Here is a 288358-nt window from a genome sequence, read left to right on the forward strand (position 1 = left end):
TCATTTTGCTAAACAATGGTTTGGAATGTTCTCATTGTGGGTGTTGCAGTCTAAATGAAAGGAAATTCAATTAGAAGTGCCTATGCTTGATTTAGTACTCTTGTCTCTGTATTGCCATTCTTAATATTTTTGAACAAGTGATCTGCATTTTTGTTTTGCACTGGACTCCACAAATTGAATAGACAGTCATGCTCAGAATAGATGTTCCCTCCCCTGGAACAATTTCTCTGTGACCCCTTCAGTAGAGTCAGGTGCCTTTCCCAGGTGCATTCATAAGGCCCTGTGATTATGGCCCTTGATACCCTGTACTGACTTTTTTTTATATTCTTTCTTTCTAATCTCTGGGTTCTTTGAAAACAGGAACATTGACTAGTCCATCATTATATTTCCAGCATCTACTACCAAAAAAAAAAATACTTGATTAATAAATGATTATCAGACATGGCGAATATTTTCTTAAAATTCCCAATTTTGTCAAATGTTATTCTCCAGCAGAAAAGAAACCATTCAATCCTGCCATAGCATGCCTCCTGTGCTTCTTGCCAGGAATTGCCACTGTGTGTGTGTAACTATACACAGAGACCTTATCTTCTTTATCCATTTATCCATTAATGGACACGAAGGTTGCTTCCATGTCTTGGCTCCTATAGATAAATGCTGTTATAAAGATGAACTCCTTCAGCTTCTGTTTGTTCAGGAAAATCTTTATTCTTCCTTTGTTTCTGAAGGACAGCTTCTCCAGGTATAGAATTCTTGGATGACAGTTATTTTGAATAATCATCCTGGCCTGAAAAGTTTCTGTTGAGAAATGCAGTCAACACGTAGCCACTTCCCTCATCCTTCTAATGCAGTCTATCTTAGTGTCTGTGGTATAGGGGGTGCCTCAGCCTCATCCTTGTGTTCTATGATTCTCTTAGTACTGTCTTGTTCTTGAATAATTAATTGTTAGTTGTTCTTGTGAAGGACAGTGAAGTCAGAAATGACCCGTGTTGCCGTCCTGGTGACAACATTTCCTCCTCCTTTGAATAAAAATAAATGTCTGGGTATCTTAGTTAAGCCTCAGACTCTTGGTTTTGGCTCAGGTCGTGATCTCAGGGTCGTGAGATCGAGGGTGGCATTGGGCTCCACTCTCTGCTCTCAGAGCCAACTCTGCTTGACACTCTCTCTCCCTCTTCCTCTGCCTCTCCCTGACCTCTGAAAGACAGAAATCCTTTAAATAAATAAATAAACTGGAGTATGTGCCATGTGTTTTCAGAAGTTCTGGGCTGTTAACCAAAAACCAAATTGGGACAAATTACATAACATCAGCATTACTTTGGGATGGAGGTATGCATCATGGTAAAGCATGTAGGTCAGCTTGGGGCCCAAACATTCCTGAGTTTAAATTCTGACTCTGCTATTTATTTGCTGTGAGAACTTGGGTCATTTACTTAAACTTATCCATGTCCATTTCCTCATTTTTTTAAGAGAAGATAATAATATCTACCACCTCCTGGGTTTGTTAAGGAGAATAATGAGAAGGCATAGAACACTTAGCACCGAGCCCAGGAAGTACAGGGAGACTCAGGAGCAGCAGGCACATCCCTCAAGTGGCTCAAATGCCCTTCTTCCCAAACACTCCTTGCTTTCCCTCCACCCCATTTATACGCTATTCCCCTCATCACTTCCTCCAAATAAATCTCTGGGTATAGACTCAGTTAATCTCCAATCCACAATGGTCAATAAAATATCATTAGAAAGGAATACCCTCCACCCTTGGTTTTCGTAGAATGATTCCTTTGGTAACACCTTTAGTAACAGAGGACTTAACGTACTCTAAAAATATACGAATACATCAGGGTTGCCTGCTCTGATATCAGTAAGGAATTCAAAGTCAAAAAAAAAGTCTTGCTTGGTTTCCTGAAAAGGATATGGCGTCACTGGTAACTTTCTGATAAGAGGCGGCTTATGCACAGAATGAATCTCCTAGGCCCCACCCAGGGGAATTGTTCTCTGTGACATTTTCCTTTCCAGTTGTTTTTAACATTCTTCATAAATAATATTTAACCAAAAAAAAAAACTCAATAGTAAAGCTATTTTTAAAAAACCTTTCATCAAAAAAGCATGTTTTATTTATTTCAGTTGATTGGGGTGCTTGAATGAAACCTGTAAAGGAAAAGATTTTATAAAACTATACAAAGAGAAAGTGACTTTTTTTGTTTGTTTGTTTGTTTGTTTGAAATGCCTTAATGAACCAAAGTCCTGGTCATGTTCAAATGCTACAGTAACCTGAGGTTCACAGATGGACCATCACACCTCCAGCAAAGTATGCAAATATATGGGTGTACCCACACATGGACATTTTTTTGAGTGTGGGAGCCATAGTTTCATGAGATTTTCCAAAGGATCTTAAGTTCCACACCAGCTTCTCGCCCTTCCCCCAAAAGTTAAGTGCAATCATTCTGATTTGGTATCTTCATTGATACTAAATGATATTCATTGATATTTATAAATTGAATAGCCACTTCTAATTCTATAAATTCAGATTTCTATTTTAGGAATTTTTTCATAAAGGCATCATGTACATTTGGAAAATTTTAAGGTTAGAAAGAAAACTGGACTCTAAACTGGTTTGATGTGGGCAGCCTGGGTGGCTCAGCGGTTTAGTGCTGCCTTCAGCCCAGAGCCTGATCCTGGAGACCCGGGATCAAGTTCCACATCGGGCTCCCTGCATGGAGCCTGCTTCTCCCTCTGCCTGTGTCTCTGTGTCTCTCATGAATAAATAAATAAAATCTTTTTAAAAACATAAAAATAAAAAATAAACTGGTTCAATGCAATGTTTCCATGCAAACAGGGATGGGATTAAACAGTTTAATATCCCTTCCCATTTTAAGGACTTAGTTACTGGTTTGCCACTTATTTAAAGGGATGACTTTGAATCACCTTAGAAATATCCTTGGCTCTGAAATAATCAGGACATAATAGCAACTCTTCATAAAATATTGTTCACTGCAATGTTGTTTATAACATTCTAATGTGAAAAAAAAATCAGCAAGTGATTGGATTTCCTACGGTAGATTACCCTGCAACATTTTTTTAAATGATGCTTTCAAAGAATTTTAACAGCATGGTAAAGGTTAACAGGAGTAAAGTAAGCTTAAAACAAAGGGAACAAAACTATAAATATACATTTATATTATATACATTTATATTTATATACATGTATAATATACATTTATAGTATAAATGTGTTGCAAAATTATAGGTAATGTTTGTATATATTCCAAAGCTGCCTCTGTTATAAGTAGCCTCAAAGGACAGATACCAAAATGTTAAAGTTGTTATCTCTAGATGGTAGGATCATAGATTGTTTTGTTTACATTTTGCTGTTGGTGGTGGTGCTCTCTTTTTTTAAAGATTTTATTTGCTTATTTATTTATTTATTTATTTAAGAGAGAAAGAGAGCATGAGAGTGGGGAAAGGGCAGAGGACAAGCAGACCTGAGCCTAATGCAGGGCTCCATTCCAAGACCCTGAGATCATGACCCGAGCTGAAGTCAGATGCTTAACCAACTGAGCCACCAGGTGCCCCATGTTCTCTTCAATTGTTCTTGTCTTATTTTTTTTTAAACGAAAATACTTTTTTTGTTTCTGGTTACCAAATAACCATAAAATATTTAGATAGTGCAGAAAGACACCAATTAAAAAACAAAAATCAGGGCAGCCAGGGTAGCTTAACGGTTTAGCGCCGCCTTCAGCCCAGGGCCTGATCCTGGAGACCTGGATCGAGTCCCGCGTCGGACTCCCTGCATGGAGCCTGCTTCTCCCTCTGCCTATGTCTCTGCCTCTCTCGCTCTCTCTCTGATGAATAAATGAATGAAAAATCTTTTAAAAAAAAAAAAAAGAAAAGAAAAGAAAAAACAAGAAAAAATCACTTAGAATCCTGACACTGGAAAATGATATTATGAACATTTTGACATAATCATCCTGAGTATTTCTACACAGGTCCCCCTATACACACTCACTCATGCAAACACACACACTACAAAAGAGAATTGTACACCTTTATAAAAACCTTTATAAGGTTTTTTTTTTTAACTAATACACCATTTCTTAGAGCAGTTTCAGGTTTACAGAAACATTGAACAGAAAGTAAGAACAGAGAGTTGATGTATATTCATTCCTCACCCTCCACCACCCAGTCCCCCTATAATGAACATCTTACATCGGTGGGGTCATTTGTTACAACCGATGAACAAATACTTAATAATAATATTATTAGTATTAGTATTAGTATTATCCAACGTTTACATTAGGATTCACTTTTCTATGGGTTTTACCAAATGCATTAGACTATCACACAGAATAGCTGTCCTGTCCTGAAAGTCCCCTATGCCCCACCTATTCATCCCTCCCTTCACTTTCCCCCAGCCCCCAGCAACTCCTGGTCTTTTCAAGGTCTCCATGGTTTTGCTTCTTCTAGAATGTTACACATCATGTAGCCTTTCGGACTAATTTCTCTCCCTTAGCAACAGGCATTGATGGTTCCTCAGTGTCTTTTCTGTGCTTTCCTGATGTGATAGCTCATTTCTTTTTATCACTAAATAATATTTCATTGTCTGGATATACCACACAGTTTACTGATCTATCCACCTACTGAAGAATTGGTTGTTTACAATTTTGGGCAATTATAAATAACACTGCTATAAATATCCACGTGCAGGTTTTTGTGTGGACATCAGTTTTCAACTCCTTTGCATAAATACCAAGAACTGTGACTACTGGATCATATGGTAAGACTGTGTTTGTTTGGCTTTGTAAGAAACTGCCAGACTGTCTTCCAAAATGACTGTTGTAGTCTGCTCTTTAATTAACGATTTATTGCAGACATCTTTTCGTATAAATAAATAATAACTGCATAGTATTCTACAGTCCATACATAGATCCTGTAGCTTAGCCATTCCCCCTATTTATGAGCATCAAGATCACTTCCAGTTTTTTGCTATTGCAAGCAATGCTGAGATAAACCTCTTTGATCTGAGATATATACCTCTTTGATCATTTGTCCAATTATATCTGGAAAATAATCTGAAAAATGTTTAAAGGCTTGAACATATTTAGTTTTCGTGAATGGCTACACAAATGTGCACTCGCACTTGAGAACAATGTACCACCCTCCTTGTCTCTCATAATTAGTCCTCCTCGACCTCACCAACCCAATTGGTAGAAATGTGCATCTCAGTATTGCTCTGGCTTATCTTTTTTAGATTCCTCAGAAGATTAGACATGTTTTCACTTTTGTTTGCGATTTGTATTTCTTTCTTTGTGAATTGTGTTCATATTCTTTTTACTTTTGCTATTGGAGTACGAAAGAGAAATTTCTTTGTTTTCTAAAATTCTTTGTATACCTTATTTCTGGTTTCTAGCAGGCAGTTTATTAGAATATGCACTATTAATTTAATAGTTCTTAAGAGCAAAGGGAAAGAGACATTATGTATACACTAACCTTGGAAAGGGTGAAAAAATAAGGAAATACAGTGTTTCTGCGATATGTGTTGGTTTTTGAAAAAAATCTAACTTTCGTGGTGGCAATTTTGATTTTTGTTTATTTTGTTTTGTTTTCGCCACATTAAACTTTTATGGTCAGATTTGTGAGCCATTCATTTGCGTTTTCCGGCCCTGTTGTCACGCTCTCACAAGCCTGCTCTAGTCACAGAGTGTGAGTATAAAAAGGTTCAACTTGGGCAGCCCAGGTAGGTCAGCGGTTAGCGCCGCCTTCAGCCCAGGGTGTGATTCTGGAGACCCAGGATGGAGTCCCACGTCGTGCTCCCTGTATGGAGCCTGCTTCTCCCTCTCCCTGTGTCTCTGCCTCTCTTTCTCTCTGTGTCTCTCATGAATGAATAAATAAATAAAATCTTTTTAAAAAGTAAAAAGGTTCACTTTAAGCGTTGTCTAGCAGCTTAATGTGTCTGTGTTTTTTAAGATTACACATCTTTTATCCATTTGTAATTTCTGTAAGTACAATCCCATACTTTTTTCTCCCCAAATGGCTATAGCAAGTTGTCCCAGCACCATCTATAAAAAGTCCATCTTTTGGGCCACTTTATCATATGCTAAATCTCCATCTATATTTGGGGCAATCTCTGAACTCAATATTTTTTCCATCCTTCCGTGGCTTTTTGGAGCTAAGACCACACTGTTTAAATTACCATAGCTTTTAATATCCCAGATAACTTCATGACTCACCCCCTGCAAGTCTTCACTCAAATACCACCTTCTCTGTGAGTCTTCCTGAGCACCCTACTTACAACCACAACTTCCGTCTACCCCCACCCTGCCCCACACCCTCCTTCTATCTAGTCCCTTCTTTGCTTCATTCTTCTCCTTAACACATGTCACTAGCTGACATCCTACATAGTTTACTTGTTGTCTGCGTTTCTAAACTAAGTTCCACCAGAATAGGGATTTTGGTCTGTTTTATGCACTTTCACGTCCTCAGTGCCTAGAACACTGCCAAGCACAGAGTAGATCTTCAAAAATAGTTGTTGAATGAGTGAATATCTGGTAGACAAGAGCATCCTATGTATAACCACGACCCTTTTTTTGAGAATTCACCAGCTCTTTTTACAAAATGATTTTTCCATGAAATATAGACTTGATCTGACCAACTAAAAAAGAAAAATCCATGGAATTCTGATAAGATTACTGTTGAATAAAGAGATTGTTTTTGAAAGAATTGACAACTTTATAGCATTGAATCCTTCCAAGTATGAACCAGTTATTTTCCTTTTTTTCCTAGTCTTCTTTTACGTCCCTCAGTATACTTGAGTGATTTTCTTCATAAAGGTCCTATGTATTTCATATCACAATGGTTCCTAATCATTTGGGATTTTGTTTTGTTTTGTTTTTAAAAGATTTTATCTATTTATTTGAGAGAGAGAGAGAGAACAAGCGGAGGGGTGAGGCGGAGGGAGAGAGAGAAGCAGACTCCCTAAGCAGGGAGCCCAATGTCCAGGACCTCAAGATCATGACCTGAGCTGAAGGCAGAAGATTAACTGACTGAACCACTCAGAAGCTCCTCTTTGTGATGTTTTTTTGTTACTACTTACTCATTTATTCAATAAATGTTTATTATTGTTTACTATGTACCAGGCACAGCTTTGGAGCTAGGGAGACAGCAGTGAGCAAGATGGTGTCTGCCCTCATGGAGTTCACGTTCTAATGAAAATGGAACTCTTTTTTTTCTCTTATATTTTTAACTGGTAATTTTGGGTAGATAAGAAAGCTACTGAATTTTGTGCATTTACTTTTAACCTATCTTTTTACTAAAATCACTTGTTTCCAAAAGTATAAAGATGGATTTTCTGGCTTTACCAAATAAATAACCACATCACTTGCACTAGTGATAATTTTGTATCTCCTTTCCCACGGTATGCATCTCTAGATCATTTTTCTTTCGTTTATCCATTAGCACAATGGAGTTTTCCAATAGTCCCTATATTTACCCACACTTTAATTTCTGGAAACTATTTTTACAGTAAAAAAAAAAAAAAGCCATATTTAAAAAAAATCTTTAGGTTCGTATAATATACCAGAAATTTTAATTTAGATGAATCAAAACATCTGATATGATACAATTCACATCCATTATATGCAACTGCTATAAAGGTCACTTTGAGAAAATCTTATGTTCCTTTCTCTTTACTGGCAGATTTTTCATATAAAATTGATAAAAAGAAAAGAAGATTGAAGCTGATTTATGTTTAGGTGGCTAATTTTTTTTAAAGTTTTTTTTATTATTATTATTATTTTATTTATGATAGGCACACAGTGAGAGAGAGAGAGGCAGAGACACAGGCAGAGGGAGAAGCAGGCTCCATGCACCGGAAGCCTGACGTGGGATTCGATCCCGGGTCTCCAGGATCGCGCCCTAGGCCAAAGGCAGGCGCCAAACCGCTGCGCCACCCAGGGATCCCAAGGTGGCTAATTAATTTATTGAACCAGCTACTGCTGAATCTAATTGTTTTTTGAAACAAAACATAAAACCATATTTCTCCATTGAAAGTTGGAAAATATTAAATCTTCTTACTTTTTATATTAGTTTAATTTACTAATTCCTTATGTGAATATTGCAATAGCCAACTATTTCATTTGCATATCTAACCACATTGAAATAAGGCAGCATGAGTAAAGTTTTATGCCACATTTGTAAACTAAGATTTTCTGGGGAGATTCATTTGTCCTATTAAAATAAAATAAGATTAAGGGCCATGATACAGTGCCCATTTCTACAGTTAAAAAAAAATGAGACTCAGGAGTCCTATGTGTCTTGCCCATGCTCACACAGTAGGTCCCAGAGTTCAGACCTAAACTTTGATTTTCTGTTACCTGTGAAATATTCTTTCTACATGCTCTTCTTTTCACTTAGCATTATGCATGTAATTAGAAACACTCAAGTGTGTTTCCTCACCTACTTAGAAGATTTTCTCGACTGTTAGTATTGCATATTTTAGGAGGAAGTTAATTCTTATAAAATCCACATGCGATTTTTTATTTGATGGCACCCTTTTCCTGGAGGTTCAAATAATTAAAGTATGTTTGAGAAGAGTAAATTCTTACCACAGTCCTGTGTATGGGGGAACAGAAATGATGAGTCTCCTATGATATGAATCAACATTCTAATCATTTAAAAAATAGGTGCATTCATTCATAAGTGTCACAAAGCCCTCCCAATTGAATAGGAAGGAATATCTGAGTGGAACTGATAACAGCTAAGCCTGAAGAGGAAGCACAACAGCCCATTACAAGCTATTGAAAAATTCCATAAAAAAAAAAAAAAAGAAAAGAAAAGAAAGAAAAGAAAAAGACATACAGCAGGAAATTCCTGACCAGTAGTGTAATCTCTTACATAAATGTGCTGGCAGATAAATGGATTTTTATGATTTTGCTTACACCCACTGCATATTGCCTCTTTAGATATGTCACCTTGCAGATGTATTATAACTTCACTCTAGCGCTATTAAATGGTCAGATTCAATAAATTGTAGGTTCATTTTAATCCCTTCAAAATACTCTTGGCCCTTAGCCCAAAAGTGAGGGGAGGGGTGAGTAAACTAAAATACCCAAAGAAATTTGCTTTAAGTCTCAGGAAATATATTGAGAATTCAATACCCTAATTTACTATTATACATAAGGAATTAGGTAGTGGAAATTTTTACTTACTAATTAAGCCCACAGCTATAGAATTATAAACATGGCAATGAGAATAAAGAGCTAAAAGTAAATGAAATAAATATGTACTAAGCTTCATGCACATGTTAAACACTGACCTGGATGTTTTACCTACATTATCTCATTGCATTTTTAGCAATACAGCACGCAAAATGACTATTATGCTCATTCTACAGATCAAAAAACTGAGTTTCTAAAACATGAAGTTATATAATCCATGCTCTCTCACTTCCTAGGCCGACCTAGATTTAGTCATTCCTGGCTCTACCACTTTCTGCCTACGCAACCCTGTATGAGTCTTGAACCTCTGTGAGCCTCAGCCTCCCTCTCCTCACTTGTTAAATTAGAGTGATGAGACCCACCTCACCTCCTCAGGAGGCTACTGTGAAAACAATGCAAAACAAAGCACAGGTGGTTACTACTATGGACACTAGCAAACAATAGTTAAGGTAATAAGAGAAAATGACGGGAATTGATTTCCAGACTGTTTTCTCGGACACTTTGTTTTCAAATGTTTGATTATGCAATACTGTACTATTTTCCAGGCAAGGTCTTTTGGGTTGAGTATCAATGAATCATTTCCTTCATATTCAGATGAAAGATATGCCTGGGTAACTCAGGTTCCCACCCTGCTTTATCTTAACGATCCATACATTGCAGGTAAGCAAACAATTAGTATTGTTAAGAATTTCACTTATAAGAGTCTAAGATTCCCTCTCTACAGATATTTCCAGCATAAAAGAAAAGGACTATTGTATTGGGCCATTGACCTACTGACTCTTGGTCTACAATGACAAGCTCTATGCCAGCAAAGAAAGAGACAAGAGAACCAAATCCAGAGTTTTCAACTTTCCTTGTTAACTAAATTTTCTTTTTTTTTTTTTTAAGATTTTATTTATTTATTCATGAGAGACAGAGAGAGAGAAGCAGAGACACACACAGGCAGAGGGAGAAGCAGGCTCCATGCAGGGAGCCTGACATGGGACTCGATCCCAGGTCTTCAGGATCACACCCTGGGCTGAAGGCAGCACTAAACTGCTGAGCCACCCAGGCTGCCCTAAATTCAGTTTTCAAATTAAATTCTATGTGGATCTACAACATAAAAAACAGACAATAAAACTAATATTTTATTAGAATATTTTATCATTTCAAAATTGATACATGTGTTTAATGTAAGATTAATAAACTGAGAACAGTGAGTTTTAAGGAACACAAAAAAATTGAAATTATAGGCTATTCATGGTAGTGATACAGATCTTAACCTCTGTATCAAAATATCTCATTTTGTTGTTTTGTTTTCACTAAAGTGAGATAAGCCTGATTCACAAGATTGCATAGGAGAACAGTTTTTGTTAGCTGGTTGTTTGTTTTGCTTTTGTGGTTGACTGTAGATTTGGTTGTTTTGTTGGTGTTCATATTTTTTTTTTAAAGATTTTATTTATTTATTCAGGACAGACATGGGGGGTGGTGAGAAGCAGAGACACGGGCAGAGAGAGAAGCAAGCTCCACGCAGAGAGCCTGACGTGGGACTCGATCCCGGGTCTCCAGGATCATACCCCAGACTGAAGGCGGCGCCAAACCACTGGGCCATCAGGGCTGCCCTGTGTTCATATTTAATAGCATATATTGCTTTTCAGTTAAGCAGTTTGCCAAGAGAGACTTTGTTAGAAACTATGCACATAAGTTAACCGAACCATACAACTTAACATCATCAATAATTTAATATTGTTCTGAAAGTATGTGCAAGTAAGTGATTCCTTAGCTGGAGAATTCAAGAGAATCAGCTGAACAACTATTACAAACAATGAAAAAATCAATAAAGAAACATAATATGGAAAAACAATAGTCTTCATACATACAAACAGTAACCAGGAGACATAATAGAAGGAATCATTACCCAAAAAATTAATAAAAAGATAAAAATTCCTCAAGATAAACTTAACAGTCATTTTTTAAAAGACTAAAACAAGGGTTAAAAGTAAATAAATAAATAAATAAATAAATAAATAAATAAAATAAATAAATAAATAAACAAACAAACAACAAGGGTTGTCTGGGTGGCTCAGTCGGTTGAGCATTTGACTCTTGGTTTTGGATCAGGTCATGATCTCCCCGTTATGGGATGAGCCCTGGGAGTCAAGTTCCATGTTGGGGCTCCACGCTCAGCACTGAGTCTCCTTGAGATTCTCATTCCCTTCCCCTCTATTCCCTCTCCCCAAATAAAAAACAAATAAAATCCTTTTTTAAAAAAAAACTTAAACAAAAATATCATGTTTTTTTTGGTTTTAAAGACTCATCATCTTAAGATGTCAATTCTTTCAAAGTGAACTTATAAATATTGTGCATTCCACTCTCAAAATTACTAGTGGGATTTTTTTTTCAATCTGGACAAGTTGATTTTAAGGTTCTGATATAAAACCAAGTCAGCAGTAAGAGCCAGGAAAAAGCACTTAGGGAAAAATAAAAAGAAGAATTAGGAAGGACTGATCATACCAATTATTAAAGAGTGAAAGAAGAAAAGGAGGGAAGGATGCAAGGTGAAAATGTAAGCCTGTATAATTGCTTGTGTCTGCACTGAATATCTCAGAAGAAATTGGCTATATTGGTTGGTTCTGTAGATGTCTTTTGTTCCATTTTAAAATTTTGCATCATATGCATGTATTATCCATTTAAAAATTAAAAAGAAAATAATTTTAATAGGTAGATGTTAATTGGATAAAGATAATACTTTTCTGTTCTATCAAACTAAAGAAAGCATATCAATTACATTTAAATGTCTGGAATTCATTTGTGTATAGTAGGCTTACAATCTTAATCAGAGATTAGTTATACCTCTGTAATAGAAAATAGCTTATAATGTGGTGTATTTTGAAAATTTCATCTTAGAATCTAGGACAGTTGAGGCTTCCAAAAGCCTTAGCACTCAGAATAGCCACTTAAAAAAAAGGAAAAAGAAAAAGAAAGAAAAGTACCTGTTTATAACGGCTGCCTAGGAGATACATTAAAATACAATTTTTAATACAAATACATTACTTTTCTCCCTTCCACCTCACTAGTATACAAATTTTATAGACTTCATGGAATAAATGAGAAATTATCTTATGATTAACTACTTCTCTGTCTTGAATTTCAGCAGAACTTCAATGATACTAGGAGACATGAAATCTGTTAAAACCCTTAATATTGTCCCTGGTACACAGAGGCACACAAGAAATACTTGTGGAATAAACACTAGCTACTAAAGATACTTGGTGAGTTGTCTTTTGAGATCCTAATGCCATTAAATGCCATTAAAACTATGCTAATTGGGATTTTTTTCAGGTGTAATTGATTTTTTTTTAAGATTTTATTTATTTATTCATGAGAAACACAGAAAGGAGAGAGAGAGAGAGGCAGAGACACAGGCAGAGGGAGAAGCAGGCTCCATGCAGGGAGCCTGACGTGGAACTCCATCCTGGGTCTCCAGGATCAGGCCCTGGGCTGAAGGCGGCGCTAAACCGCTGAGCCACTCGGGCCGCCTGGTGTAATTGATATTTTTAAACTCAATTTTGAAAAAGTTGAAATCACAGAATTAGTACCAAAATAGTATCAATACAAAAGTAACCAGGAAAGAAAACAAAGCCCATATTTTCCAATAAATATAGCAAAATATTCTAGTTGTTCTCCTATGATCATTTGGTCATTCAAGATCCTTGAAATGTATTATTATAAAAAGACACATCATTCCTTGAAGTATTAGAATAGTAGGAGAAAAAGTCTGAACACAATCTAAATATCTATCAGTAGAGAGCCAATTTTGAACAAATTCTAGTATCTTCACGGAATGGAACACTATGTAGCTATATAAAAGAATAAATTAGGTTTCTAAATTTTTTTTTCAATTTTTATTTATTTATGATAGTCACAGAGAGAGAGAGAGAGAGAGGCAGAGACATAGGCCGAGGGAGAAGCAGGCTCCATGCACCGGGAGCCCGATGTGGGACTCGATCCCGGGTCTCCAGGATCGCACCCTGGGCCAAAGGCAGGCGCCAAACCGCTGCGCCACCCAGGGTTCCCAAATTAGGTTTCTATATGCCAGTGTGGAACAAACAAGATATTCTGTTAACTTTGTTAAAAGCACAAAACTGAACAAGGCAGCCTGGGTTCTCAAGTCACTGCATAAAATTGCACAGTTCAAACGTCCCTCCAAGATCCCTTGGAGCAATGCCAGTTTGGAGGCTCAGAAACCCTCTCTCCATAAATCCACAAACCCTCTCTTGGTAAATCCTGCATTGAGCTGGCATTCCTTTGGCACCGAAAGACATTTCAGTTCTTCAGTTACACATTAGATGAAGCTGAATTCCCTTTAGGGGCCATGCTGTGTGATAAATACAGTCTTTAAAAGCTAGCCGCTCTTCAGCCACAAAGAAAGAAGAAATTCCTGCAATATGCAACAACATGGATGAATTTTGAGGGCATTATACTAAGTACAATAAGCCAGTTACAGAGGGACAAATGCTGCATGATTCCACTTATATGAGGTCTCTAAAGTAGTCAAATTCATAGAAGTAAAGAGTGGTGGTTGCCAGGGGCAGCAAGGAGGAGAAAGGAAGAGCCGCTAATCACCAGGTATAAAGTTTCAGTGGTGCAAGAGGAGGAAGTTCTAGAGATGTGCTGTACAACACTGCACCTGTAGTTAACAATATTGTACTGTGCACTTTAAAATCTGTTGAGATGGTAGATCTCGTGTGTTCTTACCACAGTGAAATAGAAATAAAAAGTGAGCCTCACCCTTGGCTCAGGCTATGCGTACTCTGAGGGTAAGCCCAGCTGAAGGAACAGGAGGTTGGGGTGTTGGTCTCCTGCCCACTCATTGAGTGAAATGGCAGGTGTGGTCACCAGCACTGATTCTCTCCTGATTTGGTTTTTTTGTTTTGTTTCTTTTTACTATTAATATGTTTGTTGCCTACTATATACAATTGATTTTTTTTCACTTCAGATATTTGCAGTTGATCTAATAAATCAGGTTCACTTATAGCAAACCTCCTCTGTAAAATTCTCCCACTTGTATAAAATAATTAAAGGACACATATCCACATATGTACTACCTGTACATGAACTATCTAGAGGGATCAAGAAACTGGAAATGCAGGTTACTTTTGCCAAGAACAGAGGACCTGAATAACTGGAGTCAGGATACTTTTTTGGTATATTGTGTATTGTTTGAATGTTTTACCATGTATAGCACTGTATTTAAAAAAAAAAACCTACAAATAAAATACTATGTTTAAAAATGTACACAATATGTAAAGGTTTAAAATTATTTAAGATTTAAGCATAGACTGAATAACTATTTACCTCCTGTTAATAACTACATACTCCTCTACCCCAGTTCTTAGCTTTCAGGGGGCTCATGGAATTTTTGGAAATTTGATAAAAACTAAAGCCCTCCTCCCAGTAGAATACAGATAGATCCATACACATAAATCCATGAGGTCCATTAACTCTAAATGCATAGCTATTATACCACAACATCCACCTGCGATTCTTGCCAAAAATGTTTAACCTGAATCTATTCATGAAGAAATAATTAGATAAATCCAACATATGGGACATTCTTCAAGGTAACCAGCCTAAATTCTTCGAAGATTCAATGTCATGAAACAAATAAAAACAAAATATAAATTCAAAGAGGTGAAAAGACACAACTAAATGGAATGTGGGAACGGTGATCAAATCACGAATTGGGGAGGGAAAAAAATCCGTAAAAGACATATTTAGGACAACTGGGGAAATTTACATATGGATTCTATATTGGATGATATAGAATCATTGTGTATCTCAAGGGTGTGATCATGCCTCTTAAACAGGCAAAATGTCAAGAGCTCTGTAACCTACTTTTATGGTTCAAAAAATACACAAATAGTGCAAATAAACATGATAGAATGTTAACAATTGATACATCTGTGTAAAGGGTATATTGGTACTCATTGTACTATCTTTCTAAGTCCAAAATTGTTCAATTTAAAAAACTGAAGGAGTGGCACCTGGCTGGTTCAGTCAGTAGAGCATGTGACTCTTGATCTCGGGCTCGTGAATTCAAAGCTTCACATTGGATATAAAAATAAAATAAGGGATCCCTGGGTGGTGCAGCGGTTTAGCGCCTGCCTTTGGCCCAGGTCGCGATCCTGGAGACCCGGGATCGAATCCCACGTCGGGCTCCCGGTGCATGGAGCCTGCTTCTCCCTCTGCCTGTGTCTCTGCCTCTCTCTCTCTCTGTGTGACTATCATAAATAAATAAAAATTAAAAATAAATAAATAAATAAATAAATAAATAAATAAATAAATAAATAAATAAATTAAATAAAATAGGGGCACCTGGGTGGTTCATTTGGTTAAGTGTCTGCCTCCAGCTCGGGTCGTGATCTTCGGTCCTAGGATCAAGCCTCACTTTGAGCCTCATAACAGGCTCCCAGCTCCCTACTCCCTGCTCAGTGGGGAGTCTGCTTCTCCCTCTCCCTCTGCCCCTCCTCCTATTCATGCTCTCTCTTGCTCTCAAATAAATAATCTTTAAAATAAGATAAAATTTTAAAAATAAAAATAAACTGAAGGGAAAAATTCCCTTCACTCTCTTTTAATACACCACTACCACCAAATTTTCCCTGCCCTCCTAACTTACCCATTTGATTTTCCATTTCTGCTGGTCAAAATGGATTGTTAGTGCTGTTCAAGAAATCTAGTACTTGATTCATTTCTTCCAAAAGTAATATGAAGTACAATGTCTCAACCTGAGCCCATACTTCCTTTGCCTTTGTCTCTCCTGGCTCACCTGTGAGCTTGGTGTAGTCAGGAACTTGCTCTTGGCATCTTCATAACCTGTGTTGAAGCACAGTAAGGGAAGGCAACAAACGTGAACTGAGCTGAGCCTCTGGACCAGTTCATGGATCTCTAGCACATCCTCTGTTAACCCTTTAGGAAAGTGGCTAACAGATTTCATGAGAAGAAGGAAAAAATGCTGAAACCAAATAATTAAAATGAAATTCTAGGGTTACCTCTTCAATGAGGATGCATAAAGAGAGCCATGCTTACGGTAGCTTTGCACTACCTTAGTAAGAATATGGAAATACGAAGCATGCCTGAAGTAGAATAAAGTGAAGGTTTTTGCACTGCCATCTGTGCGTGCTGCTGGCTCTATCTGACTTCCACCTGTTAGCTTTTTATTCCTTAATATCGTGCTGACGGCATTTTCAGTGGTGATGGAGCTGCAGAGCCTGTCATTGGCAACATAGCATCATCCTACTTTAGAGCAAATAAAACTATTTCAAGCAAATTGGGAACTAAATGACAGAAAGTGCCACAGATGGAACACACTGGGAACAGGAGGGGAATGCTGCATTGTTCATAGTCCCCACTGCCCAGGAATGGAGTGTCTCCAAAATGCTGGCAGCGGACCCGAAGCTGACTATACCATGTGTACATAGAACATGCCAACTGAATCGTATTCATCTTTGGGAATAAGAAGAAGCTCCTTTATTCTGTTACAACAGGAATCAAATCTATCCACTGTGATCAGTGTTTCACTTTTTTCTTTTTATTTTTTTAGAGAGGGGCTGGGAGAGGAGAAGAACAGATAGAGAGGGAGAGAGAATCTCAAGCAGATTCCACGCTGAGCACAGAGTCCCATGCAGGGCTCTATCTCACCACCCTGAGATCAAGACCTGAGCCAAAATCGAGTCAGATGCTTAACCAACTCTGCCACCCAGGATCCCCCCAAAAAGGGTTTCCTCTTAACTTTACTCATTGCCTGTTATTTTTCCTTCTCCTATACCCTCTCCTCTCTTCAGAGATGTCTCTAGAAAGGAAACACATGGTCCTCAACAAGTCGACATTTAAATTCTGCAGAACCTTCTGAAATATATTTTGTTTACAGTCAGGTTTAAGAGACCCAACAGAGCCTTTATGAAAGTCATGATGATTGGTTAAAAACAAAATTAAATTTAAATAAAAGTATTACTAAGAGTATCAGGAATGGTAAAAAATAGGTCTGAGGACTTTTTCTGGAAGAACCTAAGGCTAACATTAAGTTACCTGGTTTTAGGAAATTGCTTATTCTTTTTACAACCAAGTATTCCTTTATTTCCTGTTCTCCTTTTTTTCTATTAGTCCAGGAAGACATCAGAGGAGAATAAAAGAGGAAAAGGGGTTTAAGAAAACAGAAAATGAAAGGCCATTTCTTTCCAAGCAGTAATCAGGCCAGAGCCAGTCCACTGAAATTCCTAGATTTAGATCTACCAATGCAGGAGGTCTACTCTGCCTAGCTCTGGACAAAACATGCATAATTGCCCCACACTGGTGTGTGACCTGTTGTGTTACCTGCCTCTAATTATACAGTGGATCCTACCTCTTGCACTTCCTCTCCCAATCACTACTATCAGTTGTTCTGGGCCCGGGAGATCAGATATTCAGATTCACCATCTCCAGCTCCCTGCTAATACCAGAACTCTGGATCTGGCTAAAGGAAGGAAAATAGTGACTCACTTTTCACTGCTGAATAGTTTCAGCCCTGACTTCTTTCTAATTTAAGAGTCCAATAAAACCTAATCTCTTGATTAAGCTTTAAAAAAAAACTAGGGCAGCCCGGGTGGCTCAGCGGTTTAGCGCCTGCCTTCATCCCAAGGCGTGACACTGGAGACCCCAGATCGAGTCTCACGTCGGGCTCCCTGCGTGGAGCCTGCTTCTCCCTCCGCCTGTGCCTCTGCCTCTCTCTCTGTCTCCTCTCTGTGTATTCTCATGAATAAATAATAAAATCTTTTTAAAAAAATAAATAAATATAAATTAAATAAATAAATAAATAAATAAATAAATAAATAAATAAATAAACAAAATAAATAAATAAAGGAAGGGTCGTCTGGGGGTGCTCAGTTGGTTAGGCATCTGCCTTCAGCTCAGGTCATGATCCCAGGGTCCTGGGATCAAGCTCCGGGTCAGGCTCCCTGCTCAGCAGCGAGTCTGCTTGTCCCTCTGCCTCTGCGCCTTCCCCTGCTCATGTTTTCTCTCTCTCTCTCAAATAAGTAAAATCTTTATAAACAAACAAACAAATAAATAAAGATGTTTGTAATGGCAGAGCACACTGGCCCAAGACAGGGGTTAGGAACTGGGAGAAATGATTGGTGATGTAAAATATCTTCCCTATCCTAGCCTCTTTTGTATCTTCAGGTCCTTTCTTCTGCATCTACCTGCCCTCTCCTCCTTTTTTAAAAACTTCATTTTAATTCTAGTATAGTAAACATACACTGTTAGTTTCAGGTGTACAACATAGTGATTCAACAATTCCATACACCAACCACCCAGTGCTCATGTTAAGTGACTCTTAATCCCTTTCACCTAATTCACCCGTTCCCTCCCCCACTCTGGTAACCATCTATTTGTTCTCTATAGTTAAGAGTCTGTTTTTTTGTTTGTCAGTATTTCTCCTTTGTTCATTTGTTTTGTTTCTTAAATTCCAAATATGAGCAAAATCATATGGTTTGTCTTCTTTTGACTGACTTATTTTGTTTAGCATTATATTCTCTAGATCCATCCATGTTGTTGCAAATGGTAAGATTTCATTCTTTTTTATATGGCTGAATAATATTCATATATATGTGTATCTATCTATCTATCTATACCATATCTTCTTCATCCATTCATCAGTCGATAGACATTTGGGCTGCTTCCATAATTTGGCTATTGTAAACAATGCTACTATAAACACAGGGGTGCATATATCTTTTCAAAATAGTGTTTTTGTTTTCTTTGAGTAAATACTCAGTAGTGTGATTTCTGGAACATAAGGTAGTTCTATTTTTAATTTTTTGAGGAATCTCCATACTGCTTTTCAAATTGGCTGTACCAATTTGCATTCCCACCAACAGTGCTCACAGGTTCCTTTTTCTCTATATCCTTACCAACACTTGTTTCTTGTGTTGCCTTTTTTTAAGCCATCCTGACAGGTGTGAGGTGATAGCTCATTGTGGTTTTGATTTGCATTTCCCTGATGATGAAAGATGTTGAACATCTTTTCATGTCTCTGTTGGCCATCTGTATGTCTTCTTTGGAGAAATATCTGTTCATGTCTTCTGCCCATTTTTTGATTGGTTTATTTGGTTTTGGGGTGTTGAGTTGTATCAATTCTTTACATAATTTGGATACCAACCCTTTATTGAATATGCCATTTGCAAATATCTTTTCCAATTCAGTAGGTCATCTTAGTTTTATTGATAGTTTCCTTTGTTGTGCAGGAGCTTTTTATTTTGATGTAGTCCCAAAAATTTAATTTTGCATTTGTTACCCTTGACTCAGGAGACTTATCTAGAAAAATGTTTTGTGTCCACTCCCTTTTTGTCTCTTTCTTTTTTTTTTTTTTAGTATTTTTTTTTAATTTTTATTTATTTATGATAGTCACACAGAGAGAGAGAGAGAGAGGCAGAGACACAGGCAGAGGGAGAAGCAGCCTCCATGCACCGGGAGCCCGACGTGGGATTCGATCCCAGGTCTCCAGGATCGCGCCCTGGGCCAAAGGCAGGCGCTAAACCGCTGCGCCACCCAGGGATCCCTGTCTCTTTCTTTTGACCTCTTTCCCACCCTATGCTGGTGTCAACTAGTGACTGCTAAAGGCACCTGACTTGCTAAACTTACTGTCTCCTGGAGTCAAGACTATAAGCTTCCTTCTCCTTTTCACTCATTTGTCAGTTAGTACACAGCTAATCCACTAGTTCTACGTGCTCTGATGTTTATTGACAAATGCTCTGTACCAAGTACAAGTGAAAAGAAGAAAGCCTTATCCTTGTCTGCAAGAAGCCTGTGCCCAACAGAGGAAAACAAACATATACAAACAACTAAATCTAACACAAAAGAGAATCACAGGGATGCCTGGGTGGCTCAGATGTTGAGTGTCTGTCTTCGGCTCAGGGCATGATCCTGGAGTTCCGGGATTGAGTCCCACATTGGGCTCCCTGCATGGAGCCTGCTTCTCCCTCTGCCTGTGTCTCTGCCTCTCTCTGTGTGTCTCTCATGAATAAATAAATAAAGTATTAAAAAAAAGAGAGAGAGAGAATCACAGAGATGAAAATACAGAGGAGAAAGTGATTAAATACTAATGAATAGTAATTTCACCAATCCCTACCCAGATTACACTGTAGAAAAAAAAAAACTTTTCTAAAAACACTTAAACAGACAAAAGTGCAAAACAAAGACTTGTTGAATGTCAAAGAAACCTCCAACCTCTCCTCCCAAATTTTTGAAAGGGGTGAGGCATTGCACAGTACAAATGCTTATACTTTACCAGAAAGGGAACTATATAGATAGAAGACCAGGGTAACTTCTTAAAACATTACATCCCACCTGTAGTGACACTTATTCAAGATTAACATTTATTTTGCCACAAGATGCTACAAATAGCTGCTTAAATTGCATAGCTCCATGAAGACAAGCAAAGGACCTAGGTCTACACAACATAAGGGGAGGTGGGGGTAGGATATCCGACTGGTAGTTTATTCCCCTTTCCTTCTTTTCCTTATTCAGGGAATTAAGGGAGTTCAGGGAATCTAGGATATTAAGGGAATTAGGGGAGAAAGTGGGCCTGAGTGAGTAACCTAATAAATATTTTCTAGTGTTGGGCAACCATGACATATGGAAAGGGCAACACCACTGGGAGAAGACAGGAATGCAGGGGAGAGAAGGGCCCAGTCAGAGGCAGCATCTGAAGCCCCAGAGGCCCTGACTATAAATAACTGCCTTCCCCCACATCCCCCACGTCTTCCCAAAGTTACAGTTAGATTCCTGGCCAAAGGCTACATCACACTCCTGTGGCTTCCTTTCCCAAAAGGCGACATTCCCTAACCCAGTGTGGTGATGACTGTCAGTGACCTGCAGGGGTTTGGGAGGCCAGTGCCTCCTTATTTGATTCCGGCCTCCCATTTGCCAGCTTTTTGAATCTTCATGCTCCCACTTCCTCATCTGAAAAATGGGGACAGTGATGATGATGACGATAACTAGCAATCATAAAATAGACATTGTGCTAAGTGCTTACATGCATTACTTATGTAATCTTCAGAAAAAAACTATGAGGTGTTATTAATCATTACTATAAATTATAATACTTTCTCCTCTAGAGATGAAGAAATTGCAATTCTGAGAGGAGTGAATTAACTTACCCAATGTCTGACCTCACTGCTTAAACCCTTGGTCCCTTATCCTATTGTGACAATACCTGTCTAAACGAGATGTTGAAAGGGTTAATTAAGAATGTACACCGATTAATGCTCTTGTCATTATTCTTGGTGCTACTGCTATTGATGATGATACTGTTTTTGTTGCTTTTCTCTCTTTCCAGATGCTGAGTTCTGAAGTCTATTAGGCACAAATTATCAACTTCTCCACTGGTAAGTCTAAATCGATGCCTTGAGGACATTTTTGAGTACCAAGAAACAAAACCAATATACCCATTAGAGGTTTCATTATTAAAATATATCTACTGAGAATAAATGAGAGATCAAGAGGCAAGGAAATGGGATTCAGTACCGGTATTTCAACTTACTACCATGGTCCCCAATGCTTTTATTTTTAAAAAGTTCAGAATGACAAAATATTTGTACACTGTTCTTACATGTTTCACTTCAATTTCCTAAGTTAAAATACGTATCATATACTAAGTTTTGACTATCCAACCTGTATTGCTCCATCCTTATCTTCTAATTCACTTTTCATTATCGTGGAATAATTGTGATCAATGTTTAAACTTCTGATGTGCTAACATGCCAGTCAAATTAAATATAACAAGCCTTTGGCATACACCTAGAGACTTCCCTAAGTAAAATAAAATTATTGCATTTCATCACTTCCTTCCTATTGCCAACTGATGTCCCCATGTCTGAAAGGGTCATTTTCAAGGTACATATCTATTTATAATACCGCATTGACTGTCTTCCTTCCTCTGGCACATTGTCAGTGACCTTGACCATTTCAGGACTGATAGAATAGTGCCATCAACATATGTTGATGAACCTCTAGACATCTCGTAAGAGATTTCATAGTTATTAAAAGCAATAAAGAGTGACAAGGACAGTTCTATAATGCAATACTGCCTGTCAAGAGAAAAATGTCACACTTACCGTAAAGTACCCAGAGGCATAATTAGGGGTGGAAAGAGGAGTGATTTCCTGAACACAGTAATGAGGGGCTAGGGTAAAACATGGCAGGAAGGGAAGATGCCTTCTCTCCAACATGCCTGAGTAGGACCACCGTCCACAACAAAAGGCCAGGTAATAGTGGTTACTGTATGTCCAAAATGTGGAGTACCAGTAAATGCCCATGTTAGTAGCACATGAGATGCCAGTAAGAATTTCTGTGTAGAAATAAGATGATCTGAATTGTCTAACTTTTCTTAACGACATCAATATGAAAACTAAAATAATGAATCCTCCCGGGCACCTTCTAAGAACACTAAAGGAATTTAAACGTCAGATTTCCTGAATGCTCATACACATAAACACAAATCCATACACCCCATAGAGCTATAAATAAATTCTGCCTAAAGGTCTCGTTCCTGCTCACATATGTCTCCATAAAATCTGGTAGGATCTCCTCCCCTTTATCCTAGCCTTTATCCTTGTCATTCCTGTCTATTGGGGACAGGAGGTTTAAAAAAAAAAAAAAAAAGACACAAATAAAATGGGCTCCAGATGCCTGTTCAATTAACTGAAAAAGTCTGCTTGTTTAAGACCAAAAGAAAAGAGTGTCCCTGTACCCCAGCATTAAGTGCTTATGGCACTTCTTCAGGGCTCCAAGGAAGTTTAATATATTCTCAGCCATCCATCTAGCTCATTGTGAGATTCTGGGTGCATGGCTGTAGACAAGGGTCTCAGCAGCAGTCCCAAACCCTCTGTCCTGCACCTCTGCCTTCTGTTGGCAGGGCGGAGCCCAGGGCGAGGAAGCTGAACCACTCCTGCTCCTCATTGTTAGCAGTGGCTTCAGAGATGGAACAGCTTTCCTCCCAGGGACCTTTCTCATCTTATGGACAAATCATCGTTCCTCACTTTTGCTCGCAGTCTTATTGTCCTGTCGGCACCCACTCCTATCCCAGCTCCTCCACTTCCCAACTATGGGACCTCTCTGGGCCTCAGTTTCCCCATCTGTAAAAGGAAGATAGCAATGGTGTCTACTGCTGCCATGACATTTACGTTGCTTAAGGTGCAGAACATGCTTAGAACAGTCCATAAGACATCATGAGTACCAAGTCATTGCTCTAGCTTATATTATTCTTACTAGCGGTAATAGCAGTTAGCAGCAGTAGTAATGATAGTATTCTCTGTCACCAACTCAAGGGATCCCAAAGCTGTTATCTTTTCCTCTTCTAGATTACATTGAGGATGGGACACTTGGGTGGCTCAGTGGTTGAGTGTCTGCCTTTGGTTCAGGTCGTGATCCCAGGGTCTTTGGATGGAGTCCCACATCAGGCTCCCCCCACAGGGAGTCTGCTTCTTCCTCTGCCTGTCTCTGCCTCTCTCTGTATTTCTCATGAATAAATAAATAAATTCTCAAAAAAAAAAAAAAGATTACATTGAGGGTGAATCACTTAGATCCCCCTTTTAAAGAGCCTGGCTTAGAATAAAGCCTACTGCCAGTGCTCTGGGACCTCTACCGGAAGGTTTTCATTTTCTCTTGACAGGAGGCACTGTCGAAAGTGTCCTTGCCACCTCTCTAGTATTAATAACTACCAAACATAACTAGAGAATCATTAACATGTCAGTGATCTGATTCCATGGGTTTACATCATGATGGAAATAGTCAAGGTCACAAAAAATATGAAAAAGGAAAACAGCAGCTCCTTGATACCGAGCCTAAATTTTCCCCAGCTTTTCTGTCATGGGTACTTTTTTAGGATTTTTGTCCTATATACTGCCTGTGTTTGATGAATTAATTGTTCCCTGACTACATTTTGTTTTTTTAATAATGCCTCAGCTTATAGAATTGAATCAGGGTAATAACAGCAAATGGCAGAAAAATAGTGGTCTAAAATCATCCCCAAACCCAAGCTTCTTCTCTCAGGATGAAGTCCAGAGCTGTGGCAAATAGACTGACACATTACTTGTTTCTTCTAACCCAAATTTCTAGTAACACTCAAAGGCTGGGGTTTTGAAATATTTTACCTAAGGTTTAAAATAATAATAGATCCAATCACTTAAATTCTTTTTTGTTCATCCAATATTTGAAATCTTTATAAGCTCTAAAGTAATATGTTCTGGTTACTGAAAATTTCATTTTATGGGATCCTATAATTTCAATACATGTCTCAACCTAACTTATTCTTGTTTCACCCTAAATCCAGAGGGATCCTGATACCAGCCAAAGTAGACATGGTCAGAAATACTGACATAGACTTATTTACTTAGCCATTGTACACATTCTTCACTGGAGGATGACAGATGTGTTCAGAAATAAGTAACTGAAACAATAATAATAATAATAATAAAATATTATTATACTATGAAATTTTCTTTCAAAATTAAATATATCCTCACTTCGGTGTGGTTGGAGTAAAACAGTCAGAAGACAACATCTGCCTGCTGGTGGACTGATCCAAAGGCAACTCTTCTCAACACATTGTCCCCACTGAAAGGGCTCAGAAAGCTGTCCCGTGGATGGCAAGAGAGGCTCATGTCCTACCACTACCTCAAATCAACACATCCCAAACCCAAAAGCCTATACAACAGGTTCTGCACTCAAATCCAAGTGATATAATCCATCTCATACAGTGATGCAATCCATCCTGTACAACATCAAAGTATGGCAAGGAGTTGAGAGTGGCATCCCTAGACTAACTCATTCCTAGGTACTAACCATACTTAGAGTGGAACTCACTCTACCCTAGAGTTCCTCTCTCCCTGTGGTTTCCACTTCTCTGGTGTTCTGACCATCAGAGTGGGTTTTCAATAATACTCATTATCTACTCCACATGGTTCTATGACTACATAGGGAAGATTCAGATGTCTGTGGGTGGAGGTGGTTGGGGAGGAGTCCCTTACAGTGATCTGATCTCTGAGAGAGACCACCTTACATTGCAAAGTTACCCTCCATCTCCTCACCCATCTAATTGGCTTCCAACTCAAGCCCGTGTTTCCTCCTCAGTCATGACTCCTTCCTATCTGTAAGAGTCACCATCTCTGTGAAGCCTTTTCCTTACCACTGCAGTTAGCAACTGTCATCCCCATACATCACACCCGTGTGTCTCTTTATTCAGTCAGGGCTTTTCAGGTCCTTTTAGGGTCTCACACTTTCTTGAAAATCTGATAAAAGTCATGGGCCCCCTAAAAATCCACATGCTCTTAAACTTCTATGTAAAATGTCAGGACTCTACATTTTAAACCCTTTACTATAATAAGCATCATGGTTATTTTGTTATGACTATTTATTTTCAAACCCGTCTGCCTCACTAGAATGTATGCCATTCTAGGACATGTTCTTATCATGTTTTATCTTCTTCCTTCAATCCCTTTGTGTGTAGTGCTGCATTTAGTATGCATAAGGTACTAAAAAAGGTCAATGGACTGACTAGTACAATATTTAGGTATTAGGTTAATATAGCATTCCCGAATACTAGTCATTAGAGTAACACTCTCACAATTTTTGCCATATCTGCTACAATTTGTCCTTTTGTTTACTTTAAGCTTACCACTTGTGGTAGGTTATTTGCAAAATTATTGCCAAAGATTCTTTCCACCTTGGAACATGTGTGCCACTAACCTCCCAAAAATATATAAAGTCTGTTTTTCTTCCCTTTGGTTCAAGATTTGTCCTGTGACTTCTTTTAACCAATGAAATGTAGCAGGAGTAATGCTTTTTGACTCCCAAGTCTAGGCCTTAAGAGACTTTGCAGCTTTCTTTTTTTAATGTCTGGAGATCCATCTATGATGTAAAAAAGCCCAGGCTGGACTACTAAGGGATGAGAGGCCATGTGGAGAGAGAGAGGCTCAGCCAGCTTCAGCCATTCCAGGCACTCCAGCTGGGCTGGCAGACATGACGGAAGCTGTCTTGGACCTTCTAACTCTATCCAAGTTGTCAAGATGAAGGAATGACCCCAACAGCAGACATCACATGGAGGAGAAGAATTGCCCACGTGTGCCTAGCTAACCCACAGAATCCTAATAAACTGTTGTTTCTTAAGCCACTATGTGCAGGGTAGCTTGTTAAACATCAATAGATAACTGATTTACTACTCTTCCTTAAATAAACTTTTTTCAACTTAAGTACATGTTAAAAGAAAATTTTTGTCTCTTCCATAGACGGAAAATTAGTATCACTTTTTTCATAAAACTAAACTCAATAAAAAAAAAAGTAATATTATTCACTTCTAGCCAAATGCTGCTGCATACAGAAGTCTCTATATTAGTTCCAAAGGAAGATACCCAAATGTCAGACAGGTATTAAAGGTACACCAGAAGTAAACTGGAAGTCTCTCTTTGCTGTAAACTGAACTGAAAACAAACAGAATGAAAATAACATGCATACTTATCCTGAAATGTGCTATTATTTATCACCAGAATTCATCATTTTGCAGCTATAGGTACTAAATAATAACAAAGGTGGTAAACAGCCACGGCAAAAATTGAGAAAGTTACTCAAATGACTGACATTTGGAAGATGCTGTATTAACCTAGCACCTAAACATTGAGACAGGCAGGCAGTCAACACCTTTGGTACCTTCTACACAACAACACAATGCTAAACAGAGAGGTTTAATGAAGAGGCGTTAATGCTAAACAGAGGGGTTAAATGAAAGATAAAACATAATGCAATCCTGTCCAAGAAATACTTATATTCTACTGGAGGAGACAAGAATGTGAATAAATAGTGACAACTCATTAACCATGGTAAATGTAACTGTTAGATTGAAAATGTAAAGCCCATGAACTCAGACTCCAAATCTCTTAACATTTTGCATAAAAGTTTGAGGGTAGATGGCTATTTCTGGCCTCATGACTTTCATCAGATCCTCAAAGAATTCCACTGGAGTCCCACTCCATAATTTGGGAAATACTGGATTAGATAATGCATACTATTGTTCTTGGTTCAATTGCTTCTACCTCAAGACTTTTCCAGATCACCTAGACATTCTTTTTTTAGTTTGTAATTCTGAAGTCAAAACTCTGACCTTCTCTTTTCCCTTTATGGTTTTATATTTGTCTCACATAATTATACAAAAGTTCTTAAATTCCCTGATGACCAAACTCCCCTAAATATCTCAACCATATTTTAAGCTCTTTGAAGCTAGACATGTCATATAACTTCCTGCCTTCTATTTTATCAATAAACATCTGTTGAATGAAGAATAAACCTCCTAGAACTCCTGCAGGAAGTTTTTCCTGCTGTCTAGGACTGATTAAAATGTGTTTTCTATTGCTCAGACTATGAACACTGAATGTGTATTAAATCTGAAATGTTTGTATAATAAAATAGTTGTGGGGGGAGAAAGCACCAAGTTCTTCCTGCAATGTTCTATGTGTACATTCATCCACATCTGCCTGGACTGGAATTCTGTGTCTATGTCTGTTTAGGTCAATGTTGAAAATTGTAAATGGTGTGGGGACTGTGCTTGTTTACATACTGTGTGACGCAGCTTTTGCCATGTTATTCACACACAGGGCCGTGGGACCTCTCCCAGGCATGAAAGTGCTGCTGTTGACATTTATGCTTTTCTCACTCTTTCTTCTTTTATTCTCTTGCTTCAACATAGCAATTTTGCTTCTCTCTGGAACTGAAATCAATGAAAAATATAGATCTCTAAAATTTTAGTACTCTCATCAGAATTTCTTTAAAAAGTTAGCCATGTTGAGGACTGAGTGAGCTGAAGTCCCCTCTGTTCAGAGTTCTTGAAGGTTTGACATTTAAATTTATTCTAAAATAGTTTTTGCATGAAAAACCAAGAAAGGGAGGATTGTGGTTTGTACCTTGGCATGGAATTTTATGTGAGTGGGACAGAAACAGAGTGGCGGTGTTGGAGCTGTCTGCAGGATTTACTGGCACTGATTAGGGCAGGAGTGGTCGAGTGTCCAAACAAGCACATAATTCATATGACTAATTCTAGCTTTGCCTAATCCTCTACCTCCACACACCCCCACAACACACACGATCAACATATATGGAGATGTTAACAAAGCTATCATCTCATTCTCTTAGACTGTTTCTCCTCCATGATTCTCCAGGACTGAACTTTCCCACAAAGGAAAGGGTCTTTAGGGCAAGAGATTGCAAAAGGCAGCAAATCAATGGGAGAATTCCTGCAAAACTTTCTGTGAGGGGACAGAATGAAACATCTTTTATTCCAAGATATTTTCAAGTGAGTAGACTTCTCAGCCATAGGAGCATCTGAAAATATTACATATATATAAGTAATTTATATTATGTTATATATAATAATATATTTACATATGTAAAAAAGTTTATATATATACATTCTATTATTTTTTTCTGAATACTTTTTAACCTTAACTTTCATTTTTTTAAGATTTTATTTATTTATGAGAGACACACAGACAGAGAGAGGGGCAGAGACACAGGCAGAGGGAGAAGCAGGCTCCCTGCAGGGAGACTGACATGGGACTCAATCCCAGGTCTCCAAGATCACACCCTAGGCTGAAGGAGGCACTAAACCGCTGAGCCACCCAGGCTGCCCTTAACTTTCCTTTTTAAGGCATGTTTAAGTACCATGTAAATATACTCCTTGGGACACCTGGGTGGCTCAGTGGTTGATGAGCTCCTGCCTTCGGCTCAGGGAGTAATCCCAGGGTCCTGGGATCGAGTCCCACATCGGGCTCCCTGCAAGGAGCCTGCTTCTCCTTCTGCCTGTGTCTCTGCCTCTCTGTGTGCGTGTGTCTCCCATGAATAAATAAATAAAATCTTAAGATAAATATAAAATAAATAAATAAATAATAAACAAACTCTTTGGTTACATGTGTTAAATTTTAGTTCTTGAAACATCCTTTTCATTCATCTGTATCCCTGAATTTTTTAAATAATAACACTTCCTTACGAGTTTGAACTGATTAGCCATGACATGACACAATAGTGTACAAAGACTTAATACACGTTATGCATGTGTAATAGAAAACACCTGCCACTTGGAACGTACAGCTCACCTAGCACAAAGTAGCAGATTTTGAGGAAAACACCTGGCACATGGGATAACTGCCAGATGCATGTTAAAGCCCTACCTCCAGTGGCCTCACATAATGATTGCAGTGACAGCCCTTGAAATTGCAGGCATCAAGCTGAACTCTCACATCATTTTTCTCAGAGCTTCTTCCAAAAGAAAACAAAGCAGATGTGTGTGTGTGTGTGTGTGTGTGCATGTGTGTGTTTTCCTGTGTTGAAGGTACAAAGTTCTAGAAGTAGATGTTCGACTGTGCCTGAGATATCAACATAGCAGATAAAGAAAATGGGGTGCATATGGAGAGGGTTAAACCAGAGATCCTGGAATGATTCCAAGTTCAAAAATCTATTGTGCTCTGGTTCCTGGCAATTGAGTGAACACAAAACTCTGTTTCTCCCTAGACCTAACGAACAAAAAGAAACAGTAGAATGTCAACCAAAAGGTGGCTGGAGGATGAACAGGTGGGAAGGTGCAGTTCAAATGCAGCCCATCAAAGGCTGTGGGGAGTAGAGCAGGCTCTTGGGTGCTTTAAGCATCTGCTCTAGTGAATGGGATAAAAGGGCCATCTGTACGTTGCATGCATCTGGATATGTCCTCCACCTGGTGAAGACATCCCTGTGCACCTGAATGGATTGTGCATTCACACAATCATCCCTGTGGTGGGATCCTCTGTAGATACGAGCCAGAAAAAGACATTGAATCTTAATCTTGGGAAGTAAAACATCCCTTCCTGTTTCCACAGGTCCATCCCGATAGCAGTGTGGAACAACTCAGAAACAGTCAAAATGTCTGGATTCAGTTCCTTGCTCTATTGTTTATCAATGTGCGGCCTTATGTTATTGGCCAAACTGATTTGAGCCCAAGTTTGTTTTGTTTTGTTTTGTGTTTTAGAGAGAGAGAGAGAGCGCACACACAAACAAGTGGCGGGGGGTGGCAGAGGGACAGAGAGAATCTTTGGCAGGCTCCATACCAAGCATGGAGCCCCATGCAGGGCTCAATCTCATGACCCTCAGATCATGACCTGAGCAGAAATCAAGAGTTGGAGGCTTAACCAGCTGAGCCACCCAGGCACCCCCAAGCCCAAGTTTTTTAAACTGCACAATGAACATAAATGTAGTGCCTGCTTTACCAACATGAAGTGGTAAAGCTTTGTGAACAATGCCTGCGTGTGTGTGCCCACAAGGGGAGAGGAAGAGGTTAGTCTTCCATGGAGTGCCCTGGTGCACATGATACACCGGATGCATGGCAGATGGCACCGTAGTCTAATATGCTAACTGCCAACGAAGTTCACCTGAGCCACACTGAGTGGATGTCTGTTCTCCCACCCATGTAGGTCCCTCTGTACTCACACCCCAGCCTCACTCCTGTAGCCATGTGCAAGTTCATGCTCCTGACACTTGTGCTCTGGAGCCCATCCCTTCTCACCCAACACATTCCTCTGGCAATTGTCCACCCACTCCTGCATCATTGAGTTGTTGTTCCCTAGTAGATCATGCCTAGCACACAAATGTGCTGTAATAACTTCTTCCATTATAAATTTTTTTTTAATTCTCCTTGTGCCACATCCTCCTCTAGCTACCATTCCATTTCTCTTCCTTTTAAGAGTAAAACTCCTCAGAGTAGTCTGCCTCCTGTCCAGCTTCTTCCACTCCCTCTGGAATCCATTTCAAATAGCTCTCATCCTCATTACTTTATTGAAATTGTTAGTGTGAAGTCACCAGTGATCTCCATGGTGCTACACACAAAGGTCAGTTCTCAGCCTCCCCTCACTCACCCTGTCCAACACTGGACACACTTGCTTATTCTCACTTCTTAAAACACTTGGTTCACTTGACTTATGGGACTTTGTTCTGCTCAGAATCCTAGAATGGGAATACCTCTCACATGGAATAAAAAACAAAGCTTTAGAATGGCTCAAAAGGCCCTCTTTGACTACTCTTCTGTGAAGGTTCTTCCAGATAACCAAATAATTCATTTCCTGAATTCCATCAGCTCAAATACCAGTTTCAGTCTGCAAGTCTTTCCCTGACCCCCTAGGTAAAATAACTGCCTCCCTAACTTATCTCCCTTATTTGAAGCTTAATATTACAATCTACATTATACAAGTATAGGTTTACTTATTTTATATAAACTTGTTTTGTTCATGGCCCTATCCCCAGCACCTACAGCAGTGTCTGCACATAGTAGGAATTCAGATACTTAAGAAGTGCTCCAGTGAAGAAATCCTAAGCCCTGGAAACTGAGCAGAGGCTGTACACATAGCCAGCCTTCAATGTTTAGTTCAGAAAGGAGAAGTCAGAATAGAAGTGGACAGTGCTAGGGATGTTCTGTGCTATTTATGTTGGATCAGGTAAATTTCTCCCCGTGAGAGTATGAAGTGGGATAAAAGCGACATGATGCCTTTGAAAAGATTCTACAGTACCAAAGAAAATGCTGATGTCCTGTTTGGTATCCTAAACAGAAGCATATGAAGATATGATCTCTATAAAATAAGAGGAAGGAAATTCAAGAACGAATTGACAAACATGAAACGACAAGAGAGTACGAAGCCACTGGTATAAGAAAAAAATGCAAGGAAACTCAAAATCAGAATTTAAATGTTCCTTTGACACAGAATCATAATAAGTATTCAGAAAATTAATTGTTGCATCGTTGGATCATTTGAGGTTCCCTTCCAAAATGCAGAACAAAAGTGGAAAAAATGCATTAAAAAGATAAAAATTATTAACAAGGTTATTATCTTCAGTGATTTCTGTTGTTGTTCCTATATACTTTTTTCTATTTCTAAATTTTTCACAATGTATGTGTAGAATCATAATAATCAGGAGGAAAGGGAAAGGAAAAAATTAAATATGTATCTTAACACTATTTGTTTATAGCCTTTTTTTTTTTTTGGAAAGGACAGGAAATTCTTTTCTAGCTCACTGGGCCCCTGCAGCCTACTAATGCTATTCTTTCCGTCTAGCATCCAATGACATAATCTAGAAATTCCCCTAACACTTATTTTGTTGGATATCACTGTAGGATTTGGCTTTTTTAATATGACTAGATCTCAGAAGGATTCCGATACTTTGGATGCAATTGGGAGTATTGAGAAACAAACACGAAACAAAGGGTATTGTTTTCTTCACTTTCCTCAACTTTTTAAAAAAGATTTATTTAATTACTTTAGAGACAGAGAGAGATTTGAGAGAACAAAAGAGAGACAGCATAAGTGGGAGTGGCAGGGAGAGGGAGAGAGAATCTCAAGTAGACTCCAGGCTGAGCGAGGAGTCTGAAACAGGGCTGGATCCCACCACCCTAGGATTGGGACCTGAGCCAAAATCAGGAGTCTGATGCTCAACCAACTGTCCCACCTGGGCACCTCTATCTCTACTGTGCCCAACCATTTTGTTTAAATGCCTATTAGGGCAAAGAGTGTCAATCCACTTAAAGTACATATTTTGGGGCTCTCTGGGTGGCACAGTTGGTTGAGCACCCAACTCTTATTTTAAGCTCAGGGTCTGATTTCAGGATCATGAGATTGAGCCCCAATCAGGTTCTGAGCTCAGCGAAGTGTCTGCTAGAATTTCTCTCCCACTCCCTCGTCCCCTCCCTGCACTTAAACACTCTCTCTCTCTCTTTAAAACAGGTGAATAAATCTTAAAAAAAAAAAAAAGTACATATTTTGGGCAAGGGATAAGAAAATGTGCTTGGGCTACTGGGCCTATGTGATTGTTAGTGTTCTGATGGAGAATCTGCCTCAGGATTCTACAGCCCTTATGTGGTGGCCTTGGCTGTTTTGGGTAAGCTTCCAATACTGCAGTCAGGGTTTTTAAACTGCAATTGGCCCTGCTAATATATAGTGTTATTTCTTTCCCTCCTTCCCCAAATTTGCAAGCTTGTTTCTTCTTAAATGCGCCATGAGATGATGCATGAATGCATTTTATTTCCTCAATGGAAATGTAGATGCTGCACAGCTGTTAGACTTGAAATCACCAGGTGGTACTTGGAAACAGGAACTAAGATGCTGTTGCCAGGGTAACCACACATTCTTCCAGCTATGGGAAGAGCTGCCATGTTTTCTATGCTCTTAGGAATATAGTTATAAAAGGATTGGCTTAGTGCATATGAATATTTACTATTTAAAGAGAGCACTCATTTCTTCATAAACCAGTAGAATATTTTTTGATTATTCATATGCCTCAAAAAGACATTTTATCTTTTCAGGGCATCAGGTGTCATCTTTCTTTGCCATTATAATTGTAAGGATCCAGTACTAATATTTTATGGTACCAGTAACATACCAGTACACCTCGTTTTATACATTAGATTCATTTTAAGTAAGCAATTAGAGCTTAGTATTTATACCATTGTGAATTCTGTAAGAAGAATGTATTTAATTCATCAGTCATCTCCCTAGAATCTGGGAGATCTAGAGGCTAATCTGAGATTCTCAAAATTGCAGGCATTTGACAAATCTATAAGGTGGGTTGGGACCACTCTGGCAAGGAAGGAGTAGTTCCACACCACTCAGAACAAAGCAGAAATGAAGCCAATGACACAAATATTCTTCCTTCCTCCCACCCTCCCTTCTTTCCTTTTTTAAAGATCTATTTGCTGAGCCCCTAATTTGCATTAGGGCTGTGGCCAGGGCTGTGAAAGTTTCTCTAGAGATTAAACCCAGCAGTGGAGGTGAAGGTAGTATGGCCAGCTTCATCCACAGTCCTAGGTTTTGTCAAATTGTTTTCCAAAGTGGTAGCGTCAGTGAAATCCTCCCATGAGCAATGCATAAGATTTCTGTTTGTTCTGTTTGTTCTACATCCTCAGCAACACTTGATCTCTGGTGGATGCAAAATCCTATCTTCTGACCTTTTAAACTTTGCATTGCCCTGATCACTGTGCTCTCATGACAACTAGATATTTGAGCTTTCTTTTCCGTATATTGCTTGTTCATATCCTTTACCCATTTTTCCATTGGGTTGCCTTTCCTTTATTGATTTATAGGGATTCTTTATGCATTCTCTTCATGAATTTTTTTATTATATATTTAAAGCTCTTTCTTCCTTGCTCACTGGTCTTTCATTGCTTAAGCATCTTTTAATTTCTGAAGTTTCTCATTTTAACCTTATCAAGCTTATTTTTTGTCCGTGTTCTTCTTTATGTTTTTTACACATTTAAGAAATCCTACCTATTCCAAGTTCACAAAAATGGTTTTTTAGATGTTTAAAAATTGTGCTTTTCACATTTATGTCTTTAAGCTAGTTAAATATAGTTTAAGATAGTTAATTTTTGCTTATGGTGTGATATGGGAAGCTAATTTTTCTTTTTTTCCCCTACTGTACCAAAATCCACTACTGAAGCATCAAAATTTTCCCCAATCTGGCCTCTTACATATACCATGTTTTCAGATACATGTGGATCTGTTTCTAAACGTTATTACTATTCTGCCTTAATGACTATAGCTTCATAGTAAGTCTTGATATCTATTAAAGTAAAATTCTGCACCTTGTTCTTCTTCAAAATTATCTTAACTATTATGGGCTCTTTGCTCTTCCATGTAAAATTCAGAATATCTTGCCCAACTGCTATTGTCATCATAAATATTTTACGCTATGGATTATGTGACTGATTTTTACACACAAAGATTAATCAAGTGCTATACAATCTGATCAGCGGGTGCTTGGCTGCTAATTAAGTTGCATATATGAATTCTAAAAATGCCATACCCCAAAATCATATCAAAAAATGATTGCTGAATGACTTTGGTTGATTATGGACATTGACAGACTTTGGATCTTTCCTCAGAAACAGACTCGGCCATCTCACTCTACTTTGTATGATGCTACCATCAGTAGCCAGTGGCTCACTGTCCTCTCTGGATCAGTGTTAGTAGGTAGGCAGGAGCTTCCATGATTCCTGAAGGAGGAGGAAACCCTAGCACCAGCATCAGTATGGGAGGTGAGACTGAAAAATGTTTCACTTAGGGATGCCTGGGTGGCTCAGCAGTTGAGTGTCTGCCTTCGGCTCAGGGCAGATCCTGGAGTCCCAGGACCAAGTCCCGCATCGGGCTCCCTGCATGGAGCCTGCTTCTCCTTCTGCCTATGTCTCTGCCTCTCTCTCTCTTTCATGAATAAATAAATAAAATCTTAAAAAAAAAAAAAAAGAAAGAAAATGTCCCACTTCGTCTATACTACTCGCCTAGCACCTCCATGCTGCTTGCCCCTCAGAGTTCTCAACATTAATCACATCTCTAGGATTGGATTTAAATTAATCTTTGTACATTCAGAAACTTCAGACTTGTCACTGCTTCAGCAGCAAATGTATGAATCTTGGGGAGCTAAGATAATCTTACATGTATCTTTACATTCCTCTCATATATTTACTACCTTTTTTAAAATTATAATAATGTATAATAACTTGGAGCTACTATAGCTATCTCTGTCTTCATCAAATGCTGGGTATGAGCTTTGAGCACATTTTATGCACCAAGCATAATTCTCAATACTTTGCATATGACTTTCCAGATCATCCTTACAACACTCTTGCAAGGTAGATAATATAATCCCAAACTTACAGGTGAGGAGATTGAAGACCAGAGAAGTTATTGCCTAAGGAAGGTTCGTTATACTATAACTTATAAGTAGTACATTATAGAGTGAAGATTCAAGCCCAGAAATGTTCAGATTTCAAAGTCTTTGATCCTCCCTATAACACTTTAGACTATGTTAAAATCTTCTAGTTTAAAACAATAAACAGGGGCAGTCTGGTGGCTCAGCGGTTTAGCGCCGCCTTCAGTCCAGGGCCTGATCCTGGAGACCGGGGATCGAGTCCCATGTCAGCCTCCCTGCATGAAGCCCGCTTCTCCCTCTGTGTCTCTGCCTCTGTGTGTGTGTGCGTGTGTGCGTGTGTGTGTGTGTGTGTGTGTTAAATAAATAAATAAATAATCTTTAAAAATAAAACAATAAACATAGCATGGGGCACCTGGCTGTCTTAGTTGGAAGAGTATGTGACTCTTCATCTTGGGATTGTGAGTTTGAGCCCCACATTGGGTGTAGAGATTACTAAAAAATAAGTAAACTTCAAAAAAAATTAGAAACAGGATCCCTGGGTGGCTCACTGGTTTAGCACCTACCTGCCTTCAGCCCAGGGCTTGATTCTGGACTCCAGGGATCGAGTCCCACATCGGGCTCCTTGCATGGAGCCTGCTTCTCCCTCTGCCTCTTTCTGCCTCTCTGTGTGTGTGTGTCTTTCATCAATAAAATCTTTAAAAAAAATTTTTTTTAAGATTTTTATTTATTTGAGAGAGAGAGAAAAAAACACAAGCAGAGGGAGAAGCAGGGGAAAAGGGAAAAGTAGATTTCCTCGCTGAGCAGAGAGCTGGGGCTTGATCTCAGGACCCTGGGATCATTATCTGAGCCAAAGGTAGACACTTAACTGACAGAGCCACCTAGACACCCCGAGGCCCTGGATATTCTTAAAACCAGCTCAAAATTAACCTGAGTGTCAACACACCCTGAGAAAAAGTTAGAAAAAGTGAAAATGTTGAATTAGCTGGGACACATGATAAGCACAACAAAAAAGAAAAAAGAAATTCAAGGTTCTCTCCAACTGATTACTTTGAAAAGCTGTAGATATGCTAACTACTGTAAATTTTGCTGAAGAATTGTGCATTATCCTTTTGTCTAGTTTGAGTTAAAAACCCTACGAATTTTAAACCATTCCAAAAGATTCTATAAGTAAGTTGGAACAAAATCACAGACTAGCTACCAATATAGATATTTCCCACTACATGAACTGTGCTACACATAATCAAATGAGCAAAATATGTCTTAAAATTGTACTGTTGGGTAATTCTATCTATGGAAACTATGGGGAGGGGGAATCTTTCACTTTAGTCAATATAAAGTGAAAAGCCTGGATGTCTTCATAGCCTTTGGGTAGCACAGTATGTAGACCTCTGAGCTTTAGTTTTCAAGTTTGCAAAAAAAGGAGAAAATCATAAAAGCAATTGCAAAATCTCAGGTTGATTACATGTGATAATGCATTTGAAGAGTACTTTAGGAAGTATAATGTGTTGCATGCATACGACTTATTAGAAGTTTGATGATCAAAACACCTGTTTCCAAAGCTATGCTTGGACCATGAGTGAACTAAAAAAGCAGAGTTCCTACTCATTTTAGAATGGAACAAATCCAGAGCAGGAGATGGGAATGAAAAACGAGGAGTTTCTAAATGAAAAGGGATAAGATTAGAACAATAGAATATATTCCAAGTTTCCTTAAGAATGTGAGTCAATGCAATTGAAACAATAAAACTTTGTATAGGTGGCACTCTCTTTGTGAGGGGATAGTAAAGATCCTGATCCACACCTTCCAAATTTCAGGACTGCTGAAACTATATAATAAAAGAATCTGGAGAGATAACGTTAAAGAATTAAGACTCTCTGCTATGTTTGGTTGAAGTCCAAACTTTAATGGGGATTTTAACCTACTGCATATCCAATGAGGAATCTGACTGGATAATATTGAAGAGAAATATTTGATGAGAAACAGAAGAGGCCAAAACTCACAAATCTTGTGAGGCCATTCCTGACGTGATTCTATGTCAACAGACTGACTGGTTTACCCACGGCCCTTCCCAAGCTTTCAATCTTTCAGTTACAGCTTGCAAACCATTGGAAATAAAAATAAATAAATAAAATAGTAATAAATAATAAATAAAATTAAAAATAATAAAATGCATCATCTTAAATCATAAATGGATGTAGAAAAAAAGAACCAATAGCATTGCAGAAATATGATTGATGGCTAAAAAGGTCTAATACTCTGGTGTGTCTCTCTTTGTTGTCAGACTCCTAAAAGGTCCAGTGGTACCTTAACCCTAAATTAAGTGTCTTAATAAAACCTCTGATAGAAAACAGCCGTGGACTGTCAGCAAGATGCTTGTGGATTATCCTAAGTAGTGATTAGCAATTGTCCATTGGATTCAATGACAAAAACCACTAAACCATCTCTTCCCCAACCCCAGCTACTTAAGTAGACTAAGAACAGAATGAACAACACATACTCTGAGCAGAAGCATAGGAAGTGATATGCAAAAACCTGTCTCCAGAGCTATGGCATTCAATGTGTAGTTTGTGGATGGCACCAGATCCTGGATAGAGGGGAGGTGGGGGCTGCAAGCCAACCTGTACTCCACTTGTCAGGTTCTATGTTCTGGGACAAGCTCTGTCAGCCAGCCTGAAGAGGAATTGTCTCCAAGCAAAAGGCCCCATGCCTCTGAAGGGCTGCAATAGCATAAAACTGTCACAAAACTGTCACATAGACTAGTGGGCCCTGCTGACTCAGCAGTGACTCCCTATATGACTTAGGGAAAACCACAACTTTTCCATTTCATCCAGAGTAAGCCCTTCATATTATTAAACTACAAATGCTTGACAATCCACACACTGACCATGTCCATCCATCACCCACTGATGAGTAACACCAAGGGTCTTTAGCTTTAATTGGAAATAACATAAACAAATTATCTAGCAAGGTCTCACTCTGAGGCTTTAAGCAAGGGCATGACACTCTGGTATACTTTCCTCATCTTCTTGTCTTCCAGCTTTAGCCCATTGAATGGAAGCACCTAGAAGACAAGTCTTCACAACAGTGGATTAATCCCAAGGATTGTTTTTCTTTTAACTACTGATATGTTGCTTCTGCTGGTACTCGATATTAGCATCTACGACTGGGCAAAGACAAAGTTTGAGATTTTTTTTTATTTGTTTAAATAAACACTTGCGTAAGTGTTTAATATGTATTTGGCACAGTTCTAAGTGCTTTCTTTACGAGCATGGACTCATTAAATCCTCACCAGTCATTATTCATTCTTTACATTTGTGAAAATGGAAGCACATAGCTAGCAAAAAGCAGAACCAGGAATCAAGCTAGGCAGTCTAGATCCAGAATCCATTCTCCAATCTAAATTGCCCGCTGTGGTTGCCACTTTAGCTGCAACAAAACAGGTATGTCTGAAAAATATGTTTTCCAATATCTCCACCCAGTGAATAATGTCCTAGGTTAAAATCTTTGACAAATAAATGTTGTTGTCCTGAAAGCCAGATACAATGCCTAAATTTTTAAAAATGTTTTTTAAAAGATTTTATTTATTTATTCCTAAGAGGCACGAATACAGGCAGAGAGAGAAGCAGGCTCCCCGGAGGGAGCCTGACGTGGGACTCGATCCCAGGACCCCAGGATCACAACCTGAGCCAAAGGCAGATGCTCAACCACGGAGCCACCCAGGTGTCCCTAAAAATATGTTTAGTATCACATCAAAGAGCCTATTAGAATGCAATGTTCTCAACTACAGTAAGTAAAGACCAGGTTTGCTTTGTATTCAAAAACAACAACAAAAAAACTCACATACTTTCTGCAGACAAATCTGAAACTTTTTTCAAAAACTTATTTATTTTAGAGAGAGTGGGGTTGGGAGGAGTGGGAGAGAGAGCTTCAAGCAGATTCCACACTGAGCGTGGAGCTGGATGTGGGGCTTGATCTCACGACCCTGAGATCACAACATGAGCTGAAACCAAGAGTCAGCTGCTCAACCAACATGCCACCTAGGTGCCCCAAATCTGAAATATTTTAAAGCAAAGTGAAATACTCGCCCTCAGCTCCTCACTTTCCAGAACCAAGTGACACAAAAATCCCATATTAACAATAATCTGACTTGTCAAAGAAGACCTTTGGCACTTTTTCTCTTTAATTCTTGTTTATAAGTTCAGGTTACAAAGTTTATGAAGTGAAAAATGTCAACTGTGTTTAAAAAGGCAAAGAAGAGTGGAGATCCCTGGGTGGCTCAGCGGTTTGGTACCTGCCTTTGGCCTAGGGCATGATCCTGGAGTCCCGGGATCAAGTCCCACATAGGGCTCCCTGCATGGAGCCTGCTCCTCCCTCTACCTGTGTCTCTGCCTCTCTTTCTCTCTTTCTGTGTCTCTCATGAATAAATAAAATCTAAAACAAACAAACAAAAAAGGCAAAGGAGAGGGGGAGTCTTTAACCAGGACTTCCCATGAAGTTGGTCTTCAGAATGACAAGCAGTTTCATTAGTCAGAAGAAGGAAACTAAATTACTACTCCTTAGATGGACAGAGGAACTTCATGTTCATCAAACTGGTACTCAAAATGAACTTCTAATCCTAATCAGATACATATGTGTGTGAATACACGTATGTATGTGTAAATATCTATGTTTTATAAGGTTGGAATCAGCTAGCTTAAAGTATCCTGCAAATTATGGCCAATTTAGAATCAACTTTATAAAGTAACTAGGAATTACTAGTTAATTAACTAACTTCAGGTTCCTCCCATATTCAGAAAGGTGGATTTTAGCCTAATGGATTAAAAACATAAGTACTAGGTACTTGCTGAGAGCACATCTGGAATCACTTTATTCTGAAACTGTTGTATAATGAGGTGCTAACATAGCCAACTATGGCTCACCCCCCACTGAAATGAGTGTGTGTGTCCTGGACTTAACCCCTTTTCAGTAGCAAGTTCAAATTCCAGAACAGCTTGTCCAGGGATCATGTTGGCAGGAATGTGCTTGTCTTGGAAACCTATGGACCAAAATATGCTCATCCTTAAGAAAAGTAGATCCTGCAGATAACAGACTGGCCAATCAGTGGTTCTCAGATGTCTCAGAACCGTTGGGTCTCCTATCCTTACTCTTTCCAAAGTCAAGCCCATATTCTCTTCAGCACAACCTGTGAAACAAAAGACAATAAGCAAGAAATTGTAACTAGTCCTAACAAAACATCAGACCAAGACATTTTGGGAGAGGCAATTTTCAGAGATGAGCAATTTTTCACGATGTCATTGATAAAGCATATGAATGGACTATAGATTGTGCGGTTGTCAATTCACAAGTTTTCTGGTGGAAACAGATTTATCTAATGGCTGAATAAGATTTATTAATTCCCTAGAAGGGAAGGGAGAAGAAATGGATAGGAAATATCAGAAAGGGAGACAGAACATAAAGACTCCTAACTCTGGGAAAAGAAATAGGGGTGGTGGAAGGGGAGGAGGGCGGGGGGTGGGGATGAATGGGTGACGGGCAGTGAGGGGGGCACTTGATGGGATGAGCACTGGGTGTTATTCTGTATGTTGGCAAATTGAACATCAATAAAAATAAATTTATTATTTAAAAAAAAAAGATTTATTAATCCCCGTGACATGACATTCTGAAGTGGAATGAGAAGACAGGAGACCTGGGTTCTAGCCCCCGTTTTCCCATTAACCAGTAAGTAGCTCAGCCAGTGATGTTGATTTTGTGCCCAGCCTCAACTGCTTCCCTTCATAAAATTAGTCAGATAAATCTTGAAAATCTCTTCCAATTCAGTAAAAAAAACTCAAAGTTTTTTACTGAACCTCAGACATGCAAATATAGATGCATGTGTATGTAGATTGGAAGAGGGATTCCAAACAACCTGTTGAAGAGTAAAACAGGCATGCAAATCCAGATGCTGCTCTATCCTATTCAGACAAGTCTTTAGTTATCATTTCTTCCTCATACAGGTCACATGGGGTGCTCACTGAAATAGGCTTGGAGTTCCCATGGTTTATACCTTTCAGTCTCTCTCATTTCCTTCCCACTTCTTACCCACCATCACACCAAAAGGGATATGGTATGGTGCAGAAATTTGCAAAACTGTACAATGCCATCCTTCTCCCTAAATGTTTTTATTTTGAAAAATAGAGCTATTTTCACTTTAGAATATTATTTATGTTAGCACATTATTGGTTTGTTATTTTTCAATGACTTAAGTATGTTTAAGATTCTAATATGGCAAATATCAACAGATAAAACCCACCTGAACAAACCCTTTGCAGTCCTCAATAGTTTTAAAAGTACAGGGATTGGTGGGGGGAGAGTCCTAAGTCCAGAAAGTTTGAGAACTACAAGTACAGCAGAGCCAGTCTGGCTGACTTCAAATCCCACTTGTACCACTTAGGAGCTGTGTGACATTGCGGACAGTTGCTCAACATTTCTGGGCCTCAATTTCTTCATCTATCAAATGGGCATAATAATAATCCAGCTCGCCTCACAGTATTGTCATGTGGCTTATGAGTCGGTACATGAACTGTACTTAGAACCATTGATGTTATCCATTCCTGTCTTTGGTGGCCTTCCCTTCCTCTTCACCACTTCCATTCCCCTGTTCTCTTTCTCGCTCTCTCCCTTTTGTTTGTTTGTTTTTGCTTGGTTGGGTCTGGTCTGGTCTAACTACTGCTGCCTCTGCCTTACCCCAGCAAGTAGCTGTGACCCACATTGCTTCTGCCAGGGCTAAAGGTGTAGCTGCCCAGGTCCCCCCATAGCAAGCACCACTTTCCTCCCCGTGCTGTGCAGCGGGCTGTATTTTGAGTTTGCCCTTCACAGAAGCTCCATCAGCAAAAGACAGCTGGAAAATCAAAGCAAGCAACGCTAAATTTTTAAAAACGTGCTATGTCAGATGAATTAAAACGTAAAGGAGAAACTTAAGCCTTAGGAATGATCAATGAAACAGAAGAAGGAAGTAGAGGGAAAATGCAAGCAATTATATTCATTCTTTAAAATAAAACTTGGTTGGGGGGGCATATGGTTGGCTCAGTTGGTTAAGCACCCACCTTTGGCTCAGATCATGATCTCGGGATCCTGGGATAGAGCCCCACTATCAGGCTCCCTGCTCAGGGGGCAGTCTGCTTCTCCCTCTACCTCTTCTTGTGCTCTCTTCCTAAAGTAAATAAATAAAATCTTTAAAAATATATGGTATTTTTCTGCCTCATGGGTCTTGGGGGGGTTTAGTTGGACAGACACTAGTGCCTACAGGCCTCCTTCCAAATTTTGTAAGTTTTCACTGCCTTCCAGCTCCTTTTTTAAATCTTTCACCTCCCAGAATACCCTTGCCTCCCAAGAAACTTCAAGGCATCAACTGGTGTAAATATTCTGATGAACCAGATTCCCATCATATGCAGTGACTGATAACTATTTAACCTTCAGGGGAGGGATGGCTTTGACCTTTATTAATATATGTAATCATAATGCCTTCTTTTTATATAGTTTCTAATTTCTAAAGTATTTTCACTGGCAGCCTGGGTGGCTCAGCGGTTTGGCTCAGCGGTTTAGCGCTGCCTTCAGCCCAGGGCGTGATCCCAAAGACCCAAGATCAAGTCCCACGTCAGGCTCCCCGCACGGGGCCTGCTTCTCCCTCTGCCTCTTTCTGCATTTCTCATGAATAAATAAATAAAATCTTTAAAAATATATATTTTCACATGAATTTTCCTTTAGTTCTTAACAATTAGCATGTTATTATTCGTATCTTAGAGTTTAGGAAACTGAGGCTCACAGAAGCTGGCAAACTTGCCCTGAACCACAAAACTTTGGACAGAAATTAAACTGGAGTACAAATGAAAGCGGAGGATTTTTTAAACCCCGGAAGGGAGTGGGATTGGCTGGGCAAAGAGGGGCGGGGCCTAGTGGGGAAAGGTGGTACTGGACTATTTTTGTCAGGGGGTTACCACTTAAGCAAATCTGCTCCACTGTGGAAATTACCTGTACTAATTCCCCAGGGTTTTTCATAGCTTTTGCATTACCTCCACAACTCAAGCTATACATTTTCTCAGAATTTCAAGATTTATCTTTATTTTTTTAATTTACTAATTTGTTTGCGCAATAGCTACTTTGGCTACCTGTTCTAAGAAAGAGTTTTAAAAAGGTATGCCAGGATGCTTTCATATTGGGGCTGCTTCCGAATAGTGTCTGTAAACTGACAACTGTCTGTATTGCATGTGTGATATCATTAAATATATATTTGGTCATTCCAAAACTATCTGGCATTTGTCCTTTACCAACATTACTATTTTAGTTTCTCAATCATGTGAGCTTAAAATGTACAGCTGAATCTAATGAATGTCAAACTTGTGCAGTGACTCAAGTTGATCAGAGTGCTTTTACACAGAAAAACATTTAAGATTCACAAAGGATCCGTTGGGGGTGAATATTTACTTTTTTTTTTTTTTTTTTTAAGATTTATTTATTTGGGATCCCTGGGTGGCTCAGCAGTTTAGTGCCTGCCTTTGGCCCAGGGCGCGATCCTGGAGTCCCAGGATCAAGTCCTGTGTCAGGCTCCCCGCATGGAACCTGCTTCTCCTGCCTGTGTCTCTGCCTCTCTCTTTCTCTCTAGGTCTATCATGAATAAGTAAATAAAATCGTTAAAAAAAAAAAAAGAAAAGATTTATTTATTTGAAAGAGCGTGCAGATGAGTGGGGGTAGGGGCTCAGAGAGAGGGAGAATGCCACGCAGACTCCCTACTGAGTGTGGTGCCCCATGGGGAGCTCAATTCCAGTACCCTGAGATCAAGACCTTAGTCAAAATCAAGAGCTGGCCACTTAATTGACTGGGCAACCTTGCCCGCCCCCTCCATTTTTAAAGATTTATTTATTTCAGAGAAAGAGAACAAAGGGTGAATAGTCACTTTACGGAAAACAAAGACAAATCGTTTTGAACCATCACTCCTTCTGAATAGGTTTAAATTTGCATTAATTTAAACACAACTGTTAAAGAAGAAAGTGTTATCTACAAGGAGTAAGACATCTGAAATATGTGATGTTCTTTGCATGTAAAAGAACTAAGCAATCTGAAATATTTTTAGCAATAGTGGTATGTTTAAGCCAATAAACTCTTCTTTGACCTATTTTTTGTAATTTATCAGTTCTGTCTAGCAGAACTTACTGCAATAATGAAAATGTCTATTTCAGTGCTTGCAATAGGGTAACCACCAGCCACATGTAGCTATTGAGTACTTGAAATTTAGCTAATGCTAGGAAGAACTTGGTTTATTATATTTAATTTTAATTAAACAACTTTGTGTGGCTAGTAGATATGCATCAGACAGAGCACTAATAAGGTCCCCCTACAGCAATAAAAAATCCTATGATTCTATTATTCTAAGGATCCCAAATTGTGAGGCCAGGATTAAACCTGTGGTTAATAAACCTCTGAACATTAATTAGGTACTGAAGTAAAATTGGCTAACCATACAGAATTTTTCAGTTGTTTTTGTTCTTATTTAGTACACTCCAAGAAAACTATTAGGTGCAAAATAACAAGTGGGGCAGTAGTATATATAGTGAAACAAAATATATATCCCTGGCATTGGGCAGTTAGTATCAAATGAAAAGATGATGGAGGAACCCTGGGCAGCTCAGTGGCTGAACTGCAGCCTTTGGCTCAGGTTGTGATCCCAGGGTGCTGGGATCAAGTCCTGCATCAGGCTCTCTGCTAGGAGCTTGCTTCTCCCTCTGCCTATGTCTCTGCCTCTGAGTCTCTCATGAGTAAATAAATAAAATCTTTAAAAAAAAAATTTTTTTTTAAACGATAGGGAATACAAGGAAATATAAGAAAGAAAGGAGGTTGAGGAGTTCAGTATGGACCAAGAATGGACAATGTTCCCAAGGGCACATTGGTCTCCTGGTTCTTAAATCTCAATTCAGTACATCTTTACAAGATAAGACTGATGCAAAAAAAATAAAAATTAAAAAAATAAATAAATAATAAAAAATAAAAAATAAAAAAGATAAGACTGATGCAAACTCACCCTCTTAACCAGTACTACTGAGTCCCTATTTTAGGACAAACAACTGTGCTGAGCTCTGGGGACACACTGTTGAGCAGCACAGAATGTCTGCCGTTCAGGAAACTTAGGCATCTCCTAGGAGGCAAAGCCACGTGAACAAGCAATGAGAATACAGTGTGGTTATAGGTGCCACCACAGTAGCCTCTGGGTGGCAAGTGAGCACACACAGGAGGCTTCTAAGCCAATCCTGAAGGGGTCAAGGGAGGTTTTGAGGGCAGAAAAGAAGGTTCCAGAAAAAAATGAGAGAAGGGAGGGACGGAGGGAGGAAGGAACCCATAGTTACCTTCTTAGTGAATGTACCCAATATTACTGTTTCTTTTGGAAATTTCCTTTTCACTTTACGTTATGTCATTGACCATTTCAAGGGTGTTCACTTCTTGAGTATGTTTCCATCAATATACTTATCCAACACTGACAATTGAGAAGCCTCATCCTCACTTTCCTGGAGGTCTCACACCACTTCCTAGGGGCTAAAGGTCTTTGAAGACAAACACTACTCCAGAGAAAAAGAAGTTCCTAGGTCAAATATGTCAATACTCTTCCATGTATAAAACATGTAATACTGCCTTGGAATGCAGGAGTTCTTCGTTTCTTTTTTTAAATTGTGTGTGGTTTTCCACTCAAACTAAATTTAGACAGTTCTTCGAACTAAACTTCAGGAAGGTTAAATGAATAAAAGGGGGGGGGGGAGGAAGGAATCTTGCCAAAATGTAAATTTAATATTTCAATACAATTATGTTTGTTGGTAGGAAATTTCCATAGCAAGTGACCACAGCGTGGGATTTATCTCCAACAGCCTGGCTTCAAATTCCAGTTGCTCCGCTTACAAGCTGGATGGCCTTTGCCAAGTTATCTGATTTATGTATGCCTCAACCTCCCTAGCTGTAAGGGATGAGGTAAGGCGTATAAGGAGACAGAAGGAACCCCCACCTCACAGACTTGACGAATTTAAATATGTTGACATATATAAATAAGTGAATCCTCACATATTTATAAAGAACTTAAAACAGGGCAGCCCGGGTGGCTCAGTGGTTGAGCCTCCGCCTGCAGCCCAGGGCCTGATCCTGGGGTCCTGGAATCGAGTCCTGCATCCAGCTCCCTTGCAGGGTCCTGGGATCGAGTCCTGCTTCTCCCTCTGCCTGTGTCTCTCTCTCTCTCTCTCTGTCTCTCATGAATAATAAAATTTTGGGGAAAAAAACAAACAAACAAAAAAAACAAGACAGCACCTATCTCAAGCAGTACACAAGTATTAGCTATTCTTTTTAGTTACAAGAATTCTAACGGCAGAAACAATATACACTGTTCTGGTGCAAAAGTCAAACAAACAAAAAGCGTAGAAAAGGCATCGGGCAGGTCCAGCAGCTTTTTCTAGCCCGTGCTTTCGCCTCGAGGTGGAAAAGAGAGGAAAAGGCCCCAGAACAGGCTGCCAGGGGACCCGGAACACAGCAAACCCCCGATGCCTCCGCAGCCAGCGCAGCTGGTAAACAAAGATCTCAACTTTCTAATTCAGGCTGGTAATTTCTTTCCTTTTAATTTGCTTCCAACTCTTTGATGGGACGACTTGAGGAAAAGGAAGGGGAAAAAAAAAAAAAAAAGGCCACAATTACTAGAAAGAACGTAAACAAGGGCACGCACTTGAGATGAAACAGTTGGGCGCGCTCCTGTAGGGCAGCGCCGGGGCCGGGGTGCCCGCGCCGCGGCTACTCAACACAGCAGGCGGACACAGGAAACCTCCGGGGCGCCGCCTCCCGAGCGTCCACGGGGGACTCATGTGGAACCGGCTGCAAGGCCGGGCCCGCGCCCCGAGGGCCGCCTCGCGCGCACACACCAGCGCCCGCGGGCCTGCCGGGGCACGCGGGTCGGGCCGGGGCCGCACCCTCGCTTCCGGCGTGCGTGCGTGCGTGCGTGCGTGCGTGCGTCCGGCGCGCGCGCCCCGCCGCCGGGGCTCTCCACGTCAGGAGCCACGTACACACGCGCGGACGCGTGCCACGGGGGCGCCGCCGTGCCCCGCACTGCGATGTCCGCGGCGGGGCTCTCTCCGCGGGAACCCGCAGGCCCGCCCGCCCCTTTCCTCCACGCGGCCGGGGGCCGGTCGTGCCGTCCCCGTCCGAGCGCCGTCTAGCTTCCCCGTCGCAGGCGGAGGCCAGCGTGGCCCGCCCGGCCCCGCCCCCCTCGCCGCGCCGCGCCGCGGGGCCTCCGCACCTCCAGGGCCCGCCCCTCCTCCTTTTCCTCCTCCTCTTCTCCTCACTCGCTCCTCTCCCCGTCGCTTCCCCGCCTCGGGCTCGGGAGGCGGCGCCTGGTGAATCACCGTCACGTGGGCCCCCGGTGCGCAGAGGCGGGCGGTGTCTCGGCGGCTCCGGCGCTCGAGTGGAAAATTCCCGGAGACCTACTGAGGCTGCGCGCGGAGGCCCCGCCCCCTCGCCGCGCCGCGCGCCGCCCACCCCCCCGCCTGCCCCCCCCCCGCCTGCCCCCGTCTTCCGGCCGCGGCCCGGCCCCGCCCCTGCGGAGGTTCCTCGGTCCCCCGGGGGCTGCGCTGCGCACGCCCCGCCCGCTGCGGCCCCCGGGCTGGCGCCGCCCGCGCCGCTCGCCCTCGGGTTGGCCGCGCTCGCTTCCTTCGCGCCCCTCCTTGGGGCTCCGGGCCGCCGCGCGGCCTTGCCCCCGACCTTGTGCGCAGCCCGCTGGCATCCTGGCGCCTCCGCCTTCGCCTCTGGGGCGCCGCAAGCGCCCTCGGGGCCGCCACCCCAGATCCGCAGGACACGCCCCCCCCCCCCCCCCCCCAGCTCGGGTGGCGCGGAGGACAAAGGCGGAGGGCCGCTCCGGTCGGCGTCCTGCCTGCCGCGCCGCTTAACGCACTGCGTCGTCGCTCCAGCAAAGCGCACGCTCGGCCCAATTTTCTTGCAGCTTCCCCCTGCCTAACCCCCCTGCTCATTTGCTTGGCAAATAAGCTGTTTTCTCCATCCCGTGGCGTTCCTTGCTTCGCTTTCCCAACCGCGAACGACATTCATTCCCGAGACGGCAACTTTGGGGAGTCGGTTGACCTCATCCCCCCCAGGGCTGACACGTGGCTACACAATGACATTATCCCCCCCCCCCCCAAGGGGTGTGTGATGCGCGCGGTTCACCTCCAGAAAGCAAATGCATTTCACAGTTTGAGCGGCCGGTGGGCTGTGCACGACCCCTCTGGGTGGACGGATGTCCCTGGACGGGGTGGGGATGAGAAGTGGCATTAGCGCCAGATGTCCCCAACGTGAGGGTTACTTGGAGCTGGAGGGAGGAGGCATCGTAATCAGACACGGGGTGCCAGAGATTTCTGCTAAAACCGGGAGTTTTACCTGAGTCAGGATTCCAGAACCAAGCTCAGATATTAAAATGCTTTCCGTCTCAGAACCAGAATTTCGGGTATGTTAATTTTAATAAATCCCTAATTGAGTATCTTAGCCCTGGGCAAAGAAAGATCCAGAAACTGACCCAAGTCTACTGTGGCCTAAGAGTGGTTTGAGTAGAACACATCATGCAGTTGGCTGTCATTTCTCCTTGGGCGAGAAAACAGACCACTAACAAGCCTAGAAATAAAGGTATTTTTAAACCACCTTATTTTGGAGAATTTTAAGAGAGTGAAAATTCCAATTTTCTAAGGAATGGAGCGTACGTACTACTCTATTCCATAAAACATAAATCTTCTCTTTACTAAGTATGTACACATCTTGTCTTCTTAGCTTAATTTGTGATTCTTAGTGAGAACTTGGCACGTTCTGAATAACCTGGAAGCGGGCACGCGAGAATTCTCGTCTGTGATTTTGCTTTCACATTTCACTTCCCAAGCCACTTATTGCTAATTAGCAGGTGTCAGTTTATCCAGTGAAAGAACTATGGTCAATAAATCCTTCATCTTTCTGACGCTGTTTCTTTTTCACTTTCATTATTATATATCACACCTAGCAAAATAGACTATCTCAGGGTCACATGAAAAGGCCAATGGATAAATACCACAAAAAGGTCATTATTCAAGCCATTCCTTCCCCCCCTTTCCTTGGGGAGGAGACAAGAAAACCAGAGTACTGACACTCTGGAACGTTCTATAGTCCTGACAGAACTGAATATATTGATACTAAAATATCTGTAAAATTACCTTAATCTTTTTATTTCTTTCTTTTTTTTTTTTTTAATTTGAGCTTCCGGGGACACCATGATTTTCTTTTTCTGACTGCAAAGTGAGGTGTGTACCTGCAGAACAGTAATGCTTCCAAACATATGGCTTCACAATATGCATCTTGTATTTTTTGTGCAGGACTATGTTACCTAACTCTGGCCAGTAGGACCTAAGATGTCTACAATAGTACTTCCAGGAAATGTTATCTCTCATAATAAAATTGATTCACAGAATTGACATTCCTTTCTTTGTGGATGTGGCCAAGTCTGCATATGACCCCTGAAACCACTGCAGCCAACATGTGACCATGACAGGAGACATCTCCAGCATGCCAAAGATGTCAGAGTAAAGAGATGGTGAGCTCTTAATCTTTGAGGAGATTATCAAGCCCAAGAATTAACCCTATGACTGCCCTATCGGCTTCCTATTATATGGGACAGTATGTGAGTCCTTATTACTTAAGCCACTTTTCATTGCATATTGGGTTTTTTGCAATAAAATGTTTTCACTGCTGACAGCCCCTCTGTGGAGGCCAGCCTCCAGGATAGACCCCAATGACCCTCACCTCCTGGCATTCACATCTTTGTGTAGTCCCCTCCCACACCGAATCAGGGCTTGCCAGTCAGGCCATCAGATAACTACAGAGCTAACTGTCAGCTGACTCCAACCTCATAGAAGCCAAAATGCACAACTGATCTGCTCTTGAGTGTCCGCTTCACAGACTGAAACTTTGAAATTTCAGCCACTAACTTGTGGAATCATTTATTACACAGCAATTGCTACCTAATGGAGTATCCTTCAGCACCAGAAAAACATGCTCAAGTCACCAGAGGGCTCAGGCAGTTAATATTATTGCTTTGGGCTTGAGAGCTGTCTTATAAAGATAAAACACAACAGTGCATTTGTTGAGCACCTACTAAACATAATGCCAAGAATAAAATACATAAAATGGGCAGCCTGGGTGGCTCAGCGGTTTAGTGCCACCTTTGGCCCATGGCATGATCCTGGAGACCTGGGATCGAGTCCCACATCGGGCTCCCTGCATGGAGCCTGCTTCTCCCTCTGCCTGTGTCTCTACCTCTCTGGCTCTCTGTTTCTCATGAATAAATAAATAAAAGCTTTTTTAAAGAATACATAAAATGATAAGAGAAAAAGAAGAGTAGAGGAATTTGTTGAGGAAACTGGGAGAGATGACTGCTAAGAAATATGTAAGTCATTGGAATAAAGGGACAGCTATGGTTGGGGAAGGGCAAGATTTCACTATTTCTTCATAATGCCAGCATCCATACTTGAATTTTGAATAACACTGTCTGGACAAGGATGTCAGGTTGTGTACATTGCAAAAGGTCATATTAATTAGGTGAAATGGAGCCATTAGAGAGCAAGTTCTTGGGATCAGTTCTCACATTGTGGCTTACAGAAGACTGGGTGGAAGAAAAATCTGCCCTTCTCCAACATCGACTCAGTTTATTATTTGCAAAGCACTGTGTTAAACATACTAATTCTCTAAAAGAACTCTATGTACCTGGTGCTGTTTAGGCACTGAAGATTGAGTGATTTGGCAAAACAAAGGACTTTTCCTCTTGGAGTTATTTCACTAAGAGGTCCGGGAGAGAGACAGGTAGGGGAAGGTCACAAGCAAATAAACAAAGGATTAAATAATGTATTTTTCAAATCATGAAATAATACTATAAAAAAATCACATAGGACAGTGGTAAAAAGGAGATTGCATGCAAGGGGCAACTTTTGCCAGAATGGTCAAGGAAGTTTTTTGTTTTGGTTTGATTTGTTTTTTTTTTTTTTTTTTTTTTTTTTTTTAAGGAAGCAACACTTAAACTGAGACCTAAGTGGTAAGAAACCATCAAATAAAGATTGAGGCAAGGAGATTTCTTGGCGGAAGAAAGAGCAAGTGCAGAAAGTTATTCCCTGAAAGGGAATAACTTGGAGTGCTTTAGGGAGAAAAATAAAAATCAATGTGGCTAGAATGTGCAAAGAAAAAAGAGATGAGGCTGAGGAGGTAGGCAAGGGCACAACCTGGTAATGCCATGGTGAGTGAGGAATATGGATTTTATTCTGTTTGCCATGAGGAGTCACTGGAGGGCTTAAAGGAAGAGAAATAATTGATCCCCTTAAGCAAGGGATTTTATTTTTGTTCTGAGATCTTTCTGACTGCTGGGTGGAGAATGGAAAGTGAGCACTAAGTGCAGAAACCCAGAGATGAGTTAGACGGTGGCTTTGGCAGTGATCTAGAAGAGGAGTGACAGTCATCTGGACCAGAGCAGTGCAGAGGGTAAGAAGTGGCAGGATTCTGAATTTGTTTGGAGGCAGAGCCCTCAATATTTGCTGATGGATTGGATATTTGAGGATAAGAGGGCTCAAGATGACTCCGTGGTATGGGGCCTAAGCTATCTCATGAATGGCAGTGTTGTTTTTCTAAATTCTAAGAATTAAGAGAGGAACAGTTTTGCTAGAAATCAAGAGTTCTGCTTTGGCTAGTAAGGGATGAGATAGATGCCCTCTAGACATACCAGATAGCATGTTTGTTTCCTCCTGGTCCAAGAGAAGCTCAAAACTCTTTACTCCTGCATGTATTCATTCAACAAAAATGTGTTGTCAGGCATGTAATAGGTGCTAGAGCTAACAGTGATCAAAGCAGATTGTTAACCTTAAAAATAAAACTGCCAGTTATTTTACCAGCAAAAATGGGTTTATTTGGAAAGGGCAGAGAATTACAATCCGGGACAGGCAAGCCAAGGCAAAACCATAGGCAAGTCCAAAAAACAAAAGAGAGGAACCTTATTTTATGGAGAAGAAGGAGGAAGTTGGGAGGGGTTGTTTTGAACAAAAGTCCATTGGAGAGAAGCAAGAGTTCTAGTGATGACAGTTTCTCATGTACTGAGTTACAGGGGTAATTTCTTATAAGATGCAAGGTACATCTTCTCATGTTGGAGCCTGTAATTCCTGATTCTTTCCTGTTGAGGATTCTTCTGTTGGGTCTATAATTGACAATTCTTTCCATAATTGATGTTGAGTGGTACCAGAACTCCTACCAGCCTCCCGTTCTAGCATCCCAAATCCACTTTAGTGAGGTTTCCCTTTATTAATTTTCACGGGATTAAATTCCAGCTTTCGCGGAGCTTATAGTGAGGGAGATAAACAATAAATAAGCAAATAAGTAAATATAATTCAGGTAGGGATAGATATTACAGAGGGAAAAAGCGTATTTAATTCATCCATCTACTCGGTAAGTACCTTCTTTTTTACAGGTGACTAGGCTGGGTATGGTTAGCCAGACTCTATCCTGGAAAGACACGAACGTAAAATCTGTTACATAGACAACACAAAAAGGGCCACAAAGAGATAAGCATTTATAAAGCACTAAGTTCAAGTAGAATGAGCACAGTCTCAAATGGAAGCATCTAATAAAAAAAGACTAATGAAAGGTGTGATATTTAAGCTGAGTTTCAAAGGAAAGATAAAGTTTAGATATACAGTAATGGCAGGGAGCTGCCTACCACAGGAACTAAAGGACAGAGGTAGAAATATAGGCTAGGGCCAAATCAAAGAAAGTCACAAAAGCCAAACTGAAAAAGAAACCATTTAGGGGTGCCTCGATCGGTTAAGTGTTTGACTCTTGATTTCTGCTCAGGTCATGATTTCAAAATTATGAGATGGAGCATCAAGGTGCTTGCTTAGCAGGCAGTCGGCTTGAGATTCTCTCTCTCCCTCTGCTCCTCCTCCCAGGCTCCCTGTCTCTCTCAAATAAAAACAAGGAAAGAGGAAAACAAATCTATTTGGTTGGAAATGGAGACTAGAGAGAAGCAAATTTATTTTTTTTTAAAGATTTTATTTATTTATTCACGAGAGACACACAGAGAGAGGCAGAGACATAAGCAGAGGGAGAAGCAGGCTCCCTGCGGGGAACCTGATACAGGAGTTGATCCCGGGGGTCACGACCTGAGCCAAAGTCTCAGACCTTCAACCACTGAGCCATCCAGGCACCCGAAAGAAGCAAATTTATTTAAGCCCATTTCAGGCAAAGTGAAATGCTGGATAAATAGGTTTTTGAAAAAAGAAAAAAAAATTTAATAGAATTTTGAAGAACATCCTAAAGACCAATTGTTTAGCAACCATTTGGGAAAGTCAACTCTTTATGCCCCCAGGAAACAAAACTCTTGAACTTTATTAAGTGATAATGGTCAAATAATTCTACCCCCCTCCCAACTTTTTTTTAAATTTATTCATGAGAGACAGAGAGAGAGAGGCAGAGACACAGGCAGAGAGAGAGAAGCAGGCTCCATGCAGGGAGCCTGATGTGGGACTCGATCCCAGGACTCCAAGATCACGCCCTGGGCCGAAGGCAGGCACCAAACCACTGAACCACCCAGGGATCCTCCACCCCACCCTGAAACTTCTAACAATCTACCTTGACTGCATTTCTGAAAATCCAAAGCTGACAACTGACTGATATTTGTGGTTATTTTTCTGTCTTCGGATAGGTTTGCTTTCAGTAGCTTTCAATATTCTTTGATCCCAACCCACAGTAAGAAATACATTTTACATCATAACTCAGAATATATGCATATGCATAAATCAAAATTAAAGTTTTATAGAATAGTACTTAGCATTACTATATATAGCATAGTGGTATCTCTTATTCTAGTTTGTTCTTCCGCACTAAAGAAAAAAAAGCTCATAGTTATCCTTTGAATTCATCTCTGTCCACCATTGGGCTCCATTCTGCAGTTTGAAAAACATTCTTTTAAAACATTGGCTTGGAAATGAAGCAAAATTGTAGCACTTCTGACCAACAAGCATGAGGCAGCACAGGCACTCGGGAACTGGGTTAGGGCACCATGTCCCATGCATTTTAGCCCAAAGCGTAACCGTACCAGCAAAACCCCAAGCACCTAGGGCCTCCATTGGAAGTCACTTCAGTTAGTAGAGATACTCGAGATTGGCCTTTGAAAAACTGGGAATTAGAAATCAGATGCTTCAAGGTCTCCCCCTTTTTCTCTTTTTCCTCATTTACTGTTCAAGATCTTATACAGAGATCAGAACAAGATTACAGCCCTCCCCTCAACACACACACAGACACCCTGAATTTTACAGGTTCTCTTAAGTATGTGTTGCAGTACAAACCACCAAAAAGTCCAAAGGACAGGCGATCCAGCTGCGAACGGTGCAACTTGCCAGCCAAAACCACCCATCCTGAGGGCTTCCGTAGCACATCGGACTGGGCAGGGGAGGGGGACTCACCTGGACGAAAAAGTGGTTTAAGACCTTTTGATTTTTATTGGTGGAAACCTGATAGAGAGAAACTTGCAGGGAGTCCCCTCCAACCCACCACTAAGAGTGCTCGCCTGACAAGCGTTGATGGGTGTTATTAGGGAACGAATGTGGAAGAAAGGTAAGTCCTTTCAGCTCCGAGTGCATGTCAAATGCCAAACCTGCCTTGGGGAAGTGCACAATCTCCCTGGGGAGACCAGACTACAAACAAACTGGAACAATTTTGAGTACAAGACAGCACAGGTTTTAAGAAGTCCAGCACCACATGGTCTAGAAAACAATTCCTGCAAAAAGACGGGGGGCCAGCCTGAGGGGCTCAGTGAATGAGCCTTGAGTGACGGTGAGGGGAAGTTGGGCTGTAAAGCAAGGAAGAGTATTGTTAGGTCTGCCCAGCAGGAGGGGTGGGGAACAGTGGGGTGCAGAGGGGAAATCGGGTCCTCCCTTGTCACTCCTGAACGCCTGTGCGGGCCCGGGGCACCCGTAGCCTCACGTGCCACGGAAATAGACAGCTGTACAGATTTCCTCAGGAAAACATTGAAAGCAAAAATTGTGATCACACCCAACCCTTTCCTCTATGCCCTGCCCAATCTCTCCCACGTCCCCAAAAGGAAGAGAGCAGTAGGTCAAACTCGTTTGTTTATTCATTCATTCAACAAGCATTTCTCCTGAGGGGCCTTTGTTTCCAGCAAGGGACGGACTCGTGCCTTTTCCGCAGCACGAAGTATTCCGCAGCGAAGGGGCCCCCTAGTTGCCTGGCTCAGCAAGACCACATCACCACTGGAAGGGAGAGTCTCCCAGACCAGCATTCCAGGGGGGCCAGCGCCTTTGTAAATACAGGGGAAGAGAGGCGAGGAGGGCGAGAAGAGCTCTCAAGCTGGGTCGGGGGTGCTGGGATGAGTGAAGTGGGTCTGCAAAAGGAAACCTGGGGACCCCGTCCCCCTCCCCAAAAGAACCAGCTTCCCCACCCACCCCCACCCCCACCCCCAGCCCAGGCCCCTTCGGGATCCCCTTCCAAGAGGTCTGGCTGGCAGGTCAGGATGTAGCATTTCCCCCCTGCTAGGGTTTTCCACGTTCATACAAAAAAAGGGTGGACGGAAATGGAGCTGCCAACGGACCCACTCAGGCTAGTCCTGAAGAGTGAAAGCGGGTCTACATGGAGAAGAAAGAACGAGAACAGAAACCGGCCATGGAGACGACGCTGTTGCGTTGGTCCAAGTTTGAGAGAGAAAAACCCCAAGCAAACCACAAAAATAACAGGCAGGGAAGGGTCGGGTGGGCGGGATGTGTCCCCAAAACGCCTTGGGGAGAAAGCAAAGACTGCTGGTAACTCGGAAGGAAGGGATGAAGGAAGGAGAAGCCTCCTTAAAGGCAGCCGCCTGCGCGGGGCACCCATCGGGGCTGAAAGGAGCGGGCCGGGGGGGGGGAGCGGGGCGGGGGGTCTCGGGGCTGACCCCGAGGCCCGGGAGAACGCGGTTAGGCTTTGCCCGGGGGCGGGGGGTGCAGCGGGCGGGGCCGGCCGCCCCGAGGGCGGGGGGCGGGGGGGCGGGGGAGCGGGGGGCCGGGGGCGGGGCCTGCGAGCCCGGGCGGGCCGGGGGCGGGGCCCAGGTGGTGTTGATACACAAAGACGAGGCACCCGGGCGGCCGCGGCCCCGCCCCCTGACGCGTCCTCCGGGGCGGCCGCTATAACCCGCGGGCTCGGCGGGCAGCGGCAGAGCCGCGCGTCGCCGCCGTCCCGGAGCGCTCGGCCCGCAGCAGCGCCCGCAGCCCGGCCACGCGTCCCGCACACTCACGCCTTTCCCTCGAGACGCCGGACGGTGGGGGCGGCCACTTGCCATTTCCCTTTTTTTTTTTTTTTTTAATAAAAAAAAAAATTCTTTTTTTTTTTTTTTAATTTTCCTGCCCTTTGTTGGTTTGGGTTTTTTTGTTAAACGATTTCTGTTCGGCGGAGGAGAAGCCGCTGAAGGCGTCTGCGTGACGTTTCCGGGATCGCAGGCGCGGGGACCACCGAGGTAACGTGCGCGGGGGCGTCCGTGCCCCGGGCGCGGGGCGCGGGGCGCGGGCGGGAGTGGGGGAGGGGCGTCCGGGAGGGGCCGCGACGGGAAGGCAGCTGCGGGGGTCACCTGCTCCCGGGACTGGCGGGTGACACGGGCCGGTGGGACCCGCCTCCGCCTCCGGCCCCGGCCCGTGCGGGGGTCGCCGCCCTCCTCGGGGCGGGGGAGGGGCGCGGCGCGGGGGTCTCGTGCCCGCCGCGAGCGGAGCCGCATCCTCCCGTGGGGGGGGAGGGGAGGGGAGGGGAGGGGAGGGGAACCAGCCCGGCCCCGCGGCTCCGCTGCGGCAAGTCTTGTGACTGATTTGCATTAATAAAAAAAAAAAAAATGAGCTCGGAGGGGGCCTGGGATATGGGGGCAGCCGAGGAGGAGGGTTGGGGCTTCTGGAATAGAGAGGCCACGGCGGGGAAAGACGGGCCAGGAACATTTGATAATCGGCGATCGATATTGCATCAGTTTCTTTTCCGGGCATAGGAGGGGCCGGCCGGGCGAAGCGCTCGCGAGCCAAATGCCTGTAGACGGGTGTGCTCGAGGGCACGGGCGTGCGCGTGTAAACAAACCCTGGGCGCCGGGGAACGGGTGCTCTCCCTCTCCCCTTGTCGGGAGGGGACCCGTGTCAGCCCTTGCTGCCCCTTGTGAGTCCGCTGTCTGCCGCAGAGGCATTTATTTCCCCATGTGGGGACTCCGGGCACGAAAAAGACGGATGACGCGCGTCGCCCGTTGCAAAAGAAACGAGGAGCTGTAGCGCTTGGGCTGCACGCACAGCTCGCCAGCCGGCGCCCGGGTGCGAAGGGTGCGCTGCACGCCCGTGCACGACCCGCGAGGCTGGAGGGAAAGCCTCCAGGGCCCCCCGTGCACCCCGGCCCGCGGGCTGGGGGGCACGGGGAGCGTGCCAGGCTCAAAGCCGCCGGAGAGGGGCCCCGGGGTCTGGAGGGCGCGGGCCTCTGCGGGCGCAGCGCCGCGGCGGGACCATCTTTGTTCTCCGCGGCTCCGCTGTCTGTACTTTTCCGCCCCTCGGCGCGCCCCCGCCCCTCGCGCTCGGCTGGTACTTTTCCACTCGCCTGGCCGGGGATGAATCAGCCGCGCTGCGCCTCCCGGCGGCGTCACGTGACCGCGGCGGGCGGGCGGGCGGGCGGCGGGCGGGCGCGCGCTGCAGTCCTGACGCGCCGCCTCTATCTTCCTCGCAGGCAGCCGCGCGGGCCGGTGCACCGCCAAGGACAAAAGCCGCCCAGCGTCCAGCGCTGCGCCCTGTGCCTCCCGGGAGCAGCATGAAGAAGGCCGAGATGGGAAGGTTCAACATTTCCCCGGATGAGGACAGCAGCAGCTACAGTTCCAACAGCGACTTCAACTACTCCTACCCCACCAAGCAAGCCGCTCTGAAAAGGTGGGAGAAGTTGTGTGCTCTCCTCCTTTTCTTTCCCTTTTTTTTTTTTTTTTTAATTTTTTAGTTTTTTGTTATTGTTTTTTTTAACGGCTTGCAATCAGGGGCTCTTTACCTAGGACTCTGCTTCTGCTGTTGCAATGCACAGCTCCCTCCCCAGCATCTGGAGAGAGTGTGTGCAATCTCAAAAAAAAAAAAAAAGAGTATCCGATTGTCGCAGTGACAGTCTCTGGGGTGAAAGCCGACTCCTGCTTGACACTTGGGCATTTCGGGGAAGGTGTGTGACAGCTAGCTCTTTGCGTTCCCGCGATCCGTGGTATATTGCAAAACGACTGAGAATTGCTTTTTTTTTTTTTTTCACCCTTCACCCCCCACCCTCCTGTTCACAGCCATTATGCAGACGTAGATCCCGAAAACCAGAACTTTTTACTTGAATCCAACGTGGGGAAGAAGAAGTATGAAACAGACTTTGTAAGTTGGAAATAATCATTTTGTGTGTCTGTGGCTTTATGGAGTTAAAAAAAAAAAAAAAAAAGAATAGTTTGACTTTTAGATTTCAATCTAACTTGCCCAAAGCTGGTTTTCTCCATTTAATTATTGTTATATGTTTGGTTATCGTTTTCCCTCTATGTAGCATCCAGGTACTACTTCCTTTGGAATGTCAGTATTTAATCTGAGCAATGCGATTGTGGGCAGTGGAATCCTTGGGCTTTCTTATGCCATGGCTAATACTGGAATTGCTCTTTTTATGTAAGTATGTGTAAGTAGTGAGTCTGCCATGCAGGGCAGTTGATCTGATGATAAAACGTGAAACTTTTGGCTCCAGAGACAGAATTTACAGTTGAAATAGTTGACTTAAAAAAAGATCCTTTGTGTGAAATTTACAATGAGAAACCCGGAAACCTTAACTCTGATATGTAAACTGCATGATAACCAAGAAAGCCAATTAAGAAGAGGTGTTAGGACCACAGTGAAAACTGATCATTAAACCAAAATCAGTGGGAATAGTTAAGAGTTGTAACGGGTTGGATATTTGAAAAGAACCGTGGATGATAAATCCAGGGTAGTTAGAAGTTTTGTTCTGGCCAAATAGGAAACAAAATTAATTAGGATGGTACCTCCAAGTCCATTTATAAATTGGCATAGTCTCCCCCCAAAACCTTTGTATAAGGCAAAAAGACTTTTTAGAATATATGGGGTGTGGTGGTGTTTGCTTAACCTGGAACGTGTTCGTTCTAAGAAAAGTGAGTCATGATTTTCTGGACACTGAAAAGAAACCCATATGTTGGGGTAGGTTTTTTTTTGTTTGTTTTCGCTTTTTGTTTTTTAATATTTATTTCTTCCAGGTCTGTGTGATTGCCACATGCCATAGCAATAAAATAACTATTTTAATAGTACCTGTTTTTAAATGTTCTTTCTCTAGTTACCCAGTTAAAATGATTTATTCCTGTGCTTCCTAGCATAAATGCCTAGGATAGGACTTTGGATCTATAGAGGACTTGAGAGCAGTGCTGCTTAACTGTTGTGAGGTTACTGATTCTCAGATAATATAATCAGAAAAACTGGACCCTATTTCCAGAGGAGGGAATAGTACAAGACAAAAGTACGTGTAAACTTGAACGTACATTTTCAATGAAGTTTGTATCGTAGTTGTTGAGGTTAGGTACCTCTGGGCTCCTGGTAAGGCAATTTCTGTGGAGGATAGTATGATTTGTTGCACAAATGAAGAAACCATGCCTTACAGGGAGCAGGGACTTGTCCCATTGTGACAGATGTGTTTTTAGTTAGCTGACTGGTGCCATCTACTCAAGTTATTTTCTCCAGCAGAATAGAATGTTCACGAAAAGAAAAGCGGACCTTTGCAGCAAAGTTGTGCTTTGTGGTGAATATCTGTACTGAAGTTGAGCCTGGCTTTGAGCATGGGAAGCTAGGATCCCAGCAACTTGCTTCATTAGCATGAGGCTCCCTGACATCTCTTACTAAGGTGTGAAGGACCAGGAATTTACATGGAAGGGACTCTAAGAGTGTTTTAAAGTTTTTACTGGAGAACTCGAATGACCTTATTGTTAAAATATTCGAAATCCTTCCTGACTCTTACTATGAAAACTGGAGACCAACTTTAAATGCCGCCAGCGTGGTTCTATTTAACATGAGATAAGATGGCACCTGTTTCATAAGTAAAAACAAAATTTTGATGTTACCTTTGCACTTCTGAAATTACACTGTAATAGGATCTATGTGCTTGAGCAACTCTTTTAATAAATGGTTAAATAACATTGAGAGTGTGAAAGTGAGTTTTTAATCTCCTCAGTATTTTACAAGGTACGTTTAGAGGATGTAGAGGTTGTAAGAGGTAAATGGGCCAAAACCCATGTGGCTGCCACGGCATGGTTAAACAACTCTAGGCAGACGCAGACCTGAGGTTGAAAGCGACCTCAAAGGTTTTATAAAGTCCTTTGGTCCCTCATTGTAGTTAGGGCTGAGTTTGTCAGCATACTTTGAACATTGTTTTTGATTAAACTAACAACTTTGTTCAGTGAGAGGTGAGGCCGGAGGTGTCATTTTTCCACCTCAGACTAGGCCCCATAAAGCTTTTGGCATTAGACTGGCAATTCAGTGCCACTACCTAGGTTTTAACTAACAGACATCAGTTTCTTTGCTAGACCTTAATATGGTACCGGATTCAGTATTCCTGTACAGAATCAAAGTAACCATCTTGTTTACAGAGTTTTCTACGTGTTTCCCTGATTTGGAGGAGAGGGGGGTTGTTTTATTTTTAATAGAAAGAAATTTATATTTTCCTTGGCTTGCCCAGGAGGGGAGGAAAGTGAATCTGGAGTGAGGGAGAACTTGTATCCTTAAAGGAAAACTAAGTGACGTTAGGGAACCTCTAGTTCCTCCCTTTTTTTTTTTTTCTTTAGATTTTATTTTTATTTTTTATTTTCCCTGATCCACCCGATTGAGCAAAGAGCTAGCTAGCCCCGTCAGACTGATGGGCTGGGCTCCTTGTTCTAGCACAGGCATTGTTTAATGTTGTCATAATACCAGGCCTGTATTCCACACCATGGCACGCAATAATACAGCATATCTTCACAGCGATTACTTCTGACTTGTGCCCAGTTATTTGTAAAGCTGTGCCTGACACTTGAAATGTTAGTATCGATGTCCCTTTCTAGTCCCATTCCTCTTATGTAGTCCAGGTGGTCTCAAGGTCTTTCCTGAATCTGTCTCACTTTGGATTTCACAAGTGCCTTGTGGGCTGTATTTACTGGCAGACCTACCCATCATTTAAAAAAAAAAATAAATAAACTAAAATGCAGAGAAGTGGCAAGAGTACAGTTAAATATTATGGCGCCAGAACCAAATTATAAGTCTTATAATTCCACCACCTTAAACTTAAGCTTTCCTGGGTCTCCCGACACCTTTGGTGCAGTTGGTAAAGCCCTGCTCTCCACCAATACTGTAGAACACCTGAGAAGCGATGCGAGTTTTTAGTACCAGATTCATAGATGTTGACACTCTAGCCAGGATTGTAAACACCAGGTCTTAGGGGCTTTCTATCTAGCACAGAAATATTAGGACACGTTCCATATTCAGTGTTTCAGTAACAAGCAAAAGATTGTCTTTAAATATAGCTGTGCTTATTTATAACTCTGTGCCTTTTCCTTCTCTCACCAGAATTCTCTTGACGTTTGTGTCAATATTTTCCCTGTATTCTGTTCATCTCCTTTTGAAAACTGCCAACGAAGGAGGTATGGTTAGCGTTCTTGCTATTTCTAAAGCAATTAACGCCTGTCAGGATTTTCCTCCTTTGCTTCATGCGTCTGTGTTCTTCGTATTTTAGGGTCTTTATTATATGAACAGTTGGGGCATAAAGCATTTGGATTAGTTGGAAAGCTTGCAGCCTCTGGATCAATTACCATGCAGAACATTGGAGGTAAGAATTTTTTAAAAGGTGATTTGAGTAGACTTTTTGCTCTTTGTGTAGCACAGAGTGGTGACACGTTACTTTTGGTGTCACATGCCACATTTTGCACTTGTAATGGTATAATTTTGTTTTCCTCCAGCTATGTCAAGCTACCTCTTCATAGTGAAATATGAGTTACCTTTGGTGATCCAGGCATTAATGAACATTGAAGATACAACTGGGTAGGTGCTAAGTAAGGTTACTCATAAGAAAAATTACAGTCTAAAATGGTTAGATACATTTTCTCAAAGGTGGATACAAAATAATTATTAATGAGTTATTTTTCCTAATGTTCCTGTTGAAATTGACCAAGAAGTCCCTCATGGACTGATTTGAACTCTTAAGAATGAAAGCCCAAAGATTGAAGCTCACGCTCTAATTTTGGATAATATCTTTAACCTGTGTGTGAAAGCAGGTTTTTCTAGAACTGAACTTTATATTTATTCCCTGAGAAATTGTAGCTGAATAACTCACAAAGTCCAACCTAAGTCAGGTTGAAGCTTTGAATTACATTACAAATCAGTCCTATCTGATTTTTTTTTTTTTTTAATGAATTTGTGTTCTTAAAACTTAATCTGTTCAAATGCATAAGACCAGAAAACGTATGGCGGTGCTGTAGAAACCTTATCCTTGTAACACAGCTATTCCTCCCAGCGGACTAACAGGTTTTTATCTAAAGTAAACATGGGGAAGAATAATTTACTTCCCCACCTATTGAAGCTCATTATCTCAAAATAGAGAAGTGTGGTTATCTCTTTTGGCTTAGAAATTGAATAAGCTGTTCTTTAAACGTGAGTTTTCTGTGGGGTCTTTGTTGCTGAAGTAAGTAAGTGGAGTGGAATTCACAGGGCATTAGAATTTGAAAATAGTGACTTAAGAGAGGGTATGGTTGATTACCTGGAAAGGAAAAGATATTGCTAGAACTCTTAAAGGAGACCTGGGTAATAATTTCTCTAAGTTCGGGAAGGGACCTTTTGACTGTTTTTGGAGTCAAGGTGGGTCAAGGTGTCACAACATACTCCTGACAGTCTGGAATAAATCCTGGTTGGGGGCGGGGAGTTTTGTTATGTGTCTTTGCCTATGTATTTTACCTAAGTATAAAAAAATTTTCTTGCTGTGGAGTTGAATAATTACATTTGCTAATAGATGTCTAAAAGGAACTTGCTTTGAATTTCCTTGTTTCTAGCATTAAAAATTGCAAGCTAAAGCTATGACCGAGTTGGTGTACAATTTTTCTAAAAATGCTTAAAGATAAGATTACTGCCTTAACAATGCTGCTTTGTACACTACATTAGTATCAAGCCTTTAAGAAGCATTTTATGTTATGAATCAGCTGGGCAGCCTTCCCAGGGCAAACAGTGAGACAAAAGTTACACTGTTCATACCCCATTTCTAACCTGAGTAAATATTCAGCTAGCACACACAGAAATTTATTCCTATGTATAGGTTTTTTGTGAATAAGCAGTGCTTTTTTCCAAACCTGTCTTAATTTTTGTGTTTATTTTTATAGTATATCTATGAAATGAGTCCAGTAAGAAGAAGTGCATAGTATTCTGGGGGTTCTCATGATTGGTTTTGACCTTGTTTCTCTCTCTCTTTTTTTTTTTTTTTTTTTAATTCAGATTGTGGTATCTGAATGGTGATTATTTGGTTTTGCTGGTGTCACTGGTGCTCATTCTTCCTTTGTCACTGCTGAGAAATTTAGGTGAGTAAACCCATCTCTAAAGGGAATTCTCACTAGCTATATGTCCTCTTAATAGAAATTGAAAGCTAAAAAGCCCCAAGAATGTAACTTTGGGAGCTGCCGCATTACACGCCTAGGCCTTTCAAAATCCCAGCATGAAGGCTTCCAGGCGGGGCTGGGATATTTTGTTGATATTGGAGGATATCTTTGCTTTTAAATGATGATATGAAATTAAAGTCCCTTTTATTTTATTAGCAAGTGTTTTTAAGTAATTCTATATGTTAGTGTGTAAGAATTAGAAATTTGGTGTTGGGTTCATACTAAAGTCTTCCAAGCAGACTTGGGTTGTTTGGTTGAGAAGATATATTTGCCTGAAGTCTGTTGTATTGAAGTAATAATTTCTGCCACCCCTTACAGGATATTTGGGATATACCAGTGGCCTTTCCTTACTGTGTATGATGTTCTTCCTAATTGTGGTAGGTATAACTTTTCTTTAAAGCTAGAGATTTGTTTATAAGCCCAGTCATGTTACCCAGTTTAACAAACGCAAAATAATATGTTGGCAGGTGATTTGCAAGAAATTCCAGATTCCTTGTCCTGTGGAAGTTGGTTTGATAATTAATGAAACAATAAACAGTACCTTAACACATCCAACACCTTTGGCATCTGACATGATGTTTAATGTGACTGATGATGATTCTTGCAGACCACGTTATTTTATCTTCAACTCACAGGTAACTAAATATAAATTTTTTCTTTAGTTTTTGTTTTTAAGATTTTACTTATTCTACAGAGTGCAAACACAACCGGGGCAGGGGGGAGCAGCTCAGCTCCCCACTGAGCAGGGACCCCCCCCCCCCCCCCCCCCGATGCAGGACTTGATCCCAGAACCCTGGGAGCATAACTCAAGCCAAAGGCAGAAGCTTGCCTGACCCCTAATTTTTATCTTCTTAAGAGAAGATTTTAGGGAAAAACAGAAGGGAAACTATCCACTGGAAATTTGAAAATAACTTCCATGGTAAGGGGAGGAGGGGTAAAAGCTACTCTTCAGAAAACATGAGTAGTTAATTATTGAGTTCTTGAAGACTGAGAAGAAAGCATTAGTTTGTATCTTAAAATGGATGGAGAAATGAAGTAATCCTGTGATGTTAGTAATTGACACTTTCTGAAGTTAGGATGTTGATCACAGTGAACAGATTGGAAGAAGGGAATCTAATTATGCCAGGGAAAGTTGTAGTTTTGATTCTAAAATTGGTTACTATAAAATACAAACTATAGAACTGGGATGACCCAAGTGTGTGACGTGAGGATTTTAAGTAAATGTTTTCATTTTTTGCAGACTGTCTATGCCGTGCCAATTTTGACCTTTTCATTTGTCTGTCATCCTGCTATCCTTCCCATTTACGAAGAACTCAAAGGGTGAGTGCCTTACATGTTTTTTATAAAAATTTATTGGGAAAGTTAGACAAATACCAGGTTATTGCTGTAACTACTGCTCAAATACATACTCGTATTTTTCTTTGAATTTATGTAGCCGCAGCCGTAGAAGAATGATGAATGTGTCCAAGATTTCATTTTTCGCTATGTTTCTCATGTACCTGCTTGCTGCCCTCTTTGGATACCTGACATTTTATGGTAAATAATGTCTAGCTTTCAGAAAACACTTGGTGAAATGAAACTGATTTTTTTTATGTGTATAATCTACCACTTAAAATTCTATCTATTTTGGTGTATTTCCTGTTTGGGATCAGAAACTGATTTTTTAGAGCTTAGAATTTCCTATAATCTCTTTAATGAGTAATTTCTTGAACTCCGGTTCATATCATTAGTCATTTGATGGCTTTTTACATGATGTATTTGCATCTGAGTTCATACTGCCTACCACCTTCAAACTCTACAACACAAACTGTAAGCCAGACCGTGGGATTTAGCTATTTAGCTCCTGTTGGTTTTGATGGGGGTCATGTGGCTAAATCTCTACTTGGTATTTAGAAAAATTTTCCTTCAATGTTATTTTAATTGCATTAACCCTAATTCCAAATTAATCTTATTAGCCTCTTAGTTTATAGCCGTTCTGTGAGTAGCTCATAACTTTGGTGCACATTTGCTCTAAGTTAGATTTCCCACCTAATGTCTAGAGGAAACCACTCACTTGAAGTTTTTTCTTTTTTTTTTTTGTCTTTCCCCATAGAACACGTTGAGTCTGAATTGCTTCATACCTACTCTACTATCATGGGAACTGATATTCTTCTTCTCATTGTTCGTTTGGCTGTCCTGATGGCTGTGACTCTGACCGTACCAGTAGTCATTTTCCCAGTAAGTAATCACTAGTTCTTCTCACTAGGAACGAGTTTTTAAACAGGTGAAGACTTGTGAGATTTTCCTCTTCTGTGAGAAGGGAAACACTGCTAGAGCAATACCAAGTTGGTGGTTTTGAAGGGATTTTTTTAAATACTTGGTAGATTTTCAAAACCTCCTGGGTAATTTTTTCCATAATTGGAGATCTAAAATGATCTTCCAATGTTAAGGAAACAGTAGTAGAGGAAGGGGCACAATCTTAAGCATTGAGAAAGCTGCTTTGCTTTCCCCTGTTTTTTGTTTTTTGTTTTTTTTTTTTTTCTTAAGATAATGCCCTTTATTTGGGGAATTTTTTTCCCCCCACTAATGTAAAGCTGGAATTTCAATTTCTCTATTCGTTTGTTTTTGCAGATCCGGAGTTCCATTACTCACCTGTTGTGTGCAACAAAAGATTTCAGTTGGTGGCGTCATAGTCTCATTACTGTGTCTATCTTGGCATTTACCAATTTGCTGGTCATCTTTGTCCCCACAATTAGAGATATCTTTGGTTTCATCGGTAAGTTTTAGAAGGTGTCAAAAGTTCTTTCACATACCAGGGATTTTAAAGTTTTGAAAGGAATGACCAGTGATTTCTCAAAATGGCCTGTGTCTTTTTCCAGGGGCGTCTGCAGCTGCTATGTTGATTTTTATTCTGCCTTCGGCCTTCTATATCAAGTTAGTGAAGAAAGAGCCTATGAAATCTGTCCAGAAGATTGGGGTGAGTGGGATATTCTGCTCTACAGGCACAGTAGCAATCTTCCAAACTAGAATTTCCTCTCCTGATTTTAATTTTAGTTCCTTAGCTACCTTTTGTTAGAGTTCTGCTTCTCCTTAGCGTCTAGTGAATATTTCTAGAATGGAGTGCTTCTCAGGTAGAAGGTTGGGGCAGGGGAGGTGAAAGGGAGTTGGCCTTTGAATACAGGCCTAAGTTAATCGCAGGAAAGCTGTTGAGATTTTTTTAGCGATAGGAACCAGAGATAAAGAGTACATGGAAGGTGTGGAGATACTGACTCAACTTTCCACATTAGTTTAACCCATGTATGTGGGGCTGTCTGTCCGTTGCGACAGACGCTTAAATGGGCCTCAGTGTATAAAGGAAGGAACTGAACTGTCTTCAGAGCAAAGCTCTGGGGGGGCTGTCACTATAAAGTCCTAAAATGTTGCTTTAAAGCATAATAACTGACTTTACAAAGAATACGTACATTAAGTACAGAAGATCGGGGTGGTGAAGTTATTTAGGAAAAAGACTGACTTTTAGTCCTTAGCCTGGTCCATATATAGATTTAGTCTGATTAGAGTATTAGAATTGTTTATAAACAACCGTCATCTGTTTCATTTATTTAGCAAAGAGAATTATTTATCCTTCTTAAGTTTAAATATCTTTAGCAAGAGAAAACCTTTTGTAAGACACTCGACATAATTTCAGTGATCACAAGCCCATTTTTAAAAGTAGAAAGGAATGTTTAGCAGTTATATTTTCTTGTTTGCTGATCAATTTCTCTTGTGCTCACCACAGGCTATGCTCTTCCTGTTAAGCGGCATAGTGGTGATGACCGGCAGCATGGCCTTGATTGTTCTGGATTGGGTACACAATGCCCATGGAGGTGGCCACTAACTGGCACCACGAAAACTCCAATAGCCCACTTGATGCCAGTGTTGAGTCAACTCTCAACTTACTATGAAATTTCACCTAATGTTTTCAGTTTCACTTCCTTTTGAAGTGCAGATTCCTCGCTGGTTCTTCTGAGTGCAGAATAAGTGAACTTTTTTTTTTTCTTTCTAAAGAAACTATTCTGTATGATAGAAATGGATATTAACAACAAAACCACGAGTCTCGGGTTAATGGAAGTGACAATTTTATTCCATTCCAGAGAATGGACGAACTCTTAACTTTTATCAAGCCACATGTTTGGCTATGTCATTGTTTAACTTGGATATTTTATGATTTTACTTGAATGTGCCTAATGGAACCATTCGATGTGAGAAACAATTCTTATTAATTTACAGCAAAGTATTGAAATAACCATTGAGAAAAACACTATTATTTTTTTGTACCAAAAATATTTTAAGACCTCAGAAGCACTATTTTACTTTTAGAAAAATTGCTTTTTTTTTCCTGAACTTTATCCAAAAATGATTGTCCACAAATTCCATAAAAGAAATTCATTGGTATTTAAAAGTAAATATTAATATTGTGACATGATTTGCCTTTTTGTAGGCATGATAAGCCAAATACTTTTTTTAAACCCAAAAAAATTTTTAGAGAAAATGATGTAATGAAAAATAGTACCATGAATAGGAACGTAGTTTTTTCCATTCAGACTTCACCATTAAAGACTAATTGATTGATGATTGCTATACCAAATCAGATGAACTCGTTCATCACTTTACTTCTCTGGCCCCAAATAATTTGCTTCATTCAGACTGAAATATTTATGGCTTCAATCTATTAGAATGAAAGATACATAATGCAGATATTTCTATGGAGAGTAAAATAACTAATTTTGAGGTACCAAATAGTGCAATTGGGTAAAACAGGGTTTATTCAGTTGCATCTGTCTCCAGAGTTGAGTTGACAGCTCTGGGTTTTTTGGGCCAGCCCTTTTTTTGACATTGCTTCCAGCAGTGGAAAATGGGCATTTGATGGCTATAGGCCAAAACTGTTCTATCCAGAGAGTACAACTTTTTGAAATGCTCATCTGCTACTGGAAGTGTGAATTACTTGATAATGTATGGCTTAGTCGTGTTCATGTTTTGTCTACAGTAGAGGTCTAATTCACAGGTTACACCGATATTTGGTATAAGTTCTCTATATAGGCCACTGGGTTTCTCATGCAGTAAGTTTCGAAAACTCATTTGCACTGGATCGTCATCTCATTCTTGTACAACACAGAATTCTTTGTTTACATCCAACAAGTGGTTAGCTAGGGAAAACAGTGCAACCTGAGTGTAAGTAGTTGGTCCAACTGCATGATCACCCTTCCATTTCATTGCCAGTTAGAAGTGAAAAAATTACTTGGCTTTAAGAGCACATTTATTGTACGTTACGGTGTATGGTGAATATATTAAATAATGTGGTACTTTGCTCATCAGGCATAATGTCTAAAATCTAATATACATAATTCCATTAGTGGTTGAGGGAAGCAAATAATGGAATCATCAATTGGTCCTCTGGCTCTAAGTTTTTCTCTTAAAACTAAGCATTTTTAGTTTTAGGCAAGGGCCAGAAATGTGGCAGACATGGTTTTTGTTACACATTCTTGTATTATATGTGACTAAATTACAGACAAGATAATGTCTGTGAAGACCCTTGTGGAACTGGAAGACGTCTTGTAGTGCTACATTGGGTGAAACCAATGGTCCGTTTGTGTTTCTGCAAAAATAAAAAGTAATTGGGGACCATCGAGAAGGGCAGTGAGAAGATGGATTCTATGGCACTGCTTTCATTTAATTGGGCTTCAGCACTCCCTTCAAATCCAGAACCTCACCTCTAGTTCAGACCAAGAATTGGCACTTCGCTTGAGTTCCCGGAAGAATTCCTGATTGCACATCTGAGACCTGCCAGAGAATACCAAGGAGAGTTGTTTTCTACAGTTTACATCCTTTTGTGTGGGAGAAACTACCGTGGCAACCAGGAAGGAATGGGAAAAAAAGCATTTTCTTCTCATAGCAAATTGATTTGGGAAGACTCCTTCAATCCTCTTTTGGCTGTTTGAGATTCAAAATGAACTGCCTAGGGTAAATTCCATTGCATGATTTTCTTGGAGCTATCTTGTCTGCCTTGAGGTTCCTAAAACAGTGAATTCCCATTAATGAGCAGTCTTCAGTATTAAAACCACTGTCTCGTCACCTCATTTTGCATTACTGTCTTCCGTGGATGTTTCAGTTATAACTGTAATGTTATTTATAGAACAGCATTAATCCATTAAAGCTAACCTATTTTTCAATATTTATGATAATCTGTACATACATTGTCCATATGTATTTGTAATATATGATGTATATAATGTCAGGTTTGGGTCTTGGGTTCAAGTGTATATATTCCTGTAAGTTTCTTAACTGCATTTTGATGAATTCACATGTATCTATAAGAATTGTCCCCAAAGTACCTGTACAGAGATTTCAATATAAACAAATTGACTAATTATGTAAACACTAAAAATTTAAAATATTGCCTAAATTGCATTTGCAATAAACAGACTGAATGAACATCACTTTTTTCATGAAAACTTGGTGCAAATTCAGATCTCTTATTTAAATTTTAAATAAGGTCTAATTTTCAAAATGCAGTAGTTTCAAAATGTGATCTAAGGTAACGGAATCAAATGTGATCTAGTGTAATGAAAGATCTTTGAGAACCTGGGTGTGTTAGCTTTCTGTATATAGTGTAAATACCCCCACTCTGCTGTTGGAGGCCAACAGTTCCACTAGGACTTGTTGGCAAAGAGTGCTACACCGTTTCAATGAAACAATGTATGTTTGTTTTAACTGAACTAAAATAAATACATGCTTAATCCTGAGTAGCAGTGTTTTCTTTGAGGTAATGGGATAAGCAGTGTCTGATGGGTTTTGCATCGGTGCTGATTAGGTCCCATGTAATGATAATGAGGTGCTGAGTAGGTCCCATAAAATAAGGAAGAGGAGAATGGTCAGGGAAAGTTTGTTTTTGGTTTCTACAAAGTGAGGAGGTACCTCAAAGACCCAGGGTTGGGCCTGCTATAGGTAGGCCACTAGTGCATCAGCATCATCTGAGAGCTTTCTGGAGCATGTGCCTACCCAGGTACTGCTGAGGAGCATGTGAAAGTAAAGAGTGGTGAAAAAACTAGGAAGAGGTCAAGAATTAAGCTTCTGTGCACCAATCCAGGAAGGGAGAGGAAGCGCGCTGGCTGCAGAGGAATGTGCAGGCAAGCTGAGACTAGATGTGAGGGGAGTTGCTAAAATACACCAGGTAGTTCAGGTATGGTCTGCTGGGAGCCTGGGAAACCTAGGGCGTGTACAGTGAAATACCCACGACAAAAAGCAAGATGCCTCAGAGCAGCAGGCGTGCTTGGGAGTGGTTGCAAAGGCAGGGGAAGTTTTCTGCAAGAAAATAATCCCGTCGTGATAGTCAAGTGGGAAGGGGTTATGTGTGGTGAGAAAGTACAGCAGAATTTGCAACACGTCTGAATTGGACAAAAAGCCTGGAGGAGTTAGCAGTTACTTGTCTGAGAAGTTTTAATTGAATGCTTACTGCATACAATTAACATGCCCATGGGAAAGAGGGTGGGGTTATGTGTCAGACTCCACAGTTTTAACAGAATTCATACACTTGCAATGAGCCATTCTAGAAAAATGATACCGAAATGAAGCACAATGCCTAATTTATTAATCCCAAATAAATACATTTGGTTGGTAGGTCTACTCAAGGGACGAAAATACAGCTCTGCAACCAGGGAGTCAGCTATTCCCAAAAGACGTTTCCAGTAAACCTGAGGAATATTCTAGGAATGTTTCTAACTAGAGAACCAGAGTAGACCTGACTTGGAAATACTCTTTCTTGGACAACTGGCTTAGTTAAGTTTCTGGTAACAGTAAAGAAAATCATTTAAATTAGCGTAAGCAAAAATGGTGGCAGAGGAAAAGAACTTAGAGGACCAGGTACCTCAGAGAATTAAAAGATAGGCTTCCCAAAGGTCAAATGCTAGATTTGTTCGAGAGACCTTAATGACAGACACCTTCGAGAGCTCACTGTAGAGCTCTGCAGTTAGATTCTGAGCAATTTCTTCAGCCAACTTCTCAAGATAAGCATTGGCCAATAATGAGTCCTGGTCTCTAATACAGGCAGGTGGGCAGGGTGACACAACACAAACATAGCTACTAGGACCCAACCCTGGTGGGGAGAATAGTTCTCAGAGGAGGAGTGACAGGATCATGGGCTGGAAATAGGGTCACCAACTGTTACAGCTTTAGCACTGGAAGTATTGCATCCTGGGGGACCCCTCAGTCCATGCAAACTGGGATGGTTGGTCACTCTTGTTAGGAAGGCACGCAGCAAAGTGATCAAACAACCTCATGATACCGATCAACTCATTCTCCCTGGATTTCCTTTTTCTAGACTTCTAGGTAGAACCACTGTCTTTTATGACTTTGCCCAAAGTCCATGGATTATACCTTCCTTAAATCACATTTTTTTTCCTGATTTCTCCCACACGAATAGTAAGCTTTATAAGAGCAGACATCTTTTTATTAATTTACCCCCAACATTCACAACAGTCCAGCAAATACCACATTAAGTCCTCAAAAAAATTGTTGAATGAATAGACATGGCCTGTATTTCTTATAGCATAGTTGAGAGGAGGCTCAAACTTTTAAGAAAAAAAAAAAAAACCTTACTAGATGCTTGTAACATAAATGCAGTGAGTACTATGAAATTTAACACTCTGACTCAACAAGATCGTTTATTCATCTCCAACCAGAAGCCTCCGACAGGAAGGCTTTCTTGCCTAGGCTGCGATCTGCCTCCAGGTGGCAGACGCCATCTTTAACCTCTACTCCATAGAAGTGATTTTGTGGCGGTGAAATCCATTTCAAATGCTAGCCAGACTTGGTTGTACTCCAGGTGTTGTGAGGGGAAAATTCACACAGCCAGTCTAGTTCTTCTGGTGGCTTGCTACTTATGTCTTCAAGGGAACCATGAATATTCCTTGGGCAACTTCTGGGAAAGTGGGCCTCAGAATGTTTCTTCTGTTAGTGATTGATGATTCTGTTACATATACCTGAAACAACAGACCAGGCTATACTGGCTTCTCCGGTTACTCTACACAGACACCAAGATTAATGATGTGCACCTGGTTTCATTGTTGGGGTCCTGAGTTTTGGTTGCCAAGACCGGTTGCCAAGCAGAATATGCCTACATAACCGGTCCCCCATAAAAGCCTTGGACGTTGAGACTCGTTTTGGCTTCCCTGAGGAGAGACATTCCACACACATCCCTGTAGTTCACTGCTGGAAAAACAGCACTCATTCCTGTGTGGCCTCGGCCGAGGAAGCTCTTGGAACCCTGTGCCAGACCCCTCTGGATTCCACTGTTGCATATCTTTTCCCTCTTCCTTTTGCTCTGTATCCCTTGCTTTGATAAATCTTAGCAGTTAGTATTATCTGATTTTGAGTCTTGGGAGTCCTTCTGGTGAATCATCAAATGAAATATGTGTATGGTATCTGGTTTTTTTTTTTGTTTTTTTTCTACACTATCAGTTTGCAAACCTCAATACATCTTGCCTTCTCCAGAAAGAATCTATTCACAATGAAACCTCAAAGCATTACTGAGCATGTTTCACTAAATATTATTTGGGGTGTGGGGTATCAAGAGGGTTAGATAGCAAAGAAAATTTCTTACATTGCACGTCCTACTGTGTGCCACTTTGTAAAATGCCACTTGATGTATTTCTCCTCCCAAGTCCCTTTGGCTGCACTGTAACCTGGAGATTCTCTGTCTGCCCTTCACCCCACAACATAACACAGCCTGTCTTTGATTCCCGCGAGTAGTTCAACTCTGTCTTCAAACCTGTCTATCCTTCTCAGATAAACAAAAGTTTTTAAGTCATCAGGACTCACTTTCCTGAGATGGTTTTTTACTGGACATAAATTTACTTACTAGACTCGTCTTAGTATCCTTCTTAACTACTTACTTTCCCTACAAGGAGTTCTGACAAGTTCAACTTTCTCATCTGATTATCTGAAAAATATTTGATGTAGAGCCCAATCTATAAAGGAGATAAAAGCAGAGCTGTGCTGGCTAAAATGGTGAGGGGTGAGGTCTACAGCCTAAGAGCTGTGGCTTCCAATCTCTCTCCATCTGATTAATCTCTCCACAATGGTCTATGAGGGAGCCCTGGAGCCCTATGGAACATGGTTTGAAAACATGGCTCTAAATTCTTTCAGGAGAACAAGACCCCAAGATACTAAGAAACCTGCCAGTCTGAAGCTCACCCACTAAGTCACCATTTTCAAACAGTCTCTTCTCATTGACAAGGTGGGGGGGCTGTAGCATCCTCTCTGTAACCCTATGATCTTGACCTCTGTACCACCCAACGACCTCAGATTGACACTAAGGTCACATAGAGGTCAAGTCTCCTTGACTATGATCATGTGGCTGAGGAAGGACTCAGGTCCTTCCAGGTATCTACCTCTAAGGTTGAGTAAGTAATCAAAGTAAGGAATCAATACAGATATTGAATAATCTATTTCCTGCCCCCTAATCAATGATGATGCCGTTGCCAAGAAGTGCCTTCCATTTGCTGAAAAAAAGCTGTTGTCTTTTCAAATAGGTAGGGGAAGAAATCTTTAAAAACATTGAATTCCTGTTAGATCTAGTTCTGGAGGTCTTTAGTTTTAAAAGGGCAAGTGATCACAAACGAATCTCGGGAATCCTCTGTTTCTCAGAGGTTTCTGGAATTATTTTCAGGTCCTCAGTGTATAACTTTAAACTTCCAAAGTTATACACTGTTTTTACTGGAAATGTGGCAAAATCATACATTGATATAATTTTTTAAAGTGAGGCATCTGGTCAACAGACAGTAAAAGAAAGCAAATATATTGAAGATGCCTATTTTGAAGCTGTAATTCCAGTAAGCAACTGTTTATTTTTCTTGAGGGGAAAAGTACCCCTTAAGTTTTGGTAAATGATGAATTTTCTTCCAGTGTCTTCAATCTCCTGCAGCCTATCACAGAATTGCCCTGTTTTCCAAGCCAAGAACAAGCTATATTTGTTTTTTATTTCCTTTCATTTTCTTTGTATTTCTCCTCTAAAGTGACTGAAAGTCTCAAGAGATGTGGAACTCAGAGTTCACAACCCTTTTGCTCCAGATAGGGGGATTGTATTTTTAAACCAATCCCAAAATAGAAAGATCCAAAGAAGGAAATATGTGGAATATGAAAATCTCTTCTCAAAATGCATGAGAGCCTCATAAATTTGAAAACATTCTTCTCTCATAAACTGTTCCAAAAAGAAATGTTTAGTCCTTACTGCCTGTATTAAAGGCAATGAGGCAAGAAGAGAAATTCCTTCTTGCTTGTGAGAGAAAGAAAGCCTAATGAATTACATTTTAAACAAGCACCCTTTCTTCTTACACACACACACACACACACACACACATACACATACACACACACACACCATAATACACTGAAAAAGTCTTGGGGAAAAGCATGACCTGGTAATTGTATTGTGTAAAGACAGGTCCAAGCTCTGGTCTGCCATTACCAGCTCTCTGATCTCCAGCAAGTTCCTTAACTTGTCTTTGGCCCACTTGGCTCACTTTGTAATAAAATCTAACATAAGTCACATCATTTAGTGCTTACCACGTGCCAGGTAGCACTGAGGGTAATCACTACCATCCCCTGTGGCAGGAGCTTTTTTTTTTTTAATCCAAATTTTGCTGAAGAAGAAATTGAGGCTTGTAGGTCAAGCCTCCCCCTTACAAGGTTAAGTCATTTGCCCAGAAAGTGATGAAGTTGAGATTCAAGCCTCAGTCCTGATGTCTTGCCATTAATTAACTTGCTATCAGAGTAAGGATGAACATTAACTGCCCATTGGGGGGATTGTTTTGGAGATGGAGTAAAGTAACCCAGAAAGTGCCTTTTGCTGTGTATATCACACAATGGAATACTGTAAGCGCTGAAAATGAACGAGCTACAGTTCATTTTAATAAGACTTTCGAGAGGGATGCCTGGGTGGCTCAGTGGTTGAGCATCTGCCTTCAGCTCAAGGCCTGATCCTGGAGTCCCAGGATCGAGTCCCACATCAGGCTCCCTGCATGGAGTCTGCTTCTCTCTCAGCCTATATCTCTGCCTCTCTCTGTGTCTCTCATGAATAAATAAATAAAATCATTAAAAAAAAAAGCATTCAAAGATAGAGGAATTTTTCCCTTCTTTTAAGAAGTTCAAGATCAAGTGATCAAGTGAGGGGAACAGATGAATTGCAATTTAATATTAGAAGTGCTATCATAAAGCGGTACAGCAAATAAGAGAATGATTTATGTAGTATATGAGCAAGAGAAGGCTTGAATGCACACTTGGAATTTGAATCCCAATCCTGCACTTCCCAGATGTGTGACCTGGAGAATGTTATTTTCCTAAACCTGAGTCTGCATCTCCGTAATGGAGAAGATAGTACATAGTGGGTAGACAAGCATAGGATTCAGGGGGAGGGTTATTACAGTAAAGCTTACATAAGCTAATATATATCATTTTAACTGTTCATTCAGTGGCACTAGATATATGTGCAATGTGTGACCATCACCATTCTCCGTGCCCAAAACTTTTTCATTATCCCCAAGAAAAAAAATCTATACCCATTAAACAACAACTCTCCTTATCCCCTCCCTTCTGTTCCTAGTAATTTGTTTCCTGCTTTCTGTTTCTGTAAGTTCATGAATTCTAGGCACCACGTATAAACAGAACCATATAATATTTGTCTTTCTGTGTCTGGCTCATATTTTATGTTTCTGGGTCCACCTATGTTGTTGCATATAACAGAATTTTATTCCTTTTTATGGTTAAATAATATTCTGTTGTATGTAGATGCCACATTGTGTTTATCCTTTCATCTGCTGATGGGCACTGGTCGTTTCCATCTTTTTGGCTATTGGGCTATGAACATGGGCATACAAATATCTGTACAAGTCCCTGATTTCAGTTCTTTTGCATACATACCTAGGAGTGGAGTTGCTGGATTATAGGAAAATTCTATGTTTAACCTTGTGAGAAACTGCCAAAACGTTTTCCATAGTGGCCGCACCATTTTACATTCTGATAAGCAAAGCCCAAGAGTTCCCATCTCTCTAACCTTCACCAATACTTGATCTTTTCATGTTTAAAAAAATCAGAGCCATCTTGGTAGGTGTAACTTAAAACAAGAACAGACTGCAGCTTCCTATCCTCGACGCATGATTCACAGAAAAGACAGACGGCCTCTTCGGACATGAAAGGTAAAACTCCCCCCTCCTTTCTCCTTCTGGGTCTAGTCTGGAAAAGTGGGAAAAGAGTGCAATTAATGGAGAACCCAAAAAGAGGTGGGAAAATGGAAAACAAGGGTTAAGAGTAAAGGGAGTGAGGAGGAAGGAGAAGGTACATTTACAAGGCAGAAGGCTGAGGTATTCCAAGAGGCAACCAGAGGACATGCTTTGAGGATAAGAATGGGCAAGGGGGGCCCTGGATGGCTCAGTGGTTGAGCATCTATCTTTGGCTCAGGTCATGATCCCGGGGTTCTGGGATCAAGTCCCAAATCGGACTTCCCATGAGGAGCCTGCTTCTCCCTCTGCCTATGTCTCTGCCTCTCTCTGTGTCTCTCATAAATAAATAAATAAAATCTTTAAAAAAAAAAGAATGGCCATGGGACTTTTAAGAGCGATGTAATAACTTAAAAAACAATTGTATAAATTGCATTTTTTTTTTTTTTTGGTTTTCTTGAAAAAACGACATAAGCCCGTGGTATAAATGAAAAGCCCGTCTTTCACTCCTGAGCCCTCCATCCTCCAGGTCCCTCCCCCTTAGGCGTCTACAATTAGCAGCTTCTTGTGTATTCTTTCAGAGATATTTGGCATAATGTTCAATTTTATAGTGTATGCTGTGCTGCAATGCAACATGCGACTCTGTTTTTCTCAAGATTTTGGTAACGACCCGCTACCCCCAACTACCTCATGCTAATGAGTGTGGTGAAGATAAAGAAAAGGTCCAGGTTCCGTGTTTGATATAAAGCTGAGCGATGACACAGGCAGGAGAAAAGATCCAAGTGAGGTCAGGGATTCAGGAGGAACCGAAATAGAAAAACAAGAAGACACAAAGAAAACAACCAAGCTCTCAGACATGGGCAAAAATCTTGGGGAAGACAGTGTTTATGGTAAGGGCTCACACAACATTGACTCACATGCTAAAGACACAAAGATCCCAGATGCCTGGAAGACTCATTCAACCAATATTTGTGTTAAACAGACCTACACATGACTTATCAGGATTCAATGAAATATTGTGGGTAACGCCTTTACCCTGGCACCAAGATATGGTAAGCATCCAATAAGTGATAGTTGCTGTCATCATCATTTATTGGTTACTTACTGTTTGCATGAGCTGGGAATACACAGATACACAGTGTCCTTAAAGAACTCACACTGATGAGGATAACAGAGAAGTGGCCCATCGATTACTGTGACTGGCTTCTTTCCCTTAGCGTAACGTTTTCAAGGTTCACCCATGTTGTAACATATATCTGTGCTCGATATCTTTTTATTGAATAATATTCCATTGTATGAATATTTTTGTTTGTGAATATACCGTATTTGATTTATCCGTTAAATGATAGAGTTTGGGATTGTTTCTACATTTTGGAGATTATGAATAATACTGCTATAAACCCTTGCGTACAAGTTTTTGAACAGACGTATGTTTTCATTTCTCTTTAGTCATACTTCTTGAATTTTCTACATTTCTTTGTCTTTTTTAAAATTTTTATTTATTTATGATAGTCACACAGAGAGAGAGGCAGAGACATAGGCAGAGGGAGAAGCAGGCTCCATGCACCAGGAGCCCGACATGGGATTCAATCCCAGGTCTCCAGGATCGCGCCCTGGGCCAAAGGCAGGCGCTAAACTGCTGCGCCACCCAGGGATCCCTACATTTCTTTGTCTTATTGCACCCCCCTCCCTTCTCTTTCTCTCTTTCTCTCAATTGAAATTACTTTGGGCCTGTCTTTGGTGGGACAGTCACATTTACCCTGAGCTAGTCTGTCCAACTGAAAAGATATAGCAAGTGCCACCCTAACCAATACAGAGATTTTTAACAATATGTCCTATGGCTGTACCTTGATTTGATCCTTGCTATGGGTTTGAGTTTTTTTTTTTTTTAATTTTTAAAAGATTTTATTTATTTATTCATGAGAGACACAGAGAGAGAGAGAGAGAGAGGCAGAGGGAGAAGCAGGTTCCCCTTGGAGCCCAATGTGGGACTCGATCCCTGAACTTTAGGATCATGCCCTGAGCCGAAAGCAGAGCTTAACTGCTGAGCCATCCAGGCAGGTTTGAGTTTTAATCAGACTTTGTCATCAGAGCATTTCTTAATGCTGCTTTTTAGGTTCGAGCTTCAGCAATGGTTGCCTTTTACAACCTTATAAAATTCCCAAATTTGTGGACACTCTATTCCCTTCCCTGCATGCAAACTGGCCAATTCTTTCCTAAGCTTATCTATTCCTTCTAATACCTTGCCAAAAGTCATCATCAGCAAGCAACATAGGCTATCAACATTCTATTTTCCAACCTCTTTTTCTTAAGCCATAAATTATTAGAAATTCGATGTGCCACACAAATTACTTCGGATGACAACTGTACCAAATGTTTTGCTCCTGCAGAGTACGGATATACATCCTTTCATCTTCCAGTAATAGTTTTCTACCACCTGCTACCGGCCCCTAAGCCAATACTTCATTTTACAGGAATGTAATTAAAATAGAAATTTCTATGACATCCCAAATCGGCTAAGTTATGCTCTGGTAAAACAAAACTCAACGAAACTAAACAAAAACCTCAGAATGTCAGCAGCTTAATCTTACAAAAGTTTCTTGCTTATGCTACATGTCCAATGCAGTTCATCGAGGCAATGAGAAAGTAAAAATAGCTCGGACTGTAAAAATCCGTCCTGCCATTCATCAGATTGGAATAAAAGACACAGATAAAGCCAGCTGCAGAGTTAACAGGAAACAATATTTTCCCCAAGGACACACTGCAGCTGTAAACTGTCATCACACCCCTCCTCCTTTAAGTGACTACTGCTTTCTCACTCACTGAGAAAGTATTGTCTAAAATCAGAGACCATCAAAATTTGAAATACTTTGATTTAAATTGTTTGAGATGATGTCAGTAAGGATGAAACAACCCACTTGCCTGGGGGGTAAGTTACTTGGACACAGAGAAGCAATCTGGATTTACAGCCCAGGTGCAAAGCTTCAGATAAGGGGTTTGAGTACATAACATTCCACATCTATCTTAACTTTTGTTTCCCCCAAGGAAACAAGGCCTTTGGTCTCTTGCAGTCCAGACGTGATGTTAAACACTTTACCCAGCCTTGCTTTGCTTGGAACGTATCAAAAGACTGATTTATTTAAATTTTACCTAAACTCTACTCTCCTGGAATCCTATCAATCCTAACTCTATCTTTCCCTTTGTTTGGTGAGATGCCCTGCAGTTTCTCTAGTGTGTGGTCCCTCCCCTAGCAATGGCTCAATAAATCTGATTTTGCCTAATAAAGGGGTTTGTTTTTTAGTGGTTTGGAGCTGATTGGGCTAAGAGAAGACATTCAACTCATTATAAACTTCTGGCATTGGAAGATCTGTATTTTATATAATGAAATAATTGGAGGTTCTTGTCAGACCCTGCCTTGACTCTAGAAACTATCTTTGCTTTCTGAAGATTGCTCCTTTCCTAGAAAAACAAAGCCAGCTGGTCCCTATAATATAAACCCTCACTCAAGAGCTATGAGGTTTAGAAATAACAGTAGCTGAAGTCCTAAATGGTTCATGGTGACTTGGGTCCCAGGTTGTCTCTAAAAATGCCATGGGTGCACAGCCAGACTGCCCACTGAGCCCCTTTCTGTCTCTGTCCCTCTAAGACCAATGATCCGGACAGAGGAAAGCCCTGCACTGTGTCACCAGTAGCTGCCATCTCTCAATAATATCTGGAGAATGAAACAGAAGGATAGGAACCAGAAATATGCAATCCTTTTTCCACTCCCCATCATCAATGTGGTCATTCCTAGAGAATAAGCAAGATGTTCAGAAGTGGTTAGTAGGAATCGCACCAAGAAGCCTCAGAGTTAGGTATCAGGGAGATGCTAAGGGAAAGAAATAGGATGTCAGTCACTGTCCCCACAAGAAACAGAGGGGGGCAGGATTAAAGAGGTCAACGAGGAAAGATGAGGCATCTGAGACAAGTACTAGCAGGAAGCCATTATCACCACTTGTTCTGAAAAGGCAGAGACAGAAAGGTAGTCTACTGGGAGCTGGAGGTATAGAAGAGGGGTCTTTGGCTGTAGAGGGATGAAGCTATGGCCAGGATCACAAGGAAGCAAGGGATGGGAGTTGGTTAGAAAGACCATAAGGATAAATATCCCAGGGGACACCCCCCCCCAACCCCCCGATGGCTCAATGGTTGAGCGCCTGCCTTTGGCTCATGGTGTGATCCCAGGGTCCCGGAATCGAGTCCTGCACCTGGCTCCCTGCAAGAAGCCTGCATCTTCCTCTGCCTATGTCTCTGCCTCCCTCTCTGTGTCTTTCATGAAGTAAAAAAAAAAAAAAAAAAAAAAGAATAAATATCCTAACCTCTCTACCTTCACCCTCCAATCTGACTTCTGGTGCCTGCCATTGGCCAAACCCAACTGGACTCTAAAAAGCCAAAAACTCAGGAGCTGTTTTAGTGAAGCTCAACCTCTAGAAAAGCACAGTTCAGGGTGGAAAAGAATAAGTAATCACGTAAGGTTGAGGGTAGGGTAAATGGAGACTGAGAAGCATATGTGGGTTGAGGAAACAAAATAGAAGATAAACTTGGACAAATACATGAGTTAGGAGAGGCACTGGTGAAAAATTAAGTCTAATGTAGTGAGTCCCAGGGTATTAGAAGCGAATAGTGGTCCCTAGTTCATGACCAGATATGGCTGCCTAGTCATTGGATGGGTCATATCAAAAGTAGGGCCACCAGAAGTGACTTCAGAAGTTTAAAAATGTATCATAAAGACTCGCTGGGGGGTGGGGAGGGCAGTCCTGGGTTCAGATGTCTCTAGTCCAGGAAGCTGTCCCTGGAAACCAGGGTATCTTTGCACTTCCACCATAGTCCTCAGGTATTGCTATATATGGAACTCAGGTGACATCAGCTGAAAAGAAAGCTGTTTGGGCTCAGGGAAGGATCATCTCATTTGACTTTAAGGAGGTTGTAAATGATTGATTCTGTCTCTCTATTTCTCATTTAATTTATTTTTGCTTTATTTTGGAGACTGTTCTTAGAGGACCTAGTAGTAGATAGGCTCATTGACTATTATAGATAATTTCTGACACTAACTGACAATAAAACTAGCTGGCAGGCTAAGAGGATTGGTGCTGTTATTTCTAATCTGTTTTATAGATCAGAAGTTTTTTTTTTTTCAAAAAGCATAATTAAATGTATGATCCAAATAAGCTCTGAATCTAAATCACATGATTCATGATGCAGGAATTTTTCTATTGGTAATTAAGAAATGATCCCTAGTCCCAAAATATCAGTTGTCATACCTACAAGATTAAAGACAGCATAATTTAAAGCCTGTAATATTATTTCAATGTAATTCCTTACTTTAACATATTGATGACATTGTTCATTTTAATCCTTAAAGAAGATCAAATGGAAAAGCAATCAAATACTCAAATTTGTTTTTAGAGGAGACTTTATCATTACTTAATGGGTTTTCTGTTTCTGGAAGAAATTCATTGCTTAAATAAACAGGGCATAGGAAAACAAGCCTCACACTTACTAGTAGAGAACAGAGGTAGAATGCAAAAGCTTAGCCTGGAACTTCATTAGTCATTCTCTTTAATTCTTCATGTCAAATGCGTAATGCTGTTTTGGCATTACTCTTAATAAGAAGAATTCTTCTACCTCTCCAGGAAGCGGGAAACATTCAGAAAACAAACATTGCCTCAGAAGCTTCAACTGATGAATGTGAATAGAGAGTACGAATATTTCCATAATCCTCCAAGTGAGCTGGAGCAAATTTACCATTAATGTTGCCTGCTTTTCCTGGAAAATTCTGAATTTTATTTTTCAGAATAAATTGGCTTTATGTAAATAACTTCAGGTTATTTATGAAAATGCTCTAACTCTGCTATGGTGAAGTTATATATAGATGTGATAAAAAAAAAACAACAACAGGTCTGTGAGAACCTAGTCATGCCTTTCTTTTCCTTTTTCTGAAAGCAGCTTTAAAAAGGGGGTTCCTGGGTGGCTCAGTTGGTTAAGCTGATCTTGATCAGGTCTTGATCTCAGAGTTCTTAAGTTCAAGCCCCAGTTGGGCTCCATGCTGGGTGTGGAGCCTACTTAAAACAATAAATAAGTAAAATAAGATAAAAATGTCTAGCATTAAAAAAATAAAATAAAATAAATAAGGCGCTCTATTTTGATATAATCCACATACCATAAAAATTACCCTTTTAAAGTATACAACTCAGTGACTACAACAGAGTTGAATAAACTAAATACAAATATGTATATATTTATATACATACAGACATATTCCATTGTATGAACATACCATATTTTGTCTATTCATCAAGGGATTGACATTTGGGTTGTATCAACTTTTTGGCTATTATGAATAATGCTGCAATGAACATTCATGTACAAGTCTTTAGACATATGTTTTCAATCCCAGTATACATTTACATAGCTTATTGACATATGCTTTTTTTCTTCTGTCTTCTAAGAAAAAGACACTTTATCATCAATTATTCCTTCACATTCTCTTTAAGTCTGAGGAAAGAAGAAAGTAGGGGCAGCCTGGGTGGCTCAGCAGTTTAGCACTTGCCTTCAGCCCAGGGCGTGATCCTGAAGACCTGAGATTGAGTCCCACATCAGGCTCCCTGCATGGAGCCTGCTTCTCCCTCTGCCTGTGTCTCTGCTTCTCTCTCTGTGTCTCTCATGAATAAATAAATAGATCTTTAAAAAGAAAAAGAAGAGAGTAGCTAAGGAAGGTAAAAGAGAAGGTGACCTGGAACCCCAAACACCCCTTTCCTGATTCAAAATAAGGGGGTACATTCACCAAGGTCATCTGGCAACTGTACATTTCTTTTTTTTCCATAGGAAAAAAATGTAAGTAGGCAAACTAAGAACACACACACACACACACACACACACCTATGAGTGTGTGTGTGTGTGTGTGTGTGTAAAGGCTTCATCCAAAAGGCAAATAAAAAGTGAGAAAAAAGACTTTCAAATTTAAATACTAATATTATTTAAATTGTATTTCTTTTGAATTTCTGACCTCTAGGTCTTGTGGGGGAAAACTAAGGCATACAGCTAGGTCTTGAAAGACTTTATTTTACCCTTGTTCTCAGAGGCCAAATGCTCAGTCAGGCCCAGTTTGTGATTTTAGGGTAAACTCATGTGAAGTAAGTTGCTTTCTGTTTGCTTATTTTCTAAATTTAATTGAAAGCTCATTCTCTCTTTTAGGAAATCCACTACAAATCTGCATGCTGTTGATATCATCTAATCATAAAGCAATGCTCTGGGTTTAATTCCCCTCCACACTGTAAAGTGGCTATATTATGCTGAATAGTGACTCATCACTAAGCAGAATGAGCAGGAGAGAATTCTGGAGCTTCTCAGTATAGTGGTAACACACCTTGGCTCTCACTGGTGTCAGGCTCCGTGTATTGTATCATTACACATGCATTTTCTCCTTAATCCTCACAAAGGACCCCACAGGTAACTTATTATCTCCATTTCATGAATAAATAAACTTAAACTTGGAGAGGTTGCATAACTTCCCAAGATCACATAGGTAGTTCCTTGTGGAACTCAAATTCAAACCCAGATCTTCCTGACTTTTTCTGACTCCAGAGCCTAAATTTTTATCCACTTCATTACAGTGCCTTTATATATTATGAACCTGGAAGAGGGCAAAGAAACTTATATAAAATTTGCCAAAGGATTTCACCCATTTAGAACTTTAGCTCTTAGACAAACTCCTTTGCATAAAACAGAGCACAGAATCAGGAAAGAAACAAAAAAATAAGTTAAAACAGAGTTTATAAATTTCGTATACTAAAGCACACACACACTGCTTGTAAAGATAATTCCTCAGGTTCTGTCTCAGAGATTTTTACTGTGCTAAAACATACATAATGTAAAATTTACCATCTTAGCCATTTTTAAGTGTACAGCTTAGTGGCATTAAGTATGTTCTTATTGTGCTATCATTGCCACCATCCATTTCCAGAAATCTTTTCATCTTGCAAAACTGATACTCTATACTCATTAAACAATAATTCCCCATTCCCTCCTCCCCTCACCCCCTGGGAATCACCATTTTACTTTCTGTTTCTATGATTTGACTAAGTGTCTTTCTTTGACTGGCTTATTTCACTTAGCTTAACAGTCCTCAAGGTTCATCCATCTCGTAGCATATGTCAGAATTTCCTTCCTACTTAAGGCTTAAACAATATTCCATTGTATGTATATACCACATTCTGCTTATCCATTTATCCGTCAAAGGCCACTCAGTTTGCTTCCACGCTTTCATGTTGCTATTGTGAATAATGCTGCTATGAACATGGGTGAAAAAATTTCTCCCCAAGACTGTGCCTTTAAATTTTGGGGTATTTACCCAAGAAATGGGGTTTAATGGATTAAACTGAAATTCCATTTTTAAGTTTTTGAAGAATTGCCATATGGTTTTTCACAGCAGCAGTTCCATTTTACATACGCATCAACAGTGCACAAGGGTTCTAATTTTTCCAGACCCTAGCTAACAGTTGCTAAATTTCTGAGGGGTTTTTTTGTTTGTTTGTTTTTTGTTTTTGTTTTTGTTTTTGTTTTATAGTAGCCATCTTGGTGGTTTGAGGTAGTATCTCATTGTGGTTTTGATTTGCATTTCCCTAATGATTAGTGATGCTGAACATCTTTTCAAGTGCTTGTTGGCCATGTGCATATCTTCTTTGGAGAAATATTTATTCAGGTTCTTTGCCCATTTTTGATTTGGGTTTTATTTTATTTGTGGTTACCATGGGGATTACATTTAACATCCTAAAGTTATAACATGCTAATTTGGATTTATAACAGCTTAATGTCAATAACATACAAAAACTGCTCCTGTACATTTCTGCCCCTACCCCTTTCAGTTATTGAGGTCATAAAATGACATCTTTATATACTGCATGTTCAAAAACATAAACTGATAATTTTTAAAAATGTGTTTGTCTTTTAAATTATGTAAAAAACAAAATGTGAAGTTATAAACCAAAGTTGCAATAATAATACTAGCATTTAGACAAATAATTCTTTTTTTAAATGGATCAGTCTCAAATCATGCAGAAAATAAAAGATGAAGATACAAACCATTGTTACAAAGATACTAGATTTTATAATTGTCCTTGTATTTATCTTTATTGGGCTTTTTATTTCTTCACATGGTTTTGAGTTACTGTCTATTACCTTTTCATTTCAACCTGCAGGACTCACTATACCATTCCTAGTAAGGCAGTTCTTTTTTTTTTTTTTTTTTTTTTTTAAGATTTTAATTTATTTATTCATGAGAGATACAGAGAGAGAGTGAGAGGCAGAGACACAGGCAGAGGGAGAAGCAGGCTCCATGTAGGGAGCTCGATGTGGGACTCGATCCTGGATCTCCAGGATCATGCCCTGGGTGGAAGGCAGGCACTAAACCGCTGAGCCACCCAGGGATCCCAAGGCAGTTCTTTTTAAAAAATATTTTATTTATTTATTCATGAAAGACACACAGAGAGAGGCAGAGACATAGGCAGAGGGAGAAGCAGACTCCTTGCAGGGAGCCCGATGCTGGACTCGATCCCAGGACCCCAGGATCACGCCCTGAGCCAAAAGCAGATGCTCAAATGCTGAGCCACCCAGGTGTCCCTCTAGGAAGGCAGTTCTAATGGTAACAAACTCCCTCAGATTTTGTTATCTGGCAATGACTTAATTTCTCCCCTTAATTTTGACAAATAGTTTTGCTGGATATAGACAGGATTCTTGGTTACTAGTTTTGTTCTCTTAGCACTTTGGATTCACCATCCTACTGTCTTCTGGCCTCCAAAGTTTTGAGAAATCTGCTTATAATCTTATGGAGGATCCCTTGTACGTGATGAGTCACTTCTCTCTTGCTGCTTTCAAGATTCTCACTGTGTGTTGATAGTTTGATTATAACGTGTCTCAGTGTGAGTGTCTTTAGGTTCATCCTCCTTGGAGTCATCAAGCTTTTTGGATGGTGATACTCATGTCTTCATAAAATTTGGAGAGTTTAAGCTATTATTTCTCCAAATATTCTCTCTGCCTCTTTCTCTCCTCTCCTTCTGAGACTCCCACAATATGTGTGTTGATCTGTTTGATGGTGTCCCACAGGTCCCTTCTACTCTCTATGTTCACTTGATGGTGTCCCACAGGTCCCTTAGACTCTCTTTGTTCACTTTTCTTCAATCTTTTTTCTTTCTGTTCCTCAGACTTGATAATTTCCATTGAGCCATCTTCAAGTTTAATGATTCTTTTTTTATTTGCCTACTCAAATTTGTCTTTGAATCCCTCTAGTGATTTTTTTCATTTCTGTTATTGCAATTTTCAGCTTCAGAATTTCTTTTTGGTTTTTCATTTTTTTTCTCTCTCTATTGATATTTTCATTTTATTCATACTTTGTTTTCATGATTTTCTCCACATCTTCTTTTTTTTTTTTTTTAAGATTTTATTTATTTATTCATGAGAGACACAGAGAGAGAGGCAGAGACGCAGGCAGAGGGAGAAGCAGGCTCCATGCAGGGAGCCTGATGTGGGACTCGATCCCGGGACTCCAGGATCATGCCCTGGGCCAAAGGCAGGCGCTAAACCGCTGAGCCACCCAGGGATCCCCTCTCCACATCTTCTTTTAGTTCTTTCAGCATCTTTAAGACAGTTGCTTTAAAGACTTTTTCTGGAAGATCTGCCATCTGGTCTTTTTCAAGGACATTTTTTTTTCCTTTGACTAACTGTTTTTCCCTTGAATGGGCCTTACTCTCTTGTTTCTTTGTGGTCTTGTGATATTTTTGTTGTTGTTATTAAAAACTTAACAGTTGAATCTAATAATGTAGTAACTCTGAAAATCGGATTCTACCCTTTGCCCAGGGTTGTCTGGGTTTTGTTTTGATTTTATTTGTTGCTTTTATTTCTGTTTTGATTGTTGTGAGCTATCTCTTTGTCAGGGATCAACCTGCAAAGTAAAATTAAGGTGTTCTTAGGTCTTTTCTATGCATATACTCTTCTCTGGGCATGTGCAGTGACTTTCTAATGTCCTCATATATGGACTTACTTTTTTTCTTTTTTTTTTTTTTAAGTAAGTCTATGCCCAACATGGGGTTTGAACTCACAACCCTGAGATCAAGAGTCAGATGCTGTACCAGCTGAGTCAGCCAGGCACTCCTGCAGTTGCTTTTGAAAGTCTTGAGATCTTTCTTGTTTTTCCAAAAACAAATTTTTGGCTTTTAATGTCTGACTCCCAGAAGGAAAAAAGAAAAATGAAGGGGAAAAAAGGCCATTGGCCCTTCAAGTTCTCTGGAAGTCATGTCAGCCAGAGCAGGAGGGACTTGCAAAAATGGGGAGAAGCGCAACAACAACGGCCACTCCCTTCTTTGTCTGCATCTCTGTGATCAGAGCAATAATTAGTGATTGGAGTGTAGATCCTCAATGTTTGGAGGACAGGGTTCTTATTGCCCACCCCTACAAGCTGCATATAGGCTTCTTCTGGAATGCATTCATGGCTGCCTGTGGGGGATCTAGAGGGTGAGGGCTGGGTAGCTGAGACTGTTCTAAGAGCTGAAATTGACCAAAATTAACTACAATTTACTGCAATTTACCATCCAAACCTTCCTCTGGAAGTTGCAAGCTTTCAACAGATTCCACAGTTCCAAAATAGTTACATCAGACAGAGTCTGCCAGTATAATTTTTGTCTAGGTAGGGAAACAGATTTCTGGCACTTCCTATTCCACTATCATCCCAGAAACTTTTTATTGTTATTTTACCCAAAATTCTAATGAGATTGGGTATCTGGTTTCCAAGCCCAAAGTAGATCAGAAGCAGTAATTCAGAAAGAGGGCAGCAAGCAGCTACAGGGAGGCCCATGGCCTCATACACCATCCATGGTGCCAAAGCACTGCTGTCCCTACCTCAGTGCCTGGTTTTCAGCCATCCCTGCTCCACTGATGGTTATTGCCCTGCTGCCACCACCTCCCATCCCACCTCTGCCACCCACTCAAGGGCTTTTCTCACTCTCCAGCTAGTTGGAGACGCCTGCTTTTCCTGACCAGCTGTTTCAGAGAAAGTTGCCACAGCAAAGATGCTGTATCCTAGGTGATATTTTTTTTTTCTTTTCCTTTATTACTATCTTCCTTTAAGAGCTCAGAAGCATGCCAGCTGCTTTTAGCAGTCAGATCCTGCTGTTGAACCTGAGCCACTCTGTCAGAATAAATCTTTACTCAAAAGAGACTTTTTCCTCAAAGTCTCAACTGCATTTTCCTCAAGTTTAATACATCTTTCTTTCTTTTGGGGGGATTCTCTCTTTTCCATTGAGCCATCTTCAGCCACCTTTAAAACCTTCTACATCTGAGGCCCGTTTGTTGTAAGTTGAATTCTGATTTACTCCCACTGAGCTCCTGAACCAACGCAAATCGGCATCTGTCTGCACATCCTGTGGGAGTCAAATTTCTGGAACTTTCCAATTCAGTTAGGAAGTTAGTTCACCCAGATCCTGCAGACCAGGATCCTCTAGGGAGTGGTGCTTCCTTGTTCCACATGCCAGCCTATCAGAGGCTTCCTCTGGCTTAGCAAAAATGCTGTTACATCATCATTTGCTTTTCACCACATTAGTAAGCATACACAAACACACAATGTGTGACATGCATGCAAGCATGTGTGTGGCACACGCATGCACACACACACACACAAATTAACTTTAATATTCAATTCTGGCAACAATACTATTGTTTTCAAATATTGATGATGGCATTATAAATTGGAACATATTTGAAAATCAATATCGCAAAATGTATCAAGAACCATAAAAATGTTCATTGACACAGTAATTCTTTTAAATTATATATATAGTCTCAGAAGAGAATCTAAAATGTGAGAAAAGTCATGTCCTGCATTATTTATTATGCTGAAAAATTATAAGAGAATTAGTGGTCACCAATAAAGATATTAGAGTAAATGTATCTGCTGACATTCTATATTGAAATTAAAATATTGATATTGGTATTAAAAGAATTATAAAGTCTATAGAACACTATATGTATGGTACAATAGCTACCATTCATGGAATGCTTATTGTGTCCCGGGCTATGTAGTAGCTATGTGGTGGATATTACTTCATTTCTGTCTCATAATAATTCTGTGAAGTAGGTATTACTCCCCTTTAAGGTACTTTTCAAGGTTCTTCTTTTATCCCCCCTGCTTCCTTTCAATTATCTCTCCACACTGACTTCCCTTCTACTTAACAGAAAGAAAATTCCTTAAAGAAGTTCCTACCTTCCTATCCTGCTGTTGACTTTGGAGCATGGGTTTTTAAGCATTACCCTAAACTGTCTCCTATTCAATATAATGTTAAACAGAGAGCAAAAAGAAATCAGATACAAAAGTATTATATCCCACACAATTTAAAGTTTAAAGATGTTGCCTTTAGAAAAAAAAACTTGGAAGAGAACATACAGAATTGATGACGGTTGTCTTAGGGTAGTATACTATCCCTAGACAACTGTCTACTACCCAGGAGACAACTGTCTGCCCAGTTGTCTTAGGGTAGTATAATCTGAGGGGGATGATATTTTACCCAAAATTTTCTGTAACATAGTTTCATTATTCTTTTAAGCATAAGCACTTTAGGGACGACTGGGTGGCTCAGGGTTTGAGCATCTGCCTTTGGCTCAGGGCATGGTCCTGGGACCTAGGATCAAGTTCTGCAACAGGCTCTTTGCAGGGAGCCTGTTTCTCCCTCTGCCTGTGTCTCTGCCTCTCTCTCTCTGTCGCTCATGAATAAATAAATAGAATCTTTAAAAACAAACAAACAAACAAACAAAAACACTTTAAGGCCCCCCAAATGAAAATAACAGGATTCTTTTTTTTTCTTTTAAATAATTGGAGTCTTACATGATCGATCCTTTCCATGTTCTAAAGCATTCTTTATGGTCATTGTAATACTGTTTTCAGAATTTTAAAATATGCCAAGTAATAAAAAAAATGTGGTCTATTCCATTTACAAAAGTAACAGTGGTTAAGCTTTAAAGTCTTAGAGCTTAAGGAGAGAAGTAAGTGTACTCTCATACAAACACGTCAAGATAGTGTTTTTAGGTTTCAATTTTATGTATATTGGCTCACTTGATCTTTCTGACACCTGAAAGGTACAACTTCAACTTTCTGAAAGTTGTCCGGAAAGCCCACTCCCTAGGGTTTCAGAGTAGCCCCAGCTCTACCCTTTCTCCCGGCTGCTCTACGTGCCCCCAGAAAAGGGCCACTGGGGCACCTGCCAAACACAGCATCCTGCCCCACTCAGCACAGCTGGAAACACAGCTGCAAGCTGCAGCTGGCTGAGTCCCTGGAGTAATCATCACTGAAAAATGCTGAAGAGGAAGCTCTCCTGAAGGTTCTTCCCTCACCACCACTCCCTCTTTCTGTTCCTTTAGGCTGACTCTTCCACTTAATAGGAAGAACAGCTCTACTTCGCGTTGCTAATCAGTTAACAGCGGGTGAGAGAGGAGGAGCCTCACCCCTTCCCTGCACTTTGCCCAGGGACCAATAACATGACAACGACAGAAATCCTGGGGACTCATACTGCCCCCGCCAGGCAAAAAACTCAGCCGAAACTGCAGCTTTCGTTCAGAGTTAAACACGGAATGGGGAACACAGAGGTTCTAAATGTCACTCTTCTTTTTCAAAAGAATGGGATTCTTGTGATTATACAAGGAGCACACGCTCAGCGTGGAGAAATGAAAATGAATTTAAAGAAGAAAATAAAATCACCCTAAGTCTGTTCCACCAAAATGACCACTAACAGTTTTTGAAAATAAAGTCCTGCCTTTAAAAAAATAAAAACGATGTGACAGGGACATTTATCAACACTTTTTTTTTTTTTTTTACTTTCACCATTTAAGACTCCTACAGCATCTAGTATTTAGTTTTTTATTTAATATTCCTTTAATGTCCCATTTTCCTAGCCATGCTGCGCAAATGGTTTTAGTGCCTTATGCATAAAATCATAACTTTAGGAACCATTCCCTGTAGTTGGGTTGTAATATTAGCACCATCTGACTCCTCTTCCTGTATTCCTTAACTCTGCTGAATCCTCATGGGCATTTAGCATTCTCTGGCTTCAGTGAGAATTGAGCACAGGAAGAGGAAAAGCAGGCCATCTGTGCAGGAAGGTAAAACCAGTGTAAATTAAATGGGGTGTGAAAAAAAGCCACTTATGCTCTTTAAATATGTGCTACTTGAGAGGAATTCTCACCTGTGTACAGAACTAATCACTGAACACACAGGCTTCAGGTGAATGACCAGTTCTGAGTGCTCTTTGTTCAAAAAGCAAAAGCAAAAGCAATGCTCTCTCTCTCTCTCTCTCTCTCTCTTTTTAAATAGTGTCTTATAGCTCCAAAATGATCCAAGAGATTTTAATCAAACCTTAAACATTCCAAGGACAGTAAGCCGAAATCAAAACAAGCCTCTGTCTCTGGCACCTGTGCCGATTTCCTCCCAGCTCTGCTTACCGGCTCAGAGTTATTTTGGACTTTGTATGCTCATCCTGTTTGCTCACACACTGCCATCTCTCCTCGTTGATGGGTGTTTGTTGGCTCCTCTCGTTCTTTTCTATTTCTCCCATCACACCCCTGCTCCTTGTCTTCAAGGAGACACCAGTAATGGAATAGCATGGTGTTCAAGAGTGTCAGATTTTTTTAAAGGTTTAATTTATTTATTTGATAGAGAGTGAGCACGAGCTAGGGGAAAGGCAGAGGGAGAAGGAGAAGCAAGCAGACTCCCCACTGAGCAGGGAGCCCGACGTAGGGCTCAATCCCAGGACCCCGGGATCACAACCTGAGCCAAAGGCAGAGGTTTAACTAACTGAGCCACTCAGGCGTCCCAAGAGTGTCAGGTTTGAAGTCACATTGTGCATTTGAATTCTGTCTGTGGCAACTTGAGCAAGTCACTATCCTCTCTGTCCCTCAGTTTCCAATCTGGAAAATGGGAATAACAGCATCCACCTCATAGGACAATGGTGAGAAGTACATGTGCCACTTTCTGTAAAGCACTTTTTTTAAAAAAAGATTCTATTTATTTATTCATGAGAGACACAAAGAGAAAGAAAGAGGCAGAGACACAGGCAGAGGGAGAAGCAGGCTTCATGCAGGAAGCCTGACATAGGACTTGATCCCAGGTCTCCAGGATCACGACCTGGACTGAAGGTGACGCTAAACCACTGAGCCACCCGGGCTGCCCTGTAAAGCACTTTCAGAAGAGTGCCCCACACTTACAGCTCTCATCCTCCCCCTACGCCCCACCTGCATAATTACAACTACCTCTGTGCCAGTTGGGTGCTTCCCATCCATGTGCCAACCCTGTCTAAGCTCTTTATATAGTTTATTTTTATTCCTTACAACAATCTGTACACTAAAAATTACATTCCATTTCACAGATGGGAAAACTGACACTTATAAAAGTTAGAGTCCATCCTTTACAGCCTCTTAAAAATTGCAAAATCCTTTTTAGTTATATCATTTCTTTGCTCAAATGTCCACAAGATAGTCTATTAACTGCCTCCACATTGCTTCAGCTTTCCAATCATGGGAATTGGGTAGCGCCTGTTAATTCATTCTCACTACGAGCAAATATGGCCATCCCATGTCTATTCCTGAAAACAGCTCCAGTCCTAAGGTTGCTTTTGTTTCCACTCATGCCCCTCTCTTTCCTCATCACCATTTTTACCCAAAGACAAAGATTTAAATCTCCATCTTTTCCTAGAATTACAGTAAAGTGCTCTACCCTTATACTTCTTGGAGTATATACCCCATAGTTTGAACACATCCAGTCAGTCTCTTTAATTTTTCTTCCACAAGAAACGTTCACACTTTCAGCTAGAAAGAAGAAAGGAGCCATTAAAAAAGAGGAAGGAGAAAGAAGTTTAAGTGTCAGGAGTTTAAAAAATCAACACATGTGGTCAAGGATAAAATGATTGGTGTATGTTGGTGGAATTTTGGGACAAAGCATCATTAAGATTTTCCAGCCACTGATAAAGAAGCATAGTGTATTTGCAGGTGGCTATGATGGCTTCAGTATGTGAGGTAATCTCTTTGGGGGTCTGGTTAAAATGCAGACTCTGATTCTGTAGGTCTAAGGTGCAACCTGATGTCCTGCACTTCTAACAAACTCCTGTGTGATGCTAACACTGTTGATTCTTGTGTAGCAAGAATTAACTGAAGAACTAATAAAGAGATAAAGAAATAAAAATAATGTATAGAAGACAAATACTCATGAAGGAACAGAAAGACTCAAAGTTTAAAAGGATTTCAAGTACACATTTGACTGGATGTATGTTTTCTTCTTTTATATGAACTTAGACCCTAACTCTGTGCTCCCCTCCACCATCTCCGATTTGTTACTTGTGCTCCTCCTAATACATTCTGGTCACTCCTGAATTCCGCATCCACTAGCACCTTAGAATAGCATTTAGGGTTCTTTAGGGATCGGGAACTTTCGCAGGTACCTATGCAAAGTATTTAGGAAGTTGTAATGGATTGAAAGGAAAGGGAGAGAGCCAGATCAGGAGTCAGAATTAGAGAATTTGGAGGAGTAGCCTCGTGGTCCAAAGCAACATCTTCTCCAAACAATATTTAGAACACATGATCTGACACTGGAATAGCCAAAGTGAGCACAGATCATATATTTGAAAATTTGAAAGTGCAGAACATATTGTCAACACACATACAGGGAATGATCAAGGGAACTAGAAATACTCCTGCTGAGGCAGGGAAGACAAGCAGGTTAGGGTAGGGTTGGCCTGGGCGAGATGGTGGCTACGGAGAGAACACTCTTGAGAGGTTGCTCTTGAGTATCTAGCGTCTGTCATGTGAAAAGGAGGGTTGGCTGGTGAAGGGCAGAGCCAGGAGAAACATAGTAACCTGAAAACAAAACAAATAACCCCATGTGGCTAGACCCATCCACTTATCGGGGATGTTGTAAAGGAAATGCCAGGAGTCCCATCTTGGAATGACGTATTTCTATGAAGCTTCCAAGATCCATCTGGCCACTCATTTAGCTGCACCTGTGTGGCCACTGGCACACTCAGGCAGGTCTGGCTGGTTCAAGGAACCTCCTGAAGCCCTCACTTAAACTTCTTTCTCCTTCCTCTTTTTTAATGGCTCCTTTCTTCTTTCTAGGTAAAAGTGTGAATGTTTCTTGTGGAAGAAAAGTGTAAGAGACTGACTGGATACCCGATGATGCCTTTCTGAACCCAAAGTAGGAACCCCTGTGTGTTGACACATAATCCGGTGAGGGAGTGGAAAGAGCTGACACGGGTCGTGTTCAGCAAAGCCTGGTCACAAAACCCTGCCCCTCCAGAGGAGGAGCAGGTAGAGTCGGAAAGAAGGGCCCCACTGCTTCACCCCCCTGCTGCTGGCTCTCACCATGACCCTGACACGGGTTAAGAAGGAGGGGGGCTGAAGGGGCGGGAGCAACAGAGCAGATATTGCCCCTTCCTACCTCCTGTATAATATGAAAAGGCCCTCTGGGAGCTGCATACCTGAGGTTCTCAGCAATTGCCTTAATTAGAGTTGGTACTTTGGCAAGGGCTCATGGCTAGAAGTCACTGAAACTGGAGACCAGACACAGGAGAGGGAGGGCAGGAGAGAGTGGGAGTGGCAAAAGGAAGGAAAGGAGGCTGATAAGGGAAGTGAGGAAGGCACCAGGGTTACCCTTTGCCCTGGGCTGGCAGCGCCAGAGGCTGCTCATTCCTCCGGTCTTATCTTGCCCTTACATTCTGTTCCAGAAGTCAGCTCCCTTTCCTTTCCAAGGGAAATTCAGCAGAGGAGTAGGTGCACTCACTGCTGGTCTCCCCAGAGAACGGTCTGTAGCAGCGAGGACTCTGCAGCTGAGGTGTGTTTGTGCATGTGTGCATTCCAGTATGTGGGTGTATGTCTGAGGGCTACGGGTTTTGCAACATCAACTGATCTGGAGAAGCACGTGTCTTTAACAAGCGGTGATGATGATGGTGGTGGTGATGACGATGATAGCTAATATTTACATGGCTCTTTCTTGCTTTTCTTTCTTTCCTTTTTTTTTTTTTTTTAAGATTTTACTTATTTGAGAGAGAGAGAGAAACTGGGAGCACAAACAGAGGGAGGGCTGCAGGAGAGGGAGGAGCAGACTCCCCACTAAGCAGGGAGCCCAATGTGGGGCTCCATCCCAGGACCCTGAGATCATGACCTGGGCCAAAGGCAGACCTCAGCCAACTGAGACACCCAGGTGCCCCTACCCGGCCCTTTCTGCATGGTACTATTATCCTAGAGGCTTTATAGATACGTACTCACTCAATCTTCACAATAACACCGTGAGTGGGAACTGTGTAACCTCCACTTTGCAGACGAGGAATTGAGGGATAGTGTGGGTAAGTAACTAGCCCAAAGTCATGCAGCCAGCCCAAGGAAGAGTCTAGGTTTGAACTCTGGCTGTCTGGTTCTGGAGGTCATTTTCTTAACCATCAGTCTCTACTGTCTCTCATGCCGACTACAAATAGAGTTAAATACATGTTCACGTAAAGACTACCAATTCTTTTTTTTTTTTTTTTTAGTATTTTATTTATTTATTCACAAGACACAGAGAGAGGCAGAGACACAGGCAGAGGGAGAAGCAGGCTTCATGCAAGGAGCCCAATGTGGGACTCGATCTGGGCCTCCAGGATCACGCCCTGGGCCCAAGGCAGGCGCTAAACCGCTGAGCCACCCAGGGGTCCCAAGACTACCAATTCTTAACAAGAGCTAATAAATAGTAAGCAATAAGTACCAGGCCCTATTTAATCTTGAATCTCATGTAATCCACACAATGAACCTATGAGATTGGTACTGCTATCATTCCTATCTTACAAGTGGAGGGAGATACTCAGAGACCGAGGTGGTTAAGTCACTTCCGCACACGTGCTTCTTACATGTGGACAAGACTAGAATTTGGGTATATTTAGTAACAAAGCTCATGCTTGTGAGCAGGACCCTATACCAAAAGAAAGAATGAGTGGCATCTAACTTACTATTTTAGGTTCTTCATTAAAATCAACAAACAATTCAGGAATGCCCCCTTTTTTTTTTTAGATTATTTGTTTATTCATGAGAGACACACACACACACAGAGGCAGAGACACAGGCAGAGGGAGAAGCAGGCTCCATGCAGGGAGCCCGATATAGGACTCGATCCCGGGACTCCAGGATCACTCCCTGGGCCGAAGGCAGGCACTAAACTGCTGAGCCACTCAGGGATCCCCAGGAATGCCCCTCATAACTTGCACTTTTACTCCCATGATAGGAGTACAATTTTACTTTGCCTCCCTTTCAAAAATGGGTCACCTTTGTCTCCCTTCCCCATGCCACCATATCCACCTTCATCTCCAAAAATCTATTTAAAGGTGTGCCTTATGCCTTTAATGTCTTTCAGATGCTCACTCATTTGCGTAGCTCAGGCAAGCCATCAAAAGAATTAATTACGTAACTACTTCAGTTACTTTGCCACTGGTACAGGAGCAAAATAGCAAAATAGCAAACACCCTAATAATTAACAGGATGGATAAGCTCGGTAGATCTTTGTGACTACAACTATATTTCATCCATCTCCTTTCTATCCCAACAAAGAGTCAGGTGCCTGGTAAGCAGTCCATAAATATTTATTAAACCAATGAATGAAAAAAACTGGGTTATGCTATGGGGGTTCCCCGGGTAGCTCTGTTGGTTAAGCATCTGACTCTTGACTTCCACCCAGGTCATGATCTCAGGGTTGTGACATCGAGCCCCACAATAGCAATGGGCCCTGACATGCTGGGTGTGAAGCCTGCTTAAGATTCTCTCTCTTTCCCTCTCCCACCTCACTCATGTGCAGGAGTATGTGCGCGTGCTCTCTCTAAAATAAATAAATAAATAAATAAATAAATAAATAAATAAATAAATAAATAGAATATTTTAAAAGCGGAGTTATGCCAGAATAGAGGAATAATTTCTAATTGTTTTGTCTGGTTCTATCCCTCATATTTACAGCATATAGAAAAAGAAACACAGTCATTCAAAGCAGCCAGACCTGAGTTTGAACTCGGCTTAGCTGCTGTCTACGAAATCTCGACTAAGTTCCATCCCCTCCCTGCCTGTTCAGGAATGTATGGTGAACTTTGATCCCTTGCTATTCCTCCTGGCTTCATATTATTTTGCTGTTTCACTAGAGAAGGGGATGGAAAACAAAGGAAATGAGCATCGAATTCTTCGACCCTAGTTTTTCATGCCCAAGAGTCAGATAAGTCAGAACAATGAGAACCCTAGGATCCTTCCTTTTTGTATTTCTTCCTGTTTGTGACATGAAGTACAGCAGGCTGTGTGTATTTTAAAACCATTCTCTCAAGAATTTTCTACTTTTTTTTTTTAAGATTTTTTATTTATTCATGATAGACATAGGGAGAGAGAGGCAGAGACACAGGCAGAGGGAGAAGCAGGCCCAAGGTAGGGACCCCAATGTGGGACTCGATCTCAGGACCCCAGGATCACACCCTGGGCCAAAGGCAGGCGCTAAACCGCTGGGCCACCCAGGGATCCCCAAGAATTTTCTACTTTTGCATTTACATTTATATTTCCTGAGTCCACACCGATGCACGATGGGGCAATCATAAGGCCCAATTTCAGTCTGTGCTACAGAGGACACCATGGGACACTGTCCTTGTCCTCCTTTGGAAGCCCACAGAAGCCCTCATTTATTTGCTCTTTTGCAGAAGTATCTCGACCACAGAAGGCTGATTGGCCCCAGGGCACCTATCCTGCTCCTCCTCTAACTCAAGGCCACCCTGAAGGCCCGTCACTGCTTGGGACTCCCTGGGGGTGTCCCTTTGGTCTTGCTTCCTTCCCTCCAGGGTAGATCCCAAGTAATCAACTTCCCGCTCATTAGTCTCAGTCTTAAGACTGACTCTTCCCCAGAGAATCCAAAACCTCGACAGATACCTACTTTGTGGATTATTAAATATTTTTGATAACTTGGACCGAGGCTCTCTTTACTGGAGAGAGCAAACCCAAGTGGTGTCTTTCACTTTGACCTACGGAATCTCCACAACTAGATCGGGCGTCGCTACAACCTGAGCGCATCTACGGCGGTGCTGGATCCCGCTCGGCGTCCGCAGGGTGGGGGGCCCAGCGGACTCCTCGGCGCGGGGTGGGGGGGTGGGGGGGTGACAGAGCTGACCCCATCGGCGGGGGGGGGGGGAACCCAGCGGACCCCTCTGCGGGGGGTGGAGGGACCCCGTCGGTGGGATGGGGGACCCCGCGGACTCTGTCGGCGGGGGGTCGGGGGACCCCGTCGGTGGGATGGGGGACCCCGTGGACCCCGTCCGGGGGGCGTGGGGGGACCCCATCGGCAGGAAGTGGGACCCCGCGGACCCCATCGGCGGGGGGGTGGGGGGACCCCGTCGGTAGGGGGGACCCTGCGGACCCGGTCAGCGGGGGGGACGGGGGGGACCCAGCGGACCCCTCGGCGGGGGGTGGGGGGACTCCGTCGGTGGGATGGGGGGACCCTGCGGACCCCGTCGGGGGTGGGGGGACCCCGTCGGTGGGATGGGGGACCCCGTGGACCCTGTCGGCGGGGTGGGAGGACCCCGTCGGTGGGGTGTGGGGCGACCCAGCGGACCCCGTCGGGTGTGGGAGGACCCCGTCGGTGGGATGGGGGACCCCGCGGACCCCTCGGCGGGGGAGGGACCCCGTCGGTGGGGGGGGACCCTGCCGACCAGGTCAGCGGGGGGGGGACCCAGAGGACCCCTCGGCGGGGGTTGGGGGGACCCCGTCGGCGGGGGGTACCCAGCGGACCCCGTCGGCGGGGCGGGGGTGGAGGCGGGGACCGTGACACGCTGCCTTGCTCGGGCTCAGCGTCGGCAGGGGGGACCCCGCGGACCCGCCGACGCCCCTTCCTGCAGCCTCGGCCACACACCGGGCCACCGTGTCCTCACCCCTCGGGCCCCGGGGCGGCCGGCACCCCACCTGGGGCTCTGCGCCCGCCCCGCCCGGCCCCGCCCGGGGAGGCCCTCCTGCCCTCCTGCCCCCCCCCCCCGGGGCCGCCCGCAGACCCCCCGCCCCGCCCCGCGAGCGCGACCCGGAGCCCCGCAGCCTTCCGGGCCCCCCGGGCCCCCTGGTGCCGGCGCTGGTGCCTGAGCCCCTCCGCGGAGCCTCCCCCAGCCGTGGACCAGGGGAAACAATAAAGCTTTTTTTGCAGCAAAACCCAAAACCAAACCCAACTCCCTCCCCCGAAACTCAAGTACATAAGGTTATTTATGCTTTCCTAATACAGAAATGTAATTTGTCTAAAAATGGGTGCCTTATTATTATTATTATTTTAAGATTTACCTATTTATTTGAGAGCCTGGCAGTAGAGAATCTTCCCTGCTGAGCTCTGAGAGGTTGCGGGAGGCTCCATCTCAGGGAGCAGGAGGTCATGACCCGAGCAGAAACCAAGCTTGGGATCCTTAACTGACTGAGCCACCCAGGTGCCCTCATTTTATTGTTTTGAAAATGGATCTATGGGTCAGGGTGCCTGGGTGGCTCAATCTGTTAAGCTTTGGATCTTGATCTTCCCTCAAGTCATGATCTCATGAGTGGTGAAATGGAGCCCCACTGGGCAGGGAGCCTGCTTAGGATTTTCTCTCCCTCTCTTTCCAGTTCTTTCTCTCTAATAATAATAATAATAATAATAATAATAATAATAATAATAAAAGAGGCGCCTGTCTGGCTCAGTCCGTAGAAAATGAGTCTCTTGATCTTGAGGATGTGAGTTCAAGCTCCATGTTGGGTGTAGAGGTTATTTATAAATAAAATCTTAGAAAAATAATAAAAATAAGGGTTTATTTTAAAAGTTAATTTTCTTTTTTTTAAAGATTTTTATTTATTTATTCATGAGACACACACACACACACACACACACACACACACACACACACACACAGAGGTAGAGACACAGGCAGAGGGAGAAGCAGGTTCCATGCAGGGAGCCTGACATGGGACACGATCCTGGGCCTCCAGGATCAGGCCCTGGGCTGAGGGCAGGGGCTAAACCACTGAGCCACCTGGGCTGCCCTAAAAGTTAATTTTCTATAAATTAATTTAGGAAAAAATTGTAACCTTCTGCCTGTACGGTATATTTCTCAATGTATTCAGTACGTCATTTATATATTAGCAATATTTTATACTTTACTCTTAAAGTGTGTTTCTTTTATATATATAAAGATTTTATTTATTTATCCATGACAGACAGAGAGGGAGGCAGAGGCAGAGGGAGAAGCAGACACCCTACTGAGCAGGGATCCTGATGTGGGACTTGATCTGAGGACCCTGGGACCATAGTAGATGCCTAACCGACTGAGCCACTCAGGTGCCCCCCTCTTTTATATTTTTTAAAGTAATCTCTACATCCAATGTGGGGGTTCAAACTTATGACCTCAAGATCAAGAACCACATGTTCTACCAACTGAGCCAGCCAAGCCCCCCTATATATTCAAAATTATAGATAGAGAGCCTATACATTTCTTTTACAGGAACTCTTAGATTTTTATGCATTTTTATGGTAAAGGTTTTATGTGTATGTTCACATTGACTTATAGGCATAAAAAAGTCCAAATCTATGGTTTTTGTTTTATTGACTTAGTAATGATCCTAAAATTCATGTGGAATAATAAACAGATAAGACTAACTAAGAAAAATATGTAAAGGCTTGTGCCCTAGTTGATATTAAAGCCCACGACAAAGGTCTACTAAATCAGCATAGGTGATAAAAGAATAGGCATATCAGCAGACAGAGTAGTTAGATCAGGAGTAGGAACTTATTACATATATATTTTAAAGTGTGATGACATCTGATAAAGGAGGCACCACAGCAGTAGAGAGAAGGAATTTTCACAGGTGGTACTAGAATAATTGGTTAGTGATTTGGAACAAATCAATTTAGATTCTTAACTCTTGCTCCTAAGTGGATGAAAGAATTCAGTAAAAGCCCAAGTCATAAGAACTAAGGCCAAATTCTGGTGAATGTTGTATCTGTGAAATAAATTTGTAGATGTAAGAAAAAAATTCAAGAGTTCATTGACATAAAAATTTTAACCTTCTGAACATAACTAAAAAGCAAACAGAAAATTGAAGAAATGCATAATTAGCTACAATTATGACTTTTAAAATATAAAACACATGCACAACTGGATTTAAAAACACCAAAATATTGGAACAATGAATAAAGCCTATGATATAAGAATTCATAGAACAAATTTAAAAAGGTCTAATAAGCACATTTTAAAACTTCAGTAAAACCAGTAACAAAAGAAATGCAAATTAAATCCAGAAATTCTTTTTTCACTTACTACTAAATTATGAGCAAAATTATAATTCTCAAGACTACTAAAGATGCCATGTCACAAGTACCTTCACATGCTATTAATGTTTTCTTTTATGGGAGTTCAATTTGCCAACATATAGCATATCACCCAGCTATTAATGTTTTAATGCATACTCTCTTTCTAAAAAGTGATCTTAAATTTGTATCAAATATTTTAAAATATTGCTACATTTAAGCCCTTTGATTCTACTTCTAGAATTTTATCTTACAGAAATACTCAGAGATGGGGAAGAAGTATTATACACATATATAATAAAATGAAAATCTGAAGTTAATGAGAATGCAAAACCATATGATGGGATATTTCGTAGTCATTAAAATTTATGTTTTTGAATAAATGTTAATGATATAATAAATGATCATAATTTCATAAAATGCAGAACTGGACATGATTCTGAATGTAGAAAAGATGGGCACAAAAACAAAATGAACTAAATGTCAGTAGTGCTTATCTAATGGTCTACAAACTTATGGGTGAGTTTGGTTTTCCTTAGATTTTACTGCGTTTTCCAACTTTTCTACAGTGAGTAGAAATTAATTTTGCAATTTTGCGTATATATGTGTGTGTATTTAAGGAATGAACAGGAGGTAAAAAAATTGGAAACGTATTGTTAACTATTCTTTGGAGAAGCTTGCTCTCAAATAGAAGAAAGAAAAAAGCTGCATCTAGAGACAGATGTAAAATCGAGAAATTTCCTCCCTTTCTTTTTCCTTGTTTTGCTTTCCTCTCCTGTTTCCTCCCTCCTCATCCCTTTCTTTTCTAATGATGAGAGGTTTGAATACTTTACCGTCAGTAGAGAAGGGAATGAAAATACAGTAGTAAAGAAATGAATGCAGGAGCAAGTTTCCAAAGATGACAGAATCAGTTAAAGAATGCTGCCTTTAAAAGGAATTAACTTCAAGCACATTCCTGGAAGACACGAATGAATGAATGAATGAATACACTAACACCATGCAGTATGATAGTTTTGCTGGAGTTCTGTTCCTTCTCAAAACTGAAATCAGTGGATTTAGAATAACAACTTGAATAGAGACAAGAACTATCATATTCATGGTTAAATTGATATTGCTAAATGGCTCATATCCTAACTATAGGATTATATCTAAATTCTCATTTTTGTATGAAGGGCAAGGAGGAACAATAGAACAAATTGGAACTTTTTTTTAAAGTACAAAATTTAATTGGACTCCATTTACAAATGTTAATTTCATACAGGGAGTGTGACGTGGAGAATGCTGGCATTCATCCCGATAATTCTGGAAGTAAAAACTTTCCGATCATTAAGGAAGTGGTTTGGGCTCTGAATTTTCTAGATAATTCACATAAGCTAGAAAACTGTTAAGCTAAATATACTACTCCTTAAACACAGGCTGGGGTTTTGTTTTTTGTTTGTTTCCTTTTAAGAATGATATTCAATAGACACCCTTGGTGTTTTAAAATTGTAAATTATTCATCATGAGATTCCAAAAATTGCTGTTCATTTGATAACATATATACAGGCTCCTAAACTTTGAAAACTTAGCTAAATGTATATTTGATAAATATTTTATATTTTTGTTATATTCCTTGTCCTTTTAAAGACCTGACATTTAAATTAAACATGAAACAAGGGACACCCGGGTGGCTCAGTGGTTTAGTGCCTGCCTTCGGCCCAGGGTGTGATCCTGGAGTCCTGGGATCGAGTCCCATGTCCGGCTCCCTTCATGGAATCTGCTTCTCCCTCTGCCTGTGTCTTGGCCTCTCTTTGTGTCTCTCATGAATAAACAAATAAAATCTTAAAAAAAAAACAACATGAAACAATTAGAGCTACTTAACTATATTCTATTTACTCTTTCATACATTTATTAATTGCACAAATATTTATTGAGCTCCCATTATGCCTGAGGTACTTGGAAACAAGTGAAAACATGCCATTTGACTTTATTGACTTTATGAAGTTTGGAGACTAGTGGGGAAGTGGTCTTTGAATAAATAATTTCAATGTAGAGAAGCACGTAAGCTACTTTGGACTTCAGAAATGGCAAGTGACTTCTAAACTGCAGTGGAGACATTAGGTGATCAAGAGCAGTTAGACTGAGTTTTTGGAGGCTCTCAGGGAAGGCTGATGTGGAGTAACAAAGTGGACCTCGGGGAGAAAATACTAGAATTCCTGTTTAGATTAATACATAGATCATTGATGACCCTCCCTCAGCCCACATGTTAGAAGGGATCCTGTCACTCGCAGCACTCAGGGTATCTTGAGGAAGGAGTCCAGGAAGGTATAATGGTGCCCTTGTTAATTTGTCTCCTTTTGGCATATTGTGATGTATTGCTTTTCCGTGTGCTTAGTTGATTAAATTAACAAATTATATTTCAGTTTAACTTGTATAATAGTAGATTGAAAAGATCCATCTAAAGAAACTCCAGATTTAGAAAAAACTAACAATACAAGCATAAGGAAATAAGAAAAAGTAGAACTGACACTCTCACTCCTAGTAAGGGCTCTTTGGTTGGTCACACTGCAAGGTAAACCAATGCCTATCTAGTCAAAGTGATAAGAAGTCCATTAAAACAAACTCAGAATTATCAAGTAAGATTTATGGGCTCTCTTCCATGGTCATTAATGACGATCCTTATCTAAGTGTACATTTGTAGGTGGACAATGAATAAAATAAGTCTTTGTAAATTAGTGGATGAGATTGAGAAATGAATGGCTTCATTCACTTCTTTGGGAAGCTAACGGTGCACTCCTCCATCGGGACATGTGTTTTTGAGGTTCTTTCCCAGCTATGACAGCCATTAAATTCAGAGTCAAAATAAATCAACTCTGGAGCCAGACTTGTGAATTGCTGTACCACGAACATGAAGAACAATTTTAAAAATAAGGTACACTGAATCAAATATATCCCATTAAAATGTTAACATTTTAGTAATAATTAGGAATATATTTTAGTAATAGAACAAAATATTGTTAAATAAATATAAAATGCAAAATCCTATTAATTGTTAAAAACTTGGGGCAATGTTTTTAATGTATATAATAAATGGGACAGTAATACATATATGTTACTGACTAATATGTACATGTACATATCATGTTGAGTAAGTATAATCAGGTGCTTTTAATGATTCAGTACATAATCAACATCCTTGGGAGAGAAGTTGGCCAGGAGTGAATTGATGGAAGCTCATGCTAGTGATAGCCAGGAGGATGGAGAAGATGGAACAGATGCAGAAATATTTAAGCGGTGGAGCAATGGGACTGGAGATTATTCCTTTGAAAATGCACACTGGACTATGTCCATTACCCTTTCCCTGTTCAAACCCTTAGCATAAAGAGGACAGAATCCAAACAAGGCTCTTGTCCTCGGGGGAGCCTTCCTGACTCCCAGGCTGGTGCATGTTCCTCTGTCACTCTCACAGAATCATACTCTGAGTTCTTTTCCTCGGAGCATTCCTCTCCATCTGTAATTTTTACATCCACTGCCAAGATCATCTGAGGAATACTGGCCTCCCACTCTAACTCCAAGCTCCGTGAAAGACCAGCAAAATGCCTGGCACTGGGACGCCTGGGTGGCTCAGTGGTTGAGCATCTGCCTTTGGCTCAGGTCATGATCCTGGAGTCTTGGGATCGAGTCCCACATCAGGCTCCCCACATGGAGCCTGCTTCTCCCTCTGTGTCTCTGCCTCTCTCTCTGTCTCTCATGAATAAATAAATAATCTTAAAAAAATACCTGGCACTTAGTAAATGTTAATTCAAAGAATTAATGAATTCAATGTGAAGAGTGAAGGAGACAGCCAAGAGACTCCCCTTCTCTTGGCTTGAGTGGTTGTGCCCATGATGGTGCTCTTTCCCAAGATGGCGTCTATTGGAGGAGAAGACTTTGGGTTGGGGGAAGAAATGATGAGCTCAATCTTGGACATGTTACATTTGATTAAAGAACTTTGAGCATTTTATTCACGTGTGTATAAATGACTATATGTGTATAAATATACATCGTATAAATAACCATAAACATGTACAACACAAGACTATCAGTTTTACATCTCTTGTTAAATTACCCCCTTTGTGATTATGAAGTAGCTTCATATGCCTAAAATAAACTGAATAAAGAGATGGATATTTCTTCAAAATGGATATTTCTGGGTATCTCCTATTTTAAGAACAATCATTTAGAATAGAAACTTATTTTAGTAAAGCATGTTACTCTACTCAAGTAATGAATAGGATTCTTCCCCCTAAGAACTGCCTGCAGTAAAAAATAAAATAACATGAAATAAAAACAAAAAGCAGCCCCTCCATTTCAAAGCTATCTTTTCATCAGAAAAGGCAAAAGCTGCATTTCCCCCCAGTGAGACTGCAGCATCAAAGAGCGTCAGGAGAGCCTCCAACACCCTGGGATGACCCAGCTCTAGTCCTGCCCAGATAGCTCCATGCCAAGCATTTCCGACTTGTTTCAGATGTTCCTGCCTCCTGATCTTGTCATTCATTTTCTCATTTTCTTGTCTTTCTTATCTTTCCCTGGTGTCTTTCCACCACTTCTCTATCACTTTCCTTTCTCTCACTCTTGGATGCAGATCCTCTCTCCAGCTCTCTTGGGTTTGGATACCCAAACTGATAAGAAAGAAAGAAGGATCACATTGGATTAGAATAAAGGAATAGTCAGCTCTGTATCCTGTTTGCCAAAGCATCTCTAAGGGCTATGGAGGGTTTATAGCTCTGCCTAGCCACTGGAGCATTTTATTTCAATTTGTCATTTATGAATTTATGTCATCCTTGCTTTAAACGAATACTTGGGGGAAAAATGAATGCTTGGAAACATGCCTTTGACCTTTACTTGTGTGATTCTAAAGCCTGTGTCCATGCCCTCTGCGCTAGTAGTGACATCTTTGCATATTATATTTAGGGTGCAGTTTCTCAGAAGTGACACTGATGAAATCTAAGTTCCTTCAACTTACTGCCAAACTGTTTTCCAGTAACAATTTTCATTACTTGTTGAATACTTAAGATATGTTGTGAACTCTCTTAAGTTTATTGACATACACATTTCACCTAACCTTATGAGATAGGTATTATGGTTCACTTCTGTTTTTTTTTTTTTTAAGATTTTAAAAATTTATTTATTCAGGGAGAGAGAGAGAGAGAGAGAGAGACAGGCAGAGGGCATCATATAGAGAGCCCGACGTGGGACTCGATCCAGGGTCTCCAGGATCACACCCTGGGCTGCAGGCGGCACTAAACCGCTGCGCCACCAGGGCTGCCCTGGTTCACTTCTGTTTTAAAGATGAGGACACTGAGGCACGGAGACATTAAGTAACTTGCCCAAGGTCACAGAGCTAATAGGCTGTGGCGTCAGAATTAGAACTCAGGCAATCTGGCCCAGAGCCCACACTCAAACACCTAGTTTGCTGCTTTACAAAAAGTTGTACCAATTTCCACCGGCACCGTTAGTAAGTACATGCTAAGATGCTACACTACTCTGGAACACTTCTACTTCTTAATTAATACATTATTGGGTAGATCCCAAACTTCCCTTTCTCACCTTAAAGATAAGGTTGAGAGCCGAAATGGAGAGCTAACTATTCTCTAATACCATCTCTCTCCCCATTACCACAGTGGTGAATGAAATGGGAGTAGAGGCGTGGGCTTGATACTCAGTATGGGGTGAGGACAGTAAAGTACACATTGTGCCCCTAAATTCAGGCTTTGAACAGTCAGTGCCGCATGCTTTTTTTTCTGCAAAGTGTGAAAATAATAAACAAATACCACTTACTGAGCACTTATGCCCCAAGCAAGCATTATGGTAAGTATTCTGTAGACACTGACTCATTTGACCATGAGATGGGTATTATTACCCCATGCGGCAACAAGCTAGGGAAATACAGTCACAGTTGACCTGTACAATGATGCCTAAATGTCAGATAAATTTGACATCAAACTTTCAGGACTGGTCATCAGCCCTGGTTCTTTATCTTGCCATACAGTCGCAATACTTAATGAACCCTACTCCCTGCTCCCCTAAGAGATGAAACAAATAAATGACCCTACAAAGCTGGCCTGGGCCCAAATCAGAGACAATAGACACCTTTAAAGAGGCTCACTCTGGGATTTTAATTTACATTCAGCTTAGAGTGGGGATTGTTGACCTCCTGCCAGGACCAATCAACTACAAATCCAGCGAGGTAGAATGTTCATCTCAGTGCTGGAAGAAGGGACAGTAGGATCTGTCTGTCACAGTGCTATGGAGAAAGGTTAGTTCTCATAGTGCCACGTGTCTGGAGAAAGATGGCCAGGACAACTGGGAACGCCTTTAATGGCAAATTACTTTTTGCTGCGGCTGTTTAACTCCTAGTACCAAAATATTGGCATCTATGGATATGATCCAAAGAACAAGAATGATAAAAAAGGGTTAATCAGGCCAAGAAATGCGATTACATCAGTCAAAAGAAGAACCAGTAATTTCAAAGATCATCAGTGATTTTAGAGTAGATCCTATCAATAGGGATTAAAAAAAACCAATTTCAGAATAAATAACTTATTTCCTAATAAGGTAAGTTTTGTTCACAGATGGCTGTACTGCTTCTGTTACAAGTAGAAAATGTACAGGACACTTATTCTGAATTAACCTCACCAGTCGACTTTTCTATTTTTTATCATTATTAAAATTCAGACTGTCCTGAAATAGTCCTTTGTAGATTAAAAGGAAAAGCGACATATTCAGAAGATAGTATTAATCCTATGACTCAAGATTCATCCACAAGATGTCTGCTAGTATTGGGCCAGATGTATTTGGAAAGTTTTGAAGATGCACGGAGAAAGCACAGTTTCTCCGTAAGTGCACAGCTAGTGGTGACCCTTCTAGCTATCCTGCCGGGCAACCCACCCAGGGAGCGAGTGCAAGCCAGGTGAGGACACGGTGAAGCTGCATTGAGAGCAGCTGTGACTTAAGTTTAGGCTGAATCCTCCTTGGGGATCTTTCTTCACAAAGCTACCCGTCCCTCCTGGAACCAAACAGAAAGGACCTATGGGGCTACCAGAAAACTTCCAGGTGACCCCAGGTGATTCAATTCTCCTTTCACAGTAGATTCCTTCCTCAACATCACATTCAGAGCAGACACAGAATTTTCATTTTCTTGGTTTCCTGGAGCAGTCCACAGTACAACCTGTGAGTGTGTCCTGACTACCTTTGTACCATTTTGGGAACATTAGACACTATCGACAACAATGCCCTTGGAGTTCACAAACCCATTATATATTTTTTTTAATTTTATTTTATTATTATTTTTTTTCACAAACCCATTATAGAGCAAACTGACACCCTGGATTCTCTGGAAACAGGCCAGTGGTTTCCCACCAGAAGGCACAGGGACCTGGGACCTGTCCCACCCCTCGGCCCTCCAAAGAGGGTTGTTTTCACATTGGGCAACATTTTAGACCTAGACACAGAGAATCAGCTTTGGAATCAGCTCAGGATTCTAGAGCTAGATGGGCCAGTTAGACCTTAGGATAATTTCCTCAGTGTCTGAATCAGGAGTTTGGATGGTCGGCACCTTTTAGGAATGTTGTAAGGATTAGGTAAGAAACCATCTGTAGGGACACCTGGGTGGCCCAGCGGTTGAGCATCTGCCTTTGGCTCAGGGTGTGATCCTGGAGTCCCAGGATCAGGCCTGCTTCTCCCTCTGCCTGTGTCTCTGCCTCTCTCTGGGTCTCTCATGAATAAACAAATAGAAAAAAAGAAAAAAAAGAAAAAAGAAAAAGAACCCATCTGTAAAGTGCTTATCCTGCTGCTTATGTCTCAGCCCAGTGAATGGGGAGGTTGTCATCACAACACCCTTTGCCCCCTTTCATGCAATGGGTTTAAGTGCTGAGCTACTGAAAGGAAGTCTCACCTACAAGCAATCCTAAAGAAAACCACACACTGGGCAGCCCGGGTGGTTCAGTGGCTTAGCACCACCTTCAGTCCCGGGTGGGATCCTGGAGACCCGGGATCAAGTCCCACGTCAGGCTCCCTGCATGGAGCCTGCTTCTCCCTCTGCCTATGTCTCTGCCTCTCTCTCTCTCTGTGTGTCTCTCATGAATAAATAAATAAAATTGGGACACCTGGGTGGCTTAGTGGTTGAGCGCCTGCCTTTAGACCAGGGTATGATCCTGGAGTCCTGGGATGGAGTCCCACATTGGGCTCCCCACATGGAGCCTGCTTCTCTCTCCGCCTGCTTCTCTGCCTCTCTCTCTCTCTGTCTCTCATGAATAAATAGCATCTTTTTGAAAAATAAATAAATAAATGAATAAATTAAATAAAAAAAAAACACATACACTGCAGAGAGCAGGAAGTTGATCTGGGCACCCCCACTCCGGCCCCCCACCCCCAGTTCCCCACGCAGGAGCAACCCTTCTTTCAGCCTCGTTCATGCTTACTTACACTCTCCTTCTAGGTTGTCAACTCATATCCAGATGAGGGCTGAAGCTCCTTCTCAACCCGAGGACCAAGAGTGTCTGCTCGCAAAAGGCCGCAGTGTCACGGTTTAAAAGACTTGAGCATAGATTTTCAGGAATCACTTCCAGGCTCCCCCCCTTGCACTGTGTTCTGTCTGGAGCGAACAGAGCCAATTCCGCCTCTTTGAACCCACTTTCTTGTTTATACAGAGAGGACAGGACCTAATGGAGCGGGTTGGAGGGATTAAATGAGATACTATTTACTTGCAAAGTTCATAGCACGGTAGCTGGAGAGGAGTAGCAGTTCCATCACTCCTGAATCCAATTCAAAAAAACGCTCGGTAAAAACTGCAGTCTTTCGGGTGCCTAGAAACCAGCAGACAATGGAAGGATGAGCTTGAAATCAGATTCTCTCCAAACAAATAGTGATGAACATACATCCTGCCTAATAAGGCAAAGATTTCAACAGCCTTTGGAACTATGCTCACAGTTTACCTACGCTGCCCGTTCAGATTTCTGTCCTTATTTATTAGAATCATTGTGTCGCGCAAAGGTGCACACTACTTAAAATTACTTAAAAAAAAAAAAAATTTAACTCCATACCACATTAGCTTCCTCCAGGAAAGGACAGGGGGTTGGAACCAGCTCTTTGAAGACCTGTAGAATATTCCCGTGCTGCGGGTACAATTAACCCTCTGTTGTGCAAGTCGGGAAAACAGGACTAGGACAAAAGTGAAGCAGGTGAGGCCACCACGTCAGAGGCAGAATTTGAACGCAGGCCTGAGGTGAGCTGCCATCATTTCGCTCCCCTGGATTTTCCATTTCTCAAGCTCATTCACCGACGTGCCTTCTCAGGAAGCTACTGCCCAGTGAATGGCTATTGCCATTTGCTGCCATTTGGGGGGATGCAGTGGGCGGGGGGGGGAGACTTTGAATTACCAGGGGTTTGAATGGTGGGGTGTCCTCTCACTTTTCCAGACGTGATTAACATTTTTTTTTTCAATAAAGCGATTGGTGGCCACTCCACTACGGGGGCCGGTCCATGCGCCCGCCGGAGACGCTCCAGGTAGATTAATCTGAGCGATGATTCACCTTCCCTTTCCTGTTTTGATGGAACACGGGGACGGCGCGATCCCTGCCCATGGAGAGCTCGCGTCCCCAGCCCGCAAACTGGCTTTGTGACCGCGGCGCAGCTGGCGGAGGCGCAGGTGGGACCTCCGGGCGCCATTTTCGGGAAAACCCAACCTCGGGGCCGGGGGGCGCCCGGGAAGGGTCCGCGCCGAGGCCGAGGCCGAGGCCGAGGGGAGCGGGCCCCGCGGCGCGCGGGCAGGTGCGCGCTCCCGGCTCGGCGGGTCGCGCCCAGGCCCCCGGAGCCGGCGCCGCGCACGGGGCTCGGGCGGGCAGGCGGGCAGGCGGGCGGCGGCCGCGGGGTCGGCCGAGGGGGGCGCCCCCGCTGCGGGCCGGGGACAAAGGGGCTGCAGGGGCGCCCGTGCGCCCCGCTCGGCCCGCCCGCCGCGCGGCCTCCCCGGCCCCCGGAGCCAGCCCCGCACCCACGCGCTGCGAGCTGCCCGCGGCGCCCCCCTCCCCGGCGTGCCCCGAAAGCCGCCCCCCAGCCGCTCCCACTCGCGCCCCCGAGGGCCCCCGGTGCCCCGCCGCCGCCGCCGACCCCAGGGGGGCGTGGGCAGGTGTCCGGGCTGCGCGCCGCCGCCGTGCCCGGTGCCGCCGCCAGGGCGCCCCGCACACGCCCCCCGCCCCGCGCCCGCGCCCCCGCCCGCCGCCCCTTCCCCGACGCGCGGTCGCCGCACCCTCTGCGAGCGGCCAGCGGGGCCCGCGGGGAGTCGCCATGTGACGGGGCTCGGCGCGGTGACACGCGGCTCGGGCTCAGGGGCGGGCGCGCGGGAGGGGAGGCGGCGGCGCGCGGAGAATGGCCTGACTTTCCCCCCCTCGGAGCCGTCACGAGCCATGGATGCGCCGAGGCGCCGCGCCGCGCCGGTGGGAGAATGACTGCGGCCCGGGACCCTCCGAGCCCGAGCGCGCGCGTGTAAGTGCGAGGCTGGCGAGCGGGCTGGGGTGGGGGTGGGGTGGGGTGGGGGTTGGCGGTGGGGGAGATTCTGATGCAATCGGGCCCAGGAGGAGGAGGAGGAGGAGGAGGAGGAGGAGAGCCCGAGAGCGCGGGCTGGGGCGGCCACGCCGCGCCGCTGAAGGTCGCCGGGAGCCTCCGCCCTTCACCTTCCGCGGAGATCCGCCGCGCACGCCGGGCCTCCCCGCGCAGCCCGCCGCGACCCCCGCCGCCGCCCGCGCGCCCGGCGCCCCGACCTCGCACGGAGGCCGGCCCTCGGCCCGGGGCACCCCGGAAGGGCGGACGCCCGGCCTCCTCTGGCCGCTTTCCCCTTTAGTGCCCGAGGTGAGGCGACTTCGCTTTGGGGGCTGGGGGCGGGCGAGCGGGCGGCGGCCGGGAGGGAAGGGAGTTCGCGGCGCGGGAGGCGGCGGCGGGGAGCGCGGCTCTCGCTCGGGACCAGCCCGGGGCTCCCCTCCTGCACCTGTGCGGGGCCGTGGCTCAGCCGGCGGGCGTGTGCGCGGCGGCCGAGCGCCGCCGGGATCTGGCTGCGGGGTCCGGGCCGCGCGGGGCCGGGGCGCTCCGCCGTTACGCACGCGGGGTCCGGGCTTTTCGGGGGGATTTCCTGCGCCCGCGGGGCCGTTGGAGGGCAGGTGGTGCGGCGCGCGGGGCGCGTGCGGCGGGGCCGAGCCGGCCCCCGGGAGCTCGCCTGCGGCCCCCTCCTCGGGCTGGGCCCCTCCCTCGGCGGCGCCGCGTCGGGGGGCTCCGGGGGGAGGGGGGCTGGCGACGCGGGCGGTGATTCACGGTCGCTTCCCGCCCCACGAGGCGCTTTACAACGGGAGGAGGGCGAGGACGAGAAGCGCTGCTCCAGGAGCTGGCGAACAAAAGGCCGCCCCGCGCGGGGCCCGGGCGCGGACCGCCCTCGCCTCCCCTCGCCGCGCCCCTTCCTCCTTCCTCCCCGGCACCGCGCTCGCGTCCCTAAACGTTGCCACAAAAGGGCCTTTTGAACTCGCCGCGCCAGCGCCGGGAGGAAATCCTGCGCTCCGCCGCCCCGGCGCGCGCCCTGGGGCGCCCCCCGCCCGCGCCCCCCCCCCAGCGCGCCCCGAGCGCCCGGCTCCTCCGCACCCGCGGGGACCCCGCAGGTCACGGGGCTGCCCGGGCGCTGCTGCCCTGCGGAGTCGCCCCCCCCACCCCGGGTTCGGGGTGAACTGCGATCAGAGGATGCACAGGAGCGGATGGCGGCAAAAGGAATTTGGCGGTCACGGCGTCAGCGCGTTTCGGGGCGCCTCCACGGGCCGTCTCGGGCTTGGGAAGGTGGGGCTCCCCCGTCGGGAGCCCTTTGTGTCTCGCTCTGCGGCGCGGACCCCCTTTTCGGGGCGCCGCGTCTCGGGTGGAAGCCTCCCCGCCCCCGGGATCGCGCACTTTCTCAGACTAATCCCTGGCGCCGCGCGTAGCTAAGAGTGAAAGGGACCCCAAGCGCGAAGAAACGGTATTTATTTGTATGCGAAGGGGATTTGACATCTCTGCAGTGGAGTTTTTTTTTTTTTTTTTTTTTTTTTTTTTTTTTTTAATGTCAGGGGGAGGAGGGAATAAAGCAGTGGTTTGCAGACTGCAGGGTACAGCCAGGCTGTAATTTGTCACCTTGATAGAAAAAACTGGGTAGCAACTTGTGCTGTTTCTGACGTCAGGACCGCGGAAATAAAACCTGAGCTAGGTGGCTGGCTGGCCTCATTGTTAAAACATCTCACTGCGGGGCGGGTACTCCTGAAATCTATGTGAAACAGCCCAGAGGAGCCACCGATCCTGGATTTTGCTTCGGGCCCCAACCTCAAAATGGCTTTGCCCCTCTCAGTCACATCAATTCTCAGCATGTCTCCTTAAGGTATTTAGGAAACTTGCCTAGTCTGGTTTGAGATCTTAAAACCTTGATGTGGTTTATTCACTTCCCCTCCTGCCCCCAAATATTCAATAAATATTTCCTACTTGAGGACTTATTATATGTAACTAAAGTTCCTGTTTCTGTTTCCCTTTTCCTAGAGGAAACCGACGATAAATGCACGTAGAATGAATTTCAGGTGTGTGTTAGCAGAATGAAGACATAAAACAGGATCACATGATGGGGGAAGGTGCTTGAAATAGATGACCGTCTAGCAGGATCTGTGTGGGAGGGTGACGTTTGTCCAGAGACTAGGAGGCCAGGCATCTGGCTGCTCTTGTCGGGTATTTTCCTCCCCCTGGATGACACTTGAGGGCAAAAACCAGTCTTATAATTGTTCCCCTAATGCCCAGCATGGAGTAGCTGCTTAAGATATGCCTCTTGGCTTGAGACCTTAGCCATCTCATTCACTTCTTTATGCGACTGTTGACCATCCCTTCCTTTATTTTTTTTATTTTTTTAAGATTTTATTTAGTTATTCATGAGAGACACCGAGAAAGGCAGAGACACAGGCAGGGGGAGAAGCAGGCCCCATGCAGGGAGCCCAATGTGGGACTTGATCCCAGATCTCCAGGATCATGACCTGAGCCAAAGGCAGATGCTCAACCACTGAGCCACCCAGGTGCCCCATCATCTCTTCCTTTCTATATCACATTATTTGTTTCCCTTTCTCCCAAGTGAAAATGTGAGAGCTTTCTTTCTGCTTCTCTTTCCCTCTTACTCTCCTCCCTCTTCTGAGCACTTACCAGGCCCTTGTTAATGCCTCTCAAACCTGTCTTCTCATCTACATTCCCACTGCCCCAAGTTCAGGTCCCTGTCACCAGTCTTAGACATGGCAATGCAAGTAGTGTGTTGGGATACAAGGATCACGAAACAGACATGGGGGTGCTCTGAAGAAACCAGTGCTTCCTGCAGACACAACACGTGATTAAGAGTGGAGCAGGGAATTAATGAGCTGTAACAACTTTCTAGTTGATCTGCTCGGGTATCAAGCCCCTGCTCCCTAATCAGTCTCCAGGCTTCCATGGATCTGTATTTCTTAAACTCGGTTTGCATTTTTTAGTGACTTTGCTTCTAAAAACCTTCAGGGGGTTCTCGTCACCTAAAATTAAAGTCTCCATTTCTTAGCTAGTCAGCTCAGGACCCTCCACGGTCTGATGCCTCATCTCTTTCCATCTTTCTCACAGTTTACCCTGTGCTCTCCCTGTCACTTTGCTGCTTCAGCACCGGTGTTGATTCTGGACTGGAATGCCTCCTGTAATCCTGTGTATTTGTGAAGGCCTAGCCTGAGTGTCACTTTTCTCCCCCTTCAAATAAAGTGTTCACTGATCATCTCTTAGCATTTTCATAAGGATGTATCTCTTACTTTTTGCACTTTTGTCACTCCAGGTCACGGAAGGCAGGAGATAAGGCCACAGGCTTCGAGTTAAAAGTACATACTGAGGGGATCCCTGGGTGGCTTAATGGTTTAGCTCCTGCCTTCGGCCCAGGGCTTGATCCTGGAGTCCCGGGATCGAGTCCCACATCAGGCTCCCTGCATGGAGCCTGCTTCTCCCTCTGCCTGTGTCTCTGCCTCTCTCTCTCTCTCTCTCTCTCTCTGTCTCTCATGAATGAATAAATACAATTTTAAAAATAATAATTCAGAACACATTATTAAAAAAAAAAGTAAATACTGAGTTTCAACTTACCAACCAGCCCAGGGACATGGGGGCTTGTTTAGCATCTCTAAACCTTAGTGTTTTTGTTTTGTCTTTTTAAAAGATTTTATTGATTTATTTGAGAGAGAGAGAGCTGGGGGAGGGGCAGAGGAGGAGAGAGAGAGAATCCTCAAGCAAACTCCCCACTGAGTGTGGAGCTGGGAGCTGGATGTGGGGTTCAGTCTCATGGCCCTGAGATTATGACCTGAGCCGAAATCAAGAGTCGGCTGCTCAACCCCTAAGCCATCCAGGCGCCCCTGGCTTTGTTTTTTCATTTGTTAAATGGGAATGAAGGTAATTGTGATGGTGGTGGTAGTGGTCCCTATCTTCTTGAGGTATCCTGAATATTTAATTAAGATAACGTGTGTGAAGTGCTGGGCACCATGTCAGCACTCCATATATATTGTATTAAAAAAGGACTTAAGGTTTCTCATTTATCAGAAGTGGTGGGAAAGTTGATCAGTAAAGTTCCCCTTACCTCTGGTATTCTGTGCATATTTAATCATTTAAAATACTTTTCTGAAAATAACATCTTAATGGAAACTATGAAAGGTGGTGTGGGGGCGGGGAAAGGATGTGTGTAGAAGTAAGTACTTTCAAAATCGCATCACAGACTTCAGAAAAAGGCACCTTGGACCACTGACCCTAAATTACGTCTTTTAAAAGCGCTGTTACGCTTGCTTCTAAAATCTGACATATTATAGTCATTGGTTTTCTAGTGACCACCTACGTGTTAGGGCTACTTAATAACAGTAAAGGAATTCAGTCATCAGGGGGGCACCATGTTTTGGGGAAACTTTGCAAGAACCAGGCTTACGATCAAGGAACTCTGCCTCAGTTTACCTGGTAAAGTTACAGTGTGCCTTTGCCACTAATTAGCTGGGTGCACTTGGGCAAATCATTTAACGTTTTTATGCCTCATTTTCTCATCCGTCCAGCGCTAATAAATAGTGTCCAAGCTGCCTAACCCACAGAGTTGTGCAGATACAATGAGAACAGAGCTGAGGAAATCCTTGAACAACTTCAAAGAAGTACTCAAGATGATAATCATCTTGAGTTAAATGTGCTGCTAATCCACAGCCTTAGGGCACAAGTTCAGATTAGTGATTCTCAACTCTGGCTTCACATTAGACCTCCTTGGGGTCTTATATTTTTATTTTTCATTTATTTTTAAAAATATTTATTTGAGAGAGAGAGAGAAAAAAAAGAAGAGTGAGCAAGCAGGTGGGAGGGACAGAGGGAGAGAATCCAGGCAGACTCCCTGCTAAGCCCAGATCTCGGTACAGGCCTGAATCCCATGATCCATGAGATCACAACCTGAACTGGAACCAAGAGCCAGACGTTCAACCAGCTGAGCCACCCAGTTGCCCCCCACTCGGAGTCTTTTAAAAGCTACCAATGCCCAGACTCCATTTCCAGACCTTCAGATTTAGTTGGCCTGGGGTGGAGCCCAGACTTGGGTTTTTTTTTTTTTTCTTTAAAACACTCAGGGTGATTCTAATTACAGTGACTTAGATTTTAAAGCAAACAAACAAAAAAAAAAAGCCAGAAATTAAATGAAGAGCTCCATATGTTGTTTGATATAGTCTAAATAATGCAGAGCTGTGACCTTGAGTGACTTTTCCCTTGATTTTGACTAAACCAGCCTGTTGTTGACATCAGGGAGCCACAGCCTTAGATTACAATTTACAGCCTGAATTTTCCCAGGTATATACAATCCTGCCCACTGATACAGTCAGGGCCACATAAAGATTTAATGTGTGGATCTCAGTTTCCATCTTTTAGGAGTGATGAAGACGACTGGAAAAGAAACAGACAATGGAAAGGAAAAGGAAAAGGATAGGGTCTGACCCAGGTAAGGGAGGAGGAAGCTCTGAGTAGAAGAGACAAGGACAGAGCACAGAGAAAAAGTTGTATTTGGCTTATGGAACTCGTCTAGTTGAGCTTGCACACGACTGGCTATAAAGCCAAATAAAGCGTGTGGGTACATTTTATGTGACCTAGACTTTTAAAAAAATTGTTTGGAATTACCTGTCAATATTTAAACTTCGGATATTCACTTAAAATCTGGATTTCAGGCATTTCTTAGGAAAAAAAAAACAAACAGTAGAAAGATCTGGCTTATTCCTACTGAAATAGGTGGGATATGTGTTCTCCAGTTCCTTATGCTTCATCTGCCTTGCCCATTTGTCTCCCATATCCAGGCTGTGGTGGCACTTGCAACCCTTGCTCTGCATCTGTAGACCTTAGTCCTGGCTACACATTCGAATCCCCTGGGGAGCATTTAAACTATCCATGCTCGATCCCACCATAGACCAATTAAATCAGAAATTGGTGTGTGTTAGGCAATTTTTTTTTTTTTAACTCTTGAAGTGATTCCTGTATCTGTATCCAGAACTGAGGACTTCTAGCCTAAGTCACCTATTCAGAAGATTTGTCCACAAGCCCGTTTCTTGTCTCTGAAAGTGATCCATTAGGAAACACTCGATAGCATTATAAATTCAGAGGGCCTTAAGACTGGAGATCTTTGAGAGAGCATTGGTTAATCAGAACTTCCTAGTTTGGGACACCTGGGTGGCTCAGTGGTTGAGCGTCTGCCTTTGGCTCAGGGCATGATCCTGGAGTCCTGGGATCGAGTCCCACATCGGGGTCCCTGCATGGAAGCTCCTTCTCCCTCTGCCTCTCTCTCTGTGTCTCTTATGAATAAATAAATAAAATCTTAAAAAAAAAAAAAAAGAACTTCCTAGTTTAAGGTGAGAAAACAGGCCTAGAGGGAAGAAAAACTTGTCCAAGGATTATTATATCATTTGGTATTGGGGTATATAGTGTGTTTAATTTTTTTTAATTTTTATTTATTTATGATAGTCACAGAGAGAGAGAGAGGGGCGCAGAGACACGGGCAGAGGGAGAAGCAGGCTCCATGCACCGGGAGCCCGATGTGGGATTCGATCCCGGGTCTCCAAGATCGCGCCCTGGGCCAAAGGCAGGCGCCAAACCGCTGCGCCACCCAGGGATCCCTATAGTGTGTTTTATTATGTTTTCTATTTTCAGGCAAAGGCATATGTGTAATTTTTTAATAAATGATCCTCTTTATATGCACCACTTTGTGATGCTTTAAATTTCTTATTATTTCTGTTCTTTCTTGAATAGTTTGTTGGGCACTAGCTGTCATAACTTAGCTAAGCCTTAAAAACAGAAAATTCCATCCAGTGTTTTTAGTTCAACAATAGTCCTTTTTTTCCTTTTTTTTTTTTTTTAAGATTTTATTTATTTGAGATTGGGTGGGGGGAGAGAGAGAGAGAGAGAGAACGAGTGAGAGGCAGAAGCAGGCTTTCCACTAGTAGGGAGACTGAGGCAGGGCTCCATCCCAGGACTTCAGGATCGTGACCTGAGTTGAAGGCAGCCACTTAACCAACTGAGCTATCCAGGCTCCCCTCAACAGCAGTTCTTGATCAAAAATATCATTAGAGGGCAGCCCCGGTGGCTCAGCGGTTTAGCGCCGCCTTCAGCCCAGGGTGTGATCCCGGAGATCCGGGATCCAGTCCCATGTCAGGCTCCCTGCATGGAGCCTGCTTCTCCCTCTGCCTGTGTCTATGCCTCTCTCTTTCTCTCTGTGTCTGTCATGAATGAATAAATAAAATCTTTAAAAAATATATCATTAGAGCAAAAACATATATATGCAAAGAAAGATAATTTTCTCAAAAGCTGAACTATTCCAGGCTGTTTTCAACTCTGCATTTTGTAACTATTTTTTTTTAAACATTTAAACTCTGCCCTTTGTAACTATTTAAATCTACAAATTTTCAGTTGATAAAAAAGATTTTTAGTTTTGTGGTATCCACACTGCTCAAATACACTCACTGTTCTCATTAAATAAAGTTTTAAGGGGATTTTTTTAAACAAATGTGATATACAGTTTGTCCTATATAGAAAGTTACAGATTGACTTCACCAACTCTTGGAGTTTATCAGTATTTTCGGTCTTAGAGAAATCAGAGTAGTTCTGAAACGTCTGAATATGGGGTGCACCTGGGTGGCTCAGTCTGCCTTTAGCTCAGGTCATTGATCCTGGCATCGATCCTGGCATCTTGGGATTGAGGCCAGTCTTGTAGGTCTGCTCAGCGAGGAGTCTGCTTCTCCCTCCCCTGGCTCTTGCATTCTCTTTGCGTATCATATCATGGCATTAACCTTGGTTAATGATAAATACCTCCCGTTTATATAGTACCGCACAGTTTTAAATGTATTTCCACATAATTCTCACATACCCAGATTAAATGTGAAAGGAATTAAGTGGCAGACTTCATGGAAAGGGGCATTCATCTTGCTTCCTTTATCTTCCCGCTTCTATTTTATTTTCCAGGGAAAGTGTGTGAGGATCACTGATATGTTTTCTGCAGACAGATGATCATAGCTTGCTCTTTAAATTTAGTCATCACTATTATTGTTAACATATTTGCTAATACTATTTGCTAAGGGAGCTATCAGGTCTATGGTCCCTATCCTCAAGAAGTTGAGATTGTAATTAGGGAAGATGATAAGTACATAAAAAGATTGTTAACCTATATGAAAACCCTTGTACAGGCCAATGAGTAATCTATACAAAAATGTTGAAAGAATTCATCACAGGTACATACTCATGGGTTGGTCATTGGAGAAAGCTATCACAGAGAAGTTTGATTTGAAATTTTTTAAAAAATTTATTTATTTATTAGAGAGAGAGAGAGAGACAGGCAGAGGGAGAAGCAGGCTCCCTGCAGGGAGCCCGACATGGGACTCTATCCTGGGTCTCCAGGATCACACCCTGGGTTGAAGGCAGCGCTAAACCGCTAAGCCACTGGGGCTGCCCTGATTTGAATTTTTTAAAAAGAGCATGAAAGCAAACAAGCTGGGCTTTGAAAGCAATGTTATACTTCCAGAGGAGTGGACTTCATGGGAAGGGGGAGGGGAGCAGTTCGGGGTCAAAGAAATGGTGTGAACAAAGCAGAAAACTGCCTAAGACTAGATCCATTGAGGGAATGGAGGGCCTAGGAGGAATGTCATGGGAGAGCAAATTAAAGAGCTAGTTATGAGCAATCTAGGATTGCTTTGGAAGATTCCAGAGATTAGGCTTCATCCTGTAGACGCTGGGAAGTTATGATTGGCAAGAAGAGAAGAGGAATGTGCCAGACACAGGTTTTCAGGAACAACCTGCCTCTGTAGGGGAGAGAGGGTAGGGCCAGCAGGTAGCATGGAGGAAAGTGAGTTAGGATTGTGGGCAGAGGGGAATAAGGGGCAGGAGGGGACTATGAAAGAATGTTGATGGGGCTTGGTGACTGATTAGATATTTAGCGGCATTAAAGCCATACCCGGGCTCCAAGTCTGAGTGATGAGGAAAAAGAACATTATCTTTAACAGGAATAGCAAAGCCGACGTGTGAGGTCAGTGATATGTTCAACTAAGCATGTGGGGTTTGAAGTAATGGCAAGCATCCACATGGAGAAGTCCAGTGGGCAGCTGGCGTCTAAAAAGAATTTGTGGAAATTTTTCTGAACAGGAAGGAACCTGAGAGATCCTCTCTCCCTCCAGCCTTCTCATTTTACAGATGAAGAAACATGTGACATGTTAAGTGACTTGATTATTACCAAGTAGTATTTATGAGGGAGAGCCTATTTCATAATGCAGAGGAATGCTAGTTTTAGCAAATGAAAAAGACTGGGGAAAACGTCTGGAAGATGTCTTTGTGGGCTGAAATCTGACACTACAGGCTTGAAACCTTAGAAAGGAAAGAATTCAGAGTGTATGCTGGAGGAGTGACCCCTACACTGCAGGCCGGAGAAGGAAGGGGGCTGGCCCAGGAGGCCCAGAGGCAGTGCTTAGGAGCAAGTTGGAGTCCAAGAAGCAATGCTCCCTGCCTGCCTGGAAGGCGTTGGAGAGAATGAGAACCCAGAAAAGGCCACTTGTCTTGATTAGGAAGTGGTAGCAGGAGTAGCAAGTATAGCTACAGTAGCCTTCGAGACCCAGGCCAGGCCTGTTGTAGGTGCTGCCCATGGATCCGAGCGTGGAATCTTTATAATGACTGTATGAGGTGGGTAGTCTTACAGATTCAGAAACTGAGGCAAAGAGAAGTTGACCTACTTGCCCAGAGTCCACAGCTCCTGAACGGTAGAGCCAGAATTTGCCAGTTGAGCATGGTTTCAGGGGAGTGATGAGGACAGGAGCAAGTTCAGATTGTTGGCAGTAACGGGCGGGTTGGGGGCTGGTATTTCAAGGTTATAGACAAAGTCACTTTCCAGATACGGAGCTGAGAGTGATGGGTGGAAGTCAGGGAAGTGCGTGGAGAGGAAGTAGTGATAGAAAAATGCTAACAGAGCTAAGAGCACTTGTACTTGGTTAAGCCATGAGTCTTAAGAAGAGAGAAAACACCTTTAATTGGAGATTGCTTCTTGGCTCCTAGCCTTTTTATTACCAAAGACCTCTTTTAGTATTTCCCACTTCCCAAAGATCTTTTCCTTTCTTTTTTCTTTTTTTTTTTTAAAGATTTTATTTATTTATTCATGAGAGGCACACAGAGAGGCAGAGACATAGGCAGGGAGAGAAGCAGGCCCCAAGCAGGGAGCCCAACGTGGGACTTGATCCTGGGACTCCGGAATCACGCCCTGGGCCGAAGGCAGGCACCCAACCCCTGAGCCACCCAGGCATCCCCCAAAGATCTTTTTCAAAGATTATAAGTATCAATTTTAAGCTTTTGGTCTTTAAAATTTTTTTATTTAAACTCAATTTAATTAACATACAGTATATTATTAGTTTCGGATGTAGAACTTAGTGATTCATCAGTTGAATGTAACACCCAATGCTCATTACAACACGTGCCCTTCTTAATGCCCATCACCCAGTTACCCCGTCCCCCACCCTGCTCCCCTCCAGTGATCCTTAGTTTGTTTCATATAGTTAAGAGCCTCTTATGGTTTGCCCCTCTCTCTGCCTTTGTCTTATTTTATTTTTCCTTCTCTTCCCCTATGTTCATCTGTTTTGTTTATTAAATTCCACATAGGAGTGAAATCATATGGTATTTGTCTTTCTCTGACTGATTTATTTCACTTAGTATAGTACCCTCTAGTTCCATCCACGTTGTTGCAAATGGCAAGATTTCATTCTTTTAGATGGCTGAGTAATATTCCATTGTGTGTATGTATGCGATATATATACATATATGTATATATGTATCACATCTTTATCCATTCATCTGTCAATGGACATCTGGACTTTTTCCATATTTTGGCTATTGTGGACATTGCTGCTATAAACATTGGGGTGCATGTGCCCCTTTGAATCCCTATGTTTATATCCTTTGGATAAATAGCTAATAGTGCAACTGCTGGGTCATAGGGTAGTATATAGCAATACAGGCCTTTCTTAAGAAACAGGAAAAGTCTCAAATACACAACCTAACCTAACATCTAAAGGAGCTGGAAAAAGAACAGCAAATAAAGCCAAAATCCAGCAGGAGAATAGAAACAATAAAGATCAAAGCAGAAATCAATGATATAAAAATTAAAAAAAATAGTAGAATAGGTCAATGAAACTAGGAGCTGGTTCTTTGAAAGAATTAGTAAGATCAATGAACCCCTAGACAGAGTTACCAAAAGAAAAAAGACCCAAATAAATAAAATCATGAATGAAAGAGGAGAGTTCACAACCAACATTGCAGAAATAAAAGCAATTATAAGAGAATCTTATGAGTAATTATATGCCAACAGATTAGGCAATCTGGAAGAAATAGATGCATTCCTAGAAACATATAAACTACCAAAACTTGGGCAGCCCCGGTGGCTCAGCGGTTTAGTGCTGCCTTCAGCCCAGGGCATGATCCTGAAGACCCGGGATCGAGTCCCACGTCAGGCTTCACGCAGGCTCTCTCTCTCTCTCTGTGTCTCATGAATAAATAAATAAAATCTTTAGAAAAAAAAAACAACTACCAAAACTGAAACAGGAAGATATAGAAAACCTGAACAGACCCATAAGCCCTAAAGAAATCAAAGCAGTAATCAAAAATCTCCCAACAGACAGAAGTCAGGCGGCTTCCCAGGGAACTTCTACCAAACATTTAAAGAAGAATGAATACCTATTCTTCTGAAGCTGTTTCAAAAAATAGAAATGGAAGGAAAACTTTCAAACGCATTCTATGAGGCCAGGATTACCTTGATCCCCAAACCAAAGACCCCACCAAAAAGAATTACAGACCAATATCCCTGATGAACATGGATGCAAAAACTCTCACAAAGATACTAGTTAATTGGGTCCAACAGTACATTTTTTTAAAAGATTTTATTTATTTATTCATGAGAGACACACAGAGAGAGAGAGGCAGAGACATAGGCAGAGGGAGAAGCAGGCCCCATGCAGGGAACGTGATGTGGGACTCAATCCTGGGACTCCAGGATCACGCCTCTGGCCAAAGGCAGGTGCTAAACTGCTGAGCCACCCAGGGATCCCCCAACAGTACATCAATAGGATCATTCACTATGACCAAGTAGGGTTCGTTCCTTGGCCACAAGGGTGGTCCAACATCGGCAAATCAGCCAGTGTGATACACCACATTAATAAAAGAAAGGATAAGAACCATATGATCTGCTCAATAGATGCAGAAAAAGGATTTGACAAAATACAGGATCCTTTCCTGATGAAAACTCTGCAGTGTAGGGATAGAGGGAATATACATCAATATCATAAAAGCCATATGGGAAAAACCCACAGCGAATATTATCCTCAATAGGGAAAAACTGAGAGCCTTTCCCCTAAGATCAGGAACACGACAGGGATGTCCACTGTCACCACTGTTGTTCAACACAGTACTGGAAGTCCTGGCCTCAGCAGTCAGACAACAAAAAGAAATAAAAGTCATCCAAATTGGCAAAGAAGTAGTCAAACTTTCACTCTTCAGAGATGACATGTGATACTTTATGTAGAAAACCCATAAGACTCCACCCTAACATTGCTAGAACTGATAGAGAAATTCAGCAGTCACAGGATATAAAATCAGTGCACAGAAGTCCGTTGTATTTCTATACACTAAGCTTTTAACTGAGGTATAATTTATATACGATGCAATATTCAGATTGTAAGTATACTGTTTAATGAGTTTTGCCTACAACTTTAATATATCAGTTTATGTCCTGGTTTTATTACTCAAAGAAATATAAAATTGCCGGTCAGAATTTAGGCTTATCACACCAAGTTAATGCACCCTAGCCCAAAGCAAGAATACTTGACATTTTAGTCAACCTCTTGGGCCTCTTTGAGGCCTTTTGAGAAACAGAAAAGCAGTTCATAGATTGATATTTTCACCATCTAAGAGTCAGATGATCCAAAGATCTCAAATGGGTAAACCGGCTCAGTTATGGGAAGAGATGGCGGGAAGAATAGGAGCATCTTTGGCCTTAGGCCTCATGCTTTCTCAAAACTACTGACCTAACTACCATAATTGATTCTCAGCAGTTGAGCTAGGAGAGGTTTAATCTAATTAGTTTTACAGAATAAAAAACCAATAGTGATTCATAACAATTTTAAAATTAAGTGTATGTGACTGGATATTATTGATAGGAAGGAATTCTTGTCATTTTTTTAGGCTTGATAGTGATCTGCTGGTATTGTTTTATAAAAGTTTTCCTTCAGAGATATGTGCTGAAACATTTACAGGGGATAGGATGTCTGAAATCTGCTTTAAAATAATTCTCTGTGATGGTGGAAGTAAAACTTCAGTAAGACTGGCCTGCATTGATAATTGTTGAAGTCGTTTCACGGGGGTCCCTTATTCCATTCTATCTACTTGTGTATATGTTTAAAAGTTCCCATGATAAAACATTTAAAAGGGTGGGGGGAATAAAATTAATGACTATCAGTCAGGGTTTAGTTGCATGTAACAGAGATTTTTCTATGTATGGTAAGTGTAAGGGATTTAATACAGGCAATTAAGTGCCTGTAAAATTGTCGGAAGAGAAGACAGAGCAGGCTGGGTCTCTAGGAATAATTATGGGAATACCACCACTTAAAACTAGTCTGCTAAGGGAACTGCCACTTGCGTCTCCATCAGGAAGCCAGGAAACCATGAAGCCAGTTTCTCACTATCTCAGCTCCATGCTCCAGGAATACATCATTTGAGCCACACCTGATGATCAGGAGTCCATAGCTGCAGTTGTTGGTTCCAGAGCCATGTATTGCACCTGCTAGAATTGTACCAGCCAAATGGATGCCTTGCTCCCACCACTTTGCTCTCTGATTGGTAGAATCTGTATCATACCTAGAACCCTAGCTGCAAAAGAGTGTGGGAAATGTAGCTCTCAAGTTGCCCTCATCTATAGAACTGGACTACAAGAAGTAGGAACAAATACTGAGCAGGCCAATCCACTAGAAAGTCTAGAAACTAGAAAGCAATTGAATTTGTATTTTTCCCAAGAAGTGATTTTTTTCTTTTCTTTCTTTTTTTTTTATTGGAGTTCAATTTGCCAACATATAGCATAACACCCAGTGTTCATCCCGCCAAGTGCCCCCCTCAGTGCCCATCACCCAGTCACCCCAACCCACCCGCCCACCTCCCCTTCCACTACCCCTTGTTCGTTTCCCAGAGTTAGGTGTCTCATGTGTTGTCACCCTCACTGATATTTTCACTCATTTCCTCTCCTTTCCCTTTATTCCCTTTCACTAATTTTTATATTCCCCAAATGAATGAGACCATATAATGTTTGTCCTTTTCCGATTGACTTATTTCACTCAGCATAATACCCTCCAGGTCCATCCACGTCGAAGCAAATGGTGGGTATTTGTCGTTTCTAATGGCTGAGGAATATTCCATTGTATACATAGACCACATCCAAGAAGTGATTTTTGACATCGAGTTACAATATATTCTTTATAGTTTGGCTTTCCCTATACAGTATTTTATTTTATCTTATTTTATTTTGTTTAGTTTTAAGTAGGCTCCATGCCCAATGTGGAGCCCAGTGTGGAGCTTGAGCTCACAACCCTGAGATCAAGACCTGAGTTGAGATCAGGAGTTGGATGCTTAACCGATTGAGCCACCCAGGCATCCCCCCTACAGTCTTTTAATCAGCTTTTACCAAACCTATAAAACTTCTGTTCCTCAAGAACATGTCCCTTGCTCCCTCTGCTCTAGCTAGGTTCATCTGAATGGTCGTGTAAGGCTGTTCTGTGTACATTTGGCATGTGCTGTTCCCAGTACAAGTAACGCCTTCCCAATCCCCCATCTAAGTCTCCTTGTTTTTAGATACAGCTCAAGGCCTAACTTTGTAAACTCTTTCCTGATTTCTCCAGGCCCTATTTTTTCCTTCCTTCCTCCCTCCCTTCCTCCCTTCCTTCCTTCCTTCCTTCCTTCCTTCCTTCCTTCCTTCCTTCCCTCCTTCCCTCCTTCCCTCCTTCCCTCCCTCCTTCCCTCCTTCCCTCCTTCCTTCCGTACACCTGTAGGCATGCATATCTCTGAAACCTCTGGATTTATTCTTTGCTCTATCATAGAGTTAGCAGATATTTTATGGTATGCTGTCACCTTATATGGGATAGTCTGCTCGCTTATATAGGGCTTAAGCAATGTAAGGCCAGACAAGTTTCTCTGTATATCTTCTTTGATATGTAACACCATGAAGAGTAGAGACTTACGTATTTCACGTTGCTCTAATTTTACTATTGGTAAAGTATACCAATAGGCATACCGAGATAATGTTTGCTCAAGAGTACCTCACGAGATTGTGGTAAAGGACCAAAGATATTCTGTGCCGATTAAACTTTAATTTGCAGGGGATCCCTGCGTGGCTCAGCTGTTTAGCGCCTGCCTATGGCCCAGGGCGCGATCCTGGAGTTCTGGAATCAAGTCCCGCGTCGGGCTCCCAGTATGGAGCCTGCTTCTCCCTCCTCCTGTGTCTCTGCCTCTCTCTCTATCATAAATAAATAAATAAATAAATAAATAAATAAATAAATAATTCTTTAAAAAAAAAAACCTTTAATTTGCAGCCTATTATAAATATTGAGAGATTGTAATTATGGTTGGGCGAACATCAAGATCTTCACACAATAACCCTGGTAGGCCTTTTAATTAATTCTGTTGTCTGATAATCGCCTCGGTAATTTCAGTGAAGCTCTCATTCTTTGCTTCTTGAACTCAGCCTGCATTTCCTGCCTGTGCTGTTGACCATGTTCTCCTTCATTGAGAAGTCTCAGCTCAGTGCCCCCCCACCCCCCGTCACTTGTCTGCCAAGCAGTGTGGCTGTCCAGATGGAAAGGGCTGGATGTCAGCTTATAGCACAGTCCAGCAGATAAGCAAGCATTTGCAGCAATGGTGTAGCCCCGTGTTCACTATCTCAACCTAACTCAGGAGAGGAGATCGTATCTTGTTAAGCAAAAAAAATGAAATGTTTTCGAGACTCTATGATATGATTTCCATTTTTGTAAATGTAGACCTAATTTTTATTTGTACTCTTTTCATTTCACAGATATTTATTGAGTGCCTACTGTGTGCTCGGCACCATATCTATGTGCACAGAAGAGCCCCGGAAGGTCATACTCCAGTATATACACAGTGATCATCTCTGTTTGCTGACATAACAGGTGACTTTTTTCTGTTTACTTGCCCCCCCCTTCCTTTGCATGCATGTTTCTTCTAATTTTTCTACCAAAGCCTATATTCTTTATTAATAAGGAACTAATGTGGTTTTAGAAAAGATACCTGTTCTCCAAAATGCTTATAAGGTAATGCAACATGAGGAAAAGTAGGTTAAAAACAATCTAAAATCCCAATGTTAAAAAAAAGGGGGGGGGAGAGAAGGAACTAGAGAGGGAGAAAGAAAACTCAGGAAAGGAAAATGAAGAAAAAAGAAGAAGAGGGGAGAGGAAGTACACCAGAGTCTAATAGTGGCCCAGTTTTGGGTGGTGGGATCTCTTTTGCAAGGCCTGGTTCTGAAGAATCCCTGGTATGTATTAGTTTTAGAATAAGAAAAAAAAAAATGTCTTTTTCAAGGGCTGGTCCAAATGTGACTTTTCTGTAAAGCTGCCTCAGATTCTTGAATCTGACCTTTCTCAAACTTTGAAATCCCTTCATCATCGAGCCTCAGTAAATAGATGATAAATTGAACAGTGAGGAATTTCTAAGTGTGGCCTCAGCCTTGGTGAGAGGTGTCACTAACTTTGTTAATTTACCCAGTTTTGCAGTTTTCATTTTCAAGAACGAGTTAGATTTCAGATAGGTTATTTCATAACAATAAAAATTTATTCTTGGGGAGCCCAGGTGGCTCAGCAGTTTAGCGCCACCTTCAGCCCAGGGCATGATTCTGGGAGTCCCGGGATCGAGTCCCACGTCGGGCTCCCTGCATGGAGCCTGCTTCTCCCTCTGCCTGTGTCTCTGCCTCTCTCTCTCTCTCTCTCTCTGTGTCTCTCATGAATAAATAAATAAAATAAAATAAATTTATTAAAAAAAAAGATTAGGACACAGACAACACACAGGCAGCAGAAAGACCATTGAGAACAGAGAGAAGCAGCGCTATCCACAAGCTGTGGACCATAGGCCTCAGAAGAAACAAAACTTGCTGACTCCTTGATCTTGGACTTCTAGGCTCCTTGACTGTGAAAAATTTTTTTCTGTGTAAGCCAAAGAAAAAAACATTTATTCTGTGTGATTAACTTAGTACCGGCATTTGCTTTATACTGACATCATCTTAGTGGCCAGGACTTCCTTTTTATGATGCTTTTGCCTTTTTTTTAATCCATTTATTTAACTGACCATCTATCTATATATATGTATGTTATTTGTACACACACACATACACATGTATATTGATATGAAAGTTTAAATTCAAACAGTAGACTCCAGATCTATTATTAGTCAACTTTTTCTCCCCTCAGAAAATTTTTGTCCAGCGTCCTCTTTCCTCCTGCTCTGTCAGAGGAGAGGACTCAGCCCAAATTGCAAACACCACCCACTGAATCAACTTTATACGAGCCCCGCAGTATCACTTCAGTAACACTTCAGACTCCGAGGGAAGTGATACAGAAAAGAGACCTTGTGGCAGGGCTCCTGGAAATCACCCAGTCTAGCCCATCTGTGTGGCTTTCATTAAGGCGGCCGACAAGAGTGCGTGTTAACACACTGCGACGTTTATAAAGAGGTTGTAAATGCTGCTGCTGTGTGAAGGCACTAAAAACAATTAGAGATGGGCCTAGTTGCTAGTACTACCATTCCAGCTAGAGAATCAGCCTAGGGAGATCTCCCACACCACCCAGGGAGACGTGGGGCTTGACCCTCCCTGCCCTGGCCTCCTGCTCTCCAGGAGAGGCCCTGCCCTGCAGGGAAGTGGAGCTCCCAGGACCTGAAGTATTAGGAAGTATTTTTTTTTTTTTTTAAGCCTATCTTCCCCAGTGGGCAGTGAGAATGTCTTCACCAGCAGGGGACAGCAATGGCCCCCTCTCCCTGGGGGTGTGGTAGGAAGCTCCAGGCCCCCACTGCAAGGTCCGTCTATCCTGGCCCCAAAAGGCAGGGGCAGTCTAGCACGCCAGTGCCGCAGGTTTAAAATGTATTTTCATTGGCTTTGTCTCCAGTCTCGTCCATGCCTGGTTTCTAGGGTTTTCCCCATCCCCTCATTTGGGGGTCCAGACTCAAGAGGACAGGTGTAAAGGGGAACAGAGGTCACCGGCACTGAGGTGAGTCTCCCTGTTGGAAGTTGTAAAGGATCCTGGAACCAAGGGAATTTCATGCTAGATAGGAGTCGGTACGAACAAAAAGGAATACTGCGTGCCTTGGTTGTGGGAAAGTGAACAGTCTTAAAAAATGATCATTCTGAGGTATTTTCTACGGGTCCTGAAAATTTTGTCAATTAGCAAAATACTGGTTGGGATGTACCGGGATGCTTACCTGGGCACATTAGGGTTTTGACTCTTAACTAGGCTATAGTCAGCTTATGGAATTCAGGATCAGACAAAGTATCATCCAAAGGGGTTTGCCTTTGGTGGTAAAAAGAAAAAAAAAAAAAAAAAACACAAACTTTCTTGTTTTTCTGCTTCATTCCCTGGTGTCCATCACCTCATCGAGATGACCCTGGTGAGGTTCCTGTATATACATACATAGGCCTTAATTTTCAGGTCATATCTAGCTCTTTTTGGTTGCCACCTGCTTAATTTGTGATGTGTCCGAAGCTCTTTTTCCCCTTATATGCCATCAAAATGTAAGTCCCAGTCATCCATGTAGGGCAGACTAGGAACTCTACAAGTCTTTTGTTTCTGGAGAGGAAATACAGTTTTAGGTAGATTAACCTAAATCCCCTGAGTATGAGTTTTTAATTCCCTAATTCCCCAACATGGAGTGATTTCATGGAAGAGATTGATTTAATCTCTTGCAGTTGATGGATAAAGTGTTTGCTAAATTTCAAAACACAGGTTTGTCCTTTGCTGCTTGACCTCCAGGTTGGGTAGTTGATCCCTCATGATGCCATTTTTTGAGGATTCGCATTTTTATTAAACGAGGATTGCTAGATCAGAGGTGCTTTTGTGTCTGTGTAGTCTGCACCCACTATGTGTGTGCCCTGTGATGGGATGCATTAAAATAACTGCATCCCTTTCCTTTTAAACAGTTTCATAAAAGGCATCTATAATGCCTGGAGTTGACTTGGTATTCCTATAAATGTGAACGGGAAAATTATGGGACAGGACTCATTTTGTAGTTATAAAGAGGGGAGAGTTATGACAGGCATAAAATTTAGAGATAAGCCTCTATAACTTGATGTACAAAGACTGCTCAAATGCATTGAATAGCAAAATGTATAAATTATCAGTAAGTTGACTATTGTTTACTTGTCACAGTTTAATCAGTAGTGATATTCATATGTTTATTTTTTATTGTGTTGTATTTTAGGGGTGTCAAGCTTATATTTTTGCTGCTATCCATTTGTAATACACTCAGAGCAGAATTTGGACTAATTTTTTGACTATCGATACTACTTTCTAAACATGATGCATTTCAAAAGTGGACTCGAATTAACTGAGTTGCAGAACATGACAGTGCCCGAGGATGATAACATTAGCAACGATTCCAATGATTTCACCGAAGTAGAAAATGGTCAGATAAATAGGTGAGTATTTCTCAGCTAACACTCTCAACCCTATGAAAGAAATGTCTCTAAAATATTATTCTGGTGTTAGGTTATTCTCCTGAATTATTCATTACTAAAGTTATGCTCCATTTGAAGACGTAATTTGAATTTCTTATGTGACATCTGTTGGGCACAGTCTGCAATAGCAAATGAAGCAAATAGGAAAGTAATTTATTCATCCTTTCAAATGTTTCAATTGAGTCTAATAAAAATATATAAATACACTGGACCCCAACCAGACCTAACTTTTCAAAAGCTCTATGCTTGTGAATCAGACAGGCTGCTAGAATTTTGCTGCATCTCATATCTGAGCATGTACTACAGTCATCTGCCCTCACCCACATTTTTACTAACAGTCAACATCCCATTTGCCAATGATCCCATTTTAAAACTGCAAATACAGCTTTACAAGCATGATGTCTATCACAGATTTTAAATAGTAATAATAATAGTTGAGCCCCAGTAGTTCTCTGAGAAACTGTAGTAGGGAATTAGTACATGAAACAGAAAGAGAAGAGAGCATGAGTGGGAGGAGGTAGATGGGAGGCAGGTGGGAAGAGTCTGCCCCAAAAGCTCTCAGCCCCAGTCATGACCTCAGCAGGTCCTTGCAACTCTTGGGTCTTATGTTTCTTAAGTTAGAAGAGAAGGACTGATGTCTTTTTTTCCCTCTTTTTTAAGTGATCTGGGCCATTCTCTGACATGCTGATTTTATAGCCAGTGTCTGTGGATCATTTCACAGGAAGCTCTCTAGCTTGGGACTCAGTGATGTGGTCTGTTTAAAGCATGTAGCCTCCTAAAAGGCCAGGGGAAGACAGTGGAATAGACAGGACCACTTACTAGAACATTCCAGAGATGTACATATTTGGGGGGTGATCAGACGGAAATGGGATGGAAGAAGATGAAAACCTACAACAGCTAACCAGGCATCTTTGTGGAAATTGTTTCTGGAAATCTGCTCTATGTTTTAATATGGTGTGCAATTGGAAGGCCTGCTGAGCCCTCAGCTGTGGTCATCACAAACTCAAAAGTTCCAGCCCTGCTTCTCCCTTTTCTCTTCCCTAAATGTTCTCAGAGGTTAAGTGTGCAACCCAGACACTTCCTCATTATCATCCAAGTACCATTCACTGGGTTGTGACATATCTTACTGTTGGAATTAAATTTGCTTCTTGGACTTTTTCTGAGTAATTATCAATAATGACTACCATTTCTTGAGTGCCAAGTATTTTTTGCATATATTGCCATTTTTCCTTATAACATTCTTTTGCAAATAAGGAAAAATTTAAAATGCATTTTACAAATCAGGATGCTGGGACTCAGAAATAAAATAACTTGCCCAATAGTGCACACAGGTTCTGTCAGAAATCCCCGTCTTTCTGTTCTATGCTGCTGCCTCCGACTATTGGGGCATTAATGAAAAAAGGGTAGTCTTTCCCAGTTTTATTAAAATACCAATGCTATTTTAAGCTGCGTACACCCGGAGTGTTCTGCAGTCACTACTGACCTCCACTTAACAGTGGATGGGAGTCCAACCATTTCACAAGACAGTTTAGTTTTATAATGAAGCTTCATTGATTGCCCAAGCAGTACAAACTGTAAGGACCTTAAAATGAGTCATTACAATGTTCAGTTTAGAATCTGAATTTGATCTTTAAAAGTTGTACTTAGTAAACTAAATATATTAAGTTGTTGAGGAGATTCCAGCTTGCAATAGCTGGAAGCACCCATTCTCGCCCATGGCTTGGGCACCTTGCCTGAGCTCACTTCCTCACAGACTGATTAAAGCAGTAAGTGGGTACAGCGGGAGAGCTGGCGGGTGTTGACCACTTGCTTTGTGGAATCTGGTTCTGCTACTGCAAATACAGTGTGATGCATTTCTTTCTTTATTTTATGTCCTCTCTTTCACTGACATAGTTCATGAATCTTGCTTCTTTTCTGGCTCCAGGACAATTCAAATTAAAAACAGCATATGGCAACATGAAGCCAAAAGAGGCCAATGAAAGAAACAAAAGATCCCCATCATGATTCCTGCAAAAGCTACACCTAAATACCTCTCACTCTTCTTGTGGCGTTTTCACATGGGAGTGAGGAAAGTAGGCTCAGTTATAGGAATCTAAGAGGGCCATCTGCCAAAACAGTGAACTTTTGGGGTCACGGTCCCTCTTTTTACAAAGCTAGAGAGAATGTGGAAAGCAAATATTGATCTCTGCTTACGTGGCATGTAACTGATGTCTTTGCCTGAGAACTCCCCCACTAGGGTACTGTAAGAGTCATCTTTTTAAGTTTAGTTAAAAATAGAGTAGAGCCATCCGGGTATTAGAACTCCTGCCCTTATTCCAGTTCAGTTGTTTTATTTCATGCCCTAATTTTGGGGTTGTAGTCATAGAAATCTCTACCTAAAACAGCAAAACCTTTCGAAATGTCCATGGGACCAGTACTGCTGACATTTTAATGTGCATACTCAACACCTGGAAGCCTTGTTAAAATGCGGATTCTGGTTCGGGAGGTCTGCGATGGGGCCTGAGATTCTATTTCAGGGCCTGAGATTCATATTCATGTATGTTATGCCCATGTTGTTGATCCAGGGACCACACTTCAGAGAGGCAGGCTCTAGACTCTTTTTCTGGATGTGAGCTTCTTGACAGAGCCATCTTAGTCATCTTTATATCTCTTATACCTTGTAATGATATGATAATAGTGCCTGGTACAGGGTGGATGTTACAAAATATTGGTTAAATGAGAGAGAGACAGTCACAAACAGAGAGAACAGTTAGTGCATGGTTTGGATTGGGATTCAATCAGTAGACCTTGTGCTTTGAGCCTTAGTTCTATCCCTGTGAGACAGGGATAATAATAATACCTTACCTCATGGGATCGTTGGGGAATATTAAATGCAATACTGTTATACTGTTTATAGGTTAAGAATAGGTTAAGACTCTGGGGCAGCCCGGGTGGCTCAACGGTTTGGCGCCGCCTTCAGCCCAGGACGGGATCCCGGAGTCCCAGGATCGAGTCCCGCCTCTGCCTGTGTCTCTGCCTCTCTCTCTCTGTGTCTCTTGTGAATAAATAAATAAAATCTTAAAAAGAAAAAAAAAGTTAAAAAAAAAAAAAAAAGAATTCAGGCTCTGCATCCAGCCTGCTCAGGTTCAAATCCTGGCTCAGCACTTTACTTACTAGCGATGTCACTTTGGTCAAGTTACTTAATTTCTCTAAAATGGGACTAATGATAGTACTGATCACATGTAATGATTGTGAAAATAGATGAGCAAATCCATGTACAGTGTTTGGCAGAGTGTCTGGCAATAGTAAGACTTTTAGTTTAGTAGGAGAAAAGTTTGTATCAATAATAGGGCAACCCTCTTTCCTTGGGAAGCACTTCTGTGTTCTCCACTCCGAGGAATAACAATTTCGCTTTAGCTTTTGGAGGGTTGCTGGTTATTGTTACCTTAAAGCTGTTGAAATACTAAAGTTGTCAAAATATTCATAGATTATCCCAGCTGTATCCATGAGAATATTCATGTATGTTATCTATTCTTGTTCTGGTCTTTATGTAGAGTTAGTATTGTTATGACCCCAGAAAAGTCTTTAAGATTTTTCTTGAAAGAATCCGGGACAACTCTTGTCACTATACCCTGCATCAGCCTTTGTTTGTTTCGATCCCTCTGTATCTTCCAGAAGAATTTATGTACTAAATTCGTATCATTTGGAAGGACGCTTGAGAATGTACTATCTTTTCTACATGTTAAGGACGAAGTTTCCACAACTTCTGTCTTCAGTTTTCATGTCAGAAAATTCTTTCCTTGCTTTAATGGCTTCTGTTCCCTTTCTTTTCAGTAGAGTTTGACTGTCAGGTAAGGCTTTGTTTACCCTCTAGTCTTTTATTTTTTTAAGTTTTTTAACTTCCTTTTCCTTTTTAATAGAGTGTTAGAATTTCGGTTAAGAACTAGCAAAGGTCATTTAAGTTCAAGTTTTTTTTAAGTTATTTATTTATTCATTTAAAATAATTCAAGTATAGTTAACAAACATTATATTAGTTTTGAGTGTGCAATATAGTGATTCAGCAATTCTTCAGCAATTCTATACATTATTCAGTGCTTATCACTAATCACTGTCCTCTTAATCCCCTTCACCTATTTCCCCCATCCCCCCCAAGCCCCTCCCCTCTGGTGACCTTTGGTTTGTTTTCTATAGTTAAGAATCTGTTTTTTGTCTCTTTGTTTCTTAAATTCCACATATGAGTAAAATCATACTGTATTAGTCTTTCTCTGACATTGTACTTAGCACTATACCCTTTAGGTCCATCCACGTTGTTGTGAATGGCAAGATTTCATTCTTTGTTGTGTGTGGCTCTTTGTATGTACCTTATCTTCTTTATCCATCCCATCTATGGATGGATGCTTGGGTCCCTTCCATAATTTGGCTATCCTAAATAATGCTGCAATAAACATAGGGGTGCATATATCTTTTCAAATTAGTTTTTGTATTCTTTGGGTAAATACCCAGTAGGGGAATTACTGGATCATATGGTAATTATTATTATTATTATTTTAATAAATTTATTTGTTATTGGTGTTCAATTTACCAACATACAGAATAACACCCAGTGCTCATCCTGTCAAGTGCCCCCCCCCCAGTGCCCGTCACCCATTCACCCCCACCCCCAGCCCTCCTCCCCTTCCACCACCCCTAGTTCGGTTCCCAGAGTTAGGAGTCTTTATGTTCTGTCTCCCTTTCTGATATTTCCCACACATTTCTTCTCCCTTCCCTTATATTCCCTTTCACTATTATTTATATTCCCCAAATGAATGAGAACATATAATGTTTGTCCTCCGATGGACTTACTTCACTCAGCAGTAATTCTATTTTTGATTTATTTTATTTAATTTTTTGAGGAACCTCCATACTGTTTCCCAGAGTGGCCACACCAGTTTCCATTCCCATCAACAGTGTGTGAGGGTTCCTTTTTCTCCACATCTTCACCAATACTTATTGTTTCTTGTTTTTTATTTTAGCCATTCTGACAGGTGTGAGGTGATATCTGTGGTTTTGATTTGCATTTCCCTGATGATGAGTGATATCGAGCATCTTTTCATGTGTCTGTTGGCCATCTGGATCTGTCTTCTCTTTAAATGCCTTCTGTTTCTTTCATTCTTTCATGTTTTCCAATCTCTTTGTTACTTCTTTCCTCCAGTTCTCTCTTCCTTTTCCTTTTTAATAGAGTGTTAGAATTTCGGTAAAGAACTAGCAAAGGTCATTTAGGTTCAAGCACTCATCTCTTTTGTGTTATGAATCCTCAAATGAAACACTATCATCTAGTAAGAACCTGATTGGTAGAGATTACAATAGGAAGATTATCTTCCTATCGTACAACCCATCCTTAATTGGATTGTTGTTGATTTATTTTTAGTTTTAAATAACTGCTCTGTATTTCTCTCCTCCTTTCACACTATCTCAGTATAACGCCTACATCCTTTTTAAGGCTTTGTCTATTGAAGGTCACCACGACAGCCACTGTAGGTTTTACTTTGTTTTGTTTTGGACACAGAACAATTGGTTCCCTAAGAGTTGTTGAATTCTGCTTTGTAGGTACAGACCGACCCAGTGGAAATTCTTCTTTTAATAATACTTCTATCGTCTGAGACCATATGTCAAAGGCACCTTCACCCATAGCCCATTTTTAAGTCAATAAAAAAGAAGTTTTATTCCTATTTCTTTGCCAGAGGTCAGTGGTTTTTAACATGCAATTGCATTTTTTTTTTAAATGGTGAGATAACAGGAACCTGTAATAAGCTGCATGACCTAGTTATTTTGAATGGACTTTTCCATTACAAAAAGGGTTGGTTTTATTTGTTTTAAAGACATTTACAGAAGTACAGAGCAAAGCTATAAAGACTACAGGGAAGAAAAATTTGGAACAATCAAAGGGAATAAAGAGGCTTTCTTTAAGTACTTCATTCTTGTGAGTTAGATTTCCCTGCAGCCTAAGCTACTCCACAGTTCCTTAAAAGAAGATGCCTATGCAGGTTATGGAGGGTCTTCTGAATTGCAGATGCATGGGCAGGTACGTATAAGGAGAGGGAGTGAGGGTGCCACATAACAGCTCAGGATGCAAAATGACCTCAGGGCTCAGTCTGTGCCACAGAAAAATAGTAAATAGGTCAGAGTCAGAAAACTCCATTTAGACCAAAGTATAAGAAGACTCATGGAAGGAGAGGGCTTTGAACTGGCAGGATGGTGCAGGCTAAGAGGAGGGTGGAGGGCCTTCTGAGGTGAGAGTGGATTCCTACTAGAGTTGATCCTTGAACAACATGGGCTTGAACTGCATGCGTCCAATTTAAAAAAAAAAATTTTTTTAGTAAATACAGTACAGTCCTGTAAATGTAATTTCTCTTCCTCATGATTTTCTTCATAACGTTTTCTTTTCTCTAGCTTGCTTTCTTGTAAGAAAACAGTATGTAGCACGTATACAAAATGTGTGTTAATCAACTGTTCATGTGCTCGGTAAGGCTTCTGGCCAACAGTAGGCTATTAGGAGTTAAGTTTTGGGATATACTGCAGAATGCACTGGCCTTGCTTGTCTCAGTTCTCACTTCTCTTTGGAAGATCATTTTGAGGGTCAGGGGGAGCTGAGATTGGAGCATTGAGACAAAATTAAATTAAGCAATACCTAGAATTGCAGGGTAGGGAATCTGTCCTTGAAACTTTCTCAGTGGGGGAGCCAGTGAAGATTTTGGGGGAAAACCGATTAAGCCATGTGGCAGAAAGTAGACTGGGAGAAGCAGAACCAGGGAGGCGCCTGACACACATTTTTTTAATGTGCTTTGTAATGGTAACTCACTACCGCAGCTCTGAAAGTTAGTTTGGTTATTCTCATCCTGCAGAAGTCCTGCAGGGGAGACCTGGCAATCACGCAGGGACCTTATTCTTTATCCCATTCCATTGCACGGTGTTTGATCCTGGTAGACGCCCTTGGTGTCACGGTGCCTATGTCCCATTCTTCTCTGCCCACCAGTCCTCTGCCACCAATTCTGAGGAGAGCTGCCGGGCTGGGAACTTGGGTCTGCCATAAGTTGGGTCGCCATTTACTGGTGTTTTGGGTGTCTTCTTTGAAAACATTGGGGGCTTTCCTCTTGATTTAAAAATAGTGGAAATGCTTTTTGGAAATCAAGTCCCTCTACAAGGAAGGCAAATGGGGGACCTTCTGGATAAAGATTTAGTTAGACTTGAGTTGGTTGTCAAGGTCAGTCTGATTAAATAATCTTTTGTGTAATAGCAACACTAAATAGGAGTCGCTTTCATCTTGGCAAGTCCAGCACCCATGTTTTTTGGGTCTGCCTGTGTGAAATGGAAGACAGCCTTCCTTTGCCTCTTTTCAGCCAGATCTATTAGCCTCAATTCTGTATAAAGATTTAAAATGTTAAGGGCAGGAGCACCTGGGCAGCTCAGTTGGTTAAGTGCCCAACCCCTGTGTCCTGGGATTGAGCCCCTTGGCGGGCTCTGTGCATGGTGGAGAGTCTGCTTGTCCCTCTCCCTGTCCTTCTACCTCTCCCCCCGCTCATGCTTGCAATCTCTCTCTCCCTCCCTCTGTCTCTCAGATAAATTAAATAAAATCGTTTTTAAAAAATGTTGAGGGCAAAAGGAGGGCCACACCAATCATTAATAACAATGCTATACAACTGCCAGATTGGTCTCCAAAGATACTGGTTTCCTGATGCCATTCTCTTGCTAAGAACCTGTAATACTGTTTCTTAGGCCTCTGCCTTTAAGTTTTGTCTGGCTAATTCTACCGATAGAAGCAGCTTTTCCTTCTGTGGATTCCTTATCTCGTCTGCCTTTTGCACAGCCAGACCTCCCTATTCTGGGTTTATCTGGGACAGTCTCTCCTACGTTTCAGGAGACAGAGATTCCCTTCTACTTCCTTTCGCTCTCTCACCCTAACAGGACAGGTTGCAGACACATCTGCCTAGATGCCAAAGGGATAAACTGCAGATTGTGCTGCTTATGTGAGGTGGTGGCCCCCCGGGGAAGTTCGTAGCCTGTGTGTCACCTCTCTTGAGGTTAGCTTGGCAAAATAAGGCGAACTTGGAGAAGTAAGAGAAGCCAGACCCCTTGGATCAAAGATGAGAAAAGGTAGCTAAATTAAACCAACATTGATGATATGTATCTTTCATTTAAAAAATGTTTTATTGTGAAATATAGCATCATTCAAAACATATATGAAAATGTAGTGCACAATTTAAAGATATCTGAGTCTTTAAAAAGCCCAATTCAAGTGGCTTTACGTTCATTGGTGAAAAATTCACTGTGACTAGTTCTTGCTAAAACTGGACAATCAAATTTTCAGAAGAGCTAAAAAGCATCCCTAAAGTGTCCTGCTAATCCATGTAGCAGTTTACCCATGAATGGACTTTTCTTTGACAATAACACTTGTTTTGTTAATGGAGATATTTTTAAAAAGATTTTATTTTAGAGAGAGAGAGAGTGCACACGAGCAGGGCAGGGGAGGGGCGCAGGGCAGAGGAGGGGCAGAGGGAAACCAAGAAGCAGACTCCCTGCTGAGTATGGAGCCCCACCGGTGGCTCAATCCCAGGACTCTGGGATCATGACTTGAGCTGAAGGCAGACACTTAACTGATTGAGCCACCCAGGTGCGCCAGGATTTTTTTCTAACTAGGCTCCAATGTGGGGCTTGAACTCAGGACTCTGAGATCAAGCAAGACCTGAGTTGAGATCAAGAGTTAGCTGCTCAACCAACTGAGCCACCCAGGCACCATGGGAATTTTTTTTTTTTAATTACGAATTTAGGCCATAAAGTTCTCATATTAATCATGAATATATTTGATAGTTCTTAGAGCTTTCTGAATTCCTGTTTCTATACGTTTGTATATACTTTACTCTAGGCAGCCTGTCTGAATCTTTCCATCCCAACTTAAGTCCCACCTCCTTGGTGGTGAGTAGTGATTAGCATCTATTGCTGTTACTCTGTGCCTGGAGCTGTACTGATGTTTTACTCATGCTCTCTTACTTAATGCTATGAGATAATGGAATAGAGTTACTCCCACTTCACAGATGAGAAAACGGAGGTAGCATGGCTCATATCTCAGTCCCTCAGAGCTAGTGAGGATTCGAGCTCAAGTTCTAAATGCCATGCTTTCTTAAAGCCCTAACTGTCCCTCACCATGGACTATATGCCCTACCTTCCCCCTCACCATGATCTCTTAGCCTGAACTCATATAGCCTAGTGTCTGCATCATTTATTACATAGCCCCATGTCTCCCTTACCGTCTGGCCTGCTGACTTGCATATAGCAGTTGCTGAAGGAATGTTTGATGGGGAAAGAGTTATTTTCTTTTTTTGCAGCAGAGAGGGATGCTTATTTAAGTTTGTGCGCCAGGGATGTGAGCTCCGAAGGAGATCTGTTTCCAGTATTCTTTTAAAATGCCAGCTTTATAGTATCCTTGACATCATCTAATTTTCAGTTAGAGAAAAATCTATGTGAAAGTTAACTTATAGTGCGTATAGTGTTTTAATTTATTAGTATTGAAATGATTTGAGATTATTCTTTTTGATGAAGGTGGTTGTCTTTCATTTCATCTAAAGATGGACACCTGCTACTATCAGTGTTTTCTACTAAGTAGAGCGAGGGGTATAGAAACAAATGAAGCAAAGATCTGCCCTTGGAGACTCAGTTTATTTGGTAAAACAAGAGCGTAGACAACTATTACGGGCAAAGAACAAAGCAAACAAAACAGAAAAGTGGTTGAATAGGGCAGTAAACTCTTAAGTAACCCTCTCATGACTTTTTATGTGTGATATCTTGATAAGTTATAATTTTAAGCTTCAATCATCAGTGTGATGTTAAATTATTATACATGTCTTTACAGCAAGTTTATTTCTGATCGCGAAAGTAGAAGAAGTCTCACCAACAGCCATTTGGAGAAAAAGAAATGTGATGAATATGTAAGTGTCATCATAATAAAGTATGTTTATTTGTTTTAATCACATAAATTGGGACAGATGTTTTTAAATCGTGTAGCATAATACCCCAAGTACAGCTATTTATATTCACCAGGGTATTCCTCTGATCCTGTGTATTTTCTCCCAAAACCCATTTTAGAAAATAAATAACTAGACCACTAAGGAAGTATTTCTTGAATTTTTTTTCTCCACTGGTTCCTAATAGTGCTTTAAAGACTTTGGCATGAGGTACTTTCTTGGGGACTGTTGTGCTTATGTGTGTCTCTTTGTTTAGATTCCAGGAACAACGTCCTTAGGAATGTCTGTTTTTAACCTAAGCAACGCCATTATGGGCAGTGGGATTTTGGGACTCGCCTTTGCCCTGGCAAACACCGGAATCCTACTTTTTCTGTGAGTTTTGACACTACAATACTTTCCATTTTAAAACTATTTTCTGTATGTTTCTGATCATATATGGAAGAAATTGGAAGTATTTCCGAATATTTCTTTTTATGTTTTTAGTAATTTGGTGAAGTCATGAGTACATACTTTTATATTATTTGTTGGAATGATTTTCCAAGTTGCGTCTAATGTTTATAAGAAAGTGGAAAAGAGGAAATCTTTTTATTTATCAAAAATACCAAAATAAGCCTTTATAAAAAGGATTAAAAGATTTCATAATAGCACTTTTGGTATTTTTGGATTCCTTACCTGTCACTTTAAATCTCAGCTAAAAGGTCAAAATATTTAGAGGTGTTTAATCCAGCCACTCACCACTTTGGTATTTGGATTGCAATGGAACATGTACCATATCCAAGGGTAATTGCAAATTTGTTTATAATAAATAGCCAAGAAGCACAGACGAGAAATTAGCATGCACTTTTCCTCTGAGAGTTAGTTAAAAGAAAATAGGCAATTTTGTTTTATATAACTTTTTCTCGCAGTGTTGAATGGGACTTTCTGCAGATGTACAGAGGGCTTATTTTCAGTTGGACCAAGGTGAAAACAGATCCTAGAATTGATGCCAGGAAAATGCTCACCCAGCCTGATTCCCCTCTCAAACCTCATGGAGTATTAGTGGTGTTTTGCCTGATAAGGCAAGGAGGAAATTCTCTCCTCCAGCCTTTTCCCGCGTGACTACACTCACGTTCTTCATTGCCTCACTCATTAGTCTTCATTGCTGGATTGGTTAGATGAAAGCATCATTTCCTTGGAAGCAGTGACTGAAATGGCTAGTACTCCTACAAATTGTGTATGTTCCTTTAGAAAGACTTAGAAAACTGTGATGAAAGTACATTGGTATCCATTCCATTACTCAGGGATCAGTGATGTCCATCCATGATGTGCCATATTGGTCAGTAGCGCTAGGGATTAAAATTCTTCCTCTTATGTGTAAACCCACTAGATACCTCCTTTCTAGAATTAAAACTCTGTGATAGGACAGTGAATTCAATACATTTTCCTCCTCATTGTCTGCCCAACTCAGTAAACCCAACTGTAGCCTCTTCTCTTTATTGTGCTGGGTGGATCATTCTATATGGTCTTTCTGTTTATGTGTATCTTGAGCCAAGTGCTAGGTTTTAGGGTAAAATCATGGAGTTGGGCAAAATATTTCTATGGTGACTTTTTTGGTATGTGTGGAACTCTGAGGATACCTGAGGGTTTGCTGCACTTGTGATTTTCAGAGCAGTGGCCAGGGACACCTAACTGCTAGTCCCAGCTCTTCTAAATGGCTGTGTAGTCTTAAGCAAGTTACTTTTCCACTCTGAGCTGCAGTTGTCTACTCTGTAAAACAAGAAAATTGCACTAGAAAAATCTCAGAACCCCGCCAACCTTTGAAACCCTATGGTCTGTGACTGTTTTCAGTTTTTCTAAAGTTGGAAATATGTTCAGTTCAGAAATGTGTTTTCCATTAATTTTTTTCAGTTATTGCATTATATCAAGTATTTAGTTCTATGTTAACATAGTAATTCTTTGATGATGGTAGCGACAGTAACTTGTAGCTCTTACTTTGTACCAGGTACTACTCGAAGTGTTTTATGCTGAATCCTTGCAAATCTCTGAGATAGGTACTAGTGTTAGCTCCCCACTTTACAGATAAGAGAACTGAGGTAGAGGGAACAGACTTTCATTGTGGAGTCTCTCCTTGTCACATTCTGGGAATCCCCTTCACCTCTCTTCTCGGCTAGATCCCTATTCCCTGTATTCCACTTCTTCCTTTTTCTGGATTTACTTCCTTGTTTTTATTGCTGAGAAAGGATAAATAGAAATAAGTTTTTTGTTTCAAGACCTTCATGTCTGCACAATGTTTTTATTCTACCTTTGATTGGTAGTTCGGCTGGATATGGAACTCTATACTGGCAATAATTTTCCTCCAGAATTTGAAGGTATTACTCTAATGTTTTCTGGTTTCTTCTGTTTTGAAGTCCTGTATCCTTCTGATTCCTACTCTTTCCTATACAGCCAGTGGTTTTGTTTTGTTCCATTTTGTTTCTGGAAATTTGTTTCTGGAAATTTGTTTCTAGAAATTTGTCCCCCATGTTCTGCAGTGTTACAGTGATGTGTCTTTTTTTTTTTTTTTAAGATTTTATTTATTTATTCATGAGAGACAGAGAGAGAGGCAGAGGCATAGGCAGAGGGAGAAGCAGGTTCCCTGCAAGGAGCCTGATGCAGGACTCGATCCCAGGACCCCAGGATCATGCCCTGAGCTGAAAGCAGACACTCAACCACTGAGCCACCCAGGCACCCCTACAGTGATGTGTCTTAATGTGGGTCTTTATCATCTATTGTGTCAGGCATGTGTGCCTCCTTTTCTTTTAGAAGTTCAGGGACTGGTTCTTCCTCTGCCTATGTCTCTGCCTCTCCTGAATAAATAAGTAAAATCTTAAAAAAAAAAAAAGTAGTTTGGGGACATTCTCTTATACATTATTGTGTTAATGAATTCCTTCTTCCTCTTTTCCTTTTCTCTGTTTCTGGAACTGCTCCCCAGATTCTGGACCTTCTGGACTAGTCCTCTAATTTTTATTCTTTATTTTCATTTCTATGATTTTTCACTATAGCTTCTGGGATATGTCCTCAATTTCCCCCAGCTCTTTACTGAATGCTTTATTTCTGTTATTATTGTTTTATTTATAGGAGCTTTTAAAGATTCTTGGAATATTCCTTTTTATATTATATTATTTTGTTTTTTGATGTCTGTGTTTTCTCTAAGGCTTCTAGTGAATTTCAAGCATAATGTGGAAAGAAGAGCATAAAAGATTCCCATGTTCCCTTCATCCCATGGCCATTCTTGTTTAATCATCCCCCTCACCTGGTTTGTCTTGAAGCAAATCCCAGCTCTAATATTATTTCATCCATAAATATCTCTGTATATGTCTCATTTAAAATATAAGGTTTACTAAAACAGAACCATAATATGTCACAGCTAAAAAACCAGTTCCTTAATGTCATCAAATATCTGAATGATATTTGGATTGCCTATCTATCTCATTAAAAAGAACAACTGGATTTTCCAAATCAGTACTCAAATAAGGTCCATACAGTACAATTGGTTGATGTGTGTTTTAATCTCTTTTAGTCTATAGACTAAAGACTTCCCCACTTCTCTTTCTCCTTTTTTTGTATACAGTTTAGTTGTTAAAGAAACTGGGCCATTTGTCCTCTTAGAGTTTCCCACAGCCTGAATTCTGCTGAATTCAGTATCTCTCTGGTGCAAGTTGATTTTTTGTTTGCTTTGGACATTATCTTTCATTTTGTAGAATCTTTCCTCAGATGTCAAGTGGTCCTTCTTTGTCTGTTATATTCAAAAGTAAGGGATGAGGAAAACAAGATTAATTTAGGCCTGCTACCGGTGGGTGGGGCTTGTTGGCAATAACTTCATTTAAGGTGTTGTCAGCAGCCCTTTCCTTTCCTTTCCTTTCCTTTCCTTTCCTTTCCTTTCCTTTCCTTTCCTTTCCTTTCCTTTCCTTTCCTTTCCTTTCTTTCCTTTCCTTTTCTTTTCTTTTCTTCTTTTCTTTCTTTTTTTGTCAGCAGCCCTTTTCTTGGGGAACTACCAGTGTCAGTTACTCTTTGGCTGTTTGGAGCACCCAGGGTCTTCCAGTCACCTGTCCGGAGGGGCTGAGCATTGCTGCCGTCTTTCTGGGAACCAAGTTGGGGGAAAGGTTTGGAGTGAATATCTCAGTTGCATGTGTTCACCAAATCCCAGTTTTCCTGACAGTACCTACCCCCCCATAAGTTGTGCTGAATCCCTCACCTAGAGACCTATATTTGGCACTTTCCAGAGAATGTATCTTCAGATAAATATCTTTTGCTAGGTGGGGGATGAGCAATGACTCAACTTTACGGAATAGGTGCCTGGTCTGAGGAATCTAGCTATTTCTTGAAGATCCTCTTTATTTTAGCTCATCCCTTCCATTGTTCCCTACTTCCAGTAATGCCACCAGGGCCTTTTGGGAATTCTGTGGTCTTGGCTTTCTCCACTGCCAATTTAAGGTTCAGCTTTGTCTGCTTTCTAGTTCTGAAATTTTGTGATTCTTGGCTCTTCTTGTGTTCTTAGGAGGGAGCAGGGCAAGTTCTTATATTCAATCTACCATTCCTAGGATTCAGTTGATTTTTAATTATAGTGATTCAGGGATAATTGATCTCTTATCTCATGACTCTTCAGGTTCTGACTGAAGCAAAGAATTGGATAAACTTGACTCTTCGGTTGCAGGAAGACTTCCCTGTATAAAACTCTCATAAATTATTTGGTTATTTGCAAGATGCATGAGTAGCAAGCACAACACACCAAGTCATCAGGTGAAAGCTCCTAAGGTAGTTGTATAAAGACCCAAACTTATAAGCTTTTCACAAAATGTTGAAATCTCCTACCTTAGAACAAGGACTCACTCTGTGTGTTGTAAAACCAGCTGCTCCTACAGCTGCTCAAAGCCAAGAAGCAGTTGGCAGGATCAAGATATTTCATCTGGTACAGGGCCCTGTTCCAGACTCATATTAGCCAACCCGAAAAAGAGTCCAAGCTTGTCCAAGCTTCTTTAGAAAAGCAGCTGGGAAGGCTCCTCTGAGTCTCCCTGAGGCTGGGTGCGGAGCTCTTCACTCGGGTCATCTGAAAACTTGCGGGAGTGATTTCTTTTTCTTGGATGAATGTGGGGCTCGTTTTTTGACCTAACCATAATGGCTGTCATCCTTGTTTAACACACATCTGATTCAGTTGGATTCAGTGAACTCTGCCCCATTGGAAAAATGCAGTTAGGTTTTGTATTTTCCTGAATTCTGAAGCCCTATAATTCCATCTTAGGAAGAGGAAGTACGGGAATGGGAATCTCAGCTTACAGCTGTTCTGACAGTATGTGTTCTCTGTTAGAAACAAAATAGGGCTATACCCTGAGGCAGCAGTTTGGGGATGTGCTGAGGTACAAGTTTCTCAGGGTAAAATGCACCCTAAGATATGGGATCCAAGGAAAAGGCAGTGGGTGCTAAAAACTCTTCTACTAGCTCTCTCTTCTATCACTGATTTTTTTTACATAGCTTCTCTGTAACTCCATCTTGGCCATAGTGGCATTAACAGTAAATATCGGCAGGGTGTCTGGATGGCTCAGTGGGTTAAGTGTCAAACGTCTGATTTCAGCTCAGGTTGCGATCTCAGGGTCTCAGTGATTGAACCCGGACTAGGGCTGTGTACTAGATATGGAGCCTGCTTAAGATTCTCTCTCTCCCTCTTCCTCAGCCCCTCCCCCCCAAAAAAGAAAAGAAGAGAAAAGTAAATATTGGCATGGAAGAATGGTGGGTTTTGTTTTGTTTTTTTATTTCACCTTACCATCTGCCCCAAGCCAGCCTGAAACAGGGAAGTTACATTTCTAAAGGTATCTATTAAAAAGGTATGCATTTTATAGAAAATGAATATCTTTAGAATGTACAATTTCTTCACAGTAGCAAGTAAATGAGAGGCTTATTAAACAATGTCTAATCTGAAAAGCAATAAATGCTTTATATTTTTCCATAACTTATTAGCAGTTATCATCATTTATTATTACTTTAATAATATAGTCCTTAAGTGTAAAACCATGAAAAAGGAGAAACTAATTGATAATACTTCTGAGAGTTCAAAAGATATGATCATTTATCGTAAACACTGAGTTTATAAACCATCTGTTTGAAATGATAATTGTGAAATAACATAACAATCTATATAGATTGTTTAAATTTTAGTTTGGTTTAAATTTTATTTTGGTTGATGACCATTCCAGAGTCTCTCATTTTTTAAGTTTTTGAATTTTTTGTCTCATTTGGCATTTTTTATGTCACTTTTTATGAGGATAAAAAGATAATCTAGCTAAAGACACACTTTGAAAAGTGGTATGCAAGAAGACATTTATTAATTAGTATCAATCCCATAGGGCTGCCGTGAGAGTGTGTGTGTGTATGTGTGTGTGTATGACAGAGAAAGAGTGAGTGTGCATGTGAGAAAGAGAGAGATGAAGGGAACACCAGTAGTGCCTGGTATATAATAACACTATATAGTATGTGTTGCTGAAGTATTAATTAGGTAGTCATTAAATAATGGTTAACAAAAAAAAAAATAATGGTTAACATTTATTGAACAGTAATTATATATGCCATATATCTCATTTAATCTCCATCAACAGGGCAGCCCAAGTGGCTCAGTGGTTTAGTGCCGCCTTCAGCCCAGGGCGTGATCCTGGAGATCTGGGATCGCGTCCCATGTCTGGCTCCCTGCATGGAGCCTGCTTCTCCCTCGGCCTGTGTCTCTGCCTCTCTCTCTCTCTCTCTCTCTCATGTCTTTCATGAATAAATAAATAAAATCTTTGAAAATAATAATAATCTCCATCAACACTATGAAGTATTAGCTTCATTTTACAGATGAAGTAACTGAGGCTTAATAACAACTTAGCAAGGTGGAGAGCCAGAGTTCCATTCAGGCTTTTTTTGACCCTAGAACCTGTGTAATCTAAAACACTATATTGCTTTTCAGAAACCAAATTTGCATAATTAATATACATCATGAGAGAAATTTTATTCTTATCAATAGATACTTGCAAGTTAATATTTTAGCTTTAAAAATCGCCTTGTATAATCATCAGGGGCTATTTTACTACTTTTTACCACCCATATTGTAAAGGAAATAGTTTTGGAATATCAAGTGCATTAAATTGTAGCTCAGGGGTAACCAAGTTTCTGGTCACAGCCAATGAAATATATGCCTAAAATATATCATAAAATTAATAAACATTCTGAACTTCTTTGTACATGTCATATCTACATCTGACTTGGCCTTGTGTGCTTTTAAGACTCCTTACTGTCTTTGTGAGCCCTTGGATTTAATTCCAAAGATTTAACTAAATTATTGTTATTAAGAATTAAAAACCAAGTACTAGCAAAGTCAGATAATACCAAGTCCATTATGAGAGAATTGGTTAAATAATCATAGTAGTTCCATAAAGTAGAATATTACATGACTATTTAGAAGAGCAAACTGGGGGTACCTGGGTGGCTTGATTGGTTAAACATCTGCCTTCAGCTCAGGTCATGATCTCAGGGTCCTGGGATCGAGTCCCACATCAGGCTCGCTGCTCAGTGGGGAGTCTGCTTCTCCCTCTGCCCCTCACCCCACTCATGTTCTTATTCTCTCTCAAATAAATAAAAATCTTTAAAAATAAAAAAGCAAACTGGATATCTATGTACTGGTATGGAAAAACTTCCCAGGAATAATATTATGTGGAAAAACCTGAATGTTAAGTGGAAATGAGCAAGGAGGGAGGTTGTGTGTAAATGCATATACCCTACACAAGTAAGCTGTTGACAGTGGTTACTTTTGGAGAGTGACACAGGGGCTGGGGTGCAAAGTTTACACTCTCTGTATTATCTTTGCTACCATGTGTTTTTAGGGGAGGAAACTAATTTAAAAAAAAAACTTCTTTTTTAGGGAATTTAAAACCTATGCAGTAAGACTTTCCCCCTCTTACAGAAAACTTGAGGAAGAACAGATTTTCAGTATTGATATTTAAGACCATAAGAGTGAAAATAAGCAGTTGGTGCTGTGCCACCTGTTCCAAACTATATTTTCAACCCCATCTCCCTTCTGATAGCCTCTGCTTGAGCCAGGCAACCTCTTTCTATTCTGTAAAGGCCTCCTGCCCCGTCCTTGTCACCCTGGCCTTTCCCCCTCCTTATTCCCACAGGCCTCTGGGCTTCTGAATCGGATGCCATCTCCAGAAATGTTTCCCCATCCTCCCAGGTACAAGAGAGGCTCTCTCTCTCTTCTTTCTCCTTTCTTAACCTTTCCAATAGCAAGTATTATGTCCATTAATTATGCGTTTATTTTGCCTTCCCTATTGAACTCTGAGCCCTACGAGGAGCAAGATTAATGTCTAATTCTTCCTTTTTCGAGTCATCCCCCCTGCCCCAATAAGATCTAGAACGGTTGCTTGCATCTAGGCGATTCTCAATAAAGTTTCATTGAAATGAGTGAATGAATATGCATTGAAATGAGTGAATTAATTAGATTTAGCAAACACCAAAACAGGGCTTAAGGGCAAAGCCATGGCTTTCATAATGTTGTAACCTTCTCATAGGGCAAATACCAATAGAAAGGTTTGGCTCACTCTCAAAGTTTAAGTGGGCTATGGGAGCTGTAATGATAATAACCAGGTTAGTAGAGGACTCACTACCAAGTGGTTACTTGGTTACTTTCCTGGGAATGCCTCCTTCATTTGAAAAGTCTAAATAGTTCAGAGCCTATTAAATCCTGTAAGAGGTTAGTATTACATTGCTAAATGGGCATTTGTTGTTAAATTGCTACTTGCAAAAAGGACAGTAATTGTCATTTTCAGTTTAGAGCAATTACTTTCACTTTGTGGTGAATTGTTTGCTTCAATTGTAGGTGAATTCTGTCTCCCTTTTTCTTAATATTTATCTCAGTGGACCATTTATCATTATCCTACCACCAAAAAGATGCAACACTGTATTACCTATAATGACACTGTTTACAAACAAACCAGTAAATAGCCATGTCAGTGAGGGTCAACCTAGAATATAAAGATCTCTGTAAAGCAAGACGAGACTAGCAGGGGCCTTCTCTCTTTAAATTCAGTGTTTTACAGTTGAGCCTACATAAGGGGAAGATAGAAATGGAATTAGGACCACAGGTGCATCAACACATTGCCCTAAGTCCTGTTCGTATCTTGTAGGTATTTGATCATTATTATCCTGTCCCCCAAAATGGGCTTCTTATGATATCAAGAGGTTTGTATTCTTAAACAATCGCCTCAGTATAGCTCTAAAGTCTAATATTTTTTCAGCAAATTCTACTAGATTGGAGTGAGATTGCAGTGTACCTTCGCCAGTATGTACTCTGCATGTTCTTGAACTCTCCTTGCTTCATTACTTCATATATATTCTGAAAAGTTTGAATCACGCCCACCAAGATGATAATTTTGCTCTTAGCAGTGACAAAGATGGTCTGTGTGATATTTATCAAGTTATTCCTCATAAATGTTAAGTTGTCTTTCTCTGTGGGCTCCTAAGCAGGCAGTTCTTTGCTTCCTGAGGAAAGACCAAACTGGATCTTGTGATCTAAAAAACCATGCGATTAAAGAGGAAGTCAGTAGGGAAACCCGACGCTTCCGGTGATCCTAGGAGGTCCAGGAGTATAGACACATTCATCTTCTCTTTCTTGTCAATCAGTTAGTTGTTTTTAAAATTCTTTGAGTCATCATCACTGTTCCTTAGAAATGATCTGAAGAGAAAATTGTTGTCCTTTAGCTGGCAGCAAAAATCATTGGCATCAGAGTCTCTTGTTTGGGAATAATAATAATACAGGAAGGGGAGAAATGGCACATTCAGGCTTGCCAACATTTGAGATACATGTAAAAAGGACAGTGGCAGTGCCATTGAACTCTATTGAAATTCACTGGATTAAGAAGCTTTTCAGAAATAGGGAAATAGGAAAATGGTTTGTGTTGTGCTAAAAATGAGTGCCTATTTTGTAAACGAAGAGGGTTGGCAAGCGTAGGAGATGAGTCCCACCCATTGTTTTTAAAAGTTGAGCAGTTATGCTTAGTTGGGTGAGTCATCTAAGATGTGTCTGATAAGGGGTTCCAAGAAGGCAGTTCTCGTGGCCCCAGAAAGGCGGGCGAGTGTGTGCACCGAGTACATGCGCAAGAGCATGTGCAGGGAGTATATGCTCAGTCCTTTCTATACCGAATTGCATCCGGTGCCATCGTGCTACCCGAGGACAACAGCATCGCCTCCGTTTTGGAGCATTGTGTCTTTCTTAGCCAGCAAGAACCAACTTAACTATACTGTCTAAGGTTTTGCCATCATTCAGCCTCCATGATGACGCATGGAGGCCTCCTTTTCGTCCACTCTACTGGGTTGCAGTAGGCCAGGTGCATATCAGCACAGTAGGTCAGTATAGTCCAGAAATTTGGATTTTCAGGGTTGACTTGAATTTTTATTGCTCAGAGTGGTAGTTGGTTTAGTAGAGTGGGAAACTGCCCTCGTGTGGGCCAGTTAGTTATGCCTTGTTCTATAGCCACAGGCTTCACTTCACTTTGGGTACATGGTATCAGTGATCTACATCTATATCAGGGGTTCGCAAACTACAGCGTACCGACCGAAACCACCTGTAACCTCTTTTGGTATGGTTTGTTAGCTGGGAAAAGCTTTTTTTTTTTTTTAAGAGTTAGAAAAAAAGATGTTATAAAGTGTACATGTTTCATGGGATCTTTATAACAACCCTATGTAACATCCCTAATTTATAGGTAAGGAAACTAAGATTCACAGGGGCTAAGGGACTTGCGAGGACGACACTGTGATTGGTGGTAGGATGAGGGAAGGGAGGGCAACAAGCCCATGGTGTAGGCCTCCTAAACTCTTCCATTTCTTTTTTAAATGTGCATTGTTACCATGGAAACAGAGTAGGAAAATATGAATGAAGCCCCAGTTCCATCATTCCTGCTGGAGTGAAAGTCCAAAATACCCACCAAGAACAGCATACTTCCTTATTTAATGGTTACATGGAATTTTTCTGTCACTCTGGAGTTAACATCTTAAGAGCGTGATAAAGGGGGGCATCATTTTCAAAGGTAAGGATCTAGGTTTGAGGGGAAAGGAAGCCAGTTATTCTTGTGGAGTAGAAGAAGAGGAAGGAGGACATGTCAAGAGTTATAAATGGAATGCCCGCAAAACCCACAGCCCTCTGCCAACGACTATAGGCAAAAACAGGAAGTGGTGGTGGCGCATGGCTTTCTTTCTTACCAGTACAACTTCCTCATTTATAGTCAAGTCCCCTCCTAACCTCACAAAGTATCAACTAAATTGATAAATTCTAGTTCTGTCTGCATACCTCTTGTAAGTACTTCTTTCTTTTTAAGATTATACCAGATATTATTTGGCTTGGTCATCAGTGAGGCATATTTCTTTCATTAGACAAATTGACATACGTAACCAGCAGTGAGGGCGGTTTAAGAGCAGCTTCATACTAGAAAACTTAGATTGACCTGCAAGGAAAGAAATGGAAGGAATTGTACAAATAATTGATCCCTGCCTCTTCCCAGCTCAGCATTTTAAAACCATCCCTTTCACTCTCTAGTTTAATGTGTAAATATTACAAATAACTGCATGCTACTAGGTCCTGGTGTGCTGGTCTTCTGACCCCCAGAATGTTGAAATCCAATCATGATCTAGTGACTGGGAAGTGCACTTTGGAACTGAATAATTATATGTTTCTGCTCCTTTCTTTAAATATTTGGTGAGATCCTTCAAGGAAATAGGGACTACATTAATGATTTTGAGGTTTAAACAGATGCAACTCTTAACCACTCCGCCCCCCCCCCCCCCCCCCCCCCGTGAAAGGAAGATTTGAAACAATACTACCGTCATTTGAAAGGTTCTTTTCATTTTCATTTTAATAATATTGTAAAAGTAAGATAATCATTAAAGACCATTTTGAAAATGCAAAAAATAAATGAAGTATAAAGAAATCACCCAAAAGCTCACTGTTACAACAGGCTCTGTTAACATTATGATGTATTTCATTCTAAGTTGTTTGTCTTCTGCAAGGTTTTCCTTTTTACACTGTCATTCCTCTGTGGACATTTGACTTTGGCAGACAATAGAGCATGGGTGGGTAAGGTCTTTGGAGTCAGACTATGAGGGTTTGAGGGCTCTTTCTTTTTTTTTAAGATTTATTTATTCAGGGCAGCCCAAGTGGCTCAGCGGTTTAGCGCCGCCTTCAGCCCAGGGCATGATTCTGGAGACCCAGGATCGAGTCCCACATCGGGCTCCCTGCATGGAGCCTGCTTCTCCCTCTGCCTGTGTCTCTACCTCTCTCTCTCTCTCTGTGTCTCATGAATAAATAAATAAAATCTTAAAAAAAAAGATTTATTTATTCATGAGAGATATACAGAGAGGCAGAGACATAGGCAGAGGGAGAAGTAGGTCTCCTGCAGGGAACCCAATGTGGGACTCGATCCCAGGACCCCGGGATCACGCCCTGAGCCGAAGGTAGACACTCAGCCACTGAGCCGCCCAGGCATCCCGGGTTTGAGGGTTCTCATGCTAACTGTGTGACCTTAGACAAAATACTTAACCTCTCTGAACTTCAATTTCCTTATCTGTAAAATAGTAATAGTACTACTTATAAGTGAAATATTTTAAAAAGTGCTTAGTGTGGGCCTGATATAGTGAAAATGCCCTAAATTTACTAGTAGTAATGATCAATTTGTGTTTTGTGAATTATATTGAGTTCTCATTAAAGTCAATTAAAGTTCTAGGAAGTGGATTTGTATGTAAAAGAGAATTTTACATTTTCCAAAATATTTAAAATTTTCGTATGGGTTAGGGATTCAGAACACCTGGTCCCTCTCTCCTCACTTTCAGGCACATCTCCTTCCATTTGAGCTCTCATTAAATAGATGATTCTTTCTCTGGTTGCCAGTTCTTCTCCACTTAAGCCTCCTAGTGGTATGGCTCCCCTGGGCCAGGAACCATGCTGCACCATCCTGCCTCTGCAGTTACCCTCCAGATATCCTACTTCTGACCACAATGCCCTCCACTTCCAGGCTCCTTCCTCAGGTACTCCCACTGGGTCTCTCCTCCAATGTCATGGAGAACCATTGTCTCTGAGAACCTCACAGAGAAGCACACTTCCTTCCCTGTCCAGCTTAGATGTCACTGCCCTTCACTTGAAAACCCCCTCTCTTTCCCACACCCTAAAATTCCCTTCTCCACTGGTCCTCTGTCACACTGGCTGGAAACCACCCCCGAATCTGAGCTCTTTAACCCACACAGTTGGGTAACTCTTTCAAAGTCCTCCACCCTGCCCAGCCCTCCCTTCGTCCCCAGCTAGCGCTCTGCTCTCTGCAGCAGTGTTTTTAAATCTTTACTCACTTCACATAGATATTTCCCTTTGGAGGAGTTGGTGGGGAGGGGATGGAACAGCGGAGAGAGTTAGTGTAAAAAACTGGAGGGGGAAAATAGGAAGGTGGACACAGCTTGGAAAGGTAGGAAAAAGGGAAGAGGTAGAGGAGAGTAAGAGAGAGGCCAGTAACAGAGAAGGACTGGAGGAAGATGGTTGGCCAGAAAACAATATGTTCCTTACAGTTTGTCCAGTTCCCTTGTCCTGGAGTTTTAAGATTTCTTATACATATTTTGCCTTGACCAGCTTGTATGTGTCTGAGTTGTGGAGGGAGGGGCTGTAGATTGGTGGGAGATGATGGTAGATAAAAGCAAGACTAGTAATAAAGACTACTTTTCCTCTAGTGCAGGGAGTTTTTCTATGGACTATTCTAATCATGAGGGTGTTAAAAGTTTTATACTTTTAACTGGATTTAAAAGAGGAAGAAGTATATAGTGTGGTGAGCCTCAGATCCCTTTTGGAAGGAAAGAGATGTGGCTGGGGTGGGGGAGGGATGTAGCATTGGAAATAATTTTATTTATTTGAGAGAGAGGGAGAGAGAGAGAGCAAGAGAGGGAGAGAGAGCACACACATAAGCCGGGGTGTGGGAATCAGAGGACCTCAGGACCATGACCTGAGCTGAAGGCAAATGCTTCACCAACTGACCCCCCCCCCCACCAAGGCGCCCCTAATTTTAGAATATATATGTTGGTGAGGTATATAATGCCCTAATACCCTGGGGAAGTTGACCAAAGGAAGTCGACTGGACCTCGCATTCACACTGAGAGCCGGTCAGCATCCCACAGGAGTGATAATGCTCCAGCTGTAAATGCTTCCCTTCACTGCAGTCCCACCTGGACAGCGTGGGGTGCATGTCATAGGTAGTCACACTGTGACGTTGGCATGGCACCCCACCCACAGTGTGGCAGGCGATGTGGCACAGCAGTCGTGAGAAACAGAAACACCGAGACGTATGTGTCGCAGCCCATGCCTGCGACTTTAAATCCTTGCTGCTCCAGGTGTGGCCCGTGGAGCAACAGCATCCACGATACCTGGGGGCTTGTGAGAAATGCGGCGTCTCGGGTCCCACCCCAGATCTACTGAATTAGAATCTCCAATTTAACAAGATCCTAAGGAGATTCGGATATATCATTAAACTTTGAGGACAGCTGCTTTAAACTTTGGCAAGGGAGAGCACAGGGAGAGTCATGCAGGGAAGGTTGGGAAGGGTTCTCTTATTTTTTTTTAAGAGGAATGGGTCCAGGAGGAGTTGAAAGCACTCACCTGCATGGCAGCCCCGAACACCCCCATGGAATCTATTTCTGGATCCACAGCAATGACTGCTGCTTCATCTCCACCTCTTTCAAGGGCTCCGATGGATGCTGGGTGGGGAGTATGTCATATGATTGCTTGTTATTTAGCGAGACTTAAAAGATAGTCTCATCATCCTTGAAGCAATGTGGAGTTGGTCTTTTTTTAATTTTTTTTTTGAGGCATAATTTATATACAATAAAATTCTCCAGTTTAAAGGATAGGATTTGATAAGTTTGCCCAGATACAGTTGTGAAATCACCACCACAATCATGGCATAGAACATTTCAATTACTGGGGTGTTGGGTGACTCACTTGGTCCATGAAGTGTCTGACTCTTGATCTCAGGGTCGTGAGTTTAAGCCCCTGTAGCCCAGTGTGGAGCCTACTTAAAAAACAAAACATTTCAGTTGTCTTAAATGTTTGGTTCCATTTATTGTCACAGTTTTCCATTTGATTAGCATATAGTACTTTAAGAAATGAAATTTATTATAATGTTATCCATGTAGTCTTTGGGTAAGTTATGGGAGAACAAAGAATTACAGTCTTACTGATGTGATTCAAAATAATAGCAAATAAATGTTTTTAAAACAGATGTTTACATGTTATTGCTTTAAGGTAGGAACCAAAATTTTCTTGCACCAAATACAGTAAATATATCTGAGACCACTGTCAGAAATATTTAAGAAATCATGAAGAGCAGGAGTATCACCAGCGGACTAGAAATGGGCAGATTTCATCCCAGCTTTCAGAAGTGGTAAAACATAGATCCCAAGCAATATTCAAGGGCAAATTCTTAAATAGCTTGTTTATATGCAAATACTGTAGAAAATATTGCTTCATAGTGGTCAATAGGGTTTTCCTAAATGGTTTTGCTAAACTAACTTCATTTTTTGAGATAATAGTGATCTAGTAGGTCACAGAACTGTCTTAGGCAGAATGTATTTTGATTTTAGCAAGACATTTGGCATAATCTTATATGATTTACAAATGAGATGCTAATATTCTGTAAATTCACTTATTTTTAGCCAAGAGTCTGCTATGTGCTTTGCTTGGTATTGTATGTAAATAGGCAAATAGGATGGGCCGTGACTCTGAATTAAACTGTCATGTCTAGTAACAGAGGAACATAATAAAGCAATGAAATAAAAAGATTCCTTTGGCTGTCAAGTGGAGGAAGGACTGGGGGGGGGGGGGTGGGTAGGAAACAAGAAATAGATAGAGATTACTACAGTTGCCCAGAAATTAGAAGTGATGGATTAGAGTAGTGGCAGTGGAGATGGAAAAAAAATGGATATGGATTTAGGATCTATTTTGGAGGGAGAAGTAATAGGACACTTGTCAGTGATTAGATATGAGGGATGAGAGAGTGGACAAAAGATCAAGGGTGACTTCCAGGTTTCTGGCTGGAGCAGTTGACTGGACTGGGGGCTTTTTTTAGATGGGGGTCTTGTTGTATTCAAAGTTTGTACCAGTGACTTGGATGAAGGCAAATTCAAGATACAAAGCTTGATGAGACAGTTGATACATAAGTAAAAAGATCAACAATTTAAAAAGATATCATGAGACTGGAAAGATAAGATGTAATGGAAAAGTGCAGAATCTTTTCAAAAAAAGTACATGAGACAGAGCCAGGAAGAGTAGCCTAATAGCCGTTTCCAACAGAAGCTCAGTAAGAATCAGGTGTGGCTTGGCTGCTGTAAAAATGAACGCCAAAATAGGTTGCCTTCAAGGAAGCATGATGTCCAGCTCAAGTTAATAATCTTAACACGCTTTGCACTATTTGGACCAAAACCAATGTGATGGCATTTGCGTTTGGGGGCACACAGCCATGAAGAAGGATGGTTGAGGAACTGGACCATGACTAAGATGTAAAGAGCCTGAAACCTCCATCACAGGATGATAGCTGGGAGATTTGGAGAGATTTAGGTCAAAGGGCACAATGTTAAAATGAGCACCATCAGATGGACTATTTGGTGGAAGACGGTTTCCATTACAAGTAGATGCAAGTAGGTCCAAAGGGTGAAATGAGGACCCCGAGGATAGAAGAGCAGCAGTAGTTTCAGCTCAGCCTCTGTTCCCTATGTGTGGCTCTTTCCAGAAACAGGATGGGGTGAGTGCCACATGTGTCCCCTGTGACACACTTCACAGACCTGGATGGATGCCTGTGTGTTGGATGGAGCATGGAGCATTCCTGTGCTGGGTGGAAAACTGGGCAGGGCAATGTTTAAAGGCCCCCCTCTGATCCTAGAGTCTAGAATTGAGGACTCTTTCTCCTCAGGGGACACAGACTCTCCAAGGATTGTCCCCGCACCACCTCTTTCAAGATGTTGCTGACATGCGAGGGTTCTCAGAAGTTCCTGACCACGTTCTTCACTAGAGAACTCTCCCGCTGCTGCTTCCCCAGTGCCCATGTCCAGATACATGTTCTGGATCCCCTTCTCTTCCAGGCAAAACCTAAGTCTGAAATAGCAACACTTTGAGAGCTCAGATTCTATTGCAGAGGTTCAGTTGCCACCACAACACCTTTTTCAGCAGGCGGCTTTTGCTCTAACCTCGTTAGAACTTGTAGTCAGTGATTAGAGGTGTGCAAGCAATCATGATGTCTGGATGAGATGAAAACCTGAATCACTCATCTTCCTCTTAGCACAGGAATACCTGCGTATATTTCTCTTCCAGCAAACCACAATAATATGTACAAATATCTAACTGGACAAAGAGAGGTACAATCATGCTCAAGACAGGAGAAATGTTCAAATAAGTCATCACATTCTGGCAAATCATCCCTCCTGCTCCTTCTCTTTGATGTTATGTTTTGTGTCTTTGACATCCCTGGATCCCCTTAAACTACTCTAGGGTCATTGTAGCCAGTTAGACAACTTAGCGCTTCTTTCTAAGAATCTAAACAAGGAGATGTACTTCCCTAAATTTTAATTCCATTGATATTACTAGATCTTTTTTATAGCCTAAAGCCGTCTTAAAATTTTACATCCTGATTTTACCTCTTATGACCTGCTAGAAAAAGGGTTTGCTGCATATGAGTTTTCAGTTTGTGGAGGGAAGCTCTATATTTTGGGAGGGATGGAAAGACCATCTTCAGCGATGGGATGATTAAAGGCAGAGGCTGTCAGACTTCTTGCTACAGGTCTTTACGTCTAGGGTACAATGTTTATGTCCTTAAACAGGGGAGCACAAGGGTCATTTTCATGACTGTGGGAGAACCTCACTGTGCTGTTAAGTGTAGGGGAGAAGATAGGTGGAACTCCCTGCTAATGTCCTCCCTGACCAACACTTTTCTCCCAGAAAGAGAAAAAGACGTGTTAGGAGTGAAGAAATCCTTTACTTCTTGTCAACGGCCACAGGCCAGCTGAGCATCACCTACAAAGAGATTCAACCCAGTAGAATGTGTTAAGAGGCAACCATGTGCAAGAACCATGTGATCCCAGGGGCTACTAGCTGAGTGAACAGATGTTTCCTTATGTTTCTTTTGCTAATAAAGACCCAGTTCTCCTCAGCTTAGGGCCTTTGGTTAATTATTATGTAGACGTTAGTAATTATCCCTCCCACTAGGCACATAGCTCCTCCAAGGTCATACTCTTTACTCATTAGCCTGGGGCCCAGTGGCAAGATCCCCTCTCCCCACTAGGTCAGTCCCGGGAGAATAGACTCAACAGGACATGTGATCACTCTAGAACAGCCCATGGCTAATCCGAAAATTCCATCTATCCTATCCCAAGCTGGATGCCCATGCTGGTCAGAGAAGTCCTCTATGGCTTGTCACATGTAGGAGTTGCCAGCTAGTGTTCAGTGTCCCTAAAAAACATGAGTGAACTTCAAAATAAATATGGCTTATCTCTTATGAGATGAAAGAAAAATCATACCACACTTTTGTCCTGTATCTTCCTCTCTGGCAGAGCATATCCAGTTGTGGTCCATTACGTATATCAACACTACTGGGATGGTTCATAAATGCCTGCTCTCAGTTTCTCCTTTCCCTAAGCCAGAATAGATAATAAGGGACTTACCCCTTATTCACCCTCCTACTCAAGGACCTTAGATAAGTCCATATATGTCTGAATGTTCTTCCTTACAATCATACCTTAACCCAAATTCCCCTTCTTATTAGCTGGTCAGTTTGGTCTTCACCCAGAGTGTTAGGTTTTCTGTTCCTTCCCCCAGTGTTTGTTTTTACCTCTGCTGAGCTCTGTCCCCCTTTTACGTTTTGTGACCAATCTATGGCATTCCATCTTCTCTGCAGTTGACCATTCTGTAGTCCCTCCCTTATCTCCTTGTGGCTGCACTGCACACAGGAGCAGCAAAACGCCATAAGACATGAGAGAGCCGTGGAGCTGTCTTTCTTTCTGCCTGGGGCAAGGGAAGGCACCTAAGAAGGTGACATCTGAGCTGGGCCCGAGGACAGTGGTTCAGCAGGTGTGTGGGGTGGAGGAAGGGGTTGGGAAGAGAGAGCTCACACAGAGAGAATTGCGTGATGTGCCAAGTGCCTCCCAACTGCACTTGCTAGAAAAATCATAGCTTTAATTATTCAAATGTGGAATCAACTGCCGTAATATATTGTTCTAGGACTATATTTCCCTACATCAGGGAGTAAGTGGTTTCATTTGGGGGACTGGAATTTTTTTTCTTTTTAGTAAATAGGCTTTATTTTCAATTACTAAGTGTGTCTTAACCAAATGATTCAGAAATAATCTATGCAATCTCCCACACCATTTTAGCTGTGTTTTTTCTCGAGGAGGGTTTGATAATGAGCCATATGTACTAAAACAAAAACATGAGTTTGTCAAAAAAGTCTTTTCACTTTGCTTGTCAAGATTTTCCCATCCGTTAAAAGAAGTGCTTAGTCTTTAAGAGGAACCAGGTGCAAAAAAAAATGAATTATCTCAGTGGTCCAGTGTATCGATTCAAAAATAGCCACCGAGTAATTAGATGAAAAGAACCTCAGACATCATTTAGCTTGCGTCTGTGCTATAGGTGAGGCCTCTAAGGGATGAGAGAACTGAGCAGGTTGCCTAAAGGCACGTGGTCGTTGACCTAAGAGTCACCGCAAGCTTTTCCCTCTACCCCCGCCACCACCCCCAGTCCCCACACCCTTTTCACACTTTCTCACTCAGATGTAACAGAAAGTGCATCATAGACAATAAAAGCTTTCTTTCATAATACTGTCTGAAAGTCATCTCAACTGAAATGACCTCAGAGAGCTATTTAGGCTCTGAATTATGTAGAGGATTTGCACTGTTAGGGTTACTCAGATTCTAATGAACAGTTCTTTATTTGGTAGAGCATTTTTATGGAGGATTTTAAAGAGGGTGTGACTAATAGTTTCCAAAATTTGGATGTTACCATATAGGGTTAACCATATAAATAAGCCTTTGCCCTTCGAAAATGTAAGGTCCGAGTTATGTTCTTTTATTGTTATTACAAGACTTCTTTTCTTTGCTTTAGGATACTTTTGACTTCTGTGACACTGCTATCTATATATTCAATAAACCTTCTTTTGATCTGTTCCAAGGAAACAGGTAAGCTGATAATAAATGTCTAGTTTTGTTAAAGCCAGGGTGACTGATTTGCATGGTGATACTATAAACAAGTGATACTGTCCCGATTCAGCAACTGATTATTGAAGAGTACTTTGACCTACAGTCCCTCAAAAACCTACAGTGGTATTGACCCAGAGAAATAAACACAGCACCATGGAAATTGCATTGTCTTGGACATTGAGAGGGTAGCGTTGTCATGTAAAGCAAACCCCCAATTATACCTGTTTTTCTAGTTTGAGATGCCTCTGTTTGAAAGGCTTCAGTTTTTCCTTAGGTCTTAATAAATTCAGAACAAGGATTCCATGTTTTGATATTATAGCCTTCAAGATTTTAAAAGTAAACAGAGCTCTCATTCTTTTTTGTGTATATTCCGAGGAGAAAATGTTACGCCTGAGGCAACGTGGGAGTGAGGGTGCTGTGGAAAGGCTCCAGGTTCTGGGCAGTGTAATACCTGAAGTGTTTATTTTCTATTCCTGGGACAAATGGATTCTGTTTGTAATACTTTGACTTTGACTTTAGCTAAAACCACATTGACCAACTATTACTGTACATAGATGACTCCATTTAGCTGGGACATTTTGTAATAAATTGAGGATCTACCATTGTCTTGTGTAAACACCAGTCTTATGAGAGATTAAACAAAGCTTTAATTATAGTCTGACCTATATTGCTTTCTGTGAACGTTTTAAAAATGTGAGCCAAACTGTCATAAAGAAATATAAACACTTTTTTTTTAAATGAATGGCTTAGCAGCTTAGTATTTATTGAGATGAGACCATTGAACATGTTAGGATTTTGCTGTAGCCAAATTATTCTTTTGACAGATTTACCTATTGGTCTCTTTTCTGAGTTGCGTATCTTTGAACTAAATTTTACAAATGATCAAAGTTCTGGTGTTCACTCTTACATGTTTCTTACTGTGTTTAGGACACATGAGGCATTTGTGGAATGTGATTAAGATAATTCCTTGTTAACCTCATCGGTTCACGTAATTAATTCAGAAGGGAACTTTCATCCCAGCCATAGGATTTGTATTTTTAAATCAAATCTTTATTTTAATGATATCATCAGACCTGAGAGGGAGACCAGAATAGGAATTTCCCCCCAGTAAAGTAAGAAGACAAAGACTTTTCGAGATAGTTTAAAATAAGCCTTATGACCTAATAATTTAATTGTAATGCTTTTGTAGCCAACCTGAAAAAGGAGAAATGGTGGTCATGTCTGACATTTTAAAATGTCACGAGGTTGCAACGCCTTACCCCTTGCAAAGCCCAAAAGGCTATTTGTGTGATTTTGAGAAAGACAGAATAACTTGGGGAATAGTCCATGGAATGAGGAAATCTTGGCTTTCTTTAACTTTTAGAACCCTGTCATTTCTTGTGTTCTCAACTATGGTTTTTAAATAGGCTGCATGGTTTATGAAAAGCTGGGAGAACAGGTCTTTGGCACCACAGGGAAGCTCGTAATCTTTGGAGCCACCTCTCTACAGAACACTGGAGGTAAAAAGAACACGCTTTCTATACATAACTTTAAAAGTATGTGAATATTATTATCTTTTCTAATTCTGGTGGTTGGGTGGCCGGATGAATTTTAACAAAATGGAAGCAGGATCGTTCTCATTGCTAAAATGGCACATGGAAAGCAAAGCGGAGAGAGCAGTCACTTATTTAAAACCAAGTATACGGAGTAGCTAAAACTGTCTTTGTGTCTTACTGAAGGTCAGTCTAAGAACAGGCTGCTAGCCTTTTATATAGCTTGCAACGTGAGCCTTAGTATCTTCTTTCTAAAAATGTTCTCATTTTCCTCTAGCAATGCTGAGCTACCTCTTCATAGTAAAAAATGAACTACCCTCTGCCATAAAGTTTCTCATGGGAAAGGAAGAGGCATTTTCGTAAGTTATCGACCATGTTTTTTGTGAAATAACTAAAATGTTTTTAATTTAAGTGTGGGCTAACCAAAGTTTTTGAGTTTTCCCTAGGTTTTTTTTTTTCTTTCTTTGTTGCTCTAACAAATTTCTCTAGGGCTATATAAATGAAAGCCATTTGAATATGAACATTTAAAAGGTAGATTTATCTGTCAGGCTGCAAACGGTAGATGCTGCACCTCCCAGAGAGCCTGAGATCTATATCTAGTTTCTACAAAATAGAACAGATACGGAGTACTTTTAACACAGACGTATATTTAACACAGAAGTGGAACACGCATTAAGACCGTTGTCTCTTTCTTAAAGAAGGGAGCAAAATTTACATGAGCCAACTTTATTAAAGATACAGCTAAGCTTGGAAAATGTTGGAGGTACACCTGGCACATCGGTTGTTTTGACTCCCTCTTGTTTAACAGTTCTTGTCAGTCTAGTTTTTCTGTTTTCTTTCAAGGGAGAATCATAGAAGCCAGAGTTCCTTGTGTTCTATCATCAGGACTCAAGGTCAAATACAAGAGGTTAGGGAGAAAGCAATGCCTACCTGTGCTGACTTGTTTTTCAATGGTATTAGCCAAGCAAAACAAAAAGGAACTTATCTTTAAATAATTGATAAGACATGTTGTAATCTAACAGAATGCAGTGTGTGCATTCAGCTTTGAAACCATGTAAATAATTCAAAGGAACGCCACATTTAGCTGATGGGGGAGGGGAAAAATCCCTTCTACCACTTGGGAGCTAGACGATAGTAAATGAGGAGTGGCTGGGTTCAAGTGTTTGGATAAACCTGAATAATGATAGAAATTAATGGTAAAAATTAATAATAGTAAAAATTCCTTAAAATACATCGTGAAATTTTACATTTGAGGAAAAAAAAATACAACTTTCTACAAAAATGTGACCCAACCATTTAAATGCCTCTTTCAGAGCCTGGTATGTGGATGGCCGTGTTCTGGTGGTGGTGGTTACCTTTGGCATAATCCTTCCTCTGTGTCTCTTGAAGAACTTAGGTAAGGAAAGAGCTTGCTTTTATCATAGTCTCTACAGTGCCCAGATGAATCAGAAACCGGATAAAAATGAACAACTTTGCCAACTCTACTTTCACTCGTGGGGTAAAGATTTAAGTGAATGATAAATTTACAAGTATTAATCAGGCTTAACTTTAATATGGGATGAAAACGCTGGTCAGTATGTGACCCTCCTAAGCAATCCTACTGAGATATGGAGCGGAGAAGTGAAGTTCTGGGGCCAGCGGCAGACACGGTGATATATCCAATAGCACAACTTACAGTCTCCTCTGAGAAAAGTACAGAAAATGGAATTCTCTTTATACAACATCTTAAATATCCAGATTATTTAGATAAGTAGATTTTCAAATCTAGTATCAAGACAGAAAGTTGCTTCTGTGCAGCCTCCCACATACAAGTTAACCCTGCTTTTGTGGAAATTATGGTGGTTGGGGGATTCCAAGGGTAGCAAGGTGAAGAGCCCCAGATGCTCAATTTATTCCTAGAAATCACTTCATCTCCCCTGTGTGTGCCCCTCATGTGGGAAGAGAAGTGTTGTAGCTGATATTCACTATGTACACAATAGGTACATAATAAAGAACTATGGAGTAGATCAAGGAGCAAATGCATCAAGCCATAGGTCTCCATCAGAGAGTATAGCAACCAAGAGCTATGGCCAAATTTGGGGCCAATTTTTTCCCTGGATCTGGGAATCTTCATTGTCTAGTGTATCAGGGAAAACTGGAATCAAAACAGTAATATAATGTTTTTATTTAAAGTCACCATTTTTTTTTTAACAAATAAAGTAGCACTCTCAAATAATAAATCTTATGTTCACACAGGCATATTTGCATATTATTGGAACTATGCTTGAAATAATGCATTGAAAAAACAAGATGATACGTGAAATAATAACAATTTTTTTCACCTTTTCTTTTAGGGTATCTTGGCTATACTAGTGGATTTTCTTTGAGCTGTATGGTATTTTTCCTTATAGTGGTAAGTGCTGATGAAAAGGGTTGGTTTAGTTTTGCCATAGTACAATGCCAGTTATTCATTGTTTGGCTTTAATTTGATCAAGTCCATTTTGTTTCTCCTATATTTCTTAATACCAGGTTATCTACAAGAAATTTCAAATTCGCTGCGATGTTGCAGAGCTAAATTCAACAATAAGTGCTAATTTAACAAATCCTGACATGTGTACACCAAAATATGTTACCTTCAATTCAAAGGTAAGTTTCCTTATCTTTTAAATATAAAAAAGAGCATTTTATTAAGGGCATTGTAGTTGTCATATTTGTTGTAATTAAACTGCTTTGAAAGTATTCATTCTCGATAGGACACCATACCACTGCTTCCCAAATTCCATAAATTTAGAGACCTTTGAGAAATAGACAAAGATTGTATTTCATGCCTCCTTTTATCCAGTTTATGTATGGGACAATCTTAAGCATTCTCTGTGAAAATCTCTTTCTGGATCATTAGCTCAGCTCCTCTTTTCCTTGTAGATTTTGAAAAAACAGATTAATAACATCCTTAGCCCACTGCTCTTCTCTCGTAGTGACTGTAAAGCACACTAGCTCGCACAGTTGTCAAGTACGGATACCGCCACACATTGGCACTTAGAAAACTTTCGTACAGTTGGGGTGTTGTTAGTAGTATGGGGAACAGTAGACTACAGAACCAGTCAGGCTTGGATTCAAATCCTTTGGCAAGTTACCAAATTCCATGTAAAAAACTAGAATTCTGTATCTTATAGGGTTTTATAGAATGGGCCTGGTATAGAGCTTTTGCAGAATTAGAGCATGAGGAATGTCAGTTTTTCTTCCTTCTTTTTGTATCAGAAGTTATATTGAGATTGAGAGCTTTAAAAAGCCTTATCTGAGAAAACGAAATAGATACAGATCTATTTCTATACAGAGAGATCTCTCTCTCTCTCCGGCAACTCTAAGGACACAGCCAAAGTAACAAACGTGGAAGTAGTTGTCTTTTTAGATGTCATCTTTTAAGTCTGATTTGATGTACCCTATGGAGCAAAGAGCCATGGAATAGAGGTGGAAGTCCTGAGTGTGTCACCTGAATTTTTGGAGGGAGTCAGAAGAGTATCGGTGGTCTGTCTACTGCTCAGGGTTGTTGTAGAGACTCAGTGAAATGACGTAGGGAAAGCGCTGTGTGACCGCCCAGCACCATGTAAATATGGGATGATGCTATGCCTGAAGTAGGTGCAATACACTGTAGGTGAGGTGAACCTAAAACCCCTCTGTGCCAAGTGCCTCACGTCTCATGCTAGATAAGCTCTCTTAGAAAAGCTGCTTCTATTTTAGATATCAAAGCCCTCCTAATAACCAAATAATCCTGGGATTCTGAAGAGCTGTCAGACAAAAATCAGCTCAGAGATATTGGAGCAGAATAATTTTTCGAGTAAAAATGTTTCTTCTTAATGTTTATTTTTCTCTTTCAACTAGACCGTGTACGCTTTACCAACCATCGCATTTGCTTTTGTCTGCCACCCGTCAGTCCTGCCAATTTACAGTGAGCTTAAAGAGTAAGAGATTTGTTTTTTTTATCTTAATCATTTTTTACATCCCCTCATTAATAGCCAGGTATTGTATTAAAATAAATAGACTTATATAATAAACCTCCAAGGACTCATCACCCAGCTTCAACATTTACTTTCTGCCATTCTTGAGCAAGTACTATAATAAAGGAGAAAAAAAAAAAGAACAAAAAAAAAAAATCAGAAAACTGTAGTATATTTTGGCCATAAACATATAAAGTGGCCAACTATGTGGACTTTTTTGTTAGTTTTTCACATACTGTGTTTCTTAGGAGAGTTCAAGTATTCGTGTTACTTTATGTTACTTATGCTTATTTTACAAGTGTATAATAATAATCAGCATCTATAAACTGCAAAATGCTTCATGTCTGATTTGCCTCTTACTGGTTTAGATGGAAAAGGCTGCGAAATCAGGGAGAAAGAAATCAATGTTAAGGCCACAAACTGGATAAAAGAATATTATTGTTCATTTTAAACCATGAAGATGATTCTGTGGATTTGTTTTTTGATTGCTGTTTTAGAGAAAACTAAAAATCCTGCTTATAAATTTCCTCCTGGATTCTCTTTTTAGCCGACTCTTAGCAGACTTTATAGATTAAAATAGTCATCATGGCGTAGTCTTAAGCTCAGAAAAGATATACCATGTAGCTATCTATTTCCATTTTGAAAAATGAAATAGATGTCTGTTAGCATTGATTCACTTATGACTCTTCCTCTTTCATATGTAATTGATATGTGGATATATTTGGAAATACCTACATCTACCTATATGTACATCAGTCCTACTTTATGATCCTATACTCAGGATCATAAATATTTAAATATGTCTTTGACCTCTTTTAAACCTAATAGTCCAGCTTTTAGTTTGTATTTTTTCTGATGTGTATACTTCTCTCAATTTTTCCTATTATGACGCAAACAAATGTTATGACAGTCATGATCTGTTATTGACTACAGGCCTGATAGCTTAATTGTTTGGGCCATTAAAGAAACTTAAAGTTCACCCAAAACTCCCAGAGTAAACCTGACCTGAGAGAGAAAGAGCCCTTCACCATCACAGCTGTGATCACTTGGGTACTTATTGGTCTGGAAACACAGACCAAGGAATGGCAGGTGTATCCTGGGGCCACACAGTGAGGGGAAAAAGGAACCTAAGTAGCAGCTGTAGCAGCAGAATACCTGAGGTCAAGTTCTAGCTTTGCTGTTCATCTCTGGGGCCGCCCATTTGAATTTATTCTGCTTTTTTCCCCTTACATGCTGAGTGTGGAGATAATATCAAAAACAAATATTAAAAAATATTCTCCGCCTTTTGATGAGAACCTGATATTCTTTTGAAAGAATGGGGAAGGACATTCAAGGGATCGGTAGTTCCATGGATCTCTCTCACAATATCCGTTTGGTATAAAAGAAGTTATTTTAAACTGGAGTAATTGCTGGGGGCAGTGAGTGTAGAAGAGGGGTGATCTCAGCTGGTCAGATCTTCCCTAGCCTGATAGAACGTCATTAGTATTCTTCTGTGTTAGCACTGCTAGTGAAGCTCAGTAACATGGTTTGTAAGTTTTACAATCCCCTTATCTTTGTTCTTAGTCGATCACAGAAAAAGATGCAGATGGTTTCCAATATCTCCTTCTTCGCCATGTTTGTTATGTACTTCCTGACTGCCATTTTTGGCTACTTGACATTCTATGGTAAGTGACTTCTGTTAGCGCGTAAATATAGGTATTTGTAAGTAAATTAGTGAAAAGCAATATCCAAATAACTTTTAACATTTTTAAAAAGATTTATTTATTTATTTGAGAGAGAGAGAAAAAAAGTCTGAGTGCAGGGGGAGGGGAAAGGTAGGGGAAAGAATCCTGAAAAGAATCCTGAATTAGACTCCTTGCTCAGCCCAGAGTCCAAAGCACAGCTCAGTCCCAGGACCCTGAGATCACGACCTGAGCTGAAATCAAGAGTCAGCCGCTTAATCAACTGAGCCACCCAGGCACCCCAATATCTAAATAACTTTTTAACATGATAGCCCAAAAAAGCAAAAAAAAATCTACCCATTGATTGTGCAGGTCTTTTCTTCTGCATAAAGCAAGTGGTGATGATTCCTTTGTATATTTTGTGCAGATTGCGCAATAGAATAATTACTGAAACAAGATACTGTAATTTTTTTCTCTCCTAATACTGTCCTTAAAAGAAACTGCATTTTATAAGCATGCCGCCTTTACTGAGGAAAGTTTAGAACTATACCGGAGAAGGCTCTCCTAATTGCTGTTGCGAATTGGGTCAGATTCCATTAATAGAGAGACAGAGACAGATGTTGAAAGTGAGAAAGAGCAGAGTGCTACACTCATGACACTTGTGTTAATTAAAAATAAAACGCCTGATTGTTCACTGGAAGTTGGAGCCCTACAAAGATGTGAAGGAATGGCAGAGAAGGTTCAAAGGCATGAAATCTGAAAAAGAGAACAACTAGGTTTCATTTGTAATTTATTGGCCCTGTGGGAATAGTTTTCCTTCTTTTACTAGGTCTTCATCCTCTCCTATTCAGATTATCCTCAAGCTGTATTTAACATCTTTCATTACCATTATGATTTGGGACTTGATTTAAATTTAAATACATATATTTCACATTGTTCTTTATTAAATCATATTTCTTTGGGGCATTTTTTTCCATAAACCCTAATGTCTCCAAACTTAAATAGGTTTGGAGACAATTAATTCAGCCTGGAGAAGATTGGCTACCCTGAATATACAGTTGTATTGTTACTGTTTTTGTAAGCAATGGCAAACAGCACTGTCTGATAAATCCATAAATACCATGTTGAATTTCTGCATAAAAATAGTGTTTCTAGCTTTCCTGCAGAGTTGCAGGGCTGGGGGTAGGTAAAGGGAGGGAGGGAGGGAGAGCCTCCCTGTTAATTGAACAGTGTCACTGTTACCCCTTCATGCATGAATTTTCTTTGCAAATCCATTTTTCCCCCACAAAAAATAGAATATCAAACCCTTTTATACTCTTTGGTTAAAGAAAGAGGCTCAGCTATTTTTAGATGGTTATAAATTCTGAATCAAGAAAATTAGAACTAATAAGACTCTCATTATAACCTAGGGTCCCTTTTCCAAAACTGAGACCAATCTATGGCACAGAATCGAATTGGAATTCCACCCCCAGAACCTTGAGACCGGTATAGTGAGAAGACCTTACGGGAGACATGCAGGAGGGGAAGGTGCTAGACCTTACGGGAGACATGCAGGAAGGGAAGGTGCTAGACCTTATGGGAGACATGCAGGAAGGGAAGGTGCTAGACCTTAGGGGAGACATGCAGGAGGGGAAGGTGCTAGACCTTATGGGAGACATGCAGGAAGGGAAGGTGCTAGACCTTAGGGGAGACATGCAGGAAGGGAAGGTGCTAGACCTTACAGGAGACATGCAGGAGGGGAAGGTGCTCTGGTCAAAGGAGTGAGCATTTGCAGGGACTGCCATTCTAGCTTTGGTTGTCTTTGAAATCACGTCCTGAAGTTCAGAGTTAAGAAAAGTTCAAAATGCTACATAAGCTAAATACTTTTTCTTTTTTAATAAGAAAAACATGTATGGAAGAGAATTCTTTCCTGCTGGTGGTGAAGTTAGCACCACCTTCTCTTGGCCCCTGGAAGTGGAATGATAAGAGGAGGGTCTGAATGAGGCTCTGCGTGGCGTGCAGTCCACCTGGCAAGACTGCAGAGGTGTAGCGTCGTTTGATGAGTGGCACCAAGTGGGGAAAAGTCTAGATGAGGAAGGGGTTTTTGTGCTTCAACTCTGTTATTTTTAATTCTGATTTACTCCCAGGTTGAATTTAGTATAAGCTGAGCATCCCCACACTGTCTGTGTAACTGCTTCTAGAAATTACTGTAAATTCCTTTTAAAGTTACATACGGACAAGTGGAGCCTGTCTCACACAGGGCATTTTTTTCTTTTCAACTTCATAAATTGTTGTAATAGTTACCTCAACACCTAGAACGTTGCTTTCCTTGCCCTTTTGTTTCCAGATTCTGTGTTGTTAGGAAAAACTGTCATTCAGCAATGTGTTTGTTTCTTTCTAATACTCTCCCTCGCTTTAGAAAACGTACAGTCGGACCTCCTCCACAAGTACCAGAGTAAAGATGACATTCTCATCCTGACAGTGCGGCTGGCTGTCATCGTGGCTGTCATCCTCACAGTGCCCGTGTTATTCTTCACGGTGAGTAAGAGGCCTCCGAGCTGTCGACATACAAAAAGCCAAGGCCTCCCCTTTTCTCCTGTGTTCAGGAGCCCGCTCCAGAGAAAGCCTGCTGAGGGTGACTTCCCAGTGTCACTGGAACCATATATAGTAGGGAAGGACCCTGAGACTCGGTTAGGGCCCTTCAGAGAGAAAGTAGGGTCAGTGAGATAGGGCAGGCTCTGATGGAATAAATCTTAATTCTCATAATCTCTTCCTTCTTCACAAAGAAATGTAGACAGAATGATTGTTTTTAAAGATTTTATTTATTTACTTGAGAGAGAGAGAGAATGAGCATGAGCAGGGGTAGGGGCAGAGGGAGAAACAGACTCCCCACTGAGCTGGGAGCCCGATGCGGGGCTCGATCCCAGGACCCTGGGATCACTACCTGAGCAGAAGGCAGACGCTTAACAGACTAAGCCACCCAGGCGTCCAAGACGGAGTGTTTGAATCTTCCTCGTACACGATGAGAGAACAGAAAGGGACTGGAAGAGAACACTTAGTCATAGATAGAAACAGCAATTACCCCTCACCAAAGCAAACTACCTATTTGTAAATAAAAATACTTTCCTTAAATCAAGACCTTTGCTTGTAATACTGTGCAAGGCTTTGCAAAACATTTCACAGATTCCTGTGCACCAGTACATGAGTTTCTGCTGAAAATGTGGAGGTTGGCAAGCCGGAGGCCGTCACGGAGTCTTTGTTTTCTTTTCCTGTAGGTTCGATCATCTTTATTTGAACTGGCTAAGAAAACGAAGTTTAATTTGTGTCGCCATATCTTGGTTACCTTCATACTCTTGGTGATAATCAACTTGTTGGTGATCTTCATACCCTCCATGAAGGATATTTTTGGGGTCGTAGGTACGGCTTGATGACTTTACACTTATCAGTGCTCTACAACAGCTGTTTAGAAAGCTAAAATTTCACCATAACAACATCAATTTTTTTTCTTATTTTACAGGAGTTACGTCTGCTAATATGCTCATTTTCATTCTTCCTTCATCTCTTTATTTAAAAATCACAAGCCAGGATGGAGATAAAGGAACTCAAAGAATTTGGGTATGTCTCATGCCTGCCACTCTGATTTTTCTGATTAGTTTTTCATGTAAATTAAAAATTATTTATTCCCCAAATAAATAGCCCATCTCTCCCCTACCTGACCCTACTGGTAGCGACCTCAAAAGGGGAGCAGTCCTATAGTTTTCCCCTTTGGGGGATTTAAAATACCTTATCAGAATCTGATCTATTCTCTGAAAATATGTTACTCTTACCGTGTTTTAACTTTTCCCTGAGCGAGGGTTGGGCCACCTGGGAAACTGGATGTTGTCATCGTCTCTGTAAGGCGATGCCTTGTCTTCAGCAAGCTAGGAAAGGGAGAGGGACTCAAAGATTAAGGGCAGCCCACTGCTTCTGTACAATTCGTGGTCATGTAACTCCTTCCAACAGCCCAGGGAATGTGGGACGCCTTAACTTAAAATGGCTGAGTTAGCTTAAAGAGCCTTTTTATGGTTTGACAGAAATACTTTGGAACAACAGACCTGGATTCAGAAACTACCTTTCTACATTGGGATTCTTGTTTCCAGGTCTGATGAAGTTCAAAGGCATCTTGAAGGTGGTGCACTTGGAGACAGTAAGGGAAGCAGGGGTGAAGTGGCTGCTACATGAGTACCTTCTGGAGCACCATTTTGTTTGGCCTCGGAGAAGGCTTCTCAGCTGCCCTCCCAGATAGTGTAAGCGCTCCAACTGCACGTATCACCCGAGTCAACAGACCCGGGTGAGAGATGTAGGCAGAAGGGATCATCCTTGTGCATTTAGGAAAAGCAGCACTGATGCTGGTACAACATCTACTTCCCCAACAGGATTATCCCTGAAGCCAGAAGTCCCAAATCTTACTAAACCATACCAGTAGGGGCTTCACAAGGACAGAGAAGGAGCCCGTCAAATACACTCAGATTAAATCTGAACATGGTAGAGGCCTGTTGCTCGTGAATTCTCTGGGCCTCCTTAACGTTAAAACTGGTAGTAGGATCTAGCAGATAGCATTAGACAAGGGCTCCTGTCCATGTGGGGCCCCACTGGGAGTTAGACCAGACCTGTGATGGTAAGCGGTGTACAGCCCTGCCTACCATTTGCCTCTTCTCCTTCCCTTAGCTCTATCCCCCAGGTTCCAGTCCAGCCCCCTTGGTTCTCCTGTTACTTCATCCTTCTTCCTGCAAAGCTCTCATTGGATACCTTTTTTTTTTTTAATATTTTATATATTTATTCATGAGAGACACAGAGAGAGAGAGAGACATAGGCAGAGGAAGAAGCAGGCTCCCTGTGGGGAGCCCCATGTGGGACTCGATCCCGAGACTCTCGGATCACGCCCTGAGCCAAAGGCAGATGCTCAACCGCTGAGCCACCCAGGCATCCCTCATTGGATACTTTTAAGGCCAAGCAATTTCTAATATCATGTTCTCCAGATTTTGGTCCCCTCTTCTGCCTTCCTGAACTCTTAAAATAACTTAGTTGTGGACACCCATTTCCTATTTCACTTGCTCAGATTGACTTTGCTTTTATATAACTTTTTTCCCACTTTTCCAAACAGAAATGTTTGCCTGCCAATGATAACTAACCTTGGTTGGTTCATAAAAAAATAACAAAATGACCTGTATATTTTCAGAGGCTTTTTTTTTTTGTTTTGTTAGGAGCTTAGTTTGAAAGAAACTATAAGGATACCCAGAGAGTTATAGAATGGATATTTGTTCTGAGGTGACATGAAGTCAAAGATCAGAATGTGGAGGATGGCCCTGCATAGCTAGTTCTTGTTTTCCCATCCTTGAAGAATCAGATCCACACAATCTTGGGATGATTCTCACAGTTCAGCAATGGTTGTAACAAACTCCAAATTTTGGGGACACACAAAGAAGAGGGAAAGTATTTCTATTTTTTTTCCCCAGGTGTATGTGGGAAATGTGGGCCTCACTGAAAATAACCCATGCCTTTGTGTTGCTCCAGGCTGCCCTTTTCTTGGGCCTGGGGGTGTTGTTTTCCCTGGTCAGCATTCCCTTGGTCATCTACGACTGGGCCTGCTCATCAAGTAGTGACGAAGGCCACTGAGACCAGCTGAGGACAGGAATCGTTCCAGCCCGCTGCCCCGTCATGTCACCACACATCAGCAATCTCTCATCACTTCTTTCGCAAGTTTACAGAAGCAAACAGAAATTCACAAGACACCTAAAATGGAATAACACTTCGGTAGCAAAACAAAAAACCTGTTTGTATAATGGTTCCTGTTCCTCTAAGATTTGGGATCGATTTCAGGATTGTGGTGTTTTTTTGTTTTTTTTTTTTAAAGTTTCATGCAATTGTATTTCTCAGTATTCTTCACAATCAGTTATTCTTCACCCTCCTAACTCTATTTTTTGTGACTTCATGGTCCTTTAGAACTTTGAAAACATAATGATCAATCATGTTTATTTATTATGCATCTGGATTCTAAAATAATTTCCCTGCCGATGTTCCACTCACACCATCTGTACCTTTTTAGAAGAGAAAACGAATCTTGAATTGTATATAGTTATTTTGCTTTACAGAAAAAAAAAATGGTTTCATAAATATTTTGCCTACTTTGGTTAACATAGCACACAGGGATAATCATAAGAGAGTGACAGGGTGTGTGCCATTGCTGGATCAGAACCTGCCCAATATTTGAGGTGGCTCTGATCAGCTGGCAGCCAGGTTCCGGCGGGCCAGTGGCCTCACTGGTACTACATCCTGCTTCATGCAGAGACATTCTGCAATGAGTGTTCTCAGCTGGGGAGGGGGTGAGAATGATTTCTTACCTTGGTAAATATTTTAAACTACACATTTGGGTTATCTAGCAAATGGAGTTTTGTTTCCCTCTTGGCCAACTGTGTCAAATTCCAATCCAAGTCACCTTCCACTGAGGGAGACCTGTGACACCTTTGTAATAAGTTGAGAAGCTAGAGTATTGCAAAAAGAGCATCCAAAATGCCTAAGAAAATATTCCTCTGATGCAAATAGCCTTCAACCCTATGCCTGTATTGTTGAAGGGAGAGAAGACATTTTCTTAAATTATAAACCCAGCAGCTTTTACTCATGTCCACCAGCTTTTTGCACAGAGAATAATGTGTATCTAACCAAGGATGATCTAGGATAAGTAATTCCTGTTTTATATTGGGTACTTTAGGGGGTCTTTAAAAGACTTGTTTTATATCTATAAATTTAGGTTATTACAAATATAAGATTTTTGTACCTTAAATAAGCCTCATTCCTATTTCTTCTCCATCAACAATCCACTCAGAGTCTTGGGGAAAAAATAAAGAAAAAGAACCTTCAGATATAGCTTTTGAGAAGAACCTGTGACAAAATCAGTGTACCTTCCTTCCCTCCGACGGGGACTTTGGTGCCTGTGCTGTCTCCTCTTCTCATCCCTAACCAAGGGGTGGGCCATTACCGCCTGCCCAGCGTCACTCACACAGAAGGACAGCGTTGCCTCACACCCTTACCCCAGCCCCACTGCCTCCTAAAGGGGGTGGAAGGAAATTACACAGAGACTGAAAAAGAAGAGAGTTGGGGACAAGGCATAGCTTGGAAAGTTGGAGGACAGCAAGGAAACCCAGAATCGCATCCCCCCGAAGCTGGGCCACCACCTGTGATTGGACAGTCCTTATCACGCAGTAAGAAATGTTTGTGCTCTTGAAATAGGACTTGTGGTTTATTCATATTCTGGTTGAATTTCTGAAACTTGTACGTTCACTGAGCACAGATTTCTTATCCAGAGATAAGTAGGATCTAAACCGTAGAACCTTGGCGGGATTTCCAAGCACTTAGCTCTGCGTTCTGTTCCTCCTTCACTCAAATCCCCAAAGATCTTTATTCATCATTCCCCAGGAGTAACAAGGAACTGTCCCTCCCCCATAGAAAAGGCAGGCATCGAAGCACCTTGTGATGGAAAGGTTATTTCCTGCATTTCTTGGTAGGATCATCATAGCTTTTAATGTAATGCTCCTGAGTTCTATCCACGTTAGGTCAGAGTTCGGGTAATTAGATAGGAATACCTACTCATCATGAATACCTAGCCTAGTAAAATCCACAGCCACCTCTGGCCTTTTCAGCAGTGTCTTCCATATTGGATGAACAGGGAGAGAAACTGAGCAACACGAGTCAGTTGGCCCTCAGAGGCTCGTCTAGGGCACCGAGCAATGAAATAGCCAGGTAGTGGACTGACCCTCCGTTAAAAAAGTACTGAGTTTAGTTTGCAAGCAATATTATGCTACTTTCTATTTTCCTCCTTAATTTATAACAGCTCATTTGACACAAAGTCAACTTAGAAAATTGTAACTCTTGGGATGTGTAGTGATATTTTTGGATCTCTGGATTTTCTGTGTCAGTACAGGGAACTTTTATTATTATTTAAGATATTTATTTAGAGGAGGCACATTGTTGTTGATGCCTGTGATACTGCAGGTTTTTAAAATCTTCTTTGTATGTTTATCTAAGTTGAGTTTTGACTGAATATAATAGACCCTACTGTAATTTGTCAAATACCACAGATTAATCACATCATTTGTGTGGGATTAGCTGTAAAGTGTACTGCAATAATTCTTCTTGTTCAGAATAGTGAACTGGTAGCCAAAAATACATGTATCACAGATGTTAGGTAGAATTTAAACAACAGTCAAGTGCTATAGAAGTTTTTCTGCTAAATTAGTAGACTAAAGAATATTATACCTTGGCCATTGGGAGCAGCACGTTTTCCTTTGGTAGCTAGAACCTTAACACTAGTGAACAGTGCCAGTTTCATACTTTGGATTTAGACCTGTTCTCTAGTTATTATCACACAATATACTAGTAAATCCCTAATTTAACGTAGTGTTGGGAGTGGGGTAGTAAAGTGTGTACGGGAGAGAAATCGAATCTCATTAAACACAGGCTGTCCCCGATTTATAAGTAGATCATGTTGCAAAACCCTGTTAGTTGGTTGTTTGCAACCTGGAATGTATTTTCCTCTAAAAACCAGGTTATACATGGTGGTTAGGCCCCAGAGCAGCTAGGAAGGATGATCAAACCCATCATTTAGCAGAATAAGGATAATAAAGCGTGATTGCTAAAAAGCCTAGCCACCAGAGAGAATACTGTTTCTAAGGAGTATTTGTTCAGAGTTGCCAAGAAGACGTCACTCCTGTTCATGGAATCTGGACGGCCCACGCTAGCCACACACCAGCTGCTGGACGGTGGGGGGAGGGTGACCACCAGTTAGTGGAGACCGTGTGGCCTGAAGCAAGGTCTCTGGCAAAGGAGGGAAGAGTTAAGTCCAGGGCCACCAGAGAACCAGGTGGGAGGAGGAGGAAGAGGAGGAAGAGGAGGAGGATGGGGCCTCTTGTGGGTTGTAAACCGCCGGGGACGTTCATTCCTCGGCTGGTGTCCTTTCTTTTGCTTAGAGGTCTCAGGCTTGGCCTGGCTTTTCTGTTTTGTAGGACCTGTTGCTCCGTGGTTTGTGCCCCCTCACCCCACCCCAGTTACAGGGCAGGATGCTGGCGCAGAGCTTCCCCCGAGTGCCAGCACACAGCACTTCGAATGGGTTTCGGGCTAGTGGACCGTGGTCTAGCCGCCTAGTAAGCAGGTCGCTGTCCAAGAGGCTCTCTACTGACTTTCCTTCTCTGTGTTTGCGGACCCTGTTGAGAAAGGCACACGTGGGTGACGGCCACGGGGCTGGGGGTGGACAGGGGACTGTGGTGGGATCCCTGTGTTTGAGAGGACACCGCAGAAATGGCCCCCACAACTGACTTCCTTCTGGAGTTGGACTCAAGCCTCTAAGGCCGTGGTTCTCACAGAGTGCTCCCCGGATGGGCCGCAGCAGCAGCAGCACCTGAGGACTTGTGGGGATGCAGGGTTTGGGGCCCCACCCCAGAACTAATGGAATCAGAAACTGTGGGGGCGGAAACCCTCAGCAGTCTGGGTTTGAACAAGCCCCCCATGTAACCTTGATGCACGTCAAGTCAGAGAACCACCACAGGCCAACTTGTCTCTCTTTGCTTCTCCCCAGTCGTCCTACCTCAGAGTGCGGTGCCTAGGAAATGTTGGTGCTGACGCACAGTCGTAAAGGAAGGCTCCCCGCACTCGGGTCTACCGGGCTGAGGTGCACTGGGATTACCTTTCTTTTGAAGCTGTGAAGACATGAAAGTGAAGTGTTTCTGTTTTTGTGGAGAACGCAAAGAAAACCCCCTTGGTAAATGTGGCCTTCCATAGAGGAGATCCTGAATTCGTGCCAGGAGTTAAGTTCTCCACAATGTTCCTGTGCGTTGTGTAATGATCCATCGTGCCCTCCTTTTAAAGTGAATTCTCTAGAAAGGTATGCACCGCATAAGCATCGACCAGCTGCTCGGAGAAGGCCGGGTTTCAGTAGGTCACAATGTTGGCCACTTATGGGGTGGGGAGGAGGTTGAGGACACCATCAGGTATTTGATCTCATGCCTCAGAGCAAAGCCACTGGCTTCCCTCAGTTTATCAATGGAAATGGCTTGAGGCTTGGAAAGGGCGGAAGCTTTGAGAATAGAATGCCTCCAGTCCACTTCCCTGTAAACTTGTAGCCACTCTCAAAACAAAGAAGACAGACTACATCATTGAGCAGGGCCAATAAATGGTTTTCCCTATGGATGGCAGATCTGAGGATCCTTCAGCAACAGAACATACTTCCTCTAAAATACACGCAGTGAATTATTGATGATGACATAGGGCTTTAGGTACAAATTGGGAATGGGGTGGCTAACAACGGAAAAACCTCCCTAAATCTAAAAGGGAAAGTGCTTGAAAATTGTAAAATTCACAAAGCTCAGTCCTTCTCCTTCTTTAGGGTTTTCTCAGAGGAAGGGCTGTGAACTGGGCCCATCTGTCTACAGGCTTGACTTTGTGTTTTTAAAAGGAAGAATCTATGCAGCTGAGGTTTATTGTAGGAAATATTTCATTTGTATGTAAATATGTTGTAAATAAATAGGAGGCTGTATATTTTTGCAGTTGTTGATTCACACTGAAATAGAAGTCTGCATATCAAGAATCTAGTATCTGCATAACGAGAATAAATGTTGTCATAGATATTAGTGGTTTTGTTTGGGAATTAGGAAAATTTACATTCTTGCCCAGGTAACATCATCCTCTCAGTGTAAACTTGGATTCTAAAAATCTTACTTAATTGTTTAGAAAGCAAAATGTCTGAGAAATAGTTGCATTGATTTCTTGTATTAAGATCAATTATTTAAGAGATAATCCTCTGAGCTACAAATAAGGAATATTTAGACCCAAATTACTGTCATATAGACATAGATATACCCAAAAGGACAAATTGTTTCTTCATAATGCTCTTTTGCCGTTAACACTGATACCACTACACAGTATTTATGAAAACAGAGGTTGGGGAGAATTTTTCTTTTCAAAATTAAATTGAATTGCTGCATTTCCCAAACCTTGGGATCTTTGACAGGGGGAAAAAAACCTGAATATTAACTATGAGCACAAATTTGATGGGGGGGGGGGGGAAAGACCTTTATTTTATCAAGCTTTTGAAAGTCTTGCATGTTTGCCTTTCATTTTCAGCGTTGACGCCAACATAGATTGTCTTAAGTCATTTTTTTCCCAAAACACTTGAATCTTGATCGTTGGTACGTAGTCCACGCTCCAGGGTCCAGTTGTATTTTAGACTTCATATAAGTCCAGTATGTGTAGCACACCACTGTTTTATTAATATAAAAACTTGTAAATGACTTTCAGATGGGTGATAGAAGTAAGTCACAAGTCACAAAACCTTGGTATTCATGGTTAATCAAACAGTTTCTTTTCCCCCCAGGATGTGGTGTAAATAAAGAAATATTAAGAAGTTCTGTTCTATAATTGCTCTGTTAACATAGTTTTTAAACATTAAAAAATGTGAACTAAAAGCATTTTTGAGTTTTGCCTTCATTCTTTTGGGATGCAGTACTAAAATGGGGGGCATTTGATTGTTGGAGACAGATTTGCACACATTTGTCAGTGTTCTGGAACGTTGTATGTTCATGAAAACTTATATTTACATATCCAAACTTGAAAAACAATACCTCTGATAGAAATCTGATCTGAAACATATTACATATTTCTCCATTCTTTGTAATCAGGGTAGACTAAACATAATATTTCCCTTTTAAACTCAGGTTCATCTTTATGGATCAATTTCTTTTTTTTTTAAGATTTATTTATTTATTGATGATAGAGAGAGAGAGGCAGAGACACAGGAGGGAGAAGCAGGCTCCATGCAGGGAGCACGATGTGGGACTCGATCCCAGGACTCCAGGATGGCGCCCCGGGCCAAAGGCAGGTGCTAAACCGCTGAGCCACCCAGGGATCCCCTATGGATCAATTTCTATGTTATATTGTAATAGGGACTCTAGTCTTACTCTCCTCATATTGTAGCCACCTGTAACAGAAAATTCTATCAACGCCTCCATTTCTCTGAACTATTATGGGGAAAGCTTCTGCACCTTGACCTTTTCTTTGTCTATTCCTGGCTCCTCCTCCATGATCTTAGGAAAGGTTTATCAGACCAGCAAGATGGCCAGATTCTGATATCCAGATTCCTTTTGCAGATGGGGTTAGTGCAAAAACAACCTGGACCTTGATGGTATGACTGGGTATGCAGCCCTTCTTGCCTCTCCCTGAGCTGCCTGGATGACAGCCCATTCTGCAGAGCACAGGTGCATGTGTGGATCTCAAGGTGGAAATTCGGGGCACAGGAGCTGTTATTCCAAATCAGCTTCATTGGCAAGAAAGCTGATATTTTTATACATGTATTCCTTGTCTATTCCTTAGCCAATCAAAACCCCCGAGGCAAAGAGTATAAGTAATTATTACTTTCAAACCCAAGTAGTTGTTAAAATGCAAACATCCAAAAGGCCATTGAATATATGAGCTGGTTTTGTTCTAAATCAAAAGATTCAATCCTCCAGTGCTTTTGACAGTTCTGACTTCTTCCACTATTACTCCGTGAATGTCTGCCAATACTGTTCTGTTGTGCCCTGTTTTACATATTACAGTCTGGGTCAGGGTTATTCTCTCTCTACCTCCCCTATGGGATAAACTTCAGGCTCATTGACTTTGCAACTCAAAAGACCTATTTACTTACCTTCTAGACTCATAATTGTATTTTGTCTGGTTGGATAATCTGGAAGAGGTTGACGAGACCCAAATAGCAGGGCAATTTTTTTGTATACCAATGTTTTATCATTAGTTAGTTTAAATTTTAGACTAATCCGAATTGGCAGGACAATCTGTTCTTCCTCTCTGGGCTCAGTGTAACATCAAAATAACCTGTCAGATTACCAAAGTGTATTATAAAGCTGTAGCACCTACAACAGATTTTTACTGATGTGAAAATAAATAAATAGATCATAATAGAGAACACATAAATGGTCCAAATAACACCAGAATGGTGGCCTTTAAATTAATAGGGGAAATAAGGGTTATTCAATAACTATGAAAAAAATGATTAGCTTTTTAAAGAAAGTAAAGCTAGGATCCTCTATTGCCCCTTATATCTAAAGACGGCTCGAATACACAACACGTGGGCAAGTATGTTTTTTCACAAGTGTAAACCCATGACTCTCATAAGGCTGTCATGCGTCAAAAATTTTATTTAGCTCACTATTAATGAAGGAACAAGTAAGATATTTTAAAAATGGTTCAAAGGATAACTCAAAGAACAGACACATACATAAGCAATTGGGGGAGCTGAAATGAATTTGCTAATAGACACAAAACTGGACTAACCCACAGGGAAATCAGTTGCATCTCCACCAGCAGAATTCTTTTACTTCTCTGGGCAGTAATCATTTCTACATCAGTTTTGCATAATTTACAAGGCTATAACATAATTCAAAACCCCCATCTCCCCAAAAAGGCAAAATATGTACAGAATCAGCTAACCCAGAAGAGATATCAAAAGTATTCCCAGTAGCCTTTTCTGCTGCTTCCAAAGTCTTTCCAATTTCCCTAACGGCTTCCTTTTTTTGTGACTATAAAAATCTCAAAGATTGTTTTTGATAATAAAAAAGGGCTGGACTCATTAGGTTTGGCCTGATTATTTTCTTAAGTGAGGCAAGTATTAATCATATAGGGTTCTTTGAATTTGCATTTAAAACTCATAGCCATGTAGTACTGAACAGCTACTGGAGCCACAGAATTGTATGTTTAATGTCTCTATTATTTACTAGCTCAAGGCTGGGAAAGGAACCCCAAGAAACTACCATATTTTGCTTGCACTGTCTATAAATTTGAGTGAATTCCTCTCTACTTGAGTCCCGTCCCCCTCCCTACCCTCTGCCCGGCCCCATTTTCACCACCTTTAAGGATTGTACTCGGCCAGTTTTGCTGGGATGGTTTTGTAGGCATTGGCTCCATAAGTAAAATAACCTTTGTTCCCTAGAGTTGTTTGACATAACTGACTGAGCATCATTCTCGAATATGACATTCCAGGAAAGACCATTGTTACACGATCAATTTTTTCCAATTATGTACTGGTAGAAAGGAAAAGATTCTTGTTGAACCTATGCAAATAAGTATATTGCTGTGAAACAGTATGGGAACTCAGCTTTTTACTTTGGTGGGTGGAAGAAAGGTCAGTGAGAAGCAGGGAAAAAAAAAAGTTTAACTTCACCTTACAAGAGCAGGGTCTACTGGATTGTAGATTAAAGGTCACTTAAGAAGAAAAATGGCCTCCTTATGGATTCAGAAAATAGAGCATTTAAGACAGCCTCAACAACCACAGTCAAATTTCTATCAGCTCATTTCATCCTGTGAAATTCTATTCTGTGGGATCTTGATGTAGCATTCTGCTTTTATAAAGTTGTCTGCTTCTGGAATCGAGTCCTGGATGTCCACCCACACTGCACAGGTACAGCCTGAAAGCCATCCAAACTATGTCAGCTCAAGCTTGTACCCAAACATCTGTTCTTTGAAGTGTCAATAGTTCAATGTACTTGGCACAGTCCAACTCCCTGAGAATCTGGGCAGTTTGTCTTTGCTAAAGAACCAGATTTTTGGCCTGAAGTTTGTTGTAGAGCCTCAGGCAAGTTTCAGGAAGCAGAAGTCTAGTTGATGATGAGACTGAAAAACTGTTGCTAACAGACTGTAGCCATGAATGGATATCCATCCTATCATCAGTGTTTTTCCACATCACCTTGAAAAGCTGTATAGTGTGCCACTGAAAGATCATCTGGCCATCTTTCCCCCCCTCCCCCTACTTTAGAGTCTTTCAAAGTTTTTCTGGCACTACCTATCTATATCTCATATATATAATATCTTGGGAGAAAGGAAGGCCTTTCTTGGTACAAAACACAGGAGTCACACAGGAAGTAACTGACTAATCATTATTTTAAATCTCTCTATGTATGGTACACCTGGGTAGCATAGCTAAGGGTCCGACCACTGGTTTCGGCTCAGGTCATGACCTCGAGCCCCCTGTCCGTCTGTCTCTATGCTCAGCACGGTGTCTGCTTTGGATTCTCCCCCTCCCCCTGCCCCTCTTGTTCATGCTCTCTCCCAAATTAAATAAATAAATTTTTAAAATTTTCTATGATTTATAAAAGTGCCAAACAGAAAAAAAATCCAAAAATTCCAATTGAAAGATGAAACACATTTGCGAAACACATTTGCCATAACACGTATCAACTGGTATAATCTGACTCTCAAATTTGAGGTCAAAATTATTCAAAATATTCTCTTGGTCAAATTATCAGGATGCCCAACATGTCTTTCTTGATACTTCTGCCTTCAAATTGTCCAAGCAGAGGTGTGCTTCCAAATTCCAGGTAAAAGAGAACTGGAGAATTTAACCCATTTACATCAGGCCTCTTTCTCACTGCAGTGCAGCTTCTGTTGCTGCCACATGTGGTCACTGGTGAACACCAGCTCTGCACAATTTCTTACGTGTGCCTACTATGGCAATAATGCTGTCACAGGCTCACAGTTCTATGAGGGCTGAAGTCATAGAGGAATGATGACCTTAATCAATGCAGTGCTATGATAGACATCACCTTGAGAGCCCAAGCAATGAAGAGTGCCTCAGTTTGCCAGAAGTTCATTCCCAGCTCATGCCCTCCAGAAGGGGCTCAGAAGGGGCTCCAATTATACTTGTACACTGTATCAGAGCCACCCCGGTCCCCTTCCCCATCCATGGGCATTTAAACCTGATATTGATCTCAGGTCTCAACTCCAGGTGTCCCTCATGGTGAGTTTCCCTTTGGGACTCTCGGGACTGTTTCCTGTCCCCTCTGAGATCATCTCAATCTACAAGAGAGGTTCGAAAACAAAACTCAAAAGGAAAGGAATTGGGTAGAAGACATAATATTATCTTCCCGGGAGGCTTCCTGGTGCCTCTGCAAATTTGCTTGACCCTTTCAACAGTTACTGTTTCAACATACCAAGGGATATTTGGCTTTGGACAATCATAGATAAACCACAAAAATGTTCCAGTTACATCTTTCCCTGGGATGATGCCTGCCAGTTTGGCTTCTATTTGGAACTTAAGAGGCGCCATTCAATTGACTTTTCCTTGTTTAACAGTGACTAAACTGTCTTCAAAAAGAAGCACCTAGAAACTTCCTACAGTTCTGCCTACATAGTCCTTGACATAGAGCAAATCTCCTTAACAAATCTAGTTTTAAAAATCACTAAGAAGGGGATCCCTGGGTGGCTCAGCGGTTTGGCGCTGCCTTTGGCCCAGGGTGCGATCCTGGAGTTCCGGAATCAAGTCCCGTGTCGGGCTCCTGGCATGGAGCCTGCTTCTCCCTCTGCCTGGGTCTCTGCCTCTATCTCTCTCTATATATCCATCTATCATAAATAAATAAATAAATAAATAAATAAATAAATAAATAAATCTTTTTAAAAATCACTAAGAAAAACAAATATATGTAAAGCCCAATAGTAAAAAGGGCTACACAAATATAAAAAACGAACAGAAAAAAAATAAGCCTTGAAAAGATGTTTGATCTAACTAAGTCGTAGGTAAATAAATGAAAATTGGAACATCGGTGTATACCTTTTAAAACGACTCCTTTCATACTGGCAAAACCAAAACAATTGCTATTATAGTTCAGGTAAAGATGTACGAAACATTCATCTTCATATGTGGCTGATGACAGTGTAAACTGTCATGACTTTTTTTGGAGAGAAATTTAACAATATCTATTAATATTGGAAATGCTCTTAACTTTTGCCCCATCAATTCTATGATGAGGTTTTGTAACTTCTAAGAACAATATGCTCTCAGATTCTCTTCCTATGTCTTTATCTCATTTCATACTCGGGTCTCTCTTCTTCTACTGTTTTCTGTTGTCCTTTATGCTATTTCTTCATCTCTTCTCTTTCCTCAATAACCTCTTGAACAGTCTGCATGTTAATTAACACTCCCCGCGACTAAACCCAGCCCCACTCCTTGTTTTCTATCTTCAGGCTCCCAGTTAGTCTAGCTCCATCCATATCACAGATAGAAACTAGAGACAACTCTTGGTCTTATGCATCAGAAAATCTCCATTGGTAGATCCCTGGTCCACCATTGTTTGACTTCATAGCTGGTTTCAAAACGATGATGGGTAAGTTTTACATATATTATGAATTTAGGACAGCTTTAAAACATAGTTATGCCAGGGACCTTCTTCAGACCCATTAAATTATAATCTCTAGTGGTACATCCAAGATATTAGAAATTATCCAAAATTTAGAAATAAGACAAAGAGAGGACATAATATTAGGCCAGGATGTCATTTACCAATCTCACTTATGTATTATTTAATCATCTAGAGGAATCTGCTTTTGTTTGATGTGCTATTTACTATTGACTAAAGGCCTAGATTTTGCGATAAACCTAAATATGTTGTAAAATTATATATTGTAATATTTAAATGTAATAGGTAATTACATATTTACATATGTGATTCTGTCTGGGTGAAATATAACCTCAAAAAATCTGTATTTAATTTAGAAATCTTATTCTATCATTCCTTTTTAAATGCCTATAATCAGTTCCTCAAAATGCCCTTTATTTTTATTTTATTTATTTTTGTTAAAGATTTTATTTATTTATTTAAGAGAGAGGGGAAAAAAAGAGAGAGAGAGAGAAAATAAGAGAGAGAACTAGGGGAGGGAAGGGGAAAGAGGAGAAACAGAAGCAGAAGCAGAATCACCGCTTAGCAGGGATCCCAACATGGGGTTTGATCTCAGGACCCCAGGATCATGACTTGAGATAAAGCAGATGCTTAATAGACTGAGCCACCTGGGCAGCCCTATTTATTCATTTTTTAAAGTAGGCTCCACACCCAGCAATGTGGGGCTTGAACTCACACCCTGAGATCAAGAGTCGGATGATTAACCAATTGTACCACCCCTCCAAATCCCTTTAAATTGGTTTGACCATTTTACTTCAGGTTGGATGTGTGTTATCTTTGGCTTATTATTTGCATTAAGGAAACTATCCATAGGAGGTGAAATTCCTATCTCTGTTGTGATATTTTATGTTGCCATACTCATTGTCCCTCTAGCATAGATTATTTTACATCTTGGATTCTCAAGCTTTTATTCATAATACAAACACTCTAAACACAGAATAAATTTTTTAATACGTTCTTTGTGGGCAAAATATATCTTATATGCAGACAAATATTGCAATTTAAATTTTTAAACATATGTAGCTAAAGGAAGCATGTCTAAGAGCAGGAGAGGTGCCTGACCACTAGTGAGCACCTTTTTCCTCAATCAGGCACCTGGCAACCAAGTCTGCATGAACTCTCAGCACTTGGGAGTTGGGCATCAGAGAAAGTACTATGTACTTACTATCTATACCTTTTGAAAAGATAGCTCTTCTGGGGCACCTGGGTGGCTCAGTCGGTTCATTGCCCACAGCTCGGTTCACAATCCCAGGGTCCTGGGATCAAGCTCCCTGCTCAGTGGGAACTCTGCTTCTCCCTTTCCCTCTGGCCCCCCCACCCTCGCTTGTGCTGTCTCAAATAAATAAATCTTAAAAAAAAAAAAAGACAAGACAGCTCTTCTAAGTAGTTAAGAAACTGTCTTTTCTGCCTGGGAAAGCATCTTGTTTTCACTTTTCAAACATCCAAGCTGATGTTTGAGCTAAAGGTTTATTTTTCTGTGGAAGCATGATGGTTTTCAGAACATGAAGGAAAGAGTGAGATATACTTTCTATTAATAGTAGTCAAATGATGTCCTTATCCTGGATCTTTTCTCTTAGAGATTTTCAGTGGAGTCCACTCGGGGATGTGTATGCCTGAGGATCTAGCATTTCTTCTCTTCCCACAGCACTTGATCAGTAAGTGATGTAAGGTGTCATTGATGTTAAGCTGTGGCATAAATAGCACCGCAACCTCATGGTCCTCATGGGGCCAACATGGAGGCGTGCCTACTGTCTGTAGAACTCCCCTGTGCCATGGAGCCAGTTTCCCTTCAGGCTTTCTTGATACTACATGCTTCCTTGCTTGGTTCCTTCTCTTCCCAGCCCCACTCTCTGACCTCTGTAGGTTCTTCTTAGGAACACTCCCTAATAAATCAGTCTTAAAATTTGCTTCTGGGAAACCCAACCTAATACCCTAAGTTTGCCTGGGCCCATAACGTATAAAATGTTTTTGAAATAATAATTTCCTCCATGTTGTTCTGAGCTTTCTTGACAAACCAAAATCCTGGAGGTTTTATTTGTTTAGTTTTGTTTGTTGGGGGAAGGAAGTCAGGCCTTAGGTAAATCCTATGAACCACCTTCCCTTTGCTGAAAATCAATCAATCAATCAATCAATCAAACAAACAATATTCCTTCTGGAATAAAATGTCTTTCTCAGTTTTCTAAGGTTCTTTCTCTGAATGGGACAGCCACAAAGCAAACCACATAGATGGCACATTTTGTCAGCCGTGTCCATTCAAACGAGGATGGGATTTCCAATCAGTCTCTGGAATCCCACTCAGTTGCCCTCTCAGACTTTCCTGACAACATTCCCAGGCCATTTGAAAATTCTCTTTTCTGATAATGGTTTCAAGAGACTCTCAGTGGAGTGTTTATGTGGACTGTGTGGAGTGAACAGCAAACACTTTCAAATCTGAAATGACCGACTAATATTCATCATCGGTTAGTAAGTCAAATCATGTCATGGTCTGTTCAACATCCTCCAGTGGTTTCCCATATCACTCGTAGAAAAAATTAGATCGTTTATTTACATAGTCAGCCCATGACCTTTTCCTCCTGACCACCCCGACCCCACTCTGACCTTGTTCTCTGAACATACCAAGCATACTCTGATCTCAGAGCCTTTGCACTTGCTCTTCCTCCTGCCATCACACTCTTCGCACAGTTACCCATGTGGCAGTTACCTCACTGCCTTCAGTTCTTTTCCCAAATGTCACCTTATCCCTAAGACCTTCTCTGACCATTCCATGAAAAATAGCAACTCACCTACCTGTAACACTCATACCTTAGTTCCTGTATCCCTTATCTTGTTTCATTTTTGTTGCTAGAATTCTTATTTCCATCTGAAATGCTTTAATTAGCTTGTTTGCCTGTCTCTTTCTAGCTGGAATGTAACTCTACGAGAGCAGGGTTTATGTCTATTTTCTTCACTGCCATATCCCTAGCACCTAGAACAGGGTAGGTAGGTATTCAATAAATACTTGTCGAATGAGTGAATGAATAAATTAAAGAGGTTACATTGAGTCTATGTTACTCTCTCTCTGTAAGTGGGATAATTAGATGCAGGATTCAACATCCTACTCCCAGATTTATGTTTCTTCCCCCTTTTAATTTTCTTTTTAAGTTTTTGTTTTAATTCCAGTTAGTTAACATAGAGTGTTGTATTAGTTTCAAGTGCACAATGTAGTAATTAAAGCACTTTTTAATTTTTAGTTATTTATTTATTTTTAAGATTTTATTTATTTATTCATGAGAGACACAGAGAAGGCAGAGACATAGAGGGAGAAACAGGCTCCATACAGGGAGCCCGACGTGGGACTCGATGCTGGAACTCCAGGATCTTGTCCTGAGCCGAAGCCAGACGCTCAACCGATGGGCCACCCAGGTGTCCCCAAACCCTTTTTTATTTTGAAATTTAATTTTTAAATATTTTTCTTAATAGGTGTTTTAAGAATTATAAGCCCCTCCTTGCAATAAATCAAACATTACAGAGACGTATTAAAAATGGTTAAGAATCTGTTTTTGGAACACTAGATTGATACTAAACATCCAAAATATAACTTCTGACACAGTGGCTACACACATGGATTCTAAAATCAGACTGTCTGGATTCAAGTTTATTGGATCTGCAAGCTCAGACATGTTACTTCAATATCTTGATGCCGGATTTTGCTTTTGTACAACGGAAGTAATAACAGAACCTTTCCATAGAATTGCTGTGAGGATTAAATGGCTTCATTAAAACATGGGCAAAAACTCATACTGTAAACACTAAGCAAATTATCTAATTTTTTTCCCACTTAACAATGGATCTTGGAGTTCATGCCAATCACAGTACCTACAGATTAAACTCATTCTGTGACTAGATGCATTAGCATTCCCTGGTATGCATGAGACAGGGATATATATTTTTTCAATCTTTTTCCATGAGAGACATACAGATTTTTGTGGTATATGTGCTAAATTAAATACCCATGACTGCAAGACCTATACATTGGTGTATTATTTCTCTAGGATAAAATTCCCCAGAGTGAGACTACTGGACCAAAAGATCTGTATTATTTAATTTTAACAGAAGTTGCCTAATTACTTTCTAAGCTACTAGTAATAATCCACACACCCACAAATAATATATAACTGTCCCTTTTTCTGCATCCTCACCAGAAATGGAAGCTGTGACACTTTTAACGTTTTTGTCAAGTGATGACCAAAAAATGGGATCTTGTTTTTACTAATTTTAAATTTCCAAACTATTAATGAAATTGATCATTTTTTTCAAATACTTATTGCCATTTTCATTTCCTTTCTTATAAATGCCTATTCACATTCTTTATCCATTGTTCAGTAGGATTGTTTATCTTTTACTCACTGACTTGTAAAAGGAACAAAGGAATGCTTTGTTTACTACATATATTGTAAAATATTAATTTTTTTCTATTCTATTTGTTTCTGGATTTTGTGATACATCCTTTTATTTTCTGCTTTCATGTGGTCAAATAAAGCTATTGTTACTTTATGGATTTTGGCTTTCCTGAGTCTATAGTTTTTATAAAGAAATTCTTAGTGCCAAGTAATAAAAATATCACTCTAATTTCATTTAATATATTTATTATTTATAATAATATTATATTATTTCATTTAATATAATTTATTATTATATTTATTTTATTTTATTATTTACAATATAAATAAAATATTTTTTATTTATATTATTTCATTTTATATATTATTATTTTATTCATTTATTTATTTTTCATTTATTATTTATTATTTAGTAATATTCAATCCACTAGTAAGATATTTGTGTATGTGAAAGGAGACTAGAACTTTTCTTATAGATAGGTAGGTAGCTAGGTCAGCACCATTTATTATATAAACCATCATTTGTCCTTGTTTTATTAAGTTCCTATATGTTGATCTGTTTCTGGACTTTCTATTCTATTCTTTCTTTTTTTTATTTTATTCTTTCTATCAATATTTGCAGTCCTGCACTAAAACTGTATGAATTGGAATCTTTTTTTTTTCATTTTTATTTTTTGGTTTTCAAAATAATTTCAATTTACTTAATATTCTTTTTTTCTTGTTTTTCAGCTTTATTGTGCTACAACTGAAAAAATGGTAAGATATTTATTTATTTATTTATTTTAAAGATTTATTTAAATATTATTAAAATATTTATTTATTTATTTTAGGGAGACAGAGCATCATGGGGGGAATGGGTAGAGAGAGAGTCTGAAGCACAGCTCAATGTGGGGCTCAGACTCATGGCCTGGAGTTTATGACCTGAGCTGAAACCAAGAGTCAGGCACTTAACCAACTGAGCCACCCAGGCACCCCAAGATTGAAGATATTTAAAATGTACAGCATGATGATTTGATATGTGTGTACATTGTGAAAGGATTTCTGTCATCTAGTTAATTAATACATCCATCACCTCACATATGGACCTTTTGTGTGTGTGTGCGTGAGAACATTTTACTTCCATTCTCTCAGCAAATTGTAATTACACAAGATGGTATTAACTACAGTCACGGTTGTTTCATATGATGTCTTAATAATTGGTGAGATGTGTCCGTCTCAGTCCTTCTAAAAAACTATTGGTCACATTTAGATATTTAACCTTCTATCTTCACTCTGAAGTATTTTGCCCAGGTTTTGTTTTGTTTTTTTTTTTTAAGCTTATTGGGATACAAGTTAGAATGCCAATACATGAATCACATTTATCTGGAAAGAATAGACATTTTTCTTGGAGTGAGTCTTCCTCTCTTCCAAAACAAAAATGTCTCTCAGGTTATGTGCATCTTATATTCAGAAAGATTTTCCAGTCTGCTTCATATAGGTCCTATACCTTCCTTTTAAAAGTTATTCCTAAGAATTGTATAGTTTTTGTCACTATTATAAACTGAATCTTTTTCTCCACCTTTAAAGATTTTTTTTAAAAGATGTTTATTTATTTATTCATGAGAGACACACAGAGAGAGGCAGAGACACAGGCAGAGGGAGAAGCAGACTCCATGCAGGGAGCCCGATGTGGGACTCTATCTGGGATCCGGTGATCACGCCCTACTAAGCTGAGGGCAGATGCCCAACCGTTGAGCCATCCAGGTGTTCCTTATTCAAAGATTTTATTTATTTATTTATTTATTTATTTATTTATTTATTTATTTATTTATTTATTTGAAAGCCAGTGAGCAAAGCGAGAAAGAGAGAGAGAGAGAGCACACAAGCAGGGGAGGGGGAAAGGCAGAGGGAGAGGGAGAAGTAGACTCCCCACTGAGCAGGGAGCCCAACTCTGGGCTCAATCCCAGGACCCTGGAATCATGACCTGAGCTGAGGGCAGGCACTTAACCGACTGAGCCACCCAGGTGCTCACCTCTCCACTTTTTCTTTCTTTCTTTCTTTCTTTCTTTCTTTCTTTCTTTCTTTCTTTCTTTCTTTCTTTCTTTCTTCTTTTTTTTAATTTTTTTTTTAATTTTTACCTATTTATGATAGTCACAGAGAGAGAGAGAGAGGCAGAGACACAGGCAGAGGGAGAAGCAGGCTCCATGCACCGGGAGCCTGACGTGGGACTCGATCCCGGGTCTCCAGGATCGCGCCCTGGGCCAAAGGCAGGCGCTAAACCACTGCGCCACCCAGGGATCCCCTCTTTCTTCTTTCTTTCTTTCTTTCTTTCTTTCTTTCTTTCTTTCTTTCTTTCTTTTTTTTTCTTTCTTTCTTTTCTTTCTTTCTTTCTTTTTTCTTTCTTTCTTTCTTTCTTTCTTTCTTTTTTCTTTCTTTCTTCTTTCTTTCTTTCTTTCTTTCTTTCTTTCTTTCTTTCTTTCTTTCTTTCTTTCTTTCTTCCTTTCCTTCCTTCCTTCCTTCCTTCCTTCCTTCCTTCCTTCCTTCCTTCCTTTCTTCTTTCTTTCTTTCTTTCTTTCTTTCTTTCTTTCTTTCTTTCTTTCTTTCTTTCTTTCTTCATATTTTATTTATTTATTCATAAGAGATAGAGAGGCAGAGACACAGGCAGAGGGAAAAGCAGGCTCCATGAGCCCTGGGCTGAAGGCAGATGCTCAACTGCTGAGCCACCCAGGCGTCCCTCCACTTCCATTTCTAATTGATTATTAGTAGACTCTAGATTCTTTGTTTTATTATGTCAGGTAGAAGAAGCATCTCATTCCCAGCATTATCAAATTATCACAGATATTCTTTTTTCTTTTAACATTTATCATCATTCTAGCTCTAAAAATTTATAGTGCATTTGGAAAGCTATTTCTGCTTTATATCATGTGCTTTATATATAACTCATAGATTTTCCTTTACCAGAAAGGTTTAACATAGTGCTTAGTTTTTAGCTATGAACCAAAAGGTATGCTACGTGAATATTTATGAGAAGGAACTCTAAGCATGGAGGATTTGAAATGAACCTAAGTTTCTCTGGAAAAGATTATGTGTCTAGTACCTGCCACTTCTGTGTCCATTTATAGATCCTCCCTTGAGTAGTATGTTATAACTTGGTCCTCTGACTCAAGGTAAAATGGCCTCATAGCAATATGAACAAGTAGGGACGTTAAGAGATTTTGCATAAGGATAAGCTTTTATGGGAATCCACCCAGCTGCCAAAACTGACTTTGAAGGTTTAGCGAAGTGAAGGAGGCCCAGAGGGACTGTCACACAGTATCAGTCATGATCAGCCATCTGTCAAAGCTACAGGGTCCAAGGAGAAAGTGTCCAGGTTCCTCCTAGCGGTGAAACTCTGCAACAGCAAATCAGAAGTGATTCCCAGGTCAGGATAATCCTAAACATTGGCCAGGAAACTTAACCAAAGACAACAGAACCACAGTCAACTGTGGTTTGTACCAAACAAAGTACTGGTTGGAACTTAGCAACCAGGACTTAGGCCAAAAATCAGTGCTACCAGTCAAGGCAGCAAGCAGGAGAGCAAGAGAAGGATCCAGCTGTCATATCTGATAACACTAAGCAGTGGTCTGGGAGTAGCTCTTGAACCCAGTGGCTGCCAGTATAGCACCAGATCCCAGGTCTGACCCCTTAGTTCCTTGACGTCTCCACTCTCAACGACTTTGTTGAGATTCCACCCACCCCATCCCACCCACTCACTCACATCATAATTAACATCTAGCCCTTGTCAATGTCAATACCTGAAACTCCTCCACAATCTCAGCTTTGACCTTTTGGACCACCTCCTACCTGTACCTCCTGTCTTCACTCCTTCTGCTACCTGAAGGCCAACTATCCTTCACCCTCAGCAGATGGCATTTCCTCTGCACTCTCACTGTCTCTCAAACCCTTGATGTCCTTCTCTCTTCCCTCTTTACCCACTTGAATTCCACAGGCAGCCATTATAATCACTCCCTTGCATGTTGGCTTGACTCACTTGCCCCTGACTCACTTCAGTGTACTCGTGGGGCAAAAGCACAACTCTGGTCCAGCTGGAGATTCTTCTGTGTTTGCTCCTCCACATCCACTCTCCATCCTTCTCTACTCTGCTCTGTCTGCTAGGCGCTGCCCTTTACAGATGGTTGCACAGGACCCTCTTACCCTTTAGCTACCAGCTACATTCAACCAACGAGAGGTGCAGGCAGGAAAGGGGAGGAAAGAAGAGTAGGGGTATTAATCCCCTGCTCCCTCCATGTCAGGCTGCAGTTCAGCAGCAGCTGAGTTTCCCTAAGGCCAGAGCCTGGACTGACGGGTCCTCCTCCTGCAGCTGCACCTCTCAAGGAGTTCTGATAACTGCCCATCTCCTGCCCTTTCAGCCTGGGTGTGATAATGGCTCCCTACGGCTGCCAGCCCTCAGGTGCTGCACCATCCTTGCTGGTCCCCTTGACGTTGCTTGTACCTTTGAAAATTGGTCCTCCTTTACATTTTCTTCATGTAATTCCTCTTGGGAGTGCCTTCCCTTTTCTCCCTGGTTTAAATCCAATTCTTAGCCCATTTTGTGTCTGCACCTGCGTAGCTAAATATGACCAGAGAAAAACCACAAACTCTAGACAAGTTGAACTTTTAAATTTATAAACAGAAACCACAGCTGGGCCCCTAATGTCTACAGGCAATCATACCATATATCTCAAGATCCCTTATTCTCCCACTCTCTCAGATAGTCTTTCACACCTCCTCCCCTTTTCTTAAACCCCCAAACCTCATCCCCATCTTCATTTTAATAGGTTTTATTTCCTAATTCACTGGGAAAATGGAAATATCAGAAGAGAACTCCCCGAGACTCACACCATCTCATGTACTTACCAAATGACATCGTCTACCACCTGCTCAGCTTTCCTGTCTATGGCCATAAATGAACTACCCAAACTCTCTACGAAGCCAATCCTGTACATGCGGACTCTGACCCTAATCAAGAACATTCATCTAATCAAGAACATTGCTCTAGCAATTTTACTTGTCTCTCTTGAACTTCAATTTTTTCACTCTACTTCTATTTCTATTTCTCTCTATTCTCTCCTTATTAGTCATATTTCTCCCATTTAAAAACAACAGTGAGGGGCCCCTGGGTGGCTCAGTCAGTTAAACATCTGCCTTTGGTTCTGGTCATGATCCCAGGGTCCTGGGCTCAAGCTCAGCAGGGAGTCTGCTTCTCCATCTCCCTCTCTCCCTCCCCCTGCTTGTGCTCTCTCTCTCCCACTCTCTCTCACAAAGAATAAATAAAACCTCTAAAAAATAAAATAAAATAAAAAAATAAAAATAACAGTGACAACAGCACCTCTCTTATTAGTTTCTGCCCATTTCTTTTCCTTTCCATTTGTAGCAGGATTCCTAGAAAGAATTGTATATACTAACTGTCTCCACTTACTTTCCTTTTATTCTTCTTGAGTCCTCTCCAATCAGGTTTCACTCCCAATGACTCCCCTGAAATTGCTTTTGGCAGGGTCACCAATGACCTTGATGTGGCTCATTACAATGGGTAAACCTCAGACCTTGGCCTGCCACCAGCTTACAATACTATCCCTCTTTCTTACTATTCTCCCAGCACACCACATTCTCTTGCTTTTCAACCTACTTCTCTGGTTGCTTCCTCCCAAGTTCTGTTGCTGTTTGCTTCTCTTAGTTCATCTTCTTACTGTTCAAGTTCCTCAGAGCTCAGAATCAAACCTCTTATCTATCCTCATCTTTATAACTTAAATCAGTTCCATGTCTTTAAATAAAATCTATATGCTGATCATTCCCATATTTACATTGCTCTTGAACTCCAAGCTCAAGAACCCAAGTGCCTACTCAAAATTTTGATTTGGTGTCTGATAGTTTCAAGACAAATCTCTCTCTATCTCTCTCTCTCTTTTTTTTTTTTAAAGATTTTATTTATTTATTCATGAGAGACACACAGAGAGAGGCAGAGACACAGGCAGAGGGTGAAGCAGGCTCCATGCAGGGAGCCCGACGTGGGACTCAATCCCAGGATTCCAGGATCACGCCCTGGGATGAAGGCGGTGCTAAACCACTGAGCCACCAGGCTGCCCAGTTTCAAGACAAATCTCTTGATTTCTCCCTATTCCCTAAACTTGCTCCATGTCAACACCCCCTCATCCATAGTCCTTCCTTTCTCAGATGATATCCACTCCAATATTCTAGCAGCTTGCAGAGAAAAGATGAAGTTTTTCTTGACTTTCCCTACCATTACCTCTTATTTTGTCTCCTTCTTTAAGCCTCTTGTTCAATCTGTTCCAGCTACACTGGCTTCCTGATTATTCTTTGAGCATGGAAGGCACATCCCTGCCATAGGGTCATTGCCCTAGCTTATCCTCTGGCTACCGTGCTTTCCCTCCAAATATCCTCTAACTTCCTCCCATCTTTTAATCTTTGCCCAATTCTCATTTTCTTAATAAGGCTTACCCTGACAACACACAAATACACACACACACATATGCATGTGCACACCCCCTGATCTACTTTCTCATTTTCTCATAGCACTTATGCCTTAATCATGTTGTTTGTTGTCTCTCTCCGGTACTGGAATATAAGCTCTATAAGGTCAGGAATCTTTCTGTTGGATTCACTAATGTAACCCAAATGTTTAGAACATCACCTGTCACATAGTAGGCACTCAAATATTGAGTAGGCACTCACATGTTGTTGAATGAATAGGAGATAAATTAAATACTAAATCTTGCTGGCTTAGTGTAGGAATCCAAATCTGTTAACATCCTGCTTATCTCAAACAAAATGGGATCAACCACTAGGCCAGGTCAGAGCTTATAGATGCAGTCTAGCTCAATGGATCTGGACAGGAGAATCTAGTCAATGCAGAGGTAGATGTAGGGAAAGGAGGGGGAGAAAGGGCCAGAAGCTCCCCCAAATCTTGGAGCAGTGTAAGCCTTAGCTGAGAGGTCCCTTGTCACTGCTGGTTGGAGTTTGGAGAGTTCTACATGGTCCAGATGTGAAGAAAGTAAGAGAGGTCAAAGGTTTATTCAAAGTGAAGAAAGTTTTTGCTAATGATAAAAATAAGCATCTCAGAATCTATTTGTAGAAAATATTAATGGGCCTAGAAATTATAGATGTGTGTGTGTGTGCACACACGTGTGTTGTTGCTTCCACATTTTCCTGGATGTCATTTATCTAATCCAAAGGAAATGAAACCATATGTAAGCTCCAGACCAAAGATGGATTCCCAAGATTCTCTGTTCAGGATCCTCTACCTCAAGTTTCACTCCCTGAGGAAATGCTGTATTAGCATCTACAGACATTAATCTCCCCTCAGATGGTTTCAATATCCTTCAGAGTATGATCTGTGGGTTACCTGAATAAGAACAGTTGGATGTCTCTTAAAAATGTAAATTCCTGAGTCCCTCGCAAACTTATTAAATCATGTGGTAGGGCCAGGAATGTGCATACTCAATAAGCTCCCTAGACAATTTTGATTCATACTAAAGTCTGAGAACCAGTGCTATAAATGAAAGGAATTGTTTTGCCCTAGATTAATGTGTCTATACTGTTTCATCTTTTATTCTGTGTCTCGTCCTCTCTGTTTCACTTTTAAAAATATAAAAGGAACACTGTATTCTGAAAATAACCCATGTTTGGGATTAGTTAGGAAGTTATAGATGAAATTGGCTTGATTCAATAATTCCTGTGACCCATTTTATTCTGCTCCACTTATTGTTAGAAAGAGGAAAAGAGGCACCAATCCATATACAAACCAGGCATACAAATTGCTCTTTTCTTCTGGTTGGACCTGTGATGAACTTTTAGATTACTTTGCCCCCAACTCCAGACTACTAATTCCTTCAAATTTAAGGACTGCCTCTTGGCGAAAGTGGACAGTTTCACATCAAATATAAGAACACAGAAGAAGGGATACCTGGGTGGCGCAGCGGTTTGGTGCCTGCCTTTGGCCCAAGGCGTGATCCTGGAGTCCCAGGATCGATTCCCACATCAGGCTCCCTGCACGGAGCCTGCTTCTCCCTCTGCCTGTGTCTCTGCCTCTCTGTGTGTCTCTCATGAATGAATAAATAAAATCTTTAAAAAAAAAAAAAAAAAGAACACAGAAGAAACAAGCTAAAATATGATTCCAAATATCAGTTAATTCAAGACCAAATTATTCTAGGCAGACTATCCTGTACGTCATCCATTATTTAGAACAATTCATTCACGAACTGCAGTCCTTGGCTATGCTTCCCTTACAGACCAACCCACTGACTGAGCAGCACACAGACATAAGATCATAGCTAAGAAAGTTCCTCCAAAAGTTATCATTCAATTTTATTTTAGCAAATAATCGGATAATCTTAAGATCTTCCAGAATATTTCTTAAAGAGAAGTTCAACAGAAGAGATTTCAGTAATAAAATTCCTATCATTCCAGCTTTTCTCTAAAATAAAACAAGTCAGCTTTCATCAAAGGGGGCTTCAGAGGAAGTTCTTTTTGCCCAGTTCATTTCTTATCTTTGAGGCTTAAGAGAATTCAGCAGACACTGGGATCATTCCAAACAGATCCATTTTGATGTTGAGTTAGCTTTCTCCAAATAATACCCCAACTACCTCTGGCAATCAAGCAGAATTCCAAAATCCTTTCAGAGCATAGGAAACTCTCAATATACTCTGTTTCTTTAGAACCTAGTTCCCTTGAGAAAGAAGAGTTCTGTTTATCACCATTTTAGAGGGGTATGCTGAAATGTTTGTCATTTTGGAATTCCTATTTATTCAGTATTATTTTTTTTACCTATTTCATAAAGTAGGCTCCACGCCCAACATAGGGCTTGAACTCACGACTTCAAGATCAAGAGTCACATGTTCTACCGATTGAGACAGCCAGACACCCCTAGTCTGTATTATCTTTTAGTTTTCAGTTCTCAAAATAGTACTATAAAATTGGCTCCTTTTCCAATTTTCCTATCTTTGGGGCAGTTGGTTGAATGTCTTGTAAATTTATTAAATCTAAGCTAGACTTGCATAATGCTATTTACTAAAGAGAGGAATTGATAAGCAGGGAGGTCCATCTTATATGGCAGGTTTGTAAAGGGAAGTATTAACTGACAAAGAAGGCTGTCCTCAGAAGGCAGTGTCACTTATACACCGGTCCTACAGCACTGCCTCCAAGTGAAGCCTTAGAGCAAACCTCCACATAAAATGAGAATAACATAGGTGATATGGTTTCCATCTTGTCAAAGAGGCATCCTTCATACTCTGCTTTTCAGGGAACTGGCTTGGGCCTCCCATTTGGAAAGTGATCCTTAGGGGCCTGGGGTAGGGGAAAAGCTTTATCCTTGGGATAGAGAACTGGCCTGAGCAAGATGGTATATCAGGGCCACCACCGCCTGTTGATGCTTCAAGAAAGGATTGTCTTTTGGAGGGAGTTGGTGCCCTAAGCAGAGTGGCGACTCCCTCTCAGTCAGCCCTACAAGTATTAATTCCATGTTTGATTGGGAGCAAACCTAGACTTGTGTATGTGTGTGTGTGCGCGTGTGTGTGTATGTGTGTGTGTTTAATGTCCAATCTTCTATTCCAGAATTCCCCACACAGCCCAAGAACAAATGGCTTGCCTAGGAAAAAAGGTAAGAAATTAGGAACATGGCTTTGAACTCAGACTGACCTTCACTGGAATCTGGCCTCTACCACATACAAGCTACGTGACTTTGGGCAAGTTTCCTCAGTTTTTCTCAGGCTCAATTTCCTCAATCATAAAATGGGAAGAATCATACCCCACAGAATGGTTGTGAGGAATAAAGGGGACAGCGCGTTGTAAATCGCTCAGTGCAGTGCCAGTCACGTAGTAAGCCTGCAACAAAGGTTACCTCTTATCATTACGATGCTTTTATCTGCGGGCCCGTGTTCCTTGTTTCAGCAGAAACCAGTGAGAAAACTCTATCCAGCAATAATGAAATCACTGTTTATACCATGTTGGAGGCCAGCGTAAAAGCCAAAATAATGCTGTGGTTAAAGAGAGCCCAAATGCAACCCTAGCTCTTCTGAATTCGCAAATAGGCTACTCAAGGTAGAGCTGTCACAGAGTTTAGGACTAGACCATTGTACAAAAGCCAAATACACCCCATGCTTTAGAGGAATTCTTTTCACAAGGGTAATTGACGGAGACTGAAAGCAGAGTAGAGTCTCCTCAAGAAAGTGTGCCCACAGCAGAGACTCCTGGCAAAGGACAGAGCATTACGTTGTAACATCAGATTTGTGGTCTGCTGAGCCATGTAAGCAGGGCCAGAAGGGCAAAAGCTTACTAGTAAAAATGAATGCCAGTGGAAGGGTAAGAACGCCAGTCTCCAAGAAGCATGAAAAATTCACATGTGCTGCAGGACAGCCAGTTTCTTTAGTGCCTGAGATCATTGTCAGATTCAATCTTTTCCCATAATAATATATTACCTCTATTAATTTGCAAGATTCCAGGGTGAGATAATATGAAAAGTACTAGTTGCTGCGCAAATGGCCCCTTATCCATAACTAGAAATTACGTGTGTGGTAATTAGTTTGCTGTAACTAAAACTGCGAGCCCCAACATGTCAGTTTTGTGCTCCATGGCATTAGATGCCTGAGCAGTTTTATTTTAGTTTATTTTTTTAAACTGTCTTTGGCAACTGCCCAATAATACTTGGAGTGAAGCAGTACCCTCCCTTCCATTTAGCCTGTTAAACAAGCCTGTTGAGCAATAAGGGCAGAAAAGTGGAACCTTCCTCACCTTCAGTCAACCTTTCCTTAATTGGGCAACAATGCATATTTCCACTCCTGACAAAAGAGAAATGCAGTTTTGATTTTCCAGGAGCATGCTATGAGGATCACAACTCATTTATCTTAATTCTCGTTTCTTAGGTACACACATTTACTACCAAAAAAATGAGCTTGCATGGATGTACGTACTCACCTTCATATTCATACTTATTCATACTTCACTTTCCTTGCTTTTTCAGCAAGCAGAGATTTAAAATCATTTGCTCAAATACAAAAACACTCTTAATCTTTAAACATTAGCCTTTTACTTGCTTCAGGGTCATTCCGATTTGTGATTGAAATAATAGCCTAAAACAGCTATTTGAGTGATTGTGACTGCATAAATATTTTTGGAAGAATAGTGAACTCCAATAAGACATTATTGGTGAAGTGTTCTGAATAATTAGTTGTGCAGGTATATTCACAATAGAGAGGGTTTTTTTTTTTTCACTTTTATATTCCCACATAGTAGGCGCTATTTAAGTGCCTAAAGTGGATTTGCAGATTAAAAAGTCACAAGCTACCCCATGGACTAGGGATAGTGGTTTTCAAACATCTATGTGTGCCCCAGGACTGACCCAAGATCTGATTTTCATTGATCTGGAAAAAAATGAGAAAATGAAGGACATTAGAGCAAAACTTTTTTATGTATTTGAAATTATTCTATTTAAAGGGCTGACCTTAATTGCAGGATCTTTGATCTTCGTTCATCTCCATACTTCTTTTACTTTTAATTGTACTTGTCCATGAAATCTACATTCTGGGAACCACTGCTGGAATGTCTAGAAATATGAGAGCCTGTCAGTTAAGAATTGGCTGAGCTCACTATATTCATATTGTGCCGGCCACAGAAAAGCTGCCAGCTTCAGGTCAATAACAATCTGGCTGAGCTAGCTGAAAATATCCCCAGATGGTGTCCAGTCTTTTGCCCTTCTCCTGGTTTATTAAATCCACCCCCTCCTGGAACCCTGACCATCAGTAGATACCTTCATTTTGAAATATAGGAAACCTTGGATCAAACTCATCTTTCATTTGATTCCAAGAAGAGTGAGTGCCGGGTAGCCACACTGAATCCTAAATGACAAAATAATCCCTGAATGAAAATGGAGGGAAACAAATATTCAAATATTCTCTCCTCCCTAAAAAAAAAAAAAAGTGATGATGATCAGCCAACACAAGAAATCTGTACGCAGGCAGCACCATTTTGATTCAGCTAGACATTTTCACACTAGTGAAGAAAACATTTTGGCAAAAAACTATTTTAGCCAAGAAGTAAAATACAAAATTCCAATCTTAGCTAAGGCCATCTGTTATAACCCACATGAAAGCACATCGGAAGGAAATCTCTCTATCTATTACATTGTAGTATTACTGATGCTCATTGGCCCTCTTAACGTTAAGCCCCGAAGTGAGTACTGTAACAGCAGCACAGCTTGGGCTGAATTGGCTGAGAAATTGCATTCCCTAAAGAAAGGAAGAACATGAGAATCCTTTGAGGTAAGGATCCTAGTGGGGACTCTGGTTATGAGTTCAGCCCATGTAGAGTTCGGATTGTTTGTAATGTTTTTGTTTCTACCCAATTTTTCATCACTGAGGGGAAAAAACCCATTACAAAATCCTCACTTCACAGAAGATATTTTCAGATTCAGATTTTAGATAACTCCCAGGTTCTTTATTTTTATTTTCATTTATTTTCTCCCCAGGTTGTTTTACGCAGGGAACAAGATACGTATAAAATTGGAAAAGTTCTAAGGAAAAATTAATATGATTTTATAATCCTACCTACTGAGTTTCAACAGCCATCCCTTCCTCCCTCTCCCCCACAATTAATTATCTGCTCTGGTTAAATGATAGTCTTCACAGTGATTCTTTTGGCTAGATTTTATACAGTAAGGAAAGCAGAGTTTCTGGATTTGACACACTGAAAACCTTGGTTTTAAGAAGTCTAAGGAATTGAGAGCATTGATTATAAAGCAGAAGTCTGGGGTGAGAGCTTGTAACCAGCTCCTCCTGCCCCATCTTGGTCATTTCAATCTTTTCTCATGTTCTCCTACTTTCTCATGTTCTCCTTCCTTCATGTGGTACTTCCTACTCCTCCCCATCACAAGGTCTGAGGAGGCATTATTTAGTGTAATGAATAATGGCTTTTGAGTAGCTCTTTGACACTCACCAAGTATATTCAGTTTTCTGCCATATTTCATCATCATGGAAGACATGCAGCAGATAATTTTACTATCCTCAGCATCTAGATGAAGAAATTGAGATACAGAGATGGGTCACAACACCTAGAAAATGTGGTAGAAGTGGAACTTCTATCAGCTTTTTAAATTTTTTTATGCCAAGTTTTAAGTAACATTTGAGGCCACAGTAGTCAGCATCACCTGGTCTGAGCAGGGATCCCAACTTTGTTGGTTAAACATACTTCCTTTTTTTCTTAAATCTCTAGGGCTTTGTAACTCTCTGAGTTCCTAAGACGAGGTAAAACAACAAGTCTAAGAGTAGCCAGGACCTCGTCATCCAATTCCCCTCTTCTTTCAGGAAATTTTAGCCAATAGCAGGAAAGAGGCAGTGGTAAGCCAAGAAAGGCCCTGAAAGACACAGGGGAATATACAAAGGCAGGACAAAAGTAGTAGTATTAACTCACAAGCTAAATCAGAAATCTGTGTCTGGAGCTGGGGAATGGGGCAAAGAAACCACGAGTTCCCTCTAAGGGTTGAGGACGCGACACCAGGAGAAAACAGACTACCAGAGCCAACCTGAACCCCCAGCACATCTTGCCTGTCTGGCACAGTGTTTGAACAGAACAGAAACATTTACTGATTCTCAGAAAATGAACAAACAACCAAGACTATGCAAACATTTGAGGAAAATTAACACCTTGGAAGAAAGGCCAAAATTCAACAAACAATTTTGAAGAATAAGATTTTAAAAAGCTTGTAAAGTTTCAGAATAAGTGTAAAAATATCTCTGGAAAAGTGTAGGATACTGTAGCTGAAACATTAACTGAATATTGTAGAAATTAAAAAATTCAATAATTAAAATAAAAAAGATCAATTTGAGAGTTAATAGAATAGACACATATAAGCAGCATTTTGAAATACCAAGTTGAGGAATAGTTTCAAAACATAGTGGGAAAAGACAAGAAGAATATGAAAGAAAAGTTAACAGACATAAGGATTTACGGATTTCCATGGCCATTTAATAGCAGTTCCAGAAAGAGAGAACAAAGAGAATATGAGAGGAAATAATTGAAAAATTAGTAAAATAAAATTTCTCTGAGGAAAAAAATTTTCATATTGGTATCTAATAGGTTATAAGCAGGATAAATGAAAAAATAATTTATATCTAGATCCATTCTTGTGAAATTTCAGAACAAAAAGGATAAAGAGGGCATTCTAAAGGCTATAGAGTTGGGGCACCTGGCTGACTCAGTCAGCAGAGCATGCAACTCTTGATCTCAAGGTCATGAGTTCAAGCCTCATGCTGGGCATAGAGCTTACTTAAAAAATAAAATAAAATAAATAAAGGCTCTAGAGAGTAAAAAAACCAGATAATCTACATGAGAACAAAGATTAACATCAGACCTCATCAATAATACTGAAATCAAAAAGAAATTAGAACATCTTCAAAATTCTGAGGAAAAAAACCTGAGCCCCAAAATTTAACCTAGTCAAACATGAAAGTATGAAAGAAAAAATATTTTTCTAAATGTAAAGTCTCAAAAAATTATCTATCATAAATCATTTCCGAAAAAACTAGTAAAGAATGTATTTGCAAATAATGAAAAATAAACCCAAGTAGAAGACATAGGACAGATAAAACAAGAAAGAAAGGTGTTAAGAAATCAGAATAAATTATAATTAACCCTTAATGATTATTGGAGGGATGATTAAAAAAAACAATCAGAAATTAAAATCCCAGATGATCTCGGTGTAGGAAATGGCAGCAGGAGTAGAGGGAGCTGGTAAATGAAAGTGAGCAAAAGTTCATTTTTGTCTTGGGTGAAGTCAAATGCTGCATAATTCTAGGTAAAAATATGTTGAACAGGCATATTAAACATGTAAAAATAACCATTCAAAAAGTAGAAATAGATTGTGTAACTTCCAAGGAACTAGAGCAACTAAATGTAACTAAAATCAAACAAAAATAAACAAAAAACTTCAGCAACTGGATAAAAGACTAGAAAGAAGAAAAATAAGCAATGAAAAATACAAAGCCCATAAAACAAGATGATAGGAAACCCAAATGGAGGTACATTCTAGGAAAGAACTGACCTATATTCTTTAAAATGTCAAAATCATGAAAATAAAATAAAGACTACAGAAATGTTCCAGATTAAAGGATACTAAAGAAACATGACAACTAAATGCAATGCACAATACTGGACTGGAAGCAGGGATGGAAAAAGAATTGCCATAAGACATATTACTAGGAAAAATTTGAAGATGAATTCTAGGTCGAATAATGTAACATAATAATGTTAAATATCCTTATTTTAATAATGGTACTGTGGTCTGTAGCGTAATTTTCTTTCTTTTAGAATATTCACACTGAAGTATACAGGAATGAAGGGATATGATCTTTGCAATGTACTCTCAAATGGTTCAGAAATGAAAAATAACTATATGTATAACTTTGTAATATATAATACACATACATGACATAGGTGTGTGTATATATATCAAGAGAGAGAATATCAAGAATGTGGCAAAATATTAACAGATGGTGAATCTGAGTGAAAAGCATATTGAAGTCCTTTGGATTATTTTTACAAGAATTCTGTAAGTATGAGACTATTACAAAGAAGAAATACTAAACTAACATGGCACATATAAGTATAATAATCAGTATTTATGATAAGATGAATGGATTAAATTCCTTTATTTAAAAAGCAGAGATTCTCAGGCTGGTCTAAAACAAAGCAAAATAAAATAAAGAAAGAGACCTCAACTATATGTCATTTGTAAGAGACACAGCTGGAACAAAAAAGGGGAAAAAAAGGCATTTTCTAGGCAAATGCTGAGAAATGGAAAGCAAGTATAGCAACATTCATATTAAGCAAAATAGAATTCAAGACGCAATGTACCAAGAAGAAAAACAAGGAATGTTTCATATTGATAGAACAATTCACTAAGAGGGTAGAGCAATTATAAATCCATTATGTCTCTAACATTACGACATTAGTAAATAAGGGAAAGACTGGTGGGCATGCAAAGAGATACAAAAAACTCCCAATTATAGTGGAAATCTCTAGCATGCCCCTCTTAGAGACGGATAAATCAGGTAGGCCAAAAGTAAATCGCATAGGATTTGAACCATGGTTAAAAAGCAGGTCTAAAAAAAAAAAATAAAAAAAAAAAAAATAAATAAAAAGCAGGTCTGATAAATAAAAAGAAGTTGTGTTTGTGAAGCAAACATTATATATTTTTTATAAATTTACCTGAGGTATTAAGAACAATGAAAACAGGCCTTACAGGGAGGTCTCATTTTAGAATAAGGCATCCTAGAAGGAGGGACTCCTTGATCTTGTAACTTTCGTTCCAGGAAAGGATAATATTGAACCCAGGCCTGTCCAAAGCATCTGCCTCAAAACCAGACACTTGAAAAGCCAGATTGCTGTTTCATATATTTATACATTTCCTTCTCATGGGAATCATACCTTCCTATAACATGTTACACATGTAACAGCTCCAAGATCGTGCTGCATGCTATAGTGCCAAGGAATTATCACAGGAACTCCATGCTACTTTAGAGTTTACGTAAATAAATAAATAAATAAATAAATAAATAAATAAACAAACACACACATATATATGGATGCATATATATGTTTTTAAGCTTTATAATTTATGTACTACAAAGTTCATTGATTTAGAGGGTGCAGTTCAATGGCTTTAGTATACTTTCAGAGTTATGCAATCATCACTATAAACTAGTTTTAAAACATTTCATCACCTCCAAAAGAAATCTTTCATCCATTAAAAGTCAATTCCTACCCTCTGTTGCCTCATCCTCCGAAGTGGTTGCACCATTTTGCATTCCTTTGTTTTTGTTTTTATTTTTAGGATTTATTTATTTATTTATTTATTTATTTATTTATTTATTTATTTATGAGAAACAGAGAGAGGGTAGAGACAGAGGCAGAGGCAGAAGCAGTCTCCATGCAGGGAGCCTGATGTGGGACTCGATCCCAAGACTCCAGGATCATGCCCTGAGCCAAAGGCAGATGCTCAACCGCTGAGCCACCCAGGTGTCCCAACCATTTTGCATTCCTATCAGCAGTGTAGGAGGACTCTAATTTCTTCATATCTTCACCAATATCTGTTATGCCTGTCTTTTTTATTATAGACATTCTAGTACATGTGGTTTGGTATCTCATTGTGGTTTTGACTTGTATTTCCCTTGTGACTAATGACAATGACTGCTTTTCATGTGCTTATTAGCCATTCACGTATATTTTTTGAGGAAATGTCTATTCTCGTCCTTTGCCCATCTTTAATTTGTTGTTATTGTTGTTGTTGTTGAGTTGTAAGGGTTCTTTATATATTCTAGATATAAGGGTCTTATTAGATGTACGACTTTCAAGTATTTTCTCCCATTGTGGTTGTCCTTCAGTTTTGATAGTGTTCTTTGAAGCATGAACATTTTTAATTTTTATGAAGCCCAATTTATCAACTTATCAATCTTCTAAGACTTGTGCTTTTCATGTTGTATCAGAAAAGTCATCGCCTAACCTAAAATCATGAAGATTTATTCTTGTTTTCCTCTAATGGTTTTTTAGCTTTAGCTTTTATATTTAGATATATGGTCCACTAAAATTTATGTTCTAAGTGTTGTCACAACAGTCTAGGAGTTGAGAAAGGAGCCTATTGGGTTTGGGTGGGTAATGTGATGCTGTTCAGCTGATCCCTTTGCTTTCTCTCACTTCTGGTTGAAAAGATTAGAAGCTATGAAAGAAAAGTAGTGGCCCATGGCATAAACTTTGTTGTCATGATTTTTTAATGTTGGGTCTCAATTACAAAAGTCAGAGTATCTTAGGATTTGGGGGACAAGCTCCATTACAACTCCATAATCCAAGTTTTACTGATTCTTTGCTGATGATCAGTTGGCTTTCTAACTGATTAGAATTTCTTCTGTAATGTATTCCTCTTCAACAAAAATTATTTTTCCTTCTGTATATACAATTCATTCTATGAATAAATCCTTCTGTTCCAAAGCAAAACTTTATTTGAACTCTGATAGGTAAGTATGGTATTTATCCTCTTCTTTCCCTAGAGAATTGTGTTGTTAACCAGGAACCTGGCCCTTTGTGTGCTCTTCTACTAGATTCCATAATTTCACTTATGCTCTCCCTAGTAACTCACCCCAGTCACTTGGACTTGATGTTCCTAAACACAACCAGTTTGATATTCTTCTATAAAACATAAGATTTCACTTTGTCAGAGTTCTACTTTATTTTTGACATGTCTCAGACTGTGAATTTTTTTCAAAACCTTTGAAATCTGCTTTCCTCAAGCCTCATGTGCATTCCAACCATGCCGAGCATCCCCTTATTTAATAATCAAAGCTTTGAGATGATGCACTTGCTTTCTCACATGGTCACAAGGTTCCTGTCTCATTCCCTTAGTGCATAGGCTCCTTTAAGCTGGTCAGAATTCAGGCCAAGGTGGTCTTTGGAGCATCCCAAGAGACAAAACTTATCTTTAGCAAGAGAAGCTAAAAAAGTGGATCCTATCCTCTTCCTCATGTCTATAATATCATGCCTTAGTTTTAGTTTTATAATCTGCAGTAGGAAAACATCATCTATTCCTTCCATCTGGCCAGTAATTCCTTGGTCTCTGTCATAGCAACTTTTCTATTCCTGTGTCTTTTGATTTGATGCTCACCAAATGTTTTTCATCATGCTCTATCCTAAATTTCAATGTTATTTGACTTGAACAGTTTCTAAGAATTAGATAATAGTAATGTGTCAGTGTTTATTTCCTGATTTTGTTGGATGTATTGTAATTATATAGGAGAATGTCTATGTTTGTAGGAATTATACTTTTAAGTATTTGTGAGTAATGGGGCATGATGTTGGCAATTTAAGACCAAATGGTGAGCAGGAGTTATTGTCCTTGCCCCCCCCCCCATTAATATCTTATGTTGAATATGTGACTCAAGAGTTGTTGATCAATTATTGATTATTGATCAATGAAATCTATTATGGGAAAGAATGTTTCTATCCATGCAATATATTTCTGGGAATATGCAGCCTATGGGAATAAAAACATCAAACAATCCCTATTTAGCAGTGTGGTTGGCCCTGTTGGTTGCCTACTTGTCATTCCTTCCTTTAGTTCTCTCTCGTTAATAGAACCCTAATTTCATTGAGATAGGACATCTGATCCTTTCTTCTCCCATAAAGTGAATTTTTTTTTGGTCTAAGATAGTAGTGGTTTAGGCATGGGCATGTGAAATATAATTTTGGTTAATGATGTATGATACATGAAAGCAAGTCTGCTGGAGTGGTAGTAGGGTTGCCTTAAGGAAAGATTTTCCTTGTTAATAATAAGAGGTCACCGAATGAGGTAGCTCTTCTTCTGTTTGATGGGGTCATAGCTACATATAACACCTAGAACTATAACAGTCACTTTGGAACCATGTGGAGAACAGGCCTAAGGAGAAAAGACAAGATAATGAAGATAATAGAGCAGAAAGATAGAAAAAAAATCTATATTCTTTTTTTTTTAAAAGATATTATTTATTTATTCATGACAGACACACAGAGAGAGGCACAGATATAGGCAGAGAGAGAAGCAGGCTTCCCAGCAGGAGCCTGATGTGAAACTCCGTCCCTGGACTCCAGGATCATGACCTGAGCCAAAGGCAGATGCTAAATCACTGAGCCAGCCAGGCATCCCAAAAATCTACATTCTTGATAATATCACTGACTGCTAAATTAAGTAACCCTATAACCACCCTATCCCCTTGCCTATGATTGATTTTGCTTGTTTAAGTATATGTGTTTTATTTATTTATTTTTAAAGATTTTATTTATTTATTCATGAGAGACACAGAAAGAGAGACAGAGACATAGGCAGAGGGAGAAGCAACTCCCTGTGGGGAGCCCAATGTGGGACTCGATCCCGGGACTCCGGGATCATGCCCTGAGCCAAAGGCAGATGCTCAACTGCCGAGCCACCCAGGCACTCCCAAGTATATACGTTTTAATATGCCTAAGTACATATATTAATTAATATATTTAATGTTACATCTCTATTAATGTTTTTGACTTCTAATTATAGATACAGATTTGAAAGTGGCCATACAGGTCATCTACACTCTAGTCCAATCCTTTCATTTATTTATAAGGACAGCTTAGACGAGTGAGGCACCTTGCCCAAGGCCAAAAGTTAATAGTTGATGAGATTCTAGAATCCAAGTCTTTGGATTCCTTTCTGATCCAGTGTGTTGTCTACTCCACCAAAAACAGAAAATAGTTCCAAAATTTTCAGGACATTTTGGCTGAGGGAAAGGGCACAGGTGTCTACTGTCCTGATAGGGAGTGGCTGATTTTCCTACAGTGAGTTTCGTTCCATCATTTTTATACGAGCCTCTGCCAGGGTAACAATTTCCACACCAGAGACTAGGCCCTGCCCAGATTCACAGAACTGCTGAAGATCCTTTCCAAGAAACATTTGGGTTTTATCTAATTTAAGTAAATATGTGGTGATATTTTTCCCTTAAGCATCCACAGGTATTCAGAAAGCCACATCCAGATATTTGGGCATTATTTCATATAGGAAATTTTATAGAAAGATATTCTCACCTCTTAGGAAGGGACTTTTGAAAATAAAGACATGCAAGCATTTACTTTTTTCTCTTTCTTTCACACCAAGGAGGCCAAACTGAAAAAAACAAAACAAAACAAAACAAAACAACAAACAATAACAATAAAATGTTATCTAAATTAAAAGCAGTGCTATTGGCAGTTATATATTGCTTGGCTTTAACAGTCTGCTTCCTTGTTTGAATTTGAATAGCGTTGCCATTTTAACCACCTAAGTAATGCTTTTGTCTTGAATTTTGCATCTTTTCTACAGGTTTTTATATCTTCATAAATGCAGCACTGTGTTTTGCAAAGATAAGGGCATTTTCTGGACATTTTACTTTTCAAATACAAAGGATGGTGATACACATTTTTACATTACTACTCACTATAAATAAATATACCACTATCTTTTTGCTAAGTACATTGCTGATTAATCACTACAGATTAAAAAAAAATCACTACAGATTAAAATAATCCTATATGGAAAACAGTAATTTTTCAAAGGTTAAAAGAAATTGTATCTATATTGTATTGTTGTTTTAACGGCTTAATTTGCAAATAAAAGAGCAATTATAATAATTTACCTCTTAAGAAAAATAAGATTTATAAAATATTTTCCTCCATGAAAACAGCACCACCATCTGGAATTTTACAGCTTGTGCAATAAATTACAAGGTTTCCTTGTATTTTGTGTTAGCTGGTAGAAGAGCAACTTGTCTCTTCCTAAGAGATTTTACAGATAGAAATGATGCAGAAATAGCATTTTGTTATCGAGTAAGAAATAACTATGTTCTTCCCTCCCCGCAACACCACCAGGGATTCATGTAGTTTGTGTCCTTACAGAAATCCACAGATTTAATTGGTATCACACTCTCACACGGTTTCTGTCATAGCTAATGTTATTACAAAATTAACATTTCAACAGGGATTAATTTCATATGTCCTCCTGACTGCATTTTCTCCCTCTCCCCCACACCACCTATCCGACTGCATTTTCTTCACATTAGAAAAATATATTTTTTTCTTTAATCTCATGTTAAATAAATTTGATGTTCCAATTTTTTTTCAAAAGTAGAGATTAATCTATGTACATGAAGAAAAACAATTGAACCAGCTCTCAAACATTTAAAAAGACTGTAAAAGAATTTTAAGCACTATATAAATGCACAGAATTATTATCATTATTATATAATGGGACCATTAATGGTGTGGTATATCTAAGTATATACATGTGGATCAAATATAGTTCTAATAGTTTTACTAAACAGTATATAAAACTACGCAAACTTTAAGTTCTTCAAAAATGGAAAACACTATATAATGTTTGTTAAAATCCCTACTATTCTCATGAATGGAACAAAGCAATTCATTCAAGAGTCAAAAATCACATCCAACACTCTAAACAATCATTTTCTTGTATTGTTGGATTAGGATGTTTTAATCAATGGCTTTATTGCCATTGTTTTTCATAAATCAGCCTTGAAACTGAACACTCCAGTGTTCCATTCAGTTGCCAAAATCAGTCTCATCCTGCACTGAGCCATGTGCATCCTCTAAAGTGGAGCCAAGAACAACTGAAACAACTGTTTCCTGAAAAACAAAGGCGAAGATTCTCCAGCAGGGTCAGATGAACACTATGGATAAACATGCTTCTATATCTATTCCTCCCCCACATTTAAAGATGAAGAAGCTGAGGCCCAGAGAAGTTAAGCAAATTTGCCCTAGGTCACACAACTGAGAAGAGGCACACCATGGATTTCAACAAAGGAAGCCTCATTTCTAATGCCCTAATTTAAACCATTCTAATGCTGCTTCTTAACTGGTATATGATGGCAGGGTTATCGGTTGCCTTTGATTTTGGCTGCCTCTTTATATTTTATCAATTTAAATCCAGGCTTATCTTATTTTGCAGTAAATATCAAATCAATTTTTAAGGCTTTTTTCCATACATAATATTTGCTTTTGTCCACAGGTTTAAACTGCTCTTTTTTCAAGTCTTTCAGTATTCAAAACTATTGAAAGCCAACTATATAATTCCTAAAATATTACCTAACTTTAAAAAAAATCTATGGTTCAGTTTGGCATTATCTATCAAAAATTATGATGCACATATACTTTGAATTAGCTGTTCTACTGCTATAATTTTCATATATATGTAAAACCTCCCATGTGTCCTTAAAGACAAATGTACAAGAATGGTCATTTTATCGCTGTAAAAGCAAAAGATTAGAAGTTATCTAAATGCCCACACATAGGGGATTGGTTAAATAAATTATGACCTTTCCTTATAATGGGATGCTATAATATCATTAAAAATAATGAGCCAGAGTTTTATGTATTCATATGGAACTAGATTAAAGATATATGAATTGAAGAAAAGGTACAGAAGAGATACTTAGAATATTCCTATTTACATGAAACAAAAATATACACATATAACTATATTTAAATAGAAAATGTCTAGTAAATGTCTTCGGAGGGAGGTTGTAGGAATAGACTAATGACTTTCTGTAGAAAGGAATAATTTATGCTTCTTTGAGCAGAGCACTGCATTTGGAGCAAAGATAGTTAATGCCTGTCCCTGCCACCAAGGAAATTGACATTTGTTATGGAAGAGGAGCCATGTGCACATGCAGTTTTACTGCCAAGCAGGAATTTTAGTGCAGTGAGTAGGAAGATTTCAAGTAAAAGGAGGGAAAGCATGTCTCACTAGGGTGAGCAGAGAAGGTGTAGGGGGAAGCAGCGTTAGAACTGGATCTTGAGGTGTTTTCCTGAGGCAGCATAGGGTTTGGGTGAGTGGATTCTGGACCTGAGCTCCCTGGATTCCAATCTGGCTTTAGCAGTGATTTGCCATGTGATCTTGGGCATGTTACTTAGATTCTCTATCCTCAGTTTTCTTGTTAATAAACTGAGGGTAATAATAGTACCTATTTCATCATGTGGTGGCAAGGTTTAAATGAGTTCGTAAACATAAAGCATGAAGAACAGTGTGTGGCACACAAATCACTGTTTAAGTATTTGCTGTAATGGTTTTAATTGAACAGGGGAAGGGTAATTATTTATTTATTTATTTTAAAGATTTTATTTATTTATTTATGAGAGATACACAGAGAGAGAGGCAGACACAGGCAGAGGGAGAAGCAGGCTCCATGCAGGTACCCCGATGTGGGAGTCGATCCCAGGACTCCAGGATCATGCCCTGGGCCAAAGGCAGGCACCAAACCGCTGAGCCATCCAGGGATCCCCAGTAATTATTTTTTTTAAAGGGAGTATGATAACCAACTAAAATGAAATTAAGTTAGAACTCTATTTTATACCTTCCCCCAAAATAATTAGCAGGTGGATCAAAGATTTAAATATTAAAAAGCCAAATAATAAAGGTATAATAGAAAACATAAGTGCATAATGCATCGTAGTCACTAAAGACACCTTTCTACACATGATCTCAAAAGCCAGTACCTTGAAAAAGATGATAGATTGAACATAATAATACATAAAAACGAAAAACTTTTTAAACACACATACAAAATGCCATAATGGAAGTTCAAAGAAAAGCAATGAGAAAATATTTGACCTCTCTAGTAATCAAAGAGATACAAATTAACAAGAATGACAAAACTCAAAGCTGCAGGAAAATGCAGCAAAATAGGCACTTGTCTCACTTCTCTATAATGTTGAGTGTAGTAGAAATTGGAGAATTTTCTGGAGAAAAATTTGTCATTGTTTCCAAAACTTTAAAATACATGTGCCTTTTGGCCTAGCAATTGCATGATTAGTAATTTATTCTAGGAAAATAATCAGGTATGTGCAAAATTCAAGATAGCAATCCCAAGACATGTTTTTGTATCAGTGAAAAATTAGATGCAACTTAAAATATCCATTAATAGGAAATCAGTTCAGTAATTTATGGTATATCCAGATAAGAAATCATACTAAAAAATATAACTCAGATCTATATTTATTAATATGGAAAATGACCAGATTTATTTTAAGTGAAAAAATCAGGTTACAAAGTAGTATGACTAATACAATCCTTTTTTGGGGCACCTGGCTGGCTCAATCAGTAGAGCATGTGACTTGGGGTTGTGAGTTCAGAGCCCCACATTGGGTGTAGAAATTACTTAGAAAAATAAAAATAAAAAATCTTTTAAAAATACAATCGTTTTTTGTAAAAATATTTGTGGGTATGGGTGCACACATGCATGCACACACATACAGCATGAAATGATACATATTGTTAAAATGCTTTCTATATTAATTGCCACATAATAAAAATCCAGGGGATCCCTGGGTGGTGCAGCGGTTTGGCGCCTGCCTTTGGCCCAGGGCGCGATCCTGGAGCCCAGGGATCGATTCCCACGTCGGGCTCCCAGTGCATGGAGCCGCTTCTCCCTCTGCCTGTGTCTCTGCCTCTCTCTCTCTCTCTCTGTGTGACTATCATAAATAAATTTAAAAAAAAATCCAGTTGTTTCACTTTCTTCTTTATATATGTGTGTATTCTTTTTTTAAAAAAAATATTTAATTTATTTATTTATTCATGAGAGACACACAGAGAGAGGCAGAGACATGGGCAGAGGGAGACACAGGTTCTCTCTGGGGAGCCTGATGCAGAATTCGATTCCAGGACTCCAGGATCAGGACCTGAGCCAAAGGCAGATGCTCAACTACTGAGCCACCCAGGTGCCCCATAAATGTTTGTATTCTATTTAATATAACATATATTCTATGCATAATATTAAAGTATTTATATATTATACACATAAATATTTATATATATAAATATATTTAAGTAGGCTCCATGCTGAGCAGGGAGCCCAATGCAGAGCCTGAATTCATGACCCAGACATCAAGACCTGAGCTGAGATCAAGAGTCAGATGCTTAACCAACTGAGCTACCCTGGCACCTTTGTGTGTATTCTTTTTCCTTTTTCCTTTTTTTTTTTTTTTTTAAGATTTTATTTATTTTTTCATGAGAGACACAGAGAGAAAGGCAGAGACGTAGGCAGAGGAAGAAGCAGACTCCTCGCAGGGAGCCCAATGTGGGACTCAATCCTTTGACTCAGGATCACGACCTGAACTCAACCACTGAGCCACCCAGGTGCCCCGGATGTATTCTTTTTAATGATGATGAGGCATTACTTTCATGGCAATTTTTAAAATAATATTTTTAATTGGGGAAGCCAGAAGCAAACCTTGAAAGGTGAGTATAACATACCACCCTTCTTATCACTACCTTTTAGTTCTCTCCATGATGTTTCCATGCATTTGGTAGACAGAAGAGTGAAAGCAGAACTAGGGGGAAAATCTATTTTTATTACAAATGTAAATACTTGATATGTGGGCTTAACCTCTCAAGGCTAATTTAAATATAAACATCCTAGGGATTTTTTTCCACTAAGGTTCAGCAGAAGAGGGTTTATAATTTCCTTAATCATCAAATTTTTTAGAGGTTGCTGACTGGAACAATGATATTTTTAAACAGCACCATAAATAGGCTCCTGAACTACACCAGACAAGATCTTTCCTTCAAAGGTTTAGCCTCTTCACTAAACAAACACTTATTAAGCCCTGACTTTGTGCCAGGCACAGAGGATACTAAGTAAGTAAACAGCCTCTACTCTTAAAAGGTTTACTTTCTAGCAAAGGGCAGGCCGACAAGGAAATAAATAATACAGTTAACTCTGCTAAATGCTAAAGTAACAGTAACAAGTATAGGAATGCAAAGAAAGTCTACCTGGGAAACCAGTGAAAAAAGCTCCATGATGGTGTAACTCTTGAGCTGGGGCTACAGCAATCACAGTATTTGTCTTCAGTGGGGAAGAGGAAATAATGACCATATTAGCAGCATTCCAAGGCGTAATGAAAAAAAGATGAAAGATACACCAGGGTTGGGGTGCTCAAATAACAGATTGTTTTAGCTTACGGAAGAAGTATGTTCTTATAACAAATTAAACAATCAAAAGTATTTAAATAAAAAGTTCAAAGCATTCATTACCTTTCCTATTCCCATTCCTCCATTCTCACTTCCTGAGGTAATAGAGTTAACAGCTTGAATGATTCCTTCCACAGTTTCTCCACCAAACACAAGCCACATGCTTACTTTTGGCAAATGTGGAATCATGCACACACGTTATTATTCAACTTTACATTTTTTTAAGGAGGCTTCATGCCCACTGTGGGGCTTGAACTCACAACTCCAACACTGAGTCATATGCTCTACTGACTGAGCCAGTCAGGCGCCCCATATTGTTCAACTTAAAAAAAAATTATCTAACAATCTACCCAAGGATATGTCTCCTGGTCAATGAATATATATCTGACGTGTTAGATACCTGCATACTTTTGTATAGTGTGGAATGTATTCAGTCATTTCCCTGTTTGTTCAGCTTTTCACTTCATTCTTTTTTCCCCCCTCGCAATACAAACAACGCTTTTATGAACACCAACCTTTTGTGTGTCCTAATTTTTGTGGTTTATATTTGTAAGGGATGGATTTCTGAGTATGTATTTGCTAAGTCAAAGACTATGTGGACTTTAAATCTCAATAAATATTAAAGATATATCTAAAGGAATAGCACACTATGCTGGCACCATTTATTAAATATCCCACCCTTTCCCACTAAATTGGAACATCGTTTTTACCATGAATCTATTTCTGGACTCTGTTCTATTCCAGTGATCTATTTATCTATTCCTATGTCAATATTGTACTTTTTATTGCTGTACTTTTTATGACCAGCTTCATAATCTTGAACAGGATGGCATCGTGGTTAAGGATGTGGGCTCCTGAAATGAAAGGCCTAGATTTAGATCAGATTCTAACAACTTCGTGATCTTTGGCAAGTTACTTCAATATCTCTCTCCATAAAAGGGGGATAATAATAGTATCTAACTCATGGAGTTGTTGTGACGATTAATGAGTGTTCAGAACAGTGCCTGATGCCTGCATAAATGGTGAGTATTGCTGTGATTATTGTAATTGGTCATTGGCATGGATGGGGTTCAGGACACATTACCCCCCAAATTGGCACCTTGGCATATTAAATATTTTAAATTGAAGAGGTTTGAGAAAACAGCAGAAACAAGGTCACTTTGGTGTTTCCTGTGTCCTTTTCCCATGAAATAGGTCATAAAACTCTCAAGTGAGAGGTGCTCTCCCTACACTCGACGGAAAGAAGCATCTTTATCTCTGAAGACAAAGGATCCTGAAAAGAATCCTGACAAACCGGTGTTGCTGTTTCCCCCAGTTTATCACACTTATCTCATACTCTTCGACCTAGCATATTTCTTCACACCTGTCCAATCTTCAGCAAATCTACTAGCATAAAAATACTCAGGTCTGTTTCTTCCAGTCTTCATTTTCTTTTCTTTTCTTTTCTTTTCTTTTCTTTTCTTTTCTTTTCTTTCTTTTCTTTTCTTTTCTTTTCTTTTCTTTTCTTTTCTTTCTTTTCTTTTCTTTCTTTTCTTTTCTTTTCTTTTCTTTTCTTTTCTTTTCTTTTTTCGGTCTTCATTTTCTTATGAAGGTTCTTGTGTCACATGAAATGAACATTAAATAAATTTGCTTGCTCTTCTCCTGTAAATCTGTCTTTGCCAATTTAATTTTCAGGCCCAGCCAGGGACCCTAAGAGGGTCAAGGAAACTTTTTTCTTCCCCTACATCATTTTTCACTACCCTTAGATATAGTTTTCTTGGGTCTTCATTGATTTTTATTTTTCCAAATGAGCTTAAAATAATTGTCCAGTCCCCTCACAAAATTTTTAGGATTCTTATTCATATATGCATAGAATATGCACTTGGAAAACAGTACAACAGACTTATAACCATAGTTTCCTCTGTGGAAAGGAGTAAGTTGGGACTTCACACAACTGAATTTTTAACATGTACATATATTATTTAAAAAAATAAAAATCTCTTCTGAGTTGTTCTTTTTTATATTAGTATTCTGATTTTGGTATTTTAATTTCAGTTGCATTCATATGTATTCCAGATGGGTTTTGTGCCTTTACATAAGAATCTAGGTGCCTGCACACTTGAAAAGAGGTTGCCAGTGGCTGAGGGCTAGAAAGTTTTGTGAGAAGCAAACATGTGGTCTAGACTTTGAAGGATAAATAGGTGTCTTTCTGACAGAGGAGAGTGGTGAGGACATTCCAGAGTTTGGGAATAGCCTTGCATGGAAACATAGAGATATGAATAAGCACTGCAACAAGCAGCAGAGCCCTAGGGGCGAAGGAGGGGGGTGGGGAGGAGAGAAAAGAGTGGCTTTGAGCAGAAGTCAGGGCTGAGTCCTGAAATGCAAGAAAGAATGTGATGGGATGGAAAATGTACTTCCTTTCCCCCTCCCCCAGGGAATTTCAGGATGAGTTAAAGAAGGACAGAGCTAAGATAGCCAGGACAAAGCTTCACTGTAATCTCTGTGAAGATAAGGGCCACATCTGTCTCATTCAGCACTCTGTCCCCATTTCCAAGGATGGTGCATACAGAGGCCTACACAAGTATTTGCTGAATGAATGAATGAATGAATGAATGAATGAATGAAAAGCACATCTAACACAACAGTAAATATTTTGGGAAAGAAATGAAAGCAAATGATACTGTTGAGTACATTTTAAAAATGAATGATAACATGATAAATAGAAAAACCCTCACAGAACCATCTGTTGCAATACTGATTGATGATAAATATGCAAGGAATACCCACTGGATCAATGAATGCATACAATATGGGTCTGAGCATTAAGAAAACAACTCATTTGAAGGAGACCCTCCTGCATCAAGTTCCTGCTTGAAAATGAGCTGTTCAAATGTAACCCCAATAATTGAGATGAGCTGGAAAAGCAAAGCTACAAGACTTTGGACAACGATCAAAGATGTAGAACTGGCCAGAGACTCTGTTGAGCACCTAATTGATGGCATATTGTCACCACTGCCAGGCTGGAGTTACCAGGTAAATCAATGAGATGAAGAGGCTGCTTAGTCTGGTGGAAGCAGCTCTGGCGCGGAGTCAGAGGACCTGGGCTCCAGTCCCAGCTCTTACACTCACTCAGCAGGCCCTGTTCTCAGTTTCTCCAGCTGTCTCTCTAAATTCCCAGCCAGCTCTGATATTCTGTGATGCTAAATCATGAAGAAAAAGGAGAGGAGAATTTACACACGTTCGCAATTTAAAGCTAGAACCTTCTCCATTGGCCACTGCAGTCACTTTAGTGGAGAAACATCCATTTAGTCAACAGATGTTTATCTGTCTCATAAGGCAGCATGCACTGTCCAATGATAGAGAATTAATGCAGCATCGCACCCCCCTCTTGGGAGCTGATAATTTAGCAGAGGAGAGGAAAATAAGTATGTAGGAATAAGTGAAAATCAAGGCAGAGCGTGGCAGGCACCGTGGAAGAGATACAAACAAAATGTCTTTATATATATATATATATATATATAATTTATTTATTTATTTATGAGAGACACACAGAGAGAGGCAGAGACACAGGCAGAGGGAGAAGCAGGCTCCATGCAGGGAGCCTGATGTGAGACTCCATCCCGGTCTCCAGGATCAGGCCCTGGGCTGAAGGCGGCACTAAACCGCTAAGCCACACAGGCTGCCCAAAATGTTACTGAGCACCAGAGGCCTCCAGCCACCGTGTAGCAGAGCGTGGAGGTGAATGCCGCAGAGAGGTGCCGGAGCTTGCCCTGGAGCCCTGCTGCAGCTCTATCCACTCAATTTGCAGACAGCATCAACCTGTGCAGCTGCCTTTCTTCCCGGAGTGACAGCTGCTTTCAGTGGAAACAGTTCCTAATCAGCCAATAGTTAAACCCAGAAACTCATTGATTACTTAGGTGTTGGGTACTCAGAAGCCACATGTGATTCCTAATGGTGATGAGGTTCCCAAACCAGCCAATAAAAGCCAATTAATTGAAAGTGTAAAGTAACTGAGAGTCCTGGCAAGGCTGTTTTGACATCAGTTAACTCCATCCATTCAGTCATGATACAAAATGCAATTTCAGGGGACCCCTGGGTGGCTCAGGGGTTGAGCGTCTGCCTTCAGCTCAGGGTGTGATCCCGGGGCCTGGGATGGAGTCCTGTACCGGGCTCCCTGTGAGCAGCCTGCTTGTCCCTCTGCCTATGTCTCTGCCTCTCTCTCTGTCTCTCATGAATAAATAAATAAAATCTTTAAAAAAATGCAATTTCAAAATAAGGACATATAATTTCTGGGCAGAAGAGGCTTGCCCAATCTCCCAAGGGAGATTGTTCCACTTATGTATCGCTGGGGCCCTCTAGAACATGGTGGCTCAAAACAATACTTAGTTATATCACGATTTTATGGGTTTGAACAGAATTGAAGGAGAAATGTCTCCACTTACATAGTTCCTACTTGACAGCTTTTAATTGAAATGGGATTTTTAAATGATATGAGCAATAACAACTGAGATGTGGTGGAAAGGCAACATTTTTAAGTGATCTTGGGTGATTTGTCTGTTTGTCATGGTGTTGACCACTCGGTAGTCGGCTGGAAGACTGAAGGTTTGGGGATCCAAGATGGCTCATTTGCATGACTGGTGCCTCGGCAGGGATGTCTGGAAGGCTGGACTCAGCGGAGACTGTCCACCAGAGCACCTACATGTTACCGTTCCAGGGCAGTGGGCACAGGTAGTGAGACTTCCTACCTAGCAGCTCAGGTCTCCCAGAGGCAAAGCAGGAGCTACACAGTCTCCTGCTCCTGTCACAGCACCATTTACACACATTTACATCTATTAATTGAGGAGTCACAAATCTCAGATTCAGGAAATGGAACATAGATGTTACCTCTTAATGGAAGGTGGATCAAAAACTTTGAGGCCTGGGTTTTTTTTTTTTTTTTTTTTTCAGGTTTTATTTATTCATTTGACAGAGAGCAAGCAGGGGAAGCATCAGAGGGAGAGGGAGAAGCAGGCTCCTGCTGGGCAGGGACCCCGATGTGGGGTTCGATGTGGGGCTTGATCCCAGTCTTGACCTAAGGTGAAAGCAGACGCTTAACTGACTGAGCCACCCAGGCATCCCAAGAGGTCTTCTTCTTAAAACTACTGAAGGGATGGAATCCATTGGAGGATAGAGGCACTTACACCAAATTGCAAAAGCTTGCTTCATTTTATATATTATAGCTCTTAAACTGAAAGAGGCCTCTATAAATGTCTGATTGTAGGAGAAAGAGCAGTTACCCTAACGAGGCAGAGGATTTCTAAACTTTCCTAGTATCTATTACTTCATATGTGCCAATGGTTGGTAAAACACATTAAAGGAAAGCTTGGCCTCAGATCTTTTTTATTTTAAAATCACATATACATCTAAATACACAGTGGTATGTTCCTTTAAGTTCCTCTGACAATTTGAAAATAATTTTACCTACTTTTCAAATACGGAGTGATTAGGGAATACAACTGAATTACTATTTTGCAGTCCAAATTTTCTTTATATTTGCCAAACACAAGTTGGGTTCTTATGTGTGCATATTGGTATTTTCTTTCTCACTGGTGCCCTTTTATCACCCTGAAAATGAAGATACATATATAATTGTGCAGAAAACATCTTAAAACATGAAATCTTAGTCCTTTCCTCTTTTGCACCCTGTTAAGTGATTTATGTCTTCTGTTTATCACGGGAATGAATTCCAAAGTACTGTTCCTGGACTGGGGAATTGCTTTCATGGTTGACAATGTCAGATGTTGTACAAGTTAGGCAACCTACAAGGGAGAAGTGCCTTATTTCACCCACCAAAAAGAAAATGTGTCTTTGTACCAGAGGGGGCTGAGGATGGGCCTCTTTAACAATGCCACCGACATTATCCCTCCCCTGCTTTCTACAGACAATGATATGTGTACTTCAAGACAATGAGTCCTGGCTTTATCTGTTTAGGATTCCAGTTTGAAAGAGAATTGAGATAACTAAGCAACTAGTGGGTCCAGTGTAATGGGCGTCTGGGCAGAATTGGAATGAACCTGGGAAGGAAAGGTAACAAAAACAAGAATTTGATTTAGGTTTAAATTAAGAGTTCTTTCCAGTTGGGGAATAGAGGATCCATTATTATTCATACTGAATCTTGGTTGTGCTAAGCCCCCACCAGTTTGTAAAGGAACTATGTCATGAGGTCCTCTGGGAGGTTGCCAAGGAGGGTCTTGCAATACACTTAAGAATCAATCTGGAAAAAAATAAATTAAAAAAAAAAAAAAAAGAATCAATCTGGGCCGCCATTTGCATTGGTCTCTATGACACCATTTCATGCATATTCGTGAGAGACCTTTGACAGTGTCTAAAGGTGAAACTAGATAGAGAGATACCCGGAGAAGGTATGTTACGGTCTGCGGATGCCTCTGCTAGCCCTGGCAATCCAAGCCATATTCAGTGCCACTGGCCTCAGTCATGCTATGCTCTGCATGGTTCCTACTGAGCTTCAGATTACTGCTCATTGCCTTGACTACTGACACTAGACATCTTCACCACGCTCCAATATCTCTGCCGTCTCTCACAAAGTGAAGGAGATGCACTTTATTCCCTGTTGTAGATTATTTGGAGGGTACCACTGTGGAGAGTTGCTTGAACTTCAAAACAAGAGGAATTTTAATTCAAACACAGAGATTTAGGAATGCTGGAAAAGGTTGAATGAGTACAAAGCCCATTGCCACACCATATATGAAATAAAAATTTCCCTCCATTCCTCAGTCAGTCCTGTTGCTAAATTTGGGTCATCATACCAAAGTCAACATTCCCGCAATATGATCATGTCATCTCACACACTTCAAATGCAGCTCACAAATACGCACCTGTACCAAATATGTTTGAATATACTTACCATCAATTTTAAACACATCTCCAAGTTGTTCTCCACTCATTCGTGTGGATAGAGTAGATTCTTAAGGAAAGAAATGTTTATTTCATACTTTAAATATAGCCAAGCCTCAATTTCAACCAACTAAAATGGCTACTCTGTTCCTGTTATTAACCTTACAATTTAATATAACTCCTTTACTTGTTTATCTTTTTTTTTTTTTTTTTTTTTTTTTTTTACTTGTTTATCTTCATATCTAGACTGTGAGCTACCATAAGGGAGGAGACAAAGCCAAGTCTCTTGGGCCACAAGTACCCTCTTATATTCCTGATACTTTGTGTGATCCTGGGCATATGGCAGGTGTCGATAAAATATTTGTTGAATAAGGGACAAAGGAGAATTCAAAATGATGCCCATAGGTCCTCAAAATTACAAGCATTTAAATAACTTAAATTCTATCTTCAATAATAACCATTTAGGAATTTCTTCATACAATGACAATGTCTTATTTAATAAGCACGTAATAAAAGATGACAACAATTATCAGCTGGAATTTTAAGCACAGCCTCACCAAAATGTGGGGTTTAATAGTCTATTCATCTCTTATCATCTGTGAAATGTCATTGTTTCATACATAGAGTCAGAGCCCTTCCTACAAATGATTTTGTTTTCCTTCAAAGTGAAGAAGACAGAGTCTGAAGAGGATTAGGTTTAAGAAAAATGGTACTCAAGGTCTCTGGATGGGAAGGAGCATTAGGATGTAAAGAGGCATCTATGATTTTTGACTATAAATGGATGACATATAAATTTAATGCAAGTTATATGCAAACCAGAGTCTATTATTTCCAATAAATATCCTAGAAAGGTAATAGGACTATTGTAGAAAATAACATTACTAATAGTAATCTCTGCCAAAATTATAATCAATATGTGGATATTGATTTTTCAGTGGATACTTGGGAAACTGAGACATTCCCTAAAACGAAGCCCATCAAACAAATGAAAGACAAAACGCATTGATTCTCTTAAGTGCTGTGTGGGCGTGAGTTTGTGAACAGGGCAGGCAGTTCACACCAGAGCTGAGGTGCCCTGGTACTGTTCACTTGGGGGCCACATGCGCAGGACAACAAGCCTCCTTACAATGGTGCACCAGTGTTTCCTCACCCGGGCATAGAGATGGAGCCCAGTGATGACTACCCTGTCCCTGGCCTCTTGCTGGGCCTGTCAACAATGGTGCCACTTAGTACCAGCTCTGAGGCCCTGTGGCACTGAGACAGGACCACCTCATTTCCCGTGGATGAGAAAATAGTCTGCAGATGTCCGCAGTCAAGTCATCATCAACCTAGGTTGGATTTTAACATAATCTAGAGATTCCCCAAATCAGCCTTCTAAACAGTATATGCTCCTTAGACTAACAGCCATCCTTCGAAGGACATGTTTATTAGACAAGTCTAACATCAAGATCCTCGTTGGGTAATTTGACCTCATTGGACCATAAGGAAAAGACAAGAGCCACACAAAAGTCTGAAATTATCTTCCCCCCAAAAGAAAATACAATGCTCAGCACAAAGGATAATGTATCATACTTAAAATTAAAAAAAAAAAAAAAAATTGGATTGTGCATTCTTTTAAACATTTCCACACAAAACTGGAAATGTAGACAAAACTTTACTATGTTGTGATTTGACAGAGAAAAAGAGGCTGTCTGTATCCACAGGGCCACTGGATTAACAACCCCAAAAGAACTGATGTCAATTCTTTTAAGCAGCTAGGCAATTCAGCTAAACAATAAGTCATTTAAATAAATGCTTCGCCTGATTATCTCTTTTTCAATGAATTAACTGGTTGCTTGATGAAAATGCTCAAAGGGATCTGATATTTTAGTATCGGTAGACATAAGTGAGAATCTTTGTTAACAACTTTTTTTTTTAAGATTTTATTTTTAAGGGATGGCTGGGTGGCTCAGGGGTTGAGAGTCTGCCTTTGGCTCAGGGCATGATCCTGGAGCCCCAGGGTTGATGTCCACATAGGGGTCTCTGCATGGAGCCTGCTTTTCCCTCTGCCTGTGTCTCTGCATGAATAAATAAATAAAATCTTTTAAAAAATTGTTTTTAATTAATTACACCCAATGTGGGGTCGGAACTCATAACCACAAGATCAAGAGTCATATCCTCCACCAACTGAACCAGCCAGGAACTCTTTTGTTCACAGTTTTTTTAAAAGGAGAAAGAGAAATCAAAACTGCCTAGCATATATTTTATGTGCCTCTGTGGGTAAAATACACCACCATAACCACCACTTCCCACAAAAAGATTTGAAAACTTTATCACCCTTTCACCTCAATTGTTCAATTCAACAGCATTACAGCATTACAGAGCAAAATGTCTGATGTATGATCAACATCTGATCTTACTAAGTGATAAGAAAGGGGATTAAAATATAATATAGGGCAAACATTCTCTTCCACAACTTTGGATTATACAGTACCAGCTTCTTCCCTCTCTTCCATTCCTCTCTCTGTCCCCGCCCAAAGGAAGAGAAGTGACTCACCCAATGAGTGTGACTGGAACACCTGGGAAGCAGGACCTGAGTGTGCAGGCCCAGAATCTGTCTATCTCTTCCTCTCAGTCTCTGTGTGCCTCTGAATCCCCTGACCTTGGGACAAACACATTTTCAGCTCAAACATTCAGGAAGTGGAGGGGGGCCCCATAGTCTGTGATGATCTGGCCCTGCCACTAACAGAATGGGTGAATTCAGTTGCAGGGCAAGGAATGAGGAAGCCCACTTGGGCACAGAGCTATGCTGTTGAGATTGAGATACTGATTTTTATCTTATCTTTATCTTTCTGTCGGTTCCAAACTCAGGAGAGAAAGAAATGGACATTATTTACTGCCCCTCCCAGAAAATCCAATACATTTAAACTCCAATTGCCTCTTATAGTAAATATTTTGATTCTCCATTGACTTTCTAATTCTGACACCAGATTAATGCTGAATGTAAGAATGGGAAAGTGTATGAATATCTTTCTATGAATATTGATGTGCTGGTAAACCTTCAACAACCAACTTTCTGGGGGGAAAAGTCCTGGTCTATAGTACTTGATCATTTCTGTGGTGTGAATATCTCTACCATGGCCATATCAAGCTACCAAAGTGAGTGACATCCCGCTCACAATGAGCTCTCACAAACCAGTACTAACTGGCTATAACCTACCACTATCTATGAAGCATGCTGAGTTTCTGTTATATCCTGAAATGTAAATAACGAGGATTATCAGCCTACTTTTATAAACAACCACTTTATCATCTATTAAAACTAATAAGGTGACTACAATACTTATAATCCAGCTATCCGTTAAAGAAGGATCACAGACTTCAACATCCATTTCAAATAAAATGTTATTAGTTGAACCATCTTTCCCTTCTTCTCTACATTTTTAAAAAATATTTATTTATTTATTTATTTATTTATTTATTTATTTATTTATTTATTTATTTCCTTCTTTCTTTCTCTCTTTTACAAATCAGACTGTTTGGCTGTCAGTAGTAGCAGCAGAAACAACCCTATGAAAAACTATTCATGGGAGTTTGAGAGATGCAAATGGTAACATTCATGAAAATCAAAAGCTGAGACACATTAAGAAGTATTAATACTTGTGAAGTCCCCTAGCTAGGTCCTCCTGAAGTCTAAAGAGAGGATAGGGTATTGGGAAGAATGTCACTTGCAAGTGACAGAGCTGGATCTGAATGCCAGCTCTGATGTTTACTGGTGCTGCCACCTTGGCAAGGTGATTAGCAGCAGGCCTGTGACATGCTCTCCCATTACTGAGGAAATGCCCCTGGGAAAGAAAGAAGGAAGATAATCTGGTCAAATTTCCTTGTAAGCATGTGACCACAGACATCCAGACAAATACACTAATACTGTTTGTAGTATTAGTAGCTAAGCACCCTTATTTATGGACTGCTTTGGGCAAGATGAACCTCATCTGTCCAGGATTGATTACTATGGTAATCAAATCTGCAATTTATGGATTTATGTAATTTTCCTCCCTAAAAAAGGTCATGTAACCTATTTAACTATTAGAGTACAAAATGGAGATGTTTCTTGAAAGATACAGCTCTCTTCTGTGTAAGCGGTGTGATTGTGCACATCACATAGAGATCCTGTTTGTTAATTAGGACCCAAACTAGTTCCTGGGCAACAAGAAGTGACCGGGGAGCTGTGTCAGTGGGTCCTAGAACTCTTCCTGCTTCATCAGTGCCTTGAAGTTATTTGTATCCTTGAAACTATTAGTAAAGTTTGCTGCTGTGTGAGATATGTGGTCCCATGAGTCTGATTTGATTATCTGATCCTTTGTGCTGTTTCACACCCTTAGCAAGTTAGTTAATCCTTTAATCCTCAGTTTTCTGATCTGTAAAATGGGATAATGATATTTATATTCTATAAATATCGAAAAGAGTAAATCAAATCTGACATCTAAAGTCAATACAATAAGTACAATAAATGTCCCTTAAATCCTCTGACTCTCCACTAATGAAATAAATGATGTTCTTGGGTGTAGGTGTTAAATCTCCAAAACTCATTCTGTGATATTGTGACATATAATAAAAAATAAATATGGTCCTCCTTGGCTTATGATGAGATTATGTCCCAATAAAACCATTGTTAAGTTGAAAGTACCATTAAGTCTAAAATGCATTTAATACCCCTAAGGTACCAAACATTCTAGTTTAGCTTAGCCTATCCTAAATGTGCTCAGAACACTTACATTAGCCTACAGTTGGGCAACGTCACCTAACACTATGCCTGTCTTATAATAAAGTATTGGATATTTAATGTAATTTATTATATATTGTACTGAAAGTGAAAAACAGAATGGTTGTATATGAGTGCAGAGTGGCCTTTAGTGTACCGGTTGTTTACTTGTGATTATATGCTTGCTGTCACTGCCCAGCGTCATGAAAGGGAATCGTACTGCATATTGCTAACCTGGAAAAAGATCAAAGTTCAAAATTTTAAATAAGTTTGGGACTTGTATATTTTGGTATTTATCCATGATTCCTGGCTCACAGCTCCCAAAACCTTGGAATTTCCTAAGCAATAAGAGTGATGGGAACATCTCTTGTTATAACATTAGTCTTTCCGTCCTCAGTTCCTGAAATAGCTTTACAGGGATAAAGGTGAAATGGATGTTTTTGTTATCCTTTTACAAGCCCCTTTCAACCACAACCTTTGGAAAGCTGCCCACTTTTTTTTAGTAACCAGAGTGTTTATTTTTTTTTAATTACTTAAAAAAGGTTGTTAACAGAGATGTGGATTAACATAGCTTGGCGACAACATTTTAAAAATGTACAGGCTATTTCATATTGTTGCACTTACTCTTCAATAATATATAAGGTATTTTATTTTACATAGATAAAGGATAATGTATACTATCATACAACAGGTGTGGTGCCAATTAGGGTGACCATAAAATTAAATGAGATGTGTTTGGAGGACAGAAATGAAACCCAACTACTTCAACCTTTACAGAAGGTTGCTAGTGGAACCAACCATGTGATTAGAGGGTTGAAACTTTCAGCTCTGACTTCTGACCTCCAGAGACTGACGGGGACTTGAAATTGAGTTCAATCACCAATGGTCAATTATTTTATTTAATAAGTCATGCTTCTATATTGAAGCCTCCAGAAAAAAACAAAAACAAAAACACATGCACAATAAAATGGAGTTTGAAGAGCTTCTGGGTTGGTGGAGTAGAATGCATCCATGTGCTGGGAGGGTGATGTACCCCAAACTCCCTGCAGACAGAGGCTCTTGTGTTCAGGATCCTTACAGAAATGGTCTTGTGTGTCTTTTCATCTGAGTGTTCATTGGTGTCCTTTGATATCCTTTGTAATAAACCAGTAATCTAATACATAAACTGTTTTCCTGAGTTCTGTGAGCTGTGCTAGCAAATTAATTGGATCTGAGGAAGGTGTCAATTTATACTTGGTTGGTCAGAACCACAGGTGACAACTTGGACTTACAATTGACACCTAAGGTGGGAGTGGGCAGTGGGGGTGAGGGGTAGAGGAGGCAGTCTTGTGAGACAGCCCTTACTCTGTGAAATCTGATGATATTTGCAGATAGGTAGTGTCAGAATTGAGTTAAATCGCAGGACAGGACACCCAGCTGGTGTTGCAGTATGCTTGGTGTAAAGAAAACCCCAGACACGTGTGGGGGGTTTGAATCAGAAGTATTCAGGGAGTATTGTGTTCAATGTAAATGAAAACAATAGAGTGTTTCTTTATAATTAACTTTTTAATAAAGTATCTGATGAAAGAGAAAAGTGTGTCAGTTATGCAAATAGAATATGTCATTTTTTTTCTTTATATTCCCTATCCCCCAAATTATGCACAAACTCAATGGAGTGTCACCTGTAAACATACTTCTTTTCTTCTCTAAAGAAGGAACCCTGCTCTTTCCAGTTCTTGCTGCCTCAGCAAGAGCAGCTGCCTCCATGGCCAGGTATCTGCAATAGCTGTTCATGGGGCACTGCTCTCATTTTCCAGTCAGGAGGAACAAGCAGATATAGAGCATCAAACACAGCAACCTGAAGTCTCTCAACCGCTGCTATTAATGGGTGTGATTCACCGCAAGACTGTGGGCAAGGAGCTAGCAGCCCAGGGCAAAGATGTCCCTGGTGGTCATTAAGTGAAGATCTGGCCATTGAAAGCTGGCCACCTCCTACTTGGGTATCACTCCCAGGCCACCCTCCGCAGCATCTGGGACATGATCCACAGAATAAGTACTACTCCTCATCAATGAACCACAGCCATCTGCAGAATGGGCATCACCTGTGCAACCAGAAGGCAGTGATGTTGAAATGGAAGCAGTCCCACCCACCAGGAGCCCCTGAGACTACTGCCCCAACCTCCAAAGGAATAAAGAAGTCAGCTGGCTTTTCAAGGGAGGGAAGGAAGATAGGGAGAGAGGGAGGGGAAGGAAAGGAAAGGAAAGGAAAGGAAAGGAAAGGAAAGGAAAGGAAAGGAAAGGAAAGGAAAGGAAAGGAAAGGAAAGGAAAGGAAAGGAAAGAAGGAAAGGAAAGGAAAGGAAAGGAAAGGAAGCAGAAGGAAGATCCTGAAGCATCAGTTTAAAAACCTCTAAATTATTGAAGTTGAAGATTTCTGGCATCATGAAAATTTTATAATAACATAGATGGTCTGGTAAAAAAAAAAAAAATTGTTTCCCTAAGCATTTCCTCAACAAGAATTTTTAAGCACCTCCTACATGCCAGATACATGAAAGCCCTAACACTAGAGAGGTGAGCAAAATTACACAGTCTCTGCTCCTTCATACAGAGTTTGCAGTCTGGTGGAGAAACCATCTTTAAACAAATACCACAGAAGTAAATTTATTATTACAAATCCTATTAAGTGCTGAGAAGAGAAAGTACAGACAGTACGAGAGGATAGACAAGAGGACTATTTTTATATTGGGGCTCAGAGAGCAGGACTTTTAAGCCAAGACTCTAAGGACTGAAAGCATTCATCAGGAGGTAGCTGAGGTGTAGGGAGGCAGAAGGAAGAGCCTCTCTGGTGAATTCTAATGTTCAGGCAGGCTGAGAACGGCTACAGGGATAATTTCCTCCTCCTTGATTCCTTCTTCTTTTGGACTCTAGGTGGCCACACTCTTTTCCTTGTACTTCACTGCCACTTCTTTTCATGATTTATTTTGCTGGTTATACCTTCTCTACTGATCTATACATGATAGAACTCTACAGGATTTGCCCCCATTCTCTCTTCTTTCTAGTCTCTCCATGTATGATTTCATCCACCCATGGCCTTATGTACAATCTATATGCTGTTAAAAATATTCAAATAAAATGGAAAGACCTTATTGGCTTTATTCAATGATTCATGAGTTGATCACCGTCCAATCTAGAAGACAGAGGGGAGCTATAAGGAGCTGTATAAAATGAAAGACTTTTTATTTTAGAGAGAAGAGACAAGGAAGTTATACTAGACGAAAATCAGTTTGTTCCTTTTCCTTTTGGGGTGGCAGGGGTCCATCAGGCAGATTAGCTAATTAGCACAGTTCAGGCAATTCCTGATTGACTGGCTTAAAATTCCATTTCTGGGAGAGCTGAAACTATGATTAAGTTAAATCTTCATTTGGTGGTGTGGGGCTTAGCATCAACAGCTCCATTTTGAGCCTTTTGTCTTGTTTTTAACAACAACAACAACTTCAGACTCCTTTCCAACCTCCAGATCCAAACATTCAACTACATACTTCAATCTCTACTTGAGCATTAGCAAAAACATGCCTGACTTAACATGGCAACACTGAGCTCTCAGTTCCCATCTGCCGCTCTCTCCTATATGCTCCCTCTCCAAAGTTCTGCATGCTTGTAAATGGTCCCACCAACCACCAATCACATATGCCAGAAATCTACGAATCATTTTTGACACTTGCCTCTCCCCCATCCAATCACTGAATCCTGCTGAACCCATTCCCAAAAGCTTCTATTTCTCTCCATCTCCAAGGCTGCAATCCTAGTTCCAGTCATCATAATCAAATGACGTTACTATCCTCCCTAAAGCCCCCGAGCACTACCCATTGTGTTAATAACGAAGCTCCACCCTAGACCAATTAAGTCACCATCTCAGGGGATATTTTTCTTAGGGAAAATATCTGTGGCCTGGATAGTTTTTTTTAAAAAATGCTTTCTAGGTGATTCTAAAATGCAGCCATTGTTAAAAAGCATTGGCCTACCTTGTTGAAAGCTGTTGAAAGTTCAAGTAAGGTGTAAGGCCCTTGGTGGCCCAAACACCAGCACCTTCAGTGGGTGTCAAGGATAAAGTCTAATGGAAGGGAGTGAGGAGTGAATGAAAGTGAGGAAGGGTGACCAAGTATGCAGGTCGTTCTTTCCAGAAACTTGGGTAAGAAGGAGACCAGAGATACTGAATGAGAACGAGAGGCAGGTTTGGTTTTTCACCTTTAGCATTTATAAAATGTGTAGGATCCACACTGATGCCTATGAGATGAATTTTTAGTTAAATAAAAGACAGACAAAGTCAAACTCCCAGCAGAAGGTGGCGTGGGAAAGTGAGAGAGCCCTAGACTGGTGCTCAGAAGCTCTCCAATGACATCCTGCCTTTACAACTCTCTAATGATGTGCTCTTGGACAAATTAAATTATCTGAGTCTCAGCTTTTTTTTTTTTTTCTCTTTAAAATAGTGGTGACAACACTTAGCTCACAGGAGGTTATTGTGAGATTTAATGACATAATACATGCAAAGCATATGTAGGACTTGGGACATCCGTTTCCAAATTCTCCATGGTCCTCTAGTGCCCTCAAGTGGTTTCCTAGACAGTTTAGAACCCTACTAGTGCATCCCACCATATGACCTTCATGGCCACATGGCATATGGGCACATGGCATGGGCATATGGGCAACTCAATATATTTTGGCACTTCCTGAGCCTCTCCTCTACTACCAAACTTTATAGTTTCTTAAATCCCTTTCCTCCACAATCTTAATCTAGCTGAACAGACATAAGCTAGGTAACTATTTGATGTCTCATTTGAGGCATCAAATGAGATATATCAGCATCCCAGATAACATAAGAGCGCTGCAAATGGGATATTTCCCAACCCTAATAGGAGGGTTGCCTCACATGCAAATTTCGAACACTGAGGCCAGAAAGAGCTCGTCAGTAAACCGCGAGAACTGTTTAGCACTCAAATTTGCACCATGAAGTAGTATCCTAAGCTCCTACTTTATCTCACATCACATTTCCACCAGGGTTATTCTTTTCGTGACACACTGGATCACCCCTTGGCTCAAAATCATTTAAAGGTTCTTCTCCTTCTCCTATCCTACCCTCTTTCAGCTGGTAGAATATTCCCTGCCAGTGCCCCCCGCCCCATCTATACCACTGTGGAGGGGAGTTGTCAGCACCAAAGGATATAATATATTCTCACACTTCTTCCCTTCCTATTCAGACATTACAGAAGAATTTTCTGCCTGAAAATCTACTGAGGCTCCAAAAAGTAGAGAAAGATTTCTTTTTTTCCCTCTGTCTCTTCCCCCTCGTTCTTCTCCTCCTCCTCCCACTCTTCCTCCTCTTTCCCTTCTCCTTCTTTTTCTGCAGGGAGGGGGGAAGTTGAGGCAATTTTCCCCCTTCATTTTTGAATTGAAATTTTTGCTGAGAAAATTGTAGATTCCCATGCAGTTGTAAGTAATAGTTGAGAGAGAAATCCCTTGTACAGTTTTCACCAATGGTAACATTGTATAAAACTCTAGAAAAATGTATATCCAATCAGTATATTGACATTGATACTATCTACCTATCTTATTCAGATTAGATTTCCTCAGTTTTACTTGTACTCATTTGAGTGTGTGTGTATCGAGGTCCACAGAATTTTGTCACCTGTGTGGGTTGAAATATCCACCATCACAGTCAAGATAAGAACAGTTCCAACACCACAAGGATCCCTCTTATTGACCTTTTACAACTATAACCACCTCCCTTTCCCCCATCCCCTATCCCTAAAGTCCAGCAATTATTCATCTGTTCTACATTTGTAAGGTTTTGCTTCTTATAAATGTTACATAAACAAATCATACAACATGTAATTTGGGGATTGGCTTTTTTTTTTCTCAGAATATTTCCCTGGAGATTCCTCCAAATTACTGCAGATATCAATAGCTCAATCCTTTTTATTGCTTAGTAATATTCCATGGTATGTATGTACCACAGTTTGTTTAACCATCACCTGCTGAAAAACATCTGGGTTGATTCCAGTTTTTAGCTATTACAAATAAAACTTCTATGAACATTTGTGTATAGGTTTTTGTATGAACATAAATTTTCATTTTTCTGGGGCAAATGCCCAAGAGTACAATTGCTGGGTTGAATGGTAATCACACAGTTTCTTAAGAAACTGTTAAAATGCTTTCCAGAGTGATTGTATCATTTACATTTCCACCATCAATGTTATGTATAAATCATGTTCTTACTTTCAGATCTTTAGTCATGTTTAACCAAGATGTGCTATTAGAAAGTGGATGGCTTGTTAATGGCTCTCACTCATGAAGGTTCTGGATCAAATTCCAAAAGCAGGAGGAAAAATAAAAAGAAATTGCTACTCTTTTGGATGATAATAATAGCTGGCATTTATTATGTCCTTACCTGTATGCCTGACTGTGCTAAAGCCTTCCTATGTACAAATCCACTTATGACACAATAGCTGTGTGGATAGGTTCTATCATCATCCCCAATTTGGAAGCCTGGGCTTTGAAACAGAAGTATCTTGTTCATAGTTACACAGCTAGTTAGGTGGCAGACCTAGGATTTGAACCTAGGGGGATGTGCTCTCAACCATCACATTATACTGTCTCCTGAATAATAATGAAAGAAACATCATTATGTTCCCAGCAGCAGCTGTACAGGTTATGCTGCAGTTATGATAATGTTTTCCTTTTTATATTTAAAAGGAAAATTAAATATAAATGTAGATTGTATCATCTCTGGGAATTAAAGTATATCCTTGCAATGTGTGTGTGTGTGTGTGTGTGTGTGAGTGTGTGTGTGATTCAACATGTATGCATTGATTTTCCATGAAAGGCTGCACACAGCCCCAGCTGATGTCTATTCCTATCCCCTGCATCCCTGTGCACACCTCAGGCATCAGGAGAATTGTCCTCACCTGCATGGAAGAGACAACATGCCCTAGGTAGTATGGGAAGGAAATCAAGATGAATTTACCCATAATATCTTGACACAAGTAAGAGATCTTGGAAAATGTTTTTTTTTCTGTTAAGCATGAGCAAGAGAAAAATAACTGATGTCACGATGATGTAAATATACTATAGCACAAAATAATAACAATTAAAAAGGAGAAAAGACAGATAAGAACAAAAGGTGAGGGACCCAATCTGAAAGAAAATATGACTCAAAAATTTAAAAAACTTCACTTCCAGTGCTTTTGTATTATATGAAAACATAATAAAACTTCAAAGACAGGATCCCTGGGTGGCGCAGCTGTTTAGCGCCTGCCTTTGGCCCAGGGCGCGATACTGGAGACCCGGGATCGAATCCCACGTCAGGCTCCCGGTGCATGGAGCCTGCTTCCCCCTCTGCCTGTGTCTCTGCCTCTCTCTCTCTCTCTCTCTCTCTCTCTCTCTCTCACTGTGTGCCTATCATAAAAAAAAAAAACAAAAAAAACTTCAAAGACAAAAATGGTAAAACAACAGAGATAAAAAGGAATACAGCTAAGACTGCAACTTGAGGACCAAAATGACACCATGAGAGAACTAATACATGTGAAAGAAAAAGATCAAATAGACTGAAAACAGAATTGCAATGCTGACTGAGAGGAAGGCTTAGTGCTGTCACTGCACATTCAGAAAAAAAGGACAAAGGATTTTGACAGTTAGAGAGGAAGTAACGTGAAAGAGAGATAGTAGTGATGATCCTATACAAGGATAATTGGTGTCTCTGAATAGAGAACCAGAAAAATGGAACAGAAAACCAGTGTTTTTAAAAGAGGATTTTCCACAAATTAATGAAGAAGTAGTTTTGCATGTGAAATAGGCAGTCCATATTCCAGGGAGAACTGGTATAGAATTATTAAAACAGACACACAGCCTAGTTAGGCTAATTACCTTTGGGGATCAAATGAAGAGTTATAAATCCAGGTAGACAAAAAACAAGTCACCTACGAGAACAAAGTTAGACTGGCTAGACTTCTCCACAACAATCAATGAGGATAATGGAGCTCTGTCTACAAAATTCTGAAGGAAAGAAAGTGTGACTTGGGAATAACCAGATGGTTTTGTTGTTTGAGAATTAAGGTAGTAGGTATACATTCTGAGAGGCCTTAGCAGATACAGCTCTTCTTGGGAAAAACTACCAGAGATGAAATCAAGCTATACAAGAAACGAATGGAGGTGCCAGGGGGAAAGCACTGGAATTCTATTCACTGTTAGAAGGACATGTACATGTAGTGGGTATGTCAGGAATTAGACCCACCTGAGTTTAAAAATTGGCTCTGTCAATTCTTACCTTTGGCCTCAAACAAAGTATTTAATTATCTCAGTTCCCTTGCCAGTGAGATGAAGATGATAATGTTGTGGGTAGCAGATGAAATAATCTCTGTAAATTTCTTAGTTTAGTGCCCAGTATTAGATACCATTATAAAAAAAATCAAAACACAATTATTTAAACATAACATCTCCAAAATTGTATGGCTTTTAATTATATTTTACAATAATTTTTTCCTTAATTTTAGGAACCATATCACTGTGGTAAAGAATTTTAAAAACACTGAACTCTGAAAATGTGGACAACGATTTGGTAACATGGATACCTCTGGAGAACACTGAATAGATGAGAGATCAGGTGGGAGGGAGAATTTTCATGGCTTTTCACTAATGTGTAGCTTTTCAAATGTGTACCACAGGAATATATTATCTATTTCTTTTAAAGCAACTAATATTAATGAAACATTTACATAAGTTTCCATAATACCTTCATTTTTATCAGTTTTTCTTTTTAAACTCAAGTAGAATTACATTTAATAACTTCTATAAAATTAGGATGTACTATGGTTCCATTTTTGCAAAACTATTCCTCACCAGACAGCCCTTCATCTGCATATAAGCAAAGGAAAAGATCTGAACGATATCTAATGTTAACAATGATTATTTCTTGAGAGATGAAATTTGGGGTATTCTTTTTCTTACTCGTATTTTTTAGAATTACTTGAAATTTTAATTAAGAATATATCATTTTTTAAAATGTCGTTGTTCTAAATAAATAAAGAAAAAACTGTCACCAATTGTTACCTTAGTTGACAAGAAAGAACAAGGGGTTTGTCCGCACCTCATAAGAGACTGGGTTCTGAATGCCAAAGGCCAGCCAGGAGGGCCTTAGTCTAGGCCCTAACTCTTAATTTACTAAATGAGTTGGCAAGGAGCTATTATGTCCCACTGTGTGCCTTGCTGATTCTTCAAGTGGAAGACTTGATGCCTTGAGCTACCTTCCTGCCAAACTAGACTATCTGTTGTTTCCCAAGATGCTTTTGCTCCTGGTATTCTGAGCACCTGGAAGAGCCTCTGCCTCTGTGACCCTTCGATTGCATTTGTCCTTCAAAGCCATGGCCAGAAACTGCATCTTCCATTTACCTCTTCCTAATCTGTCTACTCGATTTTCCCCGTTGAAGCCCCATAGCACATTTTAACAACTACTTATCACAATCCATTCATTCAACAAATGTTACTGAACACAACCATGTGCCTTATATTTGCTTGTATTATATGTCTTACCCTTTGTCTTAGAATAATTATCAGAGGGTAGGAAATAGTCACACTCATTTGGTACTTCTACAGCAGTCAGTGTAATACCCTTTAAAGAATAAAAGTCAAAGAATGTTTCTTGAATAATTAAATAAAGGAGCACTGTGAGAGAATAGAAAAAATACATATGTTGGTTTCTGCGCCCAGTTCCTAGCCCAGAGCTCCTAAAACCCTTATAAATTCCTAAGTGAAAGAGCACTAGGAGCGTCTATTCTTTTAATCAGGTGACTCTCCGTAGGTCCTTGATGGCTCCTGGATGAGGGCTAGTCACCAAAAAGACTAAACCATAATTAGAAGCTTAGCATTTTCGGCCCTGCTCCCAACCTCCAGAGAGAGGAGGAGGGCTGGAAATTGAGTTAATAATTGATCATGCCTACATGAGGAAACCTCCATAAAACCCAGTAGGAGGTTTGGATAGCTTCCAGGTTGGCAAACATATCCACATCTGGAAGGTGAAACAACTCACTTCATGAGGATAGAGCTCCTATGCTTGGGACCCTCCCAGACCTCACCTATGTATCTCTTCATCTCAAAGTAGTAAATAGTTAAGTGTTTCCCTGAGTTCTGTGTGCCATGCTAGCAAATCAACTGAACCCAAGAGAAGGTTGTAGGAACCCCTGATTTGTGGCCATCTCAGACAGAAGTTATGAGTAGCTATGACTTGTGACTGGCATTTGCAGTGGAATGGAAGAAGTTTTGTGGGACTGTGCCCTTACCCTGTGGAACCTGACATTCTTTCCAGGTAGACAGTGTTGGATTTGAGTTAAATTGTAGGACATTCAGCTGGTGTCACAGAGAATTGCGTGGTATGTGGGGAAGAACCCACACCTTTGGTGACCAGAAGAGTCAGAAAGAAGCGTTCTGTATGAATAGTAAAGGAGAGATAATGGAGTCTTTCGTAGCACAGCACTCAGTAAGTATTTGTTGAATTGAAATGAATACTTTGTCCTTATACATTTTTCGAAGCTTAAAAGTCTTTAGCTTTAAAAACCAAGTGGTTTATATTCCTTCAAAATTATTTTGAGTTTTTCTAAAGAGCAAATATGCTCCCTTTCCCTAAAAACACTGGCATGGATCAAAATCCTTGGAAAGAGATAAGGCCCAAATAGCTAAATAATAGATTAGTGATTTTTATTTCCATCTGTCTTGCCCTGAGGAAGTACAACAACAATCCTGAAAACTGACCTAGGGAAGACCACTTCTCTCTAGCCCTCTAGTCCCTAACTTCCAACATCTGCTCAGAGATAGCTTTCCAAAACAGATTTACGTTACTCAGGGCATTCATTCCTTAACTGGCTATTTAATTACAAAAAGCAAATTTCTCAAAACCTAACTAAAACTAATTTGGCACATATAATTGAGCTAATGTGGGTAGAATTTGAAATAAAGGCACAGCAGATACAAAATAATGCATAGAATTAAAGGAATACTTTTATGAGATAATGAAGATTATATACGGAAACTATTTGCCTTTGTTCTAGTCAAGGCTGTCTTTACAAAATAGGACTTGTTGAAAAATCAATTTCCCCTTTCTCCCTCAGTGAACAAAAAATAATGTGCTGCCACCTACTGACACCTGAATGAAAGTGTAGCTCAGGACGCAAAAGTAATTTTCAAAAAACTTTAAACCAAAACTTCAGAATAGGTGTTTATATTATCTTATTTTAAATACAGTAATTAACACATGCAAGACTGTTAACTCTAGGGGGGTAATTATCATGCCCATTGGTTAAACTGAAAAAGAAAACTGATGGATGTGTATGAATGACCACACAAATTTAAAGGTTAGAAAGCTTAGTTGCAAACTTCTGTGAAGGATTGAAGTAACAGTTGAATCATTCTGTTAACAAGAAAAAGGGACGAAGGAACATAAACATTGCTATACTAATATAAACTAGTGGTCCAGTCAGTCTCACATTATGTCACTAAGGAATTTTTTGCAAGAGGGATATGGTCATTAGTGAGGACAGGGTAGGCTATTACTCATAGGGAGATGGATCTGTTCCTAAACAACTCTATTTCCCCTTTAATGACCCTTTACATATCTATGGAATGAACCTAAATCCTTTTTTAAGCATGTGTCCAGTTGGCTCACTCTTTGGGTGAGCAAAGTTTCCCAAACAATACCCAATGAATAATGTAAACAGAGGAGAGCAAGGAATTTTATATATTCACCGAAATTTTATATTCACTAATATATTTCAGGCTCTTTGTTCAGTCCCAGCCACATATTAGTTGAATGAACAAATACGTAGAGCCTCTTTCTATTTCTCTGAAATTTTCTGTTTGAGCTCCAAGGAGTGCATCAGAATCCAAATGATCCTGTTTCTATTTTGCTTTGGTTATTTGGATATTTCCGGTGAAAAATTAGCTTGGACCTGAATCACTAAGATAACTTCTCAATTTTCCACTTCAGTCAACATCATTTATCAATTAAGTTTTTAGTAAATTGTAAGCTGAACTGTAAAACTTGGCTCAGGGCTGAAGGTTAACTTTAAATGTGTCTCCCAGGGATGACAAAATCTAGGAAGAAAGTTGAAGAGGAACCTATATCTAATTAGGAGGATTAGAAAGAGTTTTAAGAACAATTTGCTTAGCCTTCATGTTTAAAGAAACTTATTTAGCTTGGGGAAGCACTTTCTGCTTTTTAGTCCACTAAAACTAGACTCATATAGCCAAAGCTAGGAAGGGGCCAAGCAATTTTACATTAAATTCATGCGCCTATAATCACATGTGTACATTGGCCAGAAGCCCAACAAATTATGGTCTGGATATGTATTCTATTCAGGGGTTCTCAATTCTACAGTGTGCATTGGCTAAGAAGATATATAAGGACATGAGGCACAGAGTACAACACTGGAGCCATCGCAATTTTTCTGGGATCTTTGTATCAAACTATCCAACTTAATGCATTTCACAATGTATAAGAAAAAAGCTCTTGCTTCAGAAGAGAATGGGATTTAACCAGAAACAATAGATAGAATGAACAAATGATTATAATATTTGAATCTTCTTAAGATTCAAAAAAATATTTGATCATATCTGGTTGGAGGGATTCTGAATGACATCATGAAGGAAGTACAATTTGAACAGATCTTTAAGAATAAGTAGAATTTTCTGGTTTGAGATTTGAGTAGGGGAAAAAAATTCACAAACAACATTTAGGAGACACCAAATACGTCTATGAACTAGATGAGTTCAATTTGACTACTATGAGCCTGGTCTTCACTGTCAAAAAGTTAGGACAGTAGCATAAAGTAGAGGTTCTGGGATCAAGTGTCTGGATCACGTCCTGGCCCCATCACTTGTTTGCTGTGTGACTTTAGGACACTTAATACTTAATAACTTAAGTTATTTAGCATACTTAGTCCTCAACTGCTTTTTCTATAAAATGATGCAAAAGAAGCCCCTACCTTGTAGAAATGCTTTCAAACAGTAACTATTACTTACTGTTTTTAGTGAGTTTGTACTTGATTTACTGAGCAGTGGAAAACTATCAAAGGTTTCTGAACAGAAGAGCTGTATATCTGAAGCTAAAACTTTAGAGTGATTAACTTATCAATAAGATTTAATATGTGGAATTTAAGAAACAAAACAGAAAATCATAAGGGGAGGGAGGGAAAAATAAAATAAGATGGAAGTAGAGAGGGAGACAAACCAAAAGAGACTCTTAACTATAGGAAACAAACTGAGGGTTGCTGGAGGGGAGGTGGGTCAGATGTAACTGGGTGATGGGTATTAAGGAGGATACTTGATGTAATGAGCACTGGGTACTATATGCAACTGATGAATAGCTGAACTCTACCTCTAAAACCAATGATACACTGTATGTTAATTAATTGAATTTAATTTTTAAAAAATCTATCAGTGAGACTTAAGATAAATTAAAGAGAGTTGGGGCAGCCCGGGTGGCCCAGCGGTTTAGCGCCGCCTTCAGCCCAGGGCCTGATCCTGGAGACCCGGGATCGAGTCCCATGTCGGGCTCCCTGCATGGAGCCTGCTTCTCCCTCTGCCTGTGTCTCTGGCTCTCCTCTCTCTCTGTCTCTCATGAATAAACAAATAAAATCTTAAAAAAAAAAATTAAAGGTAGTTGAAAAAGCTACAATTAAGGATACCAGATGAAGAATTTTACAATTGTCCAGAGAAGAAGAATCAGAAATTATAGGTAAGGTGGAAGAATATAGAAGGAGGATCAGAAGAGAAAGGATAGTTTGGAAAAACCTTTAGAGAAATAATTCATAGGACTGAGTCTGAAGTATAAGGGATGGGGAGGAGGCAGGGCAACTCTAAGCCTTTCAACTTGGGTACTGAAAAAAGCATTAGTGAGGAAAAACAGAGATATGAGGAAAAAGTGATTCAGAGGAAAGTCACCCAGGTGGAGATCCCAATAGACAGGCACAACTTTATTTATGTATTTATTTTTAACAATATATTTATTTATTTTAGAGAGAAAGAGTGAGAGAGAATGGGGGCAGAGGAGCAGAGGGAGAGAAAGAAAAATCTCAAGCAGACCCCCTACTGAGTGGGGAGCATGACTCAGGGTTCAATCTCACAACAGTGAAATCATGGCCTGAACTGAAACCAAGTGTCAACACCTAACTGACTGAGCCACCCGGTGCCCTGGGGCTTATGTATATTTAAAAGTGAGATTCAACTCCTGAATTTTCCATCTATTAGCAACATGTCACTCTAGAAATCAGCTTCCTCATCTGGAAAATAAAAACATTGCTGATGCTTTCCCTACAGAGTAATTCTGAATATGACGAGGTCCTGGTCTTTTCTGTCAAATTCAACATGATCATCCTCCAGTATGAAATGAAATTTCTCTTCCTGAAGGTCCCTAATGCCCTGAGCTTGTTCCTAAATATCTCTACGCTCACATTCTCTCTTTTCTTCACCAGTAAACACTTGAACTCATCTCTTCCAAAACTTCCAAGCTTGGTCAAATTCTACAGGCTGCTATACCAACCTCTCTTGACCAACCCCAAAACCCCTCTCTGTGGATCTCCTCTGATTCACTGCTTCCACGACCTCACAAATGCAGATGCTTCCACCAACTATCAAACTACAAAAGATTATTTTTAACTTCTTTTTATTTATTATTTTTTTATTTTTTAACTTCTTCATGCTCTCCTTTTTTTTGTTTTTTTTCCTCTCCTTTTCCATTTCCTTTTTCCGTTCCTTATTAAAATTCTCATCCCATAGTTATATCTAATCCTAGCTTATCAGCCTCATAATTAGAGTTGTCATTTAACCTTCACCCCAGTACAAAGTCAGCATTCTCCACACACTTAAATGCACCACACATACACTTACATGTGCATGTAACGAAGTTATCTTGTCTGTAGAAAAAAAGAGCTATTGCTCTCAGAACAAATCTTCTCTATTCTTGGGCCATGGAAAGAGGAGATCCAAAGATGCCTATATGAGTCGATTGGTCCATTGGTCCATTCTACCCTTCCCTCATCTTATACAACAAATTTTAACCATGTAGTTTTTGAATCTGCTTAATTTCATCTTGAGTGGGTCCCAGGAACTCCATAAATTATATTATTTCTACTTACAAGACAACTCAACAAAGCACCTTCAAATTTACTGTAAATGCTGCAGACTTGGGGTGTCTTTCAGTTTCCAGGAAAGCCAGAATGCTCCTTTCTATATTCCCTCAGTATGGTGACCTATAATTTCAGAATACTCTGCAGCCTGTATTTTGGTTTCCCTGCCCATTCATTAGTCTGACAAATGTCTGTTATCACCTGAAGCATTTACATTCCAAGCCTAAAATCAGTCTTCTACTCAGCATCTCTTTGTTCTCTGGAAAGCATCTGGGTCCTGCCAATGGATTTTCAAGAAAAAGCACACATTTAGCAGAGTGAAGCCCTGGATTCTCACTCCAGACTTCAATACCAGCATCAAGTGTAGCCTTGACACATACCTTGCATCATATGATAATCAACAGCATGTGTTATTAGGTGCCTATCATAGGCTCTGCACTATGATTTGGGAGATTCAGAAGTAGAAATAATACCTGCTTCTGTTTTGAATATGACTGTATATCCAGCCTCTTGAAAATGTCCTTGACACATAAGAGGTAAAATAAAATAAAATAAAATAAAATAAAATAAATAAAATTATATATATATATATATATTTATATATATATATTGAATGAGTAATAGGAGCTCTGAGAAAACTACCACATGAGAAGCTAGAGAGAATGCAAGTTAATGCGCAGCTAATGACTCCCTTAGATGGTGGTGCAGCTGTGGGCATACAGGAATTCAAAGAAGAGAGAAATGAATATGGACTGAAGTCCTCTTGGTAAAGCATGCACACAGCATTTCAGGTTAAGTGCTATTGACAGAAGCATTAGAAAGAGAGCCTGTATTTCAAATGAAAAAAGAAGGTCATAAATAAAGGTCAAAAGGTAAGGTATTGAGTCAGTGAGAAAATTGGCAACCTAGACCCTGGAGATAAGGAGTAGAGTCAAAAAAAAGTTAGACAACAAATGGGACCAGGTTGCTAAAAGACAGATGAATGAATCATCAGTGGATCAAGAGTCAAGGTTTGCCTTTTAGTTTGTTTATAATTCAGAATATTTTTCCCTATGAGATAAGGAATAAGGACATAAACTGTGATCTAACTCATGAGTAACCCTATATATACCTTCTTGTCTTCATGACAAGACTAGATTAGATAGATCTATAATTATCAAGCATGGAGAATTTGTTTTCGTCAACCTTTTATAATATTGGAATAAGTTCAGCTAAGCCCCAGATACAACTCAACAAGTCTTATAACCAGTCTTTAGTCAGCTCGCCTTCCTTCAGTGCTCAGTAACCATTTCAAACATCATCAGCCTCCTTAAGATCCTTGCCACTGTGTTTGGTAGCAAATGACTTGAACCATCGCTTTGTGATCGAATAAAAATCATCAGTGAATTCCTTCAGCGTGTCTCAGCGTGACCCCCAAAGTGTATATGTTGCTTATCTTTTTAATTTATTTCCCTCCTCATACCTTCTATCCTTGATCTTTCCCCCCTGACCCTTCTCTTACTTCTCTTTCTTCCTTCTCTTCTTAGCCTATTCACCCTAACATCATGAGCTCCTCTATAACCTCAGCTCCAACGACGAATACATCAATACCTCATAAAATCTGCATCACCACTTTTTTTTTTTTATTGAGTGCCAGGTATATTTTTTTATAGCTACATACAAGGAATTTCACTGGAGACCTTCAAACTTGGCTTGTCTAATGTGTAATCTGCCATCTGTGCAAAGCAGAATAACGGCCCATCAAAGATGTCCACATCCTAAACCCCAGAAACTATGAATATGTTAGGTTACATGGTAAAAAGGGATTAAGGTTGCTAATCAACTGAACTTAAACTAGAGACATTATCTTGAATTATTCAGGTGGACACCATGTAATCACAGTAATTGTTTTTTTTTTTTTAATAATCGTACACCCAACATGGGGCTTGAACTCGCAACCTTGAGATCAAGAGTCATATACTCTACCAATTGAGGCAGCCAAGTGCCCCCACAAAGGCTTGTAAGGTAGAAAAGAGGGGTAGAAGAAGGGAGTTACAGGGAGATCAGTATCAGAGAGATGCAGTGTTATTGGCTTTCAGGATGTAGAAAGGGGAGTCAGACACGGGCCAAGGACTGTGGGCCAAGCCTGTACAAAATGGAAAAGGCAAAGAAATAGATCCTCTCTTAGTTCCTCTCTTAGGGGAATACAGCCCTGCTGACATCTCGATTTTATCCGAAGACTCATGTCAGATTTCTAACCAACAGAACTGTAAAAATAATAAATTCCTGTGTTTAAAACTATTGAGTCTATGGTAATATGTCACAGTAGCAATAGAGAATTAATATATCATCTCTACCCCAAATCTCTGCCTTTCTGTATTTTGTTTGTTTTGGAGAGTAACATTTTGATTGATCATATTAATTTTTTTCTCTCAGAAGATTTTAGGTCTATAAGTTCGTAGAATGTCAAAATAAACTATCTTGATATTGTTAAAATTTCAAGATAAAAATATGAACATATAATTCTTAAATTCAAAGAGGAGGAGTACAGAAACTTGGCAGTATTTCTTCAGAACATTCAAAATCTAACACTTTCACATATTTTCTGTCTCTAATAAAATTTTATGCAAGCCTGTTTGTTTTTACTTAATTTAACACAATTATGAGAATGGTAGCATTCTTCTTGTTAGCTAATAGATTTGTAACACAGAGTATAAACATTGATTTTCCCTGTGTCTTGAGGTAAGCTGGATGAAATTGAAACTTAATAATATGTTGCCTAAACTGCTGCTTATCTAAAAATCTAGTTCTTAACTGCTTTCTTATCATTTTCCAGTATACCCTTCACTTTAAATTAACTATCTTTCTCAGAAAATGGTTTGTTTCCCTGCATAAAAGACATCTTCTGTGTTTCGGTGGTTACAATGTTGAGTGCTACTCATTCTTTTCATCTCTACGTTTGCATTTTTTTACTTCTATCTATCCACACTAAGAATCCTAGTGTATTTTTGAGGAAAACAAAGAAATAGGATTGTGGTAAGAGGGTAGATCAAGAATACATGGAGAATTCTCTCTACAGACATTTAGAAAACAAAAACATTTTGAGTTTATCTTTGTGTATGGTGTAAAAGAATGGTCTAGTTTCATTCTTCTGCACGTGGCTGTCCAATTTTCCCAGCACCATTTATTGAAGAGACTATGCTTTTTCCAGTGGATAGTCTTTCTTACTTTGTCGAGTATTAGTTGACCATAGGGTTGAGGGCCCATTTCTGGGTTCCCTATTCTGTTCCATTGATCTATGTGTCTGTTTTTGTACCAGTGCCACACTGTCTTGATGATCACAGCTTTGTAGTACAACTTGAATCCCGTCATTGTGATGCCCCCGGCTCTGGCTTTCTTTTTCAATATTCCCCTGGCTATTCAGTGTCCTCTCTGATTCCACACAAATTTTAAGATTATTTGTTCCAACTCTATGAAGAAAGCCCATGGTATTCTGATAGGGATTGCATTGAAAGTGTAAATTGCCCTGGGTAGCATAGACATTTTCACAATATTAATTCTTCCAATCCATTAGCATGGAATATTTTTCCATCTCTTTGTGTCTTCTTCAATTTCTTTCAGAAGTGTTCTGCAGTTTTTAGGGACGGGCAATGAGGGGGGCACTTGATGGGCTGAGCACTGGGTGTTATATGTTGGCAAATCGAACTCCAATAAAAAAATATACAAAAATAAAAAATATTAAAAATATTTATAATTAAAAAAAAACAAATAAAAGTGAGTGTGTATCTAAGCTTACAAAAAAGAATAAATTCCAGGAGCAGAAATGAAGCAGGAACTGAAAACTAGAGTAGTAGTTACATAAGCAGATGCTGCAATACTCTGGGGAGTGTTTACTACTCTCCATAATCCTCTTTGTTTTAACATCTCAAGAAGCAATAGAAGATGAATTCTTCAGGCCCATGTGGGAGGAGATTGGAACTGAAATCTCTGCATAAAAAAAAAAAACCCAGGAATCTCAAAGGACTACCCCTCAGTGAAACTGTACTCTAGGAAAAGCAGGGAGCAGGCAAGGAAGCCATTCTCTCTGGGTAAAAAAAACATGTTCCTGAGAAGTCAAATCCCTGGTTCTGTGCCTTGTGCAAGTGCAGGACTGAAATTGCTCAACTCTCATGGTCAAGGAGCCTCCTTTATGTCAAGAAATCACCATTAAAACTGTCCCATGCAAGTGCTTCCGTTTGTGTAGTACACACAGTCACTGTAGAGGGGCACTCCCTCAACACACATCACATGTGATTATCAAAAAACAAAGAAGTCCACAATACAAAATAATCAAACATAAGAAACCACCTGCCACTAGTGAGTGCTAAATGACACAAAAAGTAAGACACACGCAAAGACTTGAGATGAAAAAACAGCCAGAAAAAGACAAGACAATGAAACCAGAAAGTTTAAAATGATCAGAATCAAGTATTACCAAAATACTGAGAAAATAAAATCGTACTATAAAATTTGAAATTTTAGGGATGCCTGGATGGCTCATGGTTGAACATCTGCCTTTGGCCCAGGTTGTGATCCTGGGGTCCTGGGATCGAGTCCCTGTCAGGCTCCCCACAGGTAGCCCTTTCTCCCTCGGACTGTGTCTCTGCCTCTTTCTTTATATCTCTAATGAATAAACAAATAAAATCTTTAAAAAATGATAGTTAAAAAGTAAAATTTGAGATTTTATAAAGCACTAAATAGAAATTTTAGAAAAAAAAAACTATATTGTCCTTGAGAACTGGTAAGACATGGCACATTTAACTTTTGAGCCTTTATGTCTAATCCTGAAACCCCACCAAAATGAAAATGAAGAAATAAAAAAGGCTTAAACATGTAAGGACAAGACAATAGGAGAAAAGATAACAAGTGCCAACAGAAATTTTATAAGCTGGAACTCAGATCTACAAATCTACAAATGGTAACTGGGTTGGTTATTGGGTTGGAGACAACATAAATCTAAATCTGTGGTGTTGGTGGTAAGAGGGAGATGTGTGGGGAGGAGAAGCTACAAAGAAGCAAGGTAATTCTTGCAACTGAACCCCAGGAAGCCTCAGAATTGCGGCACCAGGGGTACTAAAGGGCCTGAAAGGATGAGGACTGGTTGGAAGCCTTTAAAAGGTAGGATTTAATGCTTCAAACACTCTTCTGACACCCAAGTGGTCAAGCAACCACTTTTTTAAGCCACTTTTTTAACCAGGCAGAAGAGGGAAAATTAAACCAAATAAGCTCTGGACTAGAGGACACAAGACCTGCTGAAGGCACATACTGAAAACAAAAGAATTAAAGTTTATGCAGGGAGCAGTGAGATGCTGCTTCCCTCAGTACCCTCCTCCCACCCCAGTTCCCAGAATGCTGGCAACCAAGTTTATACACACACCAAAAGCAAAGAGAAAACCCTAAGAGTAAGAACAACCAAAAAAAAAAAAAAAAAATACAGAACAAAAATTAGGCACGTAACAGATTTCCCAACTGCGACATTCAAGGTGGAATGATCAAACATTCCAGTCTGTCCAGAACTGAGGGGATTCCCAGGACTTAGGACTTTCTAGTTTTGAAATTGGAAAGTCGCCATAATGAGGACTGCTAGGTCACCCTACTTCAAAGCCAGAAGACACAAGAGTATCTTAAAAGAGCTAGAGGAAAATAACTGTATACTCTGAATTCTATATGACTCAAGTATCTTTCATGATTGATTGGGAAACTCAGACATTTTCAGACAACTTCAACTAAAGTTCACTGTAGAGTCTTTCTGATGAACTACTAAAGGATATATATTTTAGAGAGCAGCGAGTCGAATCCAAAAGAATAGAGTGAAATGTGAAGCAATTCTAAGCAAGTAAATTGTTAAACATCTAGCTAACTCAAATAAATGTGGATGTTATAGAATAGTCATAATAAGAATGACTAATTCAGGGGATATTAAAACATGATGATAATAAAGTATTAAAAGCCACAGGGGGTATTGGGAGTCCTTGTATCCTTCCAGGAGTGAAGTAGAGATGTTGCTTAAATCAGACAGTAAATCAACTATGCATGCTAAAATTTTACAGGTGATGAGTAAATACTGGACACAGAATGCATAGCTTCTAAATCAAGGAGAAAAAAGGTAAAGAGGGGCAGATATAAAAAGCTCGTTTCAGTAGAATGAAGAAAAGGTGGGAGGAAGCAAAGAGAAAAGCATCATAAGTAGTAAGTGAAAATGAAGTGGCAGAAATTAAATCCTTACATTTCACTAGTCAACATAAATACAAATGGACTAAACTTTTGAGTTAAAATACAGATTATAAGATTGTATTATAAAAATATTTGCTACACAATGTTTGTAAGATACACACTCAAAACATAAAGATATGGAAAGGCATACAGTAAACCTGGCAAACTAATCCAAAAAAGATACTGCTATATTAAAACTAGATAAAAAGATTTTCGGGATGCCTGGGTGGCTCAGCGGTTGAGCATCTGCCTTTGGCTCAGGGCGTGATCCTGGATTCCCGGGATTGAGTCCCACATTTGGCTCCTTGCATGCAGCCTGCTTCTCCTCCCTCTGCCTGTGTCTCTGCCTCTTTCTATGACACTCATGAATAAATAAATAAAATCTTTTAAAACAATTTTCAAAACAGTATGGTATTGGCATAAAAACAAATATAGATCAATGGAACAGACTAGAAAACCCAGGAATAAACTCATGCATATATGGACTATTAATTTCTAACAAAGGAGTCAAGAACATACATGAAGACAAGAATGAATATATAAGAATATATGGGGAAAGGGGGCCCCGGGGTGGCTCAGTTGGTTAGGTGTGCAACTCCCGGTTTTGTCTCAGGTCATGATCTCATGAGGGTTGTGGGATCAAGCCCCGTGTCTGGGTCCATGCTCAGTGAGGAGTCTGCTTGAAGATTATCTCCCTCTGTCTGTCCCCCAATTTGCACGCGCACTCTCTCTCTTTCTCCCAAATAAATAAATTAATTTTAAAAAAATTATATGGTGAAAGGACAATCTCAATAAGTGGTGCTGGGAAACTGGACAGCTACATACATAAGAATTAAAAGGACCACTATCTTATACCATCCACACATACACACAAAAAAAACTCAAAATGGATCAAAGTTTCGAATATAAGACTTGAAACCATAAAACACAGGCATAAGTTCCTTGACACCTATCTTAGCAATAATTTTTTAGATTTGACACACAAAAAAAAAAGGGCAACAAAAGCAAAAATAAACAAGTGGGACTACACGAAACTAAAAAGCTTGTGTGCAGCAAAGGAAATAATCAACAAAATGAAAAGGCAACCAATTAAGTGGAAAAAATATTTGCAAATGAAATGACTGATAAGGGGTTTCTATACAAAATATGTAAAGGACTCATACAACTCAATACCAAAAATCACCAAACAATCCAATTTAAGAATGGGCAGAGGATCTGAATAGACATTTTTCCAGAGAAGGAATATAGATGGCCGACAGGCACTTGAGAAGGTGCTCAGCATCATCAATCACCAGGGCAGTGCAAATAAAAGCCATATCACCTCACACCTGCTAAAATGGCTATTATAAAAAACGTAAGAAATAACAAGTGTTAGCAAGGATGAAGAGAAAAGGGAAGTCTTGTGCACTGTTGATAGAAATGTAATGAAATGTCCAGAAATGTTAGTGTAGCCACCCTGGAAAACAGTATGGAGGTTCCTCAAAAAAATTAAAAATAGAACTACTATATGATCCAGCAATTCTACTTCTAGGTATTTATCTGAAAAAAAAACAAAAACACTAATTTAAAAAGATATATGCATAAAATATATATATTTTAATGAATCAAGTTCAAGTTCATTAAAGCATTATTTACAATAGCCAAGACATGGAAACAACTTAAATGTCCATCAATAAGTGAATAGACAAAGAAAATGTGCCTATGTCTCTGCCTCCCTCTGTGTCTCTCATGAATAAATAAATAAAATCTTAAAAAAACCAAACAAACAAACTAGAATTCAACTGAGTAAAGTTGAGGATCTAACTGGCTTTATCAACAATTCAAGAATTGGGGGCCATCCCATCTAGCAGGTAGAAGGAAATTCCAAGGAGTTGTATAAAATTGAAAGATTTTATAGGCAGAGGGAGGATGGGAGAAGGAAATTAAAAGAGTGAATTATTTTTGTAAGGTTATCTTCCTTTAAAAGTAGGCAGGGTTCTTATCACGGAGATTACCTCACTAGTGCTAGTCAGGAAATTTTAGACTGATTGGCTTAAAAATTCTACTCCTGGGGGAGGGTGAAATTGCATTCAGGTTAAGTATTAAGTCTTGGTGGGGCTTAGCAAAAGTGACTCCATTTTGGGACTACTGTTTCTTTTTAATAATCTGGAACTAATATAATGTTATGTCAATTATACCTAAATTTTTTTTTTTTAAACTATAAAATGGATCTTAAGGCAAAACCATCATTAGGAAAATCATCAGGGATCCCTGGGTGGCGCAGCGGTTTGGCGCCTGCCTTTGGCCCAGGGCGCGATCCTGGAGACCCGGGATCGAGTCCCACGTCGGGCTCCCGGTGCATGGAGCCTGCTTCTCCCTCTGCCTGTGTCTCTGCCTCTCTCTCTCTCTCTCTCTGTGTGACTATCATAAATAAATAAAAATTTTAAAAAAAGGAAAATCATCAATAAACATATAAGAAGTTCTTAACTTCACTAGTAATCAGGGAAATCCTAATTAAAACAATGATTAGATACCATTTCATATCTTATAAAACTGGCAGAGATCGATGTCTGATAACAAGGACTGGAGAGGATATGAGAAATGGAAGCTCTTGTAACACACTGTTTGGCAGAAATACACTGGTGCAACCACTTGGGAGGGCAATTTGGCAATATCTAGTAAAGCTAAAGATAAAAACTCTTTTAATCATATACCCTAGAGCAATTCTGTCCATTAGAAATATAATGTGAACCATAATTATAATTTTGAATTCTCTGGTAGCCACATTAAGAGAGTAAAAAAACAAGTGAAAGTAATTTTAATGTTCATTAACATATTAAAAATATTTTCATTTCAATATGTAATCAATACTAAAAAGTATTGGAGTATTTTATGTACTTTTGTACTAAATCTTCAAGATCTTGTATGTACTTAATAATTAGATCATGTTCAATTTGAATTTCCAGTGCCCCATAGCTGCATGTAGCTAATGGCTCCCATACTGGACAGAGTAATCCTAGAGAAATTCTTACACTTGTAGCAGGAAGAAATATGTACAAGGAGTTTGCAGCAACATTTTTTTTAATAAGAGAAAGTGTGTGTATGTGTAGATAAATGATAGTTTATCCATACAAAATAATTCTATTTAGTAGTTCAAATAAATGAACCACAGCAACATGTACAAATATGTATACATCTCAAAAGCCTAACAGTAGGAAGAGAAAGTTGCAAATATGTGCAAATATATTGTTTGTGACTAGATAAAGTTATATAGTATCAATGAATGGGACTGAAACACAACCACCTCAGGAAGATGATTACCTTTGGGAAAGGAGTGATGTGATGGAGCCATAGGTCTTGCACTCTATCTGCAATGCTTTATTTCTTTAGGAGAAAGATACAAAGAAAATAAGGGGAGAATGTTAAGATCTATTAAATCTCAGCAGTGGTGGGCGGTCCCGGTGGCTCAGTGGTTTACACCACCTTCAGCCCAGGGCCCGATCCTGGAGACCCGGGATGAAGTCCCACATTGGGCTCCCTGCATGGAGCCTGCTTCTCCCTCTGCCTGTGTCTCTGCCTCTCTCTCTCTCTCTCTCTCTCTCTCTGTGTCTCTCATGAATAAATAAATAAAATCTTTAAAAAAAAAATCGCAGCAGTGGGTACACACGGTGGATTGAAAATGGCCATGAATTCTTTGTCACTCTTCCCTTCAATAGATCAGGGTCTCTGTCCCTTCCTCTTTTTTTTTTTTTTTTTTTTTCACACTACAATAGTTAATTTTATTTGTTCAAGGCTCATATTGCAAGCATTAAACCAAGCATGGGCTTTGATTCTGTGATGTCCCTTCCTCTTGATTCTGGGTGGGCTCTGTGATTGCCATAACAATAGAATACAGTGAACATAAACTGTGTCTGTCTTTTTAAGCCAAAGCCGTAAGAAACTGAGTTTCCAGCTCTGTCTCTTGGAATGTTCCTTTTGGGGAAAAACCAGAAGTTTGACCACTCTAGGGATCACCATACTGTGAGGAAGCCCGAGCTAGCCATGTGGACATGATGTGCCCAGAGTGAGAGAAAGAGAGGCCCAGTCGTTCCCAACCATCCCAGCCCAGGCACCAAACAAGTTTGTGAAGAAGTCATCTTGGACATAATAGGCCCAGCAGGTACAGTGTAAGGTGAAGTGAGGAACTCAGGTGAAAGATAAAATTGAGGCCCCAAACATACAGCCCCACCTGAACCTACTGTAGCTTTCAAAAGCTGTTAGAGCCGCCATCATAAAAGCTGAAGCCCTTTCAAAGAAGCCACCCCTCTGGACTTAGCCAGAATTCCTTTTAATCCATCGTATCATGAGCATAGTTACTATTCTAAGTCTCTACTTTAGGGATGGCTTGCTGTGTAGCAATAGAGAACCAAACAGCACATGAATTGTGATATTTTTTTCTATACTTCATATTTAAAATAACTTCTACTTAAATTTCTTTTAAAAATATTTTACAAGTAGAGAAACACACCAGATTTTCTAAAGAAAATCAGAGGGCCAGAACTGATTGAGCCAAAATCACAGCAACTGGCCATCTTGCCAAAATTAAATGAATTATTGGAAGTGCCTAAACACTGGATTTCCTTTTTCCCTTTCTCTTTGCAGACATAGCTTCATTTTTTTTTCCTCTTCTGTAGCTCCAGTTGAGTCATTAAATTACAAAAGTTTTGGTTCTTGCTCAAATTTTAGTAAGTCCAGTAGGGAAGCAGCCAGAGCTCCAATCAACATTAATATCTTTCACAAGTTTCTTTCAAAACTAGCATTGCTACTCCTCTATCATCTATCAAGCCCAGATACTTAAAAACTATCTTAGATTCTTCTCTTTCCTTTACCCTCTAAATACAGTTGATTCTAATGATTTGCAGATTCTATATTTGCAAACTTGCCTATTTGCTAAAATTTATTTGTAACTCCCAAATTAATATTTGTGGACACTTTTGTGGTCATTTGTGAACATGTGTTCAGCAGCAAAAAATCTGAGTCACACCATGAGCACGTTCCCAGCTGAGGTCAAATAAGGTGACACGGTTCTTGCTTCAGCTTTCCTTCTATAAACAAGTGCCCTTCTTGAAATCTATTTAGTGTCATATTTTTCTCATATTTTTGCTTTTTTGTTGGTGATATCACTGTTTTAAATAGTTCACAAGCACATTGCTGAAATGCTGTCCCAGGTTCCTAGCACAAGGCTATGATGTGCCTTACAGAGAAAACACATGTGCTAGAAAAGTTTTATTCAGGCATGAGCTATAGTGCTGTTGGCCATGAGTTCAAAGTTGATGAATCAACAATATATATTAAATAAGTTATCTTTAAAGAGAAACACACATGGGGTGCCTGGGTAGCTCAGTCAGGTAAGTGTCTGCCTTTAGCTCAGGTCATGATCCCAGGGTTCTGGGATCAAGGCCCATGCCAGCTCCCTGCTCAGTGGTGAGTCTGCTTATCCCTCTCCCTCTCCTTCTGCCCCTCTCCCCCTGCTCATGTTCTCTCTCTGTCTCAAATAAAATTAAAAAAATTTTAAACAGGGCAGCCCTGGTGGTACAGTGGTTTAGCGCTGCCTACAGCCCAGGGCATGATCCTGGAGACCCTGGATCGAGTCCCACGTCAGGCTCTCTGCATGGAGCCTGCTTCTCCCTCTGCCTGTGTCTCTGCCTCTCTCTCTGTGTCTCTATGAATAAATAAATAAAATCTTTAAAAAAAAAAAATTTAAACAAAAAAGAGGGGCACCTGGGTAGCTCAGTCAGTTAATCCTTTGACTGGGGTCATGATCTCTGGGTCCTGGGTTCGAACCCTGTCTTGGGCTCTCTGCTTCTCCAGCTGCCTCTGCCCCTCCCCTACCCCACTTGTGCTTTCTCTTTCTCTCTCAAATAAATAAATGAAATCTTAAAAAAAAGAAGAGAAACACACATAAAGCAAGGTTATATATCGAGTAACTAATGAAAATGTTGTGGCCCTAGTCTTAGAGAAACTTAACTCTGTATTTCCTTTGAAGCAATGGTTCAGTATTTACTCATTGACTGTTCATGAAAACTTTAAAGAATATAACTTCTATAAACAACAAGAATTGATTATAATTTATTATCAAGACTCAGAGGACTATGGCAGGGTGATTGTAAAAGATTGAGCTTTCTGGAGATTTAGAGCAATTAATATTTGCATATTGAAGTTTACAGGAATACATCTAACCTTCATTCATGAGAAAGGGAAGTTAGTATCACGTTCTTGCCCACTAGACTGTAAACATCACAAAGACAAAAAACAAGTCTGTTGTATTCACAGTCATGTCCCAGAATCTATCCTTGTACCTGACACCCACAAAGTGTTCAATCAATATCTAGTTGATTCATTTATTCACTTGAAAATATTAATTGGGTCTCTACTATGTGCCAGACTTTACATTAGACAAAGTATACATAGAATATTAATATAACAGGCAACTTTCTTGTCCTCAACCATTCTATGGTTGAACACAGACAACAAACAACCCTGAGAAATATAATATGTCAGGAAAATTAAATGAAGAAACATAAAAAAAGCATCAACAGAATAGAAAGTATGGGGTTTGGGGAAGGTTGCTATTTTCTATAACTTTGTCAAAAGGCCTCTCTGATAAGGAAATTTTTGAAAAGGAAACCTAAAGGAAGTGAGAGGGTATCCATGCGGATACCTGGGAGAAGCGCAAAGAGCTTGAGCCAAGACAGAAACTTGCATGTCTGTGGAGTAGCAGCAAGGATGGAGTTCCATAGTGACACTGTGAAAAAAAAAAAAAAAAAAAAAAAGGGAAGAAGAAGTGCCTCTTAAAAGAGGAAGGAAAAGTGTATGGCTGGTTCTATAAAGATGATGAATACTCTCTTGGTAAGAAAGTCAACCAGTAATAGTAAATAAAAATAATATTTATCTTCATGTAGAATTACTTGCCATTTGAGATATTTGAGATGGGGCATCCGTTCTGGGAGTACAGAAAGAGAGAAACAGAATTTCACTGATATGGAAGGAAAACAGAAATAGCCTCCCCTTTCTCATAGTAAAGCTTGCATAATACACAAATACAATGCCTAGAGGATATTAATTATTTGTGAAAGCCAAAAATATATGCTTTTAACCTATGACACTTGAGTTCTGAGCAAGACACTGCAACAGCTGTTTTTCCATTACTTGGTTTCCTAGGAAAGCAAAAATAAAAAGGAAAAGATACGAAGAAAACCAGAAAGCAATTACAAGCTAACCTTCCATAATATTTCCATTTTAGTAGATATATACATCTTTGAAAAAGAAGATAGAGGTATATTTCTAGAGGTTTCTGTAGCTAATATGCATTGTCTTACTTCTCATTTCATATGTTAGTGATCAACAAATATGCAACTAAGTAACTATAAACCTGGCCATCAGACACTAAGAGGTTATATTTCAATGTCATTCACCTTTGTTTTTTTGTTTGTTTGTTTGTTTTTGTTTTTTAAAGATTTTATTTATTTATTTATGGGAGACACACACACACAGAGGCAGAGACACAGGCAGAGGGAGAAGCAGGCTTCATGCAGGGAGCCCGACGTGGGACTCGATGCCTAGTCTCCAGGATCAGGCCCTGGGCTGAAGGCGGCACTAAACCGCTGAGCCACCAGGGCTGCCCTGTCATTCACCTTTGTAATGAATAAATAACATTTCATTTATTTTTACAACTGATATCATCAGCAAACATTTTAAAGTTAGATAAAATGTTAAAAGTAAAATCCCCATTGAAATAAAACCCAGCTCAGCCACAATGTATGACCGTGTAGCTGTAATCTAATCACTGATAAAGCAGTCCACACTTCCTTGTTTCCCTGGGCCTTCGTACATCTCAAAAAGAGTAATCCACTAGAGGCTTTCACTTCAGATACAGAAGGGAAGGAAAAAAATAGCGAAGGGACACTGCATTCTTGGAGAGACTGCACCCAGCCATCAGTGCCTCTAGCAAGACTCCTCCATTAAAGCACATTATTTCTCTGCATATAAATTGAGGGGTAGCGTCACAGATACTGAATTACAGCTTCACAGAAATTGTGCATTCATAGTAGTAAATTAAATTGAATTTCAAGCCTAGAGCTAGTAAGTAGTTAAAAGAATTCAGGTCCAGGTACCATAAAAATCTACCTACCAACTCCACCCAAAGCTTTGGGGGTGGAACCACATACACCAGACTGATTGCCCATCAGACAATGGCCAAAGGAAATCCAGTTTCTCTCCAAAATATTGCCACTCGAAAAAAAAAAAATATTGCCACTCGATTGCCACTCTGTTTACTTGAAAGAGGTTCAAGAGACCTAAGTAGTGGAGATAGTGCCATTTTGTGAAAATAATAATAAACTAAGACAGACACAAATTCTGACCCCAAATGCAAATTTTACAGAAAAGGGAGGAAGGCCATTCATATTTTGTTTTGGCTTCTTCTTCTCCAGCTCTGCTAGAACTGTCTCACACTGTGTTTGCTTTCGGGTTTCACAGCAGCAGCATCTCTGCGGACGGCCCTGTGCACATGAGTAAAAGTCAGTTTGCCATTTGCTAAATTATTTATGAGCTCAGCTGCTGTTTGGATTTTTTATTGCATAATTTTTTAAGTAAATATTTTATAAGCAGCCCAGAGGCTATTGGTATTTGACACATTTCAGAAAATTAAAGAATAAAATTTGAACTGTGCAAAAAGACAAAAGGATCACCATGTCTTTGTTGAAACCCACGCTGCACCCACAGTGGATGGATTTAGGCATTGTTTAAATAGACTGATTATCAAACCATGCTTTTAAATGTAGGTAAATTCTCCTTTAACAGAGAAATCACAACACTATTGCACTTCAGTTTCTCTTTGATGTTTAGTACTAACTTAGATTTTGATGCTCTTGGTGCTTTCAGAATTGGATGTAGGTTGGTGCTACTCTGCATCTCAGATTTGCTAGTTTGCTTTAAAACCACTGCTCTAGTAGAAAATTTTATCATTAAAATATTCCTGCCATTTTCCAAATCACCTATATTTTTCCTAAAACTGAAAGTTGGGATTCTCTCTAAAATATGAACCTAGTGCTGGCCAGCTACAGGATGAAATTAAAAAGGTGAAGACTCAGAAGTTAAGTACCTTTAGAAGCTGACTGAACATGGACAAGAGTAGTCAAAAAAAACATTGAGACCTCAAGTCAGTCTGTCTGGGAGAATGCTGATGCAGGAGAAGAAACAGAAACATCGGGAGAGGATTTCACATGTGGGAGAGATGATGAGTTTACTATCAGGCATGTTGAAGATGATATGAGGCGCTGATTGAATGCTCAGGTTGCATCCAACAAGTACCTGATGATGCAGGACCACATAGTGGACAAAATAAATGAATGAATGAAACAGTCAGATGAAATATACATAATAATATTATAATATTCTGTAAATATACACAATAATATATAATAATATATGTATGTATATATATTATATAATATTATGTATACATAATATATATACACAATATATGTATACACAATAATATATAATAATATATATGTATATATTATAGTAATTATATATTACGATATATTATATACTATATTATATATTATTATATATTATATAATTATATTATATAATTATAATTATATATAATTATAATATAAATATACATATTTATATTATCAACAAATCATGTTGCAGTAAACACTGCTCTCTTTTACTTTTACTGCCCCAGATTGAATAGCATAGTACCTTTCACAACGTGATGTGTATTCAGTTTGTGTGCAACTTTAAGCAAAGTAGCTAGTGTTTAACCTTTAAGCTGATTGTTAACCAAAAGGCTGTATCTTCATGTAAATTTTATTCAGTGTTTTCACCAAAGTGTTATGTTTGTGTTTATACAAAATATAGATACATAATGCTTTATATTGACACGATCTTTTCAACCAAGAAATGAAAATATGCTAAGTTTATATTTCCCTGGCTACATTACGTATTGAGAATTGAGCTCCACGACTGCAGCTCTTATAGAAATCGATCCTGTGCAGGTTTCCCTTGCAATTGCCTTGTTTCTCCAGGATCTGCCTGCTTTCTGGGCTCTTATCGTCACGAAGCTAGCCTTAGCCTAGTCTTAGGCCCTAATTCCACACAGGCCAGAGACAAAGGTCAGGGTTCTTAGTTGCAAACAAGAGCCCCTTCTGATTAGTTTAAATAGAAAATTATTTTATTAGAGGATGAGTAGAAGGGTTGGAGAAATAGATTTGAGACTATACCTCCAGGAATAGCGCCCATAACCATCCCAAAGAATGGGTCCAGTGAAAAACCATCACTACTAGTGCTGCTGCCACCAGGCACCTAAAGCCAGGGACTCACCCTCACTTAAACCAATACTGTTGCTACTTTGGTAGCAAAAACTCACCCCTGCAACTGCTGCTGCTACCACACCTGCAAAATAGAACTGCCACACAATACGCACTCCCTATTACTGCTCATTCCCAATGTGAAGTCTCCCTTGAGGTCACCTATTTGGTGAAGAATAGATCAGATACCTGTGCGTGGGCAGCTGTAATTTATGTTCTGAATTCTGATTCCCATTTCCTGAGTCTCTTTTATTGCTCACGAGACCCAGGATTTAGGGTCCTAGTGATGACCACTGAGTTTCTGTGGTTATCCCCTGCTGAGTCACAGCTTCCCCTGCTTCTTGGGCCCAAGTATCCAGCACTGGGCTTCTGCTTTGAAAGAGCTGTACTGGATGTTTCTGCTCACTTATTTCCCTAGAGATTGTAATCCTGGCCTTTCAATTAGTCTAGTACGTGGAGTTCTGTTAATCCACCTTGCTCTGGCCAGTCTCTTTCATATGGATCTCTGAACCTCAAGGCACAGAATAAGTGCCCAATAAATGTTAAATAAAGAAAACATTCTATCGGGCAGCCCCGGTGGCGCAGCGGTTTAGCACTGCCTGCAGCCCAGGGCGTGATCCTGGAGACCCTGGATGGAGTCCCATGTCAGGCTCTCTGCATGGAGCCTGCTTCTCCCTCTGCCTGTGTCTCTGCCTCTCTTTCTCTCTGCATCTCTAGGAATAAATAAATAAATAAATTTTTTTTAAAAAAGAGAGAAAACATTCTATCAATAGATGACAACTATTTATCTTTCCAAATCTTTTCTACTGGGAATCCTGATAACTCTCATCTAGAACCACCAATCTGCTGCGTCACTTAGGCAAGGCACCTCCCCACCTGCTATCTTCTAGCAGTCACATTTCCCATCCCTTTAACCAATAGAGATCTGGCTATACTAACACCATGTGACATGACTTGAGACAAATCATTTAATTATCACAGACCTTGTGTTGTCTAGATTAGATGCACAGTTCTTTGAACCAGTTATTATTATTATTTTTTAGGTAGGCACCACACCTAGCATGGAGTCCAAACTGGGGCTTGAATTCACCACACCTGAGCTAAAATCAAAAGTCAGACACTTCATCTAAACCACCCAGGTGCACTCCTGGACTAATTTTTAATTGTACACAGTATCTATATTGCTTATAGTAATATCCTATAAAATAGGACATGTCTCTTTTCCTTTCTCCTATAATATAGTGAAGATCTGCACTATTCAAATAATAACATATTTTTAAAACAGGTATATATGCTTAGATAGATAGATGTTCCTTAACCTACAATGGGGTAATGTCCTGATAAACCTACTGTAAGTTGAAAATATCATAAATTGAAAATGCATTTAATACACCTAACCTTATCAAAAACATCATAGGTAACCGAGAGTCCCTTAAACATGTTCAAAACACTTAGACTACAGTTGGACAATATCATCTAACATAAAGCCTATTTTATAATAACGTGTTGAGCTTCTCATGCAAATTATTGAATGTTGTGCTGAAAATGAAAAACACAATGGTTATAGCAGTTGTTTACCCTCGTGACCTGGGTAGCTGTGGCTCTCTGCTGCTATCCAGCAACATGAGAAACAGAGAGAGAGAGAGAGAGAGAGATTCTTTCTCTGCATATTGCTAGCCCGGGAAAAGATCAAAATCCAAAAATTGAAGTATGTTTTTATTAAACGTGTATCACTTTTGCACCATCATAAAGTTGAAAAGTTGTAAGTTGAACCATTGTAAATTGGGGACCATCTGGAATTTTCACCGAAAAAGGGATGAGGCCAACTACAAAAGAACCCTGTAGTTACAGCTAGAATATCTTAGTAGAAATACTAACTTCTCTACTTACTAGCTATGTGTCGTTGATCAAGTTATCAAAATTTCTGAGTTATCTTTTAACTTGTGTGAAATAAGGATATTAAGCCTATGATGTTGTGATTTTTAATAAATACATTTTGGGGTTTTAGTCCTCAGTTCCTGGTTCACAGCTTCCAAAAACCTTTGGAATTTCCTGAGCAGTGAGAGCAAGGGGAGCACCTTTCATCATGATATTTGGTCTTTTGTCCTCAGTTCCTGAAACCGCTTCAGAGCCATAAAGGTGAAATGGGTGTCTTGCTGTTCATAACAAGCCCCTTTCAACTACAATGGAGTTTATTTTAATGAGGTGACTTCTGGATAACCCCTAAAGATGGAGGGGGGAGTGCTGGCTACCAGGGGAACAAACCATGAATAGAGGGTTAGAACATTCAATGTCACCACCTGATTTCTGGAGAGAAGAGAGGGAGTGGAGTTTGAATCAGTTGCCAATGGCAAATGATTTAATCAATCGTGCCTATGTAATGAAGCCTCTATAAAAACTCCAAAGGGACAGATTCAGAGACCTTCCAGGTGGGTGACGCAGAATGCAACCACAAGCCCCTGTGCTGGGCACCAGAGTCCACAGGGATAGAAGCTCCTTTGCCTGGGACTTTGCATCATGTATCTCTTTATGTGGCTGTTGATTTATACTTTTTAATATCCTTTGTAATAAACCGGTAATCTAGTGAGTAAACTGGTTTCCTGAGTTTTGTGAGCTGCTCTAGAAAATTAATTGAACCCAAGGAGGGGATTGTGGGAACCTCTGATTTACAGCCAGTCAGTCAGAAGCACAAATAATGGCCTGCACTTGCAATTGGCCTCTGGAGTAGAGGGCAGTATTGTGGGACTGAGTCCTTAACCTGTGGACTCCGATGCTTTCTCTGGATAGTGTCAGAACTGACTTGAACAGTAGTAGGACGCCCAGCTCTTGTTTGAGAATTGTTTGGTGCTGTGGAGGGGGAGAAATCCCACTACAATGGGATTGGGAGCAGACTTATCCACCTATATTATGAAATTATTGTGAAGCTTAAATAAGACCACTTATGTGAGAATGCTCTACAAATATAGAAAGCATAAAAGAAATATAAGACAATATTATTCATGTTGATGTCAAGAGTTAATAGTCATCCATATCTAAAACTGCCTCCAAAATAAGAAATGAGTTAGGAATTGATTTTCAGAATAAAGGCTCTCCTTCTTTTCAGTTCATACTCATAATCTCTATAAAAGGAACCTGAAACATCTACCTTGTGAACCTCCTCCTGGAAGCCAAATTAGGAAATAATCACAAAAGAGCATGTGGGTCCATACGAGTCATGTAACGATTGCTATATACCTATAGATATTTGTCAGGAGGTGGAAACAGAATAAGCTGGTAACAGAATTTTCATTGAATTCTCTTAATTAGCTCACACCAGGGGAGTGAACATAATCCACTCTCCCTATTTCCAGGGACTTCCAATGTGTCAGGAATCTATCTATTTTTATTACATGAATTGCTTTACAAATAAGCACAGTGTGAAGCATCAGTGCTTTATAAAAACTGCATTAATGCACCAACTTGTTCAGAAGCCAGGAAGAGAATAAGAGCACAGCCTAGAGAGAATTTAATGGGCCCAGCTTGAACTTTTTCCAGCCAACACCATTGAACACCTGTTAAAAATCATGAAGAAGTTACAGACAATATTGAGCGCCTAAGCACAATGCTCTAAATTCCATACTCTGGCAGTGTTGATTTATTTTCTCCTGAGGTTCCCATGGTAAAACTTCCTTACCAAAGGTTTATCCTTAAAAAACCCCCACATATCTCTCCCTATAAGACTTTCAGAGACATGGGGATGGACTAAAACTGAAAAGTAACCAACTCAATAAATTGAGTTATGGATTGAGGAAGTACATACAATAAAAATGCTTTGCTTCAAAAAAGACACTGTAAGGAAAGTTTAAAAAGTGACAAATTTAGAGAAAATCATTGCAATATATCACATGAAAAATGGTCTTTTTTTTTTTTTTATTAATGATAGTCACAGAGAGAGAGAGGCAGAGACACAGGAGAAGCAGGCTCCATGCAGGGAGCCCCATGTGGGACTCAATCCTTGAATATGCTTTGAGACAAAGGTGGATGCTCAACCGCTGAGCCACCCAGGTATCTCAAAAATGGTCTTACTATATAAAGCACTTGTAAAAATAGGGAGCAAAAGCTCCATTAACACTAGAAAAAAAAATGGGCTAGAGCTTTAAAAAAATGCAAACAGTTCTCAAGCATAAGAAAAATGTAAATAAAAACTTCACTGAGATACACAGTTCCTTACACATCCAAAAGTATATCCAAAATATACTTGTTATCCAAAGTATAACAGGGTAGTCTGTTGGAAAGACCTAAGGAAATAACACTTATATATGGCAATATCCAGCAAAATTATAGATGAACTTACCCTCTATCCAAGAATCCCACATCTTGAAATCTATCCCAAAGACAACGCTAGCAACATTATGAACAGATATATGTACAAAGGTTTCATTACAGGATCCCTGAGTGGCTCAGAGCTTTAGCACCTGCCTTTGGCCCAGGGCGTGATCCTGGGGTCCTGGGATTGAGTCCCACATTGGGCTCCCTGCCTTGGGCCTGCTTCTCCCTCTGCCTATGTCTCTGCCTCTCTCTCTCTCTCTCTCTCTCTCTCTCTCTCTCTGTCTCATGAATAAATAAATAAAACCTTTAAAAAAAAGGATTCATTACAAAGTTATCTGAAATAGAAACATACTTAAGTATTTTTTAATTTTCGCTTTAAAGCAAACCTACTGTGCATCAAGAGAGGAATGACTGAAGAAATTATGGTCCAGTGATTCTCAAACTTTAGGTGCATCAGAATCACTCAGAGATCTTTTTAACACACAAACTGCTGGGTCCCAACCCTACTGAGTTTCTCTGATTCAATAAGTCTGGGGTGGAGCCCGAAAATCTGCGTTTTTATCAGGTTTTCAGGTGATGGTTGGCTGCTGGTCCATCCCTTTGAGAACTTTGAGAACCATTATTTGGTATGTCCACCCAATGGGATACTTTGCAGCTGTAAAAAGGAAGAGTATCTCTATATATTACTATGGAATCATCTTTGGGTTATAGTTTTTAGTGAAAATAAGCAAAATCTTTAAAAAGTTTGCTGGTATTAGAAAGACCGTAACAAATTTTACAGTGGTTCTACCTATGGGAAAGAAAATGAGGTGAAGTTAGACTTTTTGGTTATAGATCTTGTTTTATAAATTTGACTTTGGAAGAATGTAAAGTATGTAAATATTTGTGTTAAATATTTGTAAATATATGTAAAATGTATGTAATTCTTTAATAAAGAATGTATGTAAATGTATGTAAATTTCTTATTTTACATAAGACAACGCTCTTTAATAAAGAATGCATGTAAATATTTGTAAATGTATGTAAAATGTATTTACATTCTTTACATTCTTTGGAAGAATGTAAATATTTTTGTTAATTATAAATCGAGATAAAGCATAGATGTCCAGACACAGTTGAAAGCCAAGACACCGGGATGCTGAGTAGTTCCCAGGGAAAGCACTTGGGGGCGCCACTGCTGCTACTGAGGAACTTGCTGCTCTAATGGCTTATTGCTGAATTTACTGCCTTTCTGCGGAAAGCAAAAATCCTCATGGGATTTCTTTGAATTAGCAAAAACAGGTACTAATATAAAAGCACGTGGTGTAACGTGAACGTTCAAAAGGCAGCTTAAACACTGTTAAATGAAGAAGCATTCAAACACTTGTCCTGCCTTTTTTATACAAATTGCATTCCTGGCTTACCAAGAAGATGAAGGGAGAGATCTATTTATAGAAGTATTCTGCGGTGAATTAGAATTAGAACAGCAGCATTTGAACCCATAATGAAATAATAGATTTGGTAGTAATCATCAACAGTTGACACTATCACCAAACCATTGGTGATAGTAGAGATCAGGAAATACTATGTACTCCTAATGAAATAACATACCACCTTATGAGGTAGTCTGGCTAAAAAGCTGAACCGGAGTCTGATCCAACTACCAATTTACAGGACATTCAAAGGACAAATAATAATGTATAATAATAATGTATAATAATAATAATAATAATGTATAATAACAACACTATAGGAATACAACAGCAAAATCCACACTTTAGGGAATTACCCAAGAAACAAATTGCGTTCTTGAACAAATTGCAAGGCAAAAAAGAAAGAGGATGGAGGTGGAATCTATACATCTTAGAATATATCTCTTAAGACATACCAATCAATTACAATGAGGGGACCTTATCTGAATCCTATTTCAAACAGATGTATAAAAAAAGAGATGACTACAGCTTTGATCACTGATGGGCCATTTGATATTAAAGAATTACTTATTAATTTTATATACGATTATGGTTATGTTTAGATAAAAAGAATCCTCTTCTTTGGGGGCTGAAATACATATAATTTGGAACTTGTTTCAAAATAATATGGGAGGAAAAAGTGAGAAGGGCAGTGGTGTGCTGGTAAATGCTAGCTTGGGGGTGGTTTCAGGGTGGCCTGATTTGTAGTGTTCATAGCATCTCTGATTGCCTTGGTATCCATACACCATGACTGATTTCAAGCTATCAGACTGTGAGGCAGAACTTGACGTTGCGAAAAGATGCTCTTGAGCGAATGCTCAAGAGGTCTGAGCTGATTCCAGCACACCACCTGGGAAGGTATACAGGTTAAAGAAGGCTGGCCAAGAGTTGGTAAATTGTTCATCTTGGTGGTAGGTACAAGCAGCTTTATTACTTTATCCTATATGTTTAAAATTCTCCAAAATAAAACATTTTAAACATTTTAAAATGAAATTATTCACTTTCCTTCCCTCAGAAAATGTGCAAAATAGTTAGACCACATTAGATACCAAAGGCAATAAGAAAACTCAGGTTTTTTCTGTTCTTAAGTGCTTTGGACTTAGGTTGGTTCTGGTTATCACCCGAATTAAGTAAGAGATTCTTGCTTTTTCTTAAATCACAGAGATGAGAGTAAAATAATTAAAAAAATATATATGTACATATATTTATGTGTGTATATGTGTGCATGTGTGTGTATCTTCAATCCTCCATGAGGCTTTGAAATCCTTCCCTTAGAACATACCTGATTTAGGCAATGATGATTATAGACTACCTTCATAGGCATTTCAATGCAAACCATGAAGAAAATATATACAAAGTTTACCAGCTAAAAATAACTTGAAATATCTTTTTGTGATATTTTCCCAAGTAAAATAATGCAGGAAAACTTATAAAAGTGGAAGTCCCTATTATATTTGAGACATACTAAACGATACGGCCTTTATTGCCAAGAAAATTGTTCCTTTGTTCATAAATTACAAGACCACTTCTCAAAAAACTCCATGATGTTTTCTATTAAATTTAGCAGCATGAAATCTAGACTTTTGGTCACAAATACAATAAATAGTGACATTCACTTAACATTTACCATGTATGGGAAAATTCTTCTAGGCATTTTACACAAGCTAACTACTTTAATCTTTTCAACAACACTATGAGGCAGATACTATTATGACCCCCATTTAATAGATTAGGAAACAGAGAGATTAAGGTTACACTACTAGTAAGGGGTAGAGCCAGGATTTGAACCTAAGTAGCTAAGTAACTTGGCTCCCAGAGTTAAGTGGGGAACCCAGTCCTTATCAAGGAGAGAGAGATTAGTCATAGCATTTATGTCACCGTTTACTCGGTGGCCAGTTGTGGCAGAGTAGAAAGCATTGGAGCACAGGATGCTCTTGGCCTTAAAACGGCTGTGTCATTCTGAGCAAGTTATTAAATCTCCTTGAGCTTCAATTTCTCATTTATAAAATGCATATCTCTAACCTTTTTTTTCCAGGTCGAAAATTATAATGGAATCAATAGCAATTTTGATGAATGATATTATTAGCACATATTTAGTCCATTTTTTAAAAGGTTTTACTTATTTATTCATTCATGAGAGACACAGAGAGAGAGAGAGAGAGGAAGAGACACAGGCAGAGGGAGAAGCAGGCTCCATATAGGAAGCCTGATGTGGGACTCCATCCCACGTCTCCAGCATCAGGCCCTGGGCTGAAGGTGGCGCTAAACCGCTGAGCCACCCGGGCTGCCCATATTTAGTCCATTTTTAAGATTCAGGTATATTTCCCCAACTTTGTCCATAAGGAAATATGTCCAAACTTAAAGAACCAGATATATCAGAGGGCTCTTCTGCAAACTAGACCTTGCATTTATTGGACTCTTTTCTTTTTTTTGCTATCATTTTCCCCAAAATTTTCCAACCCTCAATTTCAACCCAGTATCTCTGATACCTAATTGTTTTTAAATTGTTACTCAACCAAATAAATAAGAAAGCAGTGTCATAAACTGAGGCAAAATAATAAAAGGAATTCTGGACTGATGATAAATGATGGCCTGGAGAAAAGGTGGGTGCATTGGTTACGCTGCCTGATGGACACAAATGATCCTTGCCAGCTGGTATTCATGCCTGGGGAAGCCTCTTCCAACACTGGATCAGATATGATCTAGGTGATCAATAAAACAATGCAGAAATAACAGGAAGAAAGAAGGAAAGGAAGCAAACAAGAAACCAAGCAGGCACACACATACTATCCTCTGGAAAGTTAAATCCAGTTTTACAATTTACTTATCAAACAAACATACAGAGCCTTTATTTACAATTTATAATATTGTTGTTATTCAGTTAATATTTTGACGTCTAGTTCCTAATTTTCCCCATTTTACAAAGTGTATAGGCATCTACATATAGATTGGACCCTTTTGGTTGAGAGGGTTGAGATAGATGGTTAGGATGCAGAGCAACTGTCTGCACAAATTATTTCAAATTTCCTGCCTGCCATTATCCAATTGCTTCTTAGGCACATATTCTTAATAAACCTGTGTATCAGAATACTTTATATCACATTATTTACATTGAATTTTACAACTGAAAGGGCAGCTTTTTATTTTCTGCCGCAATTTTTAATTTCTATGAGTTTTTATTTCCATTGTTCTTTTTTTCTTTATATTCAACCACTCTCCTGAAAATGACCTAATGTAACATTTTATATTGCTATTCCATCACCCACTCTATTAATCAAGATATTAAACATGGAAAGAGCAATCCCACTCGAACCCTACTTGGAGCTTCACATATTATTACTATGACCTCGTTATCTTTAGACCCTCAGCCAGTTTTCATTGACTCATTCCACTTGCAATTGCTCATGTTTAAGTCTAATCTGAATTATTTAAAATTGCATGAGGAATTGGCAAATGATTTGATAATGTTCAAATATAACTGCTGTTCCATAAGGGGATGATTTCATAATTCTATCAAAACTGCAATTGGTTTTGTCGGAAGCAATTTGTTTTATAGAACCATTGCTTACTCCAAATTGCAATTCCCTCAGCCTTTAGATATTTGCATTTTCTTTTAATGTTTCTGACATTATGTGATAGTGCTTGGCTTAGATTAAAAAGATTTATAGCTGTCCTTCATATTTAAATATGATAGCATGCCATGTATAAAAACAGTGAAAAAAAAAAAAAAAACAAGGTGATCTGCAGGGCCTATCTGAGTGTTACACACAGAGGATATTTATCAAATATTTTCTTTGTGTGTTTGGTTTTGCTCTGAAGGCTGCATGGAATTTGTGCTGGACTTGAGCCACCCAAATTTCCAATTACAGGATCTCAACCTAATCTCCCTGCTATTGTCAATTCCTTATAATAATCTGCTAGGCTCCATTACCCACAGTGATCTTTTTCCTGGGACACTTGCTTTAGGTGTTACATTTCTGGGGTATCTATTACTGCTGTTCTTACCATTTCATTGTCATTATAATCCCCCTCAGGAACATATCCTGAACTTCCATATATGCTAGATTGGCACATATCACAGAGAAGTCTCATTCTCTGCTCTTGAAAGAAGATGAAGTGGCTATATAGATTTTTTCTTATCACTCACTTTGTTTTACTGATAACTGTCATTTATTATTATGCACCAGATACCACATTAAACAATTTATAAGCATTATTTTTACTTAAACCTTAAGATAGGAACTTTCAGCTGCTCAAAATCACACGGAAATGGATTGATGGAGTCACCCTTTAATTCTTGGAGGATATACAGAGATGGAAGGACTTCTAACCATAAGAAGACAGAGGAAGGGAACTGAAACCCATGTCACATTCACAGAATGTAAAGTATGAGGCAGGTTGAACAAGAGAGGAAAAGGAAAGTCTCCTAAGTGGATGGATGGAAAAAGAACAGGAGGGAGTATAAAAGAGAAATCTTGTTATAGAGGTCTTCATATTTCATTAATATGAAATATCCTCCTTGGTTTTATTTAATAATTTTCACCTTGAATTAGAATTCATCTTATTTTAACTCAATAGCTATGTCAAATGAACTGAGCTTAATAATATAGTTATGAAGCAAATTTACTCTTTCCTACCACTCCTCACTAAACTCACTCCATCAAACAATCCGTTCCCTGCCCTTAAATGAAATCTTGGACAAGTCCCATAGTTCTTTGGATCATTCTTAGATAATATACGAATTATCCTTTTGTTTTGACATCTAGAGAACAAATCCAGTGTGATAATGAGAACTCCAACCTCCACTTTGGGTAGTCTCTTCCTTATACAGGTTTGGATTTGCTGCACTGTGGAGTCTGCAACAAGACAGAAGGATATGGTCAACTTCTCTCTCTCCTGCTTACCTCTTTCCACCAGGGCTGGGCCTGGAGGAGATGGATGAGTATTATCTGCTACTGTTGTGATCTGGATGCTCCAAATTGACCCTTTCTCTTGGAAGCAATTTTGGGGTTTCTTAGAGAATCCCCCAGTGAAACATGCCACCATTGGTCCTTTGACACCAGCTGGCTATTTTCTGCTTCCCAGCTCCAGGATTCCAATGGATTACCATTCAACGAGGTGCTATCATCCTTCTCAGCAGTCCTTTGGGGGAAGTGTTCTCTTTTAGACTTCAGGTCAGCTCCCTCATCCCATCTCCAATCCGTGGGTTCATTTTTGGTTCATGGGAAATATGCACCTTGCCCCAGCTGTCATGTTGCCATTAACAACTGTGGCTCGTTCCCTAAACAGCTTTGCTTTCTTTCCTCTGATGCTTCAAGCAAATCTAGCCACAGCTTCTTATGTAGCCCATATGCTCTCCTAACTCCAGGGACTCCAATCAAATTCTCCAAATGGAGCCCTCCTCCCTTGCCATGAGGTGAAGGGGAGTCACACCATTTACTTGCCCATGACAGTAGAAGCACAGAGCAACCAACAACTCTCTCCAATATACACCTTCCACTTTTCTATTCTTTTGGAGGCTGAGGGAGTGGTCTTACCTTTAATTTAATTTAATTTAATTTAATTTAATTTAATTTAATTTCATTTCATTTCATTTCATTTCATTTCATTTCATTTCATTTGAGAGAGGGAGAGAGAACACAAGCAGGGAAGAGGGGCAGAGGGAAAGGAAGAAGCAGACTCCCTGCTGAGCAGGGAGCATGACTTGGGGCTCGATCCCAGGGCCTCAGGATCATGACCTGAGTCTTACCATTTCTTAGCATGTCCTATTTGGGGAGTTTGGGTACCTCACTTTAGACTGTGGGATACCTGATACCCCCTGCACTGTTTTTAGCATTTGGGCGTTCAACCAAAACTGAGACACAGAAGTCACTCCAACAACCTCTTACTACTCCTGTCTTTTTTTTGTTAGTATTTGCTCATACAACTTTTCCCATCTTTTATTTTCAACTTCCCCATGTCATTTTATTTTAGACACTTCTTATAAAGTCAGCTGATTTTTTTTAACCCAATATATAAGTCTCTGAATTTTAATTAGGTACATTGAACTCATTTATGGTGATACTGAATTTATTTCTGCCATCTTATCTTTTCTGTTTTCCACATTTCCTGGTTGTTTCTTCTTCCTATCTCCTTTTCTTGGTTTTGGATGAACTGATCGAACTTTCTCTGTTTTTTTTTTTTTTTTTCCCCAACTGATTTGAAAATTGTACAGTTTATTTCTCCTTTAATGGTTTCCCTTATTTACATATTAAATTTTTTTCTAACAATATCTAGTATTAATCAGAATCTATATGTCCTAACCTATATAAGAATCATATTGAGATTTTATTGCCTTCTACACTTGACCAGCCCTCCCTTCCATCACCCACACAGTGTTACTTAAACAGCCTCTTGAACAATTGATCATCATCTTTGTCTCCAAAAAGGTGACTCCACACACACTTTCTCTCTGGTTTGAAGAATTTCTTTTCTTTTCTTTTCTTTTCTTTTCTTTTTTTTTGGTTTGAAGAATTTCTAAAGCGAATAGGGACAGTTATAATTGGGAGTGACAGAGAGTAGAGTGGGAAAGCCTCTGTGGCTAAGGCTTAGATCCTGCTTTGCTCTCCACTGCTCACTTGAAAAGAACATTTTTAACCTTCCCTTGTTTCCTGACCTACTCTCATCTGAACACGGACCTGACTACTCTCCATCCAAGCGCCTATACCTCTACCGAATTCTTATTCTTTATTTTACTTCCTAGCATTTGAAAGAAAAATACCAAAAATGTATTCGGTGATTTCAATGTAGGATCCATGAAGCCAGGGAGTATGCTGGTTTCATACAATTGTTTCAGCCATAAACAATTCTCACCCCAGCTCAATTTTATGAGATGCTAGCCTCGGTCATTGTTTCCAGACAAAGTAGGAAGTCATTTGGTCTGCTGTACTTTAAGGATCTGGATTTTCTGAGATCCTGCTTGTCTTGCTCTACCTGGTCAGGTGGTTTATTGTCTTTGCTTCTTGGTTGGCTTAATAATTCTCCAGGCTGTATGAGAGAGAACTCTTTGGGCTCCCCCAACTTCAGGCTCTGGTACCCTCTAGTGGCTATTGACTCCAATCTTTCTCTTTTGGAAGTGGATTTTATCTCTTTTATCTACAATTTTCAGGCAAGGCATAGAGGGTTGTCCTCTGGGTCTCAAAGATTGAATATCTGAAGGTAAGCAGTGTCTTTCTTTGGTAGTGAACAGCCAAAAAATCTTCTTGGCTTCTCAGCAGCATTAGCCTGCAGGTTTAGTGTTCATACCTAATGATATGACCCCTGACACTACCTATAACTTTGCCAGGAATTTGTCAGCAAACTTTATCCCCAGGAGAGATATCTCACCTAAAAGCTGAAAGGGAAGAATTCAGTCATGAGGTTTTAGTTCCTAGAAGGACTCCAGTGGTACTGAGAGGAAGGAATTGCCGGTAGTTTGGGCTTGCCTTCCTGCCAAGGCCTCCACTGTGACCCTTGCTCAGTGCTCTAGCCACATGCAGTGGTATTCCAGCTTCTCATGGCAGTGTGGTTAGTAAGGGGCCTTCTTCTTTAGAAACAGATTCAAAGATGTTGGGCAGGCCTGCACCTTATGTGACAGGATAAACACTAACAGTGGGTAACAAAGGATGCCATTGTGGGGAGAAGAAGTGCTGCTTTTGCTATCTTGTGGTCCTTGGCTTTGCTTGACTAAAAGCCCATGATCACTGATCTTCTAGGAGAAGGGTTGGGAAAGTATGGCTCATTGGTAAAATCTAGCCTGCTACCTGTTTTTGTATGGCCCACAGGCAAAGAATGCTTTTTATATTTTTAAATGGTTGAGAAAAAAAATAAAAAGACACATGAAAATTATATGAAATTAAATTTTTCAGGGGCATCTGGGTGGCTCAGTTGGTTAAGCATCTGATTCAGTTTTGGCTCAGGTCATGATCTTAGGGTCATGAGATAGAGCCCTGTGTTCAGTTCTGGGCTCAGAGGGGTCTGCTTGAGATTCTCTCCCTCTGCTCCTCCCTCCTGTTCATGTATGTGCTTTCTCTCAGATAAATAAATAAATCTAAAAAAAACTTCCATTCCATAAAGGTTTTATCAGGACATGGACATATACATTTATATATTGCCTACAGTTGCTTTCATGTCACAACAGCAGAGTTGAATACTTATGACAGAGACCCTATGGCCCATAAAACCAAAAATATTTACTATCAGCCATTCACAGAAAAACTTTGCTGACTTCTCTCCTAGAAGACCTATGTGTTCTAGTTCATCACAGACTGAAGGGACCTGATTGAATGGGGGGTAAGAATGTTTATGGAGCCTTGTAGGGAATGAAGGTGAATTTACATTGTGAAGGTCCTAACTGAAGATTTTAGATTTAATCCACTAAGCTATGAGGAGCCTTTAAAGTTGGTGCCAGGATCTTCAGTACATTCTGAAGACTCAATATGGCATGAGTGGGTAAGAAGGACTGAATGAGAGGAGAATTCTGAGGTAGGGAGGCCAGTGGTAAGGAATAACAAACAATTGAAGGCCTGTAGTAAGGAGTGTCCAGGAAAAGGAAGAAGTCGTTAACTGGTGGCATGTTGGGAACAATTCAGAGGGCAGCAGACAGGGCGTCACCAAAGAAGTCAAGGCCATCAGTAGGAGTCACGAGACACCAATATCATGTATCCACAGGACATAGGAACAATTCCAAGATAATCTGGTTTTGCCAACTGGTATCATTCTTACCCAGATGACCCTTCAGGTAGATTTACTTTTGCTTTCCACTAGCATTTTAAAATGAAACTTAGCATCTGACAGATTATGGACATGGAAGAAAGAGATGGACACATGAGGTAAGCAGTTTGAGACTGATGGGTATCATTGTATAAATTCCCAGGTAGAAATGGCTAGAGAATTCTCCAAGTCAATGATTATTTTCCTAATCCCCATAAAGTAATAATACTTCTGCCCAGATACCTCTGGGCTCCTTGCCGTATGTCTCCATTAGATTGAAATTAATTGGTATGATCAGAGTTATTAAGGAGAAGAAATCATCATAATTTCCAAAGTAAAGAAGGCTATGTAACCATTCCTATAAAATGATATCAGAAAGTAAACTATTAGCGCAGCCTTGAAAAGCTTTATAAGAAAATTTAAAGGGGAAAGCCATGAACTTAATATTTTTTAAAAGAAGTACACTGTAAAATGAAAAGAACTTTTTCATATTATATGAACTTGGCAGATAGTACTATCTACACTACTCAGAACTCATCTTTAGTTTGGGAATGTAATAGTAATTATAAGGTCAAAGTTAAACTTTGAGTTTAAGACTTTGGTGAAGTGAATTGTAGTGGAAAGAACAGTTAATTTTCATCTATTATATTTCCATTTCGGGGCAGAAACATTTTTCTACAAGAATGGTTTAATGGCAGCATAGGTTTTTGAAATAGATACAGATGGGATTTTTTAAATAGCAATTCATTGTTATAAAATAGTTGCACAGCACAAATTTGAGGATAAGTCCCTAAAATTTTGTGCATTTCATTTTCTCTTATCATCCTTCAATTTGTATCACTCTTAGTTCATTGACTTCCTTCTACACAGCTTAATTCTCTCAAAATATTTTTTAAAATGATGTTATATTTAAGAGTCTATAAGAGCAGAAAGCTGCCTGAGATTTTTAGCCATGAAAAGCCAGTGATGCCCGTAGCATGCCCGATGTTATACTAGAAGCAGTGATTAGGATCAGATTAAGACTTTCAGAACACCTAATCTACACAGACGTGAAAGAGTTCAAATGACTTAAAAATCATTATTTCAAAAGTAATTCTTAAGAAAACATATATGCTTTAGATGTGTACACAGAAATACCACACTAAAAAAGGGAAAGGAGAGAAATTTCAAAAGAATAAAAGACAAAAACAGAGCAAACAGTGACCTATTCTTAGTGTTCTTTCTGTCCTGGTCTCTCCCAGCACTGAATGATTCATATCCATTCTCCTTCCTCACAAAAGACTGTCAATAAAATTTTTGGTTTCTAGCTCCCATTGGCTATTGGTCCAGTTTGGCTATTGCTTAAAACACAATATTTTCTTTGGAGAAAAGTGAGTAAGTTTAAGTAAATAGTAAATGCCAAGATAATCTATGGGAATTTGAGAGTACTCAGAAAAGCATTTCACCCAGACTACTATTTTAGAACAATATAACACATCAAAATAGAGTATACTTTGTACAGGGATGAGTCTGCTGAAAGGAATAGCTGGTTATTCTTGATCAGTAAGACAATAAAATCTAGTGATCTCAGTCACCCATGAGGACAGAAGGTATCCTGTAGGGACCCAATTTTTTTTTTAAAGATTTTATTTATTTATTCATGAGAGACACAGAGAGAAGGAACCCAATTTTACAACAAAGAATGACAGTGAAGCAGGAGAGATCATGTTATTTCTAATACCTAAGTCCAAGCCATCTGACTTAAATTCCTCACTAAAATGAGGTAGGATAAAAGAAGAAGATCATAGGAACCTTTGCTATAAGGCCCATCCATTTCTGGAAAGCCAGAAGGTCCTGAGGTCCACCCCAGGAATTTGGAGAGAAAGTACTGGCAAAAACAACCCTAGGAATATGCTTGCCAGATAAAATATAGTATGCAATATTCACCATATTCTTATACTAAGAAATTATTCGTTGTTTATCTGAAATTTAAATTTAACTGGAATCTTGTACTTTAATTCACTACATCTAGCAATCCTATCTAGCAGCCGGTCTTCTCTGGCTCATACCTCAGCATTTTACTCTACTTGGCTCCCATCATCTCTCCTGTATTATTCACAAACATAAATAACAGTCACAAAGGCAGACAGAAAGAAGTGAAAGAGGTGGAGACAGAGAGAAGAGAGATGAAGAGAAGGAGGAAAGAAAGGAAGGAAAGCCAAGGGAAGATAAAAGAGACATAAGGAAAAATACAGAGGGCATCCAGGCAACTCAGTTGGTTAAGCCTCTGACTTGATTTCAGCTCAAATCATGGTCTCAGGGTTGTAGGATGGAGCCCCACCTCAGGCTCCATGCTCTGCAGGGAGTCTGCTTGGGATTCTCTCTCTCTCTCTCTCTCTTCTCTAAAATAAATAAATAAATAAATATTTTTTAAAAGGAGAAATACAAGGAAAGTAGAAGGTACGTACCTAAAAAATGAAAACAAAAACAATTCCAGGGAAACAGATTTTTAAAAGTTAAAGAAAGAGCTTCAAAGAAATTACAAATGTAACTTCACATTAAAAAGGGCTGAAAGAAGAGGTAAAATAATTCAAAGATGACCTTATATGGCAATAGAAGGAGATAAAAAGTTAGCCAGCAAAGCTTAGTAAAGAAATGAGAGAAAAATTAAAATGTCACAGAGATAAAAAGTCACATTACAAATAGAATAAACAAAATTTAAACACAGTTCTGGGGAACAGGATGGATGAGAAAATTAAACAGAACAAACTACAGGGATAGTTGTGTGAACATGTTATGAATGATAGAGCAGATACAAAATAGCTATCATTTGTATTTCTGAAGCTGAAAAACAAAATGGTAAAAATTTAAAAATCTATTAGTAATGATCATTACAATAGCTACTAATTATCTGAGCCCTTATGTGCCAGGCACTATTCCAAAAAGTTCTGACAATTATCTCATTTAATCTTCATAATAATCCTATTAGCTACTATTATTCTCCCCATTTTATAGATAAAAGTAACTGAAACAGAGAGAAGTTAAATAACTTGCTTAAAGTCACACAGTTAGTATTAGAGCCAGGATTTAAAACTGCCTTACTTAACAACCTGTACTCTTACACTCTAAGTATTTCTAACATAAGGAAGTCTGTAGATCTGTAAAGCAAGAAAAAATTGATTCTTGGCATACTGACTAAAATTTCAGGATAAAGAATGATGGGAGCATCCAAGTGGGAAAAGCAGATCATAGAAAAGAGAAACAATTGTGTTGGTCTCAGGCTTCAACATAACAAAAGTCAATGCTATATGATAGTGTTGCAATGCCTGTAAGGATCTGAATGACTGGAAGCGGAAGATGAAAGGCATAAACGATGCTGGGTTGTCTTGTAAGTATAAAGATAATGAGAAATATTTTCAGCATATAAAATTTCAGGAAATTCCGTACGAGTTAGCTTGTATCATTCTTCAGCCTTAGACCATTCAAGACTGTGGGTTGAAACCCAAACTCTATGGTTAGTCTTTATAAATTCCTTTATAATCTCTCTTCTACCTGCCTTTTCAATCTCCTCTACAGCCAACCATTCAGAGCTCTTGCTCTATGAACATCACGTTCAGTACTAAACCTTCCTTTGTTGTTTTCAGTTCAAGAAATACTTATCAAACACCTGTGATGTTTCAGGCCCTGTGTTAGGCACTGGGATACAGCTGTCCTCAGGAGGTTTATCTAGAAGGGGAGTCTAACTCAGCCAGCAATTTTAGGAAAGTGCACTTCAATATAGTGGCACAGGAGAACCCCGAACTCACCTCTGCCTATGGACACACCAAATCCACAGCTACACATAGGACAAGTTTTTGTTTGTTTGTTTTAAAGACCTGAAAACCAGCTTAACAGCTACCTCCATAACAAAGAATAAAAAGGCCACATTGAGATAGATGGATAGGAGAGGCAGAGATATGGTCTTGCCAAAACCTCACCATCAGCACAAGTGACCTACAAGTGGGAAAAATTTCACAAATACAGAATGTATCCCTGATGAGAGAAGGTTTTGAGTCCCACATCAGGTACCGCCAATTCTTGGGACCTGCACCAGAGAAAGAGCCCCCAGAACATTTAGCTTTGAAAATCACCATGGCTTATCTCCAGGAGATTCAAAGGGATGGAACAAACTAAAACTCCACTCCTAAAGGGCTTGTACACACACTCACTTCCCCTGAGGCCCAGGGCAAAAGTAGCCATTTGAAAAACACTTAGACAATATGTAAGAAGATTCATTGGCTAACTGTAAAGTATCTGCTGGAGGGACAGAGGTCTACTGAAACTCTGTCCAGGGACAGAGGCACTATGCACACCATTTTTGCACTCTATCTCTACCTTGCTATTGCCATTTCCTCTGCCCCAACAGCCCTGCCCCACTAAACCTGGCAGATGGGTCTGCCCTCACCAGGTGCCCCAAGCAACCCTGCCTTGTTAAGCCCAGCAGGTGTAACCTATGTATTCCTATAAAGGAATATCTTGAAGCTGAAAAGAAAGGACAGTAATAGTAACAATAAAATATGTAAAATCTCATTGATAAAGGTAAATATATAATAATGGTAATGGATTAATCACTTACAAAGCTAGCATGAAGATTAAAAGACAAAAGTAGTAAAAATAACTAGAACGACAACAATTAGTTAAAGGATACACAAAAAGATATAAAATTTGACATCAAAAACATAAAATGTGGTGGGGGAGAGAAAAATATAGTATAGAATACATTCAAATTTAGCTTGCTATTTACTTAAACAGGTTTATATATAGTTGATATATGTAAACCATATGGTAACCATAAAGTAAAATCCTATAGTAAATATACAAAAGATAACAAAAATGGAATCTGAAAGTAACACTTAAAGAAAAGTATCGAACCAGAAAGGAAGACAGCAAGAGAATAAAAAAGGTACAGAGAGTTACTACACAACAGCCGGAAAACAAGTAACAAAATGGCAATAAGCACATACCTATCTATAATCATATTCCCTGATTTCAAACTATTACCAAGCTATGATAATCAAAATAGTATGGTATTGGCATAAAAACAGACACATACATAATGAAACAGAAAGCCCATGCATATTTGGTCAATTAATTTATGACAAAGAAGCCAAGAATATACAATGGGGAGAGCATAGTTTCTTCAACAGATGGTGTTGGAAAAACTGGACAGACACACACAAAAGAATAAAACTGAGCCAATATCTTATACCATACACAAAAACTAACTCAAAATGGATTAAAGATATGAATATAAGACCAAAAATCATAAAACTCCTAGAATAAACTCCCTGACATCGCTTTTTGACATCATATCTTTTTTTTGGATCTGACCTCAAAAGCAATGTCATCAAGAGGAAAAAAATACATGAGACTACATCAACCTAAAAAGCTTCTGAAAAGTGAAGGAAACAGTCAACAAAATAAAAAGGCAATCTATTAAATGGAAGAAAATACTTGCAAATCATACATCCAATAAGGGGTTAATAATCAAAATACATAAAGGACTCCTACAACTCAATAACAAGAAAATGAACTATACAATTTAAAAATGGGCAGAGAGGGACGCCTGGGTAGCTCAGTGGTTGAGCATCTGCCTTTCGGCTCAGGCCATGAGCCCAGGGTCTTGGGATGGAGTCCTACATCAGACTCCCTGTGAGGAGCTTGCTTCTCCCCATGCCTCCCTAATGTCTCTGCCTCTCTCTGTGTGTCTCTCATGAATAAAAAAATAAAACCTTAAAAAATTAAAATGGACAGAGGATCTGAATAGACATTTTTCCAAACAATATATAGATAGCCCATGGGCACATGAAAAGATGCTCAACCTCAGGGGAATGCAAATCAAAATAACAATATGATGTTATCTCACATGTCTCAGAATGGCTATTATCAAAAAGATAAGAAACAGCAAGTTCTGGAATGGATGTCGAGGAAAGGGAACCGTTGTGCACTGTTGGAGAGTATGTAAATTGATGCAGCCATTATGGAAAAAGAGTTTGGAGGTTCCTCAAAAAACTAAAAATAGAACTAACCTATGATCTAGCAATTTCACTTTTGGGTACTTATCTGAAGAAAATGAGAACACTAATTCAAGAAGATATACGAACCCCTGTGTTCATGGCAGCATTATTCACAATACAAAAAGATATGGAAACAACCAGTGTCCATCAATGGATAAATGAGTATACACATATGCAATAACCTACATTTAGCCATAAAAATGAAATCTGACCACTTGCGACAAAATGGATAGACCTTGAGGGCATTATGCTAAGTGAAATAAGTCAGACAGAAAGACAAGCACCGTATGATTTCACTTATATGTGGAATCTAAAAAAAAGAAATGAACAAATGAAACAAAACTCACAAATGCAGAGAAAAGACTGGTGGTTGCCAGAAGGAAGAGTTTCGTAAGGTGAGAAAAATGGAGGAAGGGGGTCAAGAGGTACAAACTTCCAGTCATTAAAAAAAAAAAAAATAAGACATGAGGATGTAATGTACAGCATGGTGACTATAGTCAATAATATTGTATTGCACATTAAGTAAATTTATACGGCAACAGAGGAACTAGTTTTATTGTAGTGATCTTTCACTATGTATACAAGTATTGAATAATTATGTTGTATAAGTGAAACTATGTTTTATATCAATTATATTTCGATTAAGAAGAAACAACCAATTACAAGGAGAATGCATGACACAGATGGAGAAGTACAGCACATTGCCTAGGATGCCAGGGAAGACTTTCCCGAAAATATGGCATTTCAACTAAAGGATAAAGTAGAAATAACTGGGCAAACAGGGTAGAGATGGGGTTTGGGACTTGGGAAGAACTGCAAGTAGAAGGAAAAGACACAGAGGGGAGGAAGGGTATTACATCTATGAGGAAGTAAAAAAAATCCAGTGTAGCTAGAGTGTAGCAACCAAGAAAGGAGTGGCATGAGATGCGGCTGCACAGGAAGCAAAGGAAAGCTAATGAGCTGTATCTACAAGTCATGTGAATGATTTTGTGTGGGTGACTATGGTCATAGCTTTTCCTGCTTGTGTTCAGTAAGAGTATTAACCACAAAGTCTACTACTACTGTTGAGGGCAAGGCTCTAAGCCCAGAACACCCTACCACTGCAGAGTCTCTTCTGACCAGGGAGCACGGTCTCATTAGCACTACCGACGCCTAGGCCCACAAAGGGACAGCCCTCATTTACTTACATCACCCATGAATGCATTCTTATAAATTCTCTATATTCTTGAAAAAAACTTTTTTCGTTTTATTTTTTTAAAAGATTTTATTCATTTATTCATGAAAGACACAGAGATTCATGAGAGACACAGAGAGGGAGACACACACAGAGAGAGAGAAGCAGGCTCCATGCAAGGAGCCTGTCGTGGGACTCAATCCCAGGTCTCCAGGATCACGCCTTGGGCTGAAGGCGGCGCTAAACTGCTGAACCACCCGGGGTGCCCTAAAGGTTTTCATTTTAGAAGAGCTTTAGATTACAGAACAGTAGCAAAAATAGCATCTACCTCCTACATCCATTCCCCTTTTGTTAACATCTTACATTAGTATGGTACATTTGACACAACTAATAAACCACTATTGATACATCATTATTAACTAAAGTCCATATTTTATCCTGTTTTTCTTCATTTTTACCTATGTCCTTTCCATGATCTCATCCAGGATATCATACTACGATTTGTTCATCATGCTGCCTCAGGCTGGCTCCTCTATACGGTGACAGTTTCTCAGAATTTCCTCATTTTTAATGACCTTTGGTTTTGAAATGTACTGGTCATTATTTTGTAGAGTCTCAATATTGGGGTTGTCTAGTATTTTTCTCATGATTAGACTGGGGTTTGATGCATTTTGGAATGAAATATCATAGACGCAAAATACTATTCACATCAAATCATATCAAGTGTACATACTATCAACGTGACTTATCACTGTTGGTGTTGACCTTGACCATCTGGCTAAGGTAGTATTTGCCAGGTTTCTCCACTGTGAAGTTACTCTTTTTTCCTCTTTTTCATATTGTATTCTTTGGAAAGAAGTTACTAGAGACCCACCACCTTAACAGCAAAATATCTATATAAATAATTTGGAATGCTTCTGTATAGAAAATTTGTATATTCTCTCACATTTACTTGTTTATTCAATAATTCCCTTATATGGACTCATAGATATTTATTTTATACTTTGGGTTGTAATCCAATATTACATTATTTATTTTGTTGCTAAAATTGTTCCAGCTTTGGCCACTGGGAGCTCTTTTAATTGGCTCCTGTTCTTTTTGACACACATTGTTGTAGTATTTATTTCTTTGAGAATTCCCTTACCTTCTGGAACTACAAAACACTGTAAGAGCATCTTGTATATATGCCTTGTCCCAGTTCTACTATCAGCCATTTCTCCAAGGAGCCTTGGTTCCTATTGCTGAAGAATAGTATTAGAAACCAAGAAATGAGTGCTGGGTGTGCTCATTGTTACTAGGGTGTCATTGCTTCCTAGCCCTCTTGGAGGACAAAAAAAGGAAACATGCGTGTGTACTGGCCCAGATTACATACACACTTATAAATATTTCTTTATGTTCCCATATGTATTTATATGAAGCTAAACATGAGTTCATATTCATGTCATGCATTGATGAGAAACATCTTTACCAACTAGAGTACAGTGCTTATGTACAGGTGGGTTTTTTTTGTTTTGTTTTGTTTTTTTGCCTTTTGTCTTAGTTTTCACTCTTTACAAAATTAGTGAAGTGAGCACCTTCCCATACCCCAGTTTTCTTAGAGTATGAATTTCATCCCGGGACTGCCCAACTGCCCAAGTGATATTTTAAAATTTACTACTCTGTGCTGTAGTTCTATGGGTTTTAACAAAGACATAATGTCATATTCACCATTACAGTTGCATACAGAATATTTTCCACCATAAAAAATTTCCTGTACTTCACCTGTTCAACGCTCCCTCCTCTGAAAACCTTTGGCAACAACTGATCTGTTTACCATCTCTACAGATTTGCCTTCTTCAAAATGTCATATATATGGAGTCATACAACATATAACCTTTTCAGACACTTCTTTTTCTTTACAATATGCATTTATGATTCACCCATGTTTTGTGTGGTTGATAGCCCACTCCTTTCTATATCTGAATAGTATTCCTTGTGTGGATGTACCATAGTTTGTTTATGCATTCACTTATTAAAGAATCTATTGAGTGCTCCCAGTTTTTGGTAATTATGAATAAACATTTGCATGCAGTCTTTTGTGTAGACATGATTTTTCAAGTCAGTTTGGTAAATACTTAGGAGCATTATTTCTGAACCACATGACAAAACTATGTTGAGCTTTATAAATTCTAATCTTTGTTATTTCCTTCTGCTTGTTTTGGGTTTAATTTACTCTTCTTATTCTAGTTCTTCAAGGTGGAAGAACTTTTTTCCCCTTTGCCTATGTCTCTGCCTCTCTCTCTCTGTGTCTCATGAATAAATAAAATCTTTTTTTTTTAAAAGAGGGTGTCAATTTCCACCCATTTGTGAATTATCCAGACTTCCTTCTGTTACTGGTATCTATTTTCATTCCATTGTGACTGGAGAAGATACTTTGAATGGTTTTATAACTTCACATTTATTGAAACTTGTTTGGTGCCATAACATTTAATCTATCCTGTGGAATATCCTATGTGTACTTAATGAGAGTGTGCATGCTTCTGTTGTCGGGTAGAGCATTCTGTATGTCTCTAGGTCTAGTTATTTTATAGTGTTCAAGCCCCCTATTTACTTCTTGATCTTCTAATTGCTTTATCCTTATTGAAAATGAGGCATTGAAGTCTCTAGCTACCATTATTGAACTGTCTATTTCTCTCTTCAATTCTGTTTTGCTTCATATAGTTTTGTTGGGGCTTGAAGTACTGCTTAATGTCATTTCATTCAGCAAGAAGAACTTCCTTTAGCATTTCTTGTAGAGCAGGTCTTTTAGCTCTTTCTGTGAGTGCCCTAATTTCTCCATCTTTGAAAAATAGTTTGACTGGATATAGAATTCTTGATCATCTTAGACTGTTAGGGCTACCATAACAAAATATTATAGCCTGAATGGCTTAAGCAACAGAAATTTATTTTTCTGACAGTTCTGGAGGCTGGAAGTCCAAGATCAAAGTATCAGGCAGGGTTGGTTTCTGTGAGGCCTCTCTCCTTGGATTTGTAAACAGAACTTTCTCACTGTGTCTTCATGTGGCCTTTTCTCTGTGCACACATGTCCTGAAAGAGACCTCCAGTATCTCTATCAGAGTAACCACCCTTCCCATGACCTTAATTATCCTCTCACGAAAAGTAGGCTTTTTTTTTTCTATTAAGTGTTGCTCTGCTGGTTGCAAACTTTTATTTATATTCCAGAATCCCCTGACAAGGTTTATTGTGACAGTTTTTTTGCCACTTACTCATTGCTTTTGTAGAGAGAGGTGGACTTTTAGAATTCCCTACTATGCCATTTCACTGATCTCTCTCTCTCTCTCTTTTGCCCATTTCTAAATTGGTTTGTTTTCTTATTGTTGATTTTTAACAGTTCTTTGTATACTTTGGATACTTTGGATGTTTGATTTGCAAATATCTTACCAGACAGTGATTTATGTTTTCATTCTTCTAACAGGATCTTCTGCAGAGCAAAATTTTTGAATTTTAATGAGTCCAACATCTATGTGTTCTTTCATGGATTATGTGTTTGGTGTTGTATATAAAACCACATTATCAGGGATCCCTGGGTGGCTCAGCAGTTTAGCCCCTGCATTCGGCCCAGGGCATGATCCTGGAGTCCCAGGATCAAGTCCCACATCAGGCTCCCTGAATGGAGCCTGCTTCTCCCTCTGCCAGTGTCTCTGCCTTTCTCTCTATCATGATTAAATAAATAAAATCTTAAAAAAAAAGAAATAAAATAAAATAAAACCGCATTATCGGGACACCTGGGTGACTCAGTTGGTCTGACTCTTGATTACAGCTCAGGTCATGATCCCAGGGTCATGGCATCAAGCCCCATGTCAGGCTCTGTGCTGGGCATAGAGCCTGCTTGAGATTCTCCTTTTCCTTTTGCCCCTCCCCACTACTCACATTCTCCCTCTCTCTCTCAAAAAAAAGAAAAACCTAAATAAATAAATAAATAAATAAATAAATAAATAAAACTGTATCACCAAATTCAAAGTTGCAATTTTCTCATGTTTTCTTCTATAAGCTTTACATTTTTCATTTCATATTTAGATCTATAATCTGCTTTGAACTAATTTTTGTGAAGGGTGTAAAGTCTGTGTCTACATTAATTTTTTGCATATGGATATCCAATCATATAAGCAATATTTGTTGAAAAGACTATTACTTGGGAACCCTGGGTGGCGCAGTGGTTTAGCTCCTGCCTTTGGCCCAGGGCCTGATCCTGGAGACCCGGGATCGAATCCCACGTCGGGCTCCTGGTGCATGGAGCCTGCTTCTCCCTCTGCCTATGTCTCT

At 40.2% G+C, this 288358-nt stretch overlaps 2 protein-coding genes and 2 long non-coding RNA genes across 12 annotated transcripts; 3 read left to right on the forward strand and 1 right to left on the reverse strand.

The window, feature by feature from the left end:
* Positions 1 to 4270: 4270 nt before the first annotated feature.
* LOC112678226 (uncharacterized) lies at positions 4271 to 12539 on the forward strand. Its single transcript, XR_003147455.3, has 3 exons — positions 4271 to 4771; positions 9755 to 9869; positions 12346 to 12539. It is a non-coding gene; the product is annotated as an uncharacterized LOC112678226 (long non-coding RNA).
* A 44610-nt stretch (positions 12540 to 57149) lies between these two features.
* On the forward strand, positions 57150 to 71393 carry SLC38A2 (solute carrier family 38 member 2). Of its 2 annotated transcripts, XM_025477373.3 has the most exons (16): positions 57150 to 57465; positions 58692 to 58888; positions 59275 to 59356; positions 59520 to 59635; positions 62564 to 62637; positions 62730 to 62822; positions 62953 to 63034; positions 64475 to 64557; positions 64954 to 65012; positions 65103 to 65270; positions 65876 to 65955; positions 66071 to 66171; positions 66728 to 66852; positions 67246 to 67390; positions 67494 to 67591; positions 68390 to 71393. In XM_025477373.3, the coding sequence occupies exons 2-16, from the start codon at positions 58773 to 58775 to the stop codon at positions 68486 to 68488; spliced, it is 1521 nt and encodes a 506-aa protein (XP_025333158.1). In that variant the 5' UTR covers positions 57150 to 57465; positions 58692 to 58772; the 3' UTR covers positions 68489 to 71393. The 2 variants fall into 2 exon arrangements, with proteins under 2 accessions (XP_025333158.1, XP_048958339.1); XM_049102382.1 differs by lacking the exons at positions 57150 to 57465; positions 59520 to 59635 and having other exon boundaries at positions 58822 to 58888.
* A 41354-nt stretch (positions 71394 to 112747) lies between these two features.
* SLC38A1 (solute carrier family 38 member 1) lies at positions 112748 to 181955 on the forward strand. 8 transcript variants are annotated; one of them, XR_007406347.1, is made up of 18 exons: positions 112748 to 112885; positions 129842 to 129956; positions 133249 to 133465; positions 143367 to 143442; positions 143735 to 143850; positions 163628 to 163701; positions 165129 to 165221; positions 165532 to 165613; positions 166568 to 166650; positions 167588 to 167646; positions 167763 to 167879; positions 169113 to 169192; positions 170792 to 170892; positions 173288 to 173406; positions 174144 to 174285; positions 174386 to 174483; positions 176422 to 178106; positions 179907 to 181955. XR_007406347.1 is itself a non-coding variant. In XM_025477371.3 (18 exons), exons 4-18 carry the CDS (start codon positions 133344 to 133346, stop codon positions 176521 to 176523), a joined length of 1464 nt encoding a protein of 487 aa, XP_025333156.1. In that variant the 5' UTR covers positions 112748 to 112885; positions 129842 to 129956; positions 131940 to 132041; positions 133249 to 133343; the 3' UTR covers positions 176524 to 181955. The 8 variants fall into 8 exon arrangements, 6 of the variants coding, with proteins under 6 accessions (XP_025333156.1, XP_025333153.1, XP_025333150.1 ...); XR_007406348.1 differs by lacking the exon at positions 179907 to 181955 and adding an exon at positions 175008 to 175154 and having other exon boundaries at positions 176422 to 176562; XM_025477371.3 differs by adding an exon at positions 131940 to 132041 and having other exon boundaries at positions 176422 to 181955.
* Positions 181956 to 194612: 12657 nt separating this feature from the next.
* LOC125753844 (uncharacterized) lies at positions 194613 to 219220 on the reverse strand. The gene is made up of 5 exons (XR_007406504.1): positions 219093 to 219220; positions 213095 to 213173; positions 205454 to 205528; positions 203964 to 204065; positions 194613 to 195863 (listed from the first exon to the last, which is right to left on the reverse strand). It is a non-coding gene; the product is annotated as an uncharacterized LOC125753844 (long non-coding RNA).
* Between the last annotated feature and the right edge of the window lie 69138 nt (positions 219221 to 288358).

This window comes from Canis lupus, chromosome 27 (assembly GCF_003254725.2).
Source record: "Canis lupus dingo isolate Sandy chromosome 27, ASM325472v2, whole genome shotgun sequence".
NCBI classification, from domain to species: domain Eukaryota; kingdom Metazoa; phylum Chordata; class Mammalia; order Carnivora; family Canidae; genus Canis; species Canis lupus.

Excerpts from the sequence above, each read along its gene's own strand:
- SLC38A1 (XM_025477371.3), top strand. The coding sequence starts at position 133,344 with ATGATGCATTTCAAAAGTGGACTCGAATTAACTGAGTTGCAGAACATG. Across the intron at positions 167,880-169,112 it reads ATGTTACCTTCAATTCAAAG|ACCGTGTACGCTTTACCAAC; the intron begins GTAAGTTTCCTT and ends TCTTTCAACTAG. Across the intron at positions 174,286-174,385 it reads GGATATTTTTGGGGTCGTAG|GAGTTACGTCTGCTAATATG; the intron begins GTACGGCTTGAT and ends CTTATTTTACAG.
- SLC38A2 (XM_025477373.3), top strand. The coding sequence starts at position 58,773 with ATGAAGAAGGCCGAGATGGGAAGGTTCAACATTTCCCCGGATGAGGAC. Across the intron at positions 62,823-62,952 it reads TACCATGCAGAACATTGGAG|CTATGTCAAGCTACCTCTTC; the intron begins GTAAGAATTTTT and ends GTTTTCCTCCAG. Across the intron at positions 67,592-68,389 it reads AATCTGTCCAGAAGATTGGG|GCTATGCTCTTCCTGTTAAG; the intron begins GTGAGTGGGATA and ends TGCTCACCACAG.